The sequence below is a fragment of the Lithobates pipiens genome, unplaced genomic scaffold, assembly GCF_037356315.1.
Source record: "Lithobates pipiens isolate NorthernLeopardFrog02 unplaced genomic scaffold, aLitPip1_a1.2 Scaffold_16, whole genome shotgun sequence".
Taxonomy (NCBI): domain Eukaryota; kingdom Metazoa; phylum Chordata; class Amphibia; order Anura; family Ranidae; genus Lithobates; species Lithobates pipiens.
In genome coordinates this window covers 105,060,498-105,334,918 of record NW_027507748.1, presented here as the reverse complement: position 1 = coordinate 105,334,918, position 274,421 = coordinate 105,060,498, and the positions used below count along the sequence as shown (strand labels likewise).

At 44.9% G+C, this 274,421-nt stretch overlaps 2 protein-coding genes across 3 annotated transcripts; one reads left to right on the top strand and one right to left on the bottom strand.

The window, feature by feature from the left end:
• Positions 1-36,455: 36,455 nt before the first annotated feature.
• On the bottom strand, positions 36,456-155,027 carry TBC1D23 (TBC1 domain family member 23). Of its 2 annotated transcripts, XM_077480199.1 has the most exons (19): positions 154,863-155,027; positions 135,715-135,826; positions 127,701-127,806; positions 123,459-123,663; positions 99,128-99,251; positions 95,909-96,033; positions 95,784-95,830; positions 93,679-93,782; positions 91,157-91,273; positions 89,578-89,670; positions 78,760-78,930; positions 77,056-77,098; positions 70,969-71,078; positions 68,469-68,611; positions 66,763-66,807; positions 63,980-64,068; positions 40,994-41,129; positions 38,448-38,642; positions 36,456-38,000 (listed from the first exon to the last, which is right to left on the bottom strand). In XM_077480199.1, exons 1-19 carry the CDS (start codon positions 154,964-154,966, stop codon positions 37,919-37,921), a joined length of 2,151 nt encoding a protein of 716 aa, XP_077336325.1. In that variant the 5' UTR covers positions 154,967-155,027; the 3' UTR covers positions 36,456-37,918. The 2 variants fall into 2 exon arrangements, with proteins under 2 accessions (XP_077336325.1, XP_077336326.1); XM_077480200.1 differs by lacking the exon at positions 66,763-66,807.
• An 11,844-nt stretch (positions 155,028-166,871) lies between these two features.
• LOC143984263 (histone H2A-like) lies at positions 166,872-188,478 on the top strand. Its single transcript, XM_077484535.1, has 2 exons — positions 166,872-166,959; positions 188,003-188,478. The coding sequence occupies exon 2, from the start codon at positions 188,003-188,005 to the stop codon at positions 188,414-188,416; it is 414 nt and encodes a 137-aa protein (XP_077340661.1). The 5' UTR covers positions 166,872-166,959; the 3' UTR covers positions 188,417-188,478.
• Positions 188,479-274,421: the final 85,943 nt, after the last annotated feature.

Sequence of the window (274,421 nt, the reverse complement as noted above, 5' to 3'; positions counted from 1 at the left end):
AGGATGCCTGTGGTCAATCATAGCTCAGGCTGTGTAGTACACGCCCCACACTATATAAGGCCGCCAGCGCGGCGGCCTTGTGTAGTGTGTTGGCGTCTGAAGCAGTTAGTGGGTGGTCTGTGTACCTTCAACACAGTACACACCGATCATTATCGGCCGATTTTCGATCTTGCTCTTCTGTAGTGGTTGTTGTCTGCGTGCCCTGACCGCAGTATACACCGCTATATTCACCTCACCTATATAGCTAGTGATCTATCTTTTATAATAGAGCTTGCAGTCAGTAGTGTTAGGAGCTTGTGCGTGCTGTCTGCGTGCTCTGTACCCAGTACACACCGCCATATCCACCTACATAGTTCTTCTCTATTTGAGCCCACTTGCCATCTGCAGGAGTTATTGGAAGTTTTGTGTGCCTCCAGCACAGCACAGTATACATCTGTATATACCCCTTTATCTCTGGTGTTCTATAATAAAGGCATCTGCAGGAGTTAGTGGGTGTTTTGTGCCTCCAGCACAATATACACCTGTATCTACCCTTTATTGCTGTTCTCTAATAGAGCCATCTGCAGGGCTTAGTGGGTGTTGTGTGACTCCATAACAGTATACTCCTTTATCTCTGGTGTTCTATAATAAAGGCATCTGCAGGAGTTAGTGGGTGTTGTGTGCCTCCAGCACAATATACACTACCCAACTGCTGTTTTACCCAACTCCCTTCAGGCCATTACCATGTCTGGAAGGCCAGCAAGGAGAGGCAGACAGGCGCGAGCCGATAAAAGAGGGCAAGCAGGCTCTGTGTCTAGAGACAACAGTGCTGGTCGTGGACGCGGTGCATTGTCATCAGCACGTGGCCATGGGACACGCTTGTCCTTCTTTTGGGCAGCTGGACATGTTGAACCGCAACATGCCAACGACTTGGTAGAGTGGATGACCAAGCCCTCTTCATCCTCCTCATCCTCTCTCACCCAGTCTCAGGGTACTAGTAAAGCAGCTGCCAACGCATCGTCTTCCCTCGTCTCAATGTCATCATCAGTGACTCCTTCCCTAGACCCACCACGTCCTCCTGAGGAGTCTCCTGAACTCTTTGAGCACAGTGTTGGGTACATGCTCCAGGAGGATGCCCAGTGTTTTGTAGGCTCTGATGATGACACTCAGCTAGAGGAAGGCAGTAGCGTGAATGCAGAGAGAGGGGATGCTCAAGAAGGACAGCAATCTGGCAGTCATGTTCCACAAGCTGCAGCATATTGCCAGGTTTGCTCCGTAGGCGTTCCAGGGGCTACGCAAGTACGCAGGCAAAACAATGCCATGCCGTGCTTGCGCTGGTTTGTTTGGGGGACAGGAGCCACACTGGAGCAGAGAGGTGGTTGACGCCACGCCAGCTTAAGCCAGGAATGGTGGTTTGCGACAATGGCACCAACCTCCTCTCCGCCCTCCGACAGGGACAACTGACCCATGTGCCCTGTGTAGCTCACGTCCTTAACCTGGTGGTGCAGCGGTTCTTGGGCAGGTACCCCGGCTTACAGGATGTCCTGAAGCAGGCCAGGAAAGTCTGTGTGCATTTCCGCTGATCATTTAATGCCTGTGCTCGGCTGGCTGAGCTCCAAAAGGAGTTGAACCTGCCCAAGAACCGCCTTATATGTGACATGCCCACCAGGTGGAACTCAACGTTGGCCATGCTGCAGCGGCTGCACACGCAGCAGAGGGCCATCAATGAGTACCTGTGTGACTACGGCACCAGGACAGGGTCAGGGGAGCTCGGTTTTTTTCTCACCACGCCAGTGGGGCATGATCAGGGATGCATGCACTGTCCTGTCACCGTTTGAGGAGGCCACAAGGATGGTGAGCAGTGACAGTGCATGCATCAGTGACACTGTACCTCTTGTCCACCTCTTGCAGCATACGCTGCATGGAATAATGGACAGGGCACTTGAGGCAGAACAGAGGCAGGAAGAGGAGGACTTCCTTGCCTCTCAAGGCCCCCTTTATGCAGACAGTGTTCCTGCTGTGCCACCCATCACACAGGAAGAGGAGGAGGAGGAGGAAGAGGAGAAGGAGGATGATTGTGTCAGCATGGAGGTGGAGGCTGGCACTCAGCATCAGCAGCAGCAGTCTTGTAGGGATGATTTACAGTCCCAAGAAACACGTGGACTTGTACGTGGCTGGGAGGAGGTAGCTGCAGATCATGTTGTCCTTAGTGACCCAGAGGACTCCGGACCGAATGCCTCAGCTAACCTACGCTGCATGGCCTCCCTGATCCTGCAAAGCCTGCGGAAGGATCCTCGTATTCTTCGGATCAAGGAGAGGGACCATTACTGGCTGGCCACTCTCCTTGATCCACGGTACAAGGGTAAAGTTGCCGACCTTATCTTGCCATCGCAGAGGGAGCAGAGGATGAGACATCTTCGGGAGGCCTTGCAGAAAGGTCTGTGCAACGCGTTCCCAGAGACTGGGAGGTTACAAACTCCTGGTCCTGGACAACGTGTTGCTGAGGCATCGGTCAGAAGGAGCGGTGGAGAAGGTGGCGGTCTGACTGATGCTTTCAGACAATTTTTTAGTCCGCAGCCCCAAGGTATGATCGGTTCCAGCAACCATCGCCAGCGTCTGATTTACATGGTGCAGGAATACCTAGGGGCAAGGTCAGACTTGGACACCTTTCCCACCGAAAATCCTCTGGCTTACTGGGTCTTGAGGATGGATCACTGGCCAGAGCTTGCACAGTATGCAATTGAGCTACTGGCCTGTCCTGCATCCAGCGTTCTTTCGGAACGCACCTTCAGTGCTGCTGGTGGCTTTGTTACCGATCACAGGGTGCGCCTGTCCACCGAATCAGTTGATCGACTGACCATCAAGATGAATCAGTCTTGGATCACCCACAGCTACCAAGCACCTGAAGCTGATGTAACCGAATAATTTATTTTGAAATATCACATCCCTTCAAGACTGCCTATGCTGATGCTGAGTGACTGTCCTGTTATGTTGATTGTCTATCCTCTTCCTCCTCCGCTGATATGTTGGAAGAACATTTCTGGTTCTGGGTGATGCCATCAGCCCAATTTTTCTGCCCCTGTTTAACAGGGGCATTTAATTACAATTTTTGATGCAATGCTTTGCAGCAGGGCTAATTCCTGCAATAAAACTAGAGTATATGGGAGAGGTTGCAGTGTGGTGGCACCAGCACCAGTGCCTAAGGCCCAATTTTTCTGCCCCTGTTTAACAGGGGCATTTAAGTACAATTTTTGATGCAATGCTTTGCAGCAGGGCTAATTCCTGCAATAAAACTAGAGTATATGGGAGAGGTTGCAGTGTGGTGGCAACAGCACCAGTGCCTAAGGCCCAATTTTTCTGCCCCTGTTTAACAGGGGCGTTTAATTACAATTTTTGATGCAATGCTTTGCAGCATAGCTAATTCCTGCAATAAAAATAGAGTATACGGGAGAGTTTGCAGTGTCGTGGCACCAGCACCAGTGCCTAAGGCCCAATTTTTCTGCCCCTGTTTAACAGGGGCGTTTAATTACAATTTTTGATGCAATGCTTTGCAGCAGGGCTAATTCCTGCAATAAAACTAGAGTATATGGGAGAGGTTGCAGTGTGGTGGCACCAGCACCAGTGCCTAAGGCCCAATTTTTCTGCCCCTGTTTAACAGGGGCGTTTAAGTACAATTTTTGATGCAATGCTTTGCAGCAGGGCTAATTCCTGCAATAAAACTAGAGTATATGGGAGAGGTTGCAGTGTGGTGGCACCAGCACCAGTGCCTAAGGCCCAATTTTTCTGCCCCTGTTTAACAGGGACATGTAATTACAATTCTTGATATAATATTTCACAGGAGGGCCCGTTCCTGTGCCCACCCAGAGTAACTGTGAGGACTTATAGTGTTGTGGCACCAGCACCACAACCACCAAAGGTCAATTTTTCTACCACTGTTCAACAATGGCATGTAATTACAATTCTTGATATAATCGTTCACAGCAGGGCGCTCCAGCACCCACCAAGAGTCACTTTGAGGGCTTACAATGTTGTGGCAAAACCAACACCTTGTTCCGCCATTTCTGCAGAGCATATAGGGCAGGCCCCTACTTTCAAACATCCAACTTACAAACATCTCCTACTTGCAAACGGAAGGAGACAACAGCAAGTGAGATGAAAAAAGATGGACGACAAAACAAATTATACAGGGGTGATAACCCTTCCCTATGTTTTCCAAAAAGCTTAAAAATAGTTTTTTGACTGGAGCTACACTTTAAAAATGTACCAGTTTTAAATTACAAACAGATTCAACTTAACACAACAAACCTACACAGTCCCTGTCTTGTTTGCACCGCCTGTATACTGCTGTTCTGAGTACATAGGGCCTGGGGGCCACACGCATTTCCTTTTTTTAATATGGGTACTGGGTTCCCCTTAATATGCGTACAAGACCCAAAGGGGCTGGTAATGGGCAGAGAGGGCTACCCATGCCATTGTTCTCAATGTTTTTCAACCATATTGCAGGAACCAGATATAACATTAAAACCGCAAGCAGTTTTAAATGATGTTATTTCCATTTAATGTCATTTTGTGCAGGGACTGTTCTAAACACGGGAAACACGTGGCACTTCACAGGCATACTACAGACACCCCACAGGCACCATATTTAAAGGAATACTTCAGTTTTTTTTTTCACTTTAATCGTCATTAAAATCAGTGTTCCCGCCAAAATGGCCATTTTTAAAAACATTTTAGGCATTGACCCATGTCCCCTGGGGCAGGAGCCAGGTCCCCAAACCCTTTTTAGGACAGTATCTTGGATATTAGCCGTTAAAATTAGCACTTTTAATTTCGAACGTTCGAGTACCATAGACTTCAATGGGGTTCTAAAGTTCGTACGAATTTGGGGTCCGTTCGAAAGTTCTGGTGCGAACCGAACCGGGGGGTGTTCGGCTCATCTCTAATCATGACTGGAGGAAACCAAGGAAACCAAGCACCACCTGCCAATACCATCCCTACCGTGAAGCATGGTGGTGGCAGAATCATGCTGTGGGGATGTTTTTCAGTGGCAGGAACTGGGAGACTAGTCAGGATCCAGGAAAAGATGAATGCGGCAATGTACAGAGACATCCTTGATGAAAACCTGCTCCAGAGCGCTCTGGACCTCAGACTGGGGTGAAGGTTTATCTTCCAACAGGACAACGACCCTAAGCACACAGCCAAGATAACAAGGGAGTGGTTAAGTGACAACTCTGTGAATGTCCTTGAGTAGCCCAGACTTGAACCTGATTGAACATCTCTGGAGAGATCTGAAAATGGCTGTGCACCAACCCTCCCCATCCAACCTGATGGAGCTTGAGAGGTCCTGCAAAGAAAAATGGGAGAAACTGCCCAAAAATAGGTGTGCCAAGCCTGTAGCATCATGCTTAAAAATATTTGAGGCTGTAATTGATGCCAAAGGTGCTTCAACAAAGTATTGAGCAAAGGCTGTGACTAGTTATGTACATGTGATCTTTTTTCCTTTTTTATTTTTAATAAATTTGGAGTAAGACCGCTTTCACACTGAGGCACTTTACAGGCGCTACAGCACTAAAAATAGCGCCTGCATAGTGCCTGTAAAGAGTCTCTCCTATCTCTCCAGTGTGAAAGCCAGAGGGTCACTAGTGCTGGGATAAAGAAGGCAGTGAGGAGGCAATGTGTGTGTTAAATGCTTTCTGAACAGAGATCCAAATGCTGCCTGCTCTTCAGAGAGCAAAGCACATTTGAACAAGTCCTCAATTTACAGCGAACTAATGGGAGGCACACTGAGGCTTTCTGTTCATTCACAAACTGAAGCATAGTAAACACTATGCTTCAGTGATGAATAGACACAGGAGTGACTGGTACCGATCACTTACTGTGTTCATTCAGGAAAGGAAGGAGCTGGTAACTATGACATATTTACTCCCCCGCCCAATCTTCTACTGCGCTCTATCCTGCAACAAACATCATCCTATGTTTCTGCAACAGCTGGCAGGAGAGGAGGAGGAGGAAACTCAGGGGGGGGGGGGGGGGCACACAAGGGGGCCCGACAGCAGGTGGAAGTGTGCATAGATCCTGCTGGAGGAAGAAAAAAGAGCAAAAGCCGACAGAGCTGCAGGGGGATCTACGAGAGTCACGGGTGTCAATAATAAGGCAGAACAGCCGGCCAATTGCCCAAGCCCCCTTTTGAACTGATGAGACCCGGGCACAGTACAAGAGGGCTGGCTGTATTGCCTTAACAGCAGCTCGGGGTTTAATTGTTGATTCCTATGTACTGTATACTCTGTTCCAGAAATCTAGCGCTGGTAGCATTGTCAGCATGATATCTTTTGGTGTCACAATCAAAAAATGGGAATACTGTAATGCATCAGTTTTACAACAAAGTGCCCTGTGCACTAAAGCGCAATCCACATAATCCTCCCTACATAACCACTGAACCAAGCCCTAATGCCCTGTGAACACGGTCTGACTTTCCGATGGCAAAATCCGTCTGATTTTTTCCGGATTTTGGCCCAAACTTGTCTAGCATACACACGGTCGGACAAAGTTGTTGGAAAATCCAATTGTTCTGAACGCGGTGATGTAGAACATGTACGACGGGACTATAAACGGGCCAATTGCCAATAGCTTTCGTCTCGTAATTTATTCTGAGCATGCGTGGCACTTTGTCCGTCAGAATTGTCTACACACGATCGGAATTTAAACGGAATCAGATTTTGTTGTCGGAAAATTTTAGATCTAGCTCTCAAACTTTGTGTGTTGGAAATTCTGACAGAAAAAGTCAGATGGAGCCCACACACGATCGGAATTTCCGATCGCAAGTTTTCCGTTGGAAAGTCCGACTGTGTGTATGGGGCATAACTCCCCCTTGCAAACACATGTGTGCAAATGTGTTTTAGTGTCCTGTAATTCATTCTGAATGGCATCTCAGTGCACATATACAGTAACAACAAACACATCTATGCTACAGCGTACCATGATAGACAGATGTCAGCGCTCTGTGGTCTGTAGTGTTGCCCAAAACAAGTGCATTTTTTCTTGTGTTGAGACTTGCTAAGGATCTCTCTCCATGCCCTCGGTGCACAGCAACAAAGTATCTAATAATTTGGAGAGGGCCCACTGAAAACGCTGACAGATTTCGTAACTTTATACCCTATAAGGCTCAATCACACCTTTGTGGTGCAATGCATTTACTGAAGAGCACATTATGTGGGTTAGCATGTTGCGATTCAATTCATTTTGAACTGTTCTGATCCATTAAGCCGCGTACACACGATCAGATTTTCTGGCAGGAAATTTGTGAAGACAGGCTGTTGGTGGAAAATCTGACCATTTGTACGCTCCATGAGACAATTGTTGTCGGATTTTCCATGGACAAATTTTGGATGGCAGGTTTTAAAATTTTCCACGGACAAATGTCTGTTGTCTGATTTTCCGAATGTGTGTACACAAGTCTGTCATACAAAAGTCCAAAGTACAAACACACATACTCGGAAGCAAGCAAACTAGCATTCGTCATGAAGAGTTAACATTTGTGACGCGGCAAATTATGAAATCTCGAAATGCAGCGCCCATTCTCTTCTTCTTTAATGGGATAATAATAAAGCTGCTTTGCTGGTGATACTGATGGAGTTTTTGCAGACACATTTTAAAAGGCTTTTTTTTCTAGTGATATCAAGAATAATATTATTATGCTTTTATTTTTTTTTATTTTTATTTTTTTTGGGCAAGTTACCAAAACACCATTATCCTGTAGTTTTTAAGATCAAAGATACAACTATGTTTGTGTCCCTTGTCAATTTTACATTTTAATAAATAACACGTTATCTCCTCTGATTTCGCAACATGGCTGGAAACAAACTGAAAATTGCGAAATGAAAAGTGCGAAATGAAAAGTGTGAAATGAAAAGTGTGAAATGAAAAGCGTGAATCAACACTCACCAAACTTCTACTAACATGAAATTAGCAGAAGGAGCCCAAAGGGTGGCGCTAAAGAGCTGAAAAACAACATAGTACGTCACTACGTTCGTATTTGTTGGCAAACAATTCCTTGCCGTTTGTATGCAAGCCAAGTTTGGACCAATGCCCTTCAGACAAACATCCACGGTTTTGTTGGCCAACAATCCGATTATGTGTATGAGGCTTAATTTAGACGGAAAAGGTCCACTAGGATTATGTTGTCGGAAAATCCAATCGTGTGTGAGCTCTTTTTCCATCAGAAATCACAACGGAAAAAGTTTCAGAGCTGGATCTAAATTTTTAGACAATTATTTATTATATATTTTCCGACAATAAAATCTGATCTAATCTTTTCTCAAAGGAATTGACTCCTTTTATGCCATCCTTGGTGACAATGGAATTTTTCAGTGCATCTCTTCTGTACACATCTCTCTCAGCTGCAGAAATAAATACATCTTTGACAAGCTGTAGAGCCACTGTCAAAAAAAGGTGCTCATTCTGCATGTTATTGTAACCAATCTGATTGTCCAGAAGGGGCTGGAGCACGGTTCAATTATTTTGTTGAGGGTGAGGCAGTCCCCATAGAATCCACTACATCCAAGAACTGTTTTATCTGTCAGTTTGTAGCATTTTTGTGTGTCCCTGAAGCAACAAGTGCAAAATTGTCCCCAGCAAGAGCCAATACAGTACCTCCATTGAAGGTGTAGAGTAGGAGATAAACCTCTGCTGCACTGGCCCTGTGTAATGGTAATCCATCCCCCTGTACATGTGCTCCCTAGCCCAGGACTCCGCAGGCATATCCTGACACACAAACTCCACCGCCACTCTCACACCTGGCAGTCCATCGGCTATTGCTGTACCAGGTGGAGTGCACTTGGTATCACTCCGTCTTTGACAGGAGCTGGCGCTATACAGGAAGCATTGGCTCTGCTCTCTACTGCAACCATAAGCATCCTGTACAGCTGGCTCCATTTTTACCACTGATGCTCTAGGATGGTGGTTCAGGAACCCATGGTCTGGGCTTGCCAACCTGCCATCCCAGAGCACATCAGATGGCGCCTTGGGCCAGCAGTTGGGCACCCCTGCTCTATGGTTTCCCAAGTCACTGGGGCAGCGATCCAGTTGGATGCTGGCCACCCATGTGACTCTGGTGGCCATCTTAGGTGTAGCAGAGTCTATTTAAGACCCTGGCTCCTGGGTTTGGTGCACATTCACATGTGGGTAGTGTAGGTATAGGTTACCCGTCTGTCAGGGACCTGTGTATTCTGACAGGGGAGTCCCCGTTGTCAAATATAATAGAACAGTGGGGGAGATCCCTGCATCCACATCAATTGTGCGGACACTGTGATCTGTGAGTTTTTCTTTTTTGTTCAATTCACTGGTTGAATGAAAAAAAAATGATGTATACTAGGGATGTTGAATATAACCGCAGCATTGATGCATCGCGATTTGGACGTTCGCGATGCTGCACTGATGCTGCGAGTCGGCTGAATAGATTGTTGGTGACTTCATCCGCCGCTCCACGCAGTGCTCTGCCTCTCGTGGATAAACACAGAGGCAGAGCTTGTATGGTTGCTAAAGTCCCCTCCCCTTCATTGAAGAAGAAAGTCAGCTGATGAGCTGACAGCGAGTACAGTGCAGGGGGAGGGGCTCGAGGAAACCCGACATGAGGAGAGGCTTTACTGGAGGCACTGGAAGGAGGAAAACACACTTAGCATTATGGAGGAGGGTCGCCTGACATGGAGAGCAGGTATGTGCTCTCATCTCTCCACTACCATCACCCCTCTGCCTGATCCCACCATCTGTCTGCCTGATCCCTCTGCCTCTGATCCCACCATCTGCCTGCCTGATCCCACTATCTGTCTGCCGATCCCTCTGCCTCTGATCCCACCATCCGTCTGCCTGATTCCTCTGACTCTGGTCCCACCATCTGTCTGCCTGATGCCACCATCCCTCTGCCTGATCCCTTTGCCTTTGATCCCACCATTCATCTGCCTGATCCCTCTGCCTCTGATCCCACCATCCATCTGCCTGATCCCACCATCCCTCTGCCTGATCCCTTTGCCTATGATCCCACCATTCGTCTGCCTGATCCCTCTGCCTCTGATCCCACCATCCGTCTGCCTGATCCCACCATCCCTCTGCCACTGATCCATCTGCCTAATCTTATTATCCATCTGCCTGATCCCTCTGATCCCACCATCAGTCTGCCTGATCCCTCTGCCTCTGATCACACCATCCGTCTGCCTGATCCCATCACCCGTCTGCCTGATTCCAGCCAGCCATCCCTCTGCCTGATCTCAGCCATTCCTCTGCCACTGATCCACCACCCCTCTGCCTCTGATCCCGCCACCCCTCTGTCTGATCCCATCTATCCCTCTGCCACTGATCCCACCACCCCTCTGCCAGATCCCATCCATCCCTCTGCCACTGATTTCACCACCCCTCTTCCTGATCCCAGCCATCCCTCTGCCATTGATTTCACCACCCCTCTGCCTCTGATCCCACCACCCCTCTGCCTGCTCCCATCCATCCCTCAGCCACTGATTTCACAACCCCTCTGCCTGATTCCAGCCACCCCTCTGCCTGATCCCATCCATCCGTCTGCCACTGTTCCCACCATCCCTCTACCTGATCCCATCTATCCCTCTGCCTCTGATCCCACCACCCCTCTACCTGATCCCACCACCCCTCTGCCTCTGATCCCATCTATCCCTCTGCCACTGATCCTACCACCCCTCTGCCTGATCCCATCCATCCATCTGCCAATGATCCCACCACCCTTCTGCCTGATTCCATCTATCCCTCTGCCACTGTTCCCACCACCCCTCTGCCTGATCCCAGGCATCCCTCTGCCTCTGATCCCACCACCCCTCTGCCTGCTCCCATCCATCCCTCAGCCACTGATTTCACAACCCCTCTGCCTGATTCCAGCCACCCCTCTGCCTGATCCCATCCATCCGTCTGCCACTGTTCCCACCATCCCTCTACCTGATCCCATCTATCCCTCTGCCTCTGATCCCACCACCCCTCTACCTGATCCCACCACCCCTCTGCCTCTGATCCCATCTATCCCTCTGCCACTGATCCTACCACCCCTCTGCCTGATCCCATCCATCCATCTGCCAATGATCCCACCACCCTTCTGCCTGATTCCATCTATCCCTCTGCCACTGTTGCCACCACCCCTCTGCCTGATCCCAGGCATCCCTCTGCCTCTGATCCCACCACCCCTCTACCTGATCCCACCACCCCTCTGCCTCTGTTCCCATCTATCCCTCTGCCACTGATCCCATCCATCCCCTCTACCTGATCCCACCATCCCTCTGCCTCTGATCCCAGCCATCCTTATGCCTCTGATTCCACCCATCCCTCTGCCTCTGATCCCAGACATCCCTCTGCCACTGGAGAAAAAAATTATTTTTCTGACTGCTTGAATTTTTGGATAAAAATGTTTCACCCATGCACACTTGCACAGTAATCATGATGCATTGTGGAATTGTGAATAAATGACATGGCTGTGTGGGATTAGCCATGCACAGTTGCGCAAAATTCAAAAAGTAGCAACAGACGCTGGGGAGAAGAACCCCTGGACTCTATAAAAGGCGAGAGGAGGAAACGGTTGCGTTGTCTTGACACTACGTTACATCTTCCATTCTAAATATGGGTGTAACATGGTATTAACAGTGGAATGCGCATCTTAGTTCTTTTGATACAATGCTATCTCAGAGGTCTACAGACAATTCCTTGGACTTCATGGCTCGGTTTGTGCTCTGACATATACTGTTAACTGTGTGACCTTATATGCCTTTCTAAATCATGTCCAATCAACTGAATTTACCACAGGTGGACTCAAATCAAGTTGTAGAAACATCTCAAGGATGATCAGTGGAAACAGGATACACCTGAGCTCAATCTTGAGTGTCATGGCAAAGGCTGTGAATACTTATGTACATGTGATTTTTTTTTTTTCAGTTTTTTTTTTTAATAAATTTGCAAAGATTTCAAAGAAACTTCTTTCACGTTGCCATTATGGAGTATTGTTTGTAGGATTTTGAGGAAAATAATGAAGATTCATTACGGTGGCTGGTGGGTCACAATGCATGCACAATACAGGAGACACGTGCACTGGAAGTGATGTCAGTGAGCTGATGTTTGCGCATTCACTTCCGGTGGGATCATGTATTTAAGGGCAGTCCGGATGAGTGGTCCATTGGGGCGCACATCACAGTGGTTACGACTGGATCAGCCTGACCACAGATGGAAGAGGAATTTTATTCAGGCTACAGCCAGGACACACAGATTGGTGGCGAGCTGGAACTGGCCTTATACTGCGGCGCTTCCGCACTTTGACCATCAGTACTTCATGTCTGACTCCTTGTTCCCCCTGGTGGATATTGATCAGGTAGTTCATTACATCTCCAGCCCTCTCTAACTTTTTGTACTTCTATGTCATTCCTATGTGAACGCTATCTGGCTATATGCAAAATTGTCTGGGGGCCGTGTAATACGATGGTCAGCAGTGTATCTATCCTCCTTCTACCTTCAGTTTTATATATTAACCACTTTCAGACCGGACCATTTTGCTGGCTTAAGACTAGAGCACTTTTTGCGATTCGGCACTGCGTCACTTTAACTGACAATTGTGCGGTCATTCAACGTGGCTCCCAAACAAACTTGACTTCCTTTTTTTCCCACAAATAGAGCTTTCTTTTGGTGGTATTTGATCCCCTCTGGGGTTCTTATTTTTTGCGCTATAAACAAAAAAAAGAGCAACAATTTTGAAAAAAACGCATTATTTTTTACTTTTTGCTATAATAGATATCCCCAAAAAATATAAAAAAAAAATGTTTTCCGCAGTTTAGGCCGATACGTATTCTTCTACATATTTTTGGTAAAATCTTTTGCAATAAACGATTAATTGGTTTGCGCAAAAATTATAGCGTTTACAAAATAGGGGATAGTTTTATGGCATTTTTATTAATTTTTTTTTTTTTTTTACTAGTAATGGCAGTGATCAGTGATTTTTATTGTGACTGCGACATTATGGCGGACACATCGGACATTTTTGACACATTTTTGGGACATTGTCATTTATACAGCAATCAGTGCTATACAAATGCACGGATTCCTCTGTAAATGACACTGGCAGTGAAGGGGTTAACAAGGAGGTGGCCGTGCAGGGGTTAAGCATGTCCTAGGGGCGTATTTTTAACTGTGGGGGGCGTGGCTGTGTTTTACAGATCACTGATCTCTGCTCCAATCACAGGGAGCAGAGATCGGTGTCACTTGTTGCTAGGCAGAACCGGGAGATGCTGTTTACATCGGCATCTACCAGTTCTTCCTCCCCATGAGACTATCGCGGGTATCCCCGCGCGATCGAGTCCGCAGGACCCGCGATCGGACTCACGGGGGTCCCGACCGGCGTGCTCGCGATGGCATGGCAGCAAATTCAAAGGGACGTACCTGTACACCCATTTGCCTGTCCGTGTCATTCTGTCAATGTACATCATTGTGCGCTGGTCGGGAAGCGGTTAATAGTGATACTAAGGGGATGTGGGATGACTGACTGTCTGGCTGACGTTTCCCACATTCCGCTTTTGCTGTTTGATATAAAGGAATAGGAGGAGCCTTTCGTTATTTAGCATATGCGTCCTAGCAGTGTGTTGAGGTACTTTAACCTCATCTATAGTTACAAAAATATGCCGCCGTATAATATACATTTTTAACCAATTCTGTACCACTTATTAGGTACATATATATCGATATACAGTATCTCACAAAAGTGAGTACACCCCTCACATTTTTGTAAATATTTTATTATATCTTTTCATGTGACAACACTGAAGAAATTACACTTTGCTACAATGTAAAGTAGTGAGTGTACAGCTTGTATAACAGTTTAAGTGTGCTGTCCCCTCAAAATAACTCAACACACAGCCATTAGTGTCTAAACCACGGGCAACAAACGTGAGTACACCCCTAAGTGAAAATGTCCAAATTGGAACCAAAGTGTCAATATTTTGTGTGGCCACCATTATTTTCCAGCACTGCCTGAACCCTCTTGGGCATGGAGTTCACCAGAGCTTCACAGGTTGCCACTGGAGTCCTCTTCCACTCCTCCATAATGACATTACAGAGCTGGTGGACCTTGTGCTCCTCCACCTTTTGTTTGAGGATGCCCCTCAGATGCTCAATAGGGTTTAGGTCTGGAGACATGCTTGGCCAGTCCATCACCTTTACCCACAGCTCCTTTAACAAGGCAGTGGTCATCTTGGAGGTGTGTTTGGGGTCGTTATCATGTTGGAATACTGCCCTGCGGCCCAGTCTCTGAAGGGAGGGGGTCATCATGCTCTGCTTCTGATTTCCCAAAGACAACCTCTGGATATGACACTGAGCACGTACACACAACTTCTTTGGTCAGATAAGGTGAGGCCTGTTCTGAGTGTAACCCATCCTGTTAAACCACTGTATGGTCTTGGCCACTGTGCTGTAGCTCAGTTTCAGGGTCTTGGCAATCTTCTCATAGCCTAGGCCATCTTTATGTAGAGCAACAGTTCCTTTTTTTTCCGGATCCTCAGAGTTCTTTGCCATGAGGTGCCATGTTGAACTTGTTGAACCAGTGATGAGAGAGTGAGAGCGATAACACCAAATTTAACACACCTGCTCCCCATTCACACCTGAGACCTTGTAACACTAATGAGTCATATGACACCAGGGGGGGGGGAAATAGCTAATTGGGCCCAATTTGGACATTTTCAGTTAGTGGTGTACTCAATTTTGTTGCAAGCGGTTTAGACATTAATGGCTGTGTGTTGAGTTATTTTGAGGGAACAGCAAATTTACACTGTTATACAAGCTGTACACTCACTACTTTACATTGTAGCAAAGTGTCATTTATTCAGTGTTGTCACATGAAAAGATCTAATAAAATATTTACATAAATGGGAGGGGTGTACTCACTTTTCTGAGATACTGTATGATGCCTTTCCATCTCAACATATATTTCTTGAATTTTTAGATTATTATCGATCCAACAATCAAAGCCCTATATATGGTCTGACATCCACAAGACCATATTGGTGATTCTGACATCACCTTATTGTCACTGGATGTGACTCACCTTTGCTCTCTCTGATGTTGTAGTTACTTCTTTTTGGTCAATTCCGAGGGACGTTTTGGTGAGCACTTTAACCACTTTCAGACCGGACCATTTTGCTGGTAAATGACCAGAGGTCTTTTTACACTTTGGCACTGCGCTGCTTTAACTGGTAATTGCGCGGTCATGCAATGTTGTACCCAAACAAAATTTGCGTCCTTTTCTTCCCACAAATAGAGCTTTCTTTTGATGGTATTTGATTGCCTCTGCGATTTTTATTTTTTGCGATATAAACATAAAAAGACCGCAAATTTTGAAAAAAAATGATATTTTCTACTTTTTGTTATTAGAAAAATCCAATAAACTCAATTTTAGTCATACATTTAGGCCAAAATGTATTCAGCCACATGTCTTTGGTAAAAAAAAAGTCAATAATTGTATATTTATTGGTTTGCGCAAAAGTTGTCACATCTACAAACTAAGGTACGTTTTCTGGAATTTACGCAGCTTTTAGTTTACGACTGCCTATCTCATTTCTTGAGGTGCTAAAATGGCAGGGCAGTACAAAACCCCCCCAAATGACCCCATTTTGGAAAGTAGACCCCCTAAGGAAATTGATAAGAGGCATGTTGAGCCCATTGAATATTTTATTTTTTTGCCTCAAGCGATTGAATAATGACAAAAAAATATATATATATTTTTTTTTTACACAAAGTTGTCACTAAATGATATATTGCTCACACATGCTATGGGCATATGTGAAATGACACCTCAAAATAAATTCTGCTGCTTCTCCTGAGTACGGGGATACCACATATGTGGGACTTTTTGGGAGCCTAGCCGCGTACGGGGCCCCGAAATCCAAGCACCGCCTTCAGGCTTTCTAAGGGCGTAAATTTTTTAGTTCACTTCTCACTACCTATTACAGTTTTGAAGGCCATAAAATGCCAAGATGGCACAAAACCCCCACAAATGACCCAATTTTAGAAAGTAGACACCCCAAGCTATTTGCTGAGAGGCATGTTGAGTTCATGGAATATTTTATATTTTGCCACAAGTTGCGGGAAAATTACAAACTTTTTTTTTTTTTTTTTTTTTTTTTTTTCACAAAGTTGTCACTAAATGATATATTGCTCATGCATGCCATGGGCATATGTGAAATGACACCCCAAAATAAATTCTGCTGCTTCTCCTGAGTACGGGGATACCACATATGTGGGACTTTTTGGGAGCCTAGCCGCGTACGGGGCCCCGAAAACCAAGCACCGCCTTCAGGCTTTCTAAGGGCGTTACAGTTTTGAAGGCCATAAAATGCCAAGATGGCACAAACCCCCCCCAAATGACCCCATTTTGGAAAGTAGACACCCCTAAATTTAGGGGTACACTAGTGAGACTAGGTAATAAATGGCGGGTGCCCTGAAACTATAAAAAAATAACTAACCAACCAGCGTCACCTGTAACCGTTATATGGTGATCACTGGTGAAAGGGTTAACTAGGGGGCAATCAGGGGGCTTTATGCGGTAGTATATGGGGGTCCCTGGCGCTATAAAAAGCTGCGGCGAACCTAAATACCTACCTGCCTAACTAGCGTCACCTGTGACACTAATACGGCGATCAGAAAAATGATCGCTTTTTAGGCTGGGTTCACACTGGAGCGATGTGGGAACGCCACGAATGCGCGGCGGGTTCCCGCATCACATGCCTCCCGGCGGCAGTTCACACTGCCCTATGCGAACTGCTGGGAGTGTCAGTGAAATGTTAATGACACCCCCAGATCAGTTCGCATATCGCAGTGCGATCTGCAAACTTGGATCGCATGGTGTGAACACCCATGCGATCCGATTCTGCTGCGGACCAAAAAAAGGGTCCCGTGCGAGTTTGCGGCGGGTGCGACACGAATTCAGCCATACTATCTGTATAGCTGAACTCGAATCGCACAGAGATCGGATGTGATTTGCACTGCAGTGCGGTGCGAATCACATTCGTTCTCATAAACCGCTGCAATGTGAACCCAGCCTTAGTGACACTGGCGACGGGGGGTGATCACGGGGTTAAACCTTTATTGGGGGGGTTAGGGGGGTACCTTAGAACTAAAGGGGGCTAACCCTAACTGCCCTAACAGTTATTACAGTCACAAATGACACCAATGCAAAAAAAAAAAAAATGACATTGGTGTCACTGTGACTGGGGGGGCAGGGGTAATTGGGGGGGTGATCGGGGGGGGTGTGAGTGTGCCTGGCATGTTCTACTGTGTAGTGACGTGTTGGTGCAACTCACCGATCCTCTCTCCTCGGTGTCGGAACGAAAAATACCGACACGGAGGAGAGAATACATCACTTCCTCTCCTGTGTTTACATTACAGGAGAGGAAGTGATGTCACGAACGATTCCTATTCGTCGGGAGCGATCGCGAGGGGGTGGCCATGAACGAATGGCCGCCCCCTCGTCCGGGATCGCTCCCGCACGAATACCGACCGCCGCAGGCACCGGGCGGGGGCCCGATTGGGCCCCCGACCCGCGGGAAGGCAGGGACGTACATGTACGCCAATATGCCTGCCCGTGCCATGCTGTCGACGTACATCGTCGTGCAGCGGTCGGGAAGTGGTTAATGAAATGTTAACAATGTTAATATGATTATTAAAACTTTGTCTATTTTTGATACTAATGTTATATCTCTTTACAACTTGGACAATGATAAAGATGCATGGTGAACAGCCTCGAAGAAGCAGCAAATCAGTCTGCAAAACGCGTCGGCTATCCATACACACAAGGATCCATTCAAGCTCTTGGAACGGAGTATCAATTTTGGTCGCAAATATATATGACCAAATGTTGTTACTATTTTAATCATGTATGCTTTGTAATAAATTATATTTTTTTGATTTATACCTTTGTGGTTGTGTTTACCTTAGTGACAGAAATATGCATCCTCTTTGAGGGACAGATTTTTTCTCTCTCTCTCATTCATTCTTGGTTTTATTTACGCAACAGGGATGTGGATGAATATTCTGTCCTTAGAATCTGTCCAACAAAATTATCTACATATATTCTATATATATATATATATATATATATTCTATTTCATCTTGATGTAGAGGCAGCGCGATCACACATTTTAGTATTGACGCCACTGGATTGAAGCTCTGCAAATCTTTGCTTTATGCCCCATCGGACAGATGAACATCCAGAGCCATTGATAACAAATAGCATACAGTTGTTTCAGGCTATTTGCCCATCATCACTGTAGTGTTTGGAAACCATGGCTTCTATGGAGTAGTGCTCCGAAAGGGACATAAGATATAATCTTATCTGCAGTAATAAATATTTTTCATAACTTTGCAGTTTGCCCCCAGAAATACAGAAGCACAGCACTGTACCCATGTTTCAGAGACTTTGTTAAACTAGGGGCAGCCTAATTTTCAGATGTGTCTTTAACCATGTAAGGACCAGCCACCACAGTTCTACTGTGGCAGATTGGCTCCCTTGTGTGCAGATGCAGTTGCGGGGGGGGGGGGGGGGGGGGGCTTGCGCCTGCTGGACGCTGCAGGAGCGTGCCCGCAGGTCGGACGGACTCGATACATGCCGGCGACCCGCAATCACCTAGTACAGGGGCAGAATGGGGATCTGCCTTTGTAAACAAAGTGGATCCCCATGCTGACAGAGATCTACTCTTCCCAGTCATCAGGAACAGTGATCTTTGTCATGTCCCAGGCAGCCCAACCCCCCTACAATTAGAACATACCAAGGGAACACAGTTAACCCCTTCCCTGCCAGTGTTTTACATTGATCAGTGCATTTTTATAGCACTGATCAATGTAATAATGATGTCACTGGCCCCCAAAAGGTGTCATTTGGGGTCAGATTTGTCTGCCGCAATGTCGCAGTCCCACTAAAAATCACAGGTCACTATAACCACTTCAGCCCCGGACCATTTTGCTGGCCAAAGACCAGACCACTTTTTGCGATTCGGCACTGTGTCGCTTTAACTGACAATTGCGCGTCGTGCGACGTGACTCCCGAACAAAACTGGCGTCCTTTTTTTCCCACAAATAGAGCTTTCTTTTGGTGGTATTTGATCACCCCTGTGGTTTTTATTTTTTGCGCTATAAACAAAAATAGAGTGACAATTTTGAAAAAAATGCATTATTTTTTACTTTTTGTTATAAATAAATATCCCCCAAAAATATATAAAAAAAACATTTTTTCCCTCAGTTTAGGCCGATATGTATTCCTCTACATATTTTTGGTAAAAAAAAATCGCAATAAGTGATTATTGATTGGTTTGCGCAAAAGTTATAGCGTTTACTAAATAGGGGATAGTTTTATGGCATTTTTATTAATATTTATTTTTTTACTAGTAATGGCGGCGATCAGCGATTTGTATTGTGACTGCGACATTATGGCGGACACATCGGACATTTTTGACACATTTTTGGGACCATTGTCATTTATACAGCAATCACTGCTATATAAATGCAGTGATTCCTGTGTACATGACACTGGCAGTGAAGGTGTTAACCAGTGGGTGGCAGTGTAGGGGTTAAGTGTTCCTAGGGATGTGTTACTAACTGTTGGGGGCTGGGCTTTCTTTTAGTGAACACTGATCTCTGCTCCAATTACATGGAGCAGAGATCAGCGTCACTTGTTGCTAGGCAGAACGGGGAGATGCTGTTTACAATGGTAATCTCTTCGTTCAGCCGCCCCGTAAGACAATCACGGGTATGCCCGCGTCGATCGAGTCCGCGGGACCCGCAACCAGACTCACGGGGGTCCCAACCAGCACGGCTGGCAGGGCGGCATTAAAGATTGGACGTACCTGTACGCCAATATGCCTGCCCGTGCCATTCTGCCGACGTACATTGGCGTGCCCTGGTCGGGAAGTGGATAATAAAAAATTTAAAAAAGTCCCTAAATTTAACATTTAGTTTGGTTTGCGCAAAAGTTATCACATCCACAATCAATATATGCTTATTGTGATTTTTTTTTACTAAAAATATGTAGAAGAATATATATTGGCCTAAACTGATGAATAAATTCGGTTTTTAATATATTTTTTTGGATATGTAATAGCAAAAAGTTAAAAAAAAGTTTTTTTTTTTTTCAAAATTGTTCTATTTGTTTGTTAATAGTGCAAAACCACAGAGGTGATCAAATACCACCAAAAGAAAGCTCTATCTGTGGGTAAAAAAAAGGACATAAATTTTGTTTGGATACCATGTACAAAGACTGTGCAATTGTCAGTTAAAGCAATGCAGTGCCGTATCGCAAAAAATGGCCTGGTCACTAACCACTTCAGCCCCGGAAGGATTTGCCCCCTTAATGACCAGGCCATTTTTTGCGATATGGCACTGCGTAGCTTTAACTGACAATTGCACGGTTGTGAGACACGGTAGCCAAACAGATAGAGATTTCTTTTGGTGGATCTTTATTTTTTGCGCTATGAACAAAAAAAGACCAACAAATAATGTTTTTTAAAAAAAATTTTTTTTACTTTCTGCTATAATACATACAAAGAAAAATATAAAAAAAAGCTAATTTATTCATCAGTTTAGGCCGATATATATTCTTCTACATATTTTTAGTTAAAAAAAATCACAATAGGCGTATATTGATTGGTTAGCACAAAAGTTACCTATGGGATAGATTTAGGGACTTATTTTTTTTTTTTTTATTGTTTTTACTAGTAATGGTGGCAATCTGTGATTTTTAGCAGGACTGCGACATTGTGGCGGACAAATCTGACCCCAAATTACACTTTTTGGGGACCAGTGACATTATTACATTGATCAATGCTATAAAAATGCACTGATCAATGTAAAAATGTCACTGGCAGGAAAGGGATTAAAAGGAAAGGGATTAACACTAGGGGGCGATCAAGGGGTTAAGTGTGTTCCCTCAGCCTGTTCTAACTGTAGGGGGATGGAAGATGACAGAGATCACTGTTCCCAATCACTGGGAACAGTAAATCTCTGTCATGTCATTAGGCAGAATATGCAATCGCCTTGTTTACATAGGCAGTTCCCTGTTCTGCCTCTCCTCACTGAGATTGCGGGTTGCCAGCGGACGTCGAGTCCACGGGACCCAGAGGCACGCTCCTGTGGTGCGCATGCGCCCGCTATCCTCCATGCATGGACTGACGTACAGGTATGTTGGTTCATGCAGCAGAGCCAACCTGCCACAGTATATCTGCGTGAGCTGGTTGGCTAGTGGTTAAGGGGGAAAATTCTTCCGGTCCTTAAGTGGTTAATTTATTTATCTGTGTAGTAAGGCCTCATGCACATTGGACATTTTTGCATCTGCTTCTAGGGGTATCTGTCATTTTTTACCTGCCTCTAAACTCTGGGTCACATTGATGCGATTTGGCATGTAATTTGACATGTCAAATCGCATGCCAAATCGGCAGCAATTGCACCGCCCTAATCGGTGCGGTAACCCACCGATTCCCAAAAGTCGCTTCTGTAATATTTTTAGGGTGCGATTTCCATTGACACCTGTGCAAAAACACGCACATATGTCTCTGAAATTGCTCCCGAAGTCAGGACTGACATGCGGGAATGAAATCGTGAGCGTTCAGCTATAACTGTTATTCAAAAATGTAATACAAATGCATTAAAACACATGACATCACTTCCAAAGTTTTATTCTGTTGTACAATAATTTTTGTGACTTTAGTTAACTCTTCAGATTTGATCTGAGAATAACATGCAAAATAAAACCGGACGATCATTCGTCTGATAATCTCATTGTGTGTACCTGGCATTAGCAGCATTTAGTGACATGAGCTCTTAGAGGCAGAAAAATGAATAAATACTGCCTGTGCGTCCAGGAGCAACAGGGTTTTGTCAGAAGAAAACACTTGACGCTTGTAAACACGTCTAGCACTTGGGCGTTAATTAATTTCAATGGTCAGAATAAATGATTTTTCAGGACAATGAAAGGAATTAACACCAAAATGCTTGATGCCTGAAAACATGCCTAAACACTTTTACAAGCGCTAGGTGTTTTTTTCCTTCCAAAATGCTGCTGCCAGGAGGAAAAGCTTCTAGGAGAGTTTGCAAAACGTCCAGTGTGCATGAGGCCTTAGGCCGCGTACACACGGGCGGATTGTCTGCCCAACTTAGTCCGCTGAACCGTGTTTCAGCGGACAATCCGCTCGTGTGTGGGCTTCAGTGGACTTTTTCAGCGGACAGTCTGACGGACTTAGTCTTTCGGAATTTCCGTAATTTTGTCCGTCCAAACTTGGTTTTGTCCGTCCAAACTTGTTTTCAGCGGACAGTCCGCTCGTGTGTAGGCAAGTTGGACGGACTAAGTATGGCGCATGCTCAGAAAGGATTTACACGGCCGAAGGTTGCATTGCAGTGTATTGGACGTCGTTTTTCTAGTCCCGTCGTACGTGCTGTACACGTCATCGCGCAAGTTTTCAGCGGACTGTCTGTTCATCGTGTGTGGTCAAGTCCGTTCATTCAAAAGTTGAACGGACTGTCTGTCGGATTGTCTGACGAACTTAGTTGGGCAGACAATCCGCCCGTGTGTACGTGGCCTAAGTGTCTGATTCTGCATGCAAATAATTGCTTTGCGCCTCACTGGACAGAAAGCCAATATTATATATACTTTATATATATATATATATATATATATTTACACACATACTGCATTGTGTATACTGTATATACATAGTATAGGGTAATTTAAAATGATTGCGCAAATTTGAACTATTTTAAACAGTAACTTAATTTTCTTGGCTCGTCATTGTGTTGTACGTCACCGCGTTCTTGGCGGTCAAAAGTAAAAAAACTTTTGTTGACCGTGAGTATGCAAGCCAAGCTTGAGCAAAATTCCATCGGAAGAACCATCCAAGATTTTTCAGACAGAAATTCCACTCGTGTGTACGGGGCATAAGGGATAGAAGCATGTTCTGCACATCACTGAATAGAGGAGGGTTCATGGTTTTATGGTCCTTGAGATTGTATGCATTTAACATGAGCACCATATGTTGCGTGACAAATATCAAAACAGTACACTATTCCAGGGACGTGCGGTGAGGTCAGTGGCTGGTGAGGCACTGGCGAGTATCAGAGCCAAATACACACAGGTTACATATGCTGCAATCATTAGAGCATGAGCAATAATTTTTGCACTAGACCTCCTCTGTAACTCTAAACATGTAATCTGTAAAAAAAATGTAAAGCGTCGCCTATGAAGATTTTTAAGTACTGAAGTTTGGCGCCATTCCACGAGTGTGCACAATTTTAAAGCGTGACATGTTAGGTATCTATTTGCTTGGCGTAACATTATCTTTCACATTATACAAAAAATCAGGTTATCTTTAGTGTTTTTTTTTTATATATATTCGTGAAACTGTTTTTTTCCACAAAAAAAACGCGTTTGAAAAATTGCTGCACAAATACTGTGTAACATTAAAAATTGCAACAACCACCATTTTATTTCCTAGGGTGTCTGCTAAAACAATATATAATGTTTGGGGGTTCTGAGTAATTTTCTAGCCCAAAAAATTATGATTATTACAAGTAGTATGCAGTATATATGCGGAAGGCGGTCAGCAAGTGGTTAAAGTGCCTCTGATTAACCCCAAATAAAGTTCAGATGTTCTAGTAGGTCTTTCCTGACATTTCCTTAGTTGCATCCTACAGCAAAAGCCATGGTCCACAGAGAGCTTCCAAAGCATCAGAGGGAATCTCATTGTTAAAATGTATCAGTCAGGAGAAGGGTACAAAAGAATTTCCAAGGCATTAGATATACCATGGAACACAGTGAAAATATGGAACAACAGTGACATTTCCAAGAACTGGATGCCCCTCCAAAATTTATGAAAAGACGAGAGGAAACCTGGTCAGGGAGTCTGTCAAGAGGTCAACATTAAAGGAGCTGCAGGAACATCTGGCTGTGTGGTACATGTGACAACAATCTCCCACATTCTTCACATGTCTGGGCTATGGGGTAGAGTGACAAGGCAGAAGCCTTTTCTTACAAAGAAAAACATCCAAGCCCGGCTAAACTTTGCAAAAACACATGTGAAGTCTCCCAAAAGTGTGTGGGAAAATGTGTTATGATCTGATGGAACCAAGAATGAAATTTTTGCCCTTAATTCTAAGATATGTTTGGCGCAAAAACAACACTGCACATCACCAAAAGAACACCATACCCACAAGCGTGGTGGCAGCATCATGCTTTGGGGCTGGTTTTCATTAGCTGGAACAGGGGCCTTAGTCAAGGTAGACGGAATTATGAACAGATCCAAATACCAGTCAATATTGGCACAAAACCTTCAGGCTCCTGCTAGAAAGCTGAACATAAAGAGCAACCTCATCTTTCAGCATGATGATGACCCAAAGCATACATCCAAATCAACAAAAGAAATGGCTTCACCAGCAGAAGATTAAAGATTTGAAATGGCCCAGCCAGAGCTCAGACCTGAATCCAATTAAAAATATGTGGGGATCGATCTGAAGACGGCTGTGCACAGGAGATGCCCCAGCAATCTGACAGATTTGGAGTGTTTTTGTAAAGAAAAGTCAAGATTACCCCAAAAAACTGAGTGCTGTAATAAAATCAAAAGGTGCTTCAACAAAAGTATTACCGTAGTTTAAGTGTGTGCACTCTAATGCAACCATATTATTTTATTTTTACTTCCCTCCACCTAAAAGATTTCAGTTTGTTGTTCAACCGAGTTGTACAGTTTATAGGTCGCATTAAAGGTGGACAAAAATTCGGAAATTATTTATATTTGTCTTATTTTTTCACATCACAGAAACCTGACATTTTAACAGGGGTGTATGCACTTTTTATATCCGCTGTATGTTTCTTATGATCAGTTTACAGGTCCTTCTCAAAAAATTAGCATATTGTGAAAAAGTTCATTATTTTCTGTAATGTACTGATAAACATTAGACTTTCATATATTTTAGATTCATTACACACAACTGAAGTAGTTCAAGCCTTTTCTTGTTTTAATATTGATGATTTTGGCATACAGCTCATGAAAACCCAAAATTCCTATCTCAAAAAATTAGCATATCATGAAAAGGTTCTCTAAACAAGCTATTAACCTAATCATCTGAATCAACTAATTAACTCTAAACACCTGCAAAAGATTCCTGAGGCTTTTAAAAACTCCCAGCCTGGTTCATTACTCAAAACCGCAATCATGGGTAAGACTGCCGACCTGACTGCTGTCCAGAAGGCCATCATTGACACCCTCAAGCAAGAGGGTAAGACACAGAAAGAAATTTCTGAACGAATAGGCTGTTCCCAGAGTGCTGTATCAAGGCACCTCAGTGGGAAGTCTGTGGGAAGGAAAAAGTGTGGCAGAAAACGCTGCACAACGAGAAGAGGTGACCGGACCCTGAAGAAGATTGTGGAGAAGGACCGATTCCAGACCTTGGAGGACCTGCGGAAGCAGTGGACTGAGTCTGGAGAAGAAACATCCAGAGCCACCGTGAACAGGCGTGTGCAGGAAATGGGCTACAGGTGCCGCATTCCCCAGGTCAAGCCACTTTTGAACCAGAAACAGTGGCAGAAGCGCCTGACCTGGGCTACAGAGAAGCAGCACTGGACTGTTGCTCAGTGGTCCAAAGTACTTTTTTCGGATGAAAGCAAATTTTGCATGTCATTCAGAAATCAAGGTGCCAGAGTCTGGAGGAAGACTGGGGAGAGGGAAATGCCAAAATGCCTGAGGTCCAGTGTCAAGTACCCACAGTCAGTGATGGTCTGGGGTGCCATGTCAGCTGCTGGTGTTGGTCCTCTGTGTTTTATCAAGGGCAGGGTCAATGCAGCTAGCTATCAGGAGATTTTGGGGCACTTCATGCTTCCATCTGCTGAAAAGCTTTATGGAGATGAAGATATCATTTTTCAGCACGACCTGGCACCTGCTCACAGTGCCAAAACCACTGGTAAATGGTTTACTGACCATGGTATTACTGTGCTCAATTGGCCTGCCAACTCTCCTGACCTGAACTCCATAGAGAATCTGTGGGATATTGGGAAGAGAAAGTTGAGAGACGCAAGACCCAACACTCTGGATGAGCTTAAGGCTGCTATCGAAGCATCCTGGGCCTCCATAACACCTCAGCAGTGCCACAGGCTGGTTGCCTCCATGCCATGCCGCATTGAAGCAGTAATTTCTGCAAAAGGATTCCCGACCAAGTATTGAGTGCATAACTGAACATAATTATTTGAAGGTTGACTTTTTTTGTATTAAAAACACTTTTCTTTTATTGGTCGGATGAAATATGCTAATTTTTTGAGATAGGATTTTTGGGTTTTCAGGAGCTGTATGCCAAAATCATCAATATTAAAACAAGAAAAGGCTTGAACTACTTCAGTTGTGTGTAATGAATCTAAAATATATGAAAGTCTAATGTTTATCAGTACATTACAGAAAATAATGAACTTTATCACAATATGCTAATTTTTTGAGAAGGACCTGTATATTGCCTGAAGTGGAGGCCAGCCTGCCTCAAAAGCTTGTACAACAATTTATTTAGTTAGCCAATAAATGCTATCACCCTAATGGCCTCTCTAAATGTAGCACAGCGACTATCCCAATTATACATTATACTTTGGGTCCATTACATGCCTGCCAAGCTGGCCAGAATGGGGGTAAGATCAGACTTGTGTTCAAGATGCGCAAGAGATCATGGAGACTTTATTCACATGTTATGGCGCTGCCCCAAGCTACATCTATACTGGACAGGGGTCCTGAACACTATGAACCGGTTCCCGATCAGTGCACGCCAATGTACGTCGGCAGAATGCCATGGGCAGGCAAATGGGCGTACCTGTACGTCCCTTTAAATTTGCCGCCCTGCTTGCTCGCGTGCTGGTCGGGACCCCCGTGAGTCCGATCGCGGGTCCTGCGGTCTCGATCGCCGCAGGCATACCCGTGATCGTCTCACGGGGGCGGCTGAACGAGGAAATGCCGTTGTAAACAGCATCTCCCCGTTCTGTCTAGCAACTAGTGATGCTGATCTCTGCTCCATGTGATTGGAGCAGAGATCAGTGTTCACTAAATTAAAGCCCAGCCCCCAACAGTTAGTAACACACCCCTAGGAACACTTAACCCCTACACTGCCACCCACTGATTAACCCCTTCACTGCCAGTGTCATTTACACAGGAATCACTGCATTTATATAGCAGGGATTGCTGTATAAATGACAATGGTCCCAAAAATGTCAGATTTGTCCTCCATAATGTCGCAGTCGCAATAAAAATCACTGATCGCCACCATTACCAGTAAAAAAAAAATTATTAATAAAAATGCCATAAAACTATCCCCTATTTTGTAAACACTATAACTTTTGCGTAAACCAATCAATAATCGCTTATTGCGATTTTTTTAACCAAAAATATGTAGAAGAATACGTATCGGCCTAAACTGAGGGAAAAAAAAGTTTTTTATATATATTTTTGGGGGATATTTATTATAACAAAAAGTAAAAAATAATGCGTTTTTTTCAAAATTGTCGCTCTATTTTTGTTTATAACGCTAAAAATAAAAACCCCAGGGGTGATCGAAAAACCACCAAAAGAAAGCTCTATTTGTGGGGAAAAAAAGGACGTCAATTTTGTTTGGGAGCCACGTCGCATGACCGCGCAATTGTCAGTTAAAGCGAAGCAGTGCCGAATTGCAAAAAAGTGGTCTGGTCTTTGACCAGCAAAATGGTCCGGGGCTGAAGTGGTTAATAACGTTTTTTCAGTTTCCATCCAGACTGACCAGAAAACCATGCCTCCTGGGCATTCTGGATGACCTCCCCACGGAGGTTAACCTCAAACCACCCATTGCGAGGGGACTGTTTCAGGCATGCCTGCTCATTCTCCAAAGATGGAAGGTATCGGAGCCCCCCACGATTAGGGAATGGATAATACAGATGGGTGACACCTTACGGCTGGGAAAGTTTATATCCCAGTATAGAGGATGACCGGGCAAATTTGAGGCTCAGTGGTCACCTTGGATGAGCTCACCAGGCCTAGCCCCAGTGGATGTTATTCTAGATAGATTACTGGGCTGCTAGAGCTAAAAAGGTAACATTCAAGGCCATTATGAGTGCAGCGGGCCCAGAGGAGTAAAGGATACATAAATAAACTGCTAGCTGAATTTATACTGTTCTAGAAAGTGGTGAAGTGTACACAGAATGTAATGTTGGAACTGGAATTTATTGACGTTTTGTAAACTTAGATTTTCAATAAAAAACTTTTTTTCTGAGAAAAAAATAAATAAATGCTGTCACCCTAAACCACTTTTGTCAATGGCTAATCCGGTATAGCACTTTCCCGCTGCTATAAATATATCACTGTATTTTTGTATCTGCACAGAGTTCCGTTCTGTGGACTGACATGAAGAAGTTTCCGATAATAGTCTGTTCTCTACATTTTGTGATCTTAAACAGGGGCACATCTTGAACTGCCACCCACCAGAGAGTGCTCCCGACAGTTCTTCTTGGCAGTGCTAGGAGAAGGAAGTCTGCGGCGCCTTCAGTGATCTTTACACTGGCCCCAGTGTAGAAATCCCACCTTCAGTATTTCACCATCCCATACTCCAGACCTTGAGTCCTGCAAAACTCATCTACAGTGACATATCTTTGGTCACAGAGTGATTGTGAGTTTAATTGTTTATTTCACAGTAAAACTAACTACTACACTATACTGCTGCCTGGCACACCTATCTTCCCCCTCTCCTTTGAAGGCACTGGGTTCCCAGCATGGACAAGGAGCTAGCATTTAGTGCAGGGGTGCCCAACCAGTGGCCCGTGGAGCCCTCTGATGTGGCCCACGAGCCCACAAGCTCCTGCTCTAAGGATGGTGGTTTGACAAGCCCAGATTGCAGGTTGCCGACCCACCATCCCAGAGCATCAGTGTTGTGAATGAAGCTGGCGGTAGAGAAAGCAAGAAGCTGCAGAGCCGCATAAGCTGATGCTTCCTGTATAGCGCCAGCTCTTATCACAATCGATACCAAATGCACTCTGCCTGGGACAGCAACAGCTGGGGAAAACTGAATGGAAAACTGTTATTAAAGGTGTGTTTGTTACTAAAATCAGTGTATATATGGGAATATCTGTTCTTCAGTCGTCACTAGGCTGCTGTTAAACTAATCCTGCACCTGCGGGTTACCTGCACTGAGCCATAGACTTCTGTTATTACTTGTAGGTTTGGTGCGTTTTCAGAAAGTGCACAACACCATCAGGATTCAATAGAAGTCTAAGGCAAAGTGCAGCTAACCTTCAGGAAAGCCCCAGGTGCACGTGGCGCATCATTGTCAAAGCAGCATTAGAACCCAATCGGACTCTCCATTCACCTCTATGTCCATTTACCCCTGCTTACCTTTTCCGATACGCAAAAAAAAAAAAAAAAAAAAAAAGGGAAGGGGAACCGTCCCCTTCCATCAGATTGAATTGTTGGGCCCATAGAGTATCATGGGCTGTGTACATATCCGTTATGCATATGCAGCGTAGATACAGACCTGTCATCCGCACATTACACTTATTTTGGCCCGCGACCGGTTTCCAAGTCGCTTTGATGGCCCTTGCTCTTCAAAAGGTTGGGCACCCCTGATTTAGTGGTTAGTAGTATTTCATATATCCTCTACTACTACAGGCTTCGACCACCCCCCTCCTCCACTGTCTATCCCCCAGTCTTTGGGGGCGGTTGACTTTCACACAGCCAGTTCCTTGTGCCAGGGAGGTTGGGAACTGCGGATCTAAAATACCCAAAAAGAAAGTTGTTTTCTGGATTAGTTGGTACAGGCCCAGAAATTATAACTAATACTCAGGAAACCTAAATGTACAAGGAGTCCCCCTGCTGCCGATAGCACCCTAACCAATGCAGGTCCTGGTTGGTGCACATATATGTTGTACCAAAGGGACTCTCAAATATCAAATCATTGCATGCCTAAGTCTGTTTTTAATACTGTCCTGAAACAAGTCTACAGATCACGTTTTGGCTTTACTTGCTGCCTATGTGTTTTGGGACAGGGAAGTGGTGAAGCCAGGCAGACAGGTACCTTTCAGTTTCAGGTCAGCAATGGGAGCCTACATATTTTTTCTTAGTTCAGGTTTTCCACATGGCTATGAATTCACATTACAGGTGTTGCCTTTTTTTATACTGCTAATTTCTGCTGCAACCCTGCGGTCCACTGTGCTTCTTATTTTCCAGAGCACCAGCACAAACTCCAAGAATACTTTGCAGGAAAGCAGCAGTCTCTAGGAAGTGGTCCAGCATGCATCCTGCAGCACTGGAGTGGTGATGTAGTAGGAGGTAGTATAAGACAGCTGGTCTCACACTGTGTATTATTATTTTACAGTTATGCTGCTCTCTTTTCACGGTTCAATTGCAGGCTGAGGGAAGGACAAGACCTGTGCAGCAGAGAAAAAATTGGTCTCCTTCCCTGGCAGACAGGGCTGTGCAACGTGACAGAGCTGTATAAATCCCAGGACAGGATGGAAAGATATACAAATCCTTTGCTTAGTAAAAAAAAAAAAAAAACTCAGAGTGCTTGGCTATTGGCCAGGAGAGTGTGTGTGTGTGTGTGTGTGTGTGTGTGTGTGTGTGTGTGTGTGTATATATATTTATATTCACACACACACACACACACAGTGTATCTATTAAATAACTCACCTTTATTTATATGTATTACAAATGTAATGCTTGTCCCCTTCAATATATTCCCCATTTGCGCTAATGCATTGCTGCAGTCTTGTTTTCCACTGGTTGAAGGCATGGAGAAAATCTACTTCTGTCAGCTGTTTCAACACATCCGCCGTTTTCTTCTTTACAGCATCAACTCAAAACATGTCCCTTAAATTCCCAAAAGTTAAACGGGTGCTTAATTCTCATGTCCCTCACTGAATCTTTTGTGCCACTCAAACACACGCACGCGAGACAGACTATTGTTCCCAGAAGCTGCAGTAAGCATTTGAAAACTGTTGGTGTTTTGTGCAATTTTACAAAAAAATTCAAATTGACACGTTCAACTTTTAAACTTTGCGTTTTTTGTAGCGTGCCAAAAAAATGCTAACAAATTAAATGGCGACTAACAATCAACTGAATGTCAGAGTTCAAAGTCACCATGCATGCAGTCATAACCGGTTCTGACTGCTTTCTCTACTAGGTAGGATCACAGTCTCATTATTTAATAGACACGACATATATATATATATATATATATATATATTACACACACACGGTATTTCACATAAGTGAGTACACCCCTCACATTTTTGTAAATATTTTATTATATCTTTATCAACACTGAAGAAATGATACTTTGCTACAATGTAATGTAGTGAGTGTACAGCTTGTATAACAGTGTAAATTTGCTGTCCCCTCAAAATAATTTAACACACAGCCATTAATGTCTAAACCAATGGCAACAAAAGTGAGTACACCCCCTAAGTGAAAATGTACAAATTGGGCCAAATTAGCAATTTTCCTTCCATGGTGCCATGTGACTTGTTAAGCCGCGTAGACACGTAGCGGTATGTCCGACGTACTTAGTCTGGTGGACTTCCCGCCAGACTGTCCGTCGGACTTTCCGAACAGGCTACTTGGCCACGCACGGCACTTTTTGAGCGGACTAATACGGCGTACTAAGTCCGCCGTACTTTTGAAATGAACGGACTCGCCGCCACACGCAGAGGAAAGTCCGCTCATTTCGAGCGCGTCTCCAGGTAGGCGGGGCCCGCGAAGGAGGCGTCGCTGGCCCCGCCGCCTGGTATGGACTTAAAGGGGAACCCCAACGCCGAAAAAAATCGGCGTGAGGGTCCCCCCAAGTCCACAACAGACCCTTGTCCGACCCTTGTCCGAGGGGGGTCTTGTCCCCCTCTTCGGTTCTTCTGCCGGGCCACCGCGCCTTCTTATAGCTCTTTTACAGGCGGTGGCCCGGTCTTCTGTCGCTGCCGCCGCCTTCCGTTCTTCTTCTTCTCCAGGAGATGTTGACTCGGCGATCTCTCCGGCCGCAATGGCAGGGACGCGCTGCGCTGCCACTTATATAGGGACAAGGGGCGGTGTCACATGGGTTTATGTCACATGGGTTGGTGTCACATGGTGACCCCGCCCCCTTACGATGTCACAGTCCCGGAGGATGCTGGGACTGTCGCCATGTGACATCAACCCATGTGACCAACCCATGTGACATAAACCCATGTGACACCACCCCTTGTCCCTATATAAGTGGCAGCGCGTCCCTGGCATTGCGGCCGGAGAGATCGTCGAGTCAACATCTCCTGGAGAAGAAGAAGAAAAACGGAAGGCGGCGGCGGCGACAGAAGACCAGGCAACCGCCTGTAAAAGAGCTATAAGAAGGTGCGGTGGCCCGGCAGAAGAACCGAAGAGGGGGGACAAGACCCCCGAAGTCGGAAGAAGAGGCCGGCGGCGAGGAAGAAAGCCGGACTCCTCCGCTAGCAAAAGAGCTACAAGAAGATAGCGGAGGAGTCCGGCGAGAAGACCCCCGAAGACGAAAGACCCCCGGAGCTGTGCAATAAAGTATTTTATCTCGTGTGTTGTGTTTTTTTGTACTTTTATTTTACAGGTGAATGGGGGGTCGGTATCCGGGGACCCCCTTATTAAAGGGGGCTCCCGGATTCCGATAAGCCCCCCGCCCGCAGACCCCGACAACCAACGGCCAGGGTTGTCGGGAAGAGGCCCTTGTCCTCATCAACATGGGGACAAGGTGCTTTGGGGTGGGGGGTGGCCGCGCGGCCCCCCCTTCCCCAAGACACCCCCCATGTTGAGGGCACGCGGCCTGGTACGGCTCAGGAGGGGGGGCGCTCGCTCGCCCCCCCCCTTTCCTGGCCGGCCGGGTAGCGTTCTCGGACAAGGGTCTGTTGTGGACTTGGGGGGACCCCCACGCAGATTTTTTTCGGCGTTGGGGTTCCCTTTTAAGTCCATACCAGGTGGCGGGGCCAGCGACGTCTCCTTCGCGGGCCCCGCCTACCTGGAGACCCGCTCAAAATGAGCGGACTTTTCTCCGGGCGGGAAAAGTCCGCTCATTTCAAAAGTACGACGGACTGGCACACACACGGCCGGATTGTCCGCCGAAATGCGAGTCCGGCTGGAAGATTGGAGTGCAACACGGCATTCTAAGTCCGCCGTACTTTCGGGTCAAAAAAGTATGCCGGAGGCTAAACACGGGGGGATTATTTGGCGGACTTGAGTTTGCCGGACTTTTCCACCGGATTGTTTGATCGTGTGTACGCGGCATTGGTGTTACAAGGTCTCAAGTGTGAATGGGGGGCAGGACTGTTAAATTTAGTGTTATCGCTCTCACTCTTTCATACTGGTCACTGGAAGTTCCACATGGCACCTCATGGCAAAGAACTCTGAGGATCTATCTCTCTCTCATAATATAATATTATATATATATATATATATATATATATATATATATATATATATATATATAAAAGGCTGCTCTATATAAAAGATGGCCTAGGCTATAAGAAAATTGGCAAGACCCTGAAACTGAGCTGTAGCATGGTGGCCAAGACTATCCAGCAGTTTAATAGGACAGGCTCCACTCAGAATAGTCCTCACCATGGTCGACCAAAGAAGTTGCGTGCACAAGTTCGGCGTTATATCCAGAGGTTGGGTTTGGGAAATAGACATATGATTTCTGCAGAAGTTGAAGGAATGGGGGGGTCAGCCTGTCAGTGCTCAGACCATATGCCACACACTGCATCAAATTGGTCTGCATGGCTATCGTCCCAGAAGGAAGCCTCTTCTAAAGAAGATGCACAAGAAAGCCTACAAACAGTTTGTTGAAGACAAGCAGACTAAGGACATGGATTACTGGAGCCATGTCCTGTGGTCCGATGAGAGCAAGATAAACGTATTTGGTTCAGATGGTGTCAAGCATGTGTGGCGGCAACAAGGCGAGTATAAAGACAAGTGTGTCTTGCCTACAGTCAAGCATGGTGGTGGTGTCATGGTCTGGGGCTTCATGAGTGCTGCCGGCACTGGGGAGCTAATGTTCATTGAGGGAACCATGAATGCCAACATGTACTATGACATACTGAAGCAGAGCATGATCCCCCTCCCTTCGGAGACTGGGCCACAGGGCAGTATTCAAACATGATAACGACCCTAAACACACCTCCAAGATGACCACTGCCTTGCTAAATAAGAGGGTAAAGGTGATGGACTAGCCAAGCATGTCTCCAGACCTAAACCCTAATGAGCATCAGTGGGCCATCTTCAAACAGAAGGTGGAAGAGAGCAAGGTCTCTAACATCCACCAGCTCTGATGTCATCATGGAGGAGTGGAGGGAGGACTCCAGTGGCAACCTGTGAAGCTCTGGTGAACTCCATACCCAAGAGGGTTAGGGCAGTTCTGGAAAATAATGGTGGCCACACAAAATATTCACCCTCTGGGCCCAATTTGGATATTTTCACTTAGGGGTGTACTCATTTTTGTTGCCAGCAGTTTAGCCATTAATGGCTGTGTGTTGAGTTATTTTGAGGGGACAGCACATTTACACTGTTATTCAAGCTGTATACTCACTACTTTACATTGTAGAAAGTGTAATTTCTTCAGTGTTGACACATGAAAAGATATAATAAAATAGTTACAAAAATGTGAGGGGTGTACTCACTTTTGTGAGATTATATAAATAAATACATGATCAGGGACGTGCAGTCACCTGCCATGAATATGAAAGAAGAAGGAAAAAAAAAAAAAAAAAAGATTGTGCCCAAATTTAGGGGATAGTTAGCTGAAGTCCTACTCCACCATTGGTCAAAATTTGGGGCTTCTGCCATCCAGAAATAGTGGGATTCTTGTGCAGCCTTGTCAGCAGCTACATACAGAGTGGCCAGTTTAAATACAAGCTGGAACACTGTTTGCAGCAGACAGAGAATGAGCTCACAGTGCCTCTCACTTCTTGTCAGAGGCACTGAGTTCAATGGACAGCTTGGAGCCTTGGTCCAATGGTAAAGCACCATTGGTACAAGCTCCCCAATAAAAATCGTGCAGTGAAGGCTCTCTTCTCACTGCAGTGTCATAGAAGGGGACATGTGTTTAAAAGCTCCCTTCCAGCTCAGCCCTCCTAACTACAAGGAAAAAACAGGTTTATGGATTTAAGATTTACCTATAAGCCCATGTTTTTCTCACACGTTTAAGAGGGAGAATGAGAATCTACTGCTGATGAAAAGGTACAATTTTAATCAAGCTAAATCATATATTATGTTATAACATAATTTATTATTTATCTATTTACTGTGAAATTACTGGTTTGAAGTTATACTTTAAGCCACCTGCTTCAGTACAGTTTTTGAAAATCTAGTAAATGACCTTAAAAACAATATATAATAATTATTTGTATATTATTTACTTATGGTAATTAACCACTTGCCACTCAGGCCAATTCTGACACCTCTCTCCTACATGTAAAAATCATAATTATTTTGCTAGAAAATTACTCAGAACCCCCAAACAATATATATATATATATTGTTTTAGCAGACACACTAGGGAATTAAACAGTGGTCCTTGCAATTTTTCAAACACGTTTTTCTTAGAAAAAAAAGTTCATAAAAAAAATAAAAACCACACAACACATACACCAAAGTTAGTCCGATGTTTTTGTTATAATGTGAAAGATGTTACGCCAAGTAAATAGATACCAAACATGTCGCGCTTTAAAATTGCACACACTTGTTGAGTGGCGCCAAATTTTGGTACTTAAAAATCTCCATAGGCGATGCTTTAAAAACGTTTACAGGTTACATGTTTAGAGTTACAGAGGTCTAGTGCTAGAATTATTGCTCTCACTCTAACGTTTGCATCATAGGTAACCTGTGTGTATCTGGCTCTGATACTAGCCAGTTCCTCACCAGCCACTGACCTCACGTCCCCGATTATGATATATATAAAAAAAAAAATTATTATATATATATATATATATATATATATATATTTTTTTTTTTATTTAATTTAAAAAAAAGGAGTTGTCGCCGCCCCCCCACTGTCTTAACGCAGTCCACCTGGTTAAATACCAACCTTCCTCACCGGGTGCCCTCTAAAATCTTACAGCCTTTTTTCCAAGAAATGCTCCCACCAGGTCTTCTGTGCTAGAGTCTCATTCATGCTTTTGAGAGTACCATACTAATATGAAAGCTGGCATAAAGCACAGCTCTACCATAGAGAAAATGAACAGGGCCCCAGTAGACATGTGCAGGAAGAAATGGATCTGGAAGAGACATTTTCAGCTGAAAGGCTATGAGATATCACACATTTAATATGGCTGGAAGGGAAAGGAAGCAAGTTTTTACCCAGGTGGTCTACATTCAAGGGGGTGAGGCATTGTTGAAGGGCAACTGTACTAAAGTCCGTGCCAAATTTACAATCTTAAGATTTAAAACAAATACAAGGTTTCATTAAAGATACAAACATTTGGAATTCAAAGATTTCAGATGCTCTTACATAAAATTTTTATTTTTCAGTCGCAGTTATGACTTTGTTAAAAGCAAAATGTACAGGCAAGAACTGTCAGGTCACATCAGTACTGTACGGTGGAGATAATACTGGTTCTTGTCCTGTTGTCTCATAGTGTTGGAATTGTGTAAAAAATAAAAACAAAAAAAAAAAAGAAAGAAAGAAAATAATTCCTTTTAAGACGTTTGTATGGGAGATGCTGAAGATCCCTGTGTGCTTAATGAGGCTAATGCATTATATGGTTTTCACTGTAGACCAGACTAGTTGCAGAGCTTTTGGCAGTTAAAAGGGGTCGTAACCCCCCTAAATTCATTCCTACGCAGATTGCACATTTTTTCCCATATCTTACTTGCACATAAAATAACATTAAAGGAAAACAGACATGTTTACGTTGATGTATGGTTTTTAACCATACCTTCCAGCATTCCAAAATCTCAAGACAGAAAACATTTAAAGGGAAGCTCCAGGTATGACAAAACTACAAGTAAATGTAGATCATATTAGAATACTTTTACTGTTTTTTTTTTGTTTTGTTTTTTAAAGACCTTCAGCTGTTTTCTGATGAAGTTTATAACGAGATTCTCAGTCTGTGTACCACAGTTAAATTGCCTCATGTGCACCCTTAAAAAATAGCTTCATGTCGGTATGTCCTATACTGGATCAGGTTACAAATTCTACAGTGGGTAGTGTGATCCATGCAGGCCCTTTCTGCCAAATAGGATGTCAAAAAAAGAAGTGTAGATGCACAAAGCTATTTCATTTTTCAAGGAGCTCACCTTTAGAATCCAAACCTTGATCTGCTCAAACCTCACTTATTTTAACCCAAACAAACAATGTCATATGCAATGCCAATTTTCCCAAAAAAACAAACAAAAAAAAAAAAAACGGGGCAGCTGGAAGATATGGTTGCAGCCCTGTGGAACTATATATGGAATGTACAAAAAAAAAAGAAGAAGCCAATTAGAGAGCCTATTGTTAGTGCACTGTGGTTAAACACGATTTGGTTATGATGAGGAGCGCTTCTGGTGCGTAGTACAGTCCTCTCTGTGCACCATCCGCTGTCAATACTGATCCAGTCAGGGCTCTGTGCTTACCATCACCGGTACGCTAACCTGAGTGTTTCCCCTATATTTACACAAAATATCAGAAATGTAGAGGAAAAAAAAAATTACTGAGTCCACATCATTTCTCCATTGTCCCCATTTCCAAAGCTAAGGACAATCACATCAGATCTCACTCCTTCACTCCACTGAACAGTCGTTTTCAGTACAGAAATGTACACTTGTCAAAATGGATATTGTAAAAACAAAAAAAAAAACCCCAAAAAAAAACAAAAAAAAAAAAACTTAAGAGTGTTATGAAATAGAACCCCAAGAAAATTAAATTAACTACTTTATTATCCATCAACACATAGAAAAGGGTGGTGAATGTGCTGTTAGCTTTCCAAGGCATCAAGAACTTTGATGATCTGTTGTTTGATGGCTTTGGTAGCGTCTCCTGCTTTTGGTATTAAGTACCTAAAAAGAGAATATATTGTGGATATCAATAAACTACCTGGCATGCAAAAAAACAAACCAAGATAAAACTATACAAAAACTTTTTTGTCTGTACACGACCTCATTTTTTGATTTTTGAACATGCAGACCTTTTACTGTAAATCATGTGACCACACTCGCTCTCTTCTGTCTCATCTTTTCTGGTATTGCACAGCTTGTCACTAACTGAGCATGCTAACCCTTGGCAGATATTGAAGCACTGAACTACGAAATGTTGAAGGTTTCTAACGAGGTAGAGACACATTATGTAAGAAATGGCAAGAGGACATTGTAAATGAGCTAAAACCCTCAAATAAACAGCTTTATGTATTTATTACACAAGGTTATGACACACACATAACAGAAGAGCCTATAAACAGAACCGTCACCCTTTAACAGTATATATATTAATATATATATAGCTCTCACCTCTCCACTGCTAATATTTCCACTCCTGTTGAACTGCTATTTCCATATTTAAATGTTATCAGCTCTGGATGTTTCTTCTTAGATGTGATCTTTACAACCGAGCTCAGCGCTTGACGTGACTGTATATATGCAAATCCCTTCCTAGACTGGATCTCCCGCAAACAGTACATATGGGTTGCCGTTACCAGAAGGTGACTTTTAAAAGGGTAAAAAAAAAAAAGAAGAAAAATAATTAAACTGTCTAAAGACTGAAAGAAATTAAATATATTTTTTTTCTAAAAGTTAATTAAACAAGTTATGTTTCGCACACAGCATAGGTATACTTATAATTACACTCAAACATATTCTGATATGCCTCCCCATATACGAGACTTTCACAGCCAAGATTGATGGAGGGGCCCAACATCAAAGGAACACCTTTGTGCTTTCAAGGAGCATAAATTACACGTAAATTACGCATCTAATTCCCTGACTACCGATCACATTTTTGGAGGCCCTGGAGCACCACAACATTGGAAACGCACACAAAATGACACCATTTTGGAAAATAAAGCTTTCAAGGTATTTTCTGTAAAGCATAATGAGTTTTTAGAAAATGTAATTTTTGCCAGCTATCTGGCAAAAATCTGCTCTGTGAGGAGGGAGAGAAAGGAGAGAGCCGCTGTTCTCAGGCAAAAGGCTGGATCGAGATCAGGCAAGTATAAATGGGGGTTGGGGGGATAATACAGCTCAGAAGGGTTTTTACCTTCATGAAGATAATGCATTAAAAGCAGAACTATAGGCAAAACGTTTTTCTTTATTTTGGGGTAAGGAAGGGTTATAACTCCTGTAAGGTTTATTTTTGCCATCTTTGTCCCATTGGGGAGATTCACCTTCACTTCTTGTCCCATAGCCAAACAGGAAGAGAGAGGAAATCCCTGCTAATTAAGGGAATTTCTTGGGGACCCCCAGGTCATCAGAACTATTGTCCCCATTGGAAGATTCCCTTCTATTACTATTCTGGGGACAACCCAAAATGTGGAATTTTCTTTCATTTTCTGCTCACTTTCCATGATAATAGTACACATGACACATAGAAAGAGTGGATCTCCCTAATGGGGACACACTCTATCCAAAACTAATTAAAAAAAAGTTTTTTACTTTAAGGCCTCATGTACACTGCTGCCGCTAAAGGGACATTTAGGAGCAGTTGAGCATTTTTTTCAACTGCTCCTGAACTCTCCTCTGTAGATACACAGAGTCGTTTACAGTTGTTCCTAGGCAGTTGAGGCTTTTTTGGAATGCAAAAAATGGGTTTGGAAGCTGAGTTTAGAGACATTTCAAACGCCAAACACTTTTAAATGCATTTAGCCGCGATTCGTTTACAGGCGTTTTTCATTTTTGGCCATTTTGGAAAAAAAAAAAATCTTATTTTTTTTAAACGCTTCTAAACGCAAAAGCGACACGTAAACACAGAAAAATGGACGTTTTAAACATGGGTTACTATCTGCCAAGTTAAATTGTCCAGAAGAGGTTGTAAAAACATCCCGTGTACATGAAGCCTAAAGAGGAGTTCGGCCCACCCCTTTGAAAATTACACACTGTAGCTGACTTTTAACATTCCAGCAATATCGGCACCTCAGCCGATGTTTACATCGGCTGGTCGGACGCCGCCACTGCTGATAAGGGAACCTGGCAGTGTAGCCTTTCGGATTCATGGCCAGGTCTCTACTGTGCATGCGCGAAGCACGCTGCGCTCTCTCACTGGCCCAGCAGAAGGGGAGGGAGGCCGAGCTGCTGACATACTTTACCCGGCCTCGCCGAAGTGGGGAAGGGGACCTGTCAAAAACAGGGGTACGACGACGAATAAGCAGAAGTTACACTTTTGGGTGGAACTCCGCTTTAAGGTAAATATCCCTATAGTCTTTAGAATCATTAAATTATATTATTATTATTATTATTATACATGATTTATATAGCGCCAACAGTTTGTGCAGTTCTTCACAACATGACGGCAGACAGTACAGCTACAGTACAATTCAATACGGAGGAATCAGAGGGTTATGCTTGTTAGAGCTTACAATCTAGGACTACATATATGTTTGGATTTGATTTTGCAGCATTAGCACAGAATGAATGTATATTGGTTAGGCAGAACAAATGGCTCTGCAAATTTTTCTTCCAAGTCTTTTAAACACAACTATTTTAAGTGCCTGAATTTTACTTTGCATCAATCTCTTGCAATTTCCCCACTCAGCAGAGCTCAGACTAGGAAAAGAAAAAAACAGAACAAATAACTACTCAGTTTGGCTCAGTGCATTGGTGCTAACTCCTTGTTGGGATGGGGGACAGCTGAGTTACAAAGAGATCAGGTCATCAGTAAGTTACTTTACCTTGATGGTCCAATCAATCAGAGGCTTGGGGCACAGACAAGGCCTAGCTAAACTACTTATCTTCAACACAGAAAATCAGGTCTCTAGGCTAGATGTGCTTTCTGGCAGGACTGTGTGGACAGAAATACAAATCCTTTGGAATGTAAACCTAAGGAGGGAAAACAATTCTATTACCTTGGAAACATGTGACCGGTTTCTTTAACTTCATGACATGGGAAGTGATGTTTGATATCAGGTTTGTTTATCCAGGTTTGAATGTTAACAACCTCTTTGCGATCATCATCAGACATCGATGAGCTATCAATCTCATCTGGAAGAACATAAAGAAAAATAAGAGAAATAATAAAAAATACATGGTTTAACAGAAATAAATCTAAACAAAAACTGCACCAAGTTTTTTTTTTAAGGAGATATGAAAGATTCTGGATAATAGGATGCGGTCATCGTGCACCTGTAGTAAAGCAGTAAACAAATGCGGAAAGAAGAGCAGGGATGAATATGCATTTTGTTCTTTCTGTAATGAAGGTATTCATGTAATAGTGTCACAGTTAATCAATTCAGTAGGCCCTACGCATATATGCAGCCTCTCTGTGGATGGCCTTTAATGGCGAGTAGCTGCATATATGCAGCCCTGTGTAAACAAATTAGTGTGCTGCAAGCACGTTACCAGCACATAACCAGTGGATACTGTAAAGCTCCCGATGCATTCTTGTGATCGGGAGATCTTCAATAATGTGACCGCTGTGATAGCAAGTCACAGTGGTCACAAGATTGGAATGTTCGCTTGCCTGCATTTAAAAACCTCTTGAAGGGCCTGGAGGCAGCAGCAGGAAGGGGTCAAAGTATAGGTAATCCTTAACAATAAACTTTTCCCATTTTCTCTCTTTTGGTCTGTTAACCACTTAAGGACCGCCGTATTGCCATTGTACGTCATCACAATGGCACAGGCAGGCACAAGCACGTACATGTACGTGCCTGCCTTCCAGCGGGTGGGGGGTCCGATCGAACCCCCTCCCGCTGGATACGGCGGTCCGGTTCGCTGCAGAAGCGATCCGTGATGAGGGGATGGCCGTTGGTTTCTGGCCACCCCCTCTGGATCGCTCCTGGCCAATGACGAACTTCCTCCCACTGTGTATTGTTTACACAGGAAGGAGGAAGTGATGTCATTCTCCTCGGGGCGGTCTTTTTGACCGGACTACGAGGAGAAGACTAAAACCCCCCCAGATCGCCCCCCTCCCCCCCAGTCACAGTGTCACTGATTGCATTGATCATTTCTTTACTGATCAATGCATTCAGTGTCAGTTGTAACAGTTAAAACTGTCAGGGCAGTTAGTGTTAGGTCCAGGGTAGCCCCCTATCACCCCCCAATAAAGATTTAACTCCCTGATTGCCCCTAGAGTTAACCCTTTCACCCCCTTTTGCCAGTGTCACTAAGCGATCATTTTTCTGATCGCTGCATCAGTGTCGCTACTGTCGCTAGGTAGCTAATTTTTTTTTTAGGTTCATCGCCAGGTTTTTATAGCGCTAGGTACCCCGATATACTACCCAATAATGGTTTTAACCCCCTGATTGCCCCTAGTTAACCCTTTCACCCCCTTTTGCCACTGTCACTAAGCGATCATTTTTCTGATCGCTGCATTAGTGTCGCTAGGTAGCTAATTTTTTTTTAGGTTCATCGCCAGGTTTTTATAGCGCTAGGTACCCCGATATACTACCCAATAATGGTTTTAACCCCGATTGCCCCTAGTTAACCCTTTCACCCCCTTTTGCCACTGTCACTAAGCGATCATTTTTCTGATCGCTGCATTAGTGTCGCTAGGTAGCTAATTTTTTTTTTAGGTTCATCGCCAGGTTTTTATAGCGCTAGGTACCCCGATATACTACCCAATAATGGTTTTAACCCCCTGATTGCCCCTAGAGTTAACCCTTTCACCCCCTTTTGCCAGTGTCACTAAGCGATCATTTTTCTGATCGCGGCATCAGTGTCGCTACTGTCGCTAGGTAGCTAGTTATTTTTTTAGGTTCACCGCCAGGTTTTTATATCGCTAGGTACCCCGATATACTACCCAATAATGGTTTTAACCCCCTGATTGCCCCTAGTTAACCCTTTCACCCCCTTTTGCCACTGTCACTAAGCGATCATTTTTCTGATTGCTGCATTAGTGTCGCTAGGTAGCTAATTTTTTTAGGTTCACCGCCAGGTTTTTATAGCGCTAGGTACCCCGATATACTACCCGATAATGGTTTTAACCCCCTGATTGCCCCTAGTTAACCCTTTCACCCCCTTTTGCCAGTGTCACTAAGCGATCGTTTTTCTGATCGCTGCATTAGTGTCACTAGTGTCGTTAGGTAGCTAGTTATTTTTTTAGGTTCACCGCCAGGTTTTTATAGCGTTAGGTACCCCCATATACTACCCAAAAATGGTTTTAACCCCCTGATTGCCCCTAGTTAACCCTTTCACCAGCGATCACAGTATAAGTGTCACTGGTGACTCTGGTTAGTTTGCTTTTTATAGCATCAGGGCACCCACCATTTATTACCCAATAAAGGTTTAACCCCCTGATCACCCAGCGGGTGATATCAATTAGGTTTTAGGGTCAGGGTCTGCGTCGCCCCAGGGAGCGCTAGGTTAGTGCCAGTACCGCTAACACCCACACGCAAAGCATAAACCTCCTGTAGTGGTATAGAATCTGAACAGATCAATATCTGATCTGATCAGATCTATACTAGCGTCCCCAGCAGTTCAGGGTTCCAAAAAAACGCATTGTTAGCGGGATCAGCCTAGATACCTGCTGGCACCTGCTTTTTCCCCTCTGCCCAGCCCACCCAAGTGCAGTATCGATCGATCACTGTCACTTACAAAACACTAAACACATAACTGCAGCGATCGCAGAGTCAGGCCTGATCCCTGCGATCGCTAACAGTTTTTTTGGTAGCATTTTATATTTAAATCTGGAAGGCAGTGCTTGGTTTTCGGGGTCCCGTACGTGGCTAGGCTCCCAAAAAGTCCCCCACATGTGGTAACCCCGTACTCGGGAGAAGCAGCAGAATTTATTTTGGGGTGTAATTTGACTTATGCCCATAGCATGTGTGAGCAATATATCATTTAGTGACAACTTTGTGCAAAAAAAAAAAAGTTTGTAATATTCCCGCAACTTGTGGCAAAATATAAAATATTCCATGGACTCAACATGCCTCTCAGTAAATAGCTTGGGGTGTCTACTTTCCAAAATGGGGTCATTTTGGGGGGTTTTGTGCTATTTTGGCATTTTATGGCTTTCGAAACTGATAGGTAATGAGGAGTGAAATCAAAAATTTGCACCCTTAGAAATCCTGAAGGTGGTGATTGGTTTTCGGGGTGCCGTGCGCGACTAGACTCCCAAAAAGTCCCACACATGTGGTATCCCCATACTCGGGAGAAGTAGCGGAATATATTTTGCAATTCCACATATAACCATCATGGCATGTGTGAGCAATATATCATTTAGTGACAACTTCTATTAAAAAAAAATTTATTTTTTATTTTTTGTCATTATTCAATCCCTTGGGACGAAAAAAAAAAATATTCAATGGTCTCAACATGGCCCTCAGCAAATAGCTTGGGGTGTCTACTTTCCAAAATGGGGTCATTTGGGGGGGGGGGGTTTGTGCCATCTTGGCATTTTATGGCCTTCAAAACTGTGATAAGTAGTGATAGGTAGTGATGAGTAAAATAAAAAATGTATGCCCTTAGAAATCCTGAAGGGGGTGCTTGGATTTCGGGGTCCCGTACACGGCTAGGCTACCAAAAAGTCCCACACATGTGGTATCCCTGTACTCAGGAGAAGCAGCAGAATGTTTTTTGGGGTGTCATTTCACATATGCCCATAGCATGTGTGAGCAATATATCATTTAGTGACAACTTTGTGCAAAAAAAAAGTTTGTAATATTCCCGCAACTTGTGGCAAAATATAAAATATTCCATGGACTCAACATGCCTCTCAGTAAATAGCTTGGGGTGTCTACTTTCCAAAATGGGGTCATTTTGGGGGGTTTTGTGCTATTTTGGCATTTTATGGCCTTCGAAACTGTGATAGGTAGTGAGGAGTAAATTCAAAAATTTGCACCCTTAGAAATCCTGAAGGTGGTGATTGGTTTTCGGGGTGCCGTGTGCGACTAGACTCCCAAAAAGTCCCACACATGTGGTATCCCCGTACTCGGGAGAAGTAGCGGAATATATTTTGGGGTGCAATTCCACATATAACCATGGCATGTGTGAGCAATATATCATTTAGTGACAACTTATTGTAAATTTTTTTTTTTTGTCATTATTCAATCCCTTAGGACAAAAAAAATAAATATTCAATGGGCTCAACATACCCATCAGCAATTTCCTTGGGGTGTCTACTTTCCAAAATGGGGTCATGTGGGGGGGTTTGTACTGCCCTGCCATTTTAGCACCTCAAGAAATGAGATAGGCAGTCATAAATTAACCACTTTCAGACCGGACCATTTTGCTGGTAAATGACCAGAGGTCTTTTTACACTTTGGCACTGCGCTGCTTTAACTGGTAATTGCGCGGTCATGCAATGTTGTACCCAAACAAAATTTGCGTCCTTTTCTTCCCACAAATAGAGCTTTCTTTTGATGGTATTTGATTGCCTCTGCGATTTTTATTTTTTGCGATATAAACGTAAAAAGACCGCAAATTTTGAAAAAAAATGATATTTTCTACTTTTTGTTATTAGAAAAATCCAATAAACTCAATTTTAGTCATACATTTAGGCCAAAATGTATTCAGCCACATGTCTTTGGTAAAAAAAAAGTCAATAATTGTATATTTATTGGTTTGCGCAAAAGTTGTCACATCTACAAACTAAGGTACGTTTTCTGGAATTTACGCAGCTTTTAGTTTACGACTGCCTATCTCATTTCTTGAGGTGCTAAAATGGCAGGGCAGTACAAAACCCCCCCAAATGACCCCATTTTGGAAAGTAGACCCCCTAAGGAAATTGATAAGAGGCATGTTGAGCCCATTGAATATTTTATTTTTTTGCCTCAAGCGATTGAATAATGACAAAAAAAAAATTTTTTTTTTTTTTTTACACAAAGTTGTCACTAAATGATATATTGCTCACACATGCTATGGGCGTATGTGAAATGACACCCCAAAATAAATTCTGCTGCTTCTCCTGAGTACGGGGATACCACATATGTGGGACTTTTTGGGAGCCTAGCCGCGTACGGGGCCCCGAAAACCAAGCACCGCCTTCAGGCTTTCTAAGGGCGTAAATTTTTGAGTTCACTTCTCACTACCTATTACAGTTTTGAAGGCCATAAAATGCCAAGATGGCACAAAACCCCCACAAATGACCCCATTTTAGAAAGTAGACACCCCAAGCTATTTGCTGAGAGGCATGTTGAGTTCATGGAATATTTTATATTTTGCCACAAGTTGCGGGAAAATTACAAACTTTTTTTTTTTTTTTTTTTTTTTCACAAAGTTGTCACTAAATGATATATTGCTCACACATGCCATGGGCATATGTGAAATGACACCCCAAAATAAATTCTGCTGCTTCTCCTGAGTACGGGGATACCACATATGTGGGACTTTTTGGGAGCCTAGCCGCGTACGGGGCCCCGAAAACCAAGCACCGCCTTCAGGCTTTCTAAGGGCGTAAATATTTGACTTCACTCCTCACTACCTATTACAGTTTTGAAGGCCATAAAATGCCAAGATGGCACAAAACCCCCACAAATGACCCCATTTTAGAAAGTAGACACCCCAAGCTATTTGCTGAGAGGCATGTTGAGTCCATGGAATATTTTATATTTTGCCACAAGTTGCGGGAAAATTACAAACTTTTTTTTTTTTTTTTCACAAAGTTGTCACTAAATGATATATTGCTCACGCATGCCATGGGCATATGTGAAATGACACCCCAAAATAAATTCTGCTGCTTCTCCTGAGTACGGGGATACCACATATGTGGGACTTTTTGGGAGCCTAGCCGCGTACGGGGCCCCGAAAACCAAGCACCGCCTTCAGGCTTTCTAAGGGCGTTACAGTTTTGAAGGCCATAAAATGCCAAGATGGCACAAACCCCCCCCAAATGACCCCATTTTGGAAAGTAGACACCCCTAAATTTAGGGGTACACTAGTGAGACTAGGTAATAAATGGCGGGTGCCCTGAAACTATAAAAAAATAACTAACCAACCAGCGTCACCTGTAACAGTTATATGGTGATCACTGGTGAAAGGGTTAACTAGGGGGCAATCAGGGGGCTTTATGCGGTAGTATATGGGGGTCCCTGGCGCTATAAAAAGCTGCGGCGAACCTAAATACCTACTTGCCTAACTAGCGTCACCTGTGACACTAATACAGCGATCAGAAAAACGATCGCTTATTAGGCTGGGTTCACACTGGAGCGATGCGGGAACGCCACGAATGCGCGGCGGGTTCCCGCATCGCATGCCTCCCGGCGGCAGTTCACACTGCCCTATGCGAACTGCTGGGAGTGTCAGTGAAATGTTACTGACACCCCCAGATCAGTTCGCATATCGCAGTGCGATCTGCAAACTCGGATCGCATGGTGTGAACACCCATGCGATCCGATTCTGCTGCGGGCCAAAAAAAGGGTCCCGTGCGAATTTGCGGCGGGTGCGGCGGGTGTGGCGGGTGCGGCGAATGGCTGAACTCGAATCGCACAGAGATCGGATGTGATTTGCACTGCAGTGCGAATCACATCCGTTCTCAAACCGCTGCAATCTGAACCCAGCCTTAGTGACACTGGCGACGGGGGGTGATCACGGGGTTAAACCTTTATTGGGGGGGTTAGGGGGGTACCTTAGAACTAAAGGGGGCTAACCCTAACTGCCCTAACAGTTATTAGTCACAAATGACACCCGCCGGGTGATCAGGGGGTTAAACCTTTATTAGGTAATAAATGGCGGGTGCCCTGAAACTATAAAAAAATAACTAACCAACCAGCGTCACCTGTAACAGTTATATGGTGATCACTGGTGAAAGGGTTAACTAGGGGGCAATCAGGGGGCTTTATGCGGTAGTATATGGGGGTCCCTGGCGCTATAAAAAGCTGCGGCGAACCTAAATACCTACCTGCCTAACTAGCGTCACCTGGGACACTAATACGGCGATCAGAAAAATGATCGCTTATTAGGCTGGGTTCACACTGGAGCGATGCGGAAACGCCGCGAATCCGCGGCGGGTTCCCGCATCGCATGCCTCCCGGCGGCAGTTCACACTGCCCTATGCGAACTGCTGGGAGTGTCAGTGAAATGTTACTGACACCCCCAGATCAGTTCGCATATCGCAGTGCGATCTGCAAACTCGGATCGCATGGTGTGAACACCCATGCGATCCGATTCTGCTGCGGGCCAAAAAAAGGGTCCCGTGCGAATTTGCGGCGGGTGCGGCGGGTGTGGCGGGTGCGGCGGGTGCGGCGAATGGCTGAACTCGAATCGCACAGAGATCGGATGTGATTTGCACTGCAGTGCGGTGCGAATCACATTCGTTCTCATAAACCGCTGCAATGTGAACCCAGCCTTAGTGACACTGGCGACGGGGGGTGATCACGGGGTTAAACCTTTATTGGGGGGGTTAGGGGGGTACATTAGAACTAAAGGGGGCTAACTCTAACTGCCCTAACAGTTATTACAGTCACAAATGACACCAATGCAAAAAAAAAAAAAAAAAAAAAAAAAATGACATTGGTGTCACTGTGACTGGGGGGCAGGGGTAATTGGGGGGGTGATCGGGGGGTAAAGGGGGGGTGTGAGTGTGCCTGGCATGTTCTACTGTGTGTGGGATGTGTTGGTGCAACTCACTGATCCGCTCTCCTCCGTGTCGGAACGAAAAATACCGACACGGAGGAGAGAATACATCACTTCCTCTCCTGTGTTTACATTACAGGAGAGGAAGTGATGTCACCGGGGATTTCTATTCGTCGGGAGCGATCGCGAGGGGGTGGCCATGAATGAATGGCCGTCCCCTCGTCCGGGATCGCTCCCGAACGAAAACCGACCGCCGCAGGCACCGGGCGGGGGCCCGATCGGGCCCCCGACCCGCGGGAGGCAAATCACGTACATGTACGTGCTTATGCCTGCCCGTGCCATTCTGCCGACGTACATCGGCGTTAGGCGGTCGGCAAGTGGTTAAAAGCTGTGTAAATTCCAGAAAATGTACTCTAGTTTGTAGACGCTATAACTTTTGCGCAAACCAAAAAATATATGCTTATTGACATTTTTTTTTACTAAAGACATGTGGCTGAATAAATTTTGCCCTCAATGTATGACTAAAATTTAGTTTATTCGATTCTTATAACAAAAAGAAGAAAATATCTTTTTTTTTCAAAATTTTCGCTCTTTTTCCATTTATATCGCAAAAAATAAAAATCGCAGAGGCAATCAAATACCATCAAAAGAAAGCTCTATTTGTGGGAAGAAAAGGACGCAAATTTCGTTTGGGTGCAATATTGCATGACCGCACAATTACCAGTTAAAGCAGCGCAGTGCGAAATTGGAAAAAGACCTCTGGTCCTTAAGGTGTTTATTGGTCCGGGGCTGTAGTGGTTAAATATACCATTGAAAGTGTTAAGTGTCAAATTTGTTCCATAGGTGCAAAACTTGCCTGCAAAAATATAACACTGCCCTGTGCACACTGCAATGTTATTTCAAACAAGGTTAACAGTAAATGTTTTGGCCACTTCAGCCCCGGAAGGATTTACCCCCTTCCAGACCAGAGCACTTTTTGCGATTCGGCACTGCCTTGGTTTAACTGGCAATCGCAACGTTGCACCCACACAAAATTGGGGGTATTTGACCACCTCTGCGGTTTTTATTTTTTGCACTATAAACAAAAAAAAAAAGCAACAATTTTGGAAAAAAAAAGCAATATTTTTTACTTTCTGCTTACTTTTTATCATGACTGCGACATTATGGCAGACACATCGGAAACTTTTGACACCATTTTGGGACCATTATCATTTATACAGCGATCAGTGCTATAAAAATAGGATTTTTTGTACTCACCGTAAAATCCTTTTCTCTGTAATTCACCGACCGACACAGCTCCTCTCTTAGCCATTGGGTTGCTATGCCCACCTTTAGGAGAATACTAGGCATTAGTTGTTATGTAACACACAGAACTTTCCAGTTCTGCCCAGGTGGCGGTCCCTTAGCCAACAACCCTCCATCCGGCCATGCAGTCATCAGTACGTCAACAAGCAGTATAACGTAAAGAGAAAAAGGAGGGGCAGGTGCTGTGTCGGTCGGTGAATTACAGAGAAAAGGATTTTACAGGGAGTACAAAAAAAATCCCATTTTCTCTTATATTCACCGACCGACAGCTCCTCTTTTAGCCATTGGGACGACCCCAAGCAGTGCCAAACGAGCAGTGGGAAAACAGAATAGAAAACGTCATCCACCATGGCAAGTGGGAACTAGTGAAACTTTACCCACAAAAAAAAACAAAAAACAACAGTGTGTGGACAATCCACCACTAAACCAGGGTACCCTCAATAGGAGTGACTACCCACAACCGCACCAAAAACTGCGGACTGTAATGCAACAGTGCATTAACTTAACGGTACTGTGTTTTTTTTTATTGGAAAACCAGGAGAAAAAAATAAAGAATATTGCATACTCAATTGCAACTATACGGCCACCTGCAAAACTTTGTGGCCAAAACAGGCATCAGCCGATGCACTGATGTCTACCTTGTAGAACTTGGTAAACGTGTGGACAGGTGACCAGGTCACTTCTTTACACACTTGAGCGACAGACGCCTGGTGTCGGAAAGCCCAAGATGTTCCGATTGCCCTCGTGGAGTGGGCCGTGACCAGAAAAGGGGGGCTTCTGCCACTTCAAGGAGTAGGCTTGTACTACAATCTGTCTGATCCACCTAGAAATGGTGGCCGACGAGACCGCCATGCCTTTCTTTGGACCAGCCACGGAAACAAACAGCGAGTCTGACTTCCGAAAGGGAGCCGTGGCAGACAAATGCACCTTCAGAGCCCGAACCACGTCCAGAGCGTGAAGGACCACCTCCTTAGGATGTGTCAGCTTAGGACAGAGAGATGGTAACACAATGTCCTCATTGATGTGAAATGCCGAAACCACCTTTGGCAGGAAGAACGGTAGTGGACGTCTTTCTGGGAAAGAGTCAGAGGGATCTCCCTGATATTTTCAAATGGCGGTTTTTGAAGCGCTGATAACACCAGGTTCAGATCCCACGGAGGCAACGGTGGACGCACTGGATGGACTACGTGTCGCACCCCTTGAACAAAGGTACGCACCAGTGAGTGAGATGCCAGGGGTCATTGAAAAAAAAAAAAAAAAAAAAGGACAGCCAAGGCTGATTGATATTTGTCCCTTAATGGTGCTTAATGCCAATTTCTGATCTACTCCTTGCTGAAGAAACAACAGGATCCTGGATATATCAAATGAACATGGGTGCCATCTTTTCTCCTCACACAGGGAGATGTAGGCCTTCAAGGTACGATGATAGACCTTCCTGGAAGAAGATTTCCATGCCCTCAACATGGTGGGAATCACTGAGTCCGACAGACCCCGGTTCCTCAACACCTGGCTCTCAATATCCCTGGCGTTAAAGCCAGCGATGGTAAAGCAGGATGGAAAATTGGACCCCGAGACAGCAGGTCCTCTCGTAACGGCAGTCGCCAGGGAGCGTCTGCCACCAGACGCACTAGGTCTGCATACCAGGGACGCTGTGGCCAATCTGGGGCGACCAGAATTACTGGGATCCCCTCGACTTCCACTCTACGAAGCAGGAATGGTAACAGTTTCAGTGGAGGAAAGGCATAGATCAGCTGATACTGACCCCACAGAGCTACCAGCGCGTCTGACGCATCTGCCCAGGGATCTCTTGTCCTGGACACAAATCTTGTCACCTTCGGGTTGAGACGGGAGGCCAGCAGATCCAGGTCTGGTGTGCCCCACCGCAGACACAGCAGCCTGAATATCTCCGGATGCCATGCCCAGTCTCCTGGGTCCAGCATCTGGCGACTCAGATAGTCCGCCTGCCAGTTCTCCACCCCCGGATGTAAACGGCTGACAGGGCCGGTACATGTCGCTCAGCCCACCGAAGTACGTGACCTCCCGTGCGGCAGCCAAGCTTCTTGTTCCTCATTGGTGATTGATGTATGCCACAGCAGTGGCATTGTCTGACTGGATCCTGATCGGATGCCCTTGTAGTCTCATCGACCATGTGGGGAGGCATAACCTGATCGCTCTGAGCTCGAGCAGATTGATAGGCAACTTGGATTCTTCCTTCGACCAGAGGCCTTGAGCCGACTGAACCCCCATCACTCCACCCCAGCCGTACAGGCTGGCATCTGTTGTGATCACTGTCCATTTCAACGGTAGGAACGACTTCCCGGACTGAAGCACCAGGGACCTCAGCCATCAGATCAGGGAATCTCTGACTAACTGGCTCACCTGGATCTCCCGATCCAGGGACAACTGAGACTTGTCCCACTTTGTTAAAATCTCCTTCTGTAGAACTCTGGTGTGGCCACCATCAGTCCCAGGACTCGCATGCAGAAGCGAAGCGACGACCACCTGCGGTTCATCAGCAGTTTCACTGCGGTTCTGAGAGTCTGCAGCTTGTCTGAAGGGAGAAAAACTCTCACTTCCCTGGAGTCCATCAGCAAGCCTAGGTACTCCAAACGTTGAGTCAGTACCACCACCGACTTTTTTAGGTTCAACAGCCACCCAAATTCTTGCAGGGTCTGAATGGTGATCACCACATCCTCCTCTAATTCCGAGGTGGAAGCTGCTCTCAGGAGGAGATAGTCTATGTATCCCACGATCGCACCATCCCACGTTGCCACAGCAACACCAAAACTGGAGCCATTACCTTGGTAAAGACTTGGGGGGCTGATGCCAGACCAAAATGGAGAGCCACAAACTGATAGTGGGCTTCCCCGACTGCAAATCGCAGAAACCTTTGATGCCGGAGGCATATGGGTATGTGTAGGTACACATCCTGGATGTCCAAGGACGTCAGGGAGTCCCCTTGATGGAGTGCAGTGACTATGGAGCGAACCGATTTCATTCTGAACCTCTGCACTTTCACAAAGTGATTGAGGGCTTTTAGGTCCAAGATTGTAGTTCCCAAGAAGGAAGGGGTGCGTCCAAACAGATTTGAGTAGAATCCCTGGAAACGTTCCGATTCCGGAACAGGTACAAACACCCCGCAATTCAGCAGGTCCCTTACTGCCCCCGAGAGGACCTCCCGGCGAACCAGGGATATGGGTATGCTGGAGGGGAAGAATCTGTTTGGTGGCCAAGAGAGAAACTCGATCTTGTAGCCTGAGGAAATCAGATCACAGACCCATTGGTCGGATAGTCTAGAGGACCACCGGGCTGCAAACTCCCGAAGGCGACCCCCCCACCCGAGACATGGGCGAGGGCAAACCTTCATGTGGTAGCACTTTTGTTTGCAGGCTTGCAGTTCCAGGGACGTTTTTGTCCTTCTGTGGTCGTCCTGTCGGGCTGGGGGCGTTTGGCCGAAACTGGCGGACGAAAAAGCTGTTTGTGAGCAGAAAAAGAGGGCCCTTGCCTACGGTGTGGCTCCTTAGCCTTCATTTTTAATAATGTCATCCAAAGAGGCTCCAAAGAGTCGGTCGCCAAGGAAGGGAAGATCCGTCAGGGCTTTTTTTTTTTTTTTTTTAGATGCCTGGTCAGCAGACCAGCATTTCAACCAAATCAAGCGCCTCAGCACCACTACTGACACCGAAGCCCTGGATAACAGGGGAAGAGTATCCAGGTCTGCGTCACAAACGTACTTAAGGCCTTGCATTAGTTGGTTTGCTAGTTCCATGCAGACAAGAGAAGCCTGTTGTTCTCCCAATTCATGGTGCAACAGTTTTGCCCACTCAGTTAATGTCTGCGACACAAGTGCGGATGCCAGTACTGGTCGCACAGCTGACTCCACAACCGTAAACAAGGAACGAGCCACTGCCTCGGCCTTCCTGTCCGTGGGATTCTTAAATGCAGGAGTCCCCTCTATCGGGATCATGGTTACTTTGTTTAACCTGGATACTGGGGGGTCCATGACCGGAGGAGCCGACCACTTTTTGAGAAGGCTCTCCTTGAAGGGGTAACGCACCACCATGTATTTGGGGACCAAAACGGTCAGTTTCTTGTAAATGAACTTGTCAAAATAAGTCAGACACGGGAACACCTTAGGTGAATGGGCTGGCTTACGTGACCCAAAAGGGGCCGCTAGCTCAGCAGAGGGATCTTCTGGCTCCTGAATCTTCAGGGTATCATGCACAGCTGTGATAAGTGCTCCAACAAGCGCTTTGTCACGCACGGACCAGGACGGGGAATCATCCTCACTGTCCAAACGGTCCTGGTCAGCGTCATCTGACACGACAGATCAGGGGTTACCAGCCTCAGGGGGCCCCGAGTCTGCGTCAGAGCTCTCCCCAGAGGACGGGGGGGGGGGGGGGGGGCCTTTGCACCCACGCACCGCCTCCATCTTGACAACGAACAAATTGAGGACCACCGACAAAGGTGTCCAAGGCGGGTGCAACCCGGCTGCAATTGTCTGGATTTCGGGGGAAGAAACACCAGATTCTGAAGCCATGCTGACCCTACCCTGTCTGCCACCCGAAATGGACTTAGGACAGTGACAGTCCCACCCTCCTTACTGCTGCTGGCTGAGGGGCTCTTTGCCGCAGGACTCGCCACCCTGAGGGGTTCTGCGCTATCCATCAGGTAGTGCCTGTAGTCTCTGTTGGCTCCCAGGTACAGAGGAAACACCTCTGTATCAGTGGAAGCTGCTGCTGAAACCGCTCTGCAATGTGCTCAGGCTCAAAAAAATGGCCGCCCATCATCCAGCATGAGGACATAAAACAAAGGGGAAATGGCCAGCAGAGCACATGCTGCCGCTAGGGAACACTGAAAAACGTGTTCAGGCTTCTAGAAAATGGCCGCCGACGTCCAGTATAGGGACAATTACAGGGAAAATGGCCGCCGAAGCCCAGGAGAGCATGCTTTCCCATACCCACACCTAAGATGGTCACCGAATGCAAGAACCATGAGGGACATGGAGAAAAACAATGGCGGTGAGCACAGCGCTGCACAGGACACAAGCACAGCCTCACAGGTACCTCCAGGGACATGAAAAAACAGGACCCAGCACATAGCCAGTGCACCCCGCCCCCCCAAGTGAGAGCCCCCCCGGAGAGCCCCTGCACAGACACACACACACACCACTCTGCAGCATCCCCACAGGGAGGGAGGAGGGAGAAAGGGACAGGGAGAGAAGAGAGGGAGGTGAGGGACCACCTCCGAGGCAGAGAGAGCTGGAGTTAACAGTCCTGAAGAGCTGGGAGACATTCCATTACAGACCCACTCTCTTATCAGTACAGGGTGGCTGCTGGCCTGGCACACTGACGCAGACATCAGTAGCCCAGTCATATATGTGTGCCCCGGAGCATAAAAGCTCACCGACCACCTCTGGAGCTGAGGTTTCATCGTGGCCGGCCTAGCGTGGAGCTACGACCTGCACATGCTCGATGGCCAGACTGGGGAGACTACAAGGATAAGGGCATCCAGCCTGTCACCCAGCCGGTTGTTGATAGCAGATCACAGGATCTATCATCTTGCGCAAAAAGCCAAGCTTCTGCGGGGAAAAAAAAAAAAAAAAAAAAAAAAAAACACGTACCGATGGGCCCGTCAGGGTTCCCAAGTCCTTCTCCTTCACTAGTCAAAATAAAACTGATGACTGCATGGCAGGCTGGAGGGTTGTTACCCAAGGGACTGCCCCCTGGGCGGAACTGGAAAGTTCTGTGTGTTACATAACAAGTAATGCCTAGTACTCTCCTAAAAGGTGGGCGTAACAACCCAATGGCTAATAGGAGCTGTGTCGGTCGGTGAATACAAGAGAAAATGCACAGATTACTGTGTAAATGACACTGGCAGGGAAGGAGTTAAACACTAGGGGGCGATCAAGGGGTTAAGTGCATCCTAGGGAGGTGTGCTAACTGTGGGGTGGGATGGGCTACCACTGACATGGCAGCGATCACTGCTCCCGATGTCCACGGGACGCACGGGCACGGTCACGGAGTACGCGGCGGTTTGCACCCACAATGCCGCAATTCACAGGGGTCGTAGCTGCACGCTCATTTACCCAGCTGTGCCATTGTGCCGACAGACATATGTCGTCGTGCGCTGGTCAGCTAGTGGTTAAAGATAACAGAACATCTCCCTTCTACATTAGAGAGATAAAAAAATAAAAAAATAAAAATAAAAATAAAACTCTCTACTTTTTTTAGAATCACACTACAACACTGTGGGATGACAAATCTGCTATTTTCTATGACAGTGAGTGAGAATTGTCTCAGCACAGGCAAGAATGGAAAATGAATGCAGCCACCGCACCTAAGGACTGGTAAGCTTCATACGCATATGGTTTTATGGTTTATGTGTTTAGATACAGTGGCGAAAATAATTACTTTAACCCCTGCCGATTTTGTGCATTTGCCCACTTACAAAGAAATAGTCTATAATTGTTATCATTGGTGTATTTTCAATGATGGCGACAAAATTTCAACCAAAAATCCAGAAAAAAAAAAAAAAAAAAACACGATACAAATGTTATCAATTGAGTTGCAGTTCAGGGAGTAAAATATGTATATGATCCCCTACCAAGCAACAATAATTCTGGCTCCCACAGATTGGCTACAGCATGTGGTACTCGATTAGTCAATTTAAGAAGGTGCTCCTAAAGACGATTCATTATGTGTATAAAAGCCGTCTACAGAATCTCTTTCTTCCATTCAAACCTTACCACCATGGGCAAGACCAAAGAGCTGTCAAAAGTCATCAGGGACAAGATTTTAGACCTGCACAAGGCTGGAATGGGCTACAAGACCATCAGCAAAAGGCTAGGTGAGGAGGAGACAACTGTTGGCACGACTATTCGCAAATCGAAGAAATACAAAATAACCATCATTCGCCCTCTGTCTGAAGCTCCATGCAAGATTTCACCTCATGGGGCAAGGATGATCATGAGAAAAGCGAGGGATCGGCCCAGAACTACACGGGTTGAGCTTGTAAATGATCTCAAGGCAGTTGGGACCACAGTCACCAAACAAATCATTGGTAACACAATACATCGCCATGGATTGATATTCTGCAGCGCCCAGAATGTCCCCCTCCTCAAGAAGGTACATGTACAGGCCTGTCTGAAGTTTGCCAATGAACATATAAATGATTTAGAGAAGGATTGGAAGTGGTCAGGAGACTAAAATTGAGCTCTTTGGCATTAACTAGACTCGCCGTGTTTGAAAGAAGAAAAATTCTGACTATGACCCTAAGAACACCATCCCTACAGTCAAGCACAGAGGTGGAAACATTATGCTTTGGGGCCGTTTCTCTACTAAAAAGGTACAGGCTGACTTTGCTGCATTGAGGGGCCAATGGGGCCATGTATTCTAAAAATAGGATTTTTGTACTCACCGTAAAATACTTTTCTCTGAAGTTAATTGATGGACACAGCATCTTGACCTTAGGGTTAGACAGACTACTTTCTGAGAGAGTGTCAATAAGGGGATCTCCCTAATGTTTTCAAACAGCGGTTTCTGAAGCACCAAGAGCACCACATTAAAATTCCACAGAGACAGCAGTGGTCGAAGCGGAGGGGCCACATGTCGAGCCCCCTGAACAAACATACTCACCAATGAATGAAATGGAAAAAAAAAAAAAAAAAAGACAGCCAAAGCTGATATCTGCCCCTTAATGGTGCTTAAGGCAAGTTTCTGATCCACTCCTCACTGCAAACACAGCAGGATCCTGGAACCTGAGTGGCGGACGCCACCCTATCTCCTCACACATGGAGATGTAGGCCTTCCACGTACGATGATAAATCTTCAGAGAAGATAACTTCTGTGCCCTCAGCATAGTGGAGATTAACGAATCCGACAGACCTCGGCCCCTTAGCACCTGGCTTTACCCAGCCATGCCGTTAAAGCGGGATGAAGTATTGGACCTTGCGACAGAAGGTCCTCTCGCATCGGCAGCCGCCAAGGAACATCCACCACCATTCATACTATGTCGACCTACCAGGGACGCCGAGGCCAATCTGGGGCAATCAGAATCACCGGAATCCCCTCAGCCTCCACTCTGCGAAGCAGAGGTGGTAGACGTTTTAGTGGTGGGAAGGCATAAATCAGCCAATAATGCCCCAATGGAGCCACCAATGCATATGCCGCATCCGCCCAGTGATGACCTGGCCACAAACCTCTGTACCTTCCGATTGAGTCGAGAAGCCAGGAGATCCACATCTGATGTGCCTCACCTTAGGCAAAGGAGACAAAATACATCCGGATGCAGTGACCATTCCCCTTGATCCAGCATCTGACGACTTAGGTAGTCCGCTGCCAGCTTTCTACGCCCGGAATGTACATGGCCCACAGAGCTGGCACGTGCCTCCCTTCCAGTGCTTTCTTAGATGTCTGGTCCGCAGACCAGCATTTTAGCCAAATCAGGCGAAGTAGCACCACAGCTGATACTGAGGGTCTAGAGAGCAAGGGCACCGTTTCTAGACATACTTAAGGCCCTGTACTAACAGGTCCGCCAGCTCCACGCAGACTGGGGAAGCCTGTTGCTTCTCCAACTCATGGTGCAACAATTTAGCCCATTCAGTAAGCGCCTGGGAAACCAGGGCCATGGCCAACACTGGCCGCAATTCTGACCCCACCACCATAAACATGGACCGGGCAACTGCCTCGGCCCTGCTGTCGGCAGGGTCCTTGAAAGCAGGGGTCCCTTCCACTGGAATCGTAGTTACCTTATTTAACCTGGATACCGGGGGTCAACAATCAGATATGTAAATTTCTTCAGGAAACTCTCCTCAAAAGGGGTAACGCACCGCCATGCGTTTCAGGACTGAAAAAGCCCACTGTGGGCTTCCCCACTCCTTGTAAATAAACTTATCAAAATAAGTTAGGTAAGGAAACACCTTAGCCACGCAGGCCGGCTTTTGGGACCCGAAAGGGACTGACACCTCTGTAGATGCCCTCTCTGTATCTGTATCTTCATCTTTAGAGTATCCCGCACCGCTGTGATAAGTGCTCCTACAAGCTCTTTTTTCCTGCACTGACCCGGACACATTCTCACTGTCCAAACGTCCTGGTCCACATCCTCTGAAATGTCAGAACAGGGGCCGCCTGCCACAGCGGTACCAGAGTCTGCATCAGAGCTTTCCCCAGAAGATGGTGGGGGGACTCCAGGACCACCGACTGAGTGTCCATAGGCACCGCAGGTGCAGGGGAACCGGTTGCCATAACAGGGATGTCTGGGGAAGAAGTGCCAGCTTCTGAAGCCATGCTGACCCACACTCGCCTGTCTCCAATTAGGGACCTAAGGCAAGTCACACAAAATGCAAACCCTTCTAGCTGTCAGAGACTGAGGGGCCCCCCACAGGACTCACCACCCTGACCCGGGTACTGCGTTGTGCTGCTGCTGTCCCCTCTCCCGTGTCAGCCACGAGGTGTTCTGTGTAAAAAGTGCATTGTTCTGTCACCCAGCGCTAGAGGCAAAACAAAGTGAGGCTACCAGAAAATGGCCGCCTCAGCAAAAAACCTCTGAGGGTGCTAGAAAAATGGCCACCGGACTTCCAGAAAATGGCCAAAACGGAAAAAACTGTCTGTTGCTACAGGAAAATGGCCGCGGCCTCAGGAAAAGCCGGGCGGCAGTCTCCCCACATGGCGTACACACCAAAACACCCCACCATGGCCCAGAAACAGGGAAGAGGACAAGCAGACCCCCAACACCCAGCGCAGCCCCCTGCCAGGACTCACAACATAGAAGTTGAAACTTTGTTTATTTCGTGGTTGCAGACATTTCGAAATCCCATGTTAGTAGTCAAGTTGGGAGGAAGGTCGTCAGCTCCTTTCCAGCTATATAGGGGGACGCGATATTCAGGGACTTTGAATTGGAGATGATATGCTGCTATTCCTGAATGATGCTGGTCCATCATTACAGGGCGCCCTGGACCTGATGAATGGATAGTCAGTGGTTACAGGGTGAATTGGAATAAATCTCTGCTGTTCATTATTGATCCAGGGGCACAGGTGACATCCTTGAGTTTGCCATTACAATGTGTGATGGAATTGAAATATTTAGGAATACAGATTACACAACAGATTTGTGATTTTGTAACGCTTAATTTAACCCCAATAGTTCAATAGGTTAGAAAGAAATTAAAAGCATGGGAGACCTTACCTCTGTCGTTACTGGACGGTTAAATTTAATAAAAAGAAGTCGGTCGGTGAATATAAGAGAAATTAAGATTCTTCCAAAATTTTTATATGCATTTTGAAATTCCCCACAGTGATTGCCAAAATCCTTCTTTATACAACTATATAGTATTTTTTGCATTCCATGGACTAAACATAAAGGATTAATATTATGGCAAGGAAGATAGACAGTAGTAAATAAGTGGGAAGAATGAGATTATTGGGGGAGGAGACTCTTGTGTAATGTAAATGCGGATACAATAAAGAATATGTGGAAGCTCCTGCGTGAGCTTGAATAGAGATTGAATGCATGTGTTAGATGTATATTGAAAAAAATCAACAACAAAAAAAATAAATAAAAAAAAATAAAAAAAGTGGAACATTATGCTTTGGGGCGGTTTCTCTGCTAAAGGTACAGGCTAACTGCCCTGACTGCAGCATTGAGGGCAATGAACGAGGCCATGTATTGTAAAATCTTGAAACCTTCTTCCCTCAGCCAGAACACTGAAGATGGGTCATGGATGGGGGGTTTTCAGAATGACAATGGCCCAAAACATACTACCAAGGCAACAAAGGAGTGGCTCAAGAAGAAGCACATTAAGGTCATGGAGTGGCCTAGCCAGTCTCCAGGCCTAATCGTATAGAACATAGAAGCTGAAACTTTGAGTTGCCAAGCGACAGCCAAGAAACCTTAAGGATTTAGTGAAGATCTGTAAAGAACAGTGGACCTGAGATGTGTGCAAACCTAGTAACCAACTACAAGAACGTCTTACCTCTGTGCTTGCCAACAAGGGATTCTCCACCAAGTACCAAGTCACGTTTGGCTTGGGGATCAAATACATATGTTACTCACTGAACTGCAACTCAATTTATAACATTTGTATAATGTGTTTTTTTCTGGATTTTTGGTCGATATTCCTGTCTCTATCACATAAAATACACCTACAATAAAAATTATAGACCATTTCTTTGCAAGTGGGCAAACTTACAAAATATGCAGGGGATCAAATAATTCATTTTCCTCACTGTACACTTAAAAGGCCAATTCTGTTCATCTGGGTTACTTGTCACCATAGCACGCCAGCAGGGTGCAAAACAGTTAAGCTACGGTACCCACTAATAATCAAAACTAATTGTACAATTTCCTCTAGATTTATCAACAAATGTGTAGTGAGGACCTACCTAAAACTATTTAATCCACATTAAAGCAGGTAAACGCAGACACACACACACACACACACACAGCAGTTGGTAAATATGTACACAATCTTTAACCACTACAATACAGGGCACTTTCACCCCCTTCCTTCCCAGCCCAATTTTCAGCTTTCAGCGCTCTAGCGCTTTCAGTGACAATTGCGCGGTCATGCTACACTGTACCCAAATGAAATTGTTATCATTTTGTTCGCACAAATAGAGCTTTATTTTGGTGTTATTTATTCACGACTCCGTTTTTTTTTTTTGCGATATAAGCACAAAAATAGCGGAAATTTGGAAAAAAAACAATATTTTCTTTTTTCTATTTGAAAAGAAATCCAATAAAATCAAATTTTGTCATAAATTTAAGCCAAAATGTATTCTGCTACATGTTTTTGGTAAAAAAAATTCCGTTAAGTGTATAATAATTGGTTTGTGTGATCACGGACATATGTACGCAAATGATCATGTACATATGTGTGCAGGTGATCACGTACATATGTGTGCAGATAATCATTGGGACATGTGATTTTAGTGGGACATATGTGGGGGACATGTTTTTATTATTAGGGACATGTGTTTTTATTATTTGGGGACATGTATGTTTTGGGGACATGTGTGTTTTGGGGACATATGTGGGGACTGTGTTTGTACTGTGTGGTGTGTTGTGTGTTTACACTACACTGATGATCAGTGAGTAAAAAGCTGTAAAAAGCAGCCCATACTCACTGATCATCAGCCGGCTGCAGCGTTCTGCTCTCCTCTCCTCAGCGGTGACTTCCGTGTGAGGAGAGGAGAGACGATTGCCTAGCAACCGGCTGTTTGTTTACATCACATGACGGCCGTGATTGGACACGGCCGTCATGTGATCAGGAGGGCCAATCACAGAGCCCTCCTGCCGATCTGAGATGTGCCGTGTCCGGGTGACACGAGCACATCGGGATCGCGCCGCTGCGCGCGCGCGCGCGCGATCCCGCTACTCCAGAATGACGTTCCTGAACGTCCTATCAGGAGTAGACGGCTCCTTGGTCAATGGAAAACCTAAATACTATGTTCAAGTTTACAGACAGAAAATGAAATGATAAAATATAATTCCTCTAGTGGACTGCAGATACTATTTACCTAGAGTGTGGACCTGGGAAGGCCTATGATACCGGGCACTTACTCCACACAATCCTAAATTTTTGCTCCAAATCAATTCTTACGTATCACATAATACAATGTAAGTTCCATAGAGGGAAACAAGGAAACCTACAGGCTGTCTTACATTGTTACATTGGCCCAGCTTGGATGTACACAAAATACCTGGCCGATATCACTAGAAATCACTGCTGTAGAGACCCGGCACAGGCGGGGTGGTGACATCACGCTCTCCACCCGGTACAATCAGAGAAGGCTTTGCATTCATCCAGAAAATGCAATGCATTTTCTGAATGATGTCTGTGCCGCCGACCTCCTGTATTCACAATGCATAAGGCCGGTCACTCAGCATGGGACCCAGAAGCAAGTGAAGATCACTGAAGTAGCAGCGTCTATTGTGATTTCCAGCTCCCAGAGACTTCAGTTAGTTATCTCATACACAGTCACACTGTCCAAGTTGAACCAATGTAACTTATAAATAGCATGCCGATGCCTGGAATTCTCCTTTAAAACACATCAAACAAAAAAATGGCCAGTACAAAACCCCCACTGTTTTTGGAAACTAAACAATCAAAATGTGATCTTTTTTGCCACAAGATTCTGGAAATGAAAAAACATGTTGGTATTAAGAGGGTTAAAACACGAAGCTTGGTAATGGTGCACTAGATGCAAAAGGGTTTATTTACTAAAGCTGGAGAGTGCAAAACCAGGCTTACTTCTGCATAGAAACCAATCAGCTTCCAGGTTTTATTGCCAAAGCTTAATTGAACAAGTTTACGATAGAAGCAGATTGTTTTTTTATGCAGAAGTGAGTCTGATTTTGCACTCTCCTGCTTTATCAAATAAACCCCAGTGCATCATCAATTTACAGGTCACACAGAGGAGGGAAAAGGTGAAGGAATTAATGTACGGGTTACATACAGTGGTGATGAGGGGGTTAATGTGCAGGATAGGATGTGATAAGATATGAAGGTGTTAATATACAGGTCTGTAGAGAAACAGGCTGCACATGAGTTGTTTGGTAGGGGGGGGGGTCGTTAAAAACAATCGTACAATAACATTCATTAAAACCACCCCTACTCCCTTCCCCACCTTGAATATGCCACTGTTTACTTAAATGAGAATTCTCACAACAGAAAAGGGAGAGGGTTGTCAAAATGTTAATAGTAGATCTGTTCACATTTGTGATAACTGCGAGTGGCCACCACAGTAATCACAAGGAACAATGCCACTCAGTCATTTTTGCCTATATTCTTTGATGTATTATGACAGTGCAATCATAGGCATTCCAGAACACCATGGCCACCCCTCGGCTTCTTTAAAGACATATAGTGGTCTCTCTCAGACATACAGTGGTAGTGAAGTGGTTAATGAGCACTGGTTATTCTAGACACTCAAACTACATGAAACCAATAAGGCAAGCTTTATTTCAAATACATAAGTCAAGTCTCTCTGTCAGATTCACTCTCTGTTACAAATACCTGACATCAAAAGATGAAGATATTAACAGACACCTTTTCTGAATCAGATACGATCATTTCATACCTGTGTCAAACTCTTCCTCATCTCCGATGCTGAATACAGGCTTTACACCCCTGTACGGCTTTCCCACCCTGTCACTGCTGCTGATGTGTCTATCAACAGAAATCAATAGAGTTTTTGAAAATGTGTATACATAAAATGAACACAGAAAATGCAGACTGATACATGCAGAAAGTGCCAAACTTTGTTAAGACTCAAGATTAGCTAGCCAATAAGCATAAAGAGACATAACTGCTAGAGAAGACCATGCTAACACGCCAGAAACAAGTTAGCTGGTGAGTGAAATGTCATTTTCTTGACATTCTATAACAAACACCATTTGTATTTTTCTGTACCGGAATCCCAAGAGCATGCTGTTTAAACACTGCAAAAATGTACCATGGATGAAAAAAAATGGCATTTCAAGCAAGTAGAAAGTCCATAATGAGCCAGCTATTCTGTAAAGACAAATACAGATTTTAACCTCAATTCCTGTTCCTATGACAGCAGGACAAGAAATGGAGGGAGTGGTCGTCACAGAGACAGGAAAACACATAACCTAAAACAGGTTCTAACCCCTCACTATTATACTGAAGAAAAAGAAAAAAAAAATGTTTAGTTGGAGTCAGTATGCCATTGGGTAAAAAATTTCCATCAATCTTATCCCAACATAAAGGAGGGGGAAATCTTGCAAATGGAGACACAAACCACATATAAAGACTTAACAGAAATGCTCTTTTGTTTGAACTCAAAGCAGAAAAAGTTGGCTGGAGCTAACCTTAAAGAGAAGCTCCAGTTATATTTATTAAAAGTCAACAGCTACAAAAACTGTAGCTTCTGACTTAAAAAAAAAAAAAAAAAAAAGACTCGCCTGTCCCAGGATCCAGTGCTGTGCTCACCCGAGCCATTCTTTCCATCGGTGTTCTGTCCCCAGTTCTGGCATCTCAGCTTGGGGCCACACCTGGGTGCCCACCGCACTTTGTGAATGGTCCCATAGTCTTCTGGGACCTGTTACGTTTCCCAGAAGACTGCGGGAAGGGGGGGGGGGGGGGGGGGAGTAGGCGATCGCCTAGGTGCTCCGAGTGGAGGTGGGAGTGGGTACCTGTCCAGACCAGGTATCTACCCCCCCTCCCTAAAAAAGTGCCATTTCATAAAGAGGTGGGGGAAGGAGGCCTTAAAGCAGAACTTCCCCTTTTGGGTGGAGCTCCACTTTAAGTTCAACAAATTTAAATTTGAGAGAAAGTAAACAAGAGGTCTATTAACACAGCTGCATCATAGCCAGGAAATCCATTAATTTAATAAATGTTCTGGCTGCAAATAACCTGACTTTACTAAGTAAAGTACTATTTAACGCGCCCACACTGTTCACTGGATAAGAGAGGCTGAATTTGGCTACTCTGGTTCTCTATAGGAGGATAATCTCCTTCGCAAAGATAGAACGCTAGGAAAAGTTGTGTCCAGGTTGTTCTTACATCAAAGAGTGCAGAGGATTACGCAAAGAGAACTGGAGGAGAACCAATTACAGCTAGGTTATACACTAGACAATCTGATTGTATAGATACAACCTCCATTAGATTTACTAAAATTATGTGGACAAACCTAAACAATTAGGTCAATTTGGATTCAATTAGGCAGGACCTTGTGCTAAATAGCTGATAGTAGTTCTAAAGGAGATTGTATAGCATACAGTCAGCATAAATTTGAAGTTGGGGGATCTGCATAAAGTGAGTTCTAGAGACCTTATGGTATACTGTGGGTGAAGGACTGTGTATATGAGATTGTACAATTTTTTTTTTTTATTATTGGTTGACTAGATGGACTTATGTCTTTTTTCAACCTGACTAACTATGCAACTATGAATAAGCAGGTCCTGTTGGCTGTGTGCATCAAATCATCTGAAAAAGGTTAAAAACTATGAAACTTAACAGGAATAATGCTAACATTTGTTTCTAAACCCTACATTTTTAAACACGTTCAATAGCCTTCAGGATAAAATGATTGAAGTGTAGTCAAAAATTGGTCACCTTGAACCCAAGGCCACTAAACCATGCACATAAAAGGCTGGCATATCTGGCTGGTGACAGTTCACATCAGATGTTTTTTTTTTTCACGCATGTAGTGGTATTAAAAATGGACACTTATGTAAATTACTGCTGGAGAGGAAAAGATGTTATGAAGAAAAAGCCGATTAATTCTAGATGAAGAGGAGCATTAGTCTCAGTGCTAGGAGAGAAGTGGTGAGTGCATCCTTCTAGTTTTCAGTATGAAGAATGAAACATCAGTGATGCTGACAGGCCACAAGAAAGATACAAATCTAAATTTATTAATGCAAACATAAAATGGATGAAATTCTGTGCAATTATTTTTTTAATGAAATTTTAGCAACTGAAAACAGAGGAAGTAATATCTTTTTACAAATTAGTAACAGGCAGCACACAGAGGGCCTATTCACACCTTTCCAGTGTGGTATGGTGCAATAACGCAATGGCATCCCAGTGTAATAATGCAAAACATGCGTTTTGGTGCACTGTGATGCCAAAAAAGGTGTTTGTTTAGACTTTATGGTGTGTCGCCAACCCATTAACTTGAATTGGTTGCCTTAAAGTAATGCATGTTCATGCATGAAGAAACATTCGTTAATGCAACACACCAGGGCACTGAGGTCTGAATGGACCCTTGAGCAGCGTGGTACGATTAATATTAAAAGTCATTAGTTCCTGGCAAGTGTCAGCGTGACTGATGTCTACACACTGCAAGACGTTGTGCAAACGGAGAAGGTGGTGGAATCACAGCTCACTACATCTTACCGCTCCAAACTCGCCCTCTCTGGCCAAGGAAGATTGAAAGTGATTCTAGTGCACCATTGAGGCAAGGATACAAACCGAAAAAGATTACATCACTGAGAGTTATGGGACATTTCAATAAGATTACACACTAGATGAGAACAGTAAAGACCTCATTTATTAGGGATTAGTAAAAGGAACCTGTCAAGCTGGGTGTTACCTGGCCCAGCAGTCTCTCTCATCCATTTCTGGATTATGTCACAGCAGAATTCCAGGATTTTGTTGTAGAGCAGAGCACATACAATTGATAGGTCTGTCCAACAGCTTCAATTCTGGGGTTCAGGCAAACCTCTAACACAAATTGGATGCCACAGTAGAGCCAAGTAACATTGTTCCGGACATGACAGGCTCATTATTAAGTCAAGGAAAGGTTACGTTTTAATGAGTAAAAAATTAGAAGCTTTTATTTGTGTGAAAACACACACACACACGTACAGGATATACAAAAAACAAACAATAGTATGCCTTTAATCCTATGTACTTGTATATTGGGAACCTATCAACCTTTAAATCATTTTCTTGATCCCAAGCCTTAGTTCACTGAAAGGACTAGGGTCACATTGCAAAAATCCCCTACCAAACACAGAAAGAGTTGTAAAAATTGCTTGTATTTCACAGTTTAAAGCACATCTACAGTGCCTTGCGAAAGCATTCGGCCTCCTTGAACTTTTCAACCTTTTGCCACATTTCAGGCTTCAAACAAAGATTTTTTGTGAAGAATCACCAACAAGTGGGGCACAATTGTGAAGTGGAACGAAATCTATTGGATTTTTTAAACTTTAACTAATAAAAAAATGAAAAGTGGGGCGTGCAAAATTTAATTGGCCACCTTGCGTTAATACTTTGTAGAGCCACCTTTTGCTGCGATTACAGCTGCAAGTCGCTTGGGGTATGTCTCTATCAGTTTTGCACATCGAGAGACTGAAATTCTTGCCCATTCTTCCTTGCAAAACAGCTCAAGCTCAGTGAGGTTGGATGGAGAGCGTTTGTGAACAGCAGTTTTCAGCTCTTTCCACAGATTCTCGATTGGATTCAGGTCTGGACTTTGACTTGGCCATTCTAACACCTGTATACGTTTATTTGTGAACCATTCCTTGGTAGATTTTGCTGTATGTTTGGGATCATTGTCTTGTTGGAAGATAAATCTCCGTCCCAGTTTCAGGTCTTTTGCAGACTCCAACAGGTTTTCATCCAGAATGGTCCTGTATTTGGCTGCATCCATCAGTTTAAAATATCCAATAGATTTTGTTCCACTTCACAATTGTGTCCCACTTGTTGGTGATTCTTCACAAAAAATTAAAATTTTATATCTTTATGTTTGAAGCCTGAAATGTGGCAAAAGGTTGAAAAGTTCAAGGGGTCCGAATACTTTCGCAAGGCACTGTAGGTTATTGATAAATTCATCAAGCTCTATGTAATCTATTTGTTCTTAAGAGCCAAAAAGACTGATAACTCTTTGGCCAGGTTTGAACTGTGAGCAGGCCAAAGGGCACTCTGACTTTCAAAACTAGTGAAATGGAATTCAAGGCGGGTTTTAAAACATGCATTCTAATAACCACCCATCAAGAAATAGGATGTAAAAGATGCACTTTATAAAGGAAAAAAAGTCACAAATTGCAGAGGCAGTGATAAAGCAACTTAAACAAATTGATCAAGGGAATTAAACTCACCTTTCTACTGGAGTGGAGGTGTTCTCAATGAAGCTGATCACCTTTTCCTTCACATTCACAGATTTGGTCCTTAATGCTACTGTCATTTTATTAACCAAGGATTTCACACCTCTCCCGTCAGCTAAGCCATTAGGAGAATCCTCCTACAAGGCCAAGTCATAAAGTAACCCATAAATAATTCATTTTTAAGAAAGGAAACCATCACTTTTCAGATTCAAAACTACTTTTTCACACAAAATACTGCTAAACTGTATGACACTGAATAGATAATCAGGGCTTTTATTTTATTTCCCTAAAAAAAAAAAAAAAAAAAAAATCTGTATAACCATACAGGTTATGGTGCGAAGGAACTAAAAGGAGTAAAACAACGCTGCAATGGAATCCATGCAATACACTTTAAAACAGAAGAGATTTACAAGTATCATTCCAACACATTTCCCAAAAACAGGAGGAATATTCCTCATTGCATGACAATGGACAGCAATGCAAAGCATTCCATTGTGCCCCAAACAGCCAACTGTGCGTCCAGAACCACCGATGTAAAACGTAAACATATCCCAATTTTATAGAGCCATTTATTCCAAACTGCATACAGCTTGTTCAGGCTGTTTGTTGTTTTGTATGCAGTTTGGAATAAATGCCTTTATTCATATTAGGTTATAATTTCATTATATGCTTGTGGTTCTGTATGTGCATTGGGCTGTTTGAGACATAATATTAGAGGCATTTCTTCCAAACTGCATGCAAAATGCAAGCTGTATGCAGTTTAGAACAAATGGCTCTATAATATTAGCTAAGCTTTCATTACACATTAGCAGTTCTGGAAGCCCATTTGGCTGTTTGGGGTGTAAAGCAATGATTTGCATAGCTTCGCCCACTGATCTGAAATAAGGAATTAAAGTGTTTGTTAACCCTATCCTACAAGTCTATGCCAGACCCTCTATTAGAGCCTGGCATAGCCCACTGTACCTATCTTTTCCAAAAAACAAGCGCTGTAAATACCTGTTTAGAGCTGTCTTCAGGCCGGTCACATGACCCGCGGCCGGTGTACAGCTCTGAGGAATGGCTTCTGCAGGAGGGGCCGTGATCTCCCTCTGACGTCAGGCGGGGAGATTGCATGGTTGCTCAGCCTCTCCTGCAGTAGCCCTGGAAACCAGCTGAGAGTCCACTCACTGGCCTGACGATTACGCTAAACGAGTATATACAACTCTCCTTTTTAGAAAAGAATAACAGTATGCTATGCCATTATATAATACAGGGCTGACAGTGATAATTTCAATTTTTTTATTTTACAAATAGTGGCATGGGGTGAGGGTGGGGATAGACGCACAGCAAGGAGCTAACAGGTAGAAAGGAGGGGGTGAGGGGGAATACAGGAAATTACAGGTTCAGGGAGTTTATACTTTAGAGGGGGGCAGATTACACAGCTTAAGAACTGTGCTGTTTAAAGTGGTTTCAAACCCTAAATAAAAAAAAATCCCAAAAAAACCCTTGCAAGACAAAGGCATAATGAGCTAGTATGCATAGCATACTAGCTCATTATGAATTACTTACCCAAGATCGAAGCCCCCTCAGCGGTCCTCGTTCACCGCTCTGGCAGCTGACATCTCTCTCGGGGGTTACTTCCGGCTCTGTGAATGGCTGGAGCCATGATGATTCCAGTAACGGCACAGTCTAACTGAAGCAACAGCAGGTACATACTGTTGCTTCAGTTTGCTTAACTGCGCATGTGCTGATGACGTCGGCAAATACAGGGATATCTCTTAAACCAGTGATGGCGAACCTTGGCACCCCAGATGTTTTGGAACTACATTTCCCATGATGCTCAACTACATTGCAGAGTGCATGAGAATCATGGGAAATGTAGTTCCAAAACATCTGGGATGCCAAGGTTTGCCATCGCTGTCCTAAACCATGCAGGTTTAGGAGATATCCAGTGTAGCTACAGGTAAGCCTAATTATAGACTTGCCTGTAGTAAAAAGTGGTTGTAAAGGGTTTACAACCACTTTAATCTGCTTTAAGGGACCAGGATCTGTATTTTTTTGGGGGGTTAACAAAGACTTTAACCTGTTATTTTTGGGATAGGTAAATGGATGAGACATGTTTTAATAATCTACTAAAGACCCATACACACTATCAGATTGTCTGCTGAGTTTTTCCTTCAGATTTACCAAAACCATGTAGTAGAAGGGCCTGCCTGATTGCATACACATTGAAACTCCTAAGGTTTGACCTCATATTATATGGTTTTGGTAAATCTGAAGGTAAAACTCAGCAGACAATCTGATAGTGTGTACGGGGCTTAACTGACATAGAATGAGTGGAAACCAACTTTGGTTATCTCTAATCATTTGCAGAACTTGATAAAGTGCTCAGCCTTGTGCAAATTTACTGAACTCACAGCATCAATTAGTAATACAGCGATCTTCTGAACTGGATGAGGAATCTGATAAGGTATGAAAATTGTAAAGGGCTTTTGTTAATATCTTAATAACTTACATCTGCATAGGAACCCATAGTGGTGCGTGATCCAGATGTACTGGCTATCCAGTGTCCATACCCAGTATCTGGTCCATCTACATTTATGTCTGCCAAATGTTGCTGCAGCACTTTAAAAACAAAGTAAAAAAAAGAAGTAAACATTATAATCTATTGGATTAACCCTAGTTTTGCTGTAATATGAAGATTCAGTACATTAGTTCCCATCCACCATGTATAAGCATTCTTCAGAATCTTTAAACCGTGCATCTATAGTGTATTTTAAGCACTAAGAAAGGGTTCTTTGGGACTTTGAGCAAGGCACAAGACACTTGGTAGGAGAAATGAATAAAATTGTTTAATTGGCATATAAACAAAGTATACCTCATAAACATGTGGTGCATGGTTGAACATGAGTATTTTTATCGATATACATGACAATGGCATACAGAAAAGCAGAATTTGTATATATACACATACATGCATCTAAAATTGCATAGTATCCCATGGAAGTAATATAAAAAGCCAAATGCTTCTTGAGTAATGGATACAAATGAATCACAGTTGAGTTCAAGCTAGGTGTTGGAAACATGACATTGATAGGCTCGATGCGCTTCGTGGCCTGTCGGCAGTAATCAGGAGCAAACGCATAACTGAAAAAAAAGAAAAGGTAGGGGCAAGGGGAAACAAGATGTGTATCTCCCTGGACTACTTCTGTATAAATTGTTCTAGACAGGCAGTAATGCAAGTCAGGATCTGCGAAGGAAAGTCTGTCCCGGGAGCTGGTGATAGAGAGGAAATTACAGGGATAGTTACCTGTGACATCCCTGTGATTTATTCTCTAAACACTAAAACTACCCACCTCCATTTTTCTTCACCCTTTCCCCTTTGGGGTATTGCATGATTTTCATGCGATTTTTCACTTTTTTTCTTTTTATGTAATATATTATTCCTTTAACTTTGTATCTACTATGCTTTTCACTTTTTCAGGCATTAATGGGTGTTGGTTTATAGTTCATGAGCACTGTATGTACATACTGGTACCATTCACATGTATTGGTCCAATATCATTTACTCTACAGATACATTTGGAATCTTTTCACCCTGACAAGTTAAGTTTGGAGGGTGCTCCTGGGGTGTGTCTGTGCGCTCGCTTCCTCCTTGGGTTCATTCCCTCAGCTCCCAGGACAGACTTTCCTCGCAGATCCTGACATGCAACACTGCTTATCTAGAACAATTTACATAGGAGTATTCCAGGGAGATGCACATCTTGTTTCCTCTTGCCCCTGCCTTTTCTTACTATCTGGGCAAAACATTAGATCCTATTAGGTACCCTTTTTTACTTTTTTCAGTTATGCTACGAATTTTCTCCTGATGAGTGGCGACTGGCCATGAAACGCATCGAGCCTATCAATGTTATGTTTCCAACAGATAGCTTGACCTCAACTGTGATTCATTTGTATCCTATAACCTCCATTTGTATCAATTATTCAAGAAGCATTTGGCTTTTTATACCAATTACTTTCATGGTTTACTATGCGATTTTAGATGCATGTATGTGTTTAAACATGTATTCTTTTCTGTATGCCATTGTCTTGTATATAGATAAAAATACTCATGTTCAACCATGTATCATCATGTTTATGAGGTATGCTTTGTTCATATGACAACATTTTTTTTTTTTATTAATTTCTCCTACCATGTGTCTTGTGCCTCACTCAAAGTCCTAAAAACCCCTTTCTGATTTCTGATTTAGGGATGGAGATGCATGATATCATGCACCTCATTTAAAGTCCCAAAACCCCTTTTGCTTTCTGTATTTTAAGCATAACGCCCTTATTACCATGGCAACCTTGAAGTGGTTGTGTAGACAAATAAATACACAGTAGGCACAGCTAAAAACCATGTAAAGTCATTTATTGGCAAAGAATGTTTAGTTCTGACCAGCTAGTCTTATGATTTACATATTTCTTCCCCAAAGCACAGTAATTAGGACAGTAAAACAATGAAAGCCTAACTCACATGGGTGTACTACATTGTTAGCTTTTGCAAGGGTCTTGTTTATTTGCATGGGGATGCACGGGACACCAGTGCAGTTCCATTCATGTCAATTGGGATGCAGCAGCTGCATAGATACAGCCGCTGCTCCCAATTTGACACCTGTGTAGTTGCAGAGCCAAACCTAGAGAATGCGAGTTTGAGGCCATACACCCACACTGATGTAGTATGCCCATGTTAAGGAGGCCTAACTTGGAAACTTCCTTGGTCACCCCTCTGCCTTAAGCCTTTTCACCACATCTGTCCAATAAGTATATAGGTAACATTTTGAAAGAACATCAAACCAGAAGATTCACATGTATTTATTTATGGTGTTGGGATTGTCACTTTGGACTTTATATATTTATTTGCTTTTTCAATCACTACTTGTTTTTTCTTAATGCTGTTCACACCCAATTTGTATTATTCACCTTGATGTTTTTAGCGCCAACACCTTTACATTAGATTTTTTTATACAGTTCAGTGTTTAGACTTTCTTAAAGCGGCAGCTATGTTTTAAAACATTATACCAGGCGCCATTTTCAACCCACTCATTATCACAGTCTAAAATCCCTGCCCTATTCTGTTGCGTCTCTAAATAAATTTAGTTGATGCCAGGCTGTAATCAGCCTGAGCATCTGTCTACCTTTTTCTAGGCCCTGCAGCTTTTCTCTAAGTTCATTAGGTTGACTGTTTTTGCCTTTTAAGTGAAAGAAGTTCCAGTAAGCAGAATGGGAAGGACAAACACTTTATGAGTTATGAATATGCATCTGACCTAACCAATACCTTGTTGAGATGTATAGTTTGGAAGTTGAGAAATATTATGGTCACTTTTCCAGAGTGTGTGGTCTCTACCTCCTTGGCTTTGTCCTGGAGAGGATATGTGTTTAGAGAGTCTCCCCACTTAGGCCTTGCCTCAGGCTGCAGCTTCTGCAGCATGTGCCAGAGGCCCAAGGACTTGAACTCTGCAGTAGGAAACACCTTGAGGAAGTCAATCAGAAGGAAATCTTAAGATAGCTGCAGAGAATCTAGGTAGATGCTACTTCTGGACATTGTATGGAGAATTAATCGGCTATAATTCAAGGTACCACAGACTACTATCAGAGGGTCAAGGGAGAATTTATTTAGCGATAGAAAACCACTGCAACTTTAAAAAAAAAAAAAAAAAAAGACCGAGTGCTCTTACAAGGGTCATAGATCTGTCTGGCTGTTTCCAAGTGCCAGCAATTACCCAGGCTTACTGCTACTTTAAAATAACTTTTCTACTTTTGTGCTCTTTTCGGGTATCCCGCATCCCTTAAATACTCTATTCTAGACTTGTGATCAACCATAAACGTTAAAAAAAACTTAAAGCGGGAGTCCACCGGGACTCCGCGTTTTTTTTTTTTTTTTTAAAAGCCAGCAGCTACAAATACTGCAGCTGCTGACTTTTAAAATAGTGACACTTACCTGTCCAGCGCGCCCGCGATGTCGGCACCCGAAGCCGATCGCTAGGTCGTCTGTCGGGTCCTGCCGCCGCCATCTTGGGTATGGGAATCAGGAAATGGAGCCTTTCGGCTTCATTTCCCGGTTCCCTACTGCGCATGCGCGAGCCGCGCGGCGCAATCCGGACGGTCCCCGCTGCCTCTGGGAACTATGTGTTTCCCAGCAGGCAGCGGGGCACTTGCGCAAAGGGGCGGGCAGTTGCGGAAAGGGGCGTAATCTACGCCCCTTTCCGCAGACCGCTATCCCGGAAGTGGGTGCAGTTACCTGGATTATCCAGGTAACTGCACCCCCCTCCCCCCTGAAAGGTGCCGATTGTGGCGCCGGAGGGGGGGAGGATTCCGATGAGCGGAGGTCCATTTTAGGGTGGACCTCCGCTTTAAGTGGCTGGTGCCCAATCTTTTTTCTTTAATCGTCTATGCATGTGCTGAGCATTAGTAACAAGTTTCCGCGCTTAGGAAATGGGTGAACTGCAGCCTCCCTAATTAAAAATTTCACCTAGGTGAAATCCAAAAAATGTATAAACGCAAAGAAAGGGAAAGTGGAGCTGTTCAAAGGTGTTGCACATAAAACGTGACCCTATAAATATATATATATGAAATATCCACTAATAACCAACGTGAAAGATAAATAATAAATAAATGGTGAACTGAGCTTTTTTAGGAGCTCTATATAGTGCGGTTGCTCTTTGTTAAAGTGGAGGTCCACCCTAAAGTGGACCTTCCGCTCATTGGAATCCTCCCCCCCTCCGGCGCCACAATTGGCACCTTTCAGGGGGGAGGGGGGTGCAGGTACCTGTACAGTACAGGTATCTGCACCCATTTCCGACATAGCTATCTGCCGAAAGGAGCGTAGATTACGCCCCTTTCCGAAAGTCCCCCACTGCCTGCTGGGAAACACACGGATCCCAGAGGCAGCGGGACCATCCTTATTGCGCAGCGCGACTCGCGCATGCGCAGTAGGGAACCGGGAAATGAAGCCGAAAGGCTCCACTTCCTGATTCCCATACCCAAGATGGCGGCGGCAGCACCCGAGAGACGATCGAAAGATCGGCTTCGGGTGCCGACATCGCTGGCGCGCTGGGCGGGTAAGTGTCCTTATTTTAAAAGTCAGCAGCTGCAGTATTTGTAGCTGCTGGCTTTAAAAAAAAAAAAAAAAAAAAAAAAAAACACGGCAGAACTCCCGGCAGACTCCCGCTTTAATGTGACAAAATAAAGAATGTGTATCAATGAATGTAAAATATATGCATGAATTCATCAAAATCCAAACTATCAGTCAATGTCCATGAGTAAAATACCAAAAATAAAGTGACATGCGCTGAATCCAAAAGTGAATAAATTAGTCAGCAGTGCAGCAACTAATATATAACCAGAAAAGAGAGATAATCGATGGCATGTGCTCAATCCAAAAAGTGACAGTTTTTAAAAGTAATAAGTGCAGCACAAAATAAAGTGATTATTCGGTGCTCCCCTCCTCCTTCTATGCTCCCCTCTTGTATCTGCACTCACCAGAGCGCCTCAACCCTGCAGGAGTCGGAGCATTGGAGCTCCTTCTGGGTTTTTTAAACTACCTAGCAACTTTTTAAATAATACAAATATTAATTTGTTCTACGGATTTACGCTATGAGGTTCCATCTTTTCTTAAAGCTATGGGGGTGCCTGTTGATTTCATAAATTATATCACGGAGGTGGAAAGAAACTGAAGACACCATCTCAGCATCCACAGAGGAGCAACACCCTGCTTGGGTTACCGGATCTACTGCCTTTGGATAAACACTGTGGACCAGGGGAATTTCCCGGCAAGGGGGGACACCGCGATTTGTATATAACTACGCCTTTTACCCCTGGAGGGGTGAGGAGCTCTGGTGAGTGCAGATACAAGAGGGCAACATAGAAGGAGGAGGGGAGCCCTGGATAATCACTTTGTTTTGTGCTGCACGGATTACTTTTACAAACTGTCACTTTTTGGATTGAGCACATGCCATCAATGATCTCTCTTTTCTGGTTATATATTTTAGTTGCTGCCTTGCTGACTAATTTATGCATTTTTGGATTCAGCGCATGTCACTTTATTTTTGATATTGTACCCATACCCACGGATTTTGATGAATTCATGCATACATTTCACATTTATATATTTTTTTACATTCATTGATACACATTCTTTATTTTTGAATGCACATGTCACTTTAACAAAGAGCAATTGCACTATATAGAACTCCTAAAAAAGCCTAGCTAGTTCGCCATTTATTTATTTACCTTTCATAATGGTTATTAGTGGATATTTATAGGGTCACATTTTAAGTGCACCACCTTTGAACGACGCCACTTTCCCTTTCTTTGAGTTTATACATGTGCTGAGCATTGTTAACCATTTTTTTTTTTTTTAATGAAGTTCAAAGTTTAGATATAGTAGCTGGGGTATAGATCCTGCACTTTTAAAGTAGTCTATTTTCTTGTCAACCAGCAAAACCTTAAACAAAAAGAATAAAAAAAGTAAAAGAAATAAGGATACAACCCTTTACCACAAACTGTACTTTTTTTTTTTATTTGGGAGCCGCTGTGGGAAAAGGAGGAAGTAGAAACTCACCCATAAATCCTCCTTTGGCTATACTAATATATTCCTTGTTTTTCTGTAAAGAAAACAAATTATAACATTATCAATAGAAAGTAGAAAATAACTAGTATAAATGTTCTACAAAGCAGATTTCACTCTTCAGATTACCCAGATAGTGACCACCCACTCGCAATGTATTGCGGACAAGCGGCCGCTGTAGGCAATGCGACATAACTGTACGTCGCTGCCTACTTCTGGGTTTAGGGCGAGCACATACGCGCTCCCCTGCCGGCATCCACTGTCACTGTATGCAGCGGTAACCTGTCAGCAAGTCACGTCCAATGATTCACGGCTGGGACCTGATCAGCTGTGTATATTCACAGCCCAGAGCTCTGTGCTGACATTCAACAAAGCTCTGTATACAGGGAACGATTTCTGGGTTTCTCATCCAATTAGTAAAAGCAGCACACTTTGCATTACACATAGTTAGGCATACATTTAACCCTTTGATTACCCTAGATGTTAACTCCTTCTCAGCCAGGGTCATTAGTACAGTGTCAGCATAAAGGTTTTTTCACGGATTACTGTATTAATGTCACTGGTGATGTCAGCGCCAGTTAGTCAGTTCCCCCAAGTGTCAGATTGGAAGCTGCACTATTGCAGCCCCATTATAAGCTGTTGATCATCGCCATTAGTAGTATAAAATAAAAAATCCCTATATTATATATATATACATATACACACACACACACACACACACTATATACCCACAACATAGTTTGTAGACGCTATAACTTTCACGCAAACCAATCAATATACACTTATTGGGATTTTTGCTTATCAAACACATTTTGACCAAATTTATGAAGAAATTCGATTTTTCTTTTAATTGTATTTGATATATGTTTTATAGCAGAAGGTAAAAAATAGTTTTTCTACAAAATTTTCGGTCCTTTTTTCATTTAGATCTAAAAAAAAAAAACAGTGGTGATCAAATACCACCAAAAGAAAGCTATTTGTGTGAAAAGAAAAAAATGACAAACTTAATTTTGGTACAGCATTGCATGACTGCACAATCACCACTTAAAGTAGCAGAGTGCCAAATAGCAAAAAATGGGCTAGACATGAAGGGTAAAAGCTTCTGAAACCGAATTGGTTAATAAACATATACTGTAGGTGTTCCAAACTCCATGCTTGCTAGGTTTCTTCCATAAATTGGAAGTGCAGTTCTACAATAAAAACTGTCCTTTCCCCCCTTGCCCTTCTGACGAATACTATAAATAGACCTCAGATGCAGGAAATGGTGTTTACCCAATGGGGTGGATGTTTTCCCTGTAGGCAGTCCACCAGCTCACACATGCACAGGATTTTGGAAATACTAAAGCACTGTTCTGCATCTGCTCATATATTTACAGTTCTTCTCAGGGGAAAGGGTGAGGGGAGGTTGAATACATGGAGGACAGTTCCATATCATAGGAGGAACCTACCTAGAGTGGAATGTGGAACATGGATTTATAATGAGGGAGAAGGGGCAAGAAAAAAAAAAGGACGAAGGCTGAATGGGAGTAAACGTTTACAACAGATGTCCCCCCCTGCCTTGTAGATCAGTCCAATTACCTTTGGAGTTTTAGGATAGAATGAAAAAACATACATCATAACCATCATTGTATAGGCACCCAAACCAATAATGCATTACCCCAACTCCAGACTGCCCCATAAAAGGTAACAAGCTCCTACCTGTAAGAAGTGAGCGAGCACCATGTTCATATACATGTCCTCCTCTTCCCTTCCACTGCCCATAAAGCACAGGTGTTCTCCTGCAGCTACTGAGCCAGACTCCAGGGATTGCTTCTGAGCTTCCAAGAGAGACTTCACGGACAGGGCGAACTCTCCGGGGTTCTGCAGCATCTGCAACACACAATAGCTGTCACATACACAGAACTGCATCAACACACTAGTTGGGGGGGGTGTCAGGATTTAGCAACGGATAACCATTTTCTATGCCCAGAAGCAGCGCAAACAAATGATGAAAGGATGGGAGGGGGTTCACTGCAAATTTATATAGATGGACTTTTTTTTTTTTTATATACTTGAAAATTGCATATCTTGGAGTGAAGTATAAGACGCGGGTTCCTCCCATCTTCGCCTGTTTTCTCCTTACTTCTTGCCAACAAACAGGAGGCCTACAGAGTGGGTAGGGTTATATAGATACACTTGGAGGGCAGGCCCAGCAAAGCTTTTGCCAGCGTGCAATCACCTGAAGGTAGTGGCATATAATCCATGATCCAAAATGAATTTGTGCGTCTTATACTGTATTTCGAGATATGGAATTTACAAATGTGTCAACATTTTTATTATCTTAAAATCATAAAGTACAGGACTGATTCTTATGCTGGCCATATACCAGACGAAAAATCGGCCGAGTGTGCTTTAGAAAAAAAAACACATATGTTCGTGAGAACAAACAATATCGCCATAAAGTAATGATTGACTTTTGAACAATAAATAGTTTATGAACATCAATTTATAGTTTTTTTGTGCGGTTTTTGCATATAAAAAGGAAGAGACTAAATGTATTTGACCTCTGCACACTGGCTTCCTGTGGTCTACGTATATGCCCAGAGGAGCAACGTGCATTTGTCAGAACAAACTTTGTGCGTAGTGGGTATCTCTACTGCATCACCTACATCAGCGCCACCTTCAATATGGATGTGGATGAGAGGACCATTGCCATAGTAATGCTTGTAGTGATGGCTATACAGTAAGCAGAGGAGCCCAGAAGCAAAAGGCAAAAGTAATGGAGTAAAGAGTGGCTAAAGAGAAAACAGTGATAAGCTCTTGAACCAATGTCATATAAGAGAAGTTAAGGAAAACAATCCCGATGATCATTGGAAATTATCCGAGGATGCCTGATGAGTCCTTTCAGCTGCTCCTGAGTCAAGTGTCACCCCTCATAACAAAAAAGGACACTGCCTTAAGAACTAGCATCACAGTGGAGCAGACTGGTAGCAACACTTAGTTTCCTCTCAACTGGACAAAGTTTTGAAGACCTCATGTACACCACTGGAATCTCTGCCCAGTCGCTAGGCCCTGTTTGAATAGTTCAGTTCATGTGGTCATTGTTTGCAAAAATTTGCACCAAAACTTCATCTAATTTCTAATGTTGAGGACAAGCACTTTATTGTGGAAATAATATGTTTTACATACTGCATCTGTAATGTGGGTGCTTCATGCATTTATACTTCAGGCCTGCCTAGGAAAAACCTGGTTTGAGCAAAGCTGTCTTTAAAGTTTGTGCAGCCAGTCACCTCTACTATAGTTGTGTGCAGGCACAACAAGCTAAATATGTATGGACACATATGGTAGTAGTATTTTTATGCACCCAAATATCCCATATATGTGGACATGCACTCATTGCACTATATAGGAGTGACTGCCAACACAAACTTTAAAGATGAACTCAAACCAGGTTTATTCCGCAGGTCAAAATCTCCAGACTACTGATAATGTTTGTCAAAAAATTACAGTTTTGAAAACCATGAGAGATAATTAAAAATCTTTGTTTGATGGATGTATAATGTTATGTAAAACGTGACAATAATGTTTAACATTTTTGGAGGCTATTAACAAGTGGTCGACCAGCCACCGTTGTTATACTGTGGCAGGTCAGCACGATCCCGCAAATCATCATAGCTGTATGTCTGCTTCTTTAAGAGGGATAGCAGGCCCACGCCCGCTTAGGGGAGAATCGCAGATCGCCACCATTACTAGTAAAAAAAAGTTATAATAATAAAAATGCCATAAATTTATTCCCTATTCTGTGCATAATATAACTTTTGCGCAAACCAATCAATATACGCTTATTGCGATTTTTATTACCAAAAATATGTGGAAGAATACATATCGGCCTAAACTGAGAAAAAAAATACGCTTTTAAAAAAAATTAAAAAAAATTGTGGATATTTATTATAGCAAAAAGTACAAAATAGTGTATTTTTTTTCAATGCCAAACTAATGCCTGCAGGGTACTAAGTGCTAGATGTTTGAAAAATACAGACAGAAGAAGTTGCAAGATGAGAAACTACAATAAGTTTTAAGATGGAGTTCACTATGTGAAGGCTAAGCAAAAGGGGCTCTAGGTAGTGGAAATATCCTCACATAGTGAGGAGAGTCCTAATGGCCCTGAATGGAGAGAACAAAGCACAAAAAAAAAAAAAAAAAAGTGTCCATCAGCAGAACCTGGGAAAAATTCTTATGGATGGGCAACCAAGAGGTGCCATTGAGCGTATAATTCTGTGGACCAGATAGAAATAAAATTGTGATAAAGCGGGGACATGAATGAGAATTACCGTATATACTCGAGTATAGGCCGACCCGAATATAAGCCGAGGCCCCCAATTTACCCCCAAATAAACTGGCAAACTTATTGACTCGTGTATAAGCCGAGGGTGAGACATGCCTGTCCATCCCTGTGTGTGTGTCCGTCCATCCCTGTGTGTCCGTCCATCCCTGTGTGTCCGTCCATCCATCCCTGTGTGTGTCCATCCATCCATCCATCCCTGTGTGTGTGTGTCTCCATCCATCCATCCATCCATCCCTGTGTGTGTGTGTCTCCATCCATCCATCCATCCCTGTGTGTGTGTGTCTCCATCCATCCATCCATCCCTGTGTGTGTGTGTATCCATCCATCCCTGTGTGTGTGTGTGTCTCCATCCATCCATCCATCCGTGTGTGTGTGTCTCCATCCGTGTGTGTGTGTGTCTCCATCCGTGTGTGTGTGTGTGTGTGTGTGTGTGTGTGTGTGTGTGTGTGTGTGTGTGTGTGTGTGTGTGTGTGTGTGTGTCCAGCCTACCTGCACCTACACCCGCAGCAGATCGCAAAACGCAGTGCGGAAATGAATAGGGTTTGCAGTGTTAGCTGCATGGCAATATAGTGTGAACCAGGGCTGAGGACCCATTCACTTTGGCAGGGAAAAGGGAATAGTTGAGTCGCAGATTTATTCCCGCTGGCCACCCACACAGAGAAGACCATCCAGCAGCCACTTTGCGTCATAGCCACGACAAAAATCCCATCATGTTTAGTGGGCAGTACAGGTGTGTGTGTGTGTGTGTGTGTGTGTGTGTGTGTGTGTGTGTGTGTGTGTGTGTGTGTGTGTGTGTGTGTGTGTGTGTCCAGCCTACCTGTGTCCCGAGCCTTTGTCCCGAGCCTCCGTCCCGTGTCGTGCCTTGCCTTCGTCCCGTCCCGTCCCGTGCCGTGCCTTGCCTTGCCTCCGTCCCGTGCCCTCTTCGTCGGCGGCCATTGTAAAATTCAAAAGCCGCGCCTCCTCCTTCGCCTGTGATAGGCGGAACACTGAATTTCCCAGCAGCCTGTGTTCCGCCTATCATGGACGTCGTATCATCCTCGTCCGTAGTACGAGGATGAGACGATGCCCGTGATAGGCGGAACACAGGCTGCTGGGAAATTCAGTGTTCCGCCTATCACAGGCGAAGGCGGAGCCGGAGGCGCGGCTTTTGAATCATAGAATGGCCGCTGTCTGTCTGCTCGACACGCTGATCGAGCGGGCAGACAGCGATGACTCGAGTATAAGCCGAGGGGGGCACTTTCAGCCTCAAAAAAGAGGCTGAAAATCTCGGCTTATACTCGAGTATATACGGTAAGTCACAATTAGACCCAGGTACCCCAGATGACAGAAGATCAGGGGGAGAAGGCCAAGAAGGAAGTGGGATCTACCGAAAAAGGGAGGAGTGTGATCATCAGCATTTGAGAAATTGGTTCAAATAACTGGGCTTAGGAGCCCTGTAAAAAAAACATTTCAAGGCACCCAAGGATATGAATGGGTGTAATTTTCTTAGGTCTAATAAAAATGCACCACAGATTTGTGGCAATTTGTTTTCAACAATGCAAGGACTACATTGATGAGACACAAAGGAAGTATAACCCATCATATTGCATTTGCTGGAACAAAACTCTAAAATGAGACACAGTGACAGATTTATATTAGAGCAGGCAGAAGTCTACCTACTGCAGTAATTTGCGACAAAATGTTTTAAGGCCATGATGGGACAGGAGTCCCTAAAGAGTCAATGGGCCCTGCGCAGGATTTCGAATATCCTTGTAATTTTTTTTCCAAAGGGTAAGATGACCAACGCTTTGGGACTATAAAACTGCAAGGAGGTGCAGGGATATTGTCTGCTTTTGTGAAGTAGCCGGTTGAAACTGGGTAGTGATAAACAACAGAGAGGGTGGGTCTTTCCAAAAGACAGTGAGGTTTGCTTTTGATCCGTTTATGTGGTGCTTTTTGCGATGCGTTTTTCAAACATTTTGTATTTTTTATGATATTTTTTTTGGCCAATTTGTTCTTGGGCATATAAAAAAATTATGCAAAACGTGGCAAAAATCCACTATGTGCTTTATCTTAGCTTCTCCACTGAAGTCTATTAACTAAAATGCACCATTTTGCATTTAAAAAAAGTCCCTGATCCTTTCCAAAAGCACAGCAAAAAAAAAAAAAAAAAACATAGATGTGAACGTGTCCCTTAGAAACCATGTTAAATGGATTGTAGTGCATGTCTGCAAAAAGCACTGGAAAAAAAATAAATAAAAGGACTGAGGTGTCTCTGCTCTAAGCTGGAGCATATGCCAGTAAACACCCCTCTCATCCATCTTCATTTTGAAGGTGGCTTTTTAGCAGGTCTGTAGGGCTTGGAGGTAAAGAGTCTACCACAAAACGAAGAGCCTGCAGTAGATGACGACATCTGGAGTGGGGAAGCAGATCGGAGACATTCAGCAGGAGGAGGATAAACGAATAGGGAGGTGCGATTGTGGATCTTCTGTAACTGTCTACATGTATTCTAGGGCAAGAGGTGTAATCTTGCAAAAATAACAGGATTATCTATATACCAGGAGAATATTCACTGCGAAGATCTCCAGTCCAGTTTGCCATAGCCTGGGAAACTGACAGAGCAGCAATAGTAAGCTGCAAGGCAAGACCTACCAGTGATCAAAAAAGGAAAAGGGCTTTCTAAATGTTCCCTTAACAACTTCAATACCGCACGCCGTCATATGACATCCTTGACTTTGTGCAGGGATATCTGAATGATGCCTGCAGCTACAGACATTCAGATATTATTATTTGCAGGTGGCGATTCTGTGCATGATAAGAATGATCATAGCAGCAGTTCCACCGCTTGAACGTTCTTATAGGTGACGGGAGGGGACGTCGCCCCCATTTGGTGCTTCTCCCATGCCATTGGGGGCCCGGAGAAACAATCAGACGCCGCTGGATGATGACCATAGAGATTTCTGGTGACCAGATGGTGACCAGTCATCTCTATGACCGTTGGAAGACGGTATGACGCCACGCCTGGAGGACCCCGCATGTAAACAAAACCACGATCGCGGCTGTCAGCGCGAGATCGATTAGTTTTTTTTTTTTCGATCTCATGCTTTACAGCCTGGAGGAGAGATGTGGGGTCTTACTGACCCTGCATCTCTCCATAAAGAGGACCTGTCACAATAGATTCCTATTACAAGGGATGTTTATATTCCTTAGGAATAAAAGTGATCCAAAAAAAAATTTTTATGTAAAAAAATAAAAATAAATAAAAAGTGTAAAAATAAAAAAGTAAAATATATATATATATATATTTTTTTTTTTTTAAATGCCCCTGTCCCCAGTAGCTTGCGCTCAGAAGTGAACACACACACACATAAGTCCCGCCCACATATACAAACGGCGTCCAAACCACACGGGAAGCATCGCCGTGTGCGTTAGAGCAAGAGCAACAATTCTAGCACTACACCTCCACTAACTCTAAACTGGTAACCTGTAAAAAAAATGTAAAGCGTTGCCTATGGAAATATGTAAGTACCGAAGTTTGGTGCCATTCCATGAGTGTGCGCAATTTTAAAGCATGACATGATGGGTATCTATTTACTCAGCGTAACATTATCTTTCATATTATAGAAAAAAAATTGGGCTAACTTTACTGTTTTGTTATTTTTTTAATTCATGAAAGCGTTTGAAAAATGATTGCGCAAATACCGTGCGAGATAAAGTTGAAATGAATAAAGTTTTATTCCCTAGGGTGTCTGCTAAAAAAAACATATATAAATGTTTGGGGGTTCTGAGTAATTTTCTAGCAAAAAAATGATTTTTACATGTAGGAGAGGAGTGCCAGAATAGGCACAAGCACTACCTGATCATTCAGTCCACTGTAGCCAGCATATGGTAAGAAGCCACAATATTTAACTTCACAGAAATTTTGGCGGTGAAAAAATCTTCAACAGCCTCCACTAAAATGTTAGTGCCTCCCTTGCTGTCAGCAAACATAAGTGAGCCAGGCAATCTACATTCTAATGCATAATCTGTTAGTGCAAAGGAAGGATCTTTCCGTGCAGGTACTCACAGAATGGATGTGGACTGAGGATTTTCAGTGTGTCTGGTATGAGGGAATTGCAATAACCCAAGTTACTGTGGCTGTCTCTGCGGTATCAGGCAACAGGTAAGACAAGTAGTGTCAAAAATACATGAAAATATAAGTGAGCAGACTACATACAATGAAAATAAAATAACATTAAAAGACAATGTTGCCACAGGCACACACAGACACACCCAGAGTGAGGGCACTTGATGGATGAAGGGCCCACACTGGTTAGAACTGTCCAATACATATAACCAATAGACCTGGGATAGAGCTTCAGACCTCTGTCTGCTCTTTTTCCTAGAATCAACCAAGTGGGTTATATGCAAAAATACAATTAAGACACAGAGACACTATCATAACAGTATCTACAGATGAACTGTGGATTGAAAATAAAGTCACTGAAATCTGCTGGTGAAGGATGAAGTGGACTAGATCAGTGGTGATGGCTCAAGAAGTAATGGAACCTGAGTTCTTAGGGTTGATAATCAGTAGGCTGTTCCGTGAGATGAGCAGAGCAAGAGAAAGCGCCCTGCGTGCTGGAGATACACAAGTTACTCACGGTTAGCAGATCAAGAGGCTGCTGAAGGCAGGGATAGCCGTGACTCCAAAAAGGTGGTCAGATTGGTTTTGCAGGTGTGCGGTGCAGTAGATCGCTGCTCAGAGGGAGGGCTTAGCGTGTGCTCTGCAATCAGCGTGTATGAAGAGCTAAATGCTGCTGCTAGTTAGTCAGGTGTGCAGTGCAGTGGATTGATGCTTAGAGAGAGGGCGGCTTGGCATGCGCTTTGCAACAGGTACATTCTGAGGAGCTAAATGCTGTGCGCACAGCAGACATCAGTCTCTCCCAGGAAGGGACGGGAGCCTCTATCGGTGCGAGGCTACCATTCGGCTCTTTGAAAATTCTTTAGCCCAACCGGGCTTACCGTTGGGTATGGGTCCTTCACTGGTGGGGATAAACTGGCAGTCCGGGGTGCCCCCCGAGTGGCACTAGGAGATGCTGGGGTTCCTCCACAACAAGGAATGTCCTAGTTGCATTCAGTTTCATCCAGAAAATTGTGGCAATTGGTTAGAGAGGGCGAACTAGGGTGCCAAGAGCAACTGGGGGAACTGTGGCCGACACCGATGCATTTCACTAACAAGGAGTGTGAACTTCTTCAGGGTGGTGAGCCCCCCATGTGTGCAGACCTTTTTAGTCTTTGGTAGTTTTTCAAATGAAGACAGATCTAATGATCCTTGAAAGGAGTGTTGTTAACCCTTTTGTGAGTGGCTAAATTGTGTATATGGGTTTTCAGTAGGTTGCCATCATGTGGACATTTAGGAATATTGCAAGTCATGGTTTTCATTAAAGGGCATTTATCAAAGTCACAAGCCAACATGATACATATTATACAATCTTACTTGGCAAATTACCAATAATTATATGGCATAAATAGCTAATTGCATCAAAGGATGTGGTGATAGTAAGTTTCATCTAAGCGGTCAGCTCATTGCAGACATGGCTAGGAGGAGGATATTGCTGGTATATAGGTATATGACTAGCTTGTCCTATGGGTTAACACCTGGAGTTTCAGTTAGTTATGGAGTCCCATGGGTGCCATAGTTCCCAGCCGAAAGATCCATTCCTTCGCACGTGGAAAGAGTCAAAGCAAAAAAGCTTTTAACATGGAGGTCATTTATCCACTTACAGACCGGACCATTTTGCTGGCTTAAGATTCGGCACTGCTTTAACTGACAATTGCACGGTTGTGCGACGTGGCTCCCAAACAAAATTGATGTCCTTTTTTTCCCCACAAATAGGGCTTTTTTTGGTGGTATTTGATCACAACGGCATTTTTTATTTTTTGCGCTATAAACAGAAATTGAGCGACAATTTTGAAAAAAACGCATTTTTTTTTTACTTTTTGTTATAATAAATATCCCCCAAAAATATATATTTAAAAAAAAAAAATGCCCTCAATTTAGGCCGATACGTAGTCTTCTACATATTTTTAGTAAAAAAAAAAAAAAAAAAACGCAATAAGCGATTATTGATTGGTTTGCGCAAAAGTTATAGCGTTTACAAAATAGGGAATAGTTTTATGGCATTTTTTATTAATAATTTTTTTTTTTTTTACTAGTAATGGCAGCGACCAGCGATTTTTATTGTGACTGCGACATTATGGCAGACACATCAGACATTTTTGACACATTTTTGGGACCATTGTCATTTATACAGCAATTAGTGCTATACAAATGCATTGATTCCTGTGTAAATGACACTGGCAGTGAAGGGGTTAACCAGGGGGAGGCAGTGTAGGGGTTAAGTGTTCCTAAGGGCGTGTTACTAACTGTGGGGGGCTGGGCTTTGTTTTAGTGAACACTGATCTCTGCTCCAATCACATGGAGCAGAGATGAGCGTCACTTGTTGCTAGGCAGAATGGGGAGATGCTGTTTACAACAGCATCTCCTCATTCAGCTGCACCGTGAGACGATCGTGGGTATGCCCGCGGCGATAGAGTCCGCGGGACCCGTGACCGGACTCACGCGGTCCCAACCGGCACACGAGCACGCCACTGGCGGTGCGCTTGCGATGGCAGGGCGGCATTTAAAATTAGACGTATCTGTACGCCAATATGCCTGCCCGTGCCATTCTGCCAACGTACATCTGCGTACGCCGGTGGAGAAGTGGTTAATTGACCTTTATTGGTATTTGAGAAAAGGTTGAGCAATTGGTTTCTCATCGTCTTTTCCTCTGATGCTCGACAGATGTTCACCAATTCATACCTTCAGGGGCTGTTTTCTTTTGCCCACAGTTTGTGACACAGGCACTCTCCGACATGTAAAGAACTCTTGTGGTGTTGCAATTGATAAATTGTTATATTTTATATGTTTTTCGCCTACTTGCATCCGTGAAGGTATTAGTTCCATCAACGTGAGGGCAGATACTACATTTTCCATATTTTCATGTATTTATGACACAAATAAAGAATTTTTAAACTGTAGTGTTGGGCCCTATATTCACCCAACACTACGACCCTATGAGATGATCTGGTACCTTCTCTTCTTTTTAACAGGTAAGACAGCAAATGATCAGCTTGCATCAATAGTGAAAAACAGTGTCTGAAGTGCACAGTTAGGAGACCGCCAAATAAAAATAGGTTATGCTGTAATAACACCATCCACAAGGCTGAATAAAGCAAAACAGTAATAACTACGGAAAAAAAAAGAAAAAACAAAAAGTGTAGATTATCTCATAACCTATAAATCCAAAACTGCTTGGGTGTGTTAGCATTGTGGTGTGTCTTGTAAGATAAAAGAATATAATCTAGTGTGTACTTCAGTTCCAAGTAATGATTCAAGAGGGCATGCATAGTCAGCTACCAGTATATAAAAAAGTTACAGAAAACCATGTCTCACCTTGTCCACGTCACTGGTCCCATTCAGGGTCAAGGCTTCGCCTGTCATGCTGGGCATACCCCTAAAGGTGTCTTTAGGGTTAGGGTGCCGTAGAAATGGACCACAGCCCTGTATTTGTAGAACACCCTGCAGCTAACTACACTCATTGCACCACATGGCAAGTGGAGGGCCTAAAGCAGGATCCAGTACTCAAAGCAGACATTACTGGCCAGCCCTGCTGCCACAGCATATGGTTCCCGTGGTATACATTGAGAGTAATCAATCTGGAAACTGCTAGTGAGCCACATGGCAAAAGGCAGTTGTACCCTGATAGTAGTATCATTACAAAATAAAAAAAAAGGAATTCTGGTGAAAAAGAGAGAAAGCTCCAGGAGGAGGAGTTCATCGCCGAAGGACACGAAAAGGAAAAAAAACAAAAAAAATAAAAAAATAAAAATAAATGGAGCCTCACAGGCTGAGCAGGATTATATGTATACACTGGGAGGCAGGCCCAGCAAAGTTTTTGCTAATGTTCAATCACCCGATGGTAGTGGAATAAGAGATAACACCTCTCATCGTCTAATAATCAATTCCTGTGTCTTGTACTGTACTCCAAGATATGGAATTTACAGATACATCAAATTATCCTAAATTGTACAATACGATATGATTAAGATATTAGCTTTTAAAGCAATGGAAAATGCACATATTTGTAAACACAATACAAACATTACAAGTGACAATTGTTATGACTTACCAAATCAGAGTCCAAGTGAAATGCTGTAGACAGGTGGCCAGAATTGTACTGCTCTGCTGGTCGGCAATCCACCACAAAGAACCGTACGCCCTCCTAAAATAACCCGGTAATTAAAATTGAAAAAAGCAAAAAAATATATAGATTTGATTCTAAAGCTGGTCATGCAGTTTTTTTCTTTAAATCATTTTATTGCAAAATATTTGTATTGTATGGTTAGGCTTATAAAACATATTATGAAAGTGGAAATCTCAATTTATAAACATCAATTGTTCCTGTTGGAGGTCTAAAAAGGAATGCATTGGAGACATGGTAAGTGGACTTGAAAGACACTTTTTGTTTCTTTTATACAGCCTGCCACACAAACAAAAAAGGTGGATGGAGCAATCTTTCCTGCCAGCCACCAGTCAAGAAATTTTTTCCAACACATCCCTTTGACAGAACTGGATCAAACAATCGACTCCAGTCGAGCAGGCACTGCCACACACAAATTAAGATCTTTCACTTCCTGCTGAACACATTTCTACACTATATGGCCAGCTTCAAGTGAACTAAAGTCGCACTTGAATGAGACTAATGCATAGAATGCATTAGGATAAAAAACCTTCTGCCTTTACAACCACTAAGACACAGAGCACTCCTCCATTCCAGCGGTGGGACTCTCGGTCTGATGATAATTAAAATTTAGCAAACTACAATCTTTGGAATTCTAGAGGGGGGGGCTATAAAAAAAAAAATCAACCAACCTGCTACTATGTCTCTACACACACCACAATCAAACCATAGAATTTGCCTTTTTTGATTCGATTCTAAAATCATTCAGTGTTTACAATGTTTCTGATGGTGTCAGATTCAAAATGTCAATTTTAATGGGCATTGTATGCACCGTTGTTAAGTTTCTGATAACCATTTAAATGCATTACTTTCTGCTACTGCTCCCCTTTTCCCAACCACATTATGCTCTCCTGAATCACTTACCAGCTGTTTCACTCTCACACGCTAAAAAGGTACTTTACATCCCAAAATTGGATAACTATCCAGCTGCTCTGACTCCCAGAAGCCACTAATGTCTTGCAGGGTTTGAAACTTTATAACCACATCAATAATTTCTTGCATTATGTGCCATCTGCATACTTTGAGCACTACCACACCTGTTTGGCAAGTGCTGCTGACATTCCTACTTCCTCCAGTTCCACAGTACACTGCCTTAATGTCCCAGGAACTCAACTTCATGTATCCTCCCCCTATGCAATGCTTTATTTGTATGTTCGCTCTTTTAGGGAATGTAGAAAATGTACACACACACACACACACACACACACACACACACACACACACACACACACACACACACACACACTCTCTCTCTCTTTCTCTAAAGTCAGGCAGGATGTTACCTAGCATGTCTATATTGTACAGAATGTGTCATGTCTATACTGCCAAGAGTGTGCCCTTTACACACAGGAGGCACCAAGATGATTTCTGAACAATTGTTTTTAAAACGGTCTTGAAAATACATAATAGCTGAATGAGTTTTTCTTGCTTTGATCTAGAAAAAGGTTATTGAGTAGCATTTCCTTACCTCTTGATGATTAGCTTGAAGAATTTCTGATACAGAAACGGCTAAGCAAAGAGCCTGGCTAAGATCAGTGTCATCTTTCAGAGCAATGAGGCTACTACCAAACAGATTCTGGTTATCCTAGAAAGAAAAACATGACCTGTGAATCAATAAAAGCATTTACATAGTAAGGCTTAGTTTACAGAGACCAGCTTGCAAATGTAAGTCTGAAGAGCGATGTGTACTGCAACTATTTGAAAAGTATTTAAAGAGATTCAGTCCGCCTTCTTGAAGCCCTTAACAGTCCCCATCACTTATGCTCTGGGAGTGTTGAAGGCAGATCTTTATGGGAGTGTTGGCTGTTGAACCTACCAGGTTGTTAGCAGACCTTCAGTTCTTTTCGAGCAGTGCTAAACTTCCTTAAGCCAGCTAACAAGGAAAGAACTCTCACCAAGATCTGCACCTAAAATTCCCTGACTGGACTTTTACAACTAAGGTGAGAATTACATTTTGTTTGCCACTCTATTAAGGGTAAGGGGGGTACGTTTCTTACCTTGCTTTAAAAGATATTTTGTATGTAGAACTCAGTGGCATATAAACAAGTTCCTCACACAGTTTACAGTGCATATTTTCAGGGACTGCACAATCACTTGGTAGGCAATGGTGCCACAGCTGATTGGAGGACAATAAACTAATCTGTACTAGAGCTGCACAATAATATCGTTAAAGAATCAAGATTGCGAGATCTTAAAAAAAAAAGCATTTCCTTGATTGCTGTCAACACCCCCTGACCCCCCCCCCCAAAAAAAAAAAAAACAGGCAGCCTGCCAAGTTTCTCACAACAGTGCTTAGGCGGTCTGCTAATGAGGCAAGTTTAACCACCTAAAAAAGAAGTCCAGCCTGAGCTCAATTGGCTGGGCTTCTCCTATGGGTCACAGGGGTGCAATTTGTTTTGCACTCCTGTGACCATTTTTCAGCAGAGAGGGGACTAAAGTGCCAAACTGAGAGCCATCTCAGCCTTTCAGCGAGCTGCTGAGATGGCTGCTCCCCACCCCTCCACAGCTCAGTGCTCCAGTGGGCATGGAGGAGCAGAGCAGGAGAGCTGCCGATTGACTGGCAGCAGCTCTGTGTTCAGGGAGCCAAGAGTACCGACCCATCCCTCTTTCTGTTCCTGGCCCCACCCTCCAATCGAGTGCCCCCTCAGTGAGCATCTTCCTATGGGGGCACCCAGGACGAGTCAGAGCTCTGTGTATCCATTCAGACATGAAGCTCCAACCGGCCCCGCCCTGCCCCCTCTCTCTCTGCCGATTGGCTGACTGATTGATTGACAGCCATGGGAGCCAATGTCATCGCTGTTGTTTCTCAGTCAAACAGGAGGAGTGTCGCGGATCGCTTAGACATTCATGCACAGCGCTGGAGAAAGATGGGGCTCAGGTAAGTAATTAGGGGGTGCTGGGGAGGCTTCTACACAGCCTTTTTTATCTTAATGCAAATAATGCATTAAGATAAAAAAACATTGTGTCTTTAAAACTCCTTAAAAACTACCATATTTTCCAGTGTATAAGGCGACCGGGCGTATAAGACGACCCCCTAATTTTACTGTATTTATACAGTTTTTGCCTATACTGTTTAGACGACCCCCCCTTCCAAGGCTTCATATTTCCTATATTTCCGTCTTCTTGCTGGAGCTATACCGCGCTGAGCCAATCATGGTGAGTGATGTATTCTATTAATGAATACAAAGCCTGTTTGGATTGGCAGAGGCTGTAACATCATCAGACCGCGCCTCTCTGACTCTCAAAGCCATACTGAGCAGGCTACTCTATGTCATCTGCTCGGATTGGCAGAGGATGTTACTCCAATCTGAGCAGGCTCTGTATTCATTAATAGAATACATCGCTCGCTGGGATTGGCTCAACGGTGTATACTGTATGTAGCCGAAGCTACATATAGTATTACCACACATCTGGCGGGCTGACATACAGCGGGCTGCATTTTATACCCAGTGTATAAGGCGACCCACGCTTTTTGCCCTTTTACTTTTATTTTTTTTAAGTGTAGAAGGTCGTCTTATATGCCGGAAAATACAGTAAATCTTTTTCTGACACCTGTTTACAAGATAAAAACAGTATTTTTTGCCCCAAAAATAATATTTATTTTTTTAGCAGAGACTCTAGAAAATAAAATGATGGTTGTTGCAATATTTTATGTCACACTGTATTTGCGCAGCAGTCTTTTAAACGCAATATTTTTGGAAAAAAATACACTTTAATGAATAAAAAAAAAATTAACAGTAAAGTTAGCCCAATTTTGTTGTATAATGTCAAAGAGTATGTTATGCTAAGAGAAAATCGAGAGAGAAAAATTGTGACCTTTATTCCAAACAAAAAATAAATAAAAATAGTGATTCTAATTTTTGCCAAAATCGTGCAGCTCTACTCTGTATTCACAGGGCCAAGAGGGATGGCAAGATAAAAACTGTCCTGGAAGGCATAGAGAAAACCCTCATCTCAGCAAAAAAAAAGTACATTTACAGGCTTAATTACCTTACGGAAAGACGCAGGAGTTTTATTGTAGTAATGTTGAGCTAAACTGAACAGGTCTTCGATGTCTCCGACCTCTAAATTTGTTGGGGGACTTTCCAGGAATTCTGGAACAAAGTGTAAACATTTTTTGAGTTTAAACCTATTCATAACACTTCTAAAATGAAAAAGGTCACTTAAATAAGCAGAGAGACAAATGAACAAAATCTTTAACGCAAGGGTGGTCAAGCAATAGTGGCCCAAGACCTCAAACCAGATGGTGGACCGGCAAGCCTAGAGCACAATCAATAGGTTGCTGATCTGCCATCCTAGAGCTTTAGAGTGTATGGAGCTGCCAGTGGAGGAAGCAGGTGGCCACAGAGGGAGCAGGAGCTGCATAAGCCGATGCTTTCTGTATTGCACTGTCCAAGGCAGAGTGATACCAAGCACGCTTCGCTTGCTATCATTTTGTGGCATATCCTGAGAGTTTGGTGCACTTTCAAAAAGTGCACCACACCCGCAAGATGCAATAAAAGTCTATGGCTCAGTGCAGCTAACCCGCAGAAGAGCTGCAGGTGTACTGTGCTACACCCACAATGCGGGTAAACTGCAGCACATCAGTGTGAAATTCAGCCTTATAAGGGGCACAGAACAGTAAGGGATCTCTTACATTTGTGGTCTGGAGGGCAGTAAAACCTCATAGTTCATTGTGGCCCACAACCAGTTACAAAAACACGCACGCAAGTGACCCTTACTCTTCAAAAGATTGAGCATCCCCTGCTTTAAAGCATGTTAAAACATATATATCACATACTTTAGTTTTAAAACCATCCAGGTAAATAATAAAATCAGGTTTTAGAAAACTGATGCTTCCATAGTCTTGTTGAGAGCCATTTTTCTTACTCTGAGCTGTGACAGCATTACTAGATGCTCTCAACACCTTCACAGCTATTTATATCACTAACCCCAATGAATAACAATCACACTATTTTATCAATGGGTATCATGCATTAAAGCACTGACAGTCAGCAACAATACTCAGGAAGGCTGCAATGTTTAAACGATGCTCAACTGGTACTAAGGGGCACAAAGTGTGCAAAGAAAATATCTCCCACACAATAACACCACCGGCCTGAAATGTTGATACAAGGCAGGATGGATCCATGTTTTCATGTTGTTTATGTCAAATTCTGACCCTACTATCTGAATGTTGCAGCTCAAATTGAGACTCATCAGACCAGGCAACATTTTTCCAATCTTCTATTGTCCAATTTTGGTTAGCCTGTGTGAATTATAGCCTCAGTTTCCTATTCTTAGCTGACAGGAGTGGCACCTGGTGTGGTCTACTGCTGCTGTAGCCCATCTGCTTCAAGGTTTGATGTGTTATGCATTCAGGAGATAGTATTCTGCATACGTTTGTTTTAACAACTGGTTGAGTTACTGTTGCCTTTCAATCACCTCAAACCAGTGTGCCCAGTCTCCTCTGACACCAACAAGGCATTTTCGTCCGCACAACTGCCGCTCACTGGATATTATCTCTCTTTTGGACCATTTAAAAAAAAAAAAATGTATCTGTCAACTCTAGAGATGGTTGTGCGTGAAAATCCCAGTAGATCAGCAGTACTTGAAATACTCAGACCAGCCATCTGGCACCAACAACCATGCCACATTCAAAGTCTCATAAATCCCCTTTCTTCGCCATTCCGATGCTTGGTTTGAACTTCAGCAATTCATCTTCACCACATCTAGGATGCCTAAATGCATTAAGTTGCTGCCATGTGATTGGCTGATTAGCAATTTGTGCTACCAAGTAATGGAACAGGTGTACCTAATAAAGTGGTGTGTGAGTGTATGTGGCCACACAAAGCCTTAAATTAAAAAAAATAAAATAAAATCTACTATAACAATTTTACAAAGAATCAACGGTAGCATTCACCACACTACTCTTCTTGTTTCATTTAGTATTTACTAGATCACATGATCTTTAAGCACATCAAATGCCCCTAATTCCCTAGAGTGAAGTCACAGATGGCTGAGACACTGCCAGAGTAATGTGTAGTCATATCTTTAGAAGGCAAGATTTGGGTAACATTTGTTATGCAAAAATTGTATTATGGTCTGGCCCTTACTTAGAAGCTCTTCTTTACTTTCCATTTCTTCTGTCAGAACAACATCCCTGAAAAGACATAAAAGCCCATTAGTGAAATGCAGACTCCGGGCTCCTACACATCAGATCTTTAGCCTGTGTACTCACTTTACATTGACAAGCATTATCAGCATCAAGAAGTACATAAAGAATGGATCTGCCTGCTGTAAATAACCATCCCAAATTGCTTGAGTGACTTCGACTGTGCAGTGATAAGCAAATAGGCTTCCAAGCTGAAAAACACAAAAGCACAGAAAAGAGAAACAAAATCTGAGTAGTCTGTTCAGTCGAGAATGATTTACTGTCATCTACATAGTGCCAACAAGTATTTTAATGTAGATCTAAACCCAAACTGGATGACATTTAGTTTGTTAAAAGCACTGCATCAAATAGTTGCCTAATTATCATAAAACACATTTTACCATGTTTCATTCCTTTTTTTTTTTGTAACATGCCTTTAAATGTTATAAAGATTGCAACAAAAGGTGGAACATGCAAAAGGTGCACAAGAACACCTAGAAATTCCAGGTGGGAAGGAACAGAGTCATGAATTATGGCTGGACAATAATTCTGCTGGAGTATCAAAGACATATGAGCCCACCAGGCTCTATGTGGAACTAAAACTCGGCTTTGGGCTGGATTGACCATCTCGCACTTCCTGCTGACTTGGCCACGGCGAGATAAGCTGGAAGTGGGAGTAGGTAACTGTCAAAACTACGTATCTGCCCCCCCCCCCCCCCCCAAAGGTGCCCAATGTGGCAGTGGAGGGGAGAGAGGAGGGAAATAAGAGGAGCTTCCCCTTTTGGGTGGAGCTCTTCTTTAAGCTCCACTAAAGCAACCAGCAAATAATGAATCAAAACAACTCGAGATAATTGTTCTGTCAGTCATTTGGAAACAATGTATCTAAGACCCTCTGCATAGCAAACACTAATTTAGAGAAAGAGAAAAGTTAGCCCCTTCTTCACAACAGCGTTATCGTAATGTTATCAGCGATTATCTATAAGCTATTTTCAACATTTGCCAAACAAAACCTTTGATACATACAGTCCAGTGTTATCAAATCAAGAGTAGTAAAATCAGTATGTACATGCAGTAAAGCATGCTCGCTTGACAGGGAGGGGAAAAAAAAAAAAAAGTATTTGATCCCTGCTGATTTTTTATGTTTGCCCACTGACAAAGAAATGATAAGTTCTATAATTTTAATGTAGGCTTAGAGAAAGAAAGGAGTGGGGGGGGGGGGGAGAGAGAGAGAGAGAGAGAGAGAGAGAGAGAGAGAGAGAGAGAGAGAGAGAGAGAGGAGAGGAGAGAAGAGAGAGAGAGAGAGAGAGAGGGAGAGAGGGAGAGAGGGAGAGAGGGAGAGAGGGAGAGAGGGAGAGAGGGAGAGAGGGAGAGAGAGAGAGAGAGAGAGAGAGAGAGAGAGAGAGAGAGAGAGAGAGAGAGAGAGAGAGAGAGAGAGAGAGAGAGAGAGAGGGAGAGAGAGAGAGAGGAGAGAGAGGGAGAGAGAGAGAGGGAGAGAGAGAGAGAGGGAGGAGAGGGAGAGAGGAGAGAGGGAGAGAGGGAGAGAGAGAGAGAGGGAGAGAGGGAGAGAGGGAGAGAGGGAGAGAGGGAGAGAGGGAGAAGAGAGAGAGAGAGAGAGAGAGAGAGAGAGAGAGAGAGAGAAGAGAGAGGGGAGAGAGGGAGAGAGGGAGAGGGAGAGAGAGAGAGAGAGAGAGAGAGAGAGAGAGAGAGAGAGAGAGAGAGAGAGAGAGAGAGAGAGAGAGAGAGAGAGAGAGAGAGAGAGAGAGAGAGAGGAATGGGAGGAATGCTGCCTATGACCCCAAAAACACCATCCCTACCATCAAATATGGAGGTGGAAACATTATGCTTTGGGGTTTTTTTCTGCTAAGAGGCAAGGACAACTTCACACATAAAAGGCAATTGAAATTGGTCGTGGATGGGTATGCCAGCATGACCAATGACCAAAACACACGAAAGGCCAAGGCAACAAAGGAGTGGCTCAAGAAGAAGCCCATTAAGGTCTAAAGTGGACTAGCCTGGGTTTAGCAACACTTTAAAGAGGAAGTAAACCCTGATGGGTTTACTTCCTCTTTCATTCCCTGCAAAGGCAAAGCATAATGGACTACTATGCATCGCATAGTAGTCCATTATGTGTCACTTACCTGACACAGGAGCCAGCGAAGTCGCCGCTGTCCCCTGTAGTCTGCCGCATCCATCTTTGCTGGTGGCGTCTCGCAGCTCCGCCGCTGTCATTCGGCGAAGCCGCGATGACGTCACTCCCGCGCATGGGAGTCGACACGCGCGGCAGCTCCATTCTTGGAAATGCCGCGCTCAGTGCGCCTGCGCGCCGCTGTCTACGGCGCATGCGCCGTAGACAGCGGTGCCCGTTTTCGGGCAAATATCTCCTAAACCATATAGGTTTAGGAGATATTGCTTGGACCTACAGGTAAGCCTTAATCTAGGCTTACCTGTAGGTCAAAGTGGTTTGTAAGGGTTTACAACCACTTTAAAAACTCTGAGGTTTAAACTAAGTGCTTATCACTTGTGGAATTTTTCCAAGTTTTTGGAAAAATAATGAAACAAAAAAAATTCTTTACGTTTCAGTGTTGCTTGAAACAAGAATTTCAAGCACTCCATAATCAAGTTCATTAGAACCCAATAGTCCCTGAATAAAGTTTTGTGAGGAGATCACTTTCTGTAATATCGGATTCTGCACAAGGAAGCAAGACTACCAAACATTACATTTGGCTACATTGCCCATAGCTATTCAGCCAGTAAGTAGCTGCCAGTCACTCTACTTCAATATTTTTCATCAATAAGCTTATGTTTATTGTTTAGTTTATTTCTCTTTTCTTGCGACTGGATTTACTTGTCAAACCTATACCAAAACAATAAAAAATAGATGTTCAGATAAAGTAGAAAACATTTGGACAACTTAGTTACGATTTGTTCTTTAAAGCAAGCTTAGGTGTGCTCGGCTGGTGAAAAATCTGGTATATAAGCCATTGTTATTTGTTTTTTTATGAGCCATTTATATGTGGCTCATGCAATGACATGGCCTTTTACCAATAAAGGTTATCATTTACTAAAATTAGTAAAGGCCATTTATGTGGCAAACAATTATTATTATTATTTTTTTTTAATTCCTTTGCACATGATTGGAATGTTATTTGCTAGCATTCACTTTACTATGTGAACAGAATCTCCTCCTTTATAAATGATCCCCGATATGTAGATTCAGACAAAGGTTTTTTGAATCCCAAATTCACTGCATTCAAGTTACACATAAGAACAGATCAACTTTATGCCAAAAAAAGAAAAAAAAATTACCCAGTTAAGAGCATAAAGGTCCGGTGTGATTTTCTTGGTGTCTAGAAAAGAACAGAGTTCTGGCTCATGGTACTGAAGAAGCAGACGAAATAAGTGAAATGGTTTTCCTTTCTTGTAACAATCCCTAAAACCAAAAAGAACATTTTTGATAAATTATAGCAGCACAGCAATTCAATTATTAACTATTAAATATATATTAAACCTATAATTTTCTAAAACCAAGAAATTAAAAATTTAGGTTAAAACACATTGGAGTAAAAAAAAACAATAATCAATGGATAATAAAATTGCAAATCAACAGAGGTTTGCTTTCACCGACAACCCCAAATGAGTTTTTCTGTAGCCAGGAACACTTTCACTTTCTACTGCACTATATGCGTTTTATTTGTTTTCAAAGCAAGGGATTTTATGGCAAGTACAAAAATACTATTTTCTTTCTCCTTTATTTCCACAGAAGTCCAACATTTGGGATGTCAGAAAAGCAGTCCAACAAAAGAATGGGCAATGCAGCAAACACAAACAGGCCCATGAAAATGGTCTAGGGACAGTCTGCAGTTTAAAACGCCACCTAAAATGAACGCCCGAAGCCGACATTAGATGAGGCTTCAAAATCCACCTGGTAGAACTTTTAGAACATGTAAAGAGACAATCAGATGGCAACCTTTAAAGTCTATGAAACATTTGCTCGATGCTGAAAAGCCCAAGAAGCTATCAGAAATCTAGTAGAATGTGCTTCATCAGGGAAGAGTAAAATCCAATCCTCGAGACAATAAGCTTAGATGATGGTCCGATAAACCCTATTGGTATATGTGATGACAATTGTTTTGTATATAATATATAAAAAGAAGAAAGGATGATGGTCTGCCACAGTCACCTAGAAATAGTGGAAGAAGACAGTACACCCTTACTGGGATTCACCCAGTGGCTGAGCGATGGACTCTCACAGCTCAGATCATACCCAGACAATGGAGGGAAACTTCCCTTTGGTGAACTGGAGCTGGAATGAGGGACAAACCAGCAATGCCCTGGTTGAAAGGAAAGTCAGAAATTACCTAAAGCTGGATAAACACTAGAAGGTACATTCGTACCAAAATGCTTTGTAATCAATGACTGTATGAACGTTGTTTGAAAGTGCTTACAATTTTTATTTGCTTTTAATTGATTTTGGATTTAATGTAATTTCCCAAAAGGAAAACTACATATACTGTTAGAAATTCAAGCCATTTTTTTTCTAAGTTCCACATTTTCTAGTCACCGTTCTGTAAAAAGATTATTATTGATTTGATCCCACTAACTATTAGAAAATCAAAAAAAAAAAAAAGTATTTCAAAACGAAATTCTACTAGTGTATACTAGAGCTGCACGATCCTAGCTAAAATGAGAATTAAAATTTTTTTGCTTAAAAGATAGATGACAAGTCTCGCGGTGTGAGATCATCTTTCACATTAAGGCTAGGTTCACATTGCTGCGATGCGGGAACGCCGCGAATCCGCGGCGTTTTCCCGCATCGCATACCTCCCGCCGGCAGTTCACACTGCCCTATGCAGACGGCTGGGGGTGTCAATGTTATGTTAATGACACCCCCAGATCCGTCGGCATATCGCAGTGCGATCTGCCGACTCGCACAGGAATCGGATCGCATGGTGTGAACCCCCATGAGATCCGATTCCGTTGCGGACCCAAAAAAGGGTCCCGTGCGAGTTTGCTGCGGGACCGTTGCGAGTTCAGCCATACTATCTGTATGGCTGAACTCGCAGCGCTACGGAGATCGGATGTGATTTGCTGTGCGAATCACATCCGGTTCTCCCCCCGCAGCGGTGTGAACCCAGCCTAAGACGAAAAAAAAAAATGGGCTAACATTTTTTTTCTTTTCTTTTTATTAATTGAAGCGTATTTTTTCCTAAAGAATTGCGTTTGAATGACCGCTGGGCAAATACAGTGCGACATAAAATATTGCAGCAATTGAAATTTTATTCTCTGGGGTCTCTGCTAAAATATATATATAATGTTTGGGGGTTCCAAGTAATTTTCTAGCAAAAAAATATTGATTTTAACTTAACAAGTATCAGGAAAAAGATTTAGACTTTAAGTGGTTAATCTTTCTGCATTTACACATTGTTTAAAAACTTGGCAGACTGCCTGGATTTTTGTTTCACACAGAAGTTTCTCCCTTTGATCTAAGAAAGAAGAGTTAGTTACCATTGTAACTTTCTTTCATGTTAAACTTGGCAGACTGCCCAGATGTTTTCTTTTGACAGCTGAGTGAGCAGAGAATTCTCTCCACTTGTTATATGAAAGAATCCAAACTTTGCAATATAGATTGTCAGAGGGGTTGAAGTAAGATCACGATTTTTTTCTAACGATTAATTGTGTAGCTCTAGTGTATACTGTAGCTAGCTTTAGGCAAAAAGAACATCTTAGATCTGAGTTAGTGGGACTGCCTTGAAAGAGGCTACTATCAAGCCCGACTCCCAGAAGCAAAAGAGCCAAACAGCTCCTGGATAGGGATGAGCTCTGATGTGTTCACACACTTCATGTGCAGAGCCTGCCAGGAAGTCAGCGCAGAGCTGTGCTAATCACAGGCAGTGAGACATTGCCCAATCTCTGCAGCTGCACATCGGGCAATGTATCACTGCCTGTGATTAGCGAAACGCTGCGATGACTTCCTGGCGGGATCTGTATGTGGAGTCTGAACACACCGGAGCTTATCCCTACTCCTGGACATGAGGGTTTGAACCCTTAACCATTAGTGTCTGGAGTTTCTCCTCAAGAATAAACACTGGCCTAAGCTGTGTTCAGAATTGGTCCCAGATACTCCAAATAATGAGTCAATTCCACCAACAAATTCTGAAGGTTTAGGATCCATCTGTAACATCAGGATGGTCAATTTCACACTGTCTGAAAGAGCCACAAATGACTCGTTCCTCAACAGAAGGTAATTTTAATATCCCACAAAATGGGTGCTACAAAAGCACAACAGAGATAGAATATGGGCCAGCACCTTGGTCAATACTGAAGGTGCAGACCAGAAGTTGAAAGGTAGGGCCTTTCAGGGTGTATGCATTGCTCCGTAGTCTTCTTCGAGAAAATCTTAAAAGAGATCCGTTCGAGGCACTTCTTGGCAAACCAATCACTGAACTATTACGCCCAGAACAACAGTTGGCGCAACATCTCTTTACTGCGACTAAGTTGACAATAGCCAGAGCATGGAGAACCCCAGCCCTGAGTTTTGAGGCAGTCAAGAACCGACTGAATGATGTTATGGTCAATGAAAAATTGTCTTCTGTTCTTTCTGATACTCATGCCAAGTTCATACGGGTCTGGCAACCCTGGATCACATACCATTATTCTCCTAGATTCGATGTTGCTATATTGTCAATGTAAGGACCGGTTGGGCACACCCTGTGAACCCATTCTCTTCCCTCTTTCCCCCCTCTCATCCCCGACTCCTCTTCCTTCTCTTTTTTGACCCTCACTACTCCTCCCCTGCTTTTCATTCTACAATCTCTTCTAATCAACTCTTGACTCTTAGAACATCTTCCCTCCCTCTTCTTTTTTCGTCTTACCAATTTACTGCAGATGATTACTATGGGCTTTCTATGTATTGTACGACACGCTTCTGTTGCAGTCACGTGAAAACCCAGGGTCGCCCGGACACAGGACATGTTGGCATTACTTAGGCAACAGCCTGCTTTAATTTACACTATACTGTGAAACACCTGTACTGTAATCTGAATGCAAGCCTATTGTATTGGAACGTAAACTTGTTAATTAATAATAAAAACTTTTGTAAAAGAAAGGTAGGGCCTTAACGGAATCGCTGATGCGCTGTAAAGATGGAGCCCTGTACAACAAAAAGAGTGGGTGGCGTTCTCATACATGTAAAAAATAGCATAAGGCTAATGTTAATTAACAAATGATTGATGTTAAAGAGGAAGTAAAGGCTATTTAAAAAGTAAAAAAATAAATTAAAAACATGCAATCTTCAAGGCAAAAGGCATAATAAGCTAGTATGCATAGCATACTAGCTCCTTATGAATAACTTACCTGATAACGAAGCCCCCAAAAGCGGTCCTCCATCTTCATCTTCGCCGCTGCCATGTATCCCAGAGTGACTTCCCGATCTCGCTGCTCCGGCGCTTTGATTCGCTGGAGCCACAATGATGTCACTCCCGCGCATGTGCACGGGAGCCGATACAAGCGGCATATCGCAGTGATCTGTGGCCTGCTCAGTGCGCCGCTGTCTGCGGCGCATGCGCCGTAGACAGCGGTGCCTGTCTTTTTGTAAATATCTCCTAAACCGTATAGGTTTAGGCGATATTTCTTGGACCTACAGGTAAGCCTTAATCTAGGCTTACCTGTAGGTCAAAGTGGTTTGTAAGGGTTTACAACCACTTTAAGGGGGGTTAACATTTAAGTTGCGATGATCCCCAATGTCTTTGGTTTGATAGTAAAACAAAAACTGAAGAGAGCCCCCCCCCTTGCTTTTGTTAATTTACAAAGGTTCAACTTAGGAAAAAAATGCATTGTGTGGAACCATTCATGTTTACTGTAATGTCCTAGAGTAAGACAGCCATTTAGGGAGGACAACAATGCCCTTTGATTAGGATACTGTGATCGTGATAATCCATGCTGTTACTCTTACGCTTTTTGCTGTTGTGTCTGTACATGCTACCTGACCTGTCAGATGCTTTGTGTTAGATGTTGCCCTGAAGTTCATTACTTCAGTTTAAAATGTCAGGTCATACATAATTATTGTATTGTAACACTGTAAATTTATGTCCGGCGTGTCTTTGTTGGAACCTGTATTGTAATTGCACAATGTACTAAAAACAAAGTTAAAAACCAAAGCTGAAAAATCATATTCAAATAGTTTTGGATTTCAAAAGGACAAATTTTGTGGAAAAAATGTTGTTGTTTTTTTCCTGAAAAATTAATTAAGCCTATGTTCACACACATGTGATGTGGGAACCAGCGCGATTCCAGTGCCGGTTCCTGTATCGCATCTCTCCCACAGGCAGCTCACACTGCCCTCTGCAGGTGTCAATACAATGTTAATGACACCCCCAGATTGCAGTGCAAACTGTGAATTTGCACAGGAATCAGATCACGTGGGTGAGAATCTGATTCCAGTGCGGGGAGAAAATAATAAAAAAGTCCCTGCACTATTTTCCTGCAAATCCAATGTGGGTTCAGCCATACAGCTGTATGGCTGAACTTGCATTGCACAGACATCGCAAATGATTGGCACTGCTGTGTGGATGTGAACCACATTTGATGTCTGGGTCCGCACAAGTGTGAACCCAGGCTAAAAGATTGGAGTAAAACTAGAGGCAACTAGATTATGTTAGTTAAACTAGTAAGAGTAAAACGGAAGAAAAATAAAAATAAAAATATGGTTCACTAAAGAGTTAGGTTGCTAAAAAGGAAAAAAAAAAAAAAACAACATATAGGAAATTCAAGGAAGTATTAAGTGTAGCTGATAAAGAAGTTTATAAAAAATATACAAAAAAGGAGGCCAAACAAGTGATCAGGGCTACCAAAGCACAGAAAAAGGAGATGGCCAAATCTATTAAGAAAAGAGACAAATCTTTAAGGTACATCAGTAATAAAAAAAAAATAAAAGAAGGAGGAGGTGGAAAAATGCCATGGGATCACTAAAATAAAAAAACTGAGCACAACAATTATGTTGAGAGAAAACTGGATGTAGCAAATCATTTAAACAATCCTGCTGTTCAGTCTTATCGGAAATAACCTGCATTAAAGCGGTAGTAAACCCGCTAATTTTTTTTTTTTACCATCTGCAAAGCAAAAGGCATAATGAGCTAGTATGCACCGCATACTAGCTCATTATGAAATACTTACCTTAGAACGAGGCCCTGACATCTGGCCCGATCCACGCTGAGGGAGCCGACATGCTCCCTCAGCGTTTCTTCCGGGTATCGCGGCTCCGGCCACTCACAGCTCATGCGCGCGGAAGATTTCATCCCGGCCGGGTCCGGCCACTGCCAGACTTTCAGCCGAGAATCCCCTTGTGCGCATGCGCCGCTGCAGTCAGCGGCGCATACCGAGGGGAATAGCTCCTAAACCGTACAGGTTTAGGAGATATTTTTTTTTACCTACAGGTAAGCCTTATTATAGGCTTTCCTGTAGGTAAAAGTAAAAAAAAAAAAATTAGTATACAACCGCTTTAAAAGGTTTGGGGATCATAGTGGTTCTAGTAATGACAGTTCATTTTCAAGATTCCTAGAGGCAGAAGTATCAGAGGAACTGGCTTGGGTAAAGCGTAAGGTTGACCTTCACTCTTGTGGTCAACACTGCTTATACTGCAAGCATTGGTAACTAGATAAGAAGTTATATCATATTTACTTGTTTTGTTTTTAATTTCTTCAGTTACTGCCTGGTTTCCAGGCCTAGGCAAATAATTTTGTACACATCCAAGGAGTCTTCAGGAGGGTAGGAGTGGTTTTCTCAGCTAAGCCCACCCTCCTGCCTGCATACCTGAGCTAAGGGCAGATGGAACCCAGGAAGTTAAAGCAGGAGTTCCGCCGTTTTTTTTTGTTGTTGTTTTTTTTTTTACAGTCAGCAGCAAATACTGCAGCTGCTGACTTTTAAAATAAGGATACTTACCCGCCCAGTGGGTATGGGAATCAGGAAGTGGAGCCTTGCGGCTTCACTTCCTGGTTCCCTACTGCGCATGCGCGAGTCCCGCTGCGCAATAAGGATGGTCCCCGCTGTCTCTGGGATCCGTCCGTTTCCTAGCAGACAGTGGGGGACCCGTAGGAAGTGGCGTAAATATCCACAGATTCTGCAGATATCTATGCCGGAAGTGGGTGCAAATACCTGTACTATATAGGTATCTGCACCCCCCTGAAAGGTGCCAATTGTGGTGCCGGGGGGGGGGTTCCAATGAGCGGAAGTTCCACTTTAGGGTGGAGCTCCACTTTAACGCTTCATGAATCCACACTCTTGCCAGTCAGAAATGCAGAGTGTTTTTCAAAGGTAACTTCAAGATATAGCTCAATCAATCTCTAACAGGAGAAGACCCCATGTCCGCTGATCATTCGGTACACTGACAGATTGGCAGTCTGCCATTCTGCCAGTACAGAAGGCATGGATCCTGTGTTCCTATAAAGCAGAAACACTAATCAACTACACTTAAACATTAAATAGGCACACAGTTAACCCTTTGATGGCTGCCTTCCCTGCCAGTGTCTCTAGTACAGTGACAGTGCAGATTTTTAGCACTGATCACTGTATTAGTGTCACTGGTCCCCAAAAAAAGTGTCAGGTGTCTGACACAATATCGCAGTCCTGCTATTAAGGCGCTGAGCGCCGGCATTACTAGTTTAAAGAAAAAATAAATAAAAATCGCAAAGTTTGCAGACACGATACCTTTTGAGCAAACTAATCAATATTCGCTTATCAGGATTTTTTTTTACCAAAAATATGTAGCAGAATACATATGGGCCTAAATTAATGAAGAAATTTGATTTTCTACATTTTTTTGGATGAGTTTTAAAGCAGAAATATATATATATATATATATATATATATATATATATATATATATATATATATATATATATATATATATATATATATATATATATATTTTGCTGTAGTTCATCTTGATTTCAGCAAAGCACTTTTTGCTGTAGAGCTGTATCAAAAAAGTTGTACTAGCTAGGACTTAACCCCTTGATTCAGTGGATATGCAGTTGGCTAAAGGATAGATATAAAAGTGTGGTGGTAAATTGGGTTCATTTGGAGCAGAGACCTGTCAGTAGTGTACCGCAAGGCTCTGTACTAGGTCCTATTCCATTTAATCTATATGTAAGTGATGCAGCTGTTTTTGATGGATGTTTGATGTTTTTGAAGGTATGTCTTTTTTGCTGATGACACAAATGTATGCAATAGTGTTAATATCCCTGGAGGGGTAACAAACATAATTTGGTGCTGGAAGATTGGTCAAAGCAGTGGAATCTGCAGTTCAATGTTTCTAAATGTAAAATAATGCACCTAGAGAAAAACAATCCCTTGACAGAGTACAAAATTGGGGGTATAGTGTTGGCCAGTACTACAAAAGGAAAAAGATTTGGGGGTACTTATTTCAGAGAACTGTAAAAATGAGCAGTGTGGCCAGGTGGTGGGGGAAAGAAAATAGAATTCTAGGATGCATCAATAGAAGGATCACCAGCAGGAGGAAGGAGGTCCTGATTTCCCTATACAGATTCTTCATTTAGAACACTATGTCCAGTTCTGGAAAGGAGAGGACTTCAGGAGAGGAACTTTACGAGTCAATACAGGAATCACTACTTGGCAGCAAGGTTCCATGCATTATGTAGTACCTAGAAATTGGAAATAAGCAGTAGGGGGAGAAGCTGCAAAGGATGCCGGGAATCCAAGAAGTTGCAGAAAAAGACATGGGCAGCAAACTGGCAGCACTCACAACATGAAAGGAGAGGTTTCAAGTGAGTAGAGCTGCAGCTAACGATTAATTTGTCTGTCGACTAATCTATTGATTATTTTTTCGATTAGTCAACGACTATCCGATTATTTTTATTTTATTTTTTTAATGAATCTAGTGGGTTTTTTTTTTGATTAGTTAATTAATCCTTTGGATAACCTTACAAAAAATAAGTACATAAAAAAAAAAGAAAAAAGATATATTATATATAAGTATTATATTCTTACCTTTTTTTATGCACTTATTTTTTGTAAAGTTAAGATAAAAGAATATATATGTACGGCTGAGTGCGACTGGGGACGGCAGAGCATGGCTAGGCAGGAGACGGCAGAGCATGGCTAGGCAGGAGACGGCAGAGCATGGCTAGGCAGGAGACGGCAGAGCATGGCTAGGCAGGAGACGGCAGAGCATGGCTAGGCAGGGTATTGCTGGGTACTTCAGTGTATGGAGGGATGGCTACTTCCATCCGATCTCTCCCGTCCACTCTGCAGATTAGTACAGAGAGGGGAGAGAGGAACCAGCGTTATGACATGACGCCGGTTTGTTTACAAGTTATCGCTCCGTCGGAGTGATCAGTGTAAACAGCCTGGGTGTAGAAAGATGGCCGCCGCTTCGGAGCTAGGCCGAAGCCGTGGCCTTTCCTAAGGCCGAGACCGCAGAGCGCTCCGCGGATCAAGGCATGTGCCGATCCGAGCGGGGCGACCCATTTGGATCACGGATCGGTGACGATCCGTTCGAGCCCTAGGGACGGCGGCATGGAGGGGGAGAAGAGAGGGGGACGGCGGCACGGAGGGGGAGAAGAGAAGGGGACGGCAGCACGGAGGAGAGCGGTAGATATTGAGAGATACTAAGCACTGTCACGCATCGACGCCCTGCACGCACGTCGACGTATTTTTGTAGTCGACATAATCGATTAAGTCGACTCGTCGTGGCAGCTCTACGAGTGAGTTTATATTAAACGGTCAAAGAAAACTATCGTTTGTATTGGTATTACAGTGTTGATTTTATCAAATGAAAGTGTATGCTGTGACTAAAGAACTCTTAAAATACATGCCATCCATCAAAAGTCACTGAATCATTTCATTGCTCAAACTGGAGTTCTGTTGCAATGTGTGATGAACTTTTTTTGAAACAAAAGAATTAACATGAAAAAGGGAAGTCAAACACGCACAATTATACCACGCATTCAGTTCTGCAACTACTGTACTAAACTTTAAATAATCGAAAATAATTTGTTTTAAAGAACCACCCTAACTGAAATTAAAATTTACTTGCAATGGGTGAACATATAATAGATAGCAGGACATAACTTAACACTGTCATTTGCAGTGACAACAGTTTACAAACAGCTTAACAGGAGACACCCCTACTGTTTATGGGAACAAAAACACTCCCAATTCTGGACTGGTACAGCTATACAGAGAATAAAAGGATATACACAGGAGCCAAGATTCTACATTTATGTTTAGGAGGCATGGCAACACAATATAAAACTTTGTTCCCACAGAAAGCAATGACGGTTGTCTAAATTTATAATGACCTAATGCTACATGGCAGTTTCAGATAGACAGATAATGTCAAATAGAATTTGAGAGGTTCTCTGGCTCTAAAGTAGTAAGTAAAACGGATCCAATGAATATTTGTGGGTATGGGAAAAGCGTTGTTCAGAGCAGCATTGCATCAAAGCACAGAGCAAAGTTCAGTATCTGTGATGAAATCAATCTCGGCTTTTTATTATACATAGGGCTCATTATACCCCACAAAAACTCTATGCTTAGGGAAAATATATAACACCACTATTCCTGCGATGCTCTCCATTCAATGGCTCCCTTATCCATATGCTCTGGCAATATCCAAAGCTTCATTGATATTGGGAAAAAGCACTGTTAACTTATTATGATTAACTGAGATAAGGATGCCCAAACTTGCACTATTGGGTATAACACCTGATGGAGCATTACCAGCAGAGATGCATACTATGTGGTAGAGCTGCACAATTAATCGTTAAAAAAAAAAAAACGTGATCTCGATTCAACCCCTCTGACGATCTCTATTGCAGAGTTTGCCGATTCTTTCATATAAGTGGAGGGACTTATCTGCTCACTCAGCTGTCAAAAGAAAACATCTGGGCAGTCTGGCAAGTTTTTAAACAAGTGTAAATGCAGGAAGTTTAACCACTTAAAGTCTAAATCTTTTTCTAACACTTGTTTCTTAAGTTAAAATCAATATTTGTTGCTAGAAAATTACTTGGAACCCCCAAACATTACATACATTATTTTAGCAGAGACCCTAGGGAACAAAATGTCAATTACTGCAATATTTTATGTCACACTGTATTTGCCCAGCAGTCTTTCAAACGCATTTTTTGGGGGAAAAAAATACACTTCAACGAATTAAAAAAAAAAAAAAAAAAAAAAAACACAGTAAAATTAGCCCAATTTTTTTTTGTTTTAATGTGAAAGATGATGTTGCGCCATGAGAATCGTGATCTATCTTCTAAGCAAAGAAAATCGTGATTCTCATTTTAACCAGAATCGTGCAGCTTTATTATATGGATAAGAACCCTATACTTGGCACGTAAAGTTATTCTATAAAAATGGACATCCATTGACCCTCCAACCCATAAACAAGGGATTGAGAAACTCAATTATATACTTAAAAGAGAAAAATTAACATATAAACATAGAGGTACATCCCAAAGGTTTGATAAAATATGGTCACGTTGGATAGAACCTAGTAATGAATTATATGATGGTTCGTTTACCTAGTATAGAGGAGTGACGGTAGAGGAGATAGACGGGAGTAGGGAGCTGAGGCATAGAGAAATATAACTTGATGCTGCTTGGAGGAAATAGCTATAGTTTGACGACTGACACTGGGGGAGTCCAAGCTGATGTGCAGAATGTAGTCATAATTCTATTATTCTTTATTTATTATATGTTATTTTAGTTCGAGAGGTGCAAAGTTTGTTCGTTTGGTTTATGGGTTTCTTAATTTCATGATACTTGATGGACTAATTTGTTTATATGCATTACAACAAAAATAAAAAAACGATTTGATTGAAAAAAAAAAAAAAAAAAAGGTAAAAAATAAATAAATGCACAGGATTTTGAAGGTAGAAAATGTGCATTTATTTTTTTTTTACACTTGAGTCTGTAAAGCATTGCACGCATGATCAATGAGGTGCAACGTTAGGCTCCTGCAAACACTGCCAACAGCTCTGTGCCTGGAGTACATCATGGGATACAGAGCCTTAAGTAATTACTTAATGGGTTATGGGCCACCTTCAGGAGTTGACACTGGTTAAACCCAATACAGGAAGTTCACTCTCCTATATAACCCCTCTTCCTTCCAGGACTACCTCAGTTTTTGTAGCCAAACAATATACTTAAACCCCATAAAAGAGGGGAGGGACCTCTGTGTCCCATGATGTATTCAAAGAAAAGGATTCTACAGGTAAGCTGTTATAAAAATCCTATTTTCTTTATCGTACATCATGGGACACAAAGCCTTAAGTAATTACCTAAAGGGATGTCCCATAGCAATGCTACTTGAGTAGAGGGAGAGATAACCCATAGGGAACCCCCAGACCTGAGGACTTATACTGCTGCCTGCAACACTGCGCCCGAAGGCGATATCCTCATACCTCCTTACATCCACCATTGCATACATCCACAAAATTTTGTGAATGTATGCAATGAAGACCAAGTTTCGGCCTTGCAGATCTGAACCATGGAGGCCTGCTGACATACTGCCCTAGGAGCACTAACCGACCTGGTAGAGTGCGCCTTAACTTGAAACAGGGGAATCTTGCCCCTTAAATCAGAAGCTTGAATTATCACTTGTCAAATCCACTTAGCGACAGTGGATTTCAACGCTGCCTGTCCCTTCTTAGGTCTTACGAATCTGAGCAGTTGCCTTTAAAATAGATTTTCACTGCTCTCACCACATCAAGACAATGTAGTGACTTTTATTCCCTGGAACATGGTTTTGGAAAAAACGATTGGCAGGACAATATCTTGGTCCAGAAGCCTGAAACCACTTTTTGCAAAAAAACCTGGACGAGGGTGCAACACCAATCTGTCCACATAAATGATCAAATATGGCTCTTTACAAGAAAGAGTGGGCAATTCCAAAACCCACCTTGCTGAGGATATAGCAAACAAAAAAAACAGCTTCCTTGTCAGAAGGACTAAGGGAATATGCTGCATTGGTTCAAATGACCGTTTGTGTAACACTGACAAAACTAAATTCAAGTCCCAAGGGCTTAAAGGTGATTTAACTGGCGGATTAATGGCATCGCCCCTTGCATAAAACCCCAGACTAAAGAATGCTTAGCAAGCAGCCTTTGAAATAAGATCAATAAGGCTGAGACTCGGCCCTTCAGTACTTAAGGCCAACTTCATCTCTACGCCTTATTGTAGAAAGGCAAGAATTATGCCTATGATATATCTCTGAGGGTGCCAACCCTTGGATTCACACCAGGAAACATAAGCCTTCCAGACTCTAATATATATAGATCTGAAAGCTGGTTTCCTTGCATTTAATCAAAGTAGAGATAACTGGCCCAGAAAGCCCACGTTTCTTCAGAATGTGGGTTTCAATAGCAAGGCCATTAAATTTAGCGTTCGTAAAGTAGGATGAAATATCGTCCCCTGCGAGAGCAGGTCTAGCCTAAGTGGAAGGGACCATGGATCCTCCACTGCCATCTTTACGATTTCTGTGTACCATGACCTTCTGGGCCATACTGGTGCTACCAGAATTACCGGCTTTGTTTACAGCTTGATCCTGCAAAGAAGTCAACTGAAAAGGAGGGAATGCATAGATCAGTGAGAACTGATCCCACGGGGGTTACCAGCGCATCTGTTCCGCATGTGAGTGGATCCCTTGTCCTGAACACAAAGTTGACCAACTTCATGGTGAACCGGATGCTAGAAATCTACGTCCGGATTCCCCCATCTTTGGCAAATGGCCCGAAAAATGTTGGGGTGAAGAGACCATTCCCCCAGGAATAACTGCCGACAACTTAAGTAGTCCGCCTGCCAATTCTCTACTCCAGGAATGAAGACTGCGGATAGGCATGGAACATTCTTTTCTGCCCAAGTTAGAATATGGTTGACCTCTCTCTGAGCTGAGAGACTCTTGGTGCCCCCTTGGTGATTGATATAGGCCACAGCCATGGCATTGTCAGATTGGATCCCGACAGGACAATTCTTTAACTTGGAGGTCCAGATTTTCAGAGCCAGACACAATGCCCGAATCTCTAGGATGTTGACTGTCCCTGGACAGTCGTTTTCTCTAGTACTGCTACCCAGACTAAGAGGCTGGCGTTACTACTTTCCAGATAACTGGTCTGAAGGATTTTCCTTTCAGCAGATTCTGGGTTAGGAACCACCAACTGAGGCTTTGGGAAACTCTTGGGGACAGCTACATTGGCAAGTCCAAAGTTTGGGATCATTTTGTTCCAAGCAGAAAGGATACTGCTTTGCAACTGTCTCAAATGGAACTGGGCATAGGAAAGATGGAAGCAATCCCCTAACAACCACACACAAAGGCGAATTGAGGGATTTCTTTTCGACCTGACCATCCGCATCAGCTCTCGTATGGAGCTGATCATTGCCAGAGGCAAGAACACCTTCTTCTGAACTGTGTCTATAATCAAGCCCAAATACTCAAGCTTTCTTAGCGGTTTTAAGGAAGACTTCACTAGGTTGAGAAACCAACCCAGACTTTCCAGGTAACTGGTTGTAATGTGTACACTTTTTTCCCCAAGCGAACCACTGACTGGTCTATTAACAATAGATCGTCTAGGTACACCAAGACTATCTAAAGCACTGTGCCCTTAGCCTGGCTAGAGGTGGGGCCAGTGCTTTTGTGAACACCCGGGGTGCTGTAGCTAGCCCGAAGAGCAAGGCTACAAACTGAAAGTGCTGTTCTACTTCGAATCGCAGAAACCTTTGGTGAGCGGGAAATATAGGGACATGCAGCTATGCATCCCCGATATCGATGGATGCCAGAAGTTCTCTTCCTTGTAGGATGGAAACTACTGACCTGATCTTCAGGAATTTAGATTCCTTGGATCTAGAATGGGTCTGACATCCCCATTTGGTTTTGATACCATAAACAGGTTTGAATAAAACCCCAAATCTTGCTTTTCTGTGGGGATCCGTATGATCACCCCGAGACAATAAATCGGACTTATGCTTGAAACAGAGATTGCGTTTTCCCTGGATCTTTGGAAACGTTTGATCTCAGAAAATGAGACGGTGGAAACTCCCAAAATTATAGTTTGTATCCTAGAGATACCGTGGAGAAGACCCATCTGTCCTGAATTTAATTTGCCAGACTTCTGAGTAATGCAGAAGTCTTCCCCCCACTCTGGTGAGGAGGGGGCACCTCTTCATGGTGAGGCTTTAGTATTCTGTTTTGCAGATTTCCGGCCCCAGGTCTTTCTTTGAGCCTGGGCCTGACCCTGAGGTTCTCCTCTAGAGTCTGATGGTGAAGGCCATCGCCACTACCTAGAGGCGGATGCCCCTGGCACAGGAGAAAAAGTCAGTTTAAATGAAGGACGTTTATACTTTCTTTTGACTGGCAAAAAAAGTACTCTTTCCACTAGAAAATTATCGCCAAACAGTAGCTCCCCATGAAAGGGGAAACTAACCAGAAACTTTTTTGCAAGGAGCTTCGGCTGACCATTTTTTTTAACCAAAGGGTCCACGCATGTGTACTAGCACTAGGTGGGATGTCTGGGGAATAGAGCCCTTCATAGCGTCTATGGCAAAACATAATGCCTTTGGTAGTTCGGCTAACTCACGGCCCTGTTGTGGACGGAGCTCTTTAAGAGCATCTGTGAACTGGTCTTTTAGGGACTGACAGATGCCTATTGCTGCGACTGCAGGCCGAGTAACGGTCCCTGCCGAGGAAAAAGAGGATTTTAACAGGAATTCCAACTTATCTGATCTTTAAGCAATTGTGCATTGTCTACTGGAAAAGTTAAACTTTTATTCACACTGGAAATCACAGCGTCGGCTGCTGGAACCTTCCACTTTTTGGTGAATTTCTCCTCCATGGGATAGAGAACCGAGAATCGCTTTGGAGGGAGAAAATGCTTATCCAGATGATCCAATTCAGCATAAATAAGCTTTTCCAGTAATGCATGCACAGAAAATGCATGAAAAGGCTGTAAAGATTTTAAAGAACCCAAGGAAGAAACCGGAACCATTTCCGTAAGGATTTGTACCATAGATTAGGAAGCTGAAACAACAACTAATCAGCTTGTCTTTCCTCTGGATCGCCTGAGGGTAATACCTCATCCTGTCCCCATTGTTCCCTTGGTAAAGGGCCTGAAGTGAGGGAGGGGGGGGATCTAGTGACCTTACTGTCCACTTGGATAGAGGATGCGATTAAAGCCGCTAATCTCCCTTCTAGGCCCTACAGGGCAGATGAAAATGCACCTTCAGTGACGTATACAGGGGGTGAAGTGTGCAAAGCAGTTGCACCACCAATCGGTTCCAAAGACTCACCTTGGCTTGCCATATCTGGTATCTCCGGAGAGAATGACATTGCGGAGGCATGACGGGAGTTCCCAGCGCCTGGGCACTCTAAAAAAAAAAAAAAATTTACTACTTGCTGAGCAATAGTAAGAAATAACAATGGCAGCCTAAATATTAATCTGATGCTAATCAACAATGTATTTTCTTGTACTGGAAATGCCTGTGTACATCCCTCACGTGCTCCAGCGCTCCTGTGTCCTGTGACAGACTTTTCATTCAGCTGCTCTGTAGAGACATTTAGTGAAAAGAGCGTCAGCTTTTTAAGAGCTCAGGTATACGCCCGATTGCCTGAGCGTTGTGTGCTTCCACGAGGATGCCGAGTCCGCACATGGTGCCGACTGCTTTAGCCATGCCCCTTCCATCAACCCGCTCTCCTTTTCTTTTCAAAAGGTGGATCACAGCCCGCGCAGACGGCGTGGCATTCGGGTCTGAGACACAGACCCAAATGGAGAGAAGGCTGCAGCCGCCATGCAGTGTTTCTGGGATCTTTTTCTTGTACCTGACAAGAGCTGGCTTCCTTGCATTAGCCTAAAAAGGCAAGTAAACATAAAAAATTTTATCCAAGAAAGCCGCCCTGCACCCCTCAAGGGAGGGGGGTATGGGGCGGGCGGGGGTTCCACCGAGTCAAAAGATAGGATGTAATGCACTGTACATGCACCCCCAACCCCTCAGTTTCCCCAATTGGGGGGAGAGGAATAGTAAAGAACCCCCTCCTGCTACACACCATGCTGTTATAGCTGGACACAGAGCTGCTGAAAAGGGTACGTGTATCCTTACTCCTTCTAGAGGAGACTTTAAGGCATTACAATGTTACATATGGAAGAAAGGGCATAGGTGGACTTTGCAGTTCCTAAGCTTTTCTCTTGCCTTTTCCTCACTGCAGGATACTGCTGAAAACAGACTGATCCAAACTTCACCCATCACGGTGGGCAGCGTTGGTAAACCTTCAAAGACCGGGTCCCTTAATAGGGGTTCCACTCCTTTGGACCTGTATGGCACCCCTCAGGACAACTTTAGGTAATGTAGCAAGACCAAAAAGAGTCCTGGTTCCTAGGGTCCAGCCCTCAAAGAGAAGCGTTACAGGCAAAACCTTGCTCTTCTATGTGAGGCCCGGGTACAATCCTGTGGCCACAGTGATGTGGATGGAGCCAGTTGTGGAGTTTTTTTTTTAAATCCAGCATGGATCCCTCCTGGAGCTCCTCAGAGCACATCTTCACTTGTGACCAAAACCTTAGACACTGGCAAAAAACTGAGGTACTCCTGGAAGAAGGAAGGGTTATATAGGGGGAGTGAACTTCCTGTATTGGGTATACTAATGTCAACACCTGAAGGTAGGCCAATAACCCATTAAGTAATTAGTTAAGGCTCTGTGTCCCATGATGTACGATAAAAGAAATTGTTTTGTGTAGGTCAAGCTATTTAAACATGGATGTAAACAGGTCCCACCATGGCAGATAGACGTTATCAATGGGTCACCCTATCACACTTTCTGCAGCCACTTTTACAAGGTTACAGGGCTGCAGCAAGTCATCAAGAGTCTGTGCATTGCATCTGTGATCCACTGATCACAGTGGTAAAGCTTTGCAGACCTCCATGCAAAAACAAAAACATTTTTTTTTGGGCAAAAGGTGGTCTTTAATGCAGTATAAACAGTATAGTGAGATACAATATATTCCATTTTAATTATAACTAAAAGAAATGTTGTATTACCTAGTTGTCAGTTTTCTTGTGCATTATTACTTCCATTTCCACTTTTATTAATTAACTTGAATGAAAGAGGCTTAGACCGCATGTTATTTTCTCTACAAAACTGATTATTAACCACTTGACCACTGGGCACTTAAACACCCTTAATAACCAGACCAATTTTCAGCTTTCAGTGCTCTCGCATTTTGAATGACAATTACTCAGTCATGCAACACTGGACCTATATGAAATTTTTGTCCTTTTTTTCACACAAATAGAGCTTTCTTTTGGTGGTATTTAATCACCGCTGGGTTTTTTTTTTTTTGTGCTATAAAAGAAAAAATACCGAAAATTCTGTAAAAAAACGAATTTTTCTTTGTTTCTGTTAGAAAATTTAGCAGATTAGTAATTTTTTCTTCATAAATTTTGGCCAAAATTTATACTACTACATATCTTTGGTAAAAATAAGTACAAATTGGTGGATATTATTTGGTCTTTGTGAAAGTTATAGAGTCCACAAGCTATGGTGCCAATATCTGAAAATTGATCACACCTGAAGGACTGACGGCCTATTTCAATTCTTGAGACCCTAACATGCCAGAAAAGTACAAATATCCCCCAAATTACCCCTTTTTGGAAAGAAGACATTCCAAGGTATTTAGTAAGAGGCATGATGAGTTTTTTGAAGTTGTCATTTTTTCCCACAATTCTTTGCAAAATCAAGATTCTTTTTACTTTTTTTTTTTATTTTTTCACAAAATTGTCATATTATCAGGTTATTTCTCACACACAGCATATGCATACCACAAATTACACCCCAAAATACATTCTGCTATTACTCCCGAGTATGGTGATACCACATGTGTGAGACTTTTACACAGCGTGGCCACATACAGAGGCCCAACATGCATGGAGCGCCATCAGGTGTTCTGGAGCACCCAGGACAATTCTGACATTTCTCTCCTACATGTAAAAATCATAATTTATTTGCTAGAAAATTACATAGAACTCCAAAACATTATATATGTTTTTTTAGCAAACACCCTGGAGAATACAATGGTGGTCTTTGCAACTTTTTATCTCGCACGGTATTTGCGCAGTAATTTTTCGAATGCTTTTTTTTTGAAAAAAAACTGTTTTGTGCTTTAAAAAAAAAAAAACACAGTAAAGTTAGCCCAATTTTTGCATAATGTGAAAGATGAAGTTACGCTGAGTAAATAGATACCTAATATGTCACTCTTCAAAATTGCACACGCTCGTGGAATGGCGGCAAACGTCGCTACTTAAAAATCCCCATAGGCGACGATTTACATTTTTTTTACTGGTTATAGGTTTTGAGTTACAGAGGAGGTCTAGGGCTAGAATTATTTCTCTCGCTCTAACGTTCGCAGCGATACCTCACATGTGTGGTTTGAACACCGTTTTCATATGTGGGCGGGACTTAGGCATGCGTTCGCTTCTGCATGCGAGCACATGGGGACAGGGGCGCTTTAAAAAAAACATTTTTTTTTATTGTTCATTTTACTTTATTTATTTTAGTTTGACATTTTTTTCCCCAAAAATAATTTTTTTGATCACTTTTATTCCTATTACAAGGAATGTAAACATCCCTTGTAATAGGAATATGGCATGACAGGTCCTCTTTACAGTGAGATGTGGGGTCAATAAGACCCACATCTCACCTCTAAGCTGGGAAGCCTGAAAAAAAAAAAAAGATTCTGGCTTTGATCGTATTAGCGATTCGGTAGAAGCACCGGAGGGCGGAGGGCGGCGGGAGATGTCTATGGCTGGGTATTGCAGGGTATCACCGACTATGGCTGGGTATCTCAGAGCATGGTGTTGCAGAGTACTGCGTTGCAGAGCATTGCAGGGTATTGGCGGGTGTTGCAGAGCATTGCAGAGTGTTGCAGGGTATTGGCGGGTGTTGCAGAGCATTGCAGGGTATCGGCGGGGGTTGCAGAGCATTGCAGAGTGTTGCAGGGTATCGGCGGGGGTTGCAGAGCATTGCAGAGTGTTGCAGGGTATCGGCGTGGGTTGCAGAGCATTGCGGAGTGTTGCAGGGCATTGCGGAGTGTTGCAGGGCATTGCGGAGTGTTGCAGGGCATTGCGGAGTGTTGCAGGGCATTGCGGAGTGTTGCAGGGCATTGCGGAGTGTTGCAGGGCATTGCGGAGTGTTGCAGGGCATTGCGGAGTGTTGCAGGGCATTGCGGAGTGTTGCAGGGCAGTGCGGAGTGTTGCAGGGCAGTGCGGAGTGTTGCAGGGCAGTGCGGAGTGTTGCAGGGCAGTGCGGAGTGTTGCAGGGCAGTGCGGAGTGTTGCAGGGCAGTGCAGAGTGTTGCAGGGCAGTGCAGAGTGTTGCAGGGCAGTGCAGAGTGTTGCAGGGCAGTGCAGAGTGTTGCAGGGCAGTGCAGAGTGTTGCAGGGCAGTGCAGAGTGTTGCAGGGCAATGCAGAGTGTTGCAGGGCAATGCAGAGTGTTGCAGGGCAATGCAGAGTGTTGCAGGGCAATGCAGAGTGTTGCAGGGCAATGCAGAGTGTTGCAGGGCAATGCAGAGTGTTGCAGGGCAATGCAGAGTGTTGCAGGGCAATGCAGAGTGTTGCAGGGCAATGCAGAGTGTTGCAGGGCAATGCAGAGTGTTGCAGGGCAATGCAGAGTGTTGCAGGGCAATGCAGAGTGTTGCAGGGCAATGCAGAGTGTTGCAGGGCAATGCAGAGTGTTGCAGGGCAATGCAGAGTGTTGCAGGGCAATGCAGAGTGTTGCAGGGCAATGCAGAGTGTTGCAGGGCATTGCAGAGTGTTGCAGGGCATTGCAGAGTATTTGCAGGGAATTGCAGAGTATTGCAGAGTATTTGCAGGGAATTGCAGAGTAATGCAGAGTATTTGCAGGGAATTGCAGAGTAATGCAGAGTATTTGCAGGGAATTGCAGAGTAATGCAGAGTATTTGCAGGGAATTGCAGAGTAATGCAGAGTATTTGCAGGGAATTGCAGAGTAATGCAGAGTATTTGCAGGGATTTGAGGGGTTAATTTTCGGTGAGCAGCGATGTGGGCACTGCAGATGCAGCCCACATCGCTGCTGACACCGATCTCTTCCCCCTCCGCTGTACCGATCGGTACAGAGAGGGGGAGGGAGGAACCGGCGTCATAACATGACGCCGGCTTGTTTACAAGTGATCACTCCGTCATTTGACGGAGCGATCACGTGGTAAACGGCCGCGATGAGCGGCCGTTTACCGTGATTCGTGATGCGCCGGGTCCACTGGACCCAGCGGTCACGGATGCTCTCGTGTGCGCGCCCCAGGGGGCGCGCGAGAGCAGAATTCTGGGAGGCCGTTAATTAACGGCCTCTCAGAGTTAAACAACCGCCCTGATGCCGTTAATCGGCAATGGGCGGTTGTTAAGTGGTTAAAGTCCTTGCTTCTTTCAAAGATGGGTTCATCATAAAAACCTCTCTTTGGTAATGATCACCACAGCAACCAATAGGACCACCAGAAGCATCCAAAATGAACAACTGTCTGATATAATTATGTGATGTCACCTTTAGACAAAAATTTTCCCATCTAACTTCAACATCATACAATCAGAACCACTTCGAAAAAGACTGGAAAAGTGCAGAGTTTATCTTTTCAATCCAGGGATGGACAAGGTTATTTACAGTACAATATAGGTGTCAGCTGCTCAAATCCAGGCTCAAAGGAAGATGCAAATTATTAGGCCTAGCAAATTTTAGTTTATTAGGCGCTCTCGCTAATTGGGATTTTTACTCCTTAACAGAGCTAAATCTCTCTTATTTTTATTTATTTATTTTCATCCAGGGAAACAGACTCTCTTCTGACAGTTTGTTAGATTTAACATACCTATAATTGTACATAACCTGCTTCAACATCCCCAATCTAGGAAAATCGGTCATCCACATTAGTTTAGCCAGAATGAGCTACAATTCCCATGAGAAGAGACACTTCTCTTTTTGTTAAATGTATAGCATATAAAAACTTCTGATCAAGAAGATTGGGTACAAATTTCTTCATAGCTTGCATGTATGCCATAGTAGATAAAGCCAACAAGTCTGATTGTATCTATTAAAAAGTGAACATGACCTTGCCTAAAAGTACATAAGAACTGAAAAGTACCTATGTGGGTCTTTAACCACTTGACCTAGAGAAGACCAATAAATATACGCTTATTGGCGAACAGTATAGCGTCTACAAACTATGGTACATATTTATTGATTTTTTTTTTCTTTATACTAGTAATGGCTGCGATCCGCAATTTATAGCGGGATTGCGATATTGTGGCGGACAATCTGACACTGACGGGAACCAATGACACTAATACAGGGATTAGTGCTAAAAATATGCACTGTACTAATGACACTGGCTGGGAAGGGGTTAAACATCTAGGGTGAATAAAAGGGTTAAATGTGGGCCTAGCCAGTGTTTTTTTTGTTTGTACTGTATGTGCTGCTTTTACTAGGGGAACTGATGGATTTTATTCCTTGCTTTGCAGGGACACAAAATTAATCCTCTCCCCCGTCAGATTTACAGATCTCCGGTCTGTGCGTTTTACCGAAGTACATTCAGTGCCTGGCACCCACAGAATGGCTTCTGCTGAGATTAGTCACAGCAGAAGTGATTTGTCCCCTAGGCCAGTGATGGCGAACCTTGGCACCCCCAGATGTTTTGGAACTGCATTTCCCATGATGCTCAACTACACTGCAGAGTGAATGAGCATCATGGGAAACGTAGTTCCAAAACAACTGGAGTGCCAAGGTTCGCCATCACTTCCCTAGGCGGAAGTGCGGATATATTATTATACATATATACACACACACACACACACACACACACACACACACACACACACACACACACACGAGGGCCCCCGGTAGCAGGAAATCTGCTATAGGGAGGTCCTGAAGCAGTTAAGGCTGATGTCCATGTTGCAGTGGCTCTAAGCACTGTATGAACTGCATGTAAATTCAGCTACATACAGTACACAGTGCTGGGTTCCGGTTTTGAGACAGACTTCCCATCTTACACCCGGAACAAAACAGAGTCTGGCTAAGCATTGATCAGCCATTCATAGGCAGCTTTACATTCTGTGAAGGAATACAAAGCTTTCTTTGATTGGCCGAGTCAGAGCATGACGCCAGCCCCTCCCACTCAGCAAATCAGAGGAAGCTTTGTATTCATTCACAGAATACAAAACTGCCTATAAAAGCCAGCCAGACTGTTTTATTCTGGGTGTAAGAGGGGAAGTCTCTGTCTCACAGCAGAAACCCAGCACTGTGTACTGTATGTAGCTGAAGTTACAGGTAGTACATACAGTGCTTAAATACAATGCAGCACTTAGTGAAGCAAATATTTCATTTGGACCAGCTTGGTCCAAACAAACTATTTAAAGTGACATGAAACATGGACATCAGCTTTAAGCAGTTCCCGACCAGCGCACGCCGATGTACGTCGGCAGAATGGCACGGGCAGGCATATTGGCGTACAGGTACGTCCAATCTTTAATGCCGCCCTGACATCACGAGCGCGCTGCCGGCGGCGCGCTTGCGTGCTGGTCGGGACCTCCGTGAGTTTGGTCGCGGGTCCCGCGGACTCGATCGCCGAGGGCATACCCGTAATCGTCTCATGGGGCGGCTGAACGGAGAGATGCCGTTGTAAATAGCATCTCCCGTTCTGCCTGGCAACAAGTGACGCTGATCTCTGCTCCATGTGATTGGAGTAGAGAACAGTTTTCACTAAATGAAAGCCCAGCCCCCCACAGTTAGTAACACTTAACCTCTACACTGCCACCCACTGGTTAACCCTTTCACTGCCAGTATCATTTACACAGGAATCACTGCATTTGTATAGCAATGATTGCTGTATAAATGACAATGGTCCCAAAAATGTGTCAAAAATGTCCGATGTGTCCGCCATAATGTCACAAAAAAAAAAAAAAAAAAAAAAATGTATTTGTGGAAAAAAAGGACGTCAATTTTGTTTGGGAGCCACGTCGCATGACCGTGCAATTGTCAAAGCGATGCAGTGCCGAATCGCAAAAAGTGGTCTGGTCTTTGGCCAGCAAAATGGCCCGGGGCTGAAGTGGTTAAATTCTTGTGTTTCTGTGGGCTTCCCTTGGTAGCGAGGTACAGGCTAAAAGCCTTAATTTCTCTCAATTAAACATTAAGCCCTACCACATTTTAGGCCCAAGCCTGGCTTTGGACCTCTCCACTGAAATTTAGTGTGTTAGTATGTGGAATTTTGCATGTTAACATGCCTTGCAGTGAGGCAGCCAATTAATTTTGGAATACTGAACATAGATCAAGTAGTGTTAAAAACTGCAAAATAACTTGTTTATAGAGATATACACACCTCAAGATAGGTGATCAAAGGTTACACAAGGGTTTCAAAAAAGTTGCTTTATATTAAAAATTTAAGCAAAATATATATATTTTTTTAAATGGCTGTGAAAAAAGGGCCATCTGCTCTATTAAAATATTCCATTTTATACATTTCCATTTCATAAAATACATTTTAAAAGTGTTCACCAAACGCAAACCTAAGAGAATGCACAGTATAAATTACCAAAGAAGTACAAAAAGAAAAGAAAAAAACAAAACAAAGAAAGTCCAATACCTGGGAATATACTTATTCATTATTGCATAGAAGCAATTATACAAGTCGCTACGTGGTAAGTTGAGGTCCACCAATGGTTGCAGGAGGTGGATCCAGCTGACATCTTCCTGGTATTTGACATTTCGAGATTTACAGTAAAAAGTAACAACAGATTCAACATCTTGAAGGACTGATGTTTTCCTGTCTTCTGGCACAACAAGCTGGTCTTGACAAATACAAAAGAGCATACTGTTACAAGTAGACACTTACAAAAAGAAAGATGTCCCGATTAGAATTTGAAGTGCATTTGCATTTTACTCTTTACTCTTTTCACCCTAAGCTGCCTGGGCATCAGCGGTTAATCAGCAATATTTTTAGCGCCGCTTTAGCGCCATTTTAGTGGCGCTATTCAGCCGCTAGCAGGGCTGTTTTAACCCCCACTAGTGGCCGAAAAGGGGTTAAATCCGCTTGCAAAAAGCCGCTGCAGCAGCACTTTGCTGGCGGTATGGCAGCGCTGCCCCATTGCTTTTAATGGGCAGGAATGGTGTATTCCCCGCTCCTCCATCGCTGCAAAGAAGCTGCTGGCAGGACTTTTTGTGACGCCCTGCCAGCGCAGGCCCCAGTGTGAAAGCACTCGGGCTTTCACACCAGGGTTTTAGCCGAGGCTTTTTTCAGGCGCTATATTTAGCGCTGTAGTGCCTGAAAAACGCCTCCAGTGTGAAAGGGGTCTTAGGTGGCTTCCTAAAAATGTGGAAGAAGCAACAAATGGATGTTCTGCCCACATTAACACGACCTCCAAACTTCTGGCAGAAGCTTTGAAAATGTACAGAGGAGTCTGAATGGTATCTGCAGTCACCCATGCTCCCACCCATTTACTTATTCATTTCTCTGGAATACGTTTTTTATTCTAGTTTTAAAAAACAAATTGCACTATATCCAATCACACTGTATAATATTAATACAGAAGATGTAATGTGTTTGGATGTACAGCTGTATTTTTTTTTTTAATTTATACCCAACTTTGTTTTAAAACTGCTGTCAGTTTTTTATCGCCTGTCTCTCTTCTAGGGGGATTTGCCCTCCGTTTGTCCCGGTGACCACTGATTCAGAGACTGTAACTGAGGGAAAACCTAAAACTTTGAGTTGTCACGAGAACAGGAATAGGGGGGAAATGTACCAACAGGGGCACTTGTTTCCATGACAGTGGTTTCGGGGAAACCACTTACTTTGGTGAGATTTCCTTTTCAGTCCCCTGTTTACAGGTCAAGAAGGTAAGCAGAATCTATCAAATGGAACATAGATGATAAAAACAAATAGGGGGTATGCATTTATGTGAATTATTTTACTTTCCAAAGGATTCTGAATTTCCTGTCTTGAAAAAGGTTCACATTTCTGAACATGTTACACTGTAAATATGGGTGTAGCATGTTGAACATCTGTCGCCTGCCCACACAGCCATGTCATTCATTCATAGATCCCTGTGAATTAATGAACTGCAAGTAATGTCAGACTTTGCAGCCCATGGCTTGTAGTTCCCAATGAACTACAAGGGCACTGGTGAACGCTTTAGGTAGTCCACTGAGCTTTTTGTCACTCGGTATCTGCCTGCCTGTATCAGAAGTAGGGGCAGACAGCTACACAGTCTGCAAGAGCGTAGCAAAAAAACACAGAAAATACACATTTTTAACTTTAGCCTGCCCCACTTTAGTGGCAGGCAACTGACACCAAGTATCTGTTGCTTCACGTGTTGCTAACTCAACAATGATATTGTGTCAACAAAATGAGCAGGCAGATGACACTGAAGCAGTAATATAGTAGGAAATAATGGAATGCTCTTCTAGACCGAGATAAAAAATAAAATAAAAATATAAATCATCTAGAAGGTAAAAGGTTCCCATACATGTATCTTTTCATACAGATTTTTGTTAGCTGTTCCAGTTCTTTGCACAAGAGGGGGAAAAAAAAAAAAAAGAAGGGGACTATAGATTGCTTAGGAGTATAAATCAAAACTCCAGTCATATTCTTTCAGAGCTCTCTTATTTCTTTGCTACATTCTTGGTAGTGAGAAACATTATACATTACGACCCATTATTGCATTGCTATTCTGAATGGCTTCCCACTCATCCTACTGACAGACATGCATTGAAATCTAGTGTGACGACACTTCTATGTGCGTTGCGATGCATGCACAATTTTTGATCCATTGTTGTGTAGTGGGTAGAGGTCGACCGATATATCGGCCGATATTTGCCGTTTTTTAAATAATCGGCATCGGCAGATTGCCGATTCTACAGCGGGACTTTGAAATGACTTCTGTAAGAAGTCAGTGTGAGTTGCCTGAGTCGTCATAGCAACACTTTCCTCCTCTCTGGGCAGACTGCCAAGAAAAGAACTAAATGATACAATGTTTACACTTCTGAATGAATGAAGTCATCTCAGTGTGTAGAAGTTCTCAGTTTAACCATTTAAAGACTAAATCTTTTCTGACACTTGTTGCTTACAAGTAAAAATCCTGTATTTTCTGCCAGAAAATCACTTAGACCCCCCAAAAATGATATATATTTTTTTAGCAGAGATCCTAGGGAATAAAATAGCGGTTGTTGCAATATTTTATGTCACACGGCATTTGCACAGAGGTCTTTCAAATGCATTTTTTTGGGAAAAAAATACACCATTTAAAAAAGTAAAATAAAATAAAAACAGTAAAGTTAGCCCATTTTTTTTTTTTTGTCCAAAAGTTTTGACTACCTGTTTTTTATTTAATATATAGGTTTTTTTTTTTTTTTATCTAAATCATACATACAAGTAAACTGAGGCGATTCAGTTCGCATTGTGCGCTATATAAGTATTTCATTCATTCATTCATTGGAGGTTTGTTTTGTTTAATAAATGTTTAAAGTGGGAGTCCGCCGGGACTCCGCGTTTTTTTTTTTTTTTTTTTTTTTTAAAGCCAGCAGCTATAAATACTGCAGCTGCTGACTTTTAAAATAGTGACACTTACCTGTCCAGCTCGCCCGCGATGTCGGCACCCGAAGCCGATCTCTAGATCGACACTCGAGTGCTGCCGCCGCCATCTTGGGTATGGGAATCAGGAAATGGAGCCTTTCGGCTTAATTTCCCGGTTCCCTACTGCGCATGCGCAAGCCGCGCTGCGCAATGAGGACGGTCCCCGCTGCCTCTGGGATCTGTGCGTTTCCCAGCAGGCAGCGGGGCACTTGCGGAAGGGGGCGGGCACTTGCGGAAAGGGGTGTAATGTACGCCCCTTTCCGCAGAGAGCTAGCCTGGAAGTGGGTGCAGTTACCTGGATTATCCAGGTAACTGCACCCCCCTCCCCCCTGAAAGGTGCCAATTGTGGCGCCGGAGGGGGGGAGGAATCCGATGAGCGGAAGGTCCATTTTAGGGTGGACCTCCGCTTTAAGTGTAAGAAATTTTCTGTATCACTTATGAAGGCTGCTTTCACACTGGAGCGGGCAGACGTTGATGGTAAAACGCAAGTTTTAGCAGGTCTTTACCATCATTTTAGCGGTGCTATTTGGCTGCTAGTGGGGCACATATAACCCAGCTAGCGGCCAAGGAAGAGGTTAAATGCGCCCATGAAGCACCGCTGCCAAATCGCATTGCATGCGCTTCGGCAGTGGTGCCCATTCATATCAATGGGCAGGAGTGGTGGAGGAGCGGTGTACACCACTCCAAACGTGCTGCTTGCAGGACTTTTTTTTTTTTTAAGATCCTGCCAGCACATCGCCTCAGTGTGAAAGCACTCTGTCTTTCACACAGACTGCAGGGGAGCCATTTTGCAGGCACTTTACAGGCGCTATTTTTAGCCCAAAAGCGCCTTAAAAAACGCCACAGTGGGAAAGGTGTGTTAGATCAAGGGGGATTAAAAATAAATAAATAAAATAAAATCGGCCTAACATATATCGGCTATCGGCCGCCATGATTTCTAAATATCGGCATCGGCCAGAGAAAAACCCATATCGGTCGACCTCTAGTAGTGGGCAGCCCAATCAAATAAACAGGCTGCCCTAATGCAACTCATGTTAACATGTGCATTTAACACATCACAGCAGACCAACTATCGTGTGAATGGATGCTTACAAAGTAGAAAAGAAAAACAAAAGTTAAATCCACCTGGGCATGGGTGAGCAGACCTGAAAACTAAGGTGCAGAGAAAAGTCCTGAAAGATTAAGCATCAATTAAAACTAATATTGTGTTTGCAGGTACTGGTGCTCGATTTTTATTCCAATAATTTGCAATCTCACCTATAAGTTTTTTGCAAGCTCTATGAATCAATGGCTGTTCTGGAAGATCAAGAGAATCATCCCAGGATGCTAGACTGTCACCTTTTCCTGCCACGTTAAGTGCAATCTGTCAGAATAGAATATAAATTAATCACAAATCAAATATTCAAATACTGACATCTAGTATACAATAATAAACAATCAATGCATTTGATGAACAATTTACCAGACAAAAAAAAAAAAAAAAAAAAAGCAAAGTGGAAATAGGCAGATGCAACGATTGTCTGCTCAGGCGCAGGCAGCTGCCTTACACTGACCACACACTGGCAGAGCTAGAAGAGTCTGAGAAGCAGCCTCTTAGAGCAGTGTTTCTTAACTCCAGTCCTCAAGGTGCCCCAACAGGTCAGGTTTTCAAGATTTCTCTCAGCTGAAATGACTAAGGCATTGAAACTGATCAAATCACCTGTGTAAAATATTGGAAAGCCTGAAAACATGACCTGTTGGGACGCCTTGAGAACTGGAGTTGAGAAACACTGTCTTAGAGGCTAATGCATGGAGGAAGACCAGTCCTGTCTCCAGTCTTGCTTCATCACTTTGTATAAGGGGCAGCAAGGGGAAAACAGAGAGGGGTAATGTCTCACATGAACTAGGTGTGCTCTAGAGCCCAAAAGAAAAAAAAAATATACAGCATTTCCAGTTGAAGCAAACAGACTTCCTTTTCATAGTCTTACCCCCACTTTCTCATTATGGCATTTGTACATGGGGTTTAGGCTGGGTTCACACTGCTGCGGGGGGAGATCCAGATGTGATTCGCACCGCAAATCACATCCGATCTCCGTAGCGATGCGAGTTCAGCCATACAGATAGTATGGCTGAATTCGCATCGCTCCCGCAGCAAACTCGCACGGGACCCTTTTTTTGGTCCGCAACAGAATCGGATCGCATGGGGGTTCACACCATGCGATCCGATTCCTGTGCGAGTCGGCAGATCGCACTGCGATATGCGGACGGATCTGGGGGTGTCATTAACATATCATTGACACTCCCAGCCGTCCGCATAGGGCAGTGTGAACTGCCGGCGGGAGTAATGCGATGCGGGAAAACGCCGCGGAGTCGCGGCGTTCCCGCATCGCAGCGGTGTGAACCCGGCCTTAAAGATGACAGCGCAATCTTAAGCCTGGTACACACAGGTGAAAAATCAGCTGGTTCAGCAGGAACTGGCCGATTTGATCCGTGTGTGCGACTGTCTGTTTAGCAAAACCCGGTCTGACGACTGCCTTCTGAAGATGATAGTTCCTCTTCATGTTCAGCTTTCTAACAAACGCCTGAAGTTTTTGTGCCACTATCGACTAGTATTTGGAACTGTTCATTATTCCCTCTACCTTGACTAAGGCCCCTGTTCCAGCTGAAGAAAAATGACCCCAAAGCATGATGCTAACACCACCATGCTTGGGTATGGTGTTCTTTGGTGCAAAAACAACACTGCACATCACCAAAACATATCTTTTGGACCTATAGCCAAAAAGAGCAACCTTGGTTTTAGACCAGAACACATTTTCCCACATGCTTTTGGGAGACTTCAGATGTGTTTTTGCAAAATTTAGCCGGGCATGGATGTTTTCTTCTGAAGAAAAGGCTTCCGTCTTGCCCATAGCCCATAGCCCAGACATATGTAGAATACGGGAGATTTTGGTACATGTGAAAACAAAGTCAGCACTTGCCAGATCTTCCTGCAGCTCCTTTAATGTTGCTGTAGGTCTCTTGGCAGCCTCCCTGACCAGTTTTCATAAAGTTGTCAATTTTGGGGTGACGTCCAGTTCTTGGTAATGTCAACGTATTTTCTCCACTTGATGATGACTGTCTTCACTGTGTTCCATGGTATAATCTAATGCCTTGGAAATTCTTTTCTACTCTTCTCTTATACTGATACCTTTTAACAATGAGATCCCTCTAATGCTTTGGAAGCTCTCTGCGGACCATGGCTTTTGCTGTAGGATATCACTAAGAAAATCAGGAACGACCTACTAGAACAGCTGAACATTATTTGGGGTTAATCAGAGGCACTTTGAATGATGGCAGGTGTGTACTGACTCCTATTTAACTGATGAATGAATCAGTTCATTGATTCAAATTCATTTGAATCAGCAATCACATTGAAATGAATTTGAATGCGATTGCTTAATTCTGAACACAGCTACATTCCTAGTTATAAGAGGGTGTGCACACTTATGCAACCGCATTATTTTATTTTTGCTTCCCCCCCTAAAAGATTTCAGTTTGCTTTTCAATTGAGAAGTACAGTTTATAGGTTACAATAAAGGTGGAAAAGGTTCTGAAATTATTTATCTTTGTCTCATTTGTTTACATCACAAAAATCTGACATTTTAGCAGGGGTGTGTAGACTTTTTATATAGACTTCAGCTGGGCTTTAGCTATTGGTCTACCGAGGAATAGCTGGACACATTCTGGTGGCGAAGAGGTTAACCAATTCAGCTTCAGAAGATTTACCCCCCTTAATGAGCAGGGCATTTTTTGTGATATGGCACGGCTTTATTTTTAACTGACAAATGCGTGGTTGTGCGATACTGTACCCAAATAAAACGTGTGTGCCTTTTTCCCTGCAAAAAGAGCTTTCTTTTGGTGATATTTGATCACCTCTGTGGTTTTTATTTTTTGAGCTATAAACAAAAAAATACCTAAAATTCTGAACAAAAATAAAAAATAAAACGTCATCATCAATTTATTCTACTAAATGTTTTTGGTAAGAAAAATCCCAATAAGGAGTATATTGATTGGTTTGCGCAAAAGTTAGTGGGACTGCCATATTGTGGCAAACTAATTTGACACTGACATAAATACAGTGATCAGTGCTAAAAATATGCACTGTCACTGTACTGATGACACCGGCAGGGAAGTGGCTAAGATCAGGCCCAATTAAAGGGTTACCCATGTGCCTAGCCAGTGCTTTGCAAGAACACAGAATATACTGACAGAATGGCAATTTGTCTTCTTTACATAGGCAGACTGCTGTCCTGCCTGTGTAATGCATGATCACCAGGTGCCAGCGGACATCGGGATGGTGGTACCTGTTGATTGGCAACCACATTTGCACCCACTACCCGGAAGTGCAGGATCACATATACACACACTTGATCCTGCACACAGCTACCGCCCTGTAGCAGTAAAACTGCTATAGGGAAGTCGGTAAGTGGTTAAAACAAGCTCATGGCTGCTGCTGCTGCTGATTTGTTCATAAAGCTCACAGATTTATGTAAAAGTGGTCTGGGCGGCTGTAGAGCCACTTAATCACTTTTACAGGACTCTAAACTAATAAACTGACTGACTGCAAGACCTTTTAGGGTCAGTTCACGCCAGAACACAGAGCAGGAAACCCACGTTTCATGTGCTTTTCCCACACTGGGCTGAAAACTCTCCGCAGGTGCAATCTGCAGCGGGTGTCAACCCACTGCAGATTACCCCTGGTACACAGACATCTTCAGATTTCTGGCATTCGAGCCCTGGTTTCTTCCAAACAGACCAGACTAACAGGCCCCCTGCATTTGATGCATTTCTTTAGTCCAAGGTTGGCAGATTGAAGGTAAAAACTGCAGGGATACAAACTATTTTGTACCTCTTTGAAATGACAGATTGGACCCAGAGGTCTAAGACTTCATGGATTAAGACTGGCACTAAGGCAAACTTAATTCTGGAAAGGCATGAGCTTGGGCTGGAAAGCTTGGTAAGCTACAGTTTGTGATGGAAGGAAGTGTTAAGCCTTGGTTTAGAGGTCAACGTTTTTGGAGAATGAAAGGATCTTTTTCTTTAGGGAGGAGGTAAAAGTCATAGAAGGAAACAGGTTTTTTTCTTGTGGCATAGCAGTACCTTCCTTCTAGTTATTTCCCCAGAGGCATTCGTTATCAAGAGGCATGCAAAGACGACATATGATTAAGTCATGTAACGAAACCCATCAAAAGATGGGACTGCGTGACATCAGCACACCCGTCTGTGTCTCTCGGCATACCCCAGCATCTATCCATCCAGGATCGCTCATCCTTAAGGAGACTCTTCCTACGATTGCTGTGACACGCGTTTCATCTAGTGCACTGGATGTTACTAGTATATTACACTTGCGAGTAATTTTATCCTTTAAATAAAATAGTTATTTGAGCTATTGCACTGATGGTCTTTCCATTCTTTTTATGCTTCTGTACTGATGGGAGTTGCATCATTAAAAGAGAGCATATATATATATATATCACATCAGTGGTGAGATCACCACTGAAGAGATCTGTGGATTAAGATCCATTATTGGGACAAGCATTTTAGACCTTACTATTGTGTAGGTCTAAATGTGAGGTAAGGGGCAAGAGTGTGATTTGGCGGTACACTGGTGTTGCAGAGTGTGGTTTTGGAGCATTTTCTTCACACAAGACTCTGCTGGACCCATTTATGATTTCGAGAGAGCATTGTTCATAAGGTTTAATTTTGTAGATTTATGCACTAAAGGACATCAAATGTGACATTATCGCTTTATAAATATTCATGTAGTGTATTTTTTTTTGTACAGGTATACATGTTACTAAGTTGTAGTACTATTCATGTGGAGATTACACTATGTATTTCATCCATTATGTCATTTTAGTATGGTTGTGCTACACTAAATTGGGAGTTTTTTTTGTTTAGAGGTGTACTTGTGTGCTTAGCTGCACCACCTGTGACTATTCATTGTTTTTGGCAAGTGCGGAGCAATTGTTGTTTTGTAGTCCTTTTCGGATTGCTGAGCACGGCTTCTGTACCAAATGTCCTGTCCCACTGATTTTTTTTTTTTCTGTATTTTTTCTGTGTTGTAATAAACTGCATTGGGTCACTATTGTTTGAAGTATATTAACATCTATTGGCAGTTTTGGGCCACTACAACTTGTTTAATTATCAGAATTGGTATTGCCCCATTTCCTCTCCTTCTGTTTAGCTCCAAGTTTAATCCTAGCTAGACCCTGTTTTTTCCCCATGTTCCCCCAGTTGGGTTAGTTCTTTGCCAAGACCAGGCTTGGGAAAGTTGTGGTCTTCTTGCACCTCAAAAGACTGGAAAACAAATCCTCTGCACTACAGTTATTTAAAATGTAAAGTTGATTCAACTTCCGTGTCTTACTGAAGAGTTAAGTGGCCTGTCGGTGCCAAGTCAGTAGCAACCATACTGTCTGGACAGGCTGGGTCTAAGGTGGAATGTCAATGTATAAAGTAGCATTTAAAACAGAACACCAAAATGTTCTGGAAGTGCCAAAAGTTTTCCAAAGAATTCAGACATAGGGGTTGATTTACTAAAACTGGTAGAGTGCAAAATATGATGCTGATCTGCATAGAAACCAATCTTCCAGATTTTATTGTCAAAGCCCAATTAAACAAGCTGAAGTTAAAAGCTGATTGGCTATCATGCACAGCTGCACCAGATTCTGCACTCTCCAGTTTTAGTAAATCAACCCCATGGCGACCCCGAGGGCAACTAATCTGGAAACTGCAAGGTAATAAGCAGAGTAATGAAAGGGGGGGGGGGGTTGGGGCTTTAAAGTGAAGACATGGCCTGGTAAGGTCATATATTTCCATCCCTGTAGAAGTCAAAAATAGGGGGGGGGGGAGCGAGTTTGACTTTACATGAAGTATATGGTTGCAATATGCAACCAAGCTTCATGAAAAGTCCCACTCTCTTGCTCCCCCTTATTTTTGACAACGCAGTAAGCAGTCAAATGTTGATAGAAGATTCAGATGAAAATAAATGTCCTTGTACAGGGTTATATGACTATGCTCTGGTCTAGGGGCAGCCTTAGCAAAGACTTTATATACCTGCTCCTCCTGCACCTAGACCAGTTCCCACAGCATCTGCACCCCCATACTTCATCGGTCTAGGGTCCTGACTTTATCAAGACCAGAGTATGGTCCATAGCCCCCTCTTGACATGATACACCAAGGAACAGTCCACCACCGGATCGTGTGGGAGCACTGCCTGCCAGGGGAGCGATGGATCCAGTAAAATGGTTTCTCTTATGTCGTAGACAAAACAAGCAAATTTGCAGTGCAGGCACAGCCCCACTGCAAGCGATAATTTTTAATTTGCCCAGAGCTGGTGTAAGTAATCTTTCTAGTAAAAAAAAAAAAATAATAATAATAAAAAAAAATAATGCAGATTGTATTGTGCGCAAAAATAAAAACAAAATTTGCTCCAGATGAGAAGTGGTTAATTAAGACCTTTTCATTCTACATGGAACAATCAAGAATGAAAGATAGGCCTCACACTGATCTGGTCCCTTTGAGAGACTCTAAGAGCCGGTTCACACTGCAGGCGAGGCGACTCCGACTTGCCTCGCCGCGACCTGCCGCGACCTCAGCGGCAACTTGCAGATGACTTCTGTATAGAAGTCAATGCAAGTCGCCCCGAGGTCGCCCAAAAGTAGTACAGGAACCTTTTTTCTGAGTCGGAGCGACTCGAGTCGCTCCTCTCAGAACGGTTCCATTGTACAGAACGGGGGCGACTTGCGAGAGCGAGGCGAGGCGAGTCGTGTCGCCTCGCCCGCTGTGTGAACCGGCTCTTAATCACAAAGAAGCTAGGAATGATTGAGCAGTTGACAAACTGGACAGACCTGGATCTGCATGTAGGCAAGTAGTTCAGCACTACTGATTTAAAAACAACCTGAACCAAGTGGAGGGGCAGGTAGGGAATTTATTATTATGTAATGAACATTTGTTTTCTTTTTTAATAACAAACATCCACAAAAACAACTGCAATGCCATTACTAAAATAAACCCTTTTTTATGTACTACGTATTTATGTAAATATGCCAGAGGCTTTTTAATTTTTCAACCATCCAATTAGTGAAAAGAAATAAAAATATATTTTACATGCCTATTTTCAATTAGAGCTGCACAAATCTGACTAAAACGAGAAGCGTTTTTTTGCTTAGAAGATAGATCACGATTCTCTCACGATTCTCTCGGCGTATCATCATCTTTCATAGTAAAACAAAAAAAATAAAAATTGGGCTAACTTTACTGTTTTTTTTTTTTATTAATTGAAGTGTATTTTTTCCCAAAAAATGGCTTTTGAAAGACCGCTGGGCAAATACAGTGCAACATAAAATATTGCAGCAATTGACATTTTATTCCCTAGGGTCTCTGCTAAAATATATATAATGTTTGGGGGTTCCAAGTCATTTTCTAGCAAAAAATATTGATTTTGACTTAAACAAGTGTCAGAAAAAGATTTAGACTTTAAGTGGTTAAATTTCCTGCATTTACAGGTTGTTAAAAACTTGGCAGACTGCTAGGATTTTTTTCTTTACACACACAGAAGTTTATCCCTTTGATCTAAGAAGAGTTAGTTACAATGTTTCATTTAAATAAGGTGGCAGACTGCCTGGATGTTTTCTTTTGACAGCTGAGTGAGCAGAGAAGTCTCTCCACTTGTTATATGAAAGAATTGGCAAACACTGCAATCGCCAAAGGGGTTGAATCAAGATCACGATTTTTTATAGATTAAAGTGGTTTTAAACCCTTACAGAACACTTTTACCTACAGGTAAGCATAGATTAAGGCTTACCTGTAGATGCAAGAAATATCTCCTAAACCTACACGGTTTAGGAGATATTTGCAAAAGACAAGCATCGCCGTCTATGGCACATACGTGCTGCTGTTAACGGCGATCATGCGCGGGAGTGACGTCATTGTGGCGCCGGCCAATCACAGCGACGGAGCCAACATACCACGAAGGAAGATGGATACTTCATGGAAGAGGGGACAGTGGTGACATTGCTGGCTCCTGTGTCAGGTAAGCGACACATAATGGGCTACTATGCGATGCATAGTATCCCATTATACTTTACCTTTGTAGGGAAACAAAGAGGAAGTAAAACCCATCAAGGATTACTTCCTCTTTAATTGTGCAGCTCTATTTTCAATATGCAGGATTACACATTTCAAGATGGAAAAAAAATCTCTCTGCTAGATTTTATAAAAGGAATAGTACTGTAGTATCCAGACTGCTTACCTTCCACACTTTTGCCCTGAGATCTGAAGGAATAGGTCGTCCTTGAATAATATTTCTTGCAGTTTCCAGGTCACAGCCACCTGCCTCCAGTGCCTCAGCTAGATCGGTTACCCTATGAACATGGAAAGGCCACACTTAAACACTGCATTTATCACTAGAAAAGATGAACATTTTACTGAAGCAAACATTTCTCAGCTGCATGAACTACATTAGGAAAAATAAAGTTCTGTGGTGGCTTATACACTGAAGAAGAAGAAGATTTACAGCTTTCTGGACCTGTTGGGAGAAGTCAAAAATTGGGCAACTTCTTGTGAAAGCCTGTAAATTCTCCTGCTACATTTAGGAGGGAAGTGACAGATTCAGTTCTCGCAGAATAGATCAGTGAACTGGATTTTACCGATCACCTCTCTCCCCTCCATATAAAAGCTGCAACAGAAGTCTGTAGTGAGGAGAGATGTAACAGAAGGGGAACTAGTGCCAATGTCTGTAAAAGTGATTGGCTAACATAGTTCACAAACTACCTTCTAATTACAATCTTCATACAAATACAAATTAAATTTTTGTACAATATAAATTATTCACCGGATGGGATGTAACACTGATTTGTGATATGAAAGCCTTTAAGATTGGGGTCTTCAAAATTTATAATGTATATAGTTTGGATCCCTATATTCAACAATATTTTCAATGTGTTGGAGCACTTGTGCGTTTTTTATTGGCATTATATAGACCTGGTTCACCTATGTACTTATGTTTTAAAGCACCAGGGGGCGTTTGGTTATCCAGCTGCAGAGGGGTTACTTTCCTACAGCAGATATCATACTGTTTATATTGCACAATATGCAACACATTAACACACAGTTGTCAGTGCTCTTCTACCACCAGCTACTTATTTTATTGGCTTCTTGTACACTGCAGCTTGAAAAAAGCTCAGTACAGCATGTTTTACTGATCTGAAATGCAGCCCATTGTTTACAATGTGCCTGTACAAACAGGCGCTTAAAAGAAAGGCAGCATATTCTGCGCCAAGAAAGAAGCAAATAAATCTGCGGTCAGTCAGTATTTTGCACTGGTACGCACAAATATTAATGGATTTTGCCGAGGATAGTATTGTGCACTTAAATATGCATAAATACGTGCAACACAAATGCACAAACCATCTACCTACATGGATGTAACATTGGGACACAGCAGCTGTGTCTGTGCAACTGTGTATCCCAATTGACATCTATGGGACTGCTGGCATGGGAATAGACGCAACATCGGTGAATCCCTATGCCAGGAAAACACGGCCCTGCATGGGGCACACAAGTTATTGGCCATGTGAATCAAGCCACAGAGGTGAACACTATTATAGGCTAGTTAAAGCCACATCAGACTTAATTGTATACCAGGAGATCTTTATAAAATTCAGCTAAAGAAAAGGATGGCATTTACAACCAACACTATATATAGGTTGAGATGGAAAGTTGTGCGTCTTAATAAAATAAGCCTGAAAGTGTTATCCACAACAATCAGGCGTCTGTCATTTCTTTAATGGAGTTGGTTTAATATCCCAGCTGCCTTACATCCATAAATATTTTATAGGAAACCATGACCAGATTTTATTTTATTTTTTCTACTAGATAAAATACTATGAAATACAGTACCATGTAACAATCAGCGATTAGTTTGTCACATATGTCCACAAACTGAAAAGAAAGGATGCTATTGGCTGCACCAAATCGGTACAGCATCGTTCTCTTGTAAAACAGATTATATATTTTCAAATAAATCCATGTTACAGTAACATAGTTTTCTAGCATGTTGTACATTAAGAAATCTGTATTGAGGCTCTTTACATGTTATATATTCAGACCGAAGCTTCACACAGAACAAGCTTTCTTGAGGAAGGCTGCAGATGAGAAATAATCAATAATAGCTTCACATTTCATCCTCTCTGTAGAGAACCTGTATTGGATTTATGGGATGTCATCTTTTAATACATCTCAAAGTGCCCTTCGAGTAGAATGTTATGAAGACGGCCCTACAATATTCCTTTAGGTCACATCAGATCGGTGCACACAGCTTTCCATTCCTAAAATGATTATAGAGCACTTCTGTAAGAAACGTCTATCTTCCAAATTAAAAGAAGGTTTTTCTATCACTTCTAGTCTTATACCTCATTAATAATTTTGTAAACTGACAGACTGTGCTACCTGGATAGTCATTTATTGTGACAAGGTCTCAATGCATATTAACATGCAAGCTAAACTGTGCCTTTCAGATGATAAAAAAAAAAAAAAAAAACCTACATGCTTTTATAAAATAAACATACACAAACAGGAAAAAAAAAAAGACAAAATAAATCCAGATTAAACCAAAATAATATCAGAACTGTGGTATTATCAAATAAATTAAATAATATTTAGAAAAAAGTTGATCTCTACAGATAACAGATGATAAGCTCTCCATCAATGGACTTGTAACCTCAGCATAAACCCCCTCCCTCATTATTTTAGTAGGTTTTCCAGGCCGATTACTACTTACAATGAGATCGTACATTCACCTGATGTGTTTATAAACACTTTTATACAATATTACTATACAGCCAACATCTAAGGCTGATGTCAAACTTGCAAATTTTTTTACACTGCAATGTAGCATATAACAAGTTCTATCAGACTGCAAAAGTATGCACACCACCACCTTCGGTAGTATGAACTGGCCACACCAAAGACACATTTGCAATGTGGGGGCAGTGGGAATGCACTGGAATAGCCACCCAATGCAGTCCCTAAGTACCTGTGGTGAGTGGACCCTCAGTGTGGCTGTAGTTTTTAAATTGTTAAACAAACAAGGAGGTGAAAAAAAGGCAGCGGGGGTACACTGAAAAAACTTAAATCATTCCCTGTAAAACCAGGTGGAAAAGGATTTGTCTTCTCTGAGATTTAAAAGGTGCGTTAAGGTCTTCCATATTATTGATCTCATTAACTATCGTGAACCACATCCCTATATAGAGTGGGCTCCTGCTAGCTACCACATTAGTGGAATACACAATCTCACTGCATTTATAAGATGAATGGAGAGACCGAGAGGTAGATCTTATTTATTACAGTTGTGATTCTGTACCACTTTGTCAGAATTTTACATCTGATTTTTCTGGACTCTACTGGAATGGATGATTTATGTGAAAATTCTCTTTTTTCCTGGGTAAAAGCACATCCCAAATCTCTTTCCTATTTCAAAAGGAATGGAGTGTAAAATCTTCCTCAGAAGCAGTGAGTAAAAATTGGCAGCTGCACAATGAGTTTTGAAAGCTGTTGGACCCTTACTTAACACCTCCCAAGGATCAAAAGTGGAAAGAAAATGGTCCAATCTGCATTGCTTGCTAAAGCTTTAATGGGGGTTCTGTCAAGTTTCTGAAATCTGAGCGCGAGAGCCAGTTCCCTGGCCCCAGACAAGTCCCTGAAGCAGAGCCAAGTGGCGAGTAGAAGAGGTTTAACCACATACGAACCAGCCGCCGCAGTTATACTGCGGCAACATGGCTCCGCTGCGCGGATCGCCATCATGGTACGTCAGTACCATTGACGGCCACTAGGGGGTGAGTGTGCGCCATAACACACCCCCCCCCCCCCCCCCGAGCCGATGCGAGTGCCCGGTGGTCTCGATCACCGCCAGGCTTCCGCGATCGCTCGGGGCACATGGAGAACCCGGAACTGTGTGTGTAAACAAACAGCTTCCGGTTCTCTGAGGGGAGAACTGACAGATCCTCTGTCAATACAGAGGATCTGTTAGTTTCCCTGCACAGTCCACATCCCCCTTCAGTTAGAACACTTTCTAGGACACACGTTAACCCCTTCACTGCCCCCTAGTGTTAACCCCTTCACTGCCAGTGAAATTTTTACAGTAATCAATGCATTTTTAATTGCACTGATCGCTGTATTATTGCAAATGGTCCCAAAAATGTATCAAAAAATGTAAAAAAAAAAAAAAAGTGTCTGCCATAACGTCGCAGTCATGATAAATAAAAATCTCTGATCGTCGCCATTGCTAGTAAAAAAAATTGTATTCCCCTATTTTGTAGATGCTATAACTTTTGCGCAAACCAATCAATATAAGCTTATTGCGACCAACACACACTGGCTGCATCACAGGGGGGCAACACACACTGGCTGCATCACAGGGGGGCAACACACACTGGCTGCATCACAGGGGGGCAACACACACTGGCTGCATCACAGGGGGGCAACACACACTGGCTGCATCACAGGGGGGCAACACACACTGGCTGCATCACAGGGGGGCAACACACACTGGCTGCATCACAGGGGGGCAACACTGGCTGCATCACAGGGGGGCAACACTGGCTGCATCACAGGGGGGCAACACTGGCTGCATCACAGGGGGGCAACACTGGCTGCATCACAGGGGGGCAACACTGGCTGCATCACAGGGGGGCAACACTGGCTGCATCACAGGGGGCAACACTGGCTGCATCACAGGGGGCAACACTGGCTGCACTTATCTCTTTTATCAGGTCGCCAGTCTCTGACCACCTCCTGTACCGTGTCGCCAGCCTCTGACCACCTCCTGTACCGTGTCGCCAGCCTCTGACCACCTCCTGTACCGTGTCCCCAGCCTCTGACCACCTCCTGTACCGTGTCCCCAGCCTCTGACCACCTCCTGTACCGTGTCCCCAGCCTCTGACCACCTCCTGTACCATGTCCCCAGTCTGACCATCTCCTGTATAAAAATATTTTTTGAAAATAGTCATTTTCGGTATCGGTGCTGTTTCGGTATCGGTTTCGGTTTTCGGCCTAGTGTATTTTTCATTTTCGTATCGGTTTCGGCACCAAAAAAACCATTCGGTGCATCCCTACATTACATTTTGTAATTGGAGAGGGCCGAGTATATGTCCAACTAATTTATGAGATTTGGGATAGAAATCTCTGGGTTTGTCAATGAGAACAGAATGTCTTCAACATACGCCAAGACTTTATAGCGATGTTTGGTGGTCTCAAATGCCCTCAATATACTTTGGTTCACTCTGATGAGTTACATGAGTGCGTCTAATATTAAGATGAAAATAGGAGGGGGATAGGGGGCATCACCATTGTTTTCTGTTTGATAGAGGCTTCACACCTGCCTCTTGGCTAGGACCAGAGAAAATGTTTTATCCCTTGCCGGCCATGTACTGCACAATGGTCACTTTCAATTCCCCTCTCTACTTTCTTGCCCCACTTTTATTTATAGACTTTTGTTTGTAATTTTTTTGTTTGTACATATGTGACTGGTAGGGTGTAGGTCCTCAGGCCTGTCCTGAAAATCTTGGGAGAGGGTGGACATGGCCTTCAGGCTTAGTGTGTGCACTTTTTTTGGTATCGGGTGGAGTTTTTGGGAGTGTGTTCACACACACCACGGGCTGTATATAAAAAAAAAAAAAAAAAAAAAAAAGCATGTGCATCCCTGTGGGAAAACATGCCTTGCAAAGGTTTAAGGTATTGTATGCCCTGTGTGAATGAGGCCTGAACAACATTCTGAGAACATTCATGATGATTTCACTTATAAAATTGAAATAAAACACCTGTCACTAATAGTTAAGAGGTTGCAAAGGCAGAAGGTTTTTTTCCGAATTCATTCTATGCATTAAGATAACAAAACTTTCTGTCTGTAGCAGCTGCCACAGCACCCCCTAATACATACCTGAGCGCCCTCTCTGTCCAGCGATGTCCACAAATCCCTAGGCCAGGCATGTCCAAAGTCCGGCCCGCGGGCCAATCGCGGCCCGCAGTCCGGTTTTGAACGGCCCGCCTGGTGTGCTGCGGGATCAGGGCTGTCAAATGAGCCGATCCCCGGCACTGTGTGAAGCTCCGTCGGCTTCAAAAGTGAAAGTAAAGTGCAGAGGAGTGTGCTGTGCTCTCTGCTTCCCCCTACAGTGCAGTACCCGGCTGAATGAGGAAATGGAATGGAAAGGTACTGTACTACAAGCTAGATTCGTTTTAAAAAGGCTTCATTTATGTGTATGTGTGTGTGTGTGTGTGCATGTGTGTGTGTGTGTGTGCATGTGTGTCTGTATGTGTGCATGTGTGTCTGTATGTATATGTGTGCATGTGTGTCTGTATGTATGTGTGTGCATGTGTGTCTGTATGTATGTGTGTGCATGTGTGTCTGTATGTATGTATGTGCATGTGTGTCTGTATGTATGTGCATGTGTGTCTGTATGTATGTGCATGTGTGTCTGTATGTATGTGCATGTGTGTCTGTATGTATGTGCATGTGTGTCTGTATGTATGTGCATGTGTGTCTGTATGTATGTGCATGTGTGTCTGTATGTATGTGCATGTGTGTCTGTATGTGTGTGTGCATGTCTGTCTGTATGTGTGTGTGTGCATGTCTGTCTGTATGTGTGTGTGTGCATGTCTGTATGTATGTATGTGTGTGCATGTTTGTATGCATGTGTGTGCATGTGTGTCTGTATGTATGTATGTATGTATGTGTGTGTGTGCATGTGTATCTGTATGTATGTGTGTCTGTATGTATGTGTGTCTGTGCATGTGTGTGCATGTCTGTATGTATGTGTGTGCATGTGTGTCTATATGTGTGTGCATGTCTGTCTGTATGTATGTGTGTGTGTGTGTGTGTGTGTATGTGTGTCTGTATGTGCATGTGTGTCTGTGTGTGTGCGCATGTGTGTGTGTGTCTGTGCATGTATGATTGCATGTGTGTGTCTGTGCATGTATGATTGCATGTGTGTGTGTGTCCATGTATGTCTGTATGTATGTATGCGTATGTGCATGTGTGTCTGTATGTATGTGCGTGTATGTCTGTCTGTATGTGTGTGCATGTATGTGTGTCTGTATGTGTGTCTGTATGTATCTGTGTGCATGTATGTATGTGTGTGTGTGTGTGTGTGTGTGTGTATGTATGTCTGTATGTATGTATGTGCCTGTATGTATGTATGTATGTATGTACGTGTGTGCATGTGTCTGTATGTGTGTGTGTGCATGTGTCTGTATGTATGTAAGTATATGCATGTGTCTGTATGTGTGTATGTCTGTGTGTATGTGTATGCATGTGTGTTACTTTTAATCCAGACCCCCCCCCCATTCTTGTACCATCAGAACTGCTTTTGTGGTGCTTGTGTGTGTGATAGCAGCCAGGATTGCTGCTCCTCTGAAAAGCAATCCATATACAGATCGCTTTTTAGAGGCATTTGAAAGGTGGTAAAGAGGCATTATGTTGCCTCCTCACCACCTGTTTTAAGCCCGTAAATGTAGCATCACTATACCGCAACTGTGCAGTCCACACATTTGCGGGGTAGTTGCAGTGCAGGCCCATTCACCCTGAGCATACCTCCAGCTGCAGCCACAGCATGTGTACACCCCCAGCTGCTCCCTCTGCAGCTAAAGGGGGAGAAGTTGGGGGTGGTAAAAACAGCTCAACCATGTAGTTTTACTGCCCCTCCAATAAGCCCTTGGCTCACATCTGCATGGCTGCATGCTGTGTGTAGGGCAGCCCATGCATTTCAATGGGCTTCCATACCCACAAAAATGCAGGGAAAGAAGTCCCAGAGCTTTTTTTTTTTTTTAATTGCGCTGCACCAAAAGCACCCCATGTTTCCAATGTGTGGGGTACCATTAAGACTTAACGGTACCCCTAAAGAACAGAGCATGCGTCTGTGTGTCGGGCAAACGAGCGCGACAAAGGCACGAGAATTCTTGTTGGGCCAGGTATGAGTGCTCGAATGACCGAATTTTAATGGTTCAAAGAATGTCAGGCAAAATGGTCGGCCCTCACACATGTTCACTTCATCGAATCTGGCCCTCTTTGAAAAAAGTTTGGACACCCGTGGCCTAAGTGATTTATCAGTTAATAATAGCACCACAACTAGACTACTAAAAATTGCCTGAATAGCTCAGGCCTTACAATGTTACATCAAGGCAGAAAACAGGTTTCTGACCACTATAAATCGATGAGGAGGAGGAAGAGGGGGGAGTCACTGCTGAAACACATTATAGGAAATGGCCAGTTTGTCTCCGGAACCCACCGAAATGGGATGTATTATATGACAGGCTCAAAACTGTTTATTGTGCCAAAAGGTGTATTAGAAGGCAGCACATGGAAAGAGCTAATCATTGCATACATGTAACTTTTTTAGTGCAGTCTTCTGTTCCCGTTATTAAAAATGCAATACATATTCCTTAGCAGCGGGGGGGGGGGGGGGGGGGTTAAAGGATGTGACCAACAAAAATATGACTGGAGGTTTTCCTTCAGCCATTGACAAGGCTTCCTTTCATATATTTAAAAAAAAAAAAAAAAAAAAAAAAAAAGGTTTTGCATCATTTCCTGATAATCATGATGTTTCATTTGTTAAAAGGATCTAGCACAATACATATGAAGAATATAGCTGTAGGGTGTACGTGATGAACAATTCATTGACAGGAACACACCTGTTCTCTGAATTAGTGCCTTAGCCCAATATGGAGAAGATTCATCAAAAATGAACTGCCTAAAAAAGGTATAGAGAACCCCTTCTAAATTATGCATGCAATCGCTGCATAGGACAAATTAAAGTACATTTTAGCATACAATTTAGAGAAACCAGAAAATATGGATATCAAGTAATGGCAAAATTATTAAAAAGGGAAGGAGAAAACTCCAACTGTAGATTTTTTTAAAGCCCTGGCTTCTGGGATTTATCTAGTCCTTAAAAGGGTTGTAAAGCCTCAGGGTCTTTCACCTTAATGCATTAAGATGAAAAACCTTCCGTGCTGCAGCAGCCCCCCCAGAGCCCCCCCCCCTTTTACTTTCCTGAACCTGATCTTTGCAGCCACGTAAACGAGCAAAGCAGCTCCAGCTGCTGTCTCAAGTCCTCATTGGATAGATTGATAGCAGTGGGAGTCATTGACTTCTGCTGCTGTCAATGAAATCCAGTGACATGGGAGCCGGGGGGCGGAGCAGAGTCCTGCTGTCTGTGTCAATGGATGTAGCACGCCACGAGTGTCCCATGGAATGCAGCTCTCCGTGAGGGCACTGGAGAAGAGGAGGAGCCAGAAGCGCCGCTGAGGGACCCCATAAAAGGAGGATCTGGCTGCTCTGTGCAAAACCCTGCAAAAAGTATAACATGTTTTTTTTTTTTTTTTTTTTAAAACAAACCTTTGCGATCACTTTAACCACTTCAATACCTGGCTTATTCTGGCAATTCACTCCTACATGTAAAAATAATTTTTTTTTGGCTAGAAAATTACTCAGAACCCCTAAACATTATAATTTTTTTTTTTTAGCAGACACCATGGGGAATAAAATGGCAGTCATTGCAACTTTTTATCTTGCGGCATTTACGCAATAATTTTTCAAACAAATTTATTGGGGAAAATAATGATTTCATGAATTAAAAAAACAGTAAAGTTAGCCCAATTTTTTTGTATAATGTGAAAGATGATGTTAAGCCAAGTAAATAGATACCGAACATGTCACGTTTTAAAATTGCACACACTCATGAAATGGCGCCAAACTTCAGTACTTAAAAATCTCCATAGGCGACGCTTTAACTATTCAGGTTACCAGTTTAGAGTTAGAGGAGGTCTAGTGCTAGAATTGTTGCACACGCTCTAACGCACATAGCGATACCTCACATGTATGGGTTGAATGGTGTTTTCATATGTGGGCGAAACTTGCGTGTGCGTTCGCTTATGAGTGCGAGCTACTGGGGACAGGGGTTTAAATGTTTTTTTTTTCTTTTTGATCACTTTTATTCCTATTAGAATGAATGTAAACTCTTGCAATAGGAATCTATGTGACAGGTCCTCTTTATGGAGACATGCAGGGTCAATAAGACCCCACATCTCTCCTCCAGGCTGGAAAGCATGAGAATGTGAAAAAAAATTCACTGATCTCATGCCGACAGCCGTGATCGCGGCTTTGTTTACATCCAGGAACCTCCGACGGCCATAGAGATGACTGGTGACCATCTGGTCACCATAAATCTCAATCGTCATTATCCGGCGCGGGCCGATTATTTCTTCAGGTCCCCGATGGCACAGGAGTGCCCGGAGAAGCAGCGGATGGTGGCGGGGGGGACGTCGCCTATAAGAACGATCAAGTGGCAGAACTGCTGCTATGATCGTTCTTATGGTGCACAGAATCGCCGACTGGAAAGAAGCTGCAGGCATCAGATATCCCCGCACAAAGGACATCATTTGACTATGTGCGCTAGGGAAGTGGTTAAAGAGGATCTTCAGTCAGTTCTGCAAAAATCAAGACATGGTAACTGTGGGCAGCCAGCTGTGACTCCTTGTGGCTTCAAAGCCAGCTTTCCAAAGCACATATGTCAACTGCGCTTTGTGAATGGCCCTGCGGCCTTCTGGGAGCTGTAGCATATCCAAGGTTGCGGGCAAGAGTGGGTGCAGAGGACATGGGGGAGAAGTTCCACCAGTATGACAATCTGACTGGAAGGGGGGAGCAGCTCCCACCCCACAAAAAATGTATTCCAAATATAGCAGAGGAGGAGGGGGAGGAGCAGAAGTTCCAATTTAAAGCAGATCTAGGCCCTAGCCTAAGGTATCCCTCCGCCACCACCATTTTAATTCAACCAGCGGGTTGAATGAAAAAAAAAAAAAACAATAACTAGATTCTATCATCAACACACTTTATGTGGCTGGGGGAATCCTCCCCGCTGGGCTATTGTATTGACAGCAGAGAAACTTCCCCGCTGTCAGAATACACTGATCAGAGCTGCGAGCTATAGTCAGTTGATCTGTTTTAAAGCCTAAGTGCAACCAAAATCAACAACAGAAAAATCTGCAAAAGGAACATAACTTACAATCAGTAGGATATGTCTCGTGTTGATTCCTCTTCTGTTGTAGTAATCCTCCTCTGGCCTGCCACCCAACACCATCTTCCCGTGCAGCAAGGTTAACAGAACTAAGAGGCTGTCGGAGCCTCTCATCAAGACAGGCTGACTGTACTTGCCGTTTCCACCCAGCCTTCCCATTCACAGAAGCCATACTACAGCTTGAATGAAACATGATGAAGAATGGAGGACAGGCAGATCAATGATAGCTCTCTGACACCTACATTCATACATCCTTTTTGATTCACAGACGCTGTAGTATGGTTTATATGAATGGAGCCACTGGGCAGATAGGGTGTTGCATCATCAAGCTGTCTTCATGGGATCCTGTGACAGTCCCTTAGTTGTATAAGATTAAGGTGGTGGTGAGGGGGGGGGGGGGGTTATGTGAGCAAGGATGGATGGGTGTGTTGGTGGAGTGATGGGGACAGGCAGGACGAAGAAGATTACTCCTAACAGAAAAGGCATCAGTACAAGGGACACATCCTGACTGTTATATCCCTTGTGCGGAACTTTACCTGCACACAAATCAGGACAGAGGAAAGGCAGGGGCTACATAAAGTGTAGAATAGGGCTTAAAATCAGTCTTAACCACTTAAGCCCCGAACCATTTGGCTGGCCAAAGACCAGAGCACTTTTTGCGATTCGGCACTACTTCGCTTTAACTGACAATTGCGCGGTCGTGCGACGTGGCCTCCAAACAAAATTGACGTCCTTTTTTTCCCCACAAATAGAGCTTTCTTTTGGTGGCATTTGATCACCTCTGCGGTTTTTATTTCTTGTGCAATAAACAAAAAAATAGCGCCAATTTTGAAGAAAAAAGCATTATTTTTTACTTTTTGCTATAATAAATATCCCCAAAAAATATATATAATGTTTTTTTTCCCTCAGTTTAGGCCAATATGTATTCTTCTACATATTTTTGGTAAAAATCACAATAAGCGTTTGATTGGTTTGCGCAAAAGTTATAGCGTCTACAAAATAGGGGATCATTTTATGGCTTTTTTTTTTTAACTAGTAAGGGCGGCGATCAGCGATTTTTATCGTGACTGCGCATTATGGCGGACACTTTTGGAGCTATTTTAGGACCATTCACATTTATACAGCGATCTGTGCAATTAAAAATACACCGATTACTGTGTAAATGTGACTGGCAGGGAAGGGGTTAACCACTAGGTGGCACTGTAGGGGTTAAGTGTGTCCTAGGGAGTGATTCTAACTGTGGGGGACTGTGTGTGAAATTACACTGATCACCGCTCCCGATTACAGGGAGCTGTGATTAGTGTCATTAGGCATAATGGGGAAATGCTTCTGTACATTAGCATTTCCCCGTTCTTACTCACTGTGAGACGATCGTGGGTACGGCGCTACCGGCAGGCGGGCGCACGCCCGCAAGCTGCCCCTTAAAAGGTCAATGTACAGGTACGTTAATCTGCCGGTACGTGCCTTCCTGCCGCAGTATATCTGCGTGAGGTGGTCGGGAAGCGGTTAAAGAGAAACCCGTCAGAAATACAGAAGCCGTCACTGCAGACTTGTTATTTGAAGGTGAATATTCAGGGCTGTCACCTTTATTTTAGTTTTAGAAGGACGTCAGAAGGGAGAATCACTATCATCTTTACATCTCTCAAGGGCTGATACAGTGATTTCTTCAAAAGGACTTCCCTGGACCCTACATCTGTCCTAGACTTTATGGATGAACCTCATACTACCTGTTGGAGATTAAATATTTTACAGCAAAATTAGTGAGTTCCACATTGAAAGATTTAGAATGAAACTAAACCGATCGGTTGGTTTCCCAAAATAGTTACAATAACTGCCACAGTTGCTTGTGCTCCTAAAGGGTATGTAAACCCACCATTTCATATTCATATGTGGCTGCTGTACCATGTACTTGTATGAAAAGCTATGCTGTTCTCTTTGTATTGCTTCCTTTGTGTGAAATCTCCGGTGTTCCTGCCAGGCCCACAGGCATGAGAGCACAGCGTGGTCACTGGGAAGTTCAGTGTGCTACAGTTTCTCCTCCCCCAGCTCTTATGCAGCTGAGAGCACAGGCAATGTAATCACTTATAAAATATAAATTAAATAAAATATATATTACAAAAAAAAAAAAAAAAAGGTATTACATTTCTTTTTTATATTGAATGGGTGGTTTTTACAAAGTGAGGGTTCACATATACTTTAAAGTTAAACTAAAAAGGCAAAACTTTTTTTTGTTTTTGATAGAGTAGAGAGCGATTAGAACGTTTGTCATTTTTTATTGCTGTCTGTGCCCCGTTAAGAAAATTTGCCCTCTTTATTTGTTCTGTTTACCATTATCATTGAAAGTTAAAGTAAAAGAAAAAAAATCACAAATTTTGGGGTTGTCCCCAGAAAAGTAACAGAGGGGACATCTCCCAATGGGGACAATAGTTCTGGTGAATTCCCTTAATTTACAGGGATTGCCTCTCACTTCCTGTTTGGATATGGGACAGGAAGTGAGGGGAAATCTATATAATGGGACACAGATGGCGAAACAAAAATCTAACAGGGGTTATAGCCCTCCTTTACTCTATCCAAAATGAAGGGGAAAAAAAGTTTTGCCTAAAGTTCTACTTTAATTGAACTGTCAAACCATAAAAATGGCCGGTGTCATAATGATCCCATGTTCAGCACCATAGCAACTGTAAAACCGAGGCAAAGATGGGGGCTCCTTGGCTGCAAAAGATAAACTCCACTTGTATTAAAATAATCTTTCCAGTGAACATCTTAGCAATAATTGTGAAGAACCTTTGACCTGTAACTAGGTGAGATGGCTAACCCTGCCCTGAATGGCATGACTTTCCCCACACCTTCCTGACAATCTGTTAACACCCGCAGTGTCTGGATACAATTCAAATGCTCCCAGGAATGCTGACTAAACAACTCTACACGGAATCTACACTTGGCAGTAGGGCTGTAACTAATGTGGCCAGCCAATAAAAGCCAGAGAACAAAGCAAAGTTTTAAAGGATTTTCTTGATGTCAGACAAATTTTATTTTTTTTAAGAAAAAAAATAAAAAATAAATAAAAAATAAAAAATAAAAAGGGAAAAGTGAAAAGTAGAGTGTGAATAAAAACAAACACACACACATAAAATACCATATGTATAAATGAGCAACATTCTTTAAGTGGCTAGGTACCAGGACAGACATTCCTGTCATGTCATAAAGTCCTTTTAAAATCACTCCAGAGTGGGAAATAATCTATGAATAAACTGCAGTTATCAGTAACATACACAGAATTGTACATAATGTGATCAGTTGAGTCTACACAAACCACTAGTCATGTGAGCTCTGTACAAAAGCAGAACGTGATGTATCTTCTTTGGCAGGCCCTTTTCTAAACACTGACAAGTACATAGTCAGAAAATGAAACACACGTAAAACTATACATCTGTTGCACTGCATAGGCAAAATGTTGCCGGCAGCATTCAACATGTGGCATCTACTCACTTTTATTGCTTTTCACATAAGACCTTGCTGTCTGGGAGAGCACCAACAACCGCAGAGTCATTTCCCAAACACAGGAACTGCATGCTCTTCTGTATCTGAGCTGGTAGGAACCCAGCATAAATATATAGATATGGATGCTCCCACTGCTGACTAAAGCCTAGGAAAGGGCCGGAACCAGACAATGTTTGATCCATGTGTACAGCTGCCTAGTCCCCCTGTTGGAATACAGTGGGGAGATTTACTAAAACTGGTGCACTCAGAATCTGGCAACACTCACTCACTGTACTTTATCAATGGAGAAGCAGCAACAACTACAGAACACCCCCCCCTCTCGCCTCTAAAAGATGATTAATTGGGAAGGGGTTTTCTGTATCCTGCCGAGATTGATGGGGGCATTGTAACTGATAAAAGTGCAGGACAGGAACATATTTTCTCACAAGAGTTGTCAGGATCAACAGGTATTGTTTTTCACATATTAAACAGATATTCTCTTACAAAATGCTTTCAATGGTCTATTTTACAGACCAATCGCAGTTAAGAGTTTATTGTTAGGGTTTACATGCACTACTACTTTAGTCACTCACCTGGAGAAAGCACACAGATTAGGAGCTCTGACTTCCTTGATCTATGTACCTGACACAGCCAAGAAACTAGCAATCTTAGATGGCAGTTAGCAATGCTCTTTTTTTAGTACGGGTTTCATATATGATCTGAGATTGCTAACTCTGTCCTTCCTTTACTAGTTACTTTTGAGTCACTGAGCTGGAACAAACAAGACTCTTGCTCTGGTGACAAAATAGTTAGCAAAGGAAATAAAAGGATGACAGTCTCAGAACATGAATTTTCAAAACAGGTTAACAGTGGCACCAATGAAATTCCACCATGCAAGACCTGACTGCACATGTGACAGAAAAGAATTTACAGTGTTTTTATTGCACAGAGGAACTAAAACTACACTTCCAAAAAAAATTCAATATCTCTCACCAAAGCATTGTATCTTATACTTTGCCAATTTACATCTCCCTTATAATGTCCATACATCATCAAGCAAGTCTCTACCCATCGCCTTCACCGCATCAGCCTCTCTCTACCCACCGCCTTCACCGCATCAGCCTCTCTCTACCCACCGCCTTCACCGCATCAGCCTCTCTCTACCCACCGCCTTCACTGCACCAGCCTCTCTCTCTCTACCCATCACCTGCACTGCATCACACCTGCCTTACCATCTATAAACGACACTGCATTACACTGGCCTTGCTCTCTACCCCTTCTCCACAACATCCCAATGGACCTACTCTTCATCATCATCAACTTCACTGAATCACACTGCCCTTGATATCTATCATTTCCTGTGTACAACATGGTTCCATTTAGTTCTCTACCTTGACAAGGCAACGTCCTACACAAATATCTCACACTTTGCTCAATTCTTCACATTGGCATCATTGCTTACCACCTTCACTGTCCTGTGAATTACCAATGTCTACACTCTTACTGCCCTTCCAATCTATGATTTTTTATTTATCCTACCTTAAACTAGCCCCTCTCTTCCTTCAATGATCTCTTCTAGAATCACACCCTGCCTCACATTAATGTGACTTATGTGCCTTCCAGCCCTACTCACTTCAGACTAGAATCTCTGTCTCTGCCATTTACCACATGGTATAATCCTTCCCCTCAGCAGTATTATGTTACAGCATAGTCTGCCAGCCAGTGGAGAGACCATGGTGTGACATGGTTCACAGCATGAAGCTGGATGTTACCTATACTGAAATCTCCTCGGAGTCACCACCTGCAACTGTTTCTTCCTCTCTGTCACCTACTGCTGTCATCTCTTCATCTGCCTTGTGACCCACTGCTCCTGCATCTTCCTTGGTGTCACCCACCAATTCACTTTCTTCTTTGGTATCATGGCAAATCAGCTCCCATCTCACTTTTATAGCAGAAATAAACCCAACGTTTTAACAGTTTCTTAAAAGTTACATTCATGGAATGAAATCTATCACAAGTTCACAGCGACTTGTTTTCACAACCAAACTGTCAAGAAATCAATAAGCTGATGTCATAATTGATCACATGTGCAGCATCATGAGGCTAAGATGGCACCTCTCTTTGCTGTAACGTATAGGAGGGTTAAAGTCCACTTTAATATCTGTTACTCTAACCCACGTATGTCAAACACTCCCATCTCTTCCTTTGGGTCTTAGTGTAAATGTGCCATCTTGTTCTCAGTATCACCCCCCACTGCTGCCTCTCTCTGGGCATTGCCACCTGCACTCGCCTCTTCCCCACTGCCCCCATCTTTTCCTCAGTGTCATGGTCACACTCCAGTCTCTACCTCTGCTACCATCTTCTTCCTCAGTGTCCCCAACAGCTTCATAGCATCACCCCCCGCCCATACCTAATATTTATAATTTCCTATCATTTGTTCCATATCAAGTGTGCCCCCCCCCCTCTAATCGGTGTCCAGCACAAGCTTTGAGGTTAGCCCCAGTCCTTCCACTTTGGTTGCCCCCCCATTCCATCTTCAGTGGTCCCCTGTACTTACTCAGGTCCTAGTGCCACGTTAAAAAGTGCAGTTTTTTTAAGACATTCTGAAACACAAAAAAAAAAAAAGCACATGGCACTCGTGGTGCCATTCATTGTTAGTGGCACCCCAACGTGGCAAGCACACGCACATTTTTCCATGCGTCAAAAAATGTGCAAGGCTTAAATCCCAACATGTTACATGAGCTACTTCGGCACATTTGTCATATGTAGGGGAGTCCATAGAAATGAATAGGCTGTCCTATGCTTGTAGCTCAAAAACATGCATTCACTCACGAAAGCCAGGTGTGAACCTAGCCTCAGTGATCCCTCTCATTCCTCACTGGACCCCGGTCCTTAAAGTGGTTGTAAACCCTTACAAACCACTTTGACCTACAGGTAAGCCTAGATTAAGGACCTGTAGGTCCAAGAAATATCTCCTAAACCTATACGGTTTAGGAGATATTTGCCCAAATACAGGCACCTCTGCCTACGGTGCATTTGCCGTAGACAGTGGCGCACAGGCGCACTGAGCGCAGCATTTCCAACCACGGAGCTGCCGCGCGTGTCGGCTCCCGTGCGCATGCGCGGGAGTGACGTCATCATGGCTTCGCCGAATGACAGCGGCACAGCGGCGCAGCTGCGAGACCCCACGAGAAGATGGACGCGCCAGACTACAGGGGACAGCAGTGACTTCGCTGGCTCCTGTGTCAGGCAAGTGACACATAATGGACTACTATGCGATGCATAGTAGTCCATTATGCTTTACCTTTGCAGGGAATGAAAGAGGAAGTAAACCCATCAGGGTTTACTTCCTCTTTAAGTTGCCCACTCTCCTTCCCCAGTTGTCCCCTCTCTTTTTTTCATTGGCCCCATGTTCTTCCTTAGTTGCCTCCTCTCTTCCCTCACTGGCCCATGTTCTTCTTTGGTTGCCTCCTCTCCTCCCTCACTGGCCCCCTGTTCTGCCTAAGCTGCCCCCACTCCTTTGTTCCGCTGCCCTCCTGTTCTTACTCGATTGCCCCTGGTCCTTCTTTGGTTTCCTCCTGTCCTCCCCTCACTGGCCCCCTGTTCTTCCTCATTTGCCTCTGTTCTGTTGAGAAGTGCCCCCGATGAAATAGTGTCCGGTATGTACTGTGCATGCACCGTATGGAATAGCACAACAGCTGATTTGCCGATCAGCTGGGCTGACATAACCAGGGCACATGCACACATCGTAGGAGGTATCTCTTGATGGGAAATACCATTTCACAGGCACAATTTAAACCTATACAAACAGCGGGGGAGACCGTAGTTCTTAGATTGTGCATCGCTGCTGCTGGAGGGTAGCTAGTGGCTGTGTTGAAGAGCTGGTTTTGTCTGTGCTGCAAGCCGCCCTTTCACACAGGCAAAACCGGCCGTTCAACACAGACAAAACCAGACCATCAGCACACTGTAAAGCCGCCCCACAGTGAGGCACAATGTGAGAACTAAGTTCTCCCCCCGCTGTTTGTATAGGTTTCAATTCTGCCCGTGAAATGGTATCTACCATAGAGAGATACCTCCTATGATGTGCGCTTGCGTCCTGGTCACGTCACTTCAGCTAATTGGCAAATCAGCTAAAGTGCGGCTCCATCCTGCGCGGGCACTATTTGATGGGGGGCACTTCTCAACAGAACACCTCCTCTCCTCCCTCACTGGCCCCCTGTTCTTCCTAAGTTGCCCCCTCTCCTTTTTCACTGCCCTTCTGTTCTTACTCGATTGCCCCTGGTTCTTCTTTGGTTGCCTCCTCTCCTCCCTCACTGGCCCTCCCGTTTGTCCTCAGTTGCCCCCTGTTCTTTTTCACTTGCCCCCTGTTCTTCTTTGGTTGCCTCCTCTCCTCGCTCACTGGCCCCATATTCTTCCTAAGTTGCCCCATCTCCTTTTTCACTGGCCCTCTTTCCTTCAGTTGCTCCTTCTCCTTCCTCACTGGCCCCACATTCTTCCTAAGCTGCCCCCTCTCCTTTTTCACTGGCCTCCTGTTCTTCTTTGGTTGCCTCCTGTCCTTCCTCACTGGCCCCCTGTTCTACCTCAGTTGCCCCCTCTCTTTCTTCATTAACCCCCTCCCTCGCTGGCCCCCATTCCTCTTCCGATGAGCCAGTTCTCCTTTTTTGTTGACACTCTTCCCTCACTGGCCCTCTGTCCTTTCTCACTGCACCCCACTTTTTCCTCCGTTGCCCCCTCACTGGCCCCTGTTTCACCTCGGTGCCTCCTCAGTATATCCGGGTCTCCTGTCCCTCTCCCCGCCCCGTATGTTGTGGTGAAATGTCCCGCACCCCAATTTCCTAGCAGCCCGTCTTACCAGGAGTCAGCCTCCTCCTCCTCTTCCTCCTCCTCTCCGGCTCCCGGGGAGGAAAGCGGCGGAGACGGAGAAGACAAGGGAGAAGCTTCATCCGTCTCAGCCATCTTCTCTGTTGACGTTCCACGTCACTCAGCCGTAAAGCGAGGACGAGAGCCGGGCCTGACACATGCTGTGCTAGGAAGGCTGTACCTCTTTTCTATTGCTACAGCGCCCTCTCGTGCACAGAGCGGTCACCTTCACTGTCGGCCAGACATCAGTGTGCCAGTCTAATGACGTAAATGATGCCAAGTGCTTGAAATTAGATCTGCAGCTGAAGACAACATTCTATCACCGATTTCTTACAAGAATAAAAAAAAAGAATAATATTAATACACAATAAAAAAAAATCTGACAGGGCTTATAACCGTCCCCTATTCTAGCAAAAATGGATAAAAAAAAGTTATGCCTACTTGAAATCAAAGAATGGCAGATTGGGATCAGGAATAAGCCCCATTCACAGCTCAATGTTTTGTTCCCAAAGCGTGACAGCGCTCATGATAAAGAATCCCATTATTTTATTGGACCATTTCACACCCAAGCACTGTGTCATCTGTCGCACGAAGCTCAAAAAAGCACGTTTTTGGCGCTATGGATTTTAAAATGCTAGCCTGAGAAATGCGTGAAGAATGTGCTTTTAGAGGCCCCCTTTTTTAAAGTCTATGGACAAAAAAACATGCAATTCTGCTTCTTTACAAGTCCGACACGCAAATGCAAAGAAAAGGAAAGTTTTCAAATTGCTTGCCTACACTGAGTGTAAATGGGGGCCAAGAGCTTGTTTGCACTTGCAGTTGCAGCAGGAATTGTACTCTCTGTATTGCTAGGGTACTGCCCACCGGGTGGGACCTATTCAAGTGAATGGGGGCTGTGCTGCAACTGCCCTGCGACTGTTCACAATGTGCTAAGGGGTTACAACAGGCTGTGGGGATACAACACCTCCTCATCATCGGACAAATGCTGTCTGAGAAGCGATCAGAATGCGGATCGCTCTTTGTAGAGCAAGCAAGCGATCTCTGATTGGTTGTTACCTGTACAAAGATTCCTTTGCTGCTGACAGCACCCTATCCCTTGAGAAAAAGAAAGATGCCGCTTCAGGTGAGTAAATCCAGGTGAATGAATTGAATGCGCGGGGCTCCGCTCACGGGTGCACGCCTCGGCTTGCCAGCTGTGTGATATTTATGTGATAAGAAATGGCTGCACACCGAAATACCGAAAGTCCATTTATTGCATCATCCCAATAAAATGCATGACACACACTACAGGAACAGTATCCAATACAGAGGTTGACGCGTTTCACACAGGTACATTGTGCTTACTCATAATCTCTATCCCATGAAGGTCCTGGGTTGCATCTATTATATATTGTACATTGTGACAGACCCATCTAGGACAGGGGTTTTTGGAGGGCACTATGCCTTCTACCCACTGATTATGGTTCATATATGGGGTCGGGATTTTGTCTGCTTCTCCCAATCAGAGCATGGAAGCTGGGTCCAGAAACCCTTCGACTAACTGAGAGTGTCTACCGGGATTATGCAGCCAGGAAGTCCCCAGAACAGTTATGCGTCTGCGGGGACATTGTGACCGACAGACCATGCAGATGCACCTTCATAAGCTGGGAATGTGGAACTCTTCTTGGGCATATTTCATATCTTGCCCTGGGGGGGGGGGGGGGGGGGTCCTTGAGAGCTGCATAATGCAGCATTTGCCAATTTTTCCATGGCTACTACCAACTTTATGTTATTAAAGTGGATGTAAAGCCTAAACATTTTTTACCTTAAGGCTGGTTTCACACAGATGTTCTGTTTTTTGTTCAGTTCAGTCACTTTTTTTTTGTAAAAAAAACAAAACGGATACGGATGTCAATTATTATTTTTTTTTAAATATCTTTTTATTGGTTTAAACAAAACATAGACATTTAAACATACATTGGTCTTACATGGCAACATTGTAAGCCCCGTATGGTTATGTCTTACATAAATAACAGGCATATACCCAGTAATGTGATTATTGTTCATCAACAGAGAGTCCTGGGTCACCGGGTACTATCATTAACCTTTATGTATGTTTGCACAACATCAGATATACTTGGCATGCATAGTTGGTACTCATGTGGGAGCTGTTAGGAGCAGGTACTCCTAGGCAACCTCAGAAGCAGAGGAGGGATCTGCCAGCCATTTGGACCATATTTTGTCATACTTGTTGGGACAGCCTCTATTGGCGTAAGTGTCTTTGTAGAGAGGTAGGCTATTATTGATAAGTTGTTTCCACAGAGAGGGGGGGGGGGGTTGGTTTGCGCCAGCTGAGGGCTATTTCTTTGCGGGCATAGAACAGCAGGAGTCCCACGAGCGTGCGACCCGCTGCTGTGGGGATTAGTTGCTCAACCAGGCCTAATATGCAAATTGCCATTGTCGGTTGAACTGGCACTGAGGTAACCTGCGTAATAAAGGCCACGGATGTCAATTTTTACATCCATTTTCATATCTGCTGACATCCATTTCCCCCCCCCCCCCAAAAAAAGTGACTGAACTGAACTTCAAACACTATATATAGCTGGTTGCTAATGAGGGGACAAGGAAGCCTTAACAACCGATGAGCCAACAGCTGTCATTCCGCTGACAGCTGAATGTAAAAAAAAAGCATGGCCCCCCCCCCCCCAGGTCCACACCAGGCCCTATCACAAGGGCAGGGTCTCCAAATAAAGTTATCGGGTAGCCACCCCCATGGCTATATAACAGGCTCCAGACAGCAGACGGCAACACAACGGAGGAAGACGGCAACAGAAGAACATCGGCTTTTGATTTTTTTTAGCGGTAACTGGCATCAAAGAAGAAGACAGCGGCAGGAGGAGAAGGCACGAGAGACGGCAGGAGGCGGTGGCGAGAAGAGATGGTGACGGGAAGAGACAGTGGTGGAGAGGACGGCACTGGGAGAAGGCAGAGCTATTAATAAAAAAAAGCCTCTTCAAAAACCGCCTTTAGTTTTTGTTTACATTTGACTGCCTTATTGGTGAATGGGTAGAGGTAGTATGTACCCATTCATATGGGGGGGCCCGGAATCTGGGGGCCCCCAGATTCCGATAAGCACCCTGCCCCCAGACTCCGATAAACACTAGCCAGGGTTGTCGGGAAGAGGCCCTTATCCCCATCAACATGGGGGCAAGGTGCTCTGGAAGCAGAGCCCCCCTGCCCCAAAGCACCCACCCCCCTCATGTTGAGGGCATGCAGCCTGGTATGGTTCAGGAGAGGGGGGCACTCGCTCGTCCCCTCCCTTTCCTGACCGGCTGGGCTGCAGACTTGGATAAGGGCCTGGTATGGACCTCGGGGGGCCCCACACCGTTTTTTTTCCAGCACCGTGCACTTCTACAGCTATTCTCTCTCTCCTCACTTCCAGGTATCACTGGCTTTGCTGGGGCATAAGGAGCCATTGGCTCCCAGTGCTGTCAATCAAAGGCAGTGACGAGGGAGCGGGGAGGGGAGCGGAGCCGAGTCCCGCTGTCTGTGTCAATGGACACAGCAGAAGGGGCTCAGTGCAAGCACACACGAGTGCCTCCATGGGAACACTGGACAGGGGGGAAGGGCCAGGAGTGCCAGCGGGGGGACACAAAAAAAGGAGGTTCAGGGCCACTAGCAGTTAAGTACAGACATGTTTTTTATACTTTTTCTGCCAAAGATGTGCCACTTGGTAATCTAGATCCAAGCTGGATGTGGGGTGGGACATTTAGAAACGAGTGATGTATTTTATGCATATCTCCCAACGTTTTTGAGATGGCAAAGAGGGACTCCTATTAGCAAAAGTATGTAGGCATAGGACACACACCTTGCCACCAGAGCCGGTACGGGGGGGGGGGGGGGGGTGGAAGGGGCGGATGCCCTAGGTGTTACAATTTATTGGGGGTGCTCAGTGAAGGAAATTTCCCGGTAGGCCATCTGTCCTGGGGCCGCTTTAATCTGTGGCTGGCTGTAGCGCTCCCCTCCAGCCTCCTCCTCTTCTTTGTCACATACAGCGCCGGGAGCACTGTGTGTCACATAGCTGGGTCTGTGTGTGTTCGGCTGTGCCTTAACAAGGTCTCCTCCCCCCTAGACCGGCTCGTGTGATAGCAGATTGAATCAGTGTTCCGCCTATCACACGAGCCGGTCTAGGGCCTTGTTACGGTGCCGCCGAACACACACAGACCCAGCTATGTGACATACAGCGGGAGATGTCCATTGTGTGATCCAAGCAGGCTATGGTGAGTCTGCATTCATAGGCAAAGTGAGGCTGTGATTATGGGCACAGAGAGGCTGCATTGATGAACACAGTGAGGCTGCAATTATGGGCACAGTGAGGCAGCACTGATGGGCTCAGTGAGGCTGTGATTATGGGTATAGAGAGGCTGCGATTATGGGCACAGTGAGGCAGCAATGATGGGCTCAGTGAAGCTGCAATTATGGGCACAGAGGGGCTGTGATTATGGGCACAGTGAGGCGGCGTTGATGGGCTCAGTGAGGCTGCGAATATGGGCACAGAGAGGCTGTGATTATGGGCTCAGTGAGGCTGTGATTATGGGCACAGTGAGGTTGCATTGATGAAGACAGTGAGGCTGCGATTATGGGCACAGAGAGGTGTCATTAATGGGCACAGTGAGGCTGTGATTAAGTGATTATGGGCACAGTGAGGCGTCATTGATGGACACAGTGAGGCTGCGATTATGGACACAGTGAGGTGGCAATTATGGGCACAGTGAGGCTGCGATTATGGGCACAGTGAGGCTGCACTGAGGAACACAGTGAGGTTGCGATTATGAGCAGATAGGCGGCATTGATAGGCACAGTGAAGCTGCAATTATGGACACAGTGTGGCGGAAATTATGGGCATGGTAAGGCTGTGATTATGGGCACAGTGAGGCTGCAATTATGGGCACAGTGAGGCTGCAATTATGGGCACAGTGAGACAGCATGGATGGACACAGCGAGGCTGTGATAGTGGGCACAGTGAGGAGTCATTGATGAGCACAGTGAGGCTGCGATTATGGGCACAGTGAGGCATGCAATTATAGGCACAGTGAGGCTGTGATTATGGGCACAGTGAGGCTGCACGGATCAACGCAGTGAGGCTGCGATTATAGGCACAGTGAGGCTGCATTGACAGGCACAGTGGTAGGCTGCATTTTATGGGCACTGGTGAGACTGCATTGATCTCTTGTATTATGTCTGCAGTCTCTGACCGTCCTTAGTATGGTGTCCTCAGTCTCTAACCGTCGCCTGCATCATGTCCGCAGTCTCTTACCATCTCTTGTATCATGTCCGCAACCTCTGACCATCTCTTGTCTTATATCATGTCTGCAGTCTCTGAGGGAGTTTGGACAGGAGTCAAGAGTGGGAGTGCCGTCAGGATGGAGATCATGGGAGAAGCCAGATGTGTGTGGACTGTTGAGAGGAGACTATAGGATAAAACCAGAGCCACCAAGCTGGAGCCGTCTAACTGAGCCCTGCATGGTGCACCTAAGAGGAGGTCAGTGACAGCGCCACCAGGCCAGTCTAAGGGGGGTCACTGATGTAAGGGGGGCATGAATAAAGGGACACTGAAAGGTTTCTCCCCTTATATCAGTAACCCAGGTGGTCTTAACATTTTATGTCAAGGGGCACTCTGATGGGCATATTTTATTTTAAGAGCAACACTGATGGGCACGTTTTGTATCAAGGGGCACTCTGATGGACAGATTTTACATTAAGGGGCACGTGTTGTTGTGCCTATCAGAGTGCCCCTTAATATAAAATATACCCATCAGAGTGTCGCTTAATATAAGTATATTCTTGTTTTGAAACGACATTGATTCTTAAAAACTGGGGGCGCAGTTTGCCATCTTCGCACTGGGCACCAAATTAAACCCACGAGTGCTTTTTTTTTCACAACTGCTATTCTTTTATATTGGCTTTTGACATTTACAAATGCAGCAATTTAGAAATTGGATGAAAGGTTTAGCACTGTAGAACACATTTTAAAAGATAAATAATGCATGTTATACACAACTATATAGATGAGACCTAAATGAGGGACAAATGAGGTGGAAAGAGGGACAGAGGGAATTTGTTTCAAATCAGGGACAGTTAGTTGGGAGCTATGCTTTATGTATCCGGGGCTGTGGAACGGTTTCTGGGCATTCTGGTGGGCACACCCTGGCTAATCAAGACTTATTGTGGACATGTTTTCCAGCACAAAGGGAGGCAGGGTGGGGAATTCCTGTGACTACTAGTCATACTGATAAGACTTGTCTAGGTGCCTAACTGTTAATTAGATTAATGTTTAAAGGTTGCATTGTCATGTTTTTACTGGTTGTACGTCTTATCTGATCTATACTAATATCCCCAAGAGGACATTGTCCTCCTGTGGGTATAAAGCATGTGTCTGAATTTCAATAAACAGTTATTCCTTTGGTTTTACCTCAACATCTTGTCTGTGTAGGATGCTTGGGGTAAAAGGCTGGTATAAGCAACCGGTCTGCTGGAAGGGTTTGGAGGGCAGGAGTCACTGTGTGACTGCCTGGAGCCCCAGTCGGGGTGCCAGGCAGTCTTTAAAATACATGCTGCAGTAATGGGTTCTCATTAATATTATAAAGTTTTAAAATTAAATCCATTCATCCAGCACCCTGCATGTAGATTTGAAATTTTAAACCACCAGAGGAAACCATGTATTGTTGCCAATATCCCTGATAATTGAAAGTAGGCAAATGGTTCACACAAAAATATATATATTTTTTATTTCATGCATGCATAAAATGGGTGTATACATCGCCACTCTAAAACATAATAGGACATAATGAGATGACTGCTGACAAATCAATTTTGCAGCAACAGTATCTTCTCTTAGCCCCCGTACACACAGTCGGACATTCCGACAACAAAATCCGTCGGATATTTATATTTATTTTTTTGTCCGAAACTGGTGTAGCATACACACGGTCGGACAAAGTTGTCGGAAAATCCGATCGTTCGGAACGTGACAGCCAATAGCTTTGGTCTCGTAATTTGATCTGAGCATGCGTGGCACTTTGTCCGATCGGAATTCTCTACAAACGATCGGAAAAAGTCAGATTGGATTTTGTTGTCGGAAAATTTGAGGTCCAAAAAAATCCGATAGAGCCCACACATGATTGGATTTTCAAACAATATAATCCGATCGGACCTTTTCCATCGGAATTTCCGACCGTTTGTACAGAGCATTAGTGTCCGACGCGTTTCAGGAAAACTTGAATCCCTTCTTCTGGGAAATTTGCATAGGGAAGACCACATACCTTTATAGCACTTTATAACAGAACAGAACATTCGTCCAAAAAATTCAACAGGGATATGCTCTATTACAATGTTTTTAAAGAGAGAAAAAAACTTAAAACACAAAAAGACAAAATACATGAAAACTGCATGCAAAAATACATAAAAGATAAGGGTTTAAAAATGGAAAATGCGCTGCAAAATATGCCTGAAAAACACATAGATGTGAATATAGACTTAGGCTGCATTTGCATGAATGTTGTGCCACAATGTGAATGCCAGCAGAAGGGAATCTACTAATGCATACTCAGCTCACTATTGAAAACATGTATGAAAAAGTAGTCCTAATAGAAACCTGAATTTAGAGAAATATTGTTATTGCTGAGCTCATTCTGAAAATTGCTTTGCTTTGAGTTTATGACCTGGAACAAGCATAGCAACAAAACACCTAATCTGTGTGCTTGCTCCAGGTCATAGAGAGAGAACATGTGGAAGTTATCAAATGAGCATAACAACCAAGCAACAAACATTTTCAGAAGCATAGCTACATGAACCCATGCATTTCTGGTATAAGTTTAGCTTGTGTATATTGTAGCACCCTCTAGTGTGTGATATAAGTAGAGTAGGTTTTGTTAGTATAGGTAAATTTAGTTAGATCAGGGCTAATCTGGTTCAGGGTTCAGTGAGTCAGGGCTGGATGACTCATCATGACGGCTCCTCTGGTGCCTCCCCCTGTTTCTGGGACATTGGAGAATGTTCTAGAGCTAGTGGGCAGGAGGTTAGGAGGAGCTGCCTGGAAAATGTATGAGGCCTTGGCCAATTTCCAGTAGTGGGCTGGCAGGGGGCAGAGCTTACCTCATAAATAGGCATGAAAGGGGCAGCTGCAGCCAAGTGGGTTGGCATTGCTTGAAGAGGTAGTTCTAGGATCAGTAGCCACAGGAGGAGAAGTACAAGCTGATCACAGTAATTTGCTACACAACAAGGGTGTTTGAGTTCCTGCCTGTAAAGGGCCAGTGCTTAAAGTGTTACTAAACCCAGTAATACAATCTGCAAATGGTGGCAGGTAACGTGGCAAGTGACGATCCACACCTAGTGGCAGGTGACAGTGGCAAGTCACTATCCACATCTGGTGGAAGGCGATATGGCAAGTGACAATCCACATTTAGTGGCAGATGACGGTGGCAAGTAACAAGCTGCATCTGGTGACAGACGACGGTGGCAAGTGACACGCTGCATCTGGTGGCAGGAGATGTGGCAAGTGACACGCCCAGGGCTCCCACTGATTCTGCATTAGGTGAGTTGAACCACTTGCTTACAACCGGTGTGCCCCCCCCCCCCCCATGGGCTTTTGCCCCAGATCTTTTGCAGACCTAGCAGTGCCCCTGCTTCAGAAGCCATAATACACAGAAGTGCGGACTTGTATATCCCCACGCAGTGCTGAGAGAGATAAATGGAAGACGTAATGTGTGCTGACATGCATGAAAGCAATACACTGCTTACATCCCCAAATGGAACCTGTATGTTGCCAAGCTTAAAAGTCAAATCAAAACAATAAAAATAACATATACACAATTACACTTTAGCTAACCACATCATAAATATATCATCTTACATTTATGCTAAATATTAACAAGAAAAAAGTAATAAAAGCTGAAGTTTGTAATACAGATCTTAGGACTCAGACAAGTGTTGCCCTGTAAAGAGCAATCTGTGTTGGATTGCATTTCAGAGGGCATTTAACAGGTGGTGAGGAGAGGATATATCACCTCCTCACCACCTATTTTTAATCCATAAGTGTTTGCAGCACAGCCTCATTCAGTTGAACCAACTGACGCCTGAGATGTCTGCGCTCAGGGCCAATCACAAGTTATTGCTTGGATGAGTGGCTACATGTGAACAGCATCCATTCATTTGTACAGAATACAAATAGTCTGGCAATTGCAACCACAAGTCATTTTAAATGTGATTTGACTCCTTTTTTTTTTTCTTTAGAAATTTCATTTTTCCTACAGCATGTTCTATGCATGCTACAGATGCGCCACTTTACAGGCAAACTAAGGGGAACCCCCCACCAAGGCACTGTGTTTAAAGGAGTTTTTCCTTTTTTTTGTTGCATCATTAAAATCACTGCTCCTAAAAAATTATTTTTAAAACAAAAATTTGCATTGATACATGTCCCCCAGGGCAGTACCCAGACCCCCATATCCCTTTTATGGGCAGTTACATGCAAATAAGCCTTCAAAATGGGCACTTTTTCCTGTTCGGCTCCTATAGACTTCAATGGGGTTTGCCGTTTGGGTCTGAACAGGGGGGGGGGGGGGTGTTCAGCCAATCTCTAGTTGTCTGTTTGAATTCCCCCTTAGGCTTGATTCACACTAATGCATTTTTTGATGCATTTTGCAGAAATACAGGGAAATTCTTTAACATGGGTTCCTATGAAACATGTTCACATCAATGCATTTTTGTGCCTCTGCGTTTTTGGAAAGGGTTGGGGACATTTTTTCATGCAAAATGTAGCGTTTTGCATGTAATAGAAGTCAATGGACCTGCATCAAAAACGCAGGTAACGCGTTTCACTGCAATTTTGCTGCGATTTGCATTTTGCTGGGTTTTTTTTTCATTTTTTTCACTGCATATAGCTGGTTGCTAAGCAACCACAGCGTAAAAAAAAATGCAAAACGCGGCAAAATCGTGGTAAAAACACGTGTCCAAAAACGCAACAAGCACCGCAAAAATGCTCAAAAGCAACATGCATAGATGTGAATCGAGCCTTACTGGGCAACACAGCTTATGACTACCCATGGAGTATTGTGTATTGTAGTGTGCTGTAGCACTAGTGTAAATATTTTTACTGGATACATACATTGAGTTGCCAATGGGAATGAAGGACAATATACCACAACATGCATATGCAGCACATTAATACGCATTATGCTAATAGATGTGCATATGAGTTTTTAGGGCCCATTCACACCAGAACACAGCATGGGAAAGGGATGTTTCCATGTGCATTTCCCGCACCGCACAACATACACACAAGTGCCATTAACCAATAATGGCACCCCAAACGCATTGAGCAAATGAGGCGCATTTGCGATCACTAAACCACAGGGTTTTATGCACATGATTATTAAAAGTCACACCTGCTGTACTTTTTGCACTTTACTGTGCATTTCAAAAACGGAATGTGCAGAAACATAAAAAAACATGTGTTCCAGTATGAGCTGTCCTTAAGGGGTTCATTTACTAAAGGCAAATCCACTCTGCACTACAAGTGCACTGCAAGTGCACTTGGAAGTGCAGTAGCTGTAAATCTGAGGGGTAGATCTAAAATGAAGGGAAGCTCTGCTGATTTTATCATCCAATCATGTACAAGCGAAAATGATGTGTTTTTTTTCCTAGCATGTCCCCCCTGGATCTACAGCGACTTTACTTCCAAGTGCACTTGCAGTGCAAAGTGGATTTGCCTTTAGTAAACAACCCCCTAAGGCTGGATTCACACCTATGCAGTTTTAGTGCTTTTTGCATTTTGCAGATTTGAACTACAGTCCATTTAACATTGTTTCCTATGGAACACGTTCTGTAGTACAAATCCGCAAAATGCAAAAAGCATTAAAAATGCATAGGTGTGAATCCAGCCTAAGGGTATTTGGCAGGGGCTTTTTTTTAGTTTAGATGTAGTGCTAAATGTTCAGGTATTGGTGGCGCATATGAGATGGGGGGATGTTAGTACAGGGCACAGGGGATATTGTGTAAGATTAGGGGAGGATCTTTTGTAGGAAAGAACTTACCATAAATTGTAAGTTTTTTAAATTGTAAATATCATCTACTAGAAGGATGGTTACAAAACAGTCCTAAATGTGATGTTGAGCATTGTATATCGTCCTTGGGTGGCTCAATGCCATCTGCACATATACACAGTGCAGGATAACTATAGCTCATATAGCTGTAAGATCACCAAAATGTACCAACTGTAGTGTAAGGGGCCATCTGATTGGATGGATGGTACACATTGGCAGTCACACTACACTATTTTGAATAAATTCTGCTCATCTGATGGATATCATTTAAAACAAATAAATAATGGTGTGGGTATCAGATGCATCATAAGATGCCTGTCCAACCTTCTCAGCATTTTTCCTGTCAAACCTGCTTGTAATTTGATTTGGTCAAGGAAAGGAATATATGAATGAGGGCCAGTTCACACCAGATGCAGTTCCGTGCACGATTTTTCTTCACTAAAAATGCATGCACAGTGCTTTCCACATATTCCAATGACTCTAGTTCACAACAATTGAGTCAGTTCCTGTCAGTTTCTGCACCGGAAACTGACAGGAACTGACTGCACTGGTGTGAACTAGAGCCATTGGAATATATGGAAAAAGCTGTGCATGCTTTTTTAGGGCCAGTTCACACCACAAAAATGCACTCATACGTTCCAGATCAGTTTTTGCTTACAGTTCACACCACATGCAGTTCCAGTGCATTTTTTATACAATTTGCTAAGTTCCAGTACAGTTCTGTGCAAAAAAAATGCAGCACGCTCTACTTTTTTTTAACTGCAGTGGTGTGAACTAGAGCCATTGGAATACATGGAAACCACTGCAAACCACTGCAAACATTTTTAGCGTAGATAAAAAGTGCACAATACTGCATCTGGTTTGAACTAGTGCTATATACTTTGGTAATTACCTTAGCCTCTTGCACCTGTGATGCTATGCTTGCAATTAGCCCATTCCAGGGAGTGTCCAGGTATATAAGCTATAGCGAGGCTTCATTCTGGTAGGCTTGGTGAAGGAAGAGGGTCAAAGGTGAGCATAAGGTTTTAGGTAGCATGTCAGAACTTTTTTTTTTTTTTTGGATGGGCTGTGTTGGCTTTATTTGATCCTGACCATAGTGCAGTGCCATGTTCCTAAATTATGATGGTCATTTGTCCTGGCTTTCTATGATAGTTTGGGGGTTTTAAACCCTTACAAACCACTTTGACCTACAGGTAAGCCTACATTAAGGCTTACCGGTAGGTCCATGAAATATCTCTTAAACCTACATGGTTTAGGAGATATTTGCCTAAAGCCAGGTGCTGCTGTCTATGGTGCATGTGCTGTAAACAGCAGCGTGCAGGTGCACTGAGTGTGCTGCGGTTAATGGTGGTATGCTGTGAGTGGTGGCTCCTGTGTGCATGTGTGGGCGTGATGTCATTGCGGCTCTGATGAATGACAGCGCTGGAGCACCAAGAAGATGGAGGCTCTGGACTACAGGGGACAGTGGTGACTTTGCTGGTTCCTGTGTCAGGTAAGTGACACATAATAGTCCTTTATGCTTTACCTTTGCAGGGAATCAAAGAGGAAGTAAACCCATTAGGGTTTACTTTCCCTCTAATGGTGCCTTTAGAAAGCTTCCTGGTTACACCTGTATGACCCACTTGCTGTGGGTCTACTGTCTACCCTAAGTATATGTATTCAGACCCCCCAAAAGCAGCTCAACTTATTTATTTTTTGTGACAGGCGTTCTGTACACTTCTCCCAGCAACCCCCCCCCCCCCCCCCCATGCACTTGGGGGCTGCTGAAGAATGTTCCTAGTATTAGCTGAGTATTGAAATTCTGCTTTGGAAGCTTCTTCGATACAGCAAACTGCTTTACTCTTATGGGGAATATTAAATCATGTCTTACAGAATGGAGAAATAAGAACAGGAATAGACAATACATCCTGTATATATCATAGAAAACATGAACTATACACAATACTACAACGCCACCTGCTGCATAGATGGGTATAATGCATACAGTATTGTCAGTTTACATGCTGTTCTTTTCCATTACTAGATGGATCACAGCATGGGGTAAAAGACAGCAGGTCTGCCTGATGGGGCAGTGTGCACAGAAATCCTCACAGCCCCAGCCCCACTTCTGAGCTGCCCTGTGCTGCTAGGGATGAGCTCAGGAAGTCTGTGCAGTGCTGCACTAATCATAGGCAGTGAGACGTAGCCCAAACCCTGCGGATATGCTTTCTGGGATTGGTGGAGGGGTTGGCCCCCAGGATAGCGGACAGAACTCTGATATGACTCCTACTTTTTTATGCCAGGAAAATGATCACATTATGCTGGGAAAAGCAGGCCCCGCCGTCAATGCTGTTGTGGAAAACTCATGTCAATAAAGTCTTACCACATTATAAGGAAACATACCATAATAGGGGATGCCCCAAAAAATACACGAGTGTGGGCCAGGTGGCTGGCTGAGGCCTCCACAGATTGACATGTCCATGTTGCCATTCTACGGGTGGATGGGAGTTTTGCTGTTGTGGGTGCCTAGTATTGCTTTACTACTTTAATACTGTATAGTGTAACTACTAATGAGTCTAGTTCACTTCTATTGTCCCTTGCGGCCCGACTGAAGAACTTGATCCTTAGCTATCTCCATAGAGTGGGAGCCAACCTAGCACTAAGTTAGTTTGTTTGTGGACGTGCTACAGCTGTAGATTTATACTGTTGAAGCAACTTGCTGGCCCCTGCGTGGGTCTAACTCTAATAAAGGGAAGCCCGGAAACGCAGGCTGGACGGAGGTGCAGGGCTGGCATGACAGATGCTAGGTAACCCCCTGTAGGGTTAAGCCTAGAGAGAGGAAAGAGGAAGGGGTGGAGCGGCAGGAGAGAAAGAGAGGGCGGAGCGCCATATAAGGAGGGGGAGGAGCTACGGCAGGAAGCGTGGGGTCACAATTGGGAAGTGCGGTGAGGACGCACAGGACGAGCTCAGGCTGTACGGCGGTATCTCGGGCGGGACGGGTGGGTTTTTTACACACGGGGGCTTCTGCTGGACTTTAAACACAATGGGGGACGTAGCGGAGCTTGTGGAGCGGCTCCGGGCGGCGGCTGGAGCACGCGGGACGGACTGGCTGCAGGAGCAGGTGGCGGCAATTACACGTGCGGCGGCGGGGGGCCTGTAGAAGGGGGGGGGGGGGGGGATGGCACACCACGCGCTCGGCGGACCAGGCCGCCGGAGCGCTTCTCGCCTGGCCCCTCCACCAGAGTCCAGCGCCCTACCAGGAGCCCGATAGCGGACCCGCCGCCCCCCCCCCCGCGAAACGGTCTTCAGCGGGGGCTCGGGGGGGGGGGGGGGGGGGTGTCCGGGCGGAATCCTCTTCGTGGGCGGGGAGCGGGGGGTTGGAGCCAGCGGTCACCCCCTCCCCACCGGCGCGGTCAGGTGACGGACGGAGCACGGTTCCCCTTGCGGCCGCGGTGCTGCCGCCGCAGGGGGAGACACGGCGGAGGAGATCCAGTGACACACCTGCGCGTCCGCTACCAGACGCGGCGGGCAGGTCGGAGCGGAAGTGGAGCCATGAGGGTGGATGGGGACAGGCCCACGGGGCCCGCACGTGGACGCGGTGCGGGCGCCTTGCTCAGCAGGAGGGTAGGTCGGGCCTATTGCGACGACGGAGCATCTACCAGCACCGCTGACGCACCCCCGGGCTGCCCGGCGGCCGGAGGGTCTGCTACGCCTATGCCATCCGCGGCAGATGTGCGTTCCGAATGGGAGCTGTCGGGTTCCGAAGAGGAGGTCCTTGGTCGAGTGGAGGCGGCTGGAGGTTCCGGAGGGACGGCTGACGGGAGGGGACCCACGCAGCCAGGTAAGGGTCTTCACTTTACTTCGAATGCTTTGGGGTGTCTGTCGGGGGGAGTGGTTGGGGGCGCGGCGTGGGGCCGCGCGCGGGAGGTGCCGCGGGGGGCGGGCGGTCGACCTGCCTCCGGCGGGACCCAGGAATCGTTGCAGGCGTTGTTGGGAGGTTTGAAGGATCTGCTGCAGAGGTTTGCTGATGGGGCTTCCGCGGGACCCCCGCAGGTTGCGCTTTGGGTAGGTGGGCTGGGTCGGGTTCGAGTTCCCTTCTGGGGGACGGGGCGTCCAGTGGGGGTGGGGCCTCACAGGGGCCAGGGGCTGGGGCATTCGGGTCGCTGGGTTTGGGCTCCCCCTCGGGGTTTCAGGTGCAGGCGTCTGGGAGTGTGGAGGTAAGTTCACAGCAGGAGGCGCCGGTGGCTGGAGCATCCTCGGTAAGTACGGGGGACGACATGGCGGCGAAAGAGGCTGCGGCTCGGGTCGATTTGGTTCGGCTGGCTGACGCGGCTAGGTGTGAGGTTTATGTCTGTTATGAAGGGCCATTGGGGGCGCAGCTCAAGCAGGAGGTACGGGACAAGATCAAGAAGGGTGAGTATGTGGAGATCTTTTCGTTGCTTCCCTTGGAGAAGTTCAATTTGGATAGGGTCAAGCCTGATAGCTCTAAGAAAGATGATGAGGAGAAGAGGCGGTATCGGCTGATACCGCGGACTTTCCCTAATTGGCTGCAGGCGTTTGCCATTCTGGCCAGCGTGATTGGCGAGACGGCGCCGGAGCATTGCTCGGCCCTGTTTTGTTACATGGACGCTATCGGGGAAGCGCATAGGGTGTATGGGGGTACGGCTTGGCTGCGTTACGACGAGCAGTTTAGGCAACGGCGGGCGGTGAGGCCTGATATTCGGTGGGATCACAAGGATATCAGCCTTTGGATGCGGTTGATGGCATCGGCGCGGACGCCTTCGCAGTTTTTTCAGGGGGGGCCCGGGGGAACCCCCGCCTCTGGACTTCCGGCCGGAAAGAAAATGGGCGTGTGCTGGCAGTTTAACGAAGGGGCCTGCAAGTTCGGGGGGTCCTGTCAATTTAAACATGAGTTTTCCGGTTGCGGTGGCGCTCACTCCCTCTCCCGTTGTTTTAAAAAGGGCAAGCGTGCCGGGGAACCTGCGTTCAAGGGGAGCAACCCCGGTGAGGGTGGGAAGGATGCGTCCTTTTCTAAATGGGTACCCGGACAAGGGGGCTGCGCGGGTGCTGGGGGAAGGGTTTGCGGTGGGTTTTCAGATTCCGTGTTCGTTGGAAGTGGTTCCTCCGGTGGCTAAGAACTTGAGGTCCGCCTTGCGGCATCTGGGGGTGGTCAGCGACAAGTTGGCTAAGGAGGTTTCCTTAGGGAGGATGTGTGGCCCGTTCGTGGAACAACCGTTGCCGGTTTTGGTGGTGTCGCCGTTAGGGGTGGTGCCTAAGAAGGAGCCTAACAAGTTCCGGCTTATCCATCATCTGTCCTTCCCGAAAGGGGGTTCAGTGAATGACGCCATCGATCCCGAGGCCTGCTCGGTGTCTTACACGTCGTTTGACGCGGCGGTGGGCTGGGTACGGCGTTACGGGAAAGGGGCCCTTATGGCGAAGTCTGACATTGAGGCGGCGTTTCGGCTGTTGCCAGTGCACCCGGAGAGCTTTTGGCTCTTGGGGTGTTGTTGGCAGGACCGGTTTTACGTGGACCAGTGCTTGCCCATGGGCTGTTCCGTGTCCTGTGCCTTGTTTGAACTGTTTAGTTCATTCTTGGAATGGGTGGTGCGCGATGTGTCGGGCTGGGCGTCAGTGATTCATTACCTTGATGACTTTCTCGTCGTGGGCCCCCCGTCCTCCAATGTGTGTGCGATCCTTTTGGCCACGTTGCAGCACATTGCGGATCGCTTTGGGGTGCCGTTGGCGGCCGACAAAACCGAGGGGCTGGCCACGGTCTTGAGTTTTTTGGGCATTGAAATAGACACGGAGGTGATGGAGTGCCGCTTGCCGGCGGACAAAGTCGAGGGACTGAAGCGGGAGCTGCGGGAGTTGGTCGGCGTACGGAAAGTGCAACTGCGGAAGTTGCAGTCGGTCCTGGGTAAGTTAAATTTTGCTTGCCGGATCATTCCGATGGGGCGGATATTTTGCCGTCGGCTGTCGGGGGGCTACGGCGGGTGTTCTGGTTCCGACCCACTTCATTCGGTTGACGAGGGAACTTAGGGAGGACTTGCGGATTTGGCAGACTTTTTTGGAAGGCTTCAATGGTCGGTGTGGATGAAGGGGCTGGTGAGTAATTTAGACGTGGAGTTGGTAACGGATGCGGTGGGGTCCACGGGCTATGGGGCCTTTTTTCAGGGACAATGGAGCGCGGAGGCAGGGCCCCGGTCGTGGGTGGAGGCGGGGTATACGAAGAACCTGGTGCTGCTGGAATTGTTTCCGGTGGTGCTGGCAATGGAGCTTTGGGGGGGGGTCGTGCCGGGATCTGAAGATCAGGTTGCACTGTGACAACATGGGAGTGGTGCAGGTGATCATTAGGATGTCGGCGTCTTCGCAGCCGGTGATCCGGCTGCTGCGCCACCTGGTGCTGAGGTGTTTGCAGGCGAACATATTTTTGTATGCCGTTCATATACCGGGGGTGGACAATAACGTGGCTGATGCCTTATCTAGATTCCAGTGGGAGAGGTTTCGGGCGTTGGCTCCGGAGGCGGCGAGAGAGGGGATCCCCTGCCCGGAGTGGCTCTGGGAGGTTGCGTTGGAGTCGCCTCGGAATGGATCAGGAGGTCGGTGAGCGGTGCGACCTGGGCGGCATACAGTAAGGTGTGGACGGAATGGATGGATTTTACACGGCTAGCGGACGCTGAGCTGGGTGGGGGTGGCGATCAGGGGCGGTTGGTGTTGTGCTTTGTTTCTAAGGTCATGGAACGCGCGGGGTCGGTGTCCTCGATTGAGCGTAAGCTTGCGGCGCTGGCCTTTTGGTTTAAGTTGCGTGGGGAGGTTGATCACACAAAAGGTTTTTGGGTCAAGCAGGCGGTCAAGGGGTACAAGAAGGGCAATCCGCGGAAGGATATAAGGAGGCCGGTGACCTTCCAGGTCCTGCAGGTTATCTGCGAGCGATTGGGGGAACAGTGCACTTCTGGTTATGAGGTGCGGTTGTTCCGAGCGGCCTTTTCGTTGGCGTTCTTTGGGGCTTTTCGGGTGGGGGAGTTGGTCAGTCCGGCAAAGACTGTTGGGGGGGGGGGGGGGGGGACTGTTGGGTCAGGATGTGACCTTTGGGGGTTGATAGGGTGCGTTTGCGGCTGCGTAGGTCCAAGACAGATCAGACTGGGACTGGGGTGGACATATGGTTGTTTGCGCTGCCGGGATCGGGGTTATGCCCGGTGAGGGTGCTATCGGAGTTCCTGGGGGTTAGGCCAAAAGGGGTGGGCCCGTTTCTGGTGCATCAGGACGGCACCTTTTTATCCCGTTTTCAATTTGTGGCTGTGTTTCGGAGGTGTCTGCGGGCGGGGGGTTTGGATTGCTCTCAGTTCGCCTCCCACTCCTTCCGCATCGGGGCAGCCACTGAGGCGGCCAGGTGTGGGTTGGACGAGGCTGTGGTCAAGAGGATTGGGCGCTGGGAATCACGGAGGTTTAGGTCGTACGTGCGGCCACACTTGATGTAGGCGGGTTCGGGGTTTTGGTTCATGTTTTACAGGTGGCAGGGGGGGGGGGGTGGATGTTTTGGGGGGTCGTGGTCGGGTTTTTGCATAGTTGCTTTAATATTTGTTTTTTTCCTTTCAGATGGAGGTCGCGAACGCCTCGTCTGGATATTGGGGCACTCCTACGTTTTTTGGGGTGCCAGGAGAGCAGATGTCAGGCCGGAAGGAAGGCAGCTGGGGATTTCCCAGGGGGAGGCGAGCATAAGGTGGTTGGGGATCCTCGGGCTTAAATGGAACAGGGTGGTGCCGGAATTTCAGCGGTACGCCAGACTGGATAGGCCCCCGGATGTGTTGGTGTTGCATGTGGGGGGTAACGACTTAGGGGTCCGGTCCACCAGGGACATCGTTTCGGATGTGAAACGGGACTTTCTCATGCTTCGGATGAATTTTCCGAGTATGGTGGTGATCTGGTCGGACATCGTTGCGCGGACCGCGTGGCGTATGGCTCGCTCTGTGGTTCGACTCAATAAAGCTAGAATTAAGGTTAATAAGGCCCTGGGGAGGTTTGTGTCCCGGAATGGGGGATTGGTGATACGGCACACGGAGTTGGAGGTGAATGTGGGCATGTACCTTAGGGGGGATGGCGTGCATCTCACGGTGGTGGGAACTGACCTTTTGGACCCTGGGGGTGCAGGGGGGGATTGAACGGGCTCTGCGGGTGTGGAGGGGCCCTTAAGGCTAAGGTGGTCATCCTTGGTGGCAGTGTCTTTGACGGGGTAAAGGAAAGTAGGTGATGGAACGGTGTGGGGGGGCTCATAGGTGGTCTGTGCCCCTTTTGGTGTATCCCAGCGGAAGGGTAGGCTGGGATACGGGTTTGGTGACACTGCGGGAAGGTGGGGTTGTCTCCGGGCTGTTAAACGGCCGGAGGCCTTATATGGTACAAATTTGGGTCCCGCAGTGGTTTTTGGGAAAATGGTAACGTTAAATGGAACCGAGGTACCGTCAAAGACTAAACGACTGGGAGTTGTAATTGCTGTTGCAATATATATAAGTATGTTTCTATTATAACATTAAAGTTATTTATTTTATTTTGGTTAAATAAAAGGCTATGGCCAATTTATACTCCAAACTCCGGTGTGGTCTATTTATTGGGAAAGGGGAAGGTAAATGGAATGGTACAGGTATGGGTAGTAAAAGGGAATATTTCGGAAGGGGTAATTACCGTATGCATAGGTCATGTGGCATGTCACTGTTTCCTGTTGTTGAATGTCTGTTTGTCTAAAAATCAATAAAAATCTAAAAAATAAAAAAAAATCATAGGCAGTGAGATTTCTGATCTCTGCAGCCGCACACTGGGAAATGCCTCGCTGCCTGTGATTAGTGCAGCGCCGTACCGACTTCCTGGCGGGCTCTGCACATGGAGTGTGCAAACACGCCGGAGCTCATCTTTACTGACTACTGTCACCTGCCTGGGGACACTGGGCCCACACTGCCTCATGCTAGCACAAAGGAGAGGGAATGGAGGAGTAAGATCATCAGTTTGTGAATGTCAGAAGCTGTAGAGGAGTGCTAGCCTTAACAAATTCAAACTGCCGCAGATATTGTCCAAGAAACTAGAGTAATATAGCAGCTGTTTGATTGTGTTTCTGTAGGAGAGGAATATTTTGCTGAAAGGGAAAGAATCAATCAATCAATGAAAGGGACCACATAGTGTGTGTGTGTGTGTGTGTTCCTAAAGCAGAGTCCCACCCACTTTTGAGAGGTCTTCTTAAATGAAAGACCACAGCTTGTGTTTGGCTCATTAAAATTATTTTTTTCTTTAACTACTTATGAAGTACAGCCTGTACTTCCGGTCTGTGTCACAGGACATCATATGCTGCTGCTTGGTGAGCTTCCCCCCCCCCCCCCCCATATCTTCTGGTGTCTGTGGCGAGAATCCGGGCCCTGCTGTGACTCACTGCCATGTGACTTGCTCATTAGCAGTAGAAAATGGGCAGTGAAGCTGCAAGGCTCCATTGCCTGCTTACCTTAATTAGAATGGCGGTGCCTGCACCCGATCTGATGAACATGAACTATTTACTAGCCTCTGTCCCTGCTCTCTCTACATCCCAAAACATCCCCCTGCGCACGCCTATGGTATGGAGCAGGGATTGGCAACCCACACCCAGCCCGCTGTTGCTAAATCTTCGGCCCGTCAGTGCCATGATCGATTCACAGGCACTGAGCCTGCGGACAAGTGATTGGATGTTTCATACTGTTATCTGCAAAAGTTTGTCTGTTATGATAAAACTGCAGCTATATACCTCCATTAATGGGTATATAGCTCTCGCCGCCTCTTGACTCCAGCACTGTAAACAATGTATGTATCTTTGTCAGCCCCTTTAATGCAAATCCTTATGACTATTCTGAGCAGGAGATTAACCTGAATTTTCCTGGGAAATTAAGTATTATGGGTTGGCCTCCCTCCTTTGCTTATCCCAGCATGGGATCTTTTAAAGTGAGTATGTGTAAAACCAGGGCTGGTGCAAGGATTTTTGGCGCCCTAGGCGAAACCTAATTTTGCCGCCCCCGTTGGCTCCGCCCCTTCACTGAGACTTTTGCGGCGCCTCTTCACCCATTTCTTCAGCTGTGGTCCACAGGCCTGTACCTGTGCATCTGGACCCGGCCCGAAAACAAATAGTGGATGGCACCGGCTTGCTTAATCAAGCCAGCTGTGGTCCACAAGCTAGGGCAGTATACAGACAGGCTAACTGTATAATTGCCTGTCTGTACGAGTATACAGATACTTACTTACCTTGCTTTACAGACACCTACTAAAAATAAATGCACATTTTTGTACCTTTTTTTTTGTATGCAAAAGGATCTTAATTTCTTAATTTTTTTTTACAAAGGTGGACTTAAACCTCCACACCTCAAATCACCCCAATTTCTTTATTTTCAAGTTTCAGATCACCACAATTCTTCCATCTTCACACGTCAGATCTCTCCATCACTTTCACTAGATCACGATCACCCTGAATACTTGTTCCCCTCTGCACCCCTCCTCTGTATCTCTGTTCATCTCAAACCCCCCCAACACACATCAGTTCCTCTCACACACAATCTACCTCTCTGTACCCCCCTGAACGTCTGTCCACCCCCCCACACACACACACACACACCTGTTACCCCTCTGTACCCCCTGAAAGTCTGTCCCCCCCAAGACATACACCTGTTGTCTTTCTGTACCCCCTGCATGTCTGTCCCCCCACACAATCTGTTACCCCTCTGTACCCCCCTGCACATCTGTCTCGTGTCCACACACATCTGTTCCCCCCTCTATACCTCCCTGCATGTCTGTTCCCCACCCCCACCACACACACACACACACACACACACACACACCTGTTCCCCCCTCTGTAACCCCCCCACATACATAAACACACACCTGTTCCCCCTATGTGCCCCCCCCCCCACACACCTGTGTTCCCCACACACCCCTCTGTTCCCCCTATGTACCACACACACACACACCTCTGTTCCCCCTATGTACCCCCCCCCCCACACACCTCTGTTCCCCCTGCACGTCTGTTCCTAATCCCCCCCCCCCCCCCCACACACACACAGCGAAATAAACTATAAACTTGACAGAGTACATTTTTTATTTCATGTGTTTGCAGGCTGCAGAACTAAGCATGCTGCCTGAGCTTCCACTATACCTGAGCCAGCGGCGGTGATGCCTTTACTCCAGGAGAGTGGTGCTGCTGCCTGCCTGTTCTTCTATAACAGATGCCCGAGCGGCCAGAAGGAGGGGGAGCGGATATCGGCAAGCCCAGAGTTGCATGCCATCTCATCCGCTCCAGCCAGTTCCACCGATCATGCTGTACTTACGGATCGGCCGGCTGTCTCCCCTCATCTTCTCACTGCTAGGGCGGCTTCTCACTGCTAGGGTGGCACTGCAGGCTGGGGACAGAGCGGTCCGGGATGTCTCTTCACAGGCGCAATCGCCCTCTATGAGGCAGCATGTATTTAAAAAAATTACAATCCTGGATATATTTTAATAATCCGAATCACAGCGAGTGGCTGGGGATCCGTATTTTGCCGCCCCCCCCTACCTGGGCGCCCTAGGCAGCCGCCTGACCCGCCTATTGCTAGCGCTGGCCGTGTGTAAAACAATGAGGTTTGGATCCCATTGTTTGTATACGCAAGCCTAGGCACCGACTTGTCTGATCTACCAGAGATTTCTGTGAAGATAATGTTCCGCTCTACATATACAAGCTAAATGAAATATATTCATAATTACAATATTTTACAGCTATTAATGGAGATGGAGGCAACATGAACATCTGATAATGCATACACTTAATTGCTAATTTCCTTATATCGGACATCTCAAGTCTCCCGTGACTCGTGGGATACTGCCGCATTTGACGGTGGGCACGCAGACAGCCGTGATTGTGGCACAGGCTGGACTGGCCTACTAGGATACAGAGAAATTTTCCAGCAGGCCGCCTGCCCTGGTGTCGCTTTGAGTTGTGCCACCCAGGGCAAATCCAAATGCAGAGTCCTCCTCTCCCTCCCTCTGTGTAATCACAAACAGTGGGTGTCTCCCTCTGTGTCATGCAGCTGCAGTCTTAACTGTACGGTGGCTGTCCACTGTAACAAAGCCACCCCGCTTCATCCATGATGGATGTGTTAGGTGTGACTACTGCAAGTCACCTATTCATAAGTTATGTTACCGTTTCCCAATTATTATTAGAGTCTTATCTAAGCAAGGAAACACGGAAAGAAGTTCTCAGTATGTCTGCTCAGACGGTCGCACTCACTCTGAGGTCCTTTATTATCACACAGCTCTTTTTATACACTAAAAAAGACAGGCGTTAAAAATGTTGAAACAAAACAACTTCCATAAAAGGCAATTTCTAAGTGTCTTCTGCTTTTAGAGTCGATGTGGCAGATGACCCTTACGACATGGTTTCCTCTTATGTGACTGCACCCATCCGGCCTTTAAGGATGATGTGTCTTTAAAACAACTGAAAACAGACGAGATAAGCATTTAGTGAAACATACTGTCAACCATTTTTATTCTTATACCTTGATCCTCACAATTTCCCCCTTTGACATCACCCTTCCCTCTTACCCTGGGTCCACCTGAACAAGTTCTAGTCGGCCTATGTCCAAAGTACTCTCCCTGACCGCGAGTTGTCAGAGGGGTATACACCCATCCCCCTGGATAGTACCAACATCTAAAATTCAGGAAGAGTGGCTTTTCTGACAGATGGGTGATGTCAAGGAACCAAATCCACCTATCTTATCCAACTTATCAACTTACAAAAGTTCCATCTTTTCTACAGCATTTACCTTGGCTTTCTTGCAAAAGCACATGAGCAGTTTAAAGCACGCATAAAGAAGAAATACAAATAAAAGCACCACTATAATTGTCATCGCTGCCTTCTTAAGCCAAGAGAATAACCCTGAGAAGCTAAAAGTTCCACCAAACGGATCCCAGTCACGGCCAATATTACGGGCCTTCTCCTGTAGATCCTTTACTTCCGTGCGGTGTCGTGCAATGATGTCATAATAGTCGGGTATCTCGATGCTGGTGTTATGTATCCAAGTACAACATTCATAGTCTTCTGTAGCCTCACAGAGTCCTGTTAATGCTGCACTCATACTTTCAATCGCTAACTCATGTAATTCTATTTGTTTTGTGATGGCTCTGGTCTCTAGATTTAACTTAGTAATGTCATCAGAGTTTTTCTCCAAAATATCATTAATTATTCCAGTATAGTTATTTAGTCGCTTCATTAAGTCTATACCCCATCCTGTCCAGGACGGGAACCAAGCCCATGCCATGTCCTGCTCTAAGAATATTTCTCTCTTGCTACGATATCTGAGGGGATATCTGGGGTGCATACTAGCTTCTAGTAGGTGATCACCTCGTTCATCACCCACTACTCCCATTACTGGTACCAAACTTGCGAGGTAGCACCATCCCTGAGCCCTTCTAGGTATCCAGGTATAACACTTATCCCCACAACAGATGTATATATTGTTTCCTAGAGCTACTGATCTTGAACTGATATCATTTCTATAACGAGAGGTGTATCCATAGAGGGATAAGTTGGATACTAACCACCTAACATTATTATCCACAATGTTAGTGAGGAAGTCAGATAATGTCTGGTGTGTGCTGGAATTACTGGGGTAGAAGCTTCCATTTAATACGACAATGGACAAATTAAACTTGCTGTCTTGGCATTCTCTATTTCCTCCCGTTGTGTTCCCTAAGTTGAAACACCAGGCAGGGGGAAAGGCGAGACCATTTGATTTAAACATTACTGTCTTGCTGGTATTTGTTCCAGTTATGTTAATGCTACTGTTAGCAAGGTCAGTATAATTTATAGGAACTGCCATCAGTGGTATGTTTGCTGTACTGGGGTGTAATTTACTGCAAATCCAACATTTCTCATATCCTGACTTCCGAGCATAAGCATATTTAAACTTCAGTAATAACATTTTTTTAGAAAATCCTTCATCCTTGTGAATTTCATTCTGTGAGGTAACCAAACTATTGGTCAGGATTACTGAAACAAAAAGAATAAAAAGATACATGTTGTCATTTGCCAACTGGCTCCTTTTTACAGTGTGAAGCGTGGATCCAGGCTGCTTTACCCTCCAACTTGACCGATGTGGGAGTGGTCAGCAGTACTTGATATGGTCCTTCAAACCGTGGCTCTAAAGCTTTTCTGGTATGTTTCTTTACATAGACCCAATCTCCGGGGCTCAGCGAATGAGTACCTGCTATTGAGTTAGGGTCTGGAAGAGAAGAATACACACTTTTGTGGATCTTAGTTAGATGCTGTTGTAATTGTATCACATATGCAGTCAAACTATCACATTGCAATTGCATACTCTGTGGAAAGTATAAACCTAGTCTGGGTGCATTCCCAAAAAGTATTTCATATGGGGATAACCCTGTTTTTCCCATTGGAGTATACCTTATGGAGAACAAAGCTAAAGGCAGACATTCTGGCCAAGGTTTATTTAACTCTTGCATAGCTTTTTGTATTTTTAACTTTATTGTCCCATTTACTCTTTCTACTGATCCTGAACTCTGTGGGTGGTAAGGGGTGTGGAAACTTTGTTGAACCCCTAACATAGCCATTACATTCTGCATGATTTCTCCTGTAAAGTGTGTTCCCCTATCTGATTCTATGGTTTCAGGAAGACCAAACCTAGGTATTAACTCAGTGATCAGTTTCTTCGCTGTGGCTTTCGCTGTGGCTGACTTCACTGGATAACTTTCTGGCCAGCCTGAAAATAAGCAGATGCACACGAGACAAAATTCAAATGGGCCGCTCTTAGGCATTTGGATATAGTCAATTTGCAGTCTCTGAAAGGGATACTGGGCCCGAACCTGATGTTTACGTGGGGTTTTCACTCTCTGTCCTGGGTTATTTAACAGACAGATTTGGCATGCAGCACAGTAGTTCCTTGCAGTACTACTGAATCCAGGGGCTAGCCATCCTTGGCTTACAATCCTATACATAGAATTGGAGCTGACATGAGTGGGCAAGTGGACAGCCGCTGCCATTGCGGGGTATAGAGAAGCAGGTAGGCATATTCTGCCTCCTTCCCTCCATATATTGTCAAGGCCTGGTGCTGCTCCCATTTTTACCCATCTATCTTTCTCGCTCTCTCCTGCTTGCTCCTGTAGTTTACTCATCTGCTGCCATGTCGGTTCTGGGATGCTCACCTTTACCGTTGCTAAGGTCTCAGGGCTTACTTCCCCTAGAGCTGCTTGTTTTGCAGTTAAATCTGCAAATGCATTTCCTTTTGCTTCAATTGTTTTTGCGCTCGTGTGTGCCGCTATCTTCATAATGGCTACTCTTCTAACTTTTTGAAGATTGTTCAGGACTCTTTTGATTCCTTCACCATGTTTAACAGGTGTGCCTGCTGCTGTAAGGTAACCTCTAGCTTTCCATATGTGGCCATAATCATGTGCAACACCATAAGCATAGGCAGAGTCAGTGTAAATGTTCCCTTCTTGTCCCTCTAAGTGTTCTAAGGCTTTTTCTAAAGCTGTTAGTTCCGCTTCCTGTGCAGACATGTGTGCTGGTAATGACCGTGCTTCAATTACCAGTGTATCAGTCACTACAGCATATCCTGTGTGATATTTACCCTTGTCATCAGCAAACCTGCTGCCATCTATATACAAGGTGTGCTCAGCATTTAAAATTGGTGTATCTGTAACATGTGGAAACCCCGTGATCTCTTGTTCCATAAGTTGAAAACAATCGTGTTCATCAGATGTTATGTCATGAAATGAAAGTGTGTCAGAATCCTGAGTTTCTTGTGCTGTGCCTTCACCATTACTCCCCCCTGTCAAATCTGTCTGTAAGGGTAGAAGTTGTGCTAAGTTAAAGGAAGTGCATCGCTGGAAGGTAACATTGGGAGGTAGGAGCAAGGTGCATTGCAGACGCAGCTGCCTCGCCATTGATATGTGCTTTGGCTGAACTTGTGACAAGATGGCGTGTATGTCATGTGTGGTATGTACCACTACAGGATTGTCTAAGACAATTTCTGAGGATTTGTCAATGATAATTGACACTGCTGCGACTGCTCGTACACACGGTGATCCTCTAGAGACAGGATCGAGAGCCGCTGAGAAATATGCTACCGGCCTTTGTTTGATGTGTTGTTGTGTCAACACCCCTGTTGCGTGTCCCGTGATTTCAGCAATGTACAAATGAAATGTTTTGGTATAGTCAGGGATCCCGATCGCAGGTGCCAAAATTAGTAACTTTCTTAAGGTGCTAAAAGACTTATGACCTGCTTCTGTGAGTACATAGGGTACTATTTTCAAGCAATCATATAATGGCTGCATCAGAGAACTGGCATGTGGTATCCATTGTCTACAATATGACACTATTCCCAGAAACATACGAAGTTGCTTAAAGTTGCGTGGGACATTCATTTGTCTTATGGCCTGGACTCGTTCTTCAGTGAGGTGTCGAGTACCCTGGGATATACAGTGGCCCAAAAAGACAACCTTTTTCTGGCATACCTGTAACTTAGTTCTATTCACTTTGCACCCTTTTTCAGCCAGGAATTGTAACAATGATAGAGTGGCTTTTAAACAAGTATCGTTATCCGGACAACATAACAATAGGTCATCTACATATTGCAACAATACACAAGTGTCAGGTGGTTGCCATTCCCCCAACACTGTCTGTAGGGCTTGTGAGTATAGAGTTGGCGAATGCGCCATTCCTTGTGGTAGGCGTGTCCAGGTCAACTGGCGGTTTTTGAGACGGAACGCAAACCACGGTTGACATTCCTCCGCCAGGGGTACAGAAAAGAAAGCATTAGCCAAGTCTATAACAGTAAATGAGGAGCTATCTGATGGTACTTCTGAAAGTAAAGTATGCGGGTTTGGTACTAGTGGCGTTATTGGGACCAATATTTTATTTACCGCCCTTAGGTCTTGTACCATTCTATACTTTACTGGGCCATCCCCCAATGTCTTTTTCTTGACCGGATACAATGGGGTATTGGCTGGTGACTGTATTTCTTTTAATGCTCCACTTTTGAGTAGAGCCTCCACTTGTAGTTCTATAGCTGCTTCCTGGGGCGCACTGAGTGGGTACTGTTTCTGCTGGGGGAGAACTGCTCCTGGAATCAGCTGTAGAGTAACCTGGGGTATGGGCAAAAGTCCAACGTCTGCTGGATGTGTTTCCCATAGCCCTTCCGGAAGGCTAGACAGAATTTGATCTATTTCCGGCGAGGGTGTATTGGACAGTTCTGGTTCTACTTCCAAACATTGTATTTTATTACAGATTTCTATACCCTCTGGGTCGTCTCCTATTGCTAAGGTGACCATACCATCTGGATGATAAGTAATGTTTGCTCCTATTTTCTGAAGAATATCTGCTCCTAATAAATTAGTAGGGGCTCCTCTGGAAATCAAAAAGCGTGACAAAAACATGTGATTCCCTATTTTTACTTTTAAAGGTTTAGTCAGTGGGGCATCGGACAAAAGACCGTCATAACCACTTATGGGTATGGTGTCACGGGATGTCATGTGTGGAGGGACTACTGAATCAGATAATAAGCTGCGTGATGCTCCTGTGTCAACTAAACAAGGAATATGTTTACCTTCCACCTTCATCAATATGTGGAGCATTTTATTCTCTGATTCAGCTAGGACTGGGGCAAGTCATGCGGTCGGATCGTCCCTATCATTGGTACGCCTCTGTCTGTAGTCCCTCGTGTCTCTGTCCGTGTTTCCTTCCTGTTCGTTTTTTATTCTTTTCCTACAGTCTCTTTTTATATGTCCCACCTTGTTGCAGTAATAACAGGTAAGAGGTTTACGGGAGGAATTCCCTCCTTCATTGACCCGGGCAACAGTGTTAACTCCCGGTGTCCTTCTGGGTTTAGTTTCTGCTAAATCAGCCTCTATGCCTTGTGCTTTCTGCAACAATGTTCCTCTGTCCCGTATGGCTCTCCATTCGGGAGTACATGCCTTCAGTTTGTCACCTATTTGGGGTACTAGTCCTTCCATAAACTGTCGATTGAAAGCCCTAATGGTGACGGGTAAGGCTAAATCTAGACCTTCGTCAGCCATCATGCTTTCCATGTTGAGGTAAAATTCTGTAACAGTCTGACCTGGGGCCTGTTTTATGGGCGCTGTCGAACCCCTTTCCTGCTGTTTCCCTTGGCAAAATTCTCGTAACTGATTAATAAACAGGGGTCTAGAGTCTATATGACGGGGGTGTATTCCTGGTGGATCTGCCGCTGGATCCCCTTGTGGTCTATGTGGAGCAATTTCATTCATAAATTGATTAAACATCGTTAGTGTCATTTTATGTCTACACAAATCTTCCCCATCTTGCCAAGTTGCTTCATGTGTGTCTAGTAATTGTGTCACGAATCTACAGAATGCGGCAGGTTTTGCTACGGGATCAGGAGCATTCTGTATTAATGCCATAAGAGTGTCAGCCGACCAAGGTGTCCATGTCCTCAGAACGACTTGTCGAGTCACTGTAGGTGGCTGTCCTGCTTGACCCGCATTTGGATTATTTACTTGTATTACCCTAGTCCGACTGTGGACTGGAGCTACGGACTCTGGTCTTTGAGCTCCGCAATGTACACATTCCTGTGCCCAGTCTGTATTCTGGGTACCGCATACTCGGCATACCCATCCTCTTCCTCTTAAGGAAGGATAAAGTTTTGGTCTTTCGCTACCTGGTGTGGTAGTGGTATAAGGAGGTGGAGTACCTTCCGTTTTTACTCCATCCTCGGGAGCAGAAGGGAGACTCTTGCGTCGGACCTTCATATCCCATCCACCCTGTTCATGACAATACTTCCATCCCTCCTCTTTAGCCCTGTTGGAAACCTTAATTAAACATTGTATTTGTGATACCCATCTGTTCTGCAGGACCTCCCCCTGTCTGTCTCTCTTTATATTCTCCCAACCTTCTACACTTAGCCCATTTTCTCCATCCATTCCAAATTTCTTGAGAACCCTATTCGTGCCCTGTGCCTTGTCCTTCCCATACAACATTGTAATTATGTCTTTAACAGCATAACATTTCTGAGATTCCTCCTGGGGTTTACCATGTGTCTGGCCCATTTTGACAGTCCTGCCTAGGTGGCGTTTGGATCACTTACTAAGTGTCTCGTTGCCTTCTCCTCCTAGGGTGCCAAAATACTAAAAACCTCTCCTGGATGAGATTTCTGAAATCGAATTACTTTATATGCTAGCCAACTGACAAATATTATGACCAGACTGACAGCTACAACATATACAAGCATTCCTTTTGGTGGCCAAACACATATAACTAGATCTCCGGACTTTGTGGAGACCTTATTCCCTTCCCATTACCATGGAATCTCTCAGCAATCGTTTCTTATTCCTGCTTTATTGAGGCAGTCAGGACTTATACTTTCAACCCGTTTTTAGGCTCATGAATCAAAAAGCGTATATCAAACTTAAGTGTCGGACCCCCAAGTACTCTTACGAGTTAAGGGCGCATTCCGTTACCCATTGGGATGATATATGTTTCAATTCACACCATACAAACAGGGCTTATCTCAGTCACAACAGACAGATGACAAGGAGACAGACAAGAAACAACGGTAACATAAGTCAAATATTAAATTCAAGACTCGCTTACTACAGAGGTTGGTTTTACCTGAAGAACAATACAGACAGATCGGGTGGGCACAAATCTAAGAAGCACAGAGTTTATAAGAAAATAAAGCTTTTCTTACCTGCGCAGGATTTGTCTGTGGTTCCTGATGTGCCCGACCTCTTTGTTCCGTCCTTATGTTCGTTCGCCTCTTGTAGTTTCTTTAGCGAAGTCCCTTGTTCGTGCGCCAAAAATGTTAGGTGTGACTACTGCAAGTCGCCTATTCACAAGTTATGTTACCGTTTCCCAATTATTATTAGAGTCTTATCTAAGCAAGGAGACACGGAAAAACTTCTCAGTATATCTGCTCAGACGGTCGCACTTGCTTACTCTGAGGTCCTTTATTATCACACAGCTCTTATATACACAAAGGAAAGACAGGCGTTAAAAATGTTGAAACAAAACAACTTCTATAAAAGGCAATGTCTTCTGCTCTTAGAGCTGATGCAGCAGTTGACCCTTATGACATGGCTTCCTCTTTGTGTGTACGTGACTGGATGTGACTGCACCCATCCGGCCTTTAAGAATGATGTCTTTAAAACAACTGAAAACAGACGAGATAAGCATTAATAAGAAATATACTGTCAACCATTTTTATTCTTATACCTTGATCCTCACATTAGTCTGCATGGCTATCGTCCCAGAAGGAAGCCTCTTCTAAAGATGATGCACGAGAGCTCAGTTTGCTGAAGGCAAGCAGACTAAGGACATGGATTGCTGGAACCATGTCCTGTAGTCTGAGACCAAGAAACTTATTGGGTTCAGATGGTGTCACGCGTGTGTGGCTGCAACCAGGGAGGAGTACAAAGACAAGTTTTTTTGCCTACAGTCAAGCATTGTGGTGGGAGTGTCATTGTCTGGGGGATGCATGAGTGCTGCCAGCACTGGGGAGCTACAGTTTTTATTGAGGAAGATTTAGGTCCACTGAGTCTCTTCTACTACAGAGGGATTTGTTGTTCCATGCAAGCACTATGTTTCAATAGATGGTCTGCTTAACAGTCCTACAGAGGTGTCCTTGTTTGTGCATAGTTTGGAGTATCCCAATTCCCTTCTCCTATTCAAGTTCTCCAAATAACCTAAAAACAAATCCCCCTAGATCGGTCATTGTAGGCAACAAGTGTAAGAACTGTTACTGCCTGCAGGATAATCGGTGGGAGACCCAGGTACAGATATTCAAGTAGTTCCTGTGGGAGCATTGCTACTTACAGGTTACAACTTCTGTTAGTTTTTGCCATCTGTGTCTCATCGGGGAGACTTCACTTCCTGTCCCATAGCCAAAACAGGAAGTGAGAGAATCCCTGCACACTAAGGAAATCCCCCTGGCACCAAACCCCTACCTTGGTTACTAGAAATGGTGACCCCCCCCCCCCCCCCCCCATTTTGAAGACTTCAATTTCTTACTATACTGTGAACAATCCAAAATTAGCCATTTTCTTTCACTTTAATAACTGTAAGCAGAACAAATTGCAGGGGCAAATCTCCCTAATGGGAGCACGGGCAGCAATAAACTGAATGGGTGTTCTAATCCCTCTTCACTCTGTCCAAAACTTAAGTGTTGCATTTGGTTATACTCTAATAAATGCTTAGCCACAAGGACCGTTTTTAGTTTTGTTGGTGGCTGTTTTGGGGATTTATGGGGGTTTTATCTGTTTATTAGCAAATCCTAACCATTAAGCAGCTATAAGAACCTGAGTTATTGCCATGTTGTATGAATAACACTGTATAGTGTACACTAGTAATGGGTTGAGCAGCATGGTGGCAAAAATATTTGTACTATACTTAAAAGGCTTTTCACCCTGCCAGCCCACTCCCAGTTTTATAAACTAATATATTGGTTGTATCTTAGATCCCTTTCACACTGAGCTATAGCACTAATAGCCTCTCCTTTCATTCCAATGTGAAAGCCAGAGTGCTTTCATGCTGGAGTGGTGCACTGACAGGATGCTAAAGTCATACAAGCAACATTGTTGAGGTGCTGTAGGAGCAGTGTATACAGCGCCCCTGCCCATTGAGATCAATGGGTGGTGCTTTGTGGGTGCTCTTTACTTTATTTATTTTATTTTTTCCCAATGGCAACAGTAAAGTGGTGATAAAAATAGCGGTGCTTTACCGCTGACGCCTGGGCGCTGCCAGTGTGAAAGAGCCCTAAATGTCCAACCCTCTGACCACAATCAATTTGTGTAATGTGGCATGAATCTGCACAACACCACTTAATGCACTGCAGTGTATTGAGCCTCCTTGGTCATTGAGTATATAAATCTTCACTTTGTCAGAACCACTTCTACTCCCTTTATCCACCCCTAATCTCAAAACCAATTCAGATCCCACCTGCATCTGAGATCTGCTGGCTGTTTTCTTTGAATGTAGACAAATGAGCTAAAGTGTCCATGGATTTGCTAGTCTGATCATGGTGTCATGTGTGTGTTTTTTTTTTTTTTTTTAAAGATGTCTGGTCGTGGCAAGAAGGTCAAGAAGCCTGCAGCTGCAAAGATCTCCAGGTCAACTAAAGCAGGTCTCCAGTTCCCAGTAGGCCGTATCCACCGCTTTCTGAAGAAGGGAAACTATGCAGAGAGGATTGGCTCTGGAGCCGGGATCTATTTGGCAGCCACTCTTGAATATCTGTGTGCTGAGGTCCTGGAGCTGGCAGGAAATGCAGCCCGAGACAACAAGAAATCCCGCATCCTGCCCAGACACATCCAGTTAGCTGTCAGGAATGATGAGGAACTGGCTAAGCTGTTTGTTGGTATCACCATTGCAGATGGGGGAGTCTTGCCCAATATTCAATCTGTTCTCTTGCCAAAGAAAAGCATGCGAGGTTCTTCACAGGAGCCCAAACCTACAGAGTCTCAGGAGATTTAAATGTTGTTCTTGGTCAAATATTTATTGTTTTTATTGTTTTCTATAATAAAAATTTCTACTAACTTTGACTCCTTTCTAGTCACTTGCAAAATGGGTAGGTCCATAGTCCTTGCCTAGCCAAGGATTGACTCCTAGAGGTAGAGGCATGAAGAGATTTGTAGTTCCACCACAACTGGAGTACTGAGTCTTCCTACCCCCTGATTTACAGTGATGTTCTCGTGTGTGTGTATGTGTATGTATGCCTGGCTGGGCAGGGTGACAGAGGGACTGCAAAATTTAACATGGGGGGGGGGGGGGGGGGTACAGCTACAAAAGCCCCTATGGGGGCTCATTCCAGGACCTTTCATGGATAACCTGCCAGACATTGACCCTAGCAACCGAAGTTGAGTGAGCTGGGGGACTGCCCTTTGTTCCACCACACTGAGAAATTTAACCCAGGGGACCTGCAGTTAGGACTGTGTGCAGCCATGGAAGGCTGGAGCGGGCCTGGTCAAGGACCTGGTGACTAAGTACTGCCCAGGAGCCAGAAATTGTCCCTGACATGTCAGCTGCCCTTGAAGGAGCCAGTAGTTAAAGGTGGGTAGATCTAACAAGGGCTACTCAAAAAATGCATATTTACCCCTAATCACCCAAAGTTCATTGGACTATTTTGGTACCCAATATCACAAACCATTGATTAAAAAAAATAATAATAATTTATTAGGAAATATACAAAATTCATAAATTACAGTATCAGAACAATTGTTACTAACCCAATAAGATTTTTGGGTAATGCCCCCCACCAGTGTGTAGGGGTACAATTGGTGTTGGTATAGACGTGAACCTCGACTAGTTTCGTGTCAATTGCCGCTTCCTCAGGATGCATCAACCCAAACATCTGAAGGAGATGCAATACAATATTCTAATAACACAGAATCAAAAAAGACAAAGAAATTGAGCATAGCATTGGAGTATTTAATTATGTGCGAATCACCAACAAGGCCCAGAAAGGGTTACAGATGGCATAACAGACAGCACTCTTTTTTTTTTTTTTTTCCTCGATGCTTGAGCCCACAACTGGCACAGGGAAAATGTCTCCGCCAGCCACCATTTTACCAAAGACCAGCTATCGTGAGGAAGAAATAAGCGGAACCAAGGCTCTGCCTCTTCGTTTTTACCCTTCGGCTGGTTTTCTGTAATGGCGGAGGCCAAATCTCCTTCGGCCCGCACCTGAGGGGCCGCCTGCTGTAAGGAGGGACTCTGCTGGCTGGGGCCGCCTGCTGTAAGGAAGGACTCTGCTGGGAATGCCTGGGGTAAAGAGGGACTCTACTGGTGGCAGGTGACGCGCTCTGGGCTCCCACTGATTCTGCATTCTGTTGAACTATTTCATATTACAATATAATAAAAATAATGCCCTTCAATCATCCTAAAACCATACCAACCATGGTGCTGTGGTGATTGACGCACTAACACCACGTGTTTGGAGTATCTTTATCTGCTGATAAACTTTCTGGAGTACAAATTTCTTTTGTGGTATAGGATCTGGGCCTGCTGTCCCTCCATCCTTCCTTTTTTTTTTTTTTTTTCTTTCCCCTCCATCCCTTGTTCATCTCACTCTGACCACACCCTCTTTGAGCCACGGTCCTTTAAACCACACCCATTATTTTGAGGCGGTGCACTCTAAATTTTTATTTCATCAATCTGCCTACAAATGAATGCTCCGCCCCTATAACAAGACTCCAACTACAAAGTGTTCCTATAATTTTTTTTTTTTTTTTTTTAATGTTGGCAACTATGCTCCTGTGGGGGTAGCACTACAGTTAAAAATGGGTCTGGCAATGTTTGAAGGGCTATCTGGAGTAGCCAATTGCCAGGCCTGAACACCTTCACACAGGGGAGGAAGTGGTTCATTGTGAAACTAAGCTCAAAAAGCTAATTTGCTTTTTGTAGGGAAAATCTAGAAATGCTAGATTGTGTATATAATTTTTTTTTTTTTATGAATTAAATAAGTATACAAAGCACAGCCTATTGGGCATAATCAGGCTTAAACACCATATAACATCATAACACGCAAACACAATTAGTACGGCAACCTATGCCCTTGGACAAGCAAGTGAGCACTACTGGAGGCATAAGAATAACAAAATTAGGATTTGTCCCACAGCGCTCTGAAAGTAGCCATAACTTTTACCTAAGTATGAACACTGGGGTTCATTTACTAAAGCTAGAGCATACGGAATCCAGTGCAGCTGGGCATGGTAGCCAATCGGCTTCTAATTTCAGCTTGTTCAATTAATCTTTGGCAATAAAACCTGGAACCTGATTGCTTTCTATGCAGAGCTGCATCAGATTTTGCACTATTCAGTTTTAGTAAATAACCCCCATAGTGAAGGAAGCCACTGTCTCCTTGGATTCAGCCCAGATGTCCCAGACCTTGGAGAACTTGGTAGGACATTCTTTAGACTCGTATGCATTTGCATACCTCCCAACTTTTTGAGATGGGAGGTATCCATCAGCAAAAGCATGCAGGCATAGGATACGCCCCCTTAAAGGAGAAGTGTACAAAAAAAAACAAGATTGGTTAGACCCACAATTGCTTTTTTACCACTACTATTCCTTTTTATATTGGCTTTTGGAATTTACAAATGAAGCAATTTAGAAATCAGATGAAAGGTTTAGTGCTAGAAAACACTTTTTGATAGATAAAACGTGCATTTAAAAAAAAATCAATATAGATAAGACCAAAATGAGGAGGAATGAGGGACCTTGCTCTAAATCAGGGACAGTCCCTCCAAATCACAGACAGTTGGGAGTTATGCATTTATAAAGTGGTACTTTTTTTTGTTAACTATGGCTTTCCAGAAATTGGATGTAGGAGCCTGTGGGGATTTCCAGCGTAGGAGAATGCACTTACGAGCATAGCTTAACAGCAATCATAAGAGTTCTCAGCACTGGATGTGGCCAGCAAATGAACATGACCCAGTATACAAACATCAATGGATAAGGGCACAGAGACAGTCGCTACCGAACAAATACACCGACCTTTCACGCTGGGGCATTGGGGGTGTAGGTGGTAAAGTGCTGCTATTTTTAGCGGTGCTTTACTGTTGTTTTAGCATCGCTTTTCACCCGCCAGCAAGGTCCCCATTAGCGGACAAAAAAGGGTTAAAAGTGCCACTGCCGAAGCTCTACCCATTGATTTCAATGGGCAGGGGACGTGTTAGGAGCAGTGTATACACCGCTCCTAAAGCACCTCAAAGATGCTGCTTACATGACTTGCACTGTTCCAGTGTGAAAGCCCTCAAGCTGGAGTGACAGGAGAGGCGCTATACAGGTGCTTTGCAGGCGCTCTTTTTAGTGCTATAGCGCCTGTAAAGCTCCTCGGTGTGAAAGTGTCCCTAGAGATATCTGTCCAAAAGCGCCTAATAACAGGACATTCCCAAAACACATGTATACATGTGGCAGGATCTTCCGGACAACGCCAACATTGGCTTAACAATTTTTACATGTGGTGGCTGCCTTTTAAAGCTGTGTTCCGGCTGAAAATTTTACTTTTCTCCAGTCATCTTCCAGGACGGCACACCTGAGAGATGACTGGTCCACCTGACAGGAAACACAATCAACAACAAGTTTAAAAGTCCCCACCCCTCCCTCAGACCCTCCAGTTCTTGATTGTGTTTCCCACAGGATGGCAGCGAAACCAAGTTTCTTTTTACTTTCGTGATTGGGGGTCGGGGACCCCGTTTTTTCTCCTTGTGAGGTGTATTTTCATGGGACTTAACAGACAGGGTCTGTGGTGCTCCCTTATAACCCCCAGGGAACACTTGGGGGTGATAGCCCTCACTTTAGGCCTCTTTCAGGAGCCTTGCTATAGTCTCAGGGACAGGGGAGTTGTCCCTGTAGTACTAATCCCCTTTTGCCTTCCTACCTTGAACAGGGTTCGTTGGTGGATTAAGGTGAGCTGCGTTTTCCGATGCTGAACGCGGATGGCGTGCGTTCCAGCACCACGGCGCATGTCCGGAAGTTAAGTGACATCACTTCCGGGTATCGAGTTCCGGCGCATAGGTGCGTTCCAGCCTCAGGGCGCACCGGAAGAGGCCGTACGTCATTTCCGGACGTTCGGACCTCCTAAAGATGGCGCCGATCGGCGCGTTTTTTAAACAGAACCGGTGTGTGTGAAGCACCCTGTTTTTTCTTCTGGAAGCGCTTTTGTGTGGCAGCATCTACAAGGGGACGCTCAAGATAGTACCTTGGTCCAGCGATCCTGCAGGGCAGTAAATCGCCATGGAAGTGGAGGGTGCGTCTGAGCAGACAGCCGTGGAGGTCGCCACAGGGGGTGAGTGATCCAGCTGTGTTCAGGGGCAGGGTACTCTAGGGTAGACTGCCTGTGCCCCTTTAGGACATGTGTAGCTAATCGTCTATTTGTTTTTTGACTATTCCCAGGGACTGAAAGCTCTGCCCAGGGGTCAGCTGCTAGGTCTAAGGGAAAGGCTACTGCAAAGTCCAGACGTTGTGGGTATTGTAATTTAAGTTATCACAAGACCACACCAAGCCTTTCTGCGATAGATGTATCATTAAGCTCGCAGGCAAGGAAACCGCCCAGGTCGTGAAGGAATGTTGGCTACCCTTCAGTCCTTTCAATCTACCTTAGTGAAGGGTTTGGAGGAGGGACCGTCAGAGAGAGAGACCCCTCAGCTCCAAGAAAATTTTTCCACATCTTATGCGGAAAGTTCCCAGGGCCAAGTCTCCCTTTTGTCGGAGGTGGAGGAAGGTCAGGTCCCAGATTTTAGCTCTGGGGAGGAAGATTCAGACCAAGATAGCCAGGGGGAGGCTAAACTTGGGGGACTTTTGCTCTCGAGTGAGGACATGGAAGGCTTATTAAAAGCCATTTACGCCTCAGAAGACATCCATGTTCCCTCTGCTCAAGTCTCAGCGCAGGACAGAGTATATAGAGGTCTAGGAAGGTTGCAGGCTAGAACCTTTCCCATCCACCAGTCTCTGAAAGAGATAATCCTCAGAGAATGGAAAGAACCTGAACGCAAGCTTCTCAAATTGAAAGCTTGGAAAAGAAGGTGCCCCTTTAAAGATGTGGAGGAGGATAAATTTTTTTAAAAACTCCTCGCTTGGATGCATCCTTAGCGCAGGTTTCTAAGAGATTAGATTTATCCTTTGAAGATGCTGGAAATATCCAGGATCAGATGGATAGAAAGTCGGAAACTTTACTCAAAAGAGCCTGGGAGGCGAATGCGGCAGCAATGGCACCGGCTCTAGCTTCCGCCTGTGTAGCCAGGAATGCAGACACCTGGCTCGGCAAGTTAATGGATCACGTTTCCCACAGTAGGGAGACTAAAGGAATCATAGACTCGCTGGAGGTAATCAGTCGAGCGGTTGCATATGTGGCAGATGCAGCAGTGGAGACTGTTAGGACCACAGCTAAGGCAGCAGCACTTTTGAACTCTGCCAGGAGGGCCCTATGGGTAAAGACCTGGGATGGAGACTTTACTTCCAAATCTTGCCTATGCGGCATTCCCTTTGAGGGTTCCCTGCTGTTTGGCTCAGGCTTAGATCAGGTGTTGTCCCGATCTACTGAGAGGGGTAAGAAGTTCCCGGTGAGGCCCAAGAGGGAGAGGGGTAAGAAATTTTTTCGAGGCCCCTACTCAAAGACCCATCATAAGGGGAAAACTGAACAGAGGAAAAAGTGCAATTCTTTTCTCCAGTTCCGGAGCCTCCCAGAAGGAAGGCAAATGACGCCGCCGTAAAGGCAGGCGCAAGACTCAGCGACTTCCTTCCCCAATGGGAAGGGATTACGCAGAGTCCATATATTTTAAAACTCTTAGAGGTGGGGTACAGACTGGTATTTCAGAGTCTTCCCCCACAGGAGTTTCTGGTTACTTTTCCTCCCAGGGACCCAACCAAGGCAAAAGGGTTACTGAAAAATTTAAAGGAACTAGCAGAGCAGGGGGTGATTGCTCCAGTACCAACCAGTCAGCTAGCCCAGGGTTTTTACTCACACGTATTTGTGGTCCCAAAACCGTCAGGCAGGTTTCGGTTGATAATAAATTTGAGAAGACTCAACCGTTACTTACTTCACAAGAAATTCAGGATGGAGAGTATTTACTCAATAAGAAAGCATCTTCAGAGAGGAGTTTTTATGGTCACCCTGGACCTAAAAGACGCCTATCTACATGTACCTATTGCTCCCGAACACCAGAAGTACCGACGCTTCGCAGTTTGCATACAGCAGAAAGTACAACACTGGCAGTTCAGGGCTCTTCCCTTTGGGCTGGCGGCAAGTCCAAGGATTTTCACAAAGGTGATGGCCGAAGTAGTAGCATATCTACATCTGCAAGGGATAGGGTTAATACCCTATCTGGACGACTTGCTGATCTACAGTGTGGATCAGAGGCAAGCAGTTATAGACAGAGACATCGTGTTAGAAACTCTGGAGACCTTGGGCTGGATGGTCAGTCGGGAGAAGTCCTCACTGACTCCATCTCAGCTAAAACTATACCTAGGCTACCTGTTAGACTCGCAGGCACAGAAGGTATTTTTACCAACAGAGAAGGTAACGAAGGTCCAGAATGCGGTTGTCACCCTTCTCGAAAGAGGAGAAGCCTCTCTGAGATATATAATGAGACTGCTGGGTCTCATGACGGCCTGCATCCCGGCAGTAACCTGGGCACAACTCCATTCTCGGGAGCTTCAATCTTTCCTTCTTGCCTCATGGGGAGGAAAAAGAGAAACATTAGAGAACAGAATATCCATCACAGAGGAGGTATCTCGTTCTCTGCGGTGGTGGCTCGACCCACAGAATCTGTTAAAGGGTCGCCACTGGTCTCAGGTAGACCCTTTGGTCTTAACCACGGACGCCAGCGCTTGGGGTTGGGGGGGCTCATCTGGGAGTCCGATATACCCAGGGGTCCTGGAGCCACAGCCAAGCCAGGGAATCTTCCAATTTCAGGGAACTTCTGGCAGTAGGCAAAGCCCTAGACTATTTCCGAGAGGAACTGCAGGACAGGGAGGTTCAGGTCCTCTCAGACAACCTGGTCACGGTGGCATACTTAAACCACCAAGGGGGGACAAGGTCGGACAAGCTAAGATGGTTAGCACAACAGATCCTGGTGAAAGCAGAAAAGAGCTTTCACTGTCAGCGGTTCATATAAAGGGCTCACTCAATCTGCAGGCAGATTTCCTAAGCAGACAGCCCATCCTTCAAGGGGAATGGGGATTGAGCAAAGAGATCTTCTTCCTGGTGTGCAGACATTTTGGCAAGCCAGAAATAGATTTGTTCGCTTCCCGAGAGAATGCAAAGGTTCTCAGGTTTTTCTCCCTTTACAAGGATCAAGAAGCAGAAGGGATAGATGCTGTTGTACAAGTGTGGGATTTCAGACTGGCTTATGCCTTTCCCCCATTGGTACTCCTTCCCAGAGTCCTACAGAAATTAACCTACTCAGGGTCAGACCTGATACTGATAGCTCCCTGGTGGCCCAAGAGAGTTTGGTTTCCCACCATTCAGGGTCTCTCGATAGCTCCCCCGCTGCGTCTGCCGGTACAACGAGACCTGCTCAGACAGGGTCCAGTCTGTCACCCCGACCCGGGTCGTCTCTCTCTGACAGCATGGCTATTGAGAGGGAAATACTCCGACACAGGGGCTGTTCGGAAAGAGTGATAGATACTCTTCTCCTCAGTAGGAAAGGAGTCACCAGAAAAATTTATGCAAAGGTCTGGAAAGTCTTCTCCCACTGGCTACAGTCTAAGGAGGGGGCTCTCCAGATGATACCTACCAGCCTAGACTTTCTTCAGGAGGGGGTGGACCAGGGTTTGGCAGTTAGCACCCTAAAGGTCCAGGTGGCAGCCCTGTCCGTGTTTTTTGATAGGAAGCTAGGACAGGAGCCGCTAATAAAAAGATTTTTGTCGGCCAGGGAAAGGGTAGTCCCAATTAAGTCGGTCAGTTGCCCTCCATGGGACCTGTCCCTGGTACTAGATGCCCTAACAAGGGGGCCTTTTGAGCCGGTGGCTCAAATTTCTGTTAAACTCTTATCATTTAAGTTGGCCTTCCTTCTGGCTATCACTACGGCCAGAAGGGTGGGTGATATACAGGCTCTGTCGATTAAAGAGCCGTTTTTGCGCATCCTAGAGGATAGGGTAATCCTCACTCAGGATCCTCTTTATTTGCCAAAGGTAGCTTCATTATTTCACAGAACACAGGAGATTATTCTCCCGTCCTTTTGTCAGAATCCTAAGAATAAGGAGGAGGAAAGATTCCATTTCTTAGATGTCAGACGTTGTCTCCTAGTCTATTTAGAAAGGGTGAGAGACTTTAGGAGATCCAGTCATTTATTGATCACCTTCTCAAGGAAGAGAAAGGGTCTACAAGCATCTAAAACAACGATAGCCAGATGGGTTAGACAAACCATATCTATCGCTTATAGGCAGGCGGACAAACCAGTACCAATCCGCCTTAAGGCACATTCAACCAGATCCCTGGCGACCTCCTGGGCAGAAAGGGCAGGCGCCTCAATCGACCAGATCTGCAGAGCAGCAACATGGACGAGCCATAGAACTTTTCTGAGGCACTACAGAGTGGAGCTGTTGTCCCCTCAGGATTTGGCATTTGGCAGGAAGGTCCTACAAGCGGTTGTCCCGCCCTAAAGGTAGGCCTGAACTTCTTGCTTATCCTCTCAGGTGTGCCGTCCTGGAAGATGACTGGAGAAAATGACCAGTTACACTTACCGGTAACGTCTTTTCTAGGAAATCTTCCAGGACGGCAGGCCTACTTCCCTACCCTTGTTTTATTGGTGTGGTATATTGATTCCTCACAGAATGTTCCCTCTGACACTGGTGTGGGATTTTCTTTACCATAACTGAGGGTCTGAGGGAGGGGTGGGGACTTTTAAACTTGTTGTTGATTGTGTTTCCTGTCAGGTGGACCAGTCATCTCTCAGGTGTGCCGTCCTGGAAGATTTCCTAGAAAAGACGTTACCGGTAAGTGTAACTGGTCATTTTTAGATAAAAATACTCCTATAATTCTGGTTTTAGGGACATTGATGGGAAGAGCTCTAAAGTAATATGTCCCTCCAAAGAGAAATAAATAAGTTCATCTGGGACAATACAAAACCTAGATGTAGCTATTCCCTTATGCACAGATCACAAAACATCGGCGGCCTTAGCCTTCCGAACTTATGGCATTATTTCCAGGCTGCCAGACTCGCACAACTCTCCCAATGGTTTGCCCCAATCCCCAATATCCCCTGGAACATTTTTGAATCACTCTCAGTCTCCCCCCCATACCTACAAGGGATATTATGGTTCAATCAATGTAATTACAGAATTTTAAATAAATTAAACATGATGATCGGCCCAATTTTTCCAGCTATGGGTAAAAATTAAAAATCCACTCAACCTAACAGTGTCCAACACCCCACCCCTAGCCTCATACCTAGGGGCTACTAGTTTTATACAAGCCTATAATGACTATAACTCATTCATAATATGGATTGAAAACAAACTTGCCACCTTGAGATCTTTCATCACTAAATCAGAATTCCCTCCCTTTGACATTCTTCAAGCGAAATACAGTCTACCCCACTCAGAGCTTATCCACTATACTCAAATTAAACAATTCTTTTCGCTACACTATTCACAACAAACCCATACCCCATCTACCATCTTTGAACAAATTTTGCATACACTCCTCAAGAGACAGAGGTCTAATCTGACAACTCTATATATAAATTCCCTCACTCTACCAGAAAAGTCTGCTCAAATGATAGACTGGGAGACTTGGAATGCTCTTTCACCTCTGAGCTATGCAATGAAATGATCGACAATCTTTTTAAAAGTAATAGTGCGATCTCCTTTAGAAAAGCCCTTATTAAGCTGTTCACACAATGGTACATGACTCCTACCAAAATTCATTCCTTCTACCCTGAAGTATCCCCTAACTGTTTTAGGGGCTGTTCAGAACATGGTACTTTTGTCCATATCTTCTGGAGCTGTGGCCACCTTAAACCTATCTGGCAAGCAGCTATAGACAGAATTGAAAAATCCTCTAAACATAAAATCTGTCTTACTCCACAAATATGCATCCTATATGCTACGGCTCCAAATACACCATTACCTTGCAATAGACTGCTACTCTCATTGATCAGTTCTATACACTGGATGATAGCCCTTAACTGGAGATCCAACAATCTATAATGGTGGCAGGTTTTGTCTAGAATGGAAATGCTTAGACTTTCAGAAAGGATCCACCATACACTTCGAAATAGTATGCATATCTTCAATAATAAATGGAACTACTGGATCTTACCATAATCCCTCACAGAATCAACACTTCACAGAATATCCCGCTAACAGATAATGTGATGATTACCCTCAAAAACCCAAATATATTAACTATGTATCCCTATATCACGATCATTACCTAAAATGAAGTACTTCTATATATATATATATATATCTATATATATCTTAGTCAAAATTGTACCAATAATACTACAGTATATGTTCAAACCTCACTTTCCTACTGTATTATCTATGTATCTCTTCTAAATATACTGAATTGTTATATGAAACTTCCTTTATTGCATTGTAAATGTTTGTTCAAACTTTCAAATAAAACTTTTGTAAACAAAAAAAAATACACCTATAATCCTCATGCTTAAAGTATTCTAGTAAAGGTATGCTGTAAACTATTTTGTCTTTTTGCACCATTGATTTCTTACTTTTGTAAGTCCCAGCAGGCTGCGGCCATCTCATGTGGGCATCTGAAGCCAGACTGTATCTCTTCCTGTATTCTATGCTTGCTGGTTACCCAGCATGCACCTCCAGATCTCGCACATGCTCAGAGCAGCACGAGCAGTGTAATAGGTTGTAGGTCGGGTTTCCATAGCAACAGCAGTGTCAGAGGAAGTTGCCGCCCCTTAGCTATGGAAACCTCTCCTCCCCCTCCAGGAGCCAGGAAGATTATAAATCTAGAAATATAAAAAGCTCCTGCAAAAGGTAATTACTTTTTAAAAGATACTAATTATAAATAATATCCCTTGTTTCTGTGCAGATATATATATATATCTGCACAGAAACAAGGGATATCATTTACAATTAGTATCTTTGAAAAAGTAATTACCTTTTGCAGGAGCTGCCCCATATTGCCCCCGTCAAAACTGCACAATCATACTTCCCCCATCAAATTGCCCCATCAAAATTGCTCCATCATACTGCCCCGTCAGAATTGCCCCATCATACTGCTCCATCAAAATTGCCCCATCATACTGTCCCCATCAAAATTGCCACATCATACTGCCCCCATCAATATTGCCACATCATACTGCCCTCATCATTATTGCCACATCATACTGTCCCCATTAAAATTGCCACATGATACTGCCCCCATCAAAATTGCCCCATCATACTGCCCCCATCAAAATTGCCACATCATACTGTCCCCATCAAAATTGCCACATCATACTGTCCCCATTAAAATTGCCACATCATACTGTCCCATCAAAATTGCCCCATCATACTGCCCCATGAAAATTGCCCCATCATACTGACCCCGTCAATATTGCCCCAACATACTGTCACCATCAAAATTGCCCCATCAAAACTGCTCCCATCAAAATTGCCCAATCATAATGCCCCCCATCAAAATTGCCCCATTAAAACGGCCCCATCAAAATTGCATTCATCAAAACTGTCCCATCATACTGTCCCAATCAAAATTGCAAAATTATAAATGATTAGAAAAGGCTGTGCTGTCCCCCGAGATCTGTATGTAATCAGAGCTAAGATGTTCCAGCCGTCTCCCCACCGCCCATCACTCTGTATAACAAGCTTTGGTAACCATGGCAACAAAAGCCTGGTTACCCTTTTAAAAAATGGTGCTGGCCTCCGCCTTGCATCACGTCATTTCAGGTTTTGAAATAACACGATGCTACAGCCCAGCAATGCCTATTCCCTCCTCGGATTGATGACAAACATTTCCCAGGAGGCATTGTGGCCGAGAGGAGGAAATTAAGATTTCAATCTTCATTATAACAGTGAGTTTAAAAAATAAAAATAAAATGATATGCCAAATAATTTTCAGCCCAGACAGCGGCTTGGGATGCCAAGGACTTCAAAAAGTGGGTGGAACTCCACATTCATTTGGTTTCCTTTAGCCTGTTTCATCTGTTGAGCTGGAAAAGTAGGTAGAGTTTATAAAGACCAAGCTGAGACAAAAATGGCAGTTGGTCCAGACTGATAAGTAATGTTTAATTAAAAAAAGGGGGGGAGTGTCAGTGTCACGTGATAGAGTGTCCTAACAGTACCACAGTACCCTTTACTTTACTGCTGTCTAAAGGTGTCACACTGCTCCTCCAGTGGTGTGAAGACACCCTAAAGATAAAGTTACTGACCAGATTAGCAGGTATAAATTAAAGGGGGAAGGGTGTAACAAATGCAGCTGACACAATAAAGTGGAACTTTAACCATAACTTGATAAAAAAAATAATGTTCTTTCGCAAGGAACATACTTTCCACAATAATTATGCTACCAAAATTAGTGTGTGCTGTAAATTGTCTTCAGCATTGTTCTTGTTTCTTTTTCCTGGAGGCTGCCATTTTGCTGAAGCCCAGAGCCCCAGCAGTAAAGCATAAAGAGTGGAACTAAACCCATTGATTTAACAGTTACAAAGTTACATTCCTAGAATGCTGGGATTGCTAACTCACATTTTTTGTATCTTCAACCAGACTGTCAAACTATCAAATGCTGGTATCATAACTAATCACATGTGCAGCACCATGGCAGTTACAGATCAAACAGAAGCAGCTTCTTTGGCTGTAAAGGATGGGAGAGTTTAATTTCACTTTAGGGCTGTCAGCAGATCGGCCTCTACAAATTTGGCAATGCCCACAAATAGAGAGAAACTGAGCTTGTGCAGAACAGAGTGAGACTGGCATTTAACCACTTGCCGACCGGGCCATAGCCGAAAGACAGCTACAGCGCAATCGTGTTTTTCTGGGAGGGCGTCCATGGACGTCCTCCCTGAATCTTGCTCTCAGAAGACCCTGCGCATCACAGCTGGTAGCGGCCATTTACCACGTGATTGCTCCGTCAAATGACGGAACGATCACTTGTAAACAAACCGGGGTCATGTCATGACACCGGTTCCTCCCTCCCCTCTGTGTACCGATTGGTACAGTGTGAAGGGAGAGGGGGAGAGATTACAGCAGTGCTGTGGGCTGGATGTGTAGTTCCCACAGCGCTGTTCAGTGACAATACTCTGCAATAAATTTTAACAGAAAGTAATAATTTATTTATTTATTTTTTTACCAAATTTTAAGTCTTTTTTTGATTTATAGCACAAAAAATAAAAAACCCAGCGGTAATTAAATACCACCAAAAGAAATCTCTATTTGTGGGAAAAAAGGACAAACATTTCATATGGGTACGGTGTTGCATGACTGAGTAATTGTCATTCAAAGTGTGAGAGCACCGAAATCTGAAAATTGGTCTGGTTAGGAAGGGGGTTTAACCGGTTCCCGACCGGCTCCTGTGTAAATACGTTGACAGAATGGCATGGCTGGGCAAAGTAACGTACCCATACGTTTGTATTTCCTGCTGTGCGTGTGTGCCAAGAGCTCCGTGACCATGGTACCCGCGATTCTCTCATGGAGCTTGCATCGGCATCTCCCCATTCTGCTTAGTGACAGCACACTGATCGTCTGCTCCCTGTCATCGGCAACAGCAATCAGTGTGATGTCACACACAGCCACGTCCCCATACAGTTAGAAACATGCCCCTAGGAACACTTAACCCTTACACTGCCACCTAGTGGTTATCCCCTTCACTGCCAGTGACATTTTTACAGTAATCAATGCAATTTTATAGCATCGATCGCTGTATTAATGCCAAGGGTCCCAAAAATGTGTCAAAATTGTCCGATGTGTCTACCAAAATGTCATAGTCACGATAAATATCGCTGATTGCCACCATTACTAGTAAAAAAAATATATATATTAATAAAAATGCCATAAAACTATCCCCTATTTTGTAGACATTACAACTTTTGTGCAAACCAATCAATAAACGTTTATTGCGATTTTTTTTTTTTTTAACAAAAATATCTAGAAGAATACGTATCGGCCTTTTATATATTTTTGGGGGATATTTATTATAGCAAAAAGTAAAAAATAATGCATTTTTTTCAAAATTGTCGCTCTTTTTTTTATTTATAGCGCAAAAAATCGCAGAGGTGATCAAATATCACCAAAAGAAAGCTCTATTTGTGGGAAAAAAAGGACGCTAATTTTGTTTGGGAGCGATGTCGCATGACCGCGCAATTGTCAGTTAAAGCGACGCAGTGCAGAATCGCAAAAAACGCTCTGGTCAGGAAGGGGGTAAATCCTCCCGGAGCTGAAGTGGTTAAATGCCCAGTTGTCAAGTGGTTAAACAGTATAGACACTTATTTTTCATGTTTTATATGGCTATAGCTGCAAAAGGGGCCAGCCTGAAGTGATTTTGCAGGACTTGCCCTGTATTCAGGTTACCTGATCCCTGCTCCCCCCCCCCCCCACTTCCACTGGCTTCTACAGTGAATGCTTTCAGGATAAAGAGTTGAGGAAAGGGCCGGTAAACATGTCATTTACCGGCCCCTTCTTTTTCTGAATGGACCAGTGAGTTATAGGTCAATTTAGACCCCTGAAATCTCTCCAAAGCCCCTCAAAAGAGCTCTTCGAAAGCTGTAAAAAATTAACCACATGCCGACCAACAGCTGCAGTTGTACTGCGGTAGAATGGCTCAGCTGGGCAAAACTACGTTATGTAACAGCGCTAGGGGCGCTGATGCAAGTGCCCGATGGTCTCAATCATTACCGTGCTCCCCCGATTGCTCTGGCAGATGGAGAACCTGGAACTGTGTGTGTAAACACATAGTTTCCGGTACTGGTACTCTGAGGGGAGAACTGACAGATCAGAGTATGAACAGAGATCTGTTATCTTTCCTGCACAGTCCCATCCCCCTTCAGTTAGAACACAAACTGGGACACACATTAACCCCTTCACTGCCCCTAGTGTTAACCCCTTCACTGCCAATGACATTTTTACAGTAATCAGTGCATTTTTAATCGCACTAATCGCTGTATTAATGCCAATGGTCCCAAAAATGTGTCAAAATTGTCCGACGTGTTCGCCATAATGTCGCAATCCTGATAAAAATCGCTGATCGCCGCTATTACTAGTAAAAAAAAAAAAAAAATAAATAAAAATGCCATAAATCTATCCCCTGTTTTGTAGACGCAATAACTTTTGTGCAAACCGATCAATACACACTTATTGCGACTTTTTTTTTAGCAAAAATATGTAGAATAATACATATCGGCCTAAACTGAGGGAAAAAATGTATATATTTTTTGGGGATATTTATTACAGCAAAAAGTAAAAAATAATGCATTTTTTTCAAAATATATGCTATTTTTTTGGTAATAGCGCAAAAAATAAAAACCACAAATACCACCAAAAGAAAGCTCTATTTGTGGGGAAAAAAGAATGTTGATTTTGTTTGGGAGTCACGTCGCATGACCTTGCAATTGTCAGTTAAAGCGATGCAGCGCCGAATCGCAAAAAATGCTCTGATCTTTGGCCAGCCAAATGGTCTGCGGCTAAAGTGGTTAAATTGTAAAAAAAAAATATATAAAATAAAATGTTAGAAAAAAATAAAGTAACAAAAAATAAGAGCTACTGACCCTGTCCTTTACCCTAGTGACCCCATCCTCTGCTCTACTGACCATGTTCTCTGCATTACTAACAAAGTCCACTACTAACTAACAAAGTCCACTGCCATTTTGACACTGTCCACTGCTCTACTGACTGACACTATTCACAGTCCTACCGACACCAGTGGCGGATCTAACAGATTTACTGTAGGACAGTAATAAAGGTCCCTGCAATGGGAGTAAAGGGTCCCAGGATCAGTGGGAAAAACCCTCGGGCTCAGAGGGAAGAGCCCTTCATGGTTTCTTGCACCGGGGCCCTGAAGGTTCTAGTTATGCCTCTGATTGGTAGGTTTAGCTTTACGCAATGTGCTATAAAAGTCTTAACTTTAGTCTTGAGTGCCCCCTGAAGCAAAATTGGCAATGCATTTCATGACATGTGAAGGTGCTCAACTCCTCGTTACATGTAGTGTCATAGATGTATATCTAGAGTGTGAGCTCTACATCATTACATAGTTACATAGTTAGGTTGAAAAAAAGACACAAGTCCATCCAGTTCAACCACAAAAAAAAAATATATATATATATATATACAGTGCCTTGCGAAAGTATTCGGCCCCCTTGAACTTTTCAACCTTTTGCCACATTTTAGGCTTCAAACATGAAGATATAAAATTTTAATTTTTTGTGAAGAATCACCAACAAGTGGGACACAATTGTGAAGTGGAACGAAATCTATTGGATATTTTAAACTTTTTTAGCAAATAAAAAACTGAAAAGTGGTCCGTGCAAAATTATTCGGCCCCTTTACTTTCAGTGCAGCAAACTCACTCCAGAAGTTCAGCGAGGATCTCTGAATGATCCAATGTTGTCCTAAATGACTGATGGTGATAAATAGAATCCACCTGTGTGTAATCAAGTCTCTGTATAAATGCACCTGCTCTGTGATAGTCTCAGGGTTCTGTTAAAAGCGCAGAGAGCATCATGAAGACCAAGGAACACACCAGGCAGGTCCGTAATACTGTTGTGGAGAAGTTTAAAGCCGGATTTGGATACAAAAAGATTTCCCAAGCTTTAAACATCTCAAGGAGCACTGTGCAAGCGATCATTTTGAAATGGAAGGAGTATCAGACCACTGCAAATTTACCAAGACCTGGCCGTCCCTCTAAACTTTCAGCTCAGACAAGGAGAAGACTGATCAGAGATGCAGCCAAGAGGCCCATGATCACTCTGGATGAACTGCAGAGAACTACAGCTGAGGTGGGAGAGTCTGTCCATAGGACAACAATCAGTCGTACACTGCACAAATCTGGCCTTTATGGAAGAGTGGCAAGAAGAAAGCCATTTCTCAAAGATATCCATAAAAAGTCTTGTCTAAAGTTTGCCACAAGCCACCTGGGAGACACACCAAACATGTGGAAGAAGTGAAATGGATAAGAACTACAAAGTAGTTCGAGGTTATCTGTTGCTATTTCTAATTAAAAAGTATAAATGTGCATGCACATTAGAAGTAAACACTCTCTGAGACACGTTCAGCTCAGCTACTTCTAACTTCTGATTTATTCGTGGGCGGTGTTGATATTTTATACAGAAAGATACGTCATTGCTATGTCAGTCTAATTGGTACATCTTATTGGTTACAATACAAGAGAAATGAAGAAACTTGATGCTTGAAGTTTGGTTGAAGCTGGTTCCCTTATCTCAAATGCATTCTTCTAACTCAGGGGATGTAGGTTATAGACGCCATCTTTAACTCCGAACAGAGAAGTCAATCTGTATACTACATAATAGGTAAGGAAAATGTATACACATAAGCAAATAGACATTTTCTGATTATTATTATGTATATTAGATTCCTTAACAGTCCCCCCTAAAATGGCTATTTTCTTCTGTCCCTCATCTAAAGGTCCTACTCACCTGGCTCATTCTCCTCAGCAACTCTTTTTAAGCTGTATATAGAGTTAGGCAGCAACTAGTTCACTACCCCCCTCGATACAGCTGGAGAAGGGCAATCAGGTGCTATCTACCCCTATAACCCTAGAGGATTGTGAGATTTTGGACAGGGAGTGACTGTAGAGGAGTGAATGGTTTGTCATTCTCCATCATAAGAGGGTCCTCTTCTTCTTGGTGGAGAAACGTAGGTGGGCTGTTGTCTATAGCCTTGCTCATTAACTTCTTTACGAAAGGTAGAACACAGCATACAATCGGGGCTAAAAGAACCAGGATTATTAGTACCGTTACCCCTATCTGGGCGAGCAACTTCTGCCACCCACTCATCCAGCTAAAATATTAATCCCATGGGTCTGTAATACCGGAGTTCTTCTTCAACTCCAATGTCAAATCTTCTAATTTCTTTATAGCTAAAGTTACTTTACCATTTGGCCCGGTATTATCAGGAATGTAGGTGCAACAGGTTCCCGTTTTTTCTATGATTTTACAGACACCTCCTTTCTCAGCTAACACCATGTCTAAGGCCATCCTGTTCTGGAGTGTCATGTAGGAAGTGGGGCTAACTGGTCAGCAATTCCCTGGAGGGCATCTTTAGTGTAATTCACAAATCTTTGTTAGTTATAGTTTATGTAATTGATCCAATCTACATTCTTGTTCACATTTATTTGGGGATCAAAGACTCAAAACCAACTTTTACCTGATCCCTGGCTTTGAATTCATCAGGGACCCCCCTTGGAACTCCTATAGCATCTATGTATACATGAGGGTCAAAGCTTCCGGAGAGAGATGCTCGCTTCCTCCTCTGACTGTGTGCTGGGTCAGTGTATGTATCAGGAGTATCTTCTGCTAGGATATGGAGGGGCATAATGACCTTTTCAAGGGCACTTTCACCGGTCCAGATTCCCTCTAATCTGGTCCTATGTTTCAACCCACCGTCCCTCCCAGGAACCACAATTCTGGCCCCAGTAACTGTCCGTAAAACACACATATATATCCTTACCATCAGGGATGTCACTGTACCAATGGCATTGCCATGAAAGAGTCAAATGGACAAGGTACTATGTCACAGTAATCAAAGGTAAAAGTGGTCACATGTGTACCTGAAGAGTTATACCAAAATGTAATTATGTTATAATTTTTTGTGATGGCCACCTCCTGGGCCTCCCCCCTAGACCAAACAGAAAAAGGATATGTAGCATGGTCTTCATGAAATGGGTGGGATCTTGTCCTCAGGGGTTGGAGCTTTCTTGCAGTGGGAGGCGTGTATTCAGGTATTCTTCCCGGCCAATTCGACTGAGGTGACTGTGGTCAGCAAAACTTGGAATGGACCATCGTATCTGGGTTCAAGAGAATGTTTTCTCACAAATTTCTTTACCAGCCCCCAATCTCCAGGCAGTAGTTGGTGTGTTCCTGTATCTAATTCAGGATCTGGAATGGAAGAAAACACCTGGACATGCATTTGGGTTAATTCTCGTGATAATGCAGTTACATAATTAGTCAACACATCAGATTGTAACTGTTGGGGAAAGTAACAGCCAAGTCTGGGGCTGAACCAAACAACATTTCATAAGGGGATAGGGCATGTTTCCCCCCGGGGTGTGTGTCTGACACTGAACAGGGCAATGGGCAAACTGTCTGTGTGACTCATGTTAGTCTTTTGGGCCATCTTTAACATCCTGTTTTTCTAATGTCCCTTTCATCCTTTCTACCTTCCCGCTACTTTGATGGTGGTAAGGAGTGTGTAGAGCCAACTGAACCCCCAGTGCTGCCCTAATCTTTTGTAAGAGTTGCTGTGAAGGCTGGGCCTGATCGCTCTCTATCACCTCTGGGACCTCAAATCTACATACTATCTCACTCAGTAGTTTCTTAGCTGTGGTCCTGGCAGTCATGTCCACCTCCACTAGGGCGTATTCGAATCTGCCACTCCTTTGGCATTTGGGAGTGATCAATTTGTATCCCCTGGAAGGGGGTATAGAGCTTTTGCCAGGTGCCTCTTCTGTATGTTCTGGATTACATTTGCCGCAGATAGTGCATGATCTGCAGAAGTTGTTGGTCAATGGAGTAACTCATAAGTTCATAAGAGTCTTTGTCAAGTGGGCAGCTCCATTTGCCCATTGCACCATGGCTGGGTACATACTCCTGGGTAGACAAGGCTTCTTGTTGCACTCGAATAGTCCATCTCTGAGAGTTCCTCCTCTCCGTTTCCAGCTTTCCTTCTCATCCGGACTTGCTGCTTCCTGTAATTCTTTCAGATAAACTCTGTCCACTGGGAGAGTCTGTAGGGTAAGCACGAAGTGGTCTTCTTCTACCACCCTGCTGTCCACTTCCCGTGGACCACTGGCTGTCTGTTTGGCAGCTGAATCGGCTAGATTGCCTCGAGCTTCCTTCGAGTTGAGTTTGTCGTGTGCTTTACTTTTAGAATAGTCACTTGGGTTGGGAGAAGCCGGGCGTCCATCAAGTCCTTGATGGCTGAGCTATGTTTCACAGGTGTTCCTTCAGCCGTCAGGAACCCTCTGTCCTTCCAGATAACACCAAAATCATGGGCAACGCTGAAAGCATATCTTGAGTACGTATGAATATTGGCTCTTTTTCCCTCTGCCAATTTACATGCTGTAGTAAGTGCTTGCAGCTCTGCCACCTGTGCAGACATCACCGATGGTAAGGTTTCAGTTTGGAGAACCGAGTTTTCAGTGGTGACCTGGATCCTGCAGGGGTATTTCACTCACGGTGGGGAGATGCGTGGTTTCCAGCCGCATTCGTTCGATGCAGTCATGGGGTGACAAGTCAGGACAAGACTCCTCCTCCTTTCCCCCCTCGAGAAGTGGAAGAAGGGTGGTAGGTTTCAGTGTTTGACAACGTAATAGAGTAATGCTGTCTAGAAGTGAGGAACACAGGAGTCTCAAGTGTCTGGCAGTGGACAGATGTTTCGGCTGGATCTTGGTGGAGTATGGGAGCAAAGTCATGGGGAGCAAGCAGAACGAGGCAGAGTCCGAGAGCCTAGTCCGAAGTTTTGTCAAACAAGGCTTGTGCAGCAAAGACAGCTCACAGACACAATGGGCCTCCTCTTGCTATCGCATCCAGCTGACAGGAATAATATCCTATAGGGCGTAGGCAGATGCCGTGTGATTGGGTGAGTACACCTGTAGCATGTCCCAGATGTTCGGATACAAAGGGCTTGAACGTTTTGTCGTAGTCTGGGAGCCCTAGCACCAGAGATGGTGTGCTTGAAGGCCTCAAAGTTGGATATTGCTTCAGGAGACATCTGGAAGGGGTCTGCTTTCGGGGTATCATACAAAGCTTGCATCAGTAGGGAGCCTTCTGGAATCCATGCTCTGCAATAGGAAATTAGTTCAAGGAAGGAATGAAGGGGCTTCTGGCCTTGTGGCAGTGGGATGTCAGAGATTGCTTTCACCCTGTCTTCGGTGAGGTGTCTTGTCCCATGGGACAAGACAGTGTCCAAGAAAAATGACAGATGTTGAGCACCACTGCAATTTGGGCTTTGCAACCCTGTTTGGCAAGATGGCACAACTGGCTTTCTGAGGTGACTTCAACAGTGGGTAAGTCAACTGCACAGTGGAGAAGGTCATCAACATATTGGAGGAGAATCACTTCCAGGTGATCCTCTTGTTATGTGTCAAGGATGATAGCCATAGCATTTGCAAACTAGCTTGGAGAGTTCTGTGCCCCTTTTGGCATAACTGTCTAGATATGTTGCTGTTTTTTCGTGGGTGAATGCAAAAGGTACCAGCAGGAGGAGTGTGGGTGGACACTGAAGAGAGCGTTTGCATGGTCCACCACTGTGAGGTACTTTGCAGTCAGGGACACCCCCGCAAGTAGCTGGTTCTCTTTTAGGGGTTCTCTTCTTCCTAGAGAACAGAGATGTGTTGCATGGAGGTGCGCAGGGTATCGGGGCTCCATTTGACACGAGGGCCTTGGCATGCTTCAAAATAGCTGCAGATTGAGCTAACTTTGGGGGGGGGGGGGGTATTGTGGTTTCCGGGGCAATGATGCGCCCTCTTTGAACTTGACTGAAACTGGTGGCACCTTTAAGTGACAGTTGTCTTCCAGTCCTGTGGATCATAGGCACGCAGGGATTCTGTCAAGTACTTCCTGCGGTATTGAACTTGGAGTTATTGCTCCGTGAAGTGTCATCAGGAGAGGCAGAGAATACAAAGCAGATGAGTCTTCCAAGGATAGGGGAGTATGTAACTTCACCCCCCCTTCAGGTGTGAAAATGATTGACGCCTGTAGTCTGGACAGCACATCAGCTCCTTGAAGATTCAAGGGACATGTAGAGGACACCACAAATCTGGCAAGCAAATCAGGAAATATCCCCACTTGGCATGGCACCCCATCCACTCCCACGCAGGAAACATCAATAGTGGAAAGGAAAGAATTATCAAGCAGGTCCTCAGCCCTCAACACACTCCTGGTTGCACTCATGTCAATGAGAAAAGTGGTAGGTTTTCCTTGTATAGGTAACGTGACCTTTGCTAGGGGTCCCCCAGTCTCATTTGAGGACACTGTCATAAGGGGTGACACGGGTTTGCCCATTTCTTAGCGTGAGTTGGGGCGTGGTGGTGGAGGTTCATGTCCACGTTGCCCTTCACGGGGATCCCTGTCTTGTCTCGGATGTCTTGGGGCTCTGCATGCTCTTCTGGTGTGACCCTGCTTCCCACAGTTGTAACAGATGATCTTTTCCCAGGTATTGGGCAGTGGTGGTGGACGAGTGTAGGCGGGATCTTCGTCTTGTGTTACCATGAGGGGCGTTGGTTTTTTCCCCTTTTGGTTTTCTATCCCTCTGGCCACCAACAGTAAATCGGACATTTTCATTGAGCGATATTCAGGGTGGGCCACCATCAGGCTTTTTCTGATATCCTCTCTGAGTCCTGAGACAAAAGCAGATGATAACGTGTGTGTGTGTGTGTCTTTTCATAGAGGGAGAAGCCCAGATCATCAAAGGCCTGTATGAGTCTAGCATGATACTTCTCCACAGACTCCCCTTTATCTTGGGCAATATCTTGGATTGTGGTGGTCTGATCTGCCAATTTCTCCTTTGCCCAGTCGCGGAGTTGTGCACAGAACTCCACGTCTGAGGTGTAGGAAGTGGCACTTGTCAGGCAGACATCATAATAGGGCTGCCTGCATAACCGGCCAAAAGACATGTCCTACTGTAATTTGGCATAGGCTGATCAAGTCTCTCCAGGCAGCTTAGTAAGTTTCTTGTATCTGAACTATCCTGCGGTAGAAGGGCATTGGCTGTTTCTCTGGGTCAAGCAGACTTGTCACTAAGGTTGCTGCTTGTGATGGGGTAAAAGCGAAATACATCACCAGTGTCCCTTCTGGTAACCGAGACTGGTGTTGGGGCGGGGGCTGAGAATGGGCACTGTTTCTTATGGTTGTCAGCATACGTTTGAGATCCTCTCGGAAATGTGAGTCCGGAGCCGGATTAGGGGTTAAATCAGCAGGTGGCCTTGCTGCCTGTTGTTGGTCTTCCCACTCGGATGCTTCTTCATCATTAACATATCCGGCCTGTGAAGGTAGTGCTTCCATATTAGGGAAGACAGGTGTGTGGTAGGAACCATCCTGGATTAAAACAGGAAGAACTTGGTATAGGCCATGGCTGGGCCTACTGGGTGTACCAAGATGGCTGCCGGCAGGAAGTGCACTGGGCTGGGCAGAAAGTGAAGGTATGGGTGCACTAAGATGGCTGCCGGGTGGAGTTGTCACAGTGGGTTGTGCTTAGGCTGGAGTTTTGAGAAGGGAGTGGGTGTAAGGCGGATGGCAGGGTTGTCCCTCTCCTCCTTTGTTCCAGTTTTAGTATATGGGGGCAGTACAGCCACATTATCAACTCTGTGATACACATACATAGTACAATTGGCATCTTTCTTGATTTCCTCTTCTATCCAACCCTCTTTGCAGTGCCCTTGCCGTCCTGTACCATGCTTTTGCCACATCCAATAAGCCGTTATCACACAGAGCGCCCCTTTGTTCTCTTATCAGCACATGCATTCCTCTGCTTCTTGCAACATCTTCTCTCCTCTTCACAATATCACATGCTAGCATTCCCTTCTCTCTCTCTCTCTCTCTTCCTCTCTCTCTTTCAGCGGAGGGCTTAAGGTGCTCTGGTCAGATGAAACCAAAATCAAACTTTTTGCCCACAATGCAAAACGATATGTTTGGTGTAAAAGCAACACAGCTCATCACCCTCAACACACCATCCCCACTGTCAAACATGGTGGTGGCAGCATCATGGTTTGGGCCTGCTTTTCTTCAGCAGGGACAGGGAAGATGGTTAAAATTGAGGGGAAGATGGATGTAGCCAAATACAGGACCATTCTGGATGAAAACCTGTTGGAGTCTGCAAAAGACCTGAAACTGTGACGGAAATTTATCTTCCAACAAGACAATGATCCCAAACATACAGCAAAATCTACAAAGGAATGGTTCACAAATAAACGTATCCAGGTGTTAGAATGGCCAAGTCAAAGTCCAGACCTGAATCCAATCGAGAATCTGTGGAACTGCTGTTCACAAACGCTCTCCATCCAACCTCACTGAGCTCGAGCTGTTTTGCAAGGAAGAATGGGCAAGAATTTCAGTCTTTCGATGTGCAAAACTGATAGAGACATACCCCAAGCGACTTGCAGCTGTAATTGCACCAAAAGGTGGCTCTACAAAGTATTAACTCAAGGGGGCCGAATAATTTTGCACGCCCCACTTTTCATTTTTTTATTAGTTAAAAAAGTTTCAAAAATCCAATAGATTTCGTTCCACTTCACAATTGTGTCCCACTTGTTGGTGATTCTTCACAAAAAATAAAACTTTTATATCTTTATGTTTGAAGCCTGAAATGTGGCAAAAGGTTGAAAAGTTCAAGGCGGCCGAATACTTTCGCAAGGCACTGTATATATATAATATCATTGCTATTTCAGGAGATTCGGTGATGTCACGGTTCTCCTTGCTGAAGATCCTAACATGAGGAAACAAAGATCTACCTCAAGGGTCTCCAATTTATGGCCCTCCAGTTGTCCAGGAGCTACAATTCCCATTATGCCTGGTCATATCTGTGAATGTCAGCGTTTTACCATGCCTTGTGGGATGTGTTAGTTCCGCAACAGCTGGAGGGCCATAGTTTGAAGATCCCTGCTCTACATCTTCAAAGATGGCTACACACACAGCACAGAATGAGGCATGAGTTAGTAATATGGGAAAGATGAAGATTAGCTACAGGGACACCACAGGCATAAGTTGTGATAAGTGCCCCCAACCCCAAGCCTTCTTCTTCTTTTTTCTTTTTTGCCAGCCTCTTGGCACAGGAGCTAGAAGCAAGTGGAGATCACTGTAATAGCGATGTCTGCTGCAGTGATTTCCAGGTTCCAGGGGCATCGTCCCCATAGTGTGAATATATACTGCAAACATAGTTGGATCCATTGACATATGTAAAAATGTGTCTGTGCCTTATTTTTATCTTTAGTCTGACAGCAGTGAAAGATACACTTCATCTTCCTTTCTGATATGTTTCACCTACTGCTAGGGCTTAATTGTAGGGCTCTACAAAGAAACCCCAGTGTTAGTGGCAAAGTCAGCTTTTGACATCTCAGAAAATTATGATTCAGGTGCTCAATTTTTTGGTTGAGCATATATTTGTTACCCTGTTGAAGAGGTTCACTCATTCTATTTTTGTACTGGTGGTCTTTGTCACTGCAACAGAAGCTGAGGTATAATCCAAAATATGAGCTATCACCCTAACAAGAGGTGCAGTTAAAACTTCCAATAGAAACGGCTGTTAAAGTGACAACTGTCTAAAAGCTTTCCCTCACTTTAGAGATTTTCTCTAACTTCCCATTGCATCTCTAAGGCAGAAAGTAAAAGGAAATCTCCTGCACACTACAGATAGCAAGAGACAACCTGATGAGTTTCAACTATTCCCTACTCTATTCAAATTAATTAGAAAAATTGCATTGACACTTCTGGGAGAGTCTTGAATTCCGTATCCCTCACCGCTTGTTGCATTTCTATCCTCTTACCCAAAGTCGGAGGAGAGAGCCTCCAACTTTGGTTCCTTGCGGGATGCAGGCCCCCCCACAGGGAATCTCAGTTTGTTTTTCTTCAATGTGACTGTTGAGTCCCATTCACGTTAAAACAAATTTTGACTTAAACCTACAGAAGTTACTGCCAAGAACAAAAACCTTGATTTCTAAACTTCCACATAAAAGATCTGAATATATCTGCCCTGCTGAAAGTAGATTGCTATAAGAAGCAACAATGAGAGAGCCCGCAGCAAGACAAAAATAGGCGGAGGGCGGGCATGACAGAGTTAACTGGGAGACTCAGGGATCCTGTGGGGGCGTTGCCGTGCAGAGGCTGGGAGGGGAGGAGCAGTGTTAATGTGTTAGAGTGGACGGCTCCTCCCCTCCTCAGTCTGCGGGGAAACGAGCTTCAGCAGGGAGCTCCAACATGGCGGCAGTGGAGGACCTATTCGCGCGGCTGAAGGCCGCATCGGCGTCCCGCGGACCGGGATGGCTCGAGGAGAGGCTGGCAGCGGCGCTGGGTGAGGTACCCCCGGTGGCCGAGCGGGAGGGTGGCGGGCGGGCGCGAGCGCGGCGCTCCCGGCCGCCGGCTCGCTTTGCACCTGACCCCCCTTCCCCCCCCCGACCTGGGACACGTGGAGGCAGCAGCAGGGATGGCAGGGGACACTCGGGCCCGCCCGCGAAACGCGCGGCGCGGCCTGCGGAGCGGCCTGGGGGGACTGTTGGGCTTGGTGACCTTGGGGCTGGGGTGAGCCAGGTGGGGGGGGGGGCTGGACGTTCAGGGCCGGTGGCGGACGGGAGCAGGAGGCCCAGGACTGTGCGGAGGGCCCTACCTCATGGCCTGGAGGCGGCGGGGGCGGGGCCTGCATCGGGATCGCCCGGGAGGATGGCTGCCGGGCGCAGGGGACTGTCGGCAGGTGGCGCTCCTGGGATCGGTGGTCGGCAGCCGTCCCCTGCTTTGGGACGGCGGGCTGTGGCGGACGGTGGAGAGACGGCGGCTGCCTGCAGTGGTCTGGGGCGGCACTGCGATCAACGGCAAGCTGGCCCGGGCAAGTCCTCGCGGAAGTCGGCAGGCGGATCTGGCGGGTTACAGAAGGCCAGGGAGCTCCGCGGATCCCCGGCACCCAGTGACGTTTCCGATGGATGGCGACCAGAAGGCGAGGCGGAGTTGGCGGACGTCCGCTCGGAGGGAGAATTGTCGCAGTCGGAGGACGAGGGACGGCACGGCATTCCGACAGAAGTGGACCCGGGACCCTCGGCTGGTGGGACTCCATCCAGGCAACACGGTGAGTCCGCTTATGTTTGTTATCCTGTGTCTGGCGATGTGGGGGGGGCGGCGGGTGGGGGCCGGGTATGTGCGGGGCGGCCGGCGGGGGCCGTGCCCATTGCGCCGACCGCAGCGGTCACGGACCGCGCGGCGGCGGATGAGGGGTTGCGGGGTTTTCTGGCGGGTTTGAAGGAGCTGGTCCATCGGTTTGAACCGGGAGTGGGCGGGGCTGGGGCCCCGGTGTCGGCTTGGGTGGCCCCGGGAACGGGGGACATTGGGGGGCGGGGGGAGGCGACGATAGGGGCGGCGGAGCCGGCGGCGCCTGCTGCCGTAGTGGCTGCGGTGGCTGACCTGGGGGCGGGTCTGGCACCCGCTGGGGGTGGGACGGCTTCGGAGGCCTCCAAGAAGCAGGACTTGGTCCGTTTAGCGGATGCGGCAAAATGTGAGGTGTATGTTTGCTTCGAGGGCCCCCTCGGGGCTCATCTGAAGCCCGAGGTCCGCGAGAAGATCTGGAAGGGTGAGTATGTGGAGATCTTCGCCCTGCTGCCGCTGGAGAAGTTCAATCTGGATAGGGTGAAGCCGGAGGATCACAAGAAGGAGGATGAGGAGAAGCGGCGGTACAGGCTCATTCCCAGGACGTTTGCCAATTGGCTGCAGGCGTTCGCGATTTTGGCTAGTGTGATAGGCGAGAGGAACCCGGAGCACTGCTCTGCGCTTTTTTGCTACTTGGACGCCGTGGGAGAAGCCTATCGGGTCTACGGGGGAACGGCATGGTTGCGTTACGACGAACAGTTTCGTCAGCGGAGGGCGATTCGCCCGTCTTTACGTTGGGATCATAAGGACATCAGTCTTTGGATGCGCCTTATGACTTCAGCGCGGTCGACTGGCCAGTTTTTTCCAGGCGGGGCCGGTGGGTCCACTAACCCCGGACAACCGGCCACAAGGAAAAAAGGGGTGTGTTGGCAGTTCAACGAGGGGTCCTGTAGGTTCGGAGGGTCGTGCAAGTACAGGCACGAATGCACTGGCTGCGGTGGGGGTCACCCTTCGTCCCGCTGTTTCAAGCAAGGAAAGGGCAAGTCTGGTGATGCGGCTGGAAAAGGGGAAAACCCCGGTGAGAGTGGGAAAGATGCTGCCTTTTCTCGATAGGTATCCGGATCGGGAAGCGGCGCAGTTGCTGGCCCGGGGGTTTGCGGAAGGTTTTCATATTCCGGCACAACTGGGGGTGACACCCCCTTTGGCTCGTAATCTGCGTTCGGCGTTGGCTCACGCCGAGGTGGTGTCTGCGAAACTGGAAAAGGAGGTGGCTTTGGGGCGCATGAGCGGCCCCTTCCCAACGGCGCCCATTCCGGATTTGGTGGTGTCTCCCTTGGGGGTGGTGCCCAAAAAGGAGCCTAATAAATTTCGGCTCATTCATCATCTTTCGTATCCAAAAGGGGGATCAGTGAATGATGCCATTGATCCTGAGATTTGCGCGGTGTCTTATACGTCCTTTGACGCGGCGGTCTTTTGGGTCCGAAAGTATGGGAAGGGGGCATTGATGGCTAAGACCGACATTGAGGCGGCCTTCCGGCTGCTCCCGGTCCACCCGGACAGCTTCCGATTGCTGGGGTGTCATTGGCAGGAGGGGTTCTACGTCGATAGGTGCCTGCCCATGGGATGTTCCATATCGTGTGCTCTGTTCGAGAGGTTCAGCTCTTTCTTGGAGTGGGTGGTGCGGGACGTCGCGGGATTGAACTCAGTGATACACTATTTGGACGACTTCCTCTGCGTGGGCCCGCCTGCTTCGGAGTTGTGCGCGATACTCTTGGCTACGTTGGAACACGTTGCGGACAAGTTTGGCGTTCCCTTGGCTCCGGACAAGACAGAGGGCCCGCGGACGGTGTTGAGCTTCTTGGGCATCGTGCTGGACTCGGAGAGGATGGAGTGTAGGTTGCCGGAGGAGAAACTACGGGCGCTCCAAGCGGAGATTCGCGGGATGTTGGGTTTGCGCAAGGTTCAACTTAGGCCGCTGCAATCGCTGCTGGGTAAGCTGAACTTTGCGTGTCGCATACTGCCAATGGGGAGGGTGTTCTGCCGACGGCTGTCGGCCAGTACTGCGGGGGCCACCTCGCCCAGGCACTATGTGCGCTTGGTCAAGGCACATAGGGATGACCTTGCGACATGGCACACGTTCCTGGCTGAGTTCAACGGCAGGGCACTTTGGATGTCGGGCCCGGTCAGCAATTTTGATCTGGAACTGTACACGGATGCGGCGGGGTCGGCGGGCTTCGGTGCCTTTTTTCAGGGCAAGTGGAGCGCGGGGCCTTGGCCGGCTGCGTGGAAGGAGGCGGGCCTGGTTAAAAACATGTTGCTGCTGGAGCTTTTTCCGGTGGTTTTGGCGGTCGAACTGTGGGGGGAGGCTTTCCGGAATCTGAAGGTGCGCTTTCATGGGGACAATTTGGGGGTGGTGCAGGTGATCAACAAGGTGTCGGCTGCCTCACCGCCGGTGGTCCGGTTGCTCAGGCACCTTGTATTGCGCTGCTTACAGTTGAATGTGTTTATTTATGCTGTGCACCTTCCAGGCGTTGAGAACGTCATCGCTGATGCTTTGTCTCGCTTTCAGTGGGACAGGTTTCGGGAATTGGCGCCGGGGGCGGAACTGCAGGGGGTCCCTTGTCCGGAATGGCTGTGGAGGATTGTCTTGGACGAGTAGCGGGCTGGATACGGCGGTCGGTGAGCGAAGCGACATGGTCCGCATACAGCAGGGTGTGGAGTGAATGGGCTGCATTCATGCAGCAGGCCACGGGGGGTATGGGGGAACAGGATCTGCGCTTGCTGGTTGTTTATTTTGTGGCCAGGAACTTTGAGGCTGGGGTGTCGGCGTCCGGGCTTACTAAGAAATTAGCGGGGTTGGCGTTTTGGTTCAAGCTCAGGGGTTTGCCGGACGCGACAAAGGATTTCTTGGTCGGTCAGGCCATGAAGGGTTATCGGCGTTCTCAGGTCCGGAGGGATTCTAGGCGCCCGGTTTCGTTCGAACTTTTGGGCCGGTTGTTGGAGCAGGTGGTGTGGGTCTGTTCGTCGCCCTACGAGGTGGTTCTGTTCAGAGCGGCTTTTGCTTTGGCATTTTTTGGGGCTTTGCGGGTTAGCGAGCTGGTCAGCCCATCGCGGAGCCGGCCGGGTGGTCTGGGCTGGGACGCGGTGGTGTGTGAGGTGGACAGACTGTCCATCAGGGTATGCCGCTCAAAAACGGATCAGCTGGGCAAGGGCAAGTCGGTGCAGGTGTTTGCCTTGCCGGGTTCGCCTTTGTGTCCGATTGGGTTGGTGCGCAAATTTTTGTCGGTTCGCCCCGCGATCCAGGGGCCATTTTTGGTGCATCAGGATGGGCAATTTCTTTCGCGTTTCCAGTTTTCGGCAATTTTTCAGCGATGCTTGCAGGCTTTGGGTTTGGGGGGGCAAAAGTTTTCCTCTCATTCCTTCCGCATTGGGGCGGCCACGGAGGCGGTCCGGTGGGGTCTGGATGAGGCGGCGGTTAAGCGTATTGGGAGGTGGGAATCCAGGAGGTTTCGGTCGTACGTTCGCCCTCATTTGTTGGTTGCGTAGAGTGTTGGGTGGGGGATATGTGAATGCTTATTGTTGCTTGTTGCTTTTCTTTGTGTTTTTGGTTTGTGTTTATATTGATGTTGGGGGTATGTTTTTGTTTTTCTTTCTTCTCTTCCTTTTCTTCCAGGTGGCCGGCCGGGCAGGGTGTGGATAGTGGGCCACTCATATGTTTGTTGGGGGGCCAGACGGGGAGATGCCCGCCCGGATGGGCGCCAGCTTGGGTTTTCTAGGCAAGAGGCCTTGATACGCTGGCTGGGGTTGCCGGGCATGCTGTGGGGCAGGGCGGTGTCGGAAGTACACCGTTTTGCTCGCTGGGACGGGCCTCCGGATGTGCTGGTGCTGCACGTCGGGGGCAATGACCTGGGGGTCAAGACCATGCTGGACCTCGTCAAGGAGATCAAGTTTGATTTTTGGCAGTTGCGCCTTGCTTTTCCACACATGGTTATGGTGTGGTCTGACATGGTGGCCAGGACGGCATGGCGGTTCGCACGGTCGGTCGACCGGCTGAACAGGGCCCGTAAAAAGGTTAACAGGGAAGTTAGTGGGTTTTTCGTTAGGAATGGGGGTTTGGCCATCCGGCATCTTGAACTGGAAGTGGACACCTGGCGATGCCTGAAGCGGGATGGGGTTCACCTGAACGATGTGGGTACCGATATTTGGTCCCTGGGGATCCAGGACGGGATCCAGCGAGCTGTGAGGGTGTGGCGGGGCATGCAAGGGTAAGGTGTTCCCCTTGCTTGCTGTGGCATGTGGTTGGTCTGTGCAGATGAAGGATTTTACCCCAGGGATGGAAGAGTTCGGGGCCTATCGGTGTTATAGTACCCGTCGGTTGGTGATATAGCTAACAGTTTTAGCTACAGTGGGTGATTAGGTGCACTGCGGGCAGTGTTTGGCCTCTGAGCCAGTTCGTCAGCTGGAGGTCCGTTATAGTTTGGGTACCGCAGTGCCGTTAATGGTTTATGGTGATTGGTGGGTTATCCGAGCACAGACCAACGGGGAGGAGTTGCAATGTAGGAAGTGCCTTAATATCTGATTTAGTTGCGTTCATTTATGTTATTTATGTTATTTATGTTATTTATGTTAATTGTTTTAATATTTTGATAATAAAATAATTGGCTGCTACGGCCATGTTTTACTCCAGATGGGTGTGGTCTCAATTTCTGGGGTAATAGAGGGGGAGGGGCGTAGCAGTTTTTTAAGAAGAAAAATGTTGGGTCAGTAGGTCACATCAGTTATACAATAGTCAAGAGAGCCCGCAGCAAGACAAAAATAGGCGGAGGGCGGGCATGACAGAGTTAACTGGGAGACTCAGGGATCCTGTGGGGGCGTTGCCGTGCAGAGGCTGGGAGGGGAGGAGCAGTGTTAATGTGTTAGAGTGGACGGCTCCTCCCCTCCTCAGTCTGCGGGGAAACGAGCTTCCCACCCTCCCTCCCTTAGCTTTTGGGGGGGGGGGGGGGGGGGGGTTTGGGGTGGAATAATGTTGTTCTTTTGTCTTTACAGGTTGGAATTGTCGTGGCAGTGGCATGTGGTTGGTCTGTGCAGATGAAGGATTTTACCCCAGGGATGGAAGAGTTCGGGGCCTATCGGTGTTATAGTACCCGTCGGTTGGTGATATAGCTAACAGTTTTAGCTACAGTGGGTGATTAGGTGCACTGCGGGCAGTGTTTGGCCTCTGAGCCAGTTCGTCAGCTGGAGGTCCGTTATAGTTTGGGTACCGCAGTGCCGTTAATGGTTTATGGTGATTGGTGGGTTATCCGAGCACAGACCAACGGGGAGGAGTTGCAATGTAGGAAGTGCCTTAATATCTGATTTAGTTGCGTTCATTTATGTTATTTATGTTATTTATGTTATTTATGTTAATTGTTTTAATATTTTGATAATAAAATAATTGGCTGCTACGGCCATGTTTTACTCCAGATGGGTGTGGTCTCAATTTCTGGGGTAATAGAGGGGGAGGGGCGTAGCAGTTTTTTAAGAAGAAAAATGTTGGGTCAGTAGGTCACATCAGTTATACAATAGTCATGTTTAAGACTTTGGAAACGGTAGAAGTAAATGACGTCAATAAGTTTTGTTCTAATTCCACGTCAAGAGAAACAAAACAGTGAAATGTTGACTTTAAAGGACCCTTTTATAGTTATAACTATGGATACTCTATACCTGGATTTTGCTTGTCGCCATAGCAACTTTTTTCTTGCCACCTGCAGAAGATATTGTATGAAGTTATTAAAAGGAATAAAGACGCATACAGATAATAAACGAAAGCAAGGTTCATGGGTGGATTTACTTAAAGAGGAAGTAAACTCTCCCACTCTGATGCTTCTTTTCATTTAGTCCATTCTAATAAGTCATTATCAGACTATAGCCACTGTAATCCAGCCCAAATCGCATATTACTTACTATTTAAAGAAACTTTAAAAAACTCCAGGGGTTAGGCAGCACCTTATTGTTTTCTGAGTCCACAGTGGAGTGTATTTCATTGAGCACTTCCTGTACTGTTAACCAAGCCTCTTTCTCAATTCAAAGTTTCTATAGCAACCCTGCTTCCCTGTTCATGGCTGACTTGTTTATTTCATAGTATTTACTTGTGCCCATGTCTGTTTCCCTTTGTCAGACTTATCAGCTTCAGCTGATAAGACTGCAGTAATGGAAAAGTTTAGACTGTATGTCATGTCACATGGTCACATGGTGTGTAGGAGGAAGCTCTGAGTGATTAGCAGAGTTCAGTGCTGTGCCGTAGCAAGTCCTGATAACAGATAGATAAGACATAGAGAGTGTCCCTTAAATCAGGGGAGATCTGGGCATGCTCAGTGACTTCATTCTACAGAACAACAAGGATTACAACAATACTAAGCAAGTAAGGAGGTATCTACACGCAGTGTTCATTAGGGTTTTTTATGCTGATTTACATGGGACAAAGTTGTGGGGGAGGGTTTACAACCACTTTAAAGTGGCTGTTAACCCTTGAGGTTTTTCACCTCAATGCATTCTATGCATTGAGGTGAAAAACCTCCTGTAATGCTACAGCCCCCCCGAGCCCCCGTTTTACTTAAGTATCCTCTTTTTCTCACTCCCGGGATGAACACATCAACAAAAGCCGGTTTCTCTGGTCCTGATTGGATGGATTGATAGCAGCGCAGTCATTGGCTCCCTCTGGTGTCAATCAAAGCCAATAACGTGGGCACCGGACGCAGGGTCGAGTCCTGCTTTCTGTGTAAATAGATACAGAAGCAGGACTCGGGAGTGCACCTGCACGGCGGTCCCGAAAGAGAGCATTTCTCCGACAGGCACTCGAGAAGAGGAGGAGCTTACTAGCGCCAATGAGGGACTCCAGAAGAGGAGGATCGGGCCACTCTGTGCAAAACCAACTGCACAGAGGAGGTAAGTATAACATGTTTGTTATTTTATTTTTAAAACTGAAGCTTTACAACCACTTTAAGGCAAATAGACTGTGTGCTTTGCAACTGCAGTTGCACTCGCTTTCCCCAAACCTTAGTTAATGTGTTCAAGCTACACTTTGTAAAGAAAAAAGTTTTAACCACTTCCCAACCGCGCTATAACCGAACGATAGCTACAGCGGGGCCGTCCAGTTCTGGGAGTGTATTATATGCCATCCTCCCATGATCGCGCTCGCTGTGGCATGCTCTGTGATTGCTTTGTCATTAGGACACAGCTGATCACATATCAGGATAAAGGGCCAATCACAGCGGCCCTTTACCACGTGATCAGCTGTGTTCAATCACAGCTGATCACAATGTAAACACAAGCCGGTTTAGGCATTCCTTTCCTCACACGGACAGCCTGAGGAGAGGAGAGCCGGTAACTGGTTTGTGTGAAATGGACATCTACACTGATAATCAGACACTGATTATCAGTGCAGTCCCAACAGTGGTCACCAGTGATACCAATCAGTGTCACCTATCAGTGCTGCCTATCAGTGCCTCCTCATCAGAGCCCATCAGCAGACATCAGTGAAGGAGAAAAATTACCTGGTTGCAAAATTTTATAACAAACTATGAAAAAGTGTTTATTTTTAATTTCGTTTTTTTCCCCCTTTCATTTAGCAAAAAAAACAAAACAAAAACCCAGTGGTGATTAAACACTACCAAAAGAAAGCTTTATTTGTGTGAACAAAATGATAAAAACTTCATATGGGTACAGTGCTGCAGGACTGCACAATTGTCATTTAAATTGGACAGCACTGAAAGGAGGGGTTCAAAGCGCTCAGTAGGCAAGTGTTTAATGCATTACTTATCCTCTCAGAACTCAGGCTTTACTCGCTGCATTCCTGAGAAACTTCTGGGTTTAATGATACCTATTGTCATTGGAATTCTGTGTAAGGAATCATTCACATGGACATATCAAAAAAACGCCACATAATATCTATGGTCTTGCTGGCAGAGGGATCCTATGAATTTTTACATGAGCACAGCAACCAGGGACTTTATTGGCTGCTGCTAGGGCTGACAATGTATCGCAGGTGATTGCACACACTCAGTCTGAATGAGTCACTGACACATCAGCTGACCTCAGGCAGTCATTCATGATTGACTATCAAAGCCATTGACATCTTAGGCCTGATTCACACTGCCGTGACTTTAGATCCAACCTATGAGACCCGAGGTCGTGTGACATGTGAAATCCCATTTTAGTCAATGAGAGCTGTCTTAATTAGCACTACTGAAGTTGCTCCGACTTTAGAAAAGGTTCCTGTACTAATTTAAGGCAACTTCTATATGACTTGTGCCCATAGACTTCAATTAAGGTGAATTAATAACTGAATACTTCAGACAAGCTCACAGCTCACAGCTATTATAGACAAAATATTAGTCATCCACTTCTAGAGAGGCATCGGCTCTTCATCAGATTCGTTGATAAATTCCCAAAGTGAGATTAGTAGCCATTGTAGCATTATGCAATCTGTGGCATTATGGAAGTGTAGCACTGACCCCCGAAGGAGCTGCTGGTTTTATTGGGCTTACCGATACATTCTTGATTGCTTCTCCATCTAGGGGTTCCCGACCCATGGTAGATGGCCCAAAGAAATGTGGAAACTGACATTGAATCTTCTTTTGGTTTATTTATTTGAAACAGAAACAGAGTCTCCCAGTTTAGGGTAGAGGGCTAGGAGTAAGTTCAGGAACTTTAGACTGCAAAAATGGAAAGTTTCTTATAGAAAAAATCCAGAGAATAGCAACCGTTTCACAACTGGATTTTACAACCCCCGGATTGACCTCCTCTCACTAGGCCTAACAGTCAGTAGGGTGTTAAGATAAAGTCTCAGCCACAGACTTGAACGTAGGATATTTGACAAAGTCTCTGCCACAGACTTGAGCGCAGAATATTTGACAGAGTCTCTGCCACAGACTTGAGCGTTACTGATGGACATAGACAAATTTAGAGAGCTGTCATACGGTACCAGTATCTCTCAGCCGATCCGGTGATACCGTATGAGTGTAGATCCTTGTAGTGTCCTTCAACTAAGCCTCTAGGCTCCTTCAGAGAAGCCAGTCTTGCGCACGGCCTTCTCCTGAAGAGTCCTCCCCTGGGGTTTCTCCAGTTGCTGGGCCTCTCCCTTCAGATGAGACGGCACTGGACCACCTTTGGATCAATAGGCACCAAAAACCATTCAAGCATGTCCCTGCAGTTGCATTGCCTCGGGCTAGCCAGCCCTGAGACTCGAAATGCATGGTTCCGCACCCCAGGCCAGGAGTGCCATGGGGCTGGGTCAGGAGGACCACCCGAACCACACAGGCAGAAAATAATCTCCGGAACCCCAAAGCATGTGATGTCAGTACCTTAAATACCACCTCCCAGAAGTCACAGCAGGGGAACACTCCCACTGGGCTGGTTCCAAAAGAACAGTGGCATTCAATACACCCAGCTAAACTGCATTCTTACTCTTGCCGCCGGTGACAGCATCACTTGCGGTCAAGGAGAACCCAGTGCAACCCAGCTGTACTGGTACTGAAACCAGAAATTTAGAAAATTAGCCCCAAAACCCAACTGTGGTTTCAGGAAAATTAACTTTGAAAAACATATAGCGCCTGCTCGTCAGGAGCCAGCGCTACAGAAGTCATTCGGATAAATCAAGGATAAAATATAAACTATCTACTGCTGAAGCTTTTAGTCAAGCAGTGAGAAGTAACTGACCACATAATACATTTCTAAGACACTATTGCAACCTCCAATCTACGGGTGCATCTCAAAAAATTTGGATATCATCAAAAAAGTTAATTTATTTCAGTAATTCAATTCAAAAAGTGAAACTCATATATTTTATATAGACACATTACGCACAGAGTGATATATTTCAAGCATTTCTTTCTTTTTATTTTGATGATTATGGCTTACAGCTAGTGAAAAAACAAGATTCAGTATCTCAGAAAATTATAATATTACATGAGATCAATAAAAAGCATTTTTGACATGAGTAAAGACTTCCTAGCCGACGTATAGCCACACACAACCGTACAAGCTAGACAATTCTATGAGGGAGACCGGTTGCGTCCCTATGATGCAATCGTCGCTCTATCTCCAACGGGAACATTCCCCTTCTGGACGTATGTACAAGTACGACATCTTCTCCACTCCCCATCGACACAAGCACACTGGTCAAGGCAACTTATCCCTTTGGAAGCTCTTTGTTTGCAAACGGAGCCACAATGACACCTTGTCTCTACCACATACACGTTCCTATTTAATGATAATTGTACACACCATGACTGGACTAAAAATATGTGGGACCAAGATCTATCCAAGAAACTTACACAATCGGACTGGGATACCATACATACATTCACACACAAGGGCTCCCTCAACACTTATATGCAAGAAAACATGTATAAAATAGCATCTCGATGGTACAGAATCCCTCTCAAATTAAACCGGATATTCCCAAACCTTTCTCCCCAATGTTGGAGATGTACCAACTGAGTGGGGTCCTACATACACATCTGGTCGACATGCCCCAAACTTCAGACATTTTGGACAGAGGTCCACAGATTGATTAAACACATAACCACGTATGACCTTGCATTTACGCCTGCACAATTTCTCTTGAACCTACCCTCGATTCCCAAACGGTCATACTTCCGATCGTTAGCTATGCACATGGTTAACGCAGCCAAACTATGTATCCCATCCAGATGGTGCTTGGGGGCTGGAGTAGACGAAGGGAACCTAAAACACCTGCCATTACCCTACCCTCCCCATATTCACCTATGCCTTGACCCACCCTTCCTCCCTCTAGTCTAACAGGCACTTACGCTAATCTAGACTACATCTCCGATGGGTCAAAAGTCTAGCTCCCAATACAGCTGTTGGCTATATCACCCACTGAGTAGGAGAACCGCACTGTTTCAACAGAGTACTATCACATGATACTAACACACCAGCCATACTTTCTTTACTATACTGCCCTCCTAGGCTATGCAGTGAACTATCCAATAGATACACTTAATAACACCTCCGCCTAACCACATTTCTTCTAGCGCACTAGAGAACACATGCACTAAAATCATTCATCAATGGGATATAAGACACGATTTCTCAAAAGAAGTGTGAAGTTTACATGTGAACATTTGCCGGTAATTGTGACTTCAACTGCTTAGTCTGTATGGCTACTGTATTTTGTCTCTGATCAAGAATTAAATGTTTAATGCAATTTCTGTATGTTCTAAAATTCCAATAAAAACCTTTTGAAAAAAAAAAAAAGGATTTTTGATACAGAAATGTTGGCTTACTGAAAAGTATATCCATTTACAGTATAGTATGCACTCAATACTTGGCTAGGGCTCCTTTTGCATGAATTACTGCATCAATGCTGCATGGCATGGAGGCGATCAGCCTGTGGCACTGCTGAGGTGTTATGGAAGCCCAGGTTGCTTTCATAGCAGCCTTCAGCTCATCTGCATTTTTGGGTCTGGTGTCTCTCATCTTCCTCTTGACAATACCCCTCTGAATTTTCTATGGAGTTTAGGTCAGGCAAGTTTGCTGGTCAATCAAGTACAGTGATACCATGATCATTACACCAGGTATTGGTACTCTTGGCAGTGTGAGCAGGTGCCAAGTCCTGCTGGAAAATGGAGAGCTGTGCTAACTTTGGACTGGATAAAACACAGTGGACCAACACCAGATGACGTGGTTCCCCAAATCATCACTGACTGTTTAAAATGTTGCATTTCATTTGGAAATGAAAGACCCAGAGTCTGGAGGAAGAGTGGAGAGACACGGAATCCAAGTTGCATGAGGTCCTGTGTGAAGTTTCCACAGTCAGTGATGATTTAGGAAGCCATGTCATCTGCTGGTGTTGGTCCACTGTGTTTTATCAACTCCAAAGTCAGCGTAGCCCTCTACCAGGAAATTCTAGAGCACTTCATGCTGCCCTCTGCTGACCAGCTTTATGGAGATGCTGATTTCATTTTCTAGCAGGACTTGGCACCTGCCCACACTGCCAAAAGTACAAATTTTTCAGATAACAGTGGAACCTTGGATTACGAGCATAATCCGTTCCAGCAGAATGCTTGTAATCCAAAGCACTCGCATATCAGAATGAGTTTCCCCATAGAAGTCAATGGAAACAAAGATAATTCATTCCACATTGACTTCTATTGCATGCAATACCGCATGTGGCCAGAGGTGGGGGGGCGCCAGAGAGCCTTGGAAAAACTCGGGGACAGCTCAGCTGAATTAGGAAACCCTCGGAAATGCATAATGGAGTATCTCCAAGTGTTTACGAGTGATTCAGAGTATTTAGGAAATGACTCTTAACTGCTCCAAACTGTTCCAAGTCCATGCCTCCACACCTCTGGCCAAATGCAGTGTTGCACATCCCATTAGCTTGGATTCTGCTCGTTTTGCGAGATAACACTCGCAAACCGAGTCAGAGTTTTTTAAAAAAAAGTTGTTCGTCTTTCAAACCGCTTGTTAACCGTGTTACGTGTTAACCAAGGTTCCACTGTATTTGGCTCCATCCATCTTCCCATAAACTCTTACCAGCTCCCCTGTCCCTAATGCAAGAAAAGCATCCCCACAACATGATGCTGCCACCACCATGTTTCATGGTGGGGATGGTGTGTTCAGTGATGTGCAGTGTTAGTTTGATAAAACTTAAAATTTTGTTCTCATCTGACCAGAGCACCTTCTTCCACATGTTTGCTGTGCCCCCACATGGCTTCTTGCAAACTGCAAACAGGACTAGGGATGGCCGAACGGTTCGCCCGGCGGTCGTTTCGCGGTGAATTTCGGCTGTTTGCCGTCTGCCCGATCGGCGGACTATTGCCGCCGTTCGCCCGGCGGACTTCCGTGTTTACTGTGTAAAAGAACTTTGACCTATGATGACACATCCATCATGGGGTACAGGACAGTCAATTGAGACATTACAGCACATGGACACTTCGACATTCCCCCTAACTTATAAATAGACCCGATCCAGCGGCCATTTTACATTCTTTCGTATGTCACTATAGGGAGAGGTTGCTGTGTGGAGCAGGGAGAGACTGCAGTGACCGAAATCCCTTGCTATTAGGTCCACAAAAGTTCTTTTCAGGACTGGTATAGGTGTTAGGTGTAGTTCAGGATATAGGTTTGAGGCACTGCTGTGCTAGTGATTGTTGCAGCAGCCTGTCTTTTGTCAGTGTAGAGAGAGGGACAGGACGCTGTGTGCGGCAGGGACAGTCAGTTTAATCATCAGCTGTTACTATTAGGTCCACAAAAGTCCTTTTCAGGACTGGTATGGTAAAGTAATACAGGATATAGTTTTGAGTGCTATTCAAGTTATTGTTCCAGCAGCCTGTGTTTTGTCAGTTTAAATAGGGACAGGCAGGAAGCTGTGTGTGGCAGTGAGGGACAGTCAGTTTAATCAGTAGCTGTTACTATTAGGTCCACAAAGGTTCTTTTCAGGACTGGTATGGTAATAGGCTTGTACACATATAATAATCTTTCTTCCAAATATAGAAAGAATATTATACTTGACTGCTGCCCTTCTGCAGCAGTAGTCCTTTATCAGTATAGGGACTGAGGTAATTCACAACCTACTAGCTCCACAAAGGTCCTTATAAGGACTGGTAAGGTATAGGGTACTACAGTACATAGGGTTGAGTGAGGTACAGTCTGCTATTCCTTAAAGAGGGATTCCGCCAAAAACAAAAATATTAAAAGCCAGCAGCTATAAATACTACAGCTGCTGACTTTTAATAAATGGACACTCACCTGTCCCGGGTTCCAGCGATGCCGGCAGCCGAGGCCGATCGACCGCTCGGGCCTCGGCTGCTGCCGCCGCCATTCTAGGTGAGGGAATCAGGAAGTGAAGCGAATCGGCTTCACTTCCCGGTTCCCTACTGCGTATGTGCGAGCCGCGCCGCGCAATAGGAAATCTCCGCGCTGTCACTGGGACCCGTGTGTGTCCCAGCAGACAGCGCGGCAGGGCAGGAAATGGCGTAGACTCCCGTGGGAGTCTATGCCCGGAAGTGGGTGAAAATACCTGTCTTTGACAGGTATCTCCACCCCCCTCCCCCCTGAAAGGTGTCAATTGTGACACCGGAGGGGGGGGGTGGGGGGTTCCGATCAGCGGAGGTTCCACTTTAGGGTGGAATCCCGCTTTAAGGACTGGTATAGGTCCACAATATATAGGGTTGAGGTGCACTACTGCTGACTCCGGCCCTTCTGCTGCAGTAGTCCTTTATCAGTATAGGGACTGAGGTACAGTCTGCTAATCATTCACAACCTACTAGTTCCACAAAGGTCCTTATAAGGACTGGTAAGGTATAGGGGACTACAGTACATAGGGTTGAGTCAGGTACAGTCTGCTATTCCTTAAGGACTGGTATAGGTCCACAATATATAGGGTTGAGGTGCATTACTGCTGACTACTGCCCTATACTGCAGCAGTCCTTTATCAGTATAGGGACTGAAGTACAGTCTGCTAATCATTCACAACCTACTAGTTCCACAAAGGTCCTTATAAGGACTGGTAAGGTATAGGGTACTATAGCACATAGGGTTGAGTGAGGTACAGTCTGCTATTCCTTAAGGACTGGTATAGGTCCACAATATATAGGGTTGAGGTGCACTACTGCTGACTGCTGCCCTATACTGCAGCAGTCCTTTATCAGTATAGGGACTGAGAGTTTTGTCACACGGTCATTTAAAAAATGACAGGCAGAGGAAGAGGCAGGCCCTTCCGCAGGGGTGGTAGGGGTAGGGCAGGAGCAACAGGCTTGAGCCAAAGTGGGAAGTTGCATAAGGTGCGTTCAATTACTTTAAAGGACGCACCAGACTTGGTTGAGTGGCTCACTCAGCCTTACTCTTCTGCACCCTCCTCATCCTCTCGATCTGTACCCTCTTCTTCACTCTCTGCTATGTGCACCCCCAAAGACACTACCAGCAACAACACCACCACCACCACCACCACATACCATCCGCTTGAGTCACAGGAATTATTTTCCGATCCATATCAAGACATTTCTGATGCGCAGCCACTCTTGGCATTGGATCAGGAAGAGGAGGTAGCAAGAACCGCCACTCAGCAGTCTGACGACTGTACCCAGATCAGCCCAAGGAGGAGGTTGGTCCCCGGTGTTGCTGCCTACTCCGAGATCTCTACTTATAGCGGTGGGGAAGGTGATGTTGATGATGACATGTCAGGTGGGTGCCCACAAGAGAGGAAGAGGAGGAGAGTTCAGAGGGAGCTATGGACCAGCAGATAGGAAGGAGAAGCAGGAATAACTTACATTGCACAGGAGGGACAAAGCAGACTGCTAATGTATCAGGAGCGAGGCATCGACCATGTACAGTCACATCTGGCGCTCCCAGGACGCCGACACATGGCTCCGCAGTGTGGGCTTTTTTTAACGTGTCCGCTGCTGACAATAGTGTTGCCATCTGCAATCTTTGCAGTCCACGCATTAGTCGCAGTAAGCCCAACACTCACCTAGGGACGACCGCCTTAAGAAGGCACATGAGCAGCCATCACCGAGCCCGGTGGGAGCAACGGAACACAAAAAGCCACACTCCAGGCTCTCACCGTCCAGTCTCGTCTTCTACTTCTCCTTCTCCTCTCTCCTCACAATTGTCCTCCACTCCACCTTCCATCACGCCAAGCTCACGTTTTTCTGCAAAAAGGCAGGCTTCCGTGGGCCTAATGTTCGAGCGTAAAAAAATGATGACGCCGGATAACCCTCTTGTCAGAACTGATAGCCCGCCAACTACTGCCATATAAACTGGTGGACTCGGAGGCCTTTCGCAAATTTGTGGCCATTGAAACACCACAATGGAAGGTCCCAGGAAGGAAGTATTTCTCAGAGAAGGGCATCCCAGAGCTATATGGCCATGTTCAGCGGCAAGTGAATGTATCTCTGGCACACAGTGTCGGTGCCAAGATACATCTGACCACAGACACGTGGTCTAGCAAACACGGGCAGGGAAGGTATATCACTTTTACTGCCCACTGGGTGAACCTTCTGACGGCCGTCAAGAATGTAACCTGTGGCACCTGTGTAGATTTGGTTTTACCGCCACGGATTGCATGCAGGCCTGGCTCTTCTTCTCCTCCTCCTCCTACTCCATCCTCCTCCTTGGCTGACTCCTCCTTTTCCACTGCTAGCGTCTCTTACGCTGCACCGCCCAAGCTCCCCAGAACCTATTCGACATGCCAGGTGAGACGTTGCCATGCCGTGCTGCGTCTGTTGTGCCTGGAAGCCAAGAGCCACACTGGCCCGGCACTCCTTTCAGCTTTGCGTTCACAGGCAGATCAGTGGCTAACACCGCTCAATTTGACAGTTGGTAAAGTGGTGTGTGACAACAGTGCCAATCTGCTTAGCGCATTGAAATAGGGCAAAATGACGCATGTGCCATGCATGGCACACATCTTAAACTTGGTCGTGCAGCAATTCGTTGTCAAATACCCTGGGGTCCAGGACATCTTGCGGCAGGCAAGGAAAATCTCGGCCCATTTCAGAAGATCTTACACGGCCATGGCTCGCCTTGCTGACATTCAGCGGCGACACAATCTGCCGGTCAGACGTCTTATTTGCGATTGCCCGACGCGATGGAACTCAACCTTCTATATGCTTGATAGGCTGTTCCAGCAGAAACGTGCAGTTAACGTCTACCTGCATGAACTCTGCGGCAGAACAGGTTCTGGGGAGCTGGTTTTTTTTTCACCGAGCCAGTGGCTGCTCATGCACGAAACATGCAGACTTCTGCGGCCATTTGAGGAGATCACCAAACTGGTCAGTCGCAGCCATGGCGCCATCAGTGACATGGTACCTTATGCCTTCTTTATGGAGCGTGCATTGCGTCGTGTCATTGATCAAGCTGTGGAGGAGCGGGAAGATGAGGAAGTCGCAATGGTGGATGAATTCCCAGGGGAGCTACTCTATCTGAGACAAGTGAACAACAGGAGTCTGAAGAGGAGTCAGAGGAGGATGGTGCCGGGGCGGATGAGGAGGAGCAAGAAGAGCATGCTTTAAACCTTTCTGGGATCCCTGTTGTTGTGCGTGGATGGGGAGAGGAGAATGAAGAGGACGACATTATCCTGGATGATGAGCAGGAGCCAGGCCACCACACAGCTTCCAGTTTAGAGCAAATGGGGGCCTTCATGCTCCAGTGTGTTTTAATAGGGACCCCTGTATAAAAAGCATAAGGGTCAAGGACCAGTACTGGGTGGCAACGTACTTAGACCCCCGGTACAAACACAAAATGGCGGAAATGTTACCGCCGTCACAGAGGGCTGTCAGAATGGAGCACTTCCAGGCCTTGCTTCGAGAAATGCTGCATTCTGCTTTTGCGTGCGCTGGCAGAGGAGCAATTCCCACTCCCAGAGAAGGAGTTGCGGGTACCAATCCAACAGCGCCTGCAAGAAGAGGCTGGTTTGAAGATGTGTTGGTGACTTCGGATATGAGGTCATTCTTTCAGCCGACCCATCGACAGGTGTCATCAGGATCCAGCATCAGGGAACACCTAGACCGTCAGGTGTCCGACTACATCGGGTTAACGCCCGATGTGGACGCTCTGAGGAGTAATGAACCCCTGGACTACTGGGTGGGCAGGCTTGACCTCTGGCCAGAGCTTGCCCAATTTGCAATCGAACTGTTCGCTTAACACGACAGTGTTAATTACCTCACATTTCTAAAAATGAATGAGGCATGGATCTCAGAGGAATTCAACACATGTGACCAGTAGACCATGTATATGTCTGTAAACGATTTTTTTAATCGAGCATACAGACCTTCTTTCTTCATTTGGCTCACTTCCTTGTACAAAAAAAAGCACACCGTACTATATGCCCGTACCCTCCTGTTTGAAGAGGTTGAGCGGTGTCATATTTCTACTGGGGTTGCTTATTATGAGGGGCTCCCACCATCCCTGTGCTGTGCTGACTTCCTCCTGGGGCTGTACCTTGCTGTGCATATTATGAGGGGCTCCCACCATCACTGTGCTATGCTCATTATGAGGGGCTCCCACCATCCCTGTGCTGTGCTGACTTCCTCCTGGGGCTGCTTATTATGAGGGGCTCCCACCATCCCTGTGCTATGCTGACATCCTCCTGGGGCTGCTTATGAGGGTCTCCCACAATCCCTGTGCTGTGCTGACTTCCTCCTGGGGCTGTACCTCTACTGTGCATATTATGAGGGGCTCCCACCATCCCTGTGCTATGCTCATTATGAGGGGCTCCCACCATCCCTGTGCTGTGCTGACTTCCTCCTGGGGCTGCTTATTATGAGGGGCTCCCACCATCCCTGTGCTATGCTGACATACTCCTGGAGCTGCTTATTATGAGGGGCTCCCACCACCCCTGTGCTGTGCTGACTTCCTCCTGGGGCTGTACCTCTGCTGTGCATATTATGAGGGGCTCCCACCATCCCTGTGCTATGCTCATTATGAGGGGCTCCCACCATCCCTGTGCTATGCTCATTATGAGGGGCTCCCACCATCCCTGTGCTGTGCTGACTTCCTCCTGGGGCTGCTTATTATGAGGGGCTCCCACCATCCCTGTGCTGTGCTGACTTCCTCCTGGGGCTGCTCATTATGAGGGGCTCCCATCATCCCTGTGCTGTGCTGACTTCCTCCTGGGGCTGTACCTCTGCTGTGCATATTATGAGGGGCTCCCACCATCCCTGTGCTATGCTCATTATGAGGGACTCCCACCATCCCTGTGCTATGCTGACTTCCTCCTGGGGCTGCTTACGGTGCAGGTGTCAGTGCTGTATATCACGGTGCTGGTGTCCGTGCTGTATATCACGGTGCTGGTGTCAGATCACTCTATCACGGTGCAGGTGTCATTGCTGTATGTCACGCTGCTGATGTCAGTGCTCTCTATCACGGTGCTGGTGTCAGTGCTGTATATCACGGTGCTGGTGTCAGTGCTTTATGTCACGCTGCTGATGTCAGTGCTCTCTATCACGGTGCTGGTGTCAGATCACTCTATCACGGTGCAAGTGTCATTGCTGTATGTCACACTGCTGATGTCAGTGCTTTCTATCACGGTGCTGGTGTCAGTGCTGTATATCACGGTGCAGGTGCCAGTGCTTTATGTCACGCTGCTGATGTCAGTGCTCTCTATCATGGTGCTGGTGTCAGATCATTCTATCACGGTGCAGGTGTCATTGCTGTATGTCACGCTGCTGATGTCAGTGCTCTCTATCAGGGTGCTGGTGTCAGATCACTCTATCACGGTGCAGGTGTCATTGCTGTATGTTACGCTGCTGGTGATCATCTCCTGCACCCTCTTCTTTGCCTACCCTGACCTTCCCTCTCCTCCATTGCCTTCATGCGTTCCACAGTCCTGAATTGTCACAACAATTTCACATATAAAAAAAGAATGCTTGTAGTTGTCGATCCCAGATTCACCTCATACATGTGTTATGTCATTGGCCATGTGGTGGTACTATGTTTGCACAGCTAGTAATTATTTTGTGGCTGCAAATTTGACCTGTAGGTTTGCAAAATTCGCCTCCCATTGAAGTCAATGGGGCCCGCCGCAAACTTTATGGTTCGCGAACTATCGGCCGCGTTCGCGGTCCGCGTTCGCGAAACGTCCCGTCAGTTCGTCCATCACTAAACAGGACTTCTTATGGCTTTCTTTCAACAATGGCTTTCTTCTTACCACTCCTCCATAAAGGCCAGATTTGTGGATTGCGTGACTAATAGTTTGCTGTTTGTTCACTAACGTTCTCTAATAAACCTCTAAGGCAGGCATCACTAAATGGCGGACCGCGGTACGATTCTGGCTCCAGCAGCCATATTTCCCGGACCGCAGCCTCACCAAATAGTTGCCTGTGTGTCCTCTCCCCGCCGCCGGCTCGCCTGCCTGCCTTGTGCTCCCATGTTCACAGCATGGCAGGTGCAGCGTGCACGGGTCTGTCCCTTCAGTATCGGATCGCTGCCCTGCCCCCTCCTCACACTGCCTGTCTTATTCACACAAGATGAGAAGCGCAGCGGCTCTGCAAAGTGTGGGACTTTTTAAGTTAAGAAGCGGGTGATTGGTTGCTACGCAGCGGGAGGTCTCAGCAATCAATCACTCATCTATAATGTGAAAAGTCTGTGATGGAAGGTCAGTCTGTGATGGGGTGTCAGTATTTGGGGGGGTCAGTCTGTGATGGGGGGGTCAGTCTGTGATGGGGGGTCAGTCTGTGATGGGGTCAGTCTGTGATGGGAGGCCAGTCTGTGATGGAGGGCCAGTCTGTGATGGGGCCAGTCTGTGATGGAGGGTCAGTCTGTGATGGGGTGTCAGTATTTGGGGGGGTCAGTCTGTGATGGGGGGGTCAGTCTGTGATGGGGGGCCAGTCTGTGATGGGGGGCCAGTCTGTGATGGGGGGCCAGTCTGTGATGGGGGGCCAGTCTGTGATGGGGGGCCAGTCTGTGATGGGGCCAGTCTGTGATGGGGCCAGTCTGTGATGGAGGGTCAGTCTATGATGGGGCCAGTCTGTGATGGGGTCAGTCTGTGATGGAGGGTCAGTCTGTGATGGGGTGTCAGTATTTGATGGTTGGTCAGTCTGTGATGGGGGGTCAGTCTGTGATTGGGGGGTCAGCCTGTAATGGGGGGCAGTCTGTGATTGGGGGCCAGTCTGTGATGTGGTGTCAGTCTGTGATGGGGTGTCAGTATTTGATGGGGGTCAGTCTGTGATGGGGGGGTCAGTCTGTGATGGGGGGTCAGTCTGTGATGGAGGGTAAGTCTGTGATGGGGTGTCAGTATTTGATGGGGGGCCAGTCTGTGATGGTTGGTCAGTTTGTAATGGGGGCCAGCCTGTGATGGGGGGTCAGTCTGTGATGGGGGCCAGTCTGTGATGGGGTGTCAGTCTTTGATGGGAGGCCAGTCTGTGATGGGGGCCAGTCTGTGATGGGGGGGCCTGTCTGTAAAGGCAGGTCAGCCGATGAATGATGGGATAAGTCTGTGATGGGGGCCAGTCTGTGACGGGGGCCAGTCTGTGACGGGGGTCAGTCTGTGATGGGGGGTAAGTCTGTGATGGGGGTCAGTCTGTGATGGGGGGTCAGTCTGTGATGGGGGTCAGTCTGTGATGGGGGGCCAGTTTGTTATGGGGGGTCAGTCTGTGATGGGGGGTCAGTCTGTGATGGGGTAAGTCTGTGATTGGGGACCAGTCTGTGATTGGGGGCCAGTCTGTGATGGGGGGTTAGTCTGTGATGGGGGCCAGTCCTTGATGAGGGGTCTGTGAATAATGGGCCTGTCATGTGGATGATATCGTGTGGATTCATAGCACCAATATGACACTCGGACCCCCGCTAGAAGAAAAATTTTATAACCGGACCCACGTGAAGTTTAATTCACTACCCCTGCTCTACGAGTCGGTTCACACAGGGGCGACTCAGATCCGACTTCAGGTCGCCCCTAGTCGCCTCAGGTCGAACAACATGTAAAAATCAATGTAAGTGAATGAGAGCCGTCTTAATGCACACTACTGAAGTCGCTCCGACTTCAGAAAAGATTCCTGTACTACTTTAATCCGACTTGTAGGCGACTGGTACCTATTGATTTCAATGGAGGTCGCCTACAAGTCGGATCTCCGTCTATACAGAGGCGACTCTCACAGAATTATCAGCTCTCAAGAGGGAAATTTGGCGTGGAGTTCCTCCTTCAGAGCTCATTCTCTGATTGGCCACGGCAAAAGTCGCCTGGCCTGGGGCAACTTAAAGTCGTGTTGTAAGTCGCCCCAAGTCGTGCCCAAGTCGTGTTCAAGTCGTGCCCAAGTTGCCTCCAAAAGTCGTGTTGAAAGTCATGTCGCCCCTGTGTGAACCGGCTCTAAGGGCTTCACAGAACAGCTGCATTTATACTGAAATTAAATTACACACAGGTGGACTCTATTTACTAGTTATGTGACTTCTGAAGGTAGTCGGTCCACTAGATTTTAGTTAGAGACGGTTCACACAGGGGCGACTCAGATCCGACTTCAGGTCGCCCCTTGTCGCCTCAGGTCGGACAACATGTAAAAATCAATGTAAGTGAATGAGAGCCGTCTTAATGCACACTACTGAAGTCGTTCCGACTTCAGAAAAGGTTCCTGTACTACTTCAATCCGACTTGTAGGCGACTGGTACCTATTGATTTCAATGGAGGTCCCTCGGATGTCCGTCTATACGGAGGCGACTCTCACAGAATTATCAGCTCTCAGGAGGAAACTCCACGCCAAATTTATTTAAAAAAATTGGCGTGGGTTCCCCCTCCGAGAGCATACCAGGCCCTTAGGTCTGGTATGGATTTTAAGGGGAACCCCCTACGACGAAAAAACGACGTGGGGGTCCCGCCAGATGCATACCAGACCCTTATCCGAGCACGCTACCCGGTCGGCCAGGAAAGGGGGAGGGGACGAGCTAGCACCCCCCCCTCCTGAGCCGTACCAGGCCGCGTGCCCTCAACATTGGAGGTGCATTGGGGAAGGGGGGCCGCGCGACCCCCCCACCCCAAAGTACTTTGTCCCCATTTCGATGAGGACAAGGGCCTCTTCCCGACAACCCTGGCCGTTGGTTGTTGGGGTCTGCGGGTGGGGGGCTTATCGGAATCCGGGAGCCCCCCCTTAATAAGGGGGCCCCCAGATCCCGGCCCCCCACCCTATGTGAATGAGTATGGGGTACACTGTATCCACATGGTCTGAGGAATTGTGAATACTACTATATACCGATCCAGTGTGGGTATTCCACGAACGTGTCAGTTCATTTGACTCTGAATGGGAGAAAGCTGTGTTTTCGTTTGTGAATCAGTCAGATATTGTCGGAGAGGAGTACAGCGATTGGACGAGTTGATAAGCATTCGTTGATATTTAAGTGCATATGACCCTCTGTAATTTAAAGGGTCCATACGATGGGGTGAGCAGCCAATTTTACCATTGGTGGTTGTCCCCCCCTTGGCACTAAGTCACTTTATGCATGAACTGACTGTATACCACTGAAGACTCAAAAGCTATCTTTGGACATTTTATTAATTTTAATATGTTAGTAATCATTTTATTTTAGTTAGAGCGCTGTACCATCTGTTTGATACAATGTACCCCTACCCATTCACCTGTGAAAAAAATTTACAAAAAAAAACCACAACACACAAGGGTTAAAATAGTTTATTGCACAGCTCCGGTGGTCTTCTCGCCAGACTCCTCCTCTATCTTCTGCTCTTTTGCTAACTCTTTCACTAGTGGAGGAGCCCGGCTTTCTTCTTCGCCGCCGCCCTCTTCTTCCGACTTCGGGGGTCTTGTCCCCCTTCTTCGGTTCTTCTTACCGGGCCACCGCACCTTCTTCTAGCTCTTTTACAAGCGGTGGCCTGGTCTTCTGTCGCCGCTGCCGCTGTTGCCGTCTTCTGTTCTTCTGTTCTTCTCTTCAGGAGATGTTGCCTCGTCGCTGTCTCTGCTCACAATGACAGGGACGCGGCGTGCGGTGACATCCCGGATGATGTCCCCGCCCATTATGATGATGTCACAGTCCCAGAGGAAGGCGCGGTGGCCCGGCAAGAAGAACCGAAGAGCTAGCAAAAGAGCAGAAGATAGCAGAGGAGTCCGGCGAGAAGACCCCCGAAGACGGAAGACCACCGGAGCTGTGCAATAAACTATTTTAACCCTTGTGTGTTGTGTTTTTTTTTGGACATTTTTTTCACAGGTGAATGGGTAGGGGTATATTGTACCCCATACTCATTCACATAGGGTGGGGGGCTGGGATCTGGGGGCCCCCTTATTAAGGGGGGCTCCCGGATTCCGATAAGCCCCCCGCCCGCAGACCCCGACAACCAACGGCCAGGGTTGTCGGGAAGAGGCCCTTGTCCTCATCAACATGGAGACAAGGTGCTTTGGGGTGGGGAGGCCACGTGGCCCCCCTTCCCCAAGGCACCCCCCATGTTGAGGGCACGTGACCTGGTACAGCCCACAAGGGGGGGCGCTCACTTGTCCCCACCCCTTGCCTGGCCAGCCGGGTAGCGTGCTCTGATAAGGGTCTGGTATGGATCTGGGGGGGCCCCCACGCCGTTTTTTCGGCGTAGGGGGTTCCCCTTAAAATCAATACCAGACCTAAGGGCCTGGTATGCTCTCGGAGGGGGAACCCACGCCAATTTTTTTAAATAAATTTGGCGTGCAGTTCTTCCTTGAGAGCTCATTCGTATGCAAGTCGTGTTGAAGTCGTGTCCAAGTTGCCTCCAAAAGTCGTGTTGAAAGTCGTGTTGGCCCTGTGTGAACGGGCTCTTAGGGGTATCAGAGTAAAGGGGACTGAATACAAATGCACGCCACATTTTTCAGATATTTATTTGTACAAAATGTTGAAAACCATTTATCATTTTCCTTCCACATCGCAATTATGTGCCACTTTGTGTTGGTCTATCACATAAAATCCCAATAAAATACATTTACGTTTTTGGTTGTAACATGACAAAATGTGGAAAATATCAACCGGCATGAATACTTTTTCAAGGCACTGTGTATATGTATACAGTGGTGTGAAAAAGTGTTTGCCCCCTTCCTCATTTCCTGTTCCTTTGCATGTTTGTCACACTTAAGTGTTTCCGGAACATCAAACCAATTTAAACAATAGTCAAGGACAACACAAGTAAACACAAAATGCAATTTGTAAATGAAGGTGTTTATTATTAAAGGTGAAAAAAAATCCAAACCATCATGGCCCTGTGTGAAAAAGTGATTGCCCCCCTTGTTAAAACATACTATAACTGTGGTTGTCCACACCTGAGTTCAATTTCTCTAGCCACACCCAGGCCTGATTATTGCCACACCTGTTCACAATCAAGGTATCACTTAAATAGGAGCTGCTTGACACAGTAAGGTCCACCAGAAGATCCTTAAAAGCTACACATCATGCCGAGACCCAAAGAAATTCAGGAACAATTGAGAAAGAAAGTAATTGAGATCTATCAGTCTGGAAAGGGTTATAAAGCCATTTCCAAAGCTTTGGGAATCCAGCGAACCACAGTGAGAGCCATTATCCACAAATAGCGAAGACATGGAACAGTGGTGAACCTTCCCAGGAGTGGCCGGCCACCCAAAATTACCCCAAGAGCGCAGCGACGACTCATCCAAGAGGTCACAAAAGACCCCACAACAACGTCCAAGGAACTGCAGGCCTCACTTGCCTCAGTTAAGGTCAGCGTTCATGCCTCCACCATCAGGAAAAGACTGGGCAAAAATGGCCTGCATGGCAGAGTTCCAAGGAGGAAACCACTGCTGAGCAAAAAGAACATCAAAGCTCGTCTCAATTTCTCCACAACACATCTTGATGATCCCCAAGACTTTTGGGACAACATTCTGTGGACCGATGAGACAAAAGTGGAACTCTTTGGAAGGTGTGTGTCCAAGTATATCTGGCGTAGAAGGAACACTGCATTTCATAAAAAGAACATTATACCAACAGTAAAATATGGTGGTGGTAGTGTGATGGTCTGGGGCTGTTTTGCTGCTTCAGGACCTGGAAGACTTGCCGTGATAAAAGGAACTATGAATTCTGCTGTCTACCAAGAGATCCTGAAGGAGAATGTCCGACAATCTGTTTGTGTACTCAAGCTGAAACAACTTGGGTTCTGCAGCAGGACAATGATCCTAAACACACCAGCAAGTCCACCACCGAATGGCTGAAGAAAAACAAAATGAAGACTTTGGAGTTGCCTAGCCAAAGTCCTGACCTGAATCCTATTGAGATGTTGTGGTATGACCTTAAAAAGGCCGTTCATGCTCGAAAACCCTCTAATGTAACTGAATTAGGACAATTCTGCAAAGATGAGTGAGCCAAAATTCCTCCAGGACGCTGTAAAAGCCTCATTGCACGTTATCGCAAACGCTTGGTTGCAGTTGTTGCTGCTAAGGGTGGCCCAACCAGTTATTAGGTTTAGGGGGCAATCACTTTTTCACACAGGGCCATGATGGTTTGGATTTTTTTTCACCTTTAATAATAAACACCTTCATTTACAAATTGCATTTTGTGTTTACTTGTGTTGTCCTTGACTATTGTTTAAATTGGTTTGATGTTCCGAAACACTTAAGTGTGACAAACATGCAAAGGAACAGGAAATGAGGAAGGGGGCAAACACTTTTTCACACCACTGTATGTGTGTGTGTGTGTGTGTGTGTATATATATATATATATATATATATATATATGTGTGTATGTGTATATATATATATATATATATATATATATATATATATATACTGTATATACAGTTGTGCTCATAAGTTTATATATCCTGGCATAATATATGATTTCTTGGCCATTTTTCAGAGACTATGACACATAACACAAAAACATTTCTTTCACTCATGGTTAGTGTTAAAGCCATTTATTAACAACTGTGTTTACTCTTTTCAACTCATAATCACAACAGAAACTACCCAAATGACCCTGATGAAAAGTTTACATACCCTGTGATTTTGGCCTGATAACATGGACACAAGTTGACACAAAAGGGTTTTAATGGCTATTAACCACTTAACGACCGCCGCATGCCATTGTACGTCATCACAATGGCATGTACAGGCACAAGCACGTACATGTACGTGCTTGCCTTCCAACGGGTGGGGGGTCCGATCAGACCCCCTCCCGCTGGATGCGGCGGTCCGGTTCGCTTCAGGAGCGATCCGGGATGAGGGGATGGCCGTTGGTTTCTGGCCATCCCCTCTCGATCGCTCCTGGCAAATGAGAAGCTTCCTCCCAATGTGTATTGTATACACAGGCAGGGAGGAAGTGATGTCATTCTCCTCGGGGCGGTCTTATTGACCGGGCTACGAGGAGAGGACACAGTAAGTCTGCACCAAACACTACACTGACACTAACTAACACACAGGCACAAAAAAAAACCCCGATCACCCCCCGATGTCCCCCCGCCCCCCCCTCCCCCCCCCCCAGTCACAGTGTCACTGATTGCAGTGATCATTTATTTACTGATCACTGCATTCAGTGTCAGTTGTAAAAGTAAAAAGTGTCAGGGCAGTTAGTGTTAGGTCCAGGGTAGCCCCCTACCACCCCCCAATACAGATTTAACCCCCTGATTGCCCTTAGAGTTAACCCTTTCACCCCCTTTTGCCAGTGTCACTAAGCGATAATTTTTCTGATCGCTGCATTAGTGTCGCTAGTGTCACTAGGTAGCTAGTTATTTTTTTAGGTTCACCGCCAGGTTTTTATAGCGCTAGGTACCCCGATATACTACCCAATAATGGTTTTAATCCCCTGATTGCCCTTAATTAACCCTTTCACCCCCTTTTGCCAGTGTCACTAAGCGATCATTTTTCTGATCGCTGCATTAGTGTCGCTAGTGTCGCTAGGTAGCTAGTTATTTTTTTAGGTTCACCGCCAGGTTTTTATAGCGCTAGGTACCCCGATATACTACCCAATAACGGTTTTAACCCCCTGATTGCCCCTAGTTAACCCTTTCACCCCCTTTTGCCAGTGTCACTAAGCGAACATTTTTCTGGTCGCTGCATTAGTGTCACTAGTGTCGCTAGGTAGCTAGTTATTTTTTTAGGTTCACCGCCAGGTTTTTATAGCGCTAGGTACCCCCATATACTACCCAATAATGGTTTTAACCCCCTGATTGCCCCTAGTTAACCCTTTCACCAGCGATCACCGTATAAGTGTCACTGGTGACGCTGGTTAGCCAGTTAGTTATTTAGGTTCCCCGTCAGGTTTTTATATAGCGCCAGGGACCCCCATATACTACCTAATAAAAATTTGAACCCCCTGATTGCCCCTAGTTAACCCTTTCACCAGTGATCACCGTATAAGTGTTACGGGTGACTCTGGTTAGTTAGTTTGCTTTTTATAGCATCAGGGCACCCACCATTTATTACCCAATAAAGGTTTAACCCCCTGATCACCCGGCGGGTGATATCAATTAGGTTTTAGGGTCAGGGTCTGCGTCGCCCCAGGCAGCGCTAGGTTAGTGCCAGTACCGCTAACACCCATGCGCAAAGCATACACCTCCCGTAGGGGTATAGAATCTGAACAGATCAATATCTGATCTGATCAGATCTATACTAGCGTCCCCAGCAGTTTAGGGTTCCAAAAAAATGCATTGTTAGCGGGATCAGCCCAGATACCTGCTAGCACCTGCGTTTTGCCCCTCCGCCCAGCCCACCCAAGTGCAGTATCGATCGATCACTGTCACTTACAAAACACTAAACACATAACTACAGCGATCGCAGAGTCAGGCCTGATCCCTGCGATCGCTAACAGGTTTTTTTGGTAGCGTTTTGTATTTAAATCCGGAATGCAGTGCTTGGTTTTCGGGGTCCAGTACGTGGCTAGGCTCCCAAAAAGTCCACCACATGTGGTATCCCCGTACTCGGAAGAAGCAGCAGAATTTATTTTGGGGTGTAATTTGACTCATGCCCATAGCATGTGTGAGCAATATATCATTTAGTGACAACTTTGTGCAAAAAAAATAAAAATTGTAATATTCCTGCAACTTGTGGCAAAATATAAAATATTTCATAGACTCAACATGCCTCTCAGTAAATAGCTTGGGGTCTCTACTTTCCAAAGTGGGGTCATTTGGGGGGGGGGGGGGTTGTGTTATTTTGGCATTTTATGGCCTTCGAAACTGTGATAGGTAGTAAGGAGTGAAATCAAGGAGAAGCAGCAGAATATATTTTGGGGTGCAATTCCACATATAACTATGGCATGTTTTTTTTTTTTGTGTCATTATTCAATCACTTGGGACAAAAAAAAATATTCAATGGGCTCAACATGCCCCTCAGCAATTTCCTTGGGGTGTCTACTTTCCAAAATGGGGTCATTTGGGGGGGTTTTGTGTTATTTTGGCATTTTATGGCCTTCGAAACTGTGATAGGTAGTGAGGAGTGAAATCAAAAATTTGCACCCTTAGAAATCCTGAAGGCAGTGATTGGTTTTCAGGGGTGCCGTACGCGGCTAGACTCCCAAAAAGTCCCACATATGTGGTATCCCCGTACTCAGGAGAAGCAGCAGAATATATTTTGGGGTGCAATTCCACATATAACTATGGCATGTGTGAGCAATATATCATTTAGTGACAACTTTTTGTAAACTTTTTTTTTTTTTGTGTCATTATTCAATCACAAAAAAAAATATTCAATGGGCTCAACATGCCTCTCAGAAATTTCCTTGGGGTGTCTACTTTCCAAAATGGGGTCATTTGGGGGGGGGGGGTTGTACTGCCCTGCCATTTTAGCACCTCAAGAAATGAGATAGGCAGTCATAAATTAAAAGCTGTGTAAATTCCAGAAAATGTACTCTAGTTTGTAGACGCTATAACTTTTGCGCAAACCAAAAAATATACGCTTATTGACATTTTTTTTACTAAAGACATGTGGCTGAATACAGTTTGCCCTAAATGTATGACTAAAATTGAGTTTATTCGATTTCTCTTATAACAAAAAGTAGAAAATATCTTTTTTTCTCAAAATTTTTGGTCTTTTTCCATTTATATCGCAAAAAATAAAAATCGCAGAGGCAATCAAATACCCCCAAAAGAAAGCTCTATTTGTGGGAAGAAAAGGACGCAAATTTCGTTTGGGTACAACATTGCATGACCGCACAATTACCAGTTAAAGCAGTGCAGTGCGAAATTGTAAAAAGACCTCTGGTCCTTAGGCTGTTAATTGGTCCGGGGCTGAAGTGGTTAAATGTAACCATTTTCACCTGTAATCTGTTTGCTTGTAATTGTGTGTGTGTATGAAAGGTAGAGGTCGACCGATATGGGTTTTTCTCTGGCCGATGCCGATACCAATACCGATATTTAGAAATCGCCACGGCCGATGGCCGATATATAATGCCGATTTTTTTGGGCCAATATGTTAGGCCGATTATTTATTTATTTTTTCCCCTTCATCTCATAAAATATAACAGTTAGACACCTTTCCCACTGGGGCGTTTTTCAGGCGCTTTTGGGCTAAAAATAGCCCCTGTAAAGTACCTGCAAAACGGCTCCCCTGCAGTCTGTGTGGAAGCCCCGAGTGCTTTCACACTGAGGAGATGCGCTGGCAGGACATTAAAAAAAAGTCCTGCAAGCAGCATCTTTGGAGTGGCGCTCCTCCACCACTCCTGCCCATTGAAATGAATGGGCCCCGCTGCCGAAGCACCTCTAATGCGATTTGGCAGCGGCGCTTCACGGGCACATTTAGCCCCTTCCTCGGCCGCTAGCTGGATTATAAGTGCCCCGCTAGCAGCTGAATAGCGCCGCTAAAATGACAGTAAAGCCCCGCTAAAACTGGCAGCAAGTTTTGAAGGTTCTAAGTGAATTTCTAGCAGAAAATACAGTATTTTTATTTGTAAGCATCAAGTGTCAAAAAAGATTTAGTCTTTAAATGGTTAAACTGAGAACTTCTACACACTGAGTTGAATTCATTCATTCAAGTGTAAACATTGTATCTTTTTGCTCTTTTCTTGGCAGACTGCCCAGAGAGGAGACAAGTCTTCACTCAAGTCTCCAGGCAACTTGCACTGACTTCTATTACTGAAGTCATTTGCAAGTCACAATCGGCCGATGCCGATTAATTAAAAAATGCCAAATATCGGCCGATATATTGGCTGACCTCTATCCAACACACGCCTACAAAAAAGTCTACTGGCCTCCAACCTCCCCTCACAGCCAGTCCAACACACGCCTACGAACAAAGTCTACTGGCCTCATACCTCCCCTCATAGCCAGTCCAATACATGCCTGCATATAAGACTACAGGCCTCCAACCTGTATCTAAGGTTTTTGTATTTCTCCCAGTCTGCTGTTAGTAAAAGTGAGCCCACAATAAAGCTAATAGTTCTCCTCTGTAAATTGGGCCTCCAGTTCTTCATCAGGAGGAGGTATGGTTTCTTCCATCTCCACATCTGTTGTCAGATCTATCGGTGAGTACCGTGAAGAGAAAAAACATTATTACTGAAGAATATGTACAGTGATGGCCTTTCTATTTGAAATGGTCATGCACACTTAGGTGCTGGGAGAATATAGAATGCAGAACATTGGACAATGCACTGCCAAGAACCCATGTGTGGTTCATATACTTACAGTCTTCATGGTAAATGGTGGGTCCACTTCGCCAGCCTCCAGTTTCACCCAGTCTACCTCCTTGAAAAATGGATGGCTTCTCAGATCTTCAACAAGCCTCTGTCTTGTGTCGGGGCATTTGCATAGAAGCTGTAAAAATATACAGAAAATAGGTTATCTATGGTAAAAAGGCAATAACTTTGTGTTTGCTTGCTACAGAGGTTGTTTCCTTACTTTATTTATGAGGTCCTGAAGGTCCATACTGAAGTCCTTGGGAAAACTTGGATGATCGTTGCATATTGAGTCTTTGAGCACCTCATCAATGTAGTATGACCGTTTGAATGGATAATATCCAATAGCCAACTCATAGACTATAATTCCCAGGGAGAAATAGTCAATGGCATATCCATATGGAAGATCCAAGTAGATCTGTGGAAATATTAAAAAGAATAGAATGGTCATTACTGATTGTTTTACTAACAAGAAGACAGGAAAACAAAAATAATCCAATACTCACCTCTGGCGCCGAGTACATTGGAGTCCCGAAGCAGTCAGTCAGGGTCCGGGATTTGCCCACACCCATTGCAGATAAGCCAAAGTCGGCTATTCTCACATGTCCATCGCTATCCAGAAGGATGTTTTCTGGTTTGAGATCACGATGTACAATCCCCCGGCCATGAAGGAACTGCAGACCGCAAAGAAGCTCCGCAGTGAGGAATCTGATGGAGAGATAGAAAAGATTGATGTGAAGCATTTTATGATAATCTAAGCCAAAAAATGTAAAAAACTGATGATAATGCTTCATTTGTCAGCCATAGTCAGGTATGCTGGCGATAACTAAATCACGTTAAAAGAAAATGTTATCAGTAATGGCAGAATTTAGTACAATACATAGAAGTGTTTTAGGCCCCTTTCACATCAGTGATCCGATCAGATCTATCAGTTTTTCAAGTGGATCTGATCAGAAGGTTCATGTTTCCTTATAGACTGGTGGGTGTAAGTGGACTTGTCTCCATTTACACCTGCCTACCTGCAATCCGATCCAGTCCGCTAAAAAGAAACGGAAAAATATCCATCTCTATCCATCTAGGAGGATTGGAGCAGTTACAGAGAAGAGTATGATTGTATAGTCTCTCTTAAAGTGTATATAAGGCCAAAACAATAAAGGAGCTTCCCTACTCCATCCAAAACTACAAAAAAGTTCTACATTTACAAACTAACATTATAAAAAATTACATTCTTAGACATAAATCCAATAGATTTTTTGGTAGACTCCCATACAAAATTATAACTCGTACAGTTGAGAAGAAATAGGTTAGAGATTTCCCAATCAGATGGAGGGCTGAAGGCTTACATTGGATGATTAACTTGCCAATAACCATTGGATTGGATATAACAGTATGTACACAGACAGTGCAACATCTGTAAACGCACCCTGACAGATCATTCTCAGGGTGAAACAAATCATCCCAAATCAGTCTCACAAGAAATTTGTTGAGAAATGTCCAATGACTGGGATGTCTTCTCATTGTATATGTATAGGAAGAGCTTTGAGAGGACAAATCGATTGAAAATCAGATCTTTCCATATCTAAAACAAGTCTGCATACACTCTGATGTGATCTATGCAGTGCCGGGACAAGGTCATCCAGTGCCCAGTAGTCATCTGCTTGTCAATAAGAGGGTTATATTAAGAGTGGAGTCATTGCAAGAACTCAACTGGCTCTCTACTGCTCTCCTCACTGCTACCAGCACTTGGCTGACAGGAGTAGTGATGTGTCTGTCACTACTCCTGTCAGACATATAATCAGAATAGCATTGCCCCCATCCCTGCAGTATACAAGTGGGTGTAGGGCAGCCTCCCTTCCTGCCCCCTCCTTGTCCCAGCCCTGGATCTATGTACAGTCCTATGTTCTACCTCCATCCCTATGATCATGGTACCCTATTGTCTTACCTGTGTTATATTTAGAACAAGTCTACACATTGATGTGATTTATCAACAGTCCTATGTTCTATCCCCATCCGTATTATCATGGTACCCTATTGGCTTACCTATCTCGTATCTAGAAAAAGTCTACACATGCACATTGATGTGATCTATCTGCAGTACTATGTTCTACACCCACCCCTATGATCATGGTACCTCTGTTGGCTTACCTTAGTGTCGCAATATTTACTGGTTTCCTTTGCTTATAGAAGTTAAACAGGTCTCCACCTCTCAGGTATTCCATGACGAAGAATACATAATCCTGTGCAGAGAAAAGAAAGATCGAGGTTATAGAAATCCCAATGCAGACTGGGAGTAGGTTGTGAGAAAGGTAGGTGTCACTATAGTAGTATCCTGAGAGGATAACCATTAAACACCGGCTGCTCCCACATAATAAGTAGAAGATCAAGTCACTTACCTCTCTCTGCAAGACACCGAGTGTATGAATGCAGAATGGGTTGGTACGAACTTCTCTCAGTACTCGGCTCTCCGTAAGGACACTCTCAAAGTCATTGTCGTTCCTGTTCAGGATTTTGACAGCCACCAGCTCATCAGTGGACGTTCGTGATGCCAAAACCACCTAAAGGGGACAGAGGGAGAGAAAATTATAGCTGACAATCTGAAGTTTATTCACATTGAATACTTTGTTTATGCGTGCACAACAATGCATAGGATCACCAAAATGGCATTTTATTCATTACAGGGTCTACATTCGTGAAACTGCTGAAATTCCAGGACCTTCTCTCACTCCTGTCTGGAGTCTCACTCATCCCGCTGCACTGAGATATAAGTTAACTCCTTCTTGCTGATCATGCGCAAATATGCATTCGCGGCTTGAAGGGGTTGCACCAGGGTGATGCCTGCAGCTTCAGTACCATTTTTTAGAGCCAGCAGTTTGCTATCTTGGGATAACAACTGATGCAACTAAAAGCCTCTCGGCTGTTATCCTAAGGAGCCGTAGGGACACGCCCCTCCTCCCACTATCTTCCGCGGCTGTCCCGTCCCACCGGGAAGCCCGGGCGACCAGCCGACACATCCGCTGGCTGGCCGAAGACCCAAACGAAGCCGGAATCGGAACTAGAAGCGATATCAGGACATCATTCCCGGTTTACTTGGCTGTCAATGGCGCAGATTTTGGCGTTTTGAATACTTTTAAGTGAAAAGGAGAGATTTGGGGTCATATAGACCCCAGAGCCCTCAATAAAGAGTACCTGTCACTGCCTATTACCATCACAAGGGATGTTTAGATTCCTTGTGACAGCAAGAAAATTATCAGATTTTTTTTTTAAAGAGAAAATAAAAATAAAATAAACAAGACATTTTTTTTTTTTAAGCGTCCCATCCCTCTGTGCTCACACACAGAAGTGAACACAAACGCAAGTCACACCCGCAAATGTTAACTGTGTTCAAACCACACATGTGTGGTATTGCCACAATTGTCAGAGCGAGAGCAATAATTCAAGCACAGGACCTCCTCTGTAACTCTAAACTGGTAACCTGTAGAGATTTTTAGGTACCGTAGTTTATCGCCTTTCCAAGAGTGTGCGCAATATCAAAGCATGACATGTTGGGTATCTATTTACTCTGTGTGACATCATCTTTCATATTTTACAAAAAAAATCTACAAAGAAAGTTTGAAAGACTGCTGTGCAAATACTGTGTGACATAAACTATGACAAAGATATCCATTTTATTCTCTAGGGTCTTTGATAAAAAAATATATATAATAATTGGGGGGTTCTAAGTAATTTTCGTTCCCATGGCGAAGATGTGCTCTACCTCCCTGCCTGTTGTCTCAGATCTTGATTGGATAGATTGATAGCAGTGCAGCCATTGGCTCCTGCTGCTGTCAATCAAACACAATGACGCGGGCCCTGGGGGGCGGGACTGAGTCCTGCATTCTGTGTGAATGGGCACAGATGCAGGACACAGGAGCACGCCTGCACAGGTGTCTACTATAGGAGAGCCTTCTCCAACATGGGCACTCGATGTGGGGAGGAGCTACCAGAAGAGGAGGACCGGGGGCCATTCTATGCAAAACAAACTGCGCAGTGGAGATAAGTATGACATGTTTGCTATTTTTTTCTTTTAAACAAGGGTTTAGAACCCCTTTAATGAAGAATCATTAAAAAAAGTGTGACCTCCAAGTTTTACTACCTTGATTACTTTTATATAGTTAGAAGCCCTATTAAACTTTCAGTTGAAATCAGTTAAATAAATTACAGATACATCAAAGCAAACTATGTGCAATAAAAGTCTTTCAATGTATTTTAATTAAAAAGCAGCCACAGCCTCAATAGATAAGCATGTCCTGCCAGCATGCCTCAGTGGGACCTTTGTTCTCTGTGGGGAAGCAGTGATCTCTGTACAGAGGTTCAGCAAGTCCCTTTCTCAATCATAACCCAGAGCTCTCCAGTCATCATGGAACTTGAGCTTTGTTAATTGGAGAGTTCTAGCTCTGACTCGTCATGGGAGTGTGTCAAACCACTGTAGAGAGACCATTTATTCCCAGGGAAGAGCAAGGGTCAGACAGCCTTTTCTACTTTGGCCTTAGCTGCTATTGAAAAAAAATAGCCTTTTATTTTTGGTGCAGTGCACCTGGGATGTCTTTAGCTGAATTAAATGGAATGTTTAATTGGGCTTTGAAGTGCATGTGCATCTCTGCAATAGCCACACAGATGGAAAAAAATACTTTTCTTTTCTGTCTGTGTCCTTGTTGTAGATAAGTCCATCACTTCCTGTCTGGTAAAACCATTGTCAACAGGACAGAAATTGAAGGGAAATCTCTTGAATGTAGCGCTGGATAGTGATAAAACCAATTAGGTGTCCTAGTCCTCAGCACCTCTATCTATAGATTTTAAATCCAAGAAAAGATCCAACTACTTACCTTTCCATAACTCCCCTCTCCAAGGAGGCGAAGGAATTTGAAGTCATCCAAAATCCCTATGATGGATTCCGTAGTTCTGGCAGACTGGTGGTCACATTCTGGCGGACTCTCAATGCGAACATCACACTCTGTTGGGGTGTCAATGTGGCCATCACATTCTGTTTGAGTCTCAATGTGAACGTCGCATTCTAGTGGGGCCTCAATTTGGGCATCATGTACTGGTGGAGTGTCAACGTGGAAATCACATTCTGGTGGTGCCTCAGTGTGGGCATCACGCTCTGGTTGAGTCTCAACATGGACGCCTTCTTCTGGTGGATTCTCAACATGAAAATTGTGTTCTGGTGGAGTCTCAATGTGAACATCCCATTCTGGTGGCGTCTCAGTGTTGACACCACCTTCTGGTGGAGTCTCAAGATAGACGTGTTGTTCTGGTGGAGTCTCCACATTATCATCACACTTTGGTGGAGTCTCAATGTAGATTTCACATTTGCTCTCGCTCACAGTGGCAGGCCTGCCATGTGAGCTGTGTCTGCGGTAAAAACCGCCTGGATCTGCAATGAAAAAGAGGAATTGGATTTAGCACATTCAGCAACATTTCATATAATTTTCATTATACAATGACAAATTGTATTGACAAATAGAGAGAAAAGTTCAAATTCTAGTGCCAGAGACAATAAATAAACTCAACATGATAGGGAAATAAGGATGACTATTGTTGGCCTTCATATAAAAATGAGTGAGCAGGTCAAAAAGGAAGTTGCAAATCTGCAGCGGGAAGTAGTGGTGTCACCTACCGGGCTGTGTATTGCGGCAGGGGTTGGTAAATCATCAGACCAGCTAAGAAATATGACAGATATTTTGAAAATAAACAGAGGTTTTGTTAACTGCCAGTATTGGTCAGAAAGTGTGGCAGTATTGGTCAGAAAGTGTGTCATATATCAGCCCTGACATCAGACAGGAGACGGGTCACCCATTACTGGGGGTCATAAACCAGCCTGACACGCCACTGATATGTTTGCTTTGGATGGGAGAGAAAACAAGTGACTAATGTAGTAGCAATATTTATGTATGGTTTTCCTATCATTGTTTTATAGATATTCATACTGTCCCTTTGATTGAAATATATATATATTTTAAATCTTAAACTATCCTTTAATATTATTTATTCATTTTTAAGTTATAATTTAACATTCAGTTATAATTTAAATGATTAAATTATTATTAAATCTATTAAATTATTCTTATCCTATGTGGGGTTTCTTTTATTTCCATGTTGCATGTTTCTGGCAACACCAACCAGCTTATGTGAACATAAGGAGCAGAGCGCAAAAAGATTTCCCCAACAATATAATATTCCTCTCCATTATGGTGCTGCCATTCCTGATCTTTGATGTAAATTTTAACAAATAATGTGATATTTCTGCTGGGCTCCGGGGTGCGATATGTACAGAGTGCGGGGTTCAGGGGTACTCTACATACAGAGTGCAAGGTTCAGACATGTGCTATATACAGTTCTGGAATGTAAAGGGTCCAGGGTTACAATACGCATACAGGGCAGAGTTCAGGGCTCGATTATGTATAGAGCGCAGGGTTCAGGGCTGTGCTATGTATAGAATGCAGAGTTCAGGGCTGGGTTATGTATAGAGTGAAGGGTTCAGGGCTGAGCTACACATAGAGTGCAGGATTCAGGGCTGTGCTATGTATGGAGTGCAGGGTTCAAGACTGTGGTATGTATAGAGTGCAAGATTCAGGACTGTGAGAGGTATAGAGTGCAGGTTTCATGACAGGTATGTATAGATTATAGGGTCAGGGCTGTGCTACCTATAGACTGTAGAGTTCAGGGCTGGGCTGCACATAGACTGTAGGGTTCAGGGATGCGCTATGTACAGAGTGCAGGGTTCAGGGCTGCGCTAAGTATTGAGTGCAGAGTTCAGGACTGAGCTATGTATAGAGTGCAGGTTTCTGGGTTGGGCTACGCATAGACTGTAGGGCTCAGGGATGAGCTATGTATAGAGTGCAAGGCTCAGGACTGTTTTATGTATAGAGTACAGTGTTCAGGGCTGTGCTATGTTTAGAATGCAGGGTTCAGGTCTGTGCTATGTATAGAGTGCAGGGTACAGAGCTGTCCTAAGTATAGAGTGCAGAGTTCAGAACTGAGCTATGTATAGAGTGCAGGGTTCAGGGTTAGGCTACGCATAGCCTGTAGGCAGGGGCGTACCTAGAGCATTTGGCACCCGGGGCGGATCCTATATCTGGCACCCCCCCCTCACCATAAAATGTAAAAACACCCACTGTGTCCCCTGCATACCTCTGCATCGTTCAATATCTTTTTGTCACTACTGTGTACCCCCCCTCTCCACAACTGCACCTCTGGACCCTTTTAAATTACACAGCACCCTGCACCTATGGACCCCTTTACATTACACAGGACCTTGCACCTAAGGACCTCTTTACATTACACAGCAGCCTGCACCTCTGGACCCCTTTACATTACACAGCAGCCTGCACCTCTGGACCCCTTTACATTACACAGCTCTTGTACCTCTGGACCCCTTTACATAACATAGCACCCTGAACCTCCTGACCCCTTTACATTACACAGCGCCCTGCACCTCTGGACCCCTTTACATTACACAGGACCTTGTGCCTAAGGACCTCTTTACATTACACAGCACCCTGCACCTCTGGACCCCTTTACATTACACAGGACCTTGCACCTAAGGACCTCTTTTCATTACACAGCAGCCTGCACATCTGGACCCCTTTACATTACACAGCAGCCTGCACCTCTGGACCCCTTTACATTACACAGCAGCCTGCACCTCTGGACCCCTTTACATTACACAGCTCTTGTACCTCTGGACCCCTTTACATTACACAGGACCTTGCACCTAAGGACCTCTTTACATTACACAGCAGCCTGCACCTCTGGACCCCTTTACATAACATAGCACCCTGAACCTCCTGACCCCTTTACATTACACAGCCCTTGTACCTATGGATCCCTTTACATTACACAGCACCCTGAACCTCTGGACCCCTTTACATTACACAGCCCTTGTACCTCTGGACCCCTTTACATTACACAGCACCCTGCACCTCTGCACCCCTTTACATTACACAGCCCCTCACAGCTCTGGACCCTCTGCATGTTACACAGACCCCCTACAGTGCAGACCCCCCTTCCTACCATACAGACCCCCATCTACAGTGTAGACCCCCCTACAGTACAGAATCCTCCCCTACAGTGCAGACCCTCCTACAGTACAGACATAGTACAGGGAATGGTCAGAGACTGCAGACATACTACAGGAGATGGTCAGAGAGTGTGTGGACATGGTACAGGAGATGGTCAGAGACTGAAGACAAAGTACAGGAGATGGTAAGAGACTGCAGACATAATACAGGAGATGTTAAGAAATTGCATGCACGATACAGTAGATGGTCAGAGAGTGTACGGACGTGGTACAGGAGATGGTCAGAGACTGCAGACATAGTACAGGAGATGGTCAGAGGCTGCATACATAATACAAGAGATGGTAAGAGACTGCAGACATACTACCAGGGATGAGCTCAGGTGTGTTCGCATGGAACACGTGCAGAGCCCGCCAGGAAGTTGGTGCAGAGATGCGCTAATAACAGGCAGTTAGACATTGCCTGATCTCTGCAGCCGCACATCGGGCAATGTCTCACTGCCTGTGATTAGCACAGCGCTGCGCCGACTTCCTGGCGGGCTCTGCACGTGTTCCATGCGAACACGCCTACGCTCATCCCTACATACTACAGGAGATGGTCAGAGACTGCATATATAATTGGGCTGAAATTGCACCCGGGTATCATGTGAATCGCACATCGCGTTCCTGTGTTTTCATAGTGTGAACCTGCCCTGTGAGCTGGAACCCACACTTTGCTCCACTAACTTGCCTGGGGGGGCACTAGTATGGGCACCTGGAGCAATTTTCCATATTTCTTGTGGGGTGGGGGTTTCTCCTCCCAGCACCCGGATCCTGCCTGTCACACTACAGAGACATCTCACACAGGTACACCAAGCTCTGTGATAGGACAACCTATCTATGGGGGCAGATTATCTATGGGGATGCTGTGATGGGGCAAATGGTCTATGGGGGGCAAAGTATTTATGGGGACATTGTAAAGGGGTAACTAATCTAGAGGGGTACTGTGATGGGGCAATTCGTTCATTAGGGCGACTTATATATGGGACATTATGATGAGGCAAATGGCCTATAGGGACACTGTGTTGGGGCAAATGGTCTATGGGGGGGCAAAGTATTTATGGGGACATTGTGATGGGGCAACTAATCTAGAAGGGTACTGTGATGGGGCAATTCGTCCATTAGGGCAACTTATATTGGACATTATGATGGGGCAAATGGTCTATAGGGACACTGTGCCATACACTTTGTGAATTACTCCTTACAATGCATGTATATCAAGGGCTGTGTGTGTGCTCTGGGGATTCTTTATTCCCCCCGCCAGTCATTGTCCCCTGTACATGGACAGACCTATACATATGTACATATGGGAATGTGACCCGTCATCAATAGGAAAAAAGGATGTAATAAAATGGTTTGGGTATCTATCAATATCTATCAATGCAATACAGATCTTGTATCTATCAATGATCACACGACTTACCAGCAGAGTCTTCTGCCTCCCGGTGTTTGCCCTTGACTTTACAGCAAAGGGCAAAACATTCAACGGCTCTAAAGCAGCCGCGTAGGAAAGCCCTGGCCCTCTTCATTGTGGGGCTTTTGAACGGGGTATCTGCAAGCTGTTCAGTGACACCACCGTCCATAGTTGGGCTTCCAATGGTGGGTTCCTCTATGATGTTTTTTTGAGAAACAACCTTTTTTTGCTGAAAAAATCTCATTATTAAGAATAATGAAATACGCTTCAAGAATGCTAGAGTAAAATTGCAATGATATTGAATCGAATTAAATCAAATCCAATGGAAATTGCAAGATTAAACACGACAGAATCAGCAGCACGTCTTCACTGTGCAGTGAACACTCAGCAACTGATGCAGAGTCTGGGCAGAGGTTCCTTATATAGGGGCAGCCGATGACATCATAGAGGAGCCTGCATTTGAATCTGGCACTCAGCCAAGAAAGTAACTGACGCTTTTTCTTAAAGGGGCCACGTCCTAGTGATCTTTTCTTAAAGGGGCCACGTCCTAGTGATTTTTTTTCTTAAAGGGGCCACGTCCTATCTTTGTGAATTCAGCCTGTAGGCACAGTATACAGATCTGATATACCAAGATGGCTGTTTTTTTTATTTTTTATTGAAGTGATTTTGAGATTTAAATCTTGCAGTCCTATGGCTTTAATAAAGATATTTATTCTATGATAACAAATAAGTCTTAATATAAAGCTTTACTGCAGGTCACATCTTTTCATTTCTGTCTCACAATTATTTTTATTATTATTTATTTCTTTTATTTAGCAAATTTTGAAACTATCTTTTATTTTATAATTATTACCCAAAATAATTGACTTTTTGTTCCCTGATTCTTGTAGTATTTGTTTAGCCGTCTCAAACCTCGCCTTCTGACATCAGTCTGAGCTCTTTCTGAACTCTGTATGCGGTCTAAACCCAAGCGCTCAGATATACATTTTTAATTATCACTTTAACCCTTTCACTGCTGGACATTTTATTTCACATACTGTATGCTACTTGTTCATTTTTGTCTTCAAAGCTTCTATCAATCCTTTTTCTCTGGACTTTCTCTCTCTCTCTCTTGCTGGTACATACATTTCCAGTGCTCCTGATTTTAACTTTCAGCTGGTATGCGGGGGGATGATGGGCCCCAGTCACACTGCTGCGTCACATTCGTTGCACCTTTTTTATGTTTTTGCGGCACTGTTCACGCAAAAGCACAGGATTCAAAGTAATTGTCTGTCCTACATGTAACAAACATGCGGAATGAAACTCCGGGACCTTTTTCATCATGGACTTTTGTGCGTTTTTATAGTGTATTTGAGCACGTTTGTCGCATTTTGCTGCACGACTAAACGCATTTGCCAATCTTGTTTGGGAGGGCCATTAACAATTAATGGCACCATAAGCAGTCTCCCTCTCCTAGCACCTCCCCCAGAACACTACAGTAGAGGGCTTATATTATACTCCTTCTGCCCCGCCCCTAACTATTCTGCTCCGCCCACACAGTACTTCTATCTTCCTTCATACACCAAAAGAATAGATGAGTCTCCTCCCACACTCTGTCCCTGGCTCCACCTCCCACACAGGCTCAGATTGCCTTCACTAAAATGATGGACCGCCCACAAATCCAGTCCATGTGACAAGTTGTTATTGGTTGCTAGGGAGTCCCTAGCAACCAATGTCGTCATGTGTGTGCTGTGTGCCCTGCAACAGGTTTCTCCTCCCAGCTCCCGGATCCTGCCTGTCACTCTACAGAGACATCTCACACAGGTACACCGAGCTCTGTGATAGGACAACCTATCTATGGGGGCAGATTATCTATGGGGACACTCTGAAGGGGCAACTAATCTATGGGGGCCTGTGCTGGTGCAAATGGTCTATGGGGACATTCTGATGGGGGCAACTAATCTATAGTGGTACCGTGATGGGGAAATTAATCTTTGGGGCATCTTATCTATTGGAGCACTATCATGGGGCAAATGGTTCATGGGGACACTGTAATGGGGCAATTTATCTATGTGGACACGTGATGGGGGAAACTGGTCTTTGGAGGCACTGTGATGGGGCAATTACTCTATGGGGGTATATAATCTATATAAGTCATCTATAAGGGCACTATGATGTTGCAACTAATCTAAGGGGCACTTTGATGGGGCAACTGTGGGGCACTGTGATAGGGGCAGTTGATTTATGGAGAACTTTGACTCGGACATTTGATTACTTGAAATGTGGATGTGATTGACCTATTTTTTGTGTTTTATTAAATAGTTATATTTACCCGTCTTACATTTTATTTCTGTTAAAGATAATTATTAGTGGAAGGCCGGAATAGAAGGGCACAACCGGTGAAGGTGAAGGAGCTCAGATGACAGGATCAGAGGAAGGAGAAGAGGCAGAATTCAGGGCTCAGAGAAGACCTGTCACCATGAACAGTTCTAAGGCCAAAACCCAGCTGGAAGCTCTGAGGATCGGCACCAAGCAGCTGCACCAGTAGGAGATAAAACCTCATCTACAGTGGTGTGAAAAAGTGTTTGCCCCCTTCCTCATTTCCTGTTCCTTTGCATGTTTGTCACACTTAAGTGTTTTGGAACATCAAATCAATTTAAACAATAGTCAAGGACAACACAAGTAAACACAAAATGCAATTTGTAAATGAAGGTGTTTATTATTAAAGATGAAAAAAAATCCAAACCATCATGGCCCTGTGTGAAAAAATGATTGCCCCCCTTGTTAAAACATACTATAACTGTGGTTGTCCACACCTAAGTTCAATTTCTCTAGCCACACCCAGGCCTGATTATTGCCACACCTGTTCACAATCAAGGCATCACTTAAATAGGAGCTGTTTGACACAGTAAGGTCCACCAGAAGATCCTTAAAAGCTACACATCATGCCGAGACCCAAAGAAATTCAGGAACAATTGAGAAAGAAAGTAATTGAGATCTATCAGTCTGGAAAGGGTTATAAAGCCATTTCCAAAGCTTTGGGAATCCAGCGAACCACAGTGAGAGCCATTATCCACAAATGGCGAAGACATGGAACAGTGGTGAACCTTCCCAGGAGTGGCCGGCTGCCCAAAATTACCCCAAGAGCGCAGCGACGACTCATCCAAGAGGTCACAAAAGACCCCACAACAACGTCCAAGGAACTGCAGGCCTCACTTGCCTCAGTTAAGGTCAGCGTTCATGCCTCCACCATCAGGAAAAGACTGGGCAAAAATGGCCTGCATGGCAGAGTTCCAAGGAGAAAACCACTGCTGAGCAAAAAGAACATCAAAGTTCGTCTCAATTTCTCCACAACACATCTTGATGATCCCCAAGACTTTTGGGACAACATTCTGTGGACCGATGAGACAAAAGTGGAACTCTTTGGAAGGTGTGTGTCCAAGTATATCTGGCGTAGAAGGAACACTGCATTTCATAAAAAGAACATTATACCAACAGTAAAATATGGTGGTGGTAGTGTGATGGTCTGGGGCTGTTTTGCTGCTTCAGGACCTGGAAGACTTGCCGTGATAAAAGGAACTATGAATTCTGCTGTCTACCAAGAGATCCTGAAGGAGAATGTCCGACCATCTGTTCGTGTACTCAAGCTGAAACGAACTTGGGTTCTGCAGCAGGACAATGATCCTAAACACACCAGCAAGTCCACCACCGAATGGCTGAAGAAAAACAAAATGAAGACTTTGGAGTGGCCTAGCCAAAGTCCTGACCTGAATCCTATTGAGATGTTGTGGTATGACCTTAAAAAGGCCGTTCATGCTCGAAAACCCTCTAATGTAACTGAATTAGGACAATTCTGCAAAGATGAGTGGGCCAAAATTCCTCCAGGACGCTGTAAAAGCCTCATTGCACGTTATCGCAAACGCTTGGTTGTAGTTGTTGCTGCTAAGGGTGGCCCAACCAGTTATTAGGTTTAGGGGGCAATCACTTTTTCACACAGGGCCATGATGGTTTGGATTTTTTTTCACCTTTAATAATAAACACCTTCATTTACAAATTGCATTTTGTGTTTTACTTGTGTTGTCCTTGACTATTGTTTAAATTGGTTTGATGTTCCGAAACACTTAAGTGTGACAAACATGCAAAGGAACAGGAAATGAGGAAGGGGCAAACACTTTTTCACACCACTGTATTTACAATGTCTTTGCTACAAATTACCCTCCAGTGTGTCCTGCTAATACTCCAGGTTACCCTCCAATGTCCACTTTGACTTCAATTCATTCTCTATTATAGTTGGACAATATTACAGGTCATCCTCCATTCTACCAATACTCCAGGCCATCCCCTGGCCCAGCCTGCAAATACTACAGATTACCACTTGGCAGGGCCATTGATAGGGGGGTACAGGCAGTACTTCCTATTGGGTAAGCAGGGGTACCAACAGAGCCTGCTTGTGGATAGGTGGGGGCTGTCCAGTGCCCCATAATTTCTTATGGCAACCCAGCCTTGTCCTGTCATCTGAAGTCAAGCATTTTCCCCCTTTGATATTATGTCTCAATACAGCCACCAGCGACCTGTGCAGCCAGCCAATCACAGCTCCCTTCTAATGGCTGCGGGATGTGCTGCGCTCGATTATCTTTTTATCGTATACTTGTTATTACTGTCTAGACCTGAGAAAGCACTAAAGGCTCGTTCACACAGCAAGGGACAGCCGGCACTCACTCAATCGCAGGGCTGTGCGGCAGATGATTATTCCAGCTGCAGTAAGTCAGCGGTAGAGGGAGGTGTGATGAGAGTTTCAGCCTATCGCGTGGCTCCCCTTTAAAACTACAAGTCCTCCAGGACCATACAGAGCTCCTCCAGGCAGTGGCATAGCGTGGGTTGTCAGCACCCGGGGCAAGACAAGTAATTTGTGCCCCCTAAGCTGCAGACTTTTTGTACTCACCGAGTCCCTTCAAATACAATAGTACGGACCTTCCTGATTCCTATACTGACCACTACACTAACCTACTTGATTTCAACACTGATCAACCTGATTCCTTTACTGACCATTACACACTACACTGACCACTATACTATACTGTCCACCACACTGAGAACTACACTGACCACTATACTATACTGTCCACTGCACTGACCACTATACTGTCCACTACACTATACTGACCACTACACTGATCACTATACTGTATACTACACTATACTGTCCACTACACTGTCTACTACACTACACTGACCACTACACTATACTGTCCACTACACTGACCACTATACTGTCCACTACACTATACTGTCCACTACACTGCCCACTACACTACACTGACCACTATACTGTCTACTACACTACACTGATCACTACACTATACTGTCCACTACACTGAGCACGAAATTTTCCACTACTCTGACCACTATACTGTCCACTGCACTACACTGTCTGCTATGCTGACCGCTACTCTGAGAAATACACTGTCCACTACACTACACTGACCACTACACTATAATGACCACTACACTACACTGAGAACAACAATACACTGACCACTATACTGTCCACTACACTGACCATTATATTATACTGATCACTACACTGCACTGAGCACCATACTACACTAACCACCATACTATACTACACTGTCTGTCCACTATACTACACTACACTACACTGACCACCATACTACATTACACTGACCACCATACTACACTGCACTGGCCACTATACTACACTACACTGACCACTATACTACACTACACTGACCATAATACTACACTACACTGACCACTACACTACACTGACCACCATACTACACTACACTGACCAGTATTCTACACTGCACTGGCCACTATACTACACTACACTGACCACCATACTACACTACACTAAATGACCACCATATTACACTACACTGACGACTATACTACACTACACTGACCACCATACTACACTACACTAACCACCATACTACACTAACCACCATACTACACTACATTGACTGACCACCATACTACACTACACTGACTAACCACCATACTACACTACACTGACTGACCACCATACTACACTACACTGACCACTACACTGTCCACCATACTACACTACACTGGCCACCATACTACACTACACTGACCACCATACTACACTACACTGACCACCATACTACACTAACACCACCATACTACACTAACACCACCATACTACACTAACGCCACCAAAATACACTACACTGAAGACCATACTACACTACACTGACTGACCACCATACTACACTAACCACTAAACTACACTACACTGACCACTACACTACACTGGCCACTATACTACACTACACTGACCACTACACTACACTACACTGACCACCATATTACACTACACTGACCACTATACTACCCTACACTGACCACCATACTACACTACACTGGCCGCCATACTACACTACACTGACCACTATACTACCCTACACTGTCCACCATACTACACTACAGTGACCACCATACTACACTATACTGGCCACTATACTACACTACACTGACCACTATGCTACACTACACTGACCAACATACTACACTACACTGACCACTATACTACACTACACTGACCATAATACTACACTACACTGACCACTATATTACACTATACTGACCACCATACTACACTAACACCACCACGTCTACTATGCTGACCACTACACTGAGAAATACACTGTCCATTACACTACACTGACCACTACACTATAATGACCACTACACTACACTGAGAACTACAATACACTGTCCACTATATTGTCCACTACACTGACCACTATACTATACTGATCACTACACTGCACTGACCACCATACTACACTAAGCACCATACTACACTACACTGTCCACTATACTACACTACACTGACCACCATACTACACTACACCGACTACCATACTACATTACACTGACCACCATACTACACTGCACTGACCACCATACTACACTACACTGACCACTATACTACACTACACTGACCACTACAATACACTGACCACCATTCTACACTGCACTGGCCACTATACTACACTACACTGAATGACCACCATACTACACTAACAGCACAATACTACACTACACTGACGACCATACTACACTACACTGACTAACCACCATACTACACTAACCACCACACTACACTACACTGACTGACGACCATAGTACCCTAACCACTTCAATACCAGGCACTTAAACACCTTCCCGCCCAGACCAATTTTGAGCTTTCAGCGCTGTCGCACTTTGAATGACAATTGCGCGGCCATGCTACACTGTACCCAAATGAAATTTTTATCATTTTTTTCCCACAAATAGAGCTTTCTTTTGGTGGTATTTGATCACCTCTGCGGTTTTTATTTTTTGCTAAACAAATAAAAAAATACTGAAAATTTTGAAAAAAAAAATGTTTTTTGTTTCAGTTTCAAAACTTTGCAAATAAGTAAGTTTTCTCCTTCACTGATGGGCACTGATGGGGTTACACTGATGGGCAATGATAAGGCGGCACTGATGGGCACCGATGAGGTGGCACCAATGACGTGGCACTGATGAGGTGGCATTGATGGACACCGATATGTGGCACTGATAGGCGGCACTGATGGGTGGCACTGATGGGCGACACGGATGGGCACTGATAGGTGGCACAAATTGGCACTGATAGCTGGCACGGATTGGCATGGATGGGCATGGATAGGTGGCACAGGTGGGCATGGGTTAGTCGGCACAGGTGGGCATGGGTAGGTGGCACAGGTGGACATGGGTAGGCGGCACAGGTGGGCATGGGTAGGCGGCACAGGTGGGCATGGATGGGCACTGATAGGCGGCACAGATGGGAACTGATAGGCGGCATTGTATTATAATATATTGTACTAATGGATGCCAATCAGTGCCAAACAATAATGCATGTCAATCAGTGATGCCCATTGTGGGCACTGATTGGCATCCATTATGGGCACTGATTGGCATCCATTGTGGCACTGACTGGATTCCCTGGTGGTCTAGGGTGGCATACCTTGTCCTGGGCATCGCTGGTGGTCTGGTGGCATCCCTGGTGGTCCAGTGTGGGCATCCTTGGGGGGACTGTGCTGATAATCGATCAGCACAGACACCCCCTGTCAGAGGAGCAGCCGATCGGCTCTCCTCTACTTGCGTCTGACAGATGCGAGTGAGGAAAAGCCGATCACCGGCTTTTCCTATTTACACTGTGATCAGCCGTGATTGGACACGGCTGATCACGTGGTAAAGAGTCTCCGTCGGAGACTCTTTACCGAGATCGTAGTTGCCGGGTGTCAGACTGACACCCCGCAACAACAATCGCTGCGATGCGCTCCCCCGGGGGCGCGCAGCGGCTCATAATCCTGATCACGTCATATGACGTCCGATCAGGATTATGCAACCACTTTGCCACCGTCAATTTGTTATAGGGCGGGCGGCAAGTGGCTAATCACCATACTACACTACACTGACCACCATACTACACTACACTGACCACAATACTACCCCACACTGTCCACCATACTACACTACACTGACAACTATACTACACTACACTGACCATAATACTACACTACACTGACTACTACACTAACCACCACACTACACTACACTGGCCACTATACTACACTACACTGACCATCATACTACACTACACTGGCCACCATACTACACTACACTGGCCACCATACTACACTGCATTTAAGACTATACTACACTACACTGACCACCATACTACGCTACACTGACTACACTTCACTTTTAGCACTCCCCGAGTCCCTTCAAATACAATAGTACTGACCTACCTGATTCCTATACTGACCACTATACTAACCTACTTGATTTCAACACTGACCAACCTGATTCCTTTACTTACCATTACACACTACACTGACCACTATACTATACTGTCCACTACACTGAGAACTACACTGACCACTATACTGTACTGTCCACTGCACTGACCACTATACTGTCCACTACACTATACTGACCACTATACTATATACTACACTATACTGTCCACTACACTGACCACTACACTATACTATCCATTACACTGTCCACTACACTACACTGACCACTATAATGTCTACTACACTACACTGATTACTACACTATACTGTCCACTACACTGACCACTATATTTTCCACTACACTACACTGTCCACTACACTACACTGTCTACTATACTGACCACTACACTACACTACACCGACCACTACACTACAAATGACCGCTACACTACACTGAGAACTACAATACACTGTCCACTATATTGTCCACTACACTGACCACTATACTGTCCACTACACTGACCACTATACTATACTGACCATTACACTACACTGACCACCATACTACACTGCACTGTCCACTATACTACACTACACTGACCACAATACTGCACTACACTGACCACTATACTGCACTACACTGACCACTATAGTGCACTACACTGACCACTATACTACACTCCACTGACCACTACACTACACTACACTGACCACCATACTACACTACACTGAATGACCACCATACTACACTACACTGACGACTATACTGCACTACACTGACCACCATACTACACTACACTGACTGACCACCATACTACAGTAATCACCTTACTACACTACACTGACCACCATACTACACTACACTGACCACCCTACTACACTACACTGACCACCGTACTACACTACACTGGCCACTGTACTACACTACACTGACCACTATATTACACTACACTGACCACCATACTACACTAACAACACCATACTGCACTACACTGACGACCATACTACACTACACTGACTGACCACCATACTACACTGACCACTACACTGGCCACCATACTACACTACACTGACCACTACACTGACCACCATACTACACTACACTGACCACCATACTACACTACAGTAACCACCATACTACACTACACTGGCCACTATACTACACTACACTGACCACCATACTACACTACACTGTCCGCCATACTACCGTACATTACACTGGCCACTATACTCCACTGACCACTATACTACATTACACTGACCACCATACTACATTACACTGACCACCATACTACACTACTCTCTCCCCCGTCCCCCCCCTCCACTTCAATGCTCTCCACTCCCCCCAGTGCTCTCCTCCCTGTTCTCCCCATCCCAGTGCTCCCCCCCCCCCCAGTGCTCTCCACTCCTGTATCATGTCTGTAGTCTCTAAGGGAGTCTGGAGAGTAGTCGAGAGTGGGAGCGCCGCCAGGATGGGGGTCATGGGAGAAGTCAGACTGGTGTTGGCTGTGGAGAGGAGACTATAGGATAAAACCAGAACCACCAAGCTGGAGCCGACTGACTGAGCCCTGCACAGTGCACCTGAGAGGAGTTCAGCGACAGCGCCGCCAGGCCAGTCGGGGGGTCACTGATTTAAGGGGGCAGTGAATACGATAATGTAAGGGGGCACTGATATAAAGGGTTTCCCCGTTATATTAGTAACCCACCCCCCTTACCTTAGTGTATTCTTTCTGCGGAAGGTGGTCCCCCATGTTCTGAGTTCCTGGGGTCCCCGTTGATGATTGACCACTCACCAATTTTAATTGGAATTTGCATATATGTTGAAGGCTGGCCGCAGTATACCCGCTGGTCCTCCTGGCGGGGGGAGGGGGAGTTTTTCGGCTGCGCTGGCTCCCCCCCCCCCCCCTCGCATAGGCATTTTTTCCTGCAGTAAAGTTTTTTAGAACTATGTGCAGGTAAACCAAAGGGGAAATGAATTGTGCACTGCTCCATACGCTGAGCTGGATTAGAAGTTTGTTAATACCTTACCCGGTGCAATCATTATATGTATTCCTATAGTCACTTGAATAATGAAATATCATTTCCAACTTTGCTGTAAAAGGGGACAGGGGCTCTGAATGGGTGCTCTACAAGTACTGAGTACATACATGAGAACTGAGGATTGATCAAACCCTTACAACAAAATAGTTTTATTCCCCTTATTCATCCACAATCAGTGGATAGGGCATGTCGGTTAAGCAGCAAAGCAGTGGTTGTTTGTCTGCATTAAATCAGCTGCACAGGGATTTTTCCAGTACGATGATCATAACACTACCTGCTAAATGAAGTGCATTTGTAATGACCGCGTTTTAGCTTTAAATACTGGAAGTGAAAAATTTCTCATTTAATCAGTTATCACCAGGTGTCCCCATTGGAAGATCCCCCCTCCAGCTCTTCTTCTGGTGAGAACAGTACATGTTGTATTTCTTCATCACTTTCTGACCCATAATTATGGTTTACATGAGAAATATTTTTAATCTCACAAACCGCAAAATGATATGAGGTTTGAGCTGTCCCTTACTGCTCTATCCAAAAAAAAAAAAAAAAAATGAGTTACAGATACTCGTTAATATTACTTATATTCACAAAAGCATTTTAGGAGGCTCTGCAGCTCATTCAAATTATGTTTTACCTGACTAAACTGTAAAGTACAATGTGCAAAGGCACCCGAAGCAATTTCACACATCTAATAACACTCCTGAGCTCCACGTGGTGGGCCTCCTGAGCTCCACGTGTTGGGTCTCCCCCCCCCTCTGAGCTCCACGTGGTGGGCCTCCTGAGCTCCACGTGTTGGGTCTCCCCCCCCCCTCTGAGCTCCACGTGGTGGGCCTCCTGAGCTCCACGTGTTGGGTCTCTCCCCCCTCTGAGCTCCACATGGTGGGCCTTCTGAGCTCCACGTGTTGGGTCTCCCCCCTCCCTCTGAGCTCCACATGGTTGGCCTCCTGAGCTCCACGTGGTGGGTCCCCCCCCCGCCTGTCCTCCACGTGGTGGGTTTCCTCCTCCCCACCCGCCTGAGCTCCTCGTGGTTGGCCTCCTGAGCTCCACATGGTGGGACCCCCCCTCCTGAGCTCCACGTGTTGGGTCTCCCCCCCCCCTCTGAGCTCCACGTGGTGGGCCTCCTGTGCTCCACGTGGTGGGCACTCCCCACCTGTGCTCCACGTGGCGGGTTTCCTCCTCCCCACCCGCCTGAGCTCCACGTGGCGGGTCTCCTCACCCGCCTGAGCTCCTCGTGGCTGGTCTCCCCACCCGCCTGAGCTCCATGTGGCGGGTCTCCCCACCCACCTGAGCTCCAGGTGGCGGGTCTCCCCCCCTACGCCTTAGCTCCACGTGACATTTCTGTTGCAGCGCTCAGTCTAGCATTTCTGTCGCAGCGTTTCTGTCGCAGCGTTCTGTGCGGCTTTTCCGTCACAGCGCTCTGCGCTGCATTTCTGGCACAGCGCTCTGCGCTGCATTTCCGTCACAGCGTTTCTGTGCAGCATCTCCTGTCAGCGGTCATTACTGTCATAGCTGTCTGTCCAGCTTTTTAGTCATAGCGTTCTGTTCAGCATGTCTGGCATAGCGTTTCTGCCCCTGGTTACCTGTGATAGCGTTCTGCCCCGGCATGTCTGTCGTAGCTTTTTGCCCCAGGACTTCTGTCATAGCGTTCTGCCCTTGGACTTCTGTCTGCCCCTGGACTGCTGTCATAGTGTTTTTTTGGCATTTAATTTATGCCTCAGACTTGGTTGTTGCTGTCATTGCATTTTTCCTCTGTTTCTGTCACTACATTTCTGCTTCAGCATTAAGTTTCAGCGTTTTCTGTCATGGTGTTTTTTATCATGGCATGTTGTGTTTCTGTCTCAGCGTTTTCTGTCTCAGCGTTTTCTGTCTCAGCGTTTTCTGTCTTTGTGTTGCTGCCTGCATGCCTGTCATGGTTTTTCAGACTTGGTGTTCTTGGAGGCAGTGCAGTAGTGCTGTGGCACAGGCGGGAAGGCAGTTCAGGATAGCTGTGGCACAGAGCATAACACAGGGAGGCAGGTCAGCAGTGGAGTGGGACAGATGATAGCCCCAGGAGGAAGGTTGGCGCCGTCATGTCATAGATGGTAGCTGGAGGAGGCAGTGCGGCATGACGGCGGCACCGAGACTGGCACAGGGAGGCAGCAGAGCCATGTTGTGGCACAGACGCTAGCCCAGGGGGGTAAGTCAGTATTGCCGTGGGACATATAGCATCACGGGGGTGCAGCGCAGTAGTGCTACGACACGGATAGTATTACAGGGGTACAGTTCAGTAAAGCTGTAGCATAGATAGCAGTACAGGTAAGCAGTTCAGTATGGCTTGTGCACAGATGCTGACATAAGGCAGACAGCCCAACACCGCTAAAGCTCAGGGGGTGACACATGGGAGGCAGCGCAGCTTGCTGTGGTTAGTGCAGAGGTGCACCCGATCGCTGCTGAACAAATGGGTAGCTACCGAGTATGGGCTGGAATTTCCCTACGTACCTAAAGAAATAATGCAGGAGATTGAACAGCATAGAGAACGTTGGTATGCAGATGATGTTGGGGACTATTAGGAAACCAGGATGTTCTTCTACCATGGACGATCATTTCACCGGGTGTCTTCAACACTGTATGGGGCAGGGCCGGATTAACATAGGGGATTGTAGAGCTGCAGCTCCAGGCCCCTCCCTCAATATAGGCCCATGCCAGTGGCTTATCAATATCTGTGTGCCTTCTTGAAGGAAGAGGAGCACTCTGTGCACTGCACACATGGAGGAGACAAGTGTTAGTCACTGCAGCCAAGGCTTGTCTCTGCAGATGTCTGACCCCTATCACAGGATCTGTTACACTCACACAGATCTTCTGTGTCTGGGAGCTGTCTGGGGGAGGGGCACTGATGTTGTCCTAACTAGAGATCAACTGATATGGGTTTTTCTCTGGCCGATGCCGATACCGATATTTAGAAATCGCCACGGTCGATATATGATGCCGATTTTTTGGGGCGGATATGTTAGGCCGATTATTTATTTATTTTTTCCCCTTCATCTCATAAAATCTAACAGTTAGACACCTTTCCCACTGGGGCGTTTTTCAGGCGCTTTTGGGCTAAAAATAGCGCCTGTAAAGTGCCTGCAAAACGGCTCCCCTGCAGTCTGTGTGGAAGCCCCGAGTGCTTTCACACTGAGGAGATGCGCTGGCAGGACGTTAAAAAAAAGTCCTGCAAGCAGCATCTTTGGAGTGGTGTATACCACTCCTCCAACACTTCTGCCCATTGAAATGAATGGGCACCACTGCCGAAGCACCTGCAATGCGATTTGGCAGCGGTGCTTCACGGGCACATTTAACCCCTTCCTCGGCCGCTAGCTGGATTATAAGGGCACCGCTAGCAGCCGAATAGCGCCGCTAAAATGACAGTAAAGCGCCGCTAAAACTGGCAGCGTTTTACTGTCAACGCCTGCTCGCTCCAGTGTGAAAGCAGCCTTAAGTGATATATATACAGTGCCTTGCGAAAGTATTCGGCCCCCTTGAAACTTTTCAACCTTTTGCCACATTTCAGGCTTCAAACATAAAGATATAAAATTTTTATTTTTTGTGAAGAATCACCAACAAGTGGGACACAATTGTGAAGTGGAACGAAATCTATTGGATTTTTGAAATTTTTTTAGCAAATAAAAAACTGCAAAGTGGTGCAAAATTATTCGGCCCCTTTACTTTCAGTGCAGCAAACTCACTCCAGAAGTTCAGCGAGGATCTCTGAATGATCCAATGTTGTCCTAAATGACTGATGGTGATAAATAGAATCGACCTGTGTGTAATCAAGTCTCTGTATAAATGCACCTGCTCTGTGATAGTCTCAGGGTTCTGTTGAAAGCGCAGAGAGCATCATGAAGACCAAGGAACACACCAGGCAGGTCCGTAATACTGTTGTGGAGAAGTTTAAAGCCGGATTTGGATACAAAAAGATTTTCCAAGCTTTAAACATCCCAAGGAGCACTGTGCAAGCGATCATTTTGAAATGGAAGGAGTGTCAGACCACTGCAAATCTACCAAGACCTGGCCGTCCCTCTAAACTTTCAGCTCAGACAAGGAGAAGACTGATCAGAGATGCAGCCAAGAGGCCCATGACCACTCTGGATGAACTGCAGAGAACTACAGCTGAGGTGGGAGAGTCTGTTCATAGGACAACAATCAGTCGTACACTGCACAAATCTGGCCTTTATGAAAGAGTGGCAAGAAGAAAGCCATTTCTCAAAGATATCCATAAAAAGTCTTGTCTAAAGTTTGCCACAAGCCACCTGGGAGACACACCAAACATGTGGAAGAAGGTGCTCTGGTCAGATGAAACCAAAATCGAACTTTTTGCCCACAATGCAAAACGATATGTTTGGCATAAAAGCAACACAGCTCATCACCCTCAACACACCATCCCCACTGTCAAACATGGTGGTGGCAGCATCATGGTTTGGGTCTGCTTTTCTTCAGCAGGGACAGGGAAGATGGTTAAAATTGAGGGGAAGATGGATGCAGCCAAATACAGGACCATTCTGGATGAAAACCTGTTGGAGTCTGCAAAAGACCTGAAACTGGGACGGAGATTTATCTTCCAACAAGACAATGATCCCAAACATACAGCAAAATCTACAAAGGAATGGTTCACAAATAAACGTATCCAGGTGTTAGAATGGCCAAGTCAAAGTCCAGACCTGAATCCAATCGAGAATCTGTGGAAAGAGCTGAAAACTGCTGTTCACAAACGCTCTCCATCCAACCTCACTGAGCTCGAGCTGTTTTGCAAGGAAGAATGGGCAAGAATTTCAGTCTCTCGATGTGCAAAACTGATAGAGACATACCCCAAGCGACTTGCAGCTGTAATCGCAGCAAAAGGTGGCTCTACAAAGTATTAACGCAAGGGGGCCGAATAATTTTACACACCCCACGTTTCATTTTTTTATTAGTTAAAAAAGTTTCAAAAATCCAATAGATTTCGTTCCACTTCACAATTGTGTCCCACTTGTTGGTGATTCTTCACAAAAAATAAAAATGTTATATCTTTAGGTTTGAAGCCTGAAATGTGGCAAAAGGTTGAAAACTTTCGCAAGGCACTGTGTGTATATATATATATATATATATATATATATATATATATATATATATGTTTTTTATATATTACACAAAAACAGGTAATCAAAACTTTTGGATGAAAAAAAATGGGCTAACTTAAGTGCCGGTTCACACAGGGGCGACTCAGATCCGACTTCAAGTCGCCCCAAGTCACCTCAGGTCACACAACATGTAGAAATCAATGTAAGTGAATGAGAGCCGTCTTAATGCACACTACTGAAGTCGCTCCGACTTCAGAAAAGGTTCCTGTACTACTTCAATCCGACTTGTAGGCAACTGATACCCATTGATTTCAATGGAGGTCGCCTCCAAGTCGGATCTCTGTCTATACAGAGGCGACTCTCAGAGAATTATCAGCTCTCAAAAGGAGTTCCCCCTGAGAGCTCATTCTCTGATTGGCCACGGCAAGTCGCCTGGCCTGGGGCGACTTAGGGCCGGTTCACACTGCGAGCCGCGGCGAGGCGTCTCCGACTTCCTCGCCGCGACTTGCAGGGGGGGTCAGCGGCGACTTGCAGAGGACTTCTGCATAGAAGTCAATGCAAGTCGCCCCCGAAGTCGCCCCGAAGTAGTACAGGAACCTTTTTTCTGAGTCGGAGCGACTCGAGTCGCTCCTCTCAGAACGGTTCCATAGCACTGAATGGGGGCGACTTGCGGGAGCGAGGCGAGGCGAGCCGTGTCGCCTCGCCTCGCGTCGCAGTGTGAACCGGCCCTTAATGTAGTGTTGTAAGTCGCGTCCACGTCAAGTCACGTCAAGTCATGTCAGGTCAAGTCACGTCAAGTCACATCCAAGTTGCCTCCAAAAGTCGTGTTGCCCCTGTGTGAACCGAGCCTTACTGTTTTTTTTTTTTTTTAAATCAGTGTATTTTTTCCAAAAAAAATTGAGTTTGAAAGACCGCTGCACAAATACCGTGTGACATAAAATATTGCAACAACCGCTATTTTATTCCCTAGGATCTCTGCTAAAAATATAAACATAAGTGTTGGGGGTTCTAAGTGAATTTCTAGCAGAAAATACAGGATTTTTATTTGTAAGCATCAAGTGTCAAAAAAAAATTAGTCTTTAAATGGTTAAACTGAGAACTTCTACACACTGAGTTGAATTAATTCATTCAAGTGTAAACATTGTATCTTTTTGCTCTTTTCTTGGCAGACTGCCCAGAGAGGAGACAAGTGGCGTCACTCAAGTCTCCAGGCAACTTGCACTGACTTCTATTACTGAAGTCATTTGCAAGTGGCGCTGAATATATCATCTGCCTTTTTTAACAGCACAATCGGCCGATGCCGATTAATTAAAAAAGCCAAATATCGGCCTGCCGATATATCAGTCGACCTCTAATGAAAGGTCAATGAGTTTCTGGACTCCTGATAGACCCTTGCATCTGTCATCCAGTGCGGCACTGACATTTCTGGATTCTGAGGGTCATTTGGGTAGTTTCTGTTGTCATTATGATTTAAAAAGAGTAATTACAGTTGATTAATAATAAATGGCTTCAGTCAAACACTAACCATGAGTGAAAGAAAGGTTTTTGTGTTATCCTTTGTATTCTCTGAAAAATTACCAAGAAATCATTAATTCTACCAGGGTATGTAAACTTATGAGCACAACTGTATCTCTCTATCTATCTATATCCAGCAGGATTATTGTATTCTTTACCAAAGCCCCATGGGCATATTAAAGCTTAACTGGACAACCAGTTCTTTTTATTTGATTTAGCTATTTTATTTAACTTTATTATACTCTTGGTGGTTTTGTAATAGCTTTATTTTACATTGCATCTCTTGTATATCTGGACTCAAACTTCTGTCTTGTTTTAGTGTATTGCGGGTTTAAAAACATAAACATTTTATACTTTTACAATTTATTGTCAAAAATATTGTTCAATATATTTAATGACAATTTAAATTTGTGTGGTTTATTTGACTTGAAAAATTTATAAATTTTCGGCTCCTAAGGGCTTGAGCTACACATATATAAAATGAATTAATATTTATGACAGAGAATGAAATTTCTAATTCAAATCAAACAAACAACAAATAATTGCTATGATCTTCAGGAGCAGGAGAATTTATTTTGTGTTTTTCTTTGGTGGTAGGTTATGGTAAGAGCAATAAATATATAGGTTGCATAGTTGCATAGTTAGTAAGGTTGAATAAAGACACCAGTCCATCCAGTTCAACCTGAGTGAGTGTCTACAATTTTGCCTATCCCTGTACATTGCACACTCACATCAGTCCCTACCCTCAAGGAGCCCACAATCCAAGGTCCCCATTCACATACTAGGGCCAATTTTGGACAGAAGCCAATTAACGTACCTGCATGTCTTTGGAGTGTGGGAGGAAACCGGAGTACCTGGAGAAAACCCATGCAGGCACAGGGAGAACATGCAAACTCCAGGCAAGTAGTGTCGTGATTGGGATTTGAACCAGTGACCCTTTTTACTGCTAGGTGAGAGTGCTACCCACTACACCACTGTGCCACCCTAAATTTAAATATTTTTTTTACTATTTTATGCCAGCTTTTTCTTGATTAACCACATGCCTACTGGGCACTTTTACCCTCTTCCTGCTCAGGCCAATTTTCAACTTTCAGCGCTGTCACACTTTGATAATTGCACAATTA

What these genes read in the sequence shown, in the direction of transcription:
- TBC1D23 (XM_077480199.1), bottom strand. Translation starts at nt 154,966, where the DNA reads ATGGCTGAGACGGATGAAGCTTCTCCCTTGTCTTCTCCGTCTCCGCCG. An exon ending in AGCCAAAGGAGGATTTATGG is followed by an intron (nt 71,079 to 77,055) that starts GTGAGTTTCTAC and finishes TTGTTTTTAAAG; the next exon opens with TGCTGCAGCAACATTTGGCA. An exon ending in GAAATATTAGCAGTGGAGAG is followed by an intron (nt 38,001 to 38,447) that starts GTGAGAGCTATA and finishes TTCTCTTTTTAG; the next exon opens with GTACTTAATACCAAAAGCAG.
- LOC143984263 (XM_077484535.1), top strand. Translation starts at nt 188,003, where the DNA reads ATGTCTGGTCGTGGCAAGAAGGTCAAGAAGCCTGCAGCTGCAAAGATC.